This window comes from Castor canadensis, chromosome 3 (assembly GCF_047511655.1).
Source record: "Castor canadensis chromosome 3, mCasCan1.hap1v2, whole genome shotgun sequence".
NCBI lineage: Eukaryota > Metazoa > Chordata > Mammalia > Rodentia > Castoridae > Castor > Castor canadensis.
Window position 1 is genome coordinate 30,131,001 of NC_133388.1, and position 285,524 is coordinate 30,416,524.

The 285,524-nt window shown below is 48.2% G+C and overlaps 4 protein-coding genes, 3 long non-coding RNA genes and 1 other non-coding gene across 24 annotated transcripts; 4 read left to right on the top strand and 4 right to left on the bottom strand.

Annotated features, from left to right (window-relative positions):
• Window positions 1-400: 400 nt before the first annotated feature.
• Tmem63c (transmembrane protein 63C) lies at window positions 401-105,721 on the bottom strand. Of its 12 annotated transcripts, none has more exons than XM_074067470.1 (26): window positions 70,484-70,722; window positions 69,250-69,283; window positions 57,807-57,952; window positions 41,985-42,047; window positions 39,149-39,340; window positions 38,517-38,596; window positions 38,022-38,103; window positions 34,530-34,567; window positions 27,542-27,684; window positions 26,140-26,188; window positions 24,074-24,182; window positions 21,996-22,069; window positions 21,276-21,356; window positions 21,035-21,158; window positions 20,321-20,454; window positions 19,236-19,358; window positions 18,854-19,007; window positions 17,592-17,698; window positions 16,657-16,743; window positions 16,054-16,119; window positions 13,417-13,579; window positions 13,064-13,169; window positions 12,501-12,668; window positions 8,015-8,124; window positions 6,658-6,726; window positions 401-3,174 (listed from the first exon to the last, which is right to left on the bottom strand). In XM_074067470.1, exons 5-26 carry the CDS (start codon window positions 39,296-39,298, stop codon window positions 2,977-2,979), a joined length of 2,415 nt encoding a protein of 804 aa, XP_073923571.1. In that variant the 5' UTR covers window positions 39,299-39,340; window positions 41,985-42,047; window positions 57,807-57,952; window positions 69,250-69,283; window positions 70,484-70,722; the 3' UTR covers window positions 401-2,976. The 12 variants fall into 12 exon arrangements, with proteins under 12 accessions (XP_073923571.1, XP_073923573.1, XP_073923574.1 ...); XM_074067472.1 differs by lacking the exon at window positions 70,484-70,722 and adding an exon at window positions 70,400-70,480; XM_074067473.1 differs by lacking the exon at window positions 70,484-70,722 and adding an exon at window positions 70,383-70,460.
• Zdhhc22 (zDHHC palmitoyltransferase 22) lies at window positions 105,571-114,877 on the top strand. Its single transcript, XM_020180972.2, has 3 exons — window positions 105,571-105,709; window positions 107,467-108,006; window positions 112,282-114,877. Exons 2-3 carry the CDS (start codon window positions 107,481-107,483, stop codon window positions 112,545-112,547), a joined length of 792 nt encoding a protein of 263 aa, XP_020036561.1. The 5' UTR covers window positions 105,571-105,709; window positions 107,467-107,480; the 3' UTR covers window positions 112,548-114,877.
• Window positions 114,878-125,806: 10,929 nt separating this feature from the next.
• Window positions 125,807-143,376, bottom strand: Cipc (CLOCK interacting pacemaker). 4 transcript variants are annotated; one of them, XM_074067480.1, is made up of 4 exons: window positions 143,225-143,376; window positions 137,129-137,316; window positions 133,446-133,612; window positions 125,807-129,169 (listed from the first exon to the last, which is right to left on the bottom strand). In XM_074067480.1, the coding sequence occupies exons 2-4, from the start codon at window positions 137,262-137,264 to the stop codon at window positions 128,276-128,278; spliced, it is 1,197 nt and encodes a 398-aa protein (XP_073923581.1). In that variant the 5' UTR covers window positions 137,265-137,316; window positions 143,225-143,376; the 3' UTR covers window positions 125,807-128,275. The 4 variants fall into 4 exon arrangements, with proteins under 4 accessions (XP_073923581.1, XP_073923583.1, XP_073923582.1 ...); XM_074067482.1 differs by lacking the exon at window positions 143,225-143,376 and adding an exon at window positions 143,185-143,206; XM_074067481.1 differs by lacking the exon at window positions 143,225-143,376 and adding an exon at window positions 142,868-143,090.
• A 35,673-nt stretch (window positions 143,377-179,049) lies between these two features.
• Window positions 179,050-255,399, bottom strand: LOC141421518 (uncharacterized). Of its 2 annotated transcripts, none has more exons than XR_012446081.1 (3): window positions 255,244-255,399; window positions 254,136-254,346; window positions 179,050-179,219 (listed from the first exon to the last, which is right to left on the bottom strand). It is a non-coding gene; the product is annotated as an uncharacterized lncRNA (long non-coding RNA). The 2 variants fall into 2 exon arrangements; XR_012446082.1 differs by lacking the exon at window positions 179,050-179,219 and adding an exon at window positions 240,376-245,322.
• Window positions 196,788-200,027, top strand: Irf2bpl (interferon regulatory factor 2 binding protein like). The gene has a single exon (XM_020183768.2). It carries the CDS (start codon window positions 196,858-196,860, stop codon window positions 199,213-199,215), a length of 2,358 nt encoding a protein of 785 aa, XP_020039357.1. The 5' UTR covers window positions 196,788-196,857; the 3' UTR covers window positions 199,216-200,027.
• Window positions 252,434-252,505, top strand: Trnav-aac (transfer RNA valine (anticodon AAC)). Its single transcript has one exon. It is a non-coding gene; the product is annotated as a tRNA-Val (tRNA).
• Window positions 255,400-264,065: 8,666 nt separating the features above from the next.
• LOC141421519 (uncharacterized) lies at window positions 264,066-273,952 on the bottom strand. The gene is made up of 3 exons (XR_012446083.1): window positions 273,825-273,952; window positions 266,017-266,112; window positions 264,066-265,193 (listed from the first exon to the last, which is right to left on the bottom strand). It is a non-coding gene; the product is annotated as an uncharacterized lncRNA (long non-coding RNA).
• Window positions 267,037-278,336, top strand: LOC109680029 (uncharacterized). 2 transcript variants are annotated; one of them, XR_012446079.1, is made up of 3 exons: window positions 267,037-267,134; window positions 268,386-268,480; window positions 273,843-278,336. It is a non-coding gene; the product is annotated as an uncharacterized lncRNA (long non-coding RNA). The 2 variants fall into 2 exon arrangements; XR_012446080.1 differs by having other exon boundaries at window positions 268,386-268,458.
• Window positions 278,337-285,524: the final 7,188 nt, after the last annotated feature.

A 285,524-nucleotide genomic window follows, 5' to 3' on the forward strand; every position in this document is an offset into this window, starting at 1 on the left:
CTGAAACCTAGTCTAGCTGCTGGCTAAGGTTAGTCACATGCTCACGGGGCCCAGCACTCATGCAGGGGCTTTACTGCCCAGGGGAGGCTGCCTTGATGGCTTCCTGGGTGACTCAAGGACTGGAAGGTCCTAACTGCTGCACAGCAGAAGGAGGCAGAGTCACTTGCTGTCTCTCAGAATAGCAGCGCTTGCCAGGACTTTTCCCCGTGGAGTGGGGGCCAGGGAAGCCTTGAGGTGACAGATCTCAGAGGGGGCTGCTTTGTTCCCTGGGTCAAAATGTATGCAGTGAGGTGCAGTGGCCCAGACCCGTGATGCCTTAGGAGCACTGGTTTTCTGGATGGAATAAGGAGGGGGCCTGCTGGGCTGGTCCAGAGGCAGAGGCACAGGCTTCAGAGGTTGGGAGGACTTGTTTATTCAAGGCACAGTCATAGCATTGATAACAAGAAGGTTCAGCATTCTGGCACATTCCTTTAGTGGTGGTGGCCAAGGTTAGTCCACACTTCTCCAGGGCCCCCAGAGGACGCAATGCTGCTGATAGGCACTTTGCTTCCAGAGGCAGCTGAGAGATAGGGGAGGGGCTACTCAAGACCTGGGAAGGTCCCCTCTGGGAGGTTCGAGACCACTTGGGGTCCCCCAGGAGGCAGCTCCCTCCAGAAAGGATCAAGCAGATGCCTGCGGGTGGGGTGAGGTGGAATGGTGGTAAGTATAGGCGAAGGAGTGAAACAGGTTTGGCCTAAGAGAGCAGGTGGGAAGGAGGTGCCCAGGGAGGGCCTAGATGTGGCGTGTGTGTGAGAAGCTAAAAGAAGCCCCCACTGCCAGCGACCATGGGAAGCTGAGGTGGCAAAGTCTTGCTAGAGGGCCTAGGTCTCCAGGAAGAGCAGAGAAGTGAGTGAAGTCTGCCATTTTCCGAACATTCACAGCAGAGTCAGGCTGCACTTGACTCAGATTCAGAGGGGGAAGCCCCCAACCACCCTACATGTTGTCTGTGGGACCCTTCCCATCTGCAGCTTCACAGGTTGCAGGGGGCTGGGAGTGGAGCCAACAATCCATAGAGCTGCAGGGACAGGGAGCAGGGGTCAACAAGCAGTGTCCAGAGGAGAGGCCCCAGACTAGCCTCCAGCAGTACCCCCACAGCCCTACATACTAAATCCACACTAGGGGGTCTGGCAAGGGCTGGAGCTGGTCATTCCCCATGAGACAGCGCTCCACAGTGGGTCTGACCACTCTGTATGAAACAGCCCTTTCCCCTTGTGGAATGAAATTCAGAGAGAGGGGCCCTGTGGGACCAGGACATGTAAGGGCCTGGCTGGATATAATTTCCCCTATTCCAGCCTGGATGAAGAATGGAGACAGCCTTCTCCCAGCTGACCCAAGCTCTCTTGAAGCTCCCCATGCTAATGTTTGCACCTGGTCCCTGGGGTGTGACACTATCTGTCCTGTGCACAACCACATCTCCCCTGGAGCAAGTAAAACTTGGAGCGGCTGAGACTGAGATGGAGCAAAGGTAGAGCAGGGGTGGGGTGTAGGTGATGTGTGTTCAGGACAGCAATGTCCCTAGGATGTGTTGCAGATGCTGAGGGGACATAAGCCTGAGTCCACCTGCTGCAGATGGGACCCCCACCTCTGGAGAGGGAGTTCAGGAGGCTCAGGAGCTCGCAGACCCCATGCAGCTTGGCTTCTGTGGTTTGGAGGACCCAGCTGGCCCTTCTCCACGGAGCTGCTGGGCTGTGTGGTGGTCCTGAGGATGGTCTATCGTGAGATGCAGAGGCCTGTACCTCCCGGCAGTGGCAGAGGTGCTGAGAGTCACCAGCATCATTCGGGAGTCAGCTCCTCCAAATGGAGGCAGCCCTGGGAGGGCAGTCTTGCCCACCAGAAAGGGCAGGTCCATAGGAGATGCACTGGTCACCCACATCACTGTGGGAAGCATCTGCAGTGTCTAAGCCAGGCCAAGTGGAGGCCACATGTGTGGTCTTCAGTGCAGGGTGCAGGGCAGCTCCAAGAGAGGAGGAAAGGTCCCCCCTAGGGATAGCCAGTGCCTTCAGTTTGAAGCCTGGGTTTCTGACTCTAACCTGTCACTATCTTTGCCAAGCTGGTGCCCAGCACTCACAAGGGTGGGAGGCAAGGGAGGCTCTTAGTGGTCACCTCTAGGGCATCAGGGTTCTTCTCATTTGGCTGTGGGGAGGTGGTGAGATGTGTCTGGTTTCCCACCACTCAGAGTTTAAGAAAGAGGACCCCTGTTCATGAATTCTCTGCCCCCTTCCCAACACACCACCTTATAGCAACCAGCAAGAACTAGCCATGGTTTCCTTCACCACAATGCACACAGGTCTCCTTTAATGAGCCCAAATAATGGCCCCAGCTATCCTTGTGAGAGAAGAAAGAAGGGCCTCAACCCTGCTGTTCCTGGGACATCTGACAGGGGTAGAGGAACAGGAAGGGCCTCAGTCACCTCCTCCAGGTCTGTGGTCTCAACTGCTTCTTGCTTGGGGTCGGGGTGGGGTGCAGCGACTTTACAGATCCCCTGCAGGGAAACCTGTGCCAAGACGGTCACCTGTGTCTTGTCCATGAGGTCCAGTGCCTCCTCAGACTGCAACGGATGCCAGGAGCAGCAGAAGCTCCTCACAATGCAGCTGGAGTCAGGGTGTCAGAGCCCCCACAGTGCCTTTGGTGGGCTTCGTCCTGCCTCCTTTACATGCACTTCATTTTGACCCCAGGAAGGTGTCCCAGCATTCAGTCTCCATTACTGGGCTTCAGCCACCTCTCAGGACATGGTGTTTGTCTCCTCCAACCCATTCTCGGGTCCCTGGGCACTGCCCAGCACCCTGCATTCTAGCCGGTCAGGAGGTTGGGGTCTCCATGTGGCTATGGTAGCAGCAGATGTCTCCATCAAGAACTTCCCAAAGTCTGAAGTAGGGAGTGGGAAGATCTGGGCTGTCCTCCTGCCTCTCCCTGCTGGATTCTTCCCTGGGGTCCTGATCAATGGTATTGGCTCTGGCCCTCTAGTTCCAGACCTTCCTGGAACGGGGCCGAGTCTAGCTCCCCTGCAAAGCCCCGCAGACCGCTCTCTTCTCCCTCTTCTGGCTGGTTGTTCATGGTGCCATAGGTGTGCCGGGCTGGGGAGGAGGCGGGAGTCAGGTTCATCTCTGGCTCTTGCAGCACCGTTGCCACATAGAGCTGCTCAGAATAGAGAGGAGATGGGGTAAGGTCACATCTGGAGCAAGGCCTAGGGCATACCCTCTCCCCTCGTGCCCTACCCATCACCTCTGCCCCCACCAGACCACCAAGCCCTTCCTTGTTCCCCAGAAGCCTGTGTCCTGCCCATCTCTCTTGCCTTGATCATTTAACAAATTCCCAGGGCTCATTTAATGTCAGGTCTTCTAACTCCTAGTCCACTCCTAGTCCTTCAGAACATGTTTCATCCGTTCTTGGTTCCCAGTCAGACTGAACCCAGAGGAAGATGACTTGCCCTGCCCACCCTCTACCCACCACCCACCCTCTAGCTGAGGTCTGGAGAAAACTATTCCAGAGCTGTTGGACTTTTTAAGAATGTCAAAGGGGCATCCAGAACTCCCTCAGGGTGTGCAGTGAACCAGGGTTTGAAACACACTGCTAGCTGAGACCTTGGTCATGTGACCTGTCAAATCCAGTACCTGTCCCAGGAACGCCTTCGAGGGCAGCAAATTAGAAAAACACAGGAAGGGAGCTAAGCGTGGTGGTGTTACAGGCCTACAATCCCAGAACTCAGGAGACTGAGGCAAGAGGATTAAGAGTTTCAGGCCAGTCTGAGCTACATGTTGGGAAGGAAGGAAGGGAGGGAGGGAGGAATAAAGGAAGGAAGGAAAGAAAACACAAGAAGTGTCAACGAAAAGAGGAATTTATCACCTTTGAAGCAGCTTTTGAATCAGCTCCTTACTTTGAAATAGGTAATTGCGGGATAGAATTAAACTTTTCTATAGGAGTTTATTTCAGTGAAATCAAGCAGCCCAGGTGATGACAGAAAAAATTGCCTTCAAAAGAATCTAGACATTTTCTTGGTGCCACAGTACATGGCACAGATGAACACCTTTTGGTCATAAAGAAGAGAAAGGACACTGAACCATGCAAGCAACCCTCAGTGGTCCTGTTATACCATTAACAAGAATGCCTGGGAAAGCTGTGCATCTCCAGTGCTCCCTGGAGCTCATCCCAGCCCCCATGCTGAACTTGAGCCTATTAAGTCTTTGGGTGGAACTTATAGTTTTCAAGGAATGCAGGAGATAGTGGAACCTACTCTAGGATATCAGGAAGACACAGTCAGAAAATCCAGAAGGTAGACAGTATACAGAACTAGTGGCTTGGTCTCTCCAACTCCTAGAAGGGACTATGCTGAATAAAAGGGACCCAACAACCACTCAAAGGTATTGATTAATCTAGCATAGGTACTAGACTGAATCTTGGTTTAGAAAGCTGTAAAGGAAATTTCTGGAACAATTAGGCAATTTGAATATGGACTGGGTATTCAGAGATACAAATTTGTATATGCATATGGCAAGATAAAATTGTTCATTAAAATACAAGTTACCAAGCCACATGTACAGTATTATTTCATTTTAGCAAAAACCATATGTACATACATAATTTTATATATATACACATACACATATGCATAATTATCTGGAAGAGATACACATGTGTAAATGTTTGGAAGAATACCAAGGTATTAGTAATCATCTCTGGGCAGTGGGAATGGGAACTTTTAATTTCCTTATTCTTGCTTATCTGTCTTTAATTCCACAATTATTTACAATGTTCATATACAATTGTAGTGATAATGAAAAATTAAAAAAAAATTAAACTGGTCATGGTGACATGCACCTGTAGTCCCTACGACTCAGGAGGCTGAGGCTGGAGGATCACTTGAGTCTGGATCAAGGCCAGCCTGTGCGACATCGTGAGACCCTATCCCAAAAATAAATATAAGCCAGGCACGGTGGTTTGCACCTACAATCCTAGCTATTCTAGAGGTAGGAACTGGAAGGATCAAGGTCTGAGGCTAGCCAAGGCAAAGAGTTTATAAAACCCCATCTCAACCAATAGCTGGGTGTGGTGGTGCACACTAGTCATCCCACCTATGGCAGAAAGCATAGATAGGAGAATAGAGGTCCAGGCCTGTCCAGGCAAAATGCAAGAACCTATCCCAAAGATAACTAAAGCAAAAAGGTCTGGGGACATTGCTCAAGGGGTAGAGAACCAGCCTAGCAAGTGGGAGGCCCTAAGTTCAAACTCCAGTACCACTAAAAAGTTAATGAATAAACAATATATTCTAGCATTTTTTTTAAAAGCACAAGTTTTATATTCAGTCACTGCTACTTCCTTGCTTAGAGCTCTAGGGACTAAATTAATTGCTCTTTTGCGGCTAGAGGTGTAGTTCAGTGGTAGGGCTCTTGCTTAAGAGGCCCTGGATTTGATCCCCAGCACCACAAATAATAATGATGATAATTAATTGACATTTTGAGCCTCCCTTTGGGGATAAAACCCTTGGGAGGTTATTAAAAGATAAAGACAAAAAATGGCAAAAATCTCAGATTCGTAAAATTTCTATACCTCACTGCTAACAGCATGAGGACATGCACATTGGAAGGGTCCCAGCAAGAGACACTTTCCTGCTTTGAATCCAGTCTTCTGCCCTACCTAGCTTCAGAGACGGTTTGTCCCTGTCTGTAGGGTTTTTCCAAGTGAGGCAAGCCTGACTGTCTGTGGGTGAGCATATCCACCTGTTGTGCTTTGTCTCTGATTCTGTCACATACTTTTACCCAGATCTGCCCAACATTATAAAAAACCTCATCTCCCACGGGTCCTGCTCCTGGCCCATTTGACACATCCACCATGCCGAACACTGTCTTCCTACACGCTCAGATTCTCCCTGCTGGCCTTTGCCCAGCTGCCACTCTCCCTGGAATGGTCTTCCCACACCCTGTCCACCTGGCAACTTCCCTCCACCATTTCCAGTCACATGTTCCCTCCTCTGAGAGGCTTTCGCCTGATCCCCAGCTCAGTAACCACTCGGTGCCTCTGTGCACACACTTGTAGCAGGGATGCCAGTGAGGGTTTGTGCTCACCCAAGAGAGCCAGATGGCCGTGGCAGCCCACGCCCAGCCCTCACCCAGCCCACCGGGTGCCAACTCTAAGTTGAGCCTGGGCTCTTTGCAGGCTGACTGACCAGCTCACTTATCTGGTGCTGCTCCTGCCTTACCATTTGGTGCATCTGCCAATAGCTCCCTGTCGCTTTGTCTGCAGCTTTGTCTGCACCGCTCTGCCTGGCGCCTTTGCCCTGGAGGCAGCCTTGGGTCTTGAGGCCGAGCCCCGACGCATCCCTGCGTCTACACGATTGAGGTGTCTGACACGGGGGTTCCCCTGACCGAGTACATCCTTTCTTGCTGCCTTTCTGAGTGCCTTCTAGTGAATGATGAGTAAATGTTGGTTCTCCTCCTCTCCCGGGCCTTCAGCCAGGACCACGGCAGCATTTGGACCTGGGCCAAGTCCTGCCGGGTCAGAGGAGGGGGCCCAGGAGGCCCAGCTCCTCCCAAACACCCAGGGTGGGCACTAAATGCTGGTGCCTCTCACGTGACTGGAACGGGCCACTGCTCTCCTAACCTGTCCCTAGGGTGAAGGACTCACAAGGGAGGTGGGTGTAGAAGATGTGCTGCTTGGCTCCATGTCAAACACGGTCTCCGTCTCCTCCTCGGGCTGCAGCAGGGAGAGAGAGGTGGGTTATAGGATGGGGGCTGCTCTTTGCTCCCTCCTCCCCACATCCAGAAGAACCTGGACCCCACACATGGTCCTTTCAACTCTTCTGTCTTTCCAGACCTTCAGCCCACAGGTGGCAGGGCAGAATCCCGGGGGGGGGCAGGGAGAGGACTGATGAGCAGTCTCTTCTGGAATGTTCTATTCCCATAAAGGAAGTAAGCAAGGTTGGAATTGGGGTTCAAAGACAGGCCTTCTTTGACCCCTGTCTTCTTTGTTCCTAGGTTGTCCCCTCTATTGTGTGTGGAAGGAGACCTAAACAAAATCTGGTCTAGCTCCAGTGACATTGTGGTATTGGAAAGACCAGGGGAAGAAGGGGGGATCCTTTACCTTGGCCCTTCACTCTGGCCAGATAATGGAGCAGGAGGAATGGGCAGAGAGGGAGGTGGGAGTTTGTGCCAAGAATCAGAGACACAAGAACAAGAATGCCTCCAAGAGGCTTCCTCTGCCCATGATCAGGGTATCAGGGTATCAAAGAAAGTCAGAGTCAACTTTCTTTGCTTTGTATACATTTGTTTAAAAAGAAAACAATTCCCTATTACAAACAGAAAACCTGTGTCAGTTGCTGTAAGTAGCAAGTTAACTAGAAACATACATACGTAAACCATGAAAAATAAAGTTATGTTTTGGTCCACTGAAATCATTCCACTGCCTCAGTACAGACACCCACTTTGAGAAACATCGATGCAGACACACAGCGTTGCTTGCAAGGCTCTGAGAGGGATGGGTGGGCTTCCTGTTCCAGGGGGTCTAACAGTTAGAATGGACCCCACTGCCAGAGGGCTAAAGTAACTATGGAGAGGGGGGTAGTTCCATAGCCTGGGATTCTAGAAGATGAAAAGATGACTATCTGTCCTGCTCCAGGCCATCATCAGTTACCCCCACACTCAGCTCCCTTTGGGTTTCATCTTCTCTCTCAGTCCTCTAGCCCTTGGGATGGTGCTCACAGCTCAGTGGCTGGACTGGACTCACATGGCTGGAGGGACAGGTCAGCAGCCTGATTGGAGAAGGTGTCACAGGACAGAAAAAGAGAGGGCAGTGTCTGCTGGCGGGGGCCAGGCTGAGTTAGTGCAAGGCATTTACACACACATGCTCACTGAGCCCACACACCACACTGTCCAAGAGAAAGGCCAGATTCTCTTGCCCTGTTGTGCACTGGGCCAAGAAGGAACCAGAGCTGTGTCCCAGGGTCCTAGAGAATCAGTGGAGGAAGGGAAGGTTGGAAACTCACCTCGTAATCAGTGGCTGACCGGAGCTTTCCCAGAAATATGCTGGAAAAGGCAATGGCCATGGAAAAGACAAGGGTGGTCAGGGAAAAGAAGGTGATGCTGTGAATGGAACCTGCCAAGGGAAAGAAAAGGCTGTGGGTGAGGAGCTCAAGCAGAGCAGGTGTGGGTGGAGGTCAGGCAATGGAGATGGTTAGCAGATGCCTGGGGACCACCTCAGCACCTCCACAGGGGCACTGAGCTGGGGGTGGAGGGACCCTTGTCCAACTCCCCTCCCAGAACGAATGGGATCAAGGAGCGTGACATGATGACATCCCTCCACTCTATATGGCCATCTTAGAATCTGGCATCTTGTGGATTCTATGAAAAGTATTTTCGGCACAAAGCCCTGAGTTCAATCCCTGGTACCACCAAAAAAATAAAAGTATCGTGACTGACTTAAGTCTCCACATCAGTGACCACTGCACATGTTCTTCTTGCCCTATGTGCTCAGTTATCTGTGCTGATGAAACTGAAAAGCAATCCAGAAATCAAAAGTCATGTTTCATGTGGGCATATTTGGTCTCTTTTTTTTTTGGCCTCTCCGCCCACCTTGGCAGCAATTTTCATAACAAGGTAAATATGGACAGTCACTTTTTTTTTTAGCAGTACTGGGGGATTGAACTTAGGGTCTCACACTAAGTGCTCTACATCCCCAGCACCTTTTTGCTTTAGTTCATTTTTGATAGGATCTCGTGCATTTATAAGCCATACACTGTGCTCTGCCTACCTCTGCCTCCCAAGTAGCTGGAATTTCAGGCATTATCACCATGTCCAGCTAGAGAGTCACTCTTGACAGAGACTCAGGTGAATGCTTAATGATGTTTACCACATGGCTATACAATAGCCCAAAATGGTAAATCACTTCAATACCCAGTCACAGGGAGCTAACAAAACTGGTAGCCTTTAATGCCGCCATTGAAAGACATGTCCGAACAGTCTCTTAGCACAGAAAACTGCTCAGCACATAATGATCAGGGAAAACTCAGGATACAGGACTGGAGATTACACTGTGGATGGTCATGATTTTGTAAAATAACTGTAGACCAACACACACCCTCTCATTTTGCTCCCCTCCCCAGAGCATATGCTTAGAACTCTGGGGCCAACAGACATCAGGAGATGTCTGGATGGGATTGTGGGTAAACCATGTTGGTTTTTATATTTTTTTTTCTATTTTTCATACAAATGCAGTTTTTTTTTTTCTCTTGGGATTTGAAATCAGGGCTTCCACTTAAGCCATGCCCCAACCCTAACACACGTAGTCTTCTATTGAAAAGGGATTAGAAGGAAAATTGTCCACATGTGGCAAAGAAAGGCCAGCAGGATAAGAAATTGGTGGTGACTACAGCCAGCATTATACTTAACGGAGAAAAATTAAAACCATTCCCTCTAAAATCAGGAACCAGACAAGGATGCCCACTATCTCCACTCCTATTCAACATAGTACTGGAATTCCTAGCCAGAGCAATTAGGCAAGAAGAAGGAATAAAAGGAATACAAATAGGTAAAGAAACTGTCAAAATATCCCTATTTGCAGACGACATGATCCTATACCTTAAAGACCCAAAAAACTCTACTCAGAAGCTTCTAGACATCATCAATAGCTATAGCAAGGTAGCAGGATATAAAATCAACATAGAAAAATCGTTAGCATTTCTATACACTAACAATGAGCAAACGGAAAAAGAATGTATGAAAACAATTCCATTTACAATAGCCTCAAAAAAAATCAAATACCTAGGTGTAAACCTAACAAAAGATGTGAAAGACCTCTACAAGGAAAACTATACACTTCTGAAGAAAGAGATTGAGGAAGACTATAGAAAGTGGAGAGATCTCCCATGCTCATGGATTGGTAGAATCAACATAGTAAAAATGTCTATACTCCCAAAAGTAATCTACATGTTTAATGCAATTCCCATCAAAATTCCAATGACATTCATCAAAGAGATTGAAAAATCTACTGTTAAATTTATATGGAAACACAAGAGGCCACGAATAGCCAAGGCAATACTCAGTCAAAAGAGCAATGCTGGAGGTATCACAATACCTGACTTCAAACTATATTACAAAGCAATAATAATAAAAACAGCATGGTACTGGCACAAAAACAGACATGAAGACCAGTGGAACAGAATAGAGGATCCAGATATGAAGCCACACAACTATAAGCAACTTATCTTTGACAAAGGAGCTAAAAATATACGATGGAGAAATAGCAGCCTCTTCAACAAAAACTGCTGGGAAAACTGGTTAGCAGTCTGCAAAAAACTGAAACTAGATCCATGTATATCACCCTATACCAAGATTAACTCAAAATGGATCAAGGATCTGAATATCAGACCCCAAACTCTTAAGTTGATACAAGAAAGAGTAGGAAATACTCTGGAGTTAGTAGGTATAGGTAAGAACTTTCTCAATGAAACCCCAGCAGCACAGCAACTAAGAGATAGCATAGATAAATGGGACCTCATAAAACTAAAAAGCTTCTGTTCATCAAAAGAAATGGTCTCTAAACTGAAGAGAACACCCACAGAGTGGGAGAAAATATTTGCCAACTATACATCAGACAAAGGACTGATAACCAGAATATACAGGGAACTTAAAAAACTAAATTCTCCCAAAACTAATGAACCAATAAAGAAATGGGCAGGTGAACTAAACAGAACTTTCTCAAAAGAAGAAATTCAAATGGCCAGAAAACACATGAAAAAATGCTCACCATCTCTAGCAATAAAGGAAATGCAAATTAAAACCACACTAAGATTCCACCTCACCCCTGTTAGAATAGCCATCATCAGCAACACCACCAACAACAGGTGTTGGCGAGGATGCGGGGAAAAAGGAACCCTCTTACACTGTTGGTGGGAATGTAGACTAGTACAACCACTCTGGAAAAAAATTTGGAGGCTACTTAAAAAGCTGGACATCGATCTACCATTTGATCCAGCAATACCACTCTTGGGGATATACCCAAAAGACTGTTACTCCAGAGGCACCTGCACATCCATGTTTATTGCGGCACTATTCACAATAGCCAAGTTATGGAAACAGCCAAGATGCCCCAGCACTGACGAATGGATTAAGAAAATGTGGTATCTATACACAATGGAATTTTATGCAGCCATGAAGAAGAACGAAATGTTATCATTCGCTGGTAAATGGATGGAATTGGAGAACATCATTCTGAGTGAGGTTAGCCTGGCCCAGAAGACCAAAAATCGTATGTTCTCCCTCATATGTGGACATTAGATCAAGGGCAAACACAACAAGGGGATTGGACTATGAGCACATGATAAAAGCGAGAGCACACAAGGGAGGGGTGAGGATAGGTAAGACACCTAAAAAACTAGCTAGCATTTGTTGCCCTTAATGCAGAGAAACTAAAGCAGATACCTTAAAGCAACTGAGGCCAATAGGAAAAGGGGACCAGGAACTAGAGAAAAGGTTAGATTAAAAAGAATTAACCTAGAAGGTAACACCCACGCACAGGAAATCAATGTGAGTCAATGCCCTGTATAGCTATCCTTATCTCAACCAGCAAAACCCCTTGTTCCTTCCTATTATTGCTTATACTCTCTCTACAACAAAATTAGAGATAAGGGCAAAATAGTTTCTGCTTGGTATTGAGGGGGGGAGCGGGAGGGGGTGGAGTGGGTGGTAAGGGAGGGGGTGGGGTCAGGGGGGAGAAATAAACCAAGCCTTGTATGCACATATGAATAATAAAAGAAAAATGAAAAAAAAATAAAAATAAAGGAGAGATAAAACATTCCCAGAGAAACAAAAAAAAAAAAAAAAAGAAATTGGTGGTGACAACAAATAAATAAACCAGATAAGTGCTGAGGGTTGACTTCTTACCACTATGACAGAGGGCAAAGAAAATTCTGTCTCTCCTGTCAGCTACTGAGGTTAAAGTCAAGTGTCCCGAGGGAAGGGCAGTGGGCTGGGGGCTGTCTAGTGGCATGGGTGACTCAGAGTGGAGAAAGCTGAGGGACACCCAGTCTGTGGCCTCATCTGCAGAGGTGTCTCTGGACTCCCTTGGACAGGGGCAGCAGCTTTGCATAACCAAAGAGAAAGGGAAAAGCTGGCCACCATTGCAGAATCTGATTCCCCTTCTAGGTTTTTGGCAAATCCATAAACCAAGTATCTTATAGGATCCTGGAGGAACTTGCGTGGGAATTGAGCCCCTAACAGCTAGCATTCTAGTGCCTGTCAGCCTAGATTTAGAATGAAGAAATATGGTATTTCTTGTCTAGACTCAAATTCATACAATTTGAGCCTTCCCTTTGCTTCAAAGTTCAGCCAAGACTAATACATGCCCTGTAGGCCCAGAAGTCACTAGACATGGCCAAGTCCATGAGTGACATCTTGCTCACCCCTGGGCTTTTCTCTCCTGACAGAGCTGGTGTTGAGGGACTCACAGAGCAGTGGGGCAGATGTAGCACACACCTAGTCGCAGAATGGAGAAGAAGAGCATCCAGAACAGACCCAAGAGTGGTGCAAAGATGGCCTGGTAGACTGCAGCCATGTGGATCTGCTCGTTCAGTTTGGTAGGTGCATAGGAGTAGTACATGTTGTAGCGGTCTGTGAGGTGCTTCATGCACAGGTAAATCAGTCCTGGGAGCCAGAAGATGGAGACACATTCAGTAGCTACTTGGACAAGTGAGTCCTATGCTGCCCCAAGTTCCTACAGGCCCAAGAAGCCAGATTCAGGGCTGTTAGAGTAGCAAGAGCCCAGGACAGGATATAGGAGAACTGTGGAGCTGACATCTGGGGCCAGCAGCTTTCCCCAGAACCTATTCTGTCATCCTGGTGAAGTCATTCACTCATGCATTCTTTCAACAAACATTCTGTGTCAGCAGCTGTCCAACCTCAGCCTCATGTCATAGCTGTACCCCACCACAGGTGTCCCAGTCCTCCTCATGCTACAGAAGGTGACCTAGTAGTATGGGGCTCAATTCTTCCTCCCAGTCTGAAAGTGTGCAGCCCAGGGTGCTGTGGAGATGACTCACCAAAAGGGACGATAATAGGGCAGGTGATGCTGTACGCCATCACCACGCTGAAGACGTTCAACATCCACGCATACTCTCGCCCATATTGGAAGTCTACAGCCTGGTCCTGGGGCAGAAGGAAGGGGTCATTCTGAAGTTGCCAGCCCCCTTGGCATGACTGCTTCTGTGGCTCTTCCTTGGAGCCAGATGGCAGTGCAGGCCTGGGGGCAGCTTCCCTTCCAACCCTGGAATCAAAAAGCGCCACCCATGTGCACCAGGCCTCCTCCTCTGGTCTTCAGTGCACCTGGCAGACCCTGTATTTGGCGCCCTCCCAGGAGAAGCTGAGGGCTATGCAGGGAAGGGCTGATCCTCACCCTTCTGATGTGGACTCTCTCTGGCTCTGATCTGGAGAAGAAGAGGCGGGTGCTGTACGTGAAGAGTGACCCCAGACGTAACAGCTCCATGCCTGTGCCGATCAATGCTGCTGTGATCACGTAGTTGACAAAGAAGGCGCCGTTGTCTGGCAGGAACACACACCTGGGCAGCAGGGGAGAGCAGAAGGCAGTGGCAAGCCAGAGGCCAGGGAAAGGGGAGAGAGATGTTGGAAGGGAGGAGAAGAGAAGAAGAGAAACAGCAGGGTGGATGGGGGGAGGTCGATACAGAGGAGAATGAAGTTTCATCAACAGTCATGCACTGCATAACAACATTTTGGTCAAAATGACAAACCACATATATGATAGTGGTCCTATAAGATTGCGTCCCTTAGTGAGGTTGTCTTGGTTTGGGTAAGTACACTCTATGATGTCTACACAACATTCAAATCACCTAGAGATGCAGTTCTCAGGTGTTCCTAAGGCAACGCGTGATGTGTGTGCACGTGTGCATGTGTGTTGTGTGTTGTGTCTCCTCAACACAACAAGCAGTCCCTCTGAGCAGAGAACAGATGGACTACATAAAATCTAGGGTTAGTGTGGGTGTATCGGAAGATATGTACACTAGCTTGCTTCAAGGCAGTCTGACCTGAGCCCTAGACTGAATTCTGGGGGCCTGTGATCTGGAATGAGAAAATTTTACATATTTATTTTCACTATTCTCTACCTGAAATTTAGCATTCCCTTTGATTAAGAATATGGGCAACAGCCATGGGAATGCAAGCCATCGTTGTGACTTTGTGACCAACTGAAATCCCACTGTGGTCTTGATGACGTCTTACAGTATCATTTGTGTCCATTCCATTTCAAAGCAGTGGGAGGTATGAGATATGCTGCTGAATTATATCCAATTAAAATTCTCTTGCCTACAGATGTGAACTTGATGTAGCCAGTCAACCTGAACGGGCGACATTCAGTTGTCTAATGGCCAAGCTGCCTTTTCTCTGAACGATGTCTTTAATGCACAAAATACATGGATTGCAAAGAAAACCAATTTTATAGAAACAATTACCAAAATATTCTAAAGCTTGGTGTAGCTTTAGTTGTCCCCATCTATGCAATTGTGTTAAAGTCCTTGAAGAAAGAACCATGAAGCCCTGGACACACTTCAGAACTCCTCCAAAGACTATCCTTGCCCAGTGAGGTGGCATGAGCCAGCACTTTCAGGAGGCTGAGGCAAGAGGATGGGAAGTTTGAAGCCAGCCTGGGTTACACAGTGAGACCCTGTCTGTGGGGTGCAGTGGGAGGGGGGAGCTTTTCTTTCTTGATGGCATTGAAATTGGATTATGGACTCAGAAACCTTTTCTCTCTCATATATAATCTGTATGGAAGACATTTGCCTGGCCAAAGATGAACCCATTCTTAGGAAAAAAAAAAAAAAGATTACAGGATAGTTTAACTGCAAGAACTTTGGAGAATTCTGGTCCTTGCCTCATAGGCCAAACTATGGATACTTGTATGTCCTTTGCAACTTATCTTTGCACTGGAACTTTCAACACTTGTAAGCGTAAAAAGAATCGCAATAGCTAAGGACCAGTGGCTCACACCTGTAATCCTAGATACTCAGGAGGCAAAGATCAGGAGGATCGTGGTTCGAAGCCAGTCCAGGCAAATAGTTTATGAGACCCTATGTTGAAAAAACCCTTCAAAAAAAGGACTAGTGGAGTGGCTCAAAGTGTAGGCCCTGAGTTCAAACCCCAGTGCTGCCCAAAAAAAAAAAAAAAAGACAATTGGCTGCATGTTCCACATGATCCCCATGTTGACTTATCAAAGATGCATCCCACCCCCACAGTTTACTGCTCTTATTGCAGGAATACCAGCTTCATACTGATGGCTCAAGTGGCAGAGCACCTGCCAAGCAAACATAGGGCCCTGAGTTCAAATTCCAGTACCACCAAAAAATAAAAAAATAAAACTTTAACTTGGCTGTATTTACATCACATTATCTTGTTATGTGATTTAACACAACACAAAAGTTGATTTTTGTGTCGTGTCACAAAAGTTGATTTTTTAATATATTTTGAGAACTATTTTTTGGTATGATTGGTTTTCTTTGCAATCCATATATTTTGTACATCTAAAGACTTCACTCACAGTATATGTAAAACTGAAGAGATATGAGTAAACTGTGGATTATACTCATGTCAATTTCCTGTGGTTTTTTTTTTGTGTGTGTGTGTATGTGTGGGACTGGGGTTTGAACCCAGGCCTTCACACTTGCAAAGCAGGTGCTCTACTACTTGAGCCACACCTCCAGTCCCAATTTCCTGGATTTTATATAATACTATAATCATGCAAAATGTTGCGATTGGAGAAAACGGGAAGGAGACACCCACCCTGTACATTTTAGGGTAACTTCCTATTAATGTACAATGATTAAAAAAAAAAAATCACCCCAACAAAGGGTCCCTGGGCTTTACCAGATTGCCAAAGGAGTCCCCACAGGAAGAGTTAGAAAGCAGCCACCTGAATCTGCCTACCCCTCTGTAAGCAGTGCAGGTGCTGGATGTAGGGAAGGGTATACACACATGTACTAGTGTGATATACAGGATCCCTGGTATACACATAAGAAGTACTCACTGGAACCTGATGGATGCCTGCTCTAGATAGTATATGTCAAAGAGCCAGCGGAAAAAGACATCCAAGCTAGAAGGAAGAAGAAGGCCAATCTTTTAGTCAAGGAACCTATGTGCTAAGATCTAGTACTCAATTCTTCTTTGTCTGGCTTCCTTCCTTCCATCCTCAATCACCAAACTGCAGAGACCCTTGCTTAAATCTAGCTGGCCAGTCCACACTGCTGTCTTCCTTCTTAAGACTGGGCCACCTCTGCCCCTAATGCTCGGACCTTCCACTTTAAGTCCTCCAGCAAACCTTCACCAGTCATTTCTCTCACAGTGCTCTCTCCCTCTTCTGAATTTCTCTCACATTTGCTGCATTCTCCCCCTCTGGCTGTCAGTCAGCTGGTAGGCAGGCCTTATCGCCCTAGCTAGGGCACAGTTCAGGGCTGATATGTTAGAATTTGCATGATACCTGGCTCAAACTACATGCATGGCAGTCATGGGACTGTCATTTGAGGAATGGGTTTGCAGCCACCACAGGTAGGTCTACAATACCTGGAAAAAACTTTCATTCTAGGCTAAGCCTGGCTGAGAGAGGAGGAATGACTGGAAGGGAGGTGCCTACCTGGTCAGTCCCATAGAGGGCAGAATGACCACCATGAACACCAGAAAGATGTAGCACTTGTACACTATGATGAGATTTTGGCTTGATCTAGAAGGAAATGAAGAGAGATGCTGGCCAATGTTTAAGAGAGGGAAGGCACACACATACCATATATTTGACATCTTTGTATCAAAGGCACATTACCAATGATAAGCGAAATCCCTGAAGAGTTTCAATAATCAATACAAGCCTTGTCTTGGCCAGAGGACAGGCCAGTAAGGACTTCTGCTGGGGCAAACTTTCGGGCTTATTGTTTGGTAGAATGGTAGAAACTTTGGGTGTGGGAAGTAACTTTCTGTAACCCGTGTGGCTTTTAGGCTAAAGCTGTGCCATTTATCCAGGATATGACAAGTACCTTCTATCCAATTAGCTCACCACAGAAGCATTAGGGCAAACAAATGGAAACAAATTGAAACTCATTTCAATTGTTGAAAATGTTGGCCCTGTGTGGACCAAGTATGTCGACAGTCATATTGAGTTCCTGGGTCTCTCTGCCTTGGCTGCTTACCTGATGTTCTGCGTAAGTCTCTCCGTCCTGTGTCTTCTGCTTGGAATTCCTGACACTGCCTAGGCTCATGCCTGTATCACCATCCCTCAGTATGAGGCAGGGAGCTAAGGGGACAGCCTCATGAAGGCTTGGTTTTGGCCCCACTCCTCTTAGATGGTGGCCCTAATTAGCATCCCCAAGGCCAGAGGCACAGAAACAACCCAGTACCTCTTTCCAAATAGAAAACCTTTGTTGATCTTTTAGAAAGGTTTCAGGTATCACAACCACCCCATATCAGTTCTAATCCTTAGCCCTGATGGGAAGCCCAAGAACCAGGCTGGTGGGTGACAAGAGGAAGAACCTGGAGAAAAGAGCCAGAGAGAGAAGGAGTGAAGACCCCCCAGCTCACCTGGTCCAGTGTGCCTCAAGGAAGGCAGAGAAGTAGACTATAAGAGGCATTATCACTGTGAAGGCCCAGAGCATCAGAGAGGGGAAGAACTGGGTCACAACTGGGCTCTGTAGGGGCAGAGGGGGAGGGCAGGAGAGATATCAGTGCAAGAAGTCCTTTCCCCTTGCAGGCTGCCCTGGCTTCTTTCCCCTTTCGTCTCCATCTTCTTGGGGACCTCCCTGAGCAGGCCTCCTCTCCCTGCAAAATGGGCTTGCCTTTCTCTGGCGCTTTCCTGGCTAGGAGTTCACATGGCTGGGGGAAGGCAGAGGCTGACACTCAAGATCATGTTGACTCCCCAAAGGGCTTCCATGCTGCAGTCACTGCAGGGTAGCCTGAGCTTTCCTTAGTGATTTCATCTATGACCAGTCAGCTGCTGTCACTCACCATCTCATGACTCAGAGAGACAACATTGCCTCCCCTGTGGTGTTCGAGTATTGGGGGAGGGTTGTGAAGCAGGAATTCCCAGGGTTGTGAAGTATGTGACCTGGGATATATTTTGGTGTTGACAAAGGGAATGAAAAAGTAGTATGGTTGACCGTGTGTGTGTGTGTGTGTGTGTGTGTGTGTTGCTGCTGAGAACAACAAAGAGGATATGAAAGAAGGAGTCTTTTAACTCATTAGGACAGGTTGAGCCACGGAATTGGGAACTGGGTGTCCTCAGAGCTGCCTTGTGAATCAGAAGTGTCCACTAACCTCAGGGATGGCCCCAGCTACCCTGGAGTGAAGCTGTCTGGAGGGGAGGGAGATGGGAACAGATCTGAAGGTCCCACTTTTCTGCAAGGCCTATGTCAGGACTTCCCTCACTCTTCTTTACCCTCGACCCTGTCAGGAACTTTCAGCCCTAGAAAACTTGGGGAGAAGAGAGCTCCTATGTGCCATGCTCTCTATACCCCCAACTGGCCTAGTGTGACCTGATCTAAGGGAGCCCTCTATGCTCACATTGGCTTGACCACCCCTCCCCCAAACTCACCCGAGGACCTGCCTGGAGTGCCTCCACTCTCCCCATTGTCTCCAGCCCCTGTCTCTAAGATAAGCGGTGCCCCCACATTCATTCCATTGATAACACAGGAAATGCTACCCTATCATTGACACCACTCTGCCTCTGTCGTGTTGGTGGTTCACGGGCTCTGTAGCCCAACCCAGTGGACCCCCATCCCATCCTCGCCTGAATTCTTCCTTGATCTCCCTGGGGCCCCCAGGCCTGGCCTGAGCAGAGGAGGCACCTGCAGCTTCTCGATGGGGCGGGTGACGTTGTACATGTCGATGGTGTTGATAATGATGGCGGGCGTGGTGAGAAAGAAGAAGAGAAAGAAGAGGAAGGTGTTGATTGCAATAAAGCGGGCCCACCAAGTGAAGCGGCGGATGGACAGGTGTTTCCTGGGGAGGGGCAGAGAAGGAGGAGTATACTTAGTACCCTGGATCCCAGCCCTGAGAGGACCACATGCTGTCTCCTGGATTTGGAGAGCACTGGGTCTCATCCCCATGGAGTCTCTGTTGGGTAGTAAAGTGGAGAGGGAAGGCCCTGCCCTTTTGGCTTCTTCAGTCTCAGAGGAGTTCAGAGGACGGCAGGGGGCAGGGGGGGGCCGGGCCACAGAGGCAGCTTACCAAATAATGTCTTTAGGGTGTGGGGCTTGAGTGGCCCTCCACTGGTAGGACTTGATGGCGGTGGTCACTGAGGATTGCTGGGGGTACACTCCACAACAGGTGTACCTGTAATCCTCCTGGACACTGCAGAGGTGGGAGGGGGGGAGACAGAGATCTGTGGTTGTGAAGATGGGCATAGGAGAGTCACCCAGGGCCACTGTAGCAGTCCCACAGGAGCCCATCTTTAACCTTTGAGCACTGTAGTAAAGCCTCAGGTCTTCTCTGCCTAATAGTGACATCTTAAGAAACGAACAATCTTGTAGGTGTACTGCTTTTTACAACACATACACACTAAACAGAATATATAGAGAGATATTCTGGGCCAACCTTCTGAAAGGTGGATAGGGCAGATGTCAGTAACCAAATTGGACAGATAAGTGACTTGGAAAATTATTCACCATTGTTTGTGACTAAAATCTAAGGTTCCACTGTTCTTTTGTAGGGTTGGGGGGTATGTGAAGACAAAATGTCATATATTATCAGGCCCAAACCAGGAAAGGAGGGCCCCCACAATCCTTCAGAAACTGATTCTGGACCTGTCATCTATTTAGCCCAGTCCTAAGGATCCTTCATCCTTCTGGGACATTCCAGAGTGTATGTAATTCACTCCCAATTAAGGTGAGACTGACAGAGCCTGGGGCAGAATAGAGGGCTGTAGGGTACGCTTTCTCAGAAGGGAAAGGCAAGGAGGGCTTATCTCTCCCGACACTCTCCTGCGGTGAGGGGAGAGTTGATGCGTGTGTATACAAGATCTGGAAGAGGAACTGCAGTGCGGGGGGTCAAAAGCTACGCCCAACCACATCTGCATCGAGGCAAGGACATATGGAGTGAGGAGCCCAGGGCCTGGGCATCTCTGGAGACAAGCTGAGCTGTGGCCCCTGGGGAAATGGTAGAGCCACACTCTGGACAACATGGTGGCAGTCTGTGAGGTCAGACTATAGCAGCTGGATGGGAGTTCACTCTCCTCCTCCCTAGGCGCAATGAGAGTGAGAGAGGATGGAGCCAGAGAAACAGAGGCCCACCCTTGGAGCTGGCCCTGCACTCACCGATTCGCCATCCTGGAGTCCTGGAAGGTGACAAAGATCAAGTCGAGTCGCTTCAGACGAACGCGGTTGAGCTCAGCATTGAACTCATCCGTCAGCTGCTCCTCCAGCTCACTATAATACTGTTCCGCGTCTACCTGGGGCGAGAGGCGGCCCTCAGAGCTAAGGAGGCCAGAACCCCAGGAAGACCTCGCTGGACCCCAGGAACCTGTCCACTCAGCAGCCTGCCACCTCTACAACAGCGGGAGGGTGACTCTGCCCTTAGATCTGAAGACACGGAGGCACGGCAGGGAAAGGGGTGCTTCACACTTTTGTGACAACAGAATGTGCAGTGTTGTCAGGAGACAGGGAAAATTCTTCCAGTCTGGCCCTGCAGCCAGAGTCTAAATGCTGAAGCCCTTCTAGCCACGGGGTCAGGAGATAAGGAGGGGCCTTTGCCTTGAACTGTTCTTATCGCTTTGGAAGCCTCTAGTCTCTCAGTCCAGGACCAGAAGGGAAACAAGAGCAAGCCTTCCTGAGTTATCCTACAGAGGGACCCAAGAAAGGTTTCAGCTCCTGTACATGCTCAACAGGGATGCAGGGAATGGTGACAGGTGACAGGTGTCAGGACTGGGGCAGACCTGAATGGGGACTGACCCTGAGGGTGCAGGCAAGGGACCAGCCTGGAGTCCTATGTCCCTGCCCCTCCTTGCCATCCCCAGTGCCCCTGCCATTTACCTCCTTGAAGCAGGTCCAGCACTTGCAGAAGCACAGGCGGGAGCAGGGATGGATCCTGATGTTCACCTTCCCAGTCTTCTTGGCCTTGGCCGCGTAATAGAGTCGGCCCCGCATCGCATGGCGCCTGTCAGTGGTGGACAATGGAGAGAAGGAAGGAGGATCTTTTGATGAGGGGCCAGCAGAGCCCCATCCTCCCCTTGTACCCTGCCCCAGATCCCGACAGGCCCTGCTATGGCCTCACCTTTGATCATCCAAGTCGATCAGGGTCCTGACGTCATAGCAGAAGTGGACTCTAGTCACAACGCACCCTGGATAGGCCTCGCTGCAGCCACAAACATTGACGCTAAGCTTCACACGGCCTGTGAGGCTGGGTGGTGCTGTCCCCACCCCTGCCTGGCAGGACAATTCACAGGGCTGGGTAGCTCAGCTGCTGGGGTTCCTGCCTCTCAGGATGGAAGCATCCATCTTTGCTTCTGAAGCTCAACTACCTTCAGGTTTTGAACACTGGTAGTCTGAGACTTGCCACCTCCTTCCTAGATATCTCATAACAGGGCCTGGGACAGAGTTCCAACCACTGGGGTCCAGGAGAGAGCTGTTTCCAAGAGATAATGAACTCAGTGGACACTGTCCCTGGGGCCAGGAACTTGGGGCCACTGGAGACGTCTCAAGATGCTGTGTCCCAAACAGCTGTGGCTCAGGCTCTCCCTAGGCTCAGACGCTAGAGTCTCGAGAAAAGGGACAACTAGCACCTCCAACTCACAGAAAGTCCCTGCTTCAGAGCCCCGCTCCAGCCTTCCGACCCTCCCCATTCTTAAAAGCTGGCTGTGAGCAGATCTAGTGAGGGCCACTACCAGGGATGTTCCCAGCCCTACCATCCTGTGTCAACTCACACCCATGGGAGGATCCAGGTGAGGGTACTAGGAGGAGGTGATGCATACCTTGGTTCACCCGCCCCACTTACTGGAAATGCTTGATGATAATCTCTGGGTCTTGAATGTCCACGGGCACATAGGTGATCATTAGTGTCCTTGAGACCTAGGTGGGAAGGGCAAATGAAGAGAGACGGTGCTTGCACAGGAATTGCAGATATCCGGGTCTCTTGGTGACCCGGATTAGACTGGCCTGCTTACATTAGACTACCAGGGCCACCCTGCTGAGTAAGTCAAGTGTTCCATTCCCACAGTTCTGATCAGCAAACAGTGCCTTTCTCTGTGCCCTGACTGTGAACAGAGAGCCCAGGTCAAGGCAGGGAGCCCCAGGGTGGAGGGTCATAGCTCCATGACTGCAAAGAGTGGCATACGCCTGCTTGCAGCCCCACAGTGACTTTTGGTCTCCCTAAAATTCCCACTGTTCCAGTGTAAAGCCTTACAGTCTCAGGAAATCCCTGACATTAGATGGGATGGGGGAGTTTGGGTTGGGCAAGGGCTATTGTTCAGATCTGGAATGACCCCTATGTATTAAAGGCTTGGCCCTCAGCTTAGGTCTATGGGAAGGTGGTAGAAACTTCAAGAGGTGGGGCCTAGCAGGTTGTCTTTGCTGGAGGTGTGCCCTCGAAGGGGATTGTGGGACCCTGGCTCTCTTCTTCCCAACTACCAGAAGATGAGCACCCTCCTCTGCCAGGCTCCCACCATGATGTTCTGCCTCATCACAGGTCCAAAGACAATGGGGCCTCCTGACCGTGGACTAAAACCTCAAAACTGTGAGCCAAAATACACCTTTCCTCTTTTTAAGTTTATCAGGTATTTTGTTACAGTAATGGAAAGTTGACTAAAACAGCAAGACTCTGGGGAGAGGGTGAAGACTTCTCCCCCAAGTTTCCTAGTTTATTCAAGTTTCCATAGTTTATTCAACCATGCTGCAAAAGATGGGTGTCTTGGCAGCTGTATCTGGTGACAATAAGAAAAGCTGAAGTAGCCAGATTCAGACTGGTCAGGAGTGCCCAAAATCTCCACACCTGGCAAGCTGAAGTGCTTGGGGTGAATTTGGGGCATGTACATTTGCAATCTAGGGCAGGTTAAGGCAAATCAGTCTCTTAGGATAGATTGCCTCAAAGAGTGAATCTCACTCCACTGAACCCTTGACAGGCTGAGGACAGAGTCAAGGATGTCACCCTCATGGTGCCCCTTCTCCACAGAGCATGGACAGTCTATAGGTCCCTGCCCTTGCTCCAGGTACTGGGCAGGTGGCACTGCTTGGCATTCATATTTACACAGCAAAGGCTGCAGTGTGCCTCAAACTCCAAGACTGTCTAGGTGTTCTTTCCTTGGGAGTACGTGCAGGTCAAGAGGTGAAGGCTTACAGCCCCCAAATTCAGCCCTCAACCAGTGCACAGGGAGTTCAAGGAAAAAGACCACAACTGCTCACCTCTAGGCTGGGAAATCTAGAGCTCCGAGTGTTCCCTGGTGAGGTTAAGCTCCAGCTGCACATCCCCCTGCACCCCCCAGTAAGCTGCTCTGGTTGTGCCCTTCTACTGGCTACCTTGTCTTCCCCGTCACGTTCCCCCTCCAGCTGGCCTTTTCTGAGTCCGACTCCCAAATACATGCCACTCAAGTCCTGTCTCAGGGTCTGCCTGGGAGGCAGAATGGAGGGTCGCCCAAACTGAGACCATGGGGGTGCATCGGGGGCAGGCCTGTGATGTATCAGACTCAGATGGTCTGCAAAAGGGCAAGGCCTGGGCCCAGCTAGAGTGGGTAGCTAGTTCCTGGCCACTCTGGATGCAGGCCCTGCTGGTCTGAGTGTTTGCTAACTCTTTAGTTTGTGGACAGGAAGTCCAAGGTCCTTGGAGATGGGCCAAGGCAGCTGAGGTGCAGGAATGGGAAGTGAAATTTTGATGACTAAACAACTGGGACAGTTATGCCAGGGGTGGTGTGGGTGGGTGGGTGGGGGGGTGCAGGGGTGGGTTGGGCTGGAGATTACACATGGGGCTAAGAGGAGGAGCTTGCCCTGCTCAGGTGAGACCTCCCCACAGAGTAGGCCAAACTGGGACTTCTCCGAGGCTGGGGTAGGAGGCCCAGGTGGGGAGGAACTTCACCTACTCACCTTTAAGTTCTTCTTGGGCACAAACCCCAAGGAGTGATGAGCCATGAGGACGAAGTTGATGAGGAAGTATAAGAAAGCAAAGAGGCTGTGCAGCCATAGGAGTGTACTCCTGCCGGGAAGTGGTATGGTGAGGCCTTCTTGTGCTGCGGGGCTTCCCTGAGCCCACCACACAGTGTCCTTGGACTCCCTCCCACCACCCTGTGTCCCCAGAACCCCCTCTCAACACTACCATGTCTCCAGATGCCTTCCAATTACCATTCATGCACCTGAACCCCCGCCACCATCACCGTGTCCACGGACTCCCCCCGCCATCACCACCATAGTGTCTCCAGATCCTCCCACACCATTGCAGAATCCCTAGACCACCCACATCTCAGCGTCCTTGTGCCTTCTACTACCACAGGGTCCCCAGACCCCTACTTGGAGTCCCAACTTTCAGGCCCCCTGAAGGAGATGACAGTGATGGTCAGGCACTGGCTCCAGCTAATAAGGGCTTACTGAGTGCTTCCTATGGGTCAGGTCCAGGTGGGACAAGTTTCTTCCTGCATTTTTCTCCTGGACTTCCAGAGCCTTGCAGGAGATTCACAGATTCTTTTCATTTCACCCAGCAGGAAATGAAGGCCAGAGCAGTTGGGTGGCCTGCCTGAGGTCACTCACAGTGACATCACAGGGAGGGGACCTGAGCTGATCACATACTTAGATACTTTACCCTGCAGTAGCCCAGCAAGTCAAGTGGCGAGGGACCTGGAATCATATGCAGGCCCAAGGGATGGAGGGTCAGGTAGTTGTGGTTTTGCTGGCTTCCCTTGGGGTAGTAGGACCTAGGCCTCTGGGCCATATTCCCACCCCTGCTTGCTGCTCACAGGATGCCCCAAGGCATCTGGGCAGAAGCAGGATCACCTTAGGTGGAGTGCTTTGAGGAGGGAAAGGCTAGTGTGCTTCAAGACATCTCCTCCATTCCTGTCCCAGTGCCCGGCCTGTCACACACCTGCTGAGCAAAGCTAGGTGCCTGGTTGCCCAGTTTCTGCAGCGGGCAAGGGCACATGGCCTCCATGGAACATTTCAGCTCTCTACCAGGATGGATTCACACATGTCAAAGGCCCTTTGCTACTCTATTAGAATTCACTTCTTGGGAAGGAGTAAGTCCCTGAGATGCACCTAGGGAAGGCGCTGGTGGCTGTGTTCTGGGTTGGCAGCCATGGCTGTGTTCTAGGTTGGCAGCACTTGGGGAAGAGCTGGCTGAAGGGGGAAGGGAGGATGCCATGCCCACGTCTGCTGCTCTGAGAGTTTTAGCTAAGCCTGCCCCAAGGTGTATGGCAGGAGTGCAGAGGTAGAGGGTGAGGGTGGTAAGGTGAACCCCTTCACACTTGGAACTGCTTCTGTACCTTAGTCAGGATGATGGCAAAGCCTGGCCAAGACATACAGTGGGTCTCAGCATGGATCAGCCAGGCCACATTTGGCTCAGTACAGGTTGGCCGATGTTGAAACAAACCCTCCCGAGTGAGGAGCCTAGATCATGTCCCTCCATGGCGAGGACTGAAGCTTGGGTTGGGAGTGGGGAGGTGGGGGCGGGGGGATGCATTGCCCCAGATCCTGGGCCAGTGAATGGTAGAGGTAGGGCGAGAGCCCTAATAGGATTCCTCGGTTCCTCTGCTGTGGGAATGGGGGTGGGGGGAGAGAGATTGACAGGCCCATGTTTCACTTAATTGTATGAGAACTGACTTGAGCCCATGGGTGGGCAGGAAGACAATTTGTTAAACCTCTCCTTGGTACAGGTTCTCTGCCTCTTGGGAGTTGGACATACAAGTTCATAGGACCATTTCTCCAGTCCTCAGGAGTGGCCAGTTTGAGTGGCTCCACTCATGACAGATGGGGACACTGAGGCACTGAGTCCTGCTTTATCAAGAGAATGCAACTTCTGGCATTCAACTTAGGACCTGGATTCCCATGGAAAGCAGTTCTTTCATTGACACAGTGGTGCCCACGTTACAGAACAACACTGTGAACCTTCTCTTCCCACCAACGCCCAGCCAGTAGAATGGGAGGTAAGAAGATCAGGTACCTACTCTGTGGAGACATTGACAATGGTGGTCCGACCAAAGTGGCTATTCTGGTCTGAAAGAGAAGAAAGGTGCCATCCTCAAGCCTGGCCCCTTGATTGCTGGGGACACCAGGATTCAAGGTTCCCAAATGAATGCCCAGGGTCTAAGTGATGCTTGCCTACATCCTGTTCTTCTTCTGATTCCCCAGAGCTCATTCCCAACTTCCAATAAAAAATCATCTTCCTGGGTAGTGGTGATTAAGGCCCTTGGGCATAAAATGAGGCCAAGTGTTGCCAGGGCACAACTGGCACAAAACAGAAACTCAGTAAACGCTTGCTAAGGAATCCACTGTGCAGCTAGAATGGTAAAATTGGCAACAAGAACCCCAAATTCCAGGAAATGGGACTCTGCTTCATTTGTACAGAGTAAATCCTTCTAGCTAAGTATGTTAGTTTGCTGGTTCAGACATCTCTGGGTTTTGCAAAACGTGTCTAAGATTCCTACATGATACTATCACTACCCACACACTTCTTAGAATAAGAATCAAAGACAGGAGTCGGAAGTTTACTCTGTAGAACAGACATTCAGTGTGCTATGCTGAATTCACTAGGCCGCATCTGGTTGAGGAGAAATAGAAGTCAAGGTAGAGCCACCTGGGCATTTAAAGTGCTTCAGTCTCCTACAGCTCTGTTCCTCCTATAATTATAAGGGAACTACAGCTGCTTTCTCCGAGCACCTACTGTGTGCCAGGCACTTGACATTATCTCCCAATACCCAAGACAGTTGAAGAAACTAATTTGCCAATAGAAGGTTAGGTTATACTGGAGGTGTGGCTCAAACAGTAGAGCACCTCCTTTGTAAGCATGGAGCCCTGATTTCAAACCCCAATTCCACCAAAAACAATAATATGTTAGCTTGGACAAAGGCATTTTCTGAGGAGCAGATGTGGAGAAAGGTTGTAGAGCCAAGAATTTTCTGCCTTTGAAGCCAAACCCTCACTGACATTGCTATTCTACTCAAAGGATTTAGCCTGGTAGAAGTCCCATGTGACAAATTCTGCACTTACAGTGCTGTGTCTACCTTGGAGGATACAGGAAGAAATCCAGTTCATGGACTTTTGTTGTGGGCCACACATCCTGCATAGGGCCTCCATGAACACCCAGCCAGGTGCCATGTGGGAACATCAGTAAACAGGTATAGACTGGACTGGTCCTAAGAGCCTGTGATGCCCCAGACCCTCGGTCAACAAGGTGGTATGGTCTCCAGTCTCCATGTGAGAGAACGGCAGTACATCTTGTCTAAGGTCATAGGATGACTACCTTCCAGAGGAAAGGTTCAAATCCAAATTTCTAGACCCCCAAAGCCCAAGCCCTGTCCAGCCTGCCAGGCTGCCTCTGAGGTCTAGGTCCCTCTGAGCGCTGCCTACCCAGCACAGTTCCAATGTAGTTGATAGGCAAAATGATGCCCAGAGAAGGGATGCAGAGGATGATGACGAAGATGATGAGGTGGTACTGGAACATGATGTAGATGCGTGCATCCTCCCCACACTTGCTAATCAGATCCTGGTCCCTGGAAGAGACACAAGCAAGGACATTCCTGAGGAGCAGTGTGGCCACAGCTTATGTGGCAGAGACAGAAGAAAAGCAGGGAAGACGACCACTGCACCCCCATTTTTAGTTTTGCAGGAAATACAGTAGATTCTTATGTGTATGGTTCCAAGAAAAATCGCAGTTGAGGAAAAACCACAAATGCTCAGGATGCATAGAGTTTATTACTTTAAAATTATTCAAATTTACCTGGACTGTATGTACAGTAGGTCTATCACGTGGAGAAGGCTACGTTACTGTCACAAAAATTACTGTTGTGCACGTTAATACTACTCACCAAAGCTATGTCTTACTCCATGCTCTGTATCTTAAATACTCCGGAGCTTCATTCGTTTTTCCCATAGTGCTTTCTAACTTCTGCTAAAGACATGCCAATCTAAAATTGTCACTTCATCACTTCAATTAAGCATATTATACATGCCCTTTTTGACCTGACAGATTACTCTTTTACCTTGCTTTTGGGGCACCATTTGTTTTTTTGGGAGGCAGATTTGTACAAAATAGAGGGGCAGGGAAACACTCAGCAGATCACACAAGGATTTAAACACAACTGATGATAGCGTGGGACTGACTGAGAGCTTCTCTGCATCAGCTGAGCTATATAATGTGTGCGGAATTAAAAATTTTATTTTGAAATTTTATTTTTTTTTTGTTGCACTTGGTCAGAACTATATATAGTAAATCTACAAATAAGTGGGCTTACTGTATTGTCCTTCTCAAGGTCTCTGGTGTGCCTAAAGTGCATCTCAGTGAACTTCATGCATACATCAGAGAGAGAGGCTATGCTACAGGTGCACATGGAGGAACCCAGAACACTGGTAAACTCGAGCGCATCCTTCCATTCCTTCTGCAACGATTCTGAGCCCACCACGCTGCAGGCATGTGAGAAAGCATTAGTGATACTGAGCAGCACCCTACTGAAAAAGTTGTTTATATTCCCTTAAAAAAAAAAGGGAATATCTGAGATCCACAATGAGATAACACACTGCCAGGCTGGCCAAAATGAGAAAGTTGGACAATGCCAAGAATTGGAGAGGGTATGGGACATTGAGAGCTCTCCTAGACTCATGGGTGGACACTGGCCCAGCCACGCTGGAGAACAGTTGGCCTTATCTGATGAAACTGAGTATATGCACACTGCATGACCTGGCAATTCCATTACTAGGCTATACCCAACAGAAATACATGACAGGTGCATCAAGAGATATACATGAGTATCTCTTAGATGCATTACTTATAACATACCCAGCCGGAAACATCTTACATGTCTATCAAAGGTAAAACAGACATAAGAATTGTGATAGATCAACCTATGCATATACAATTATACATAATGAAATTATACAGTGCTTAAAACAAATGACTCATAGGTGAACCCTGCAAACTCAATGTTGAATGAAAGACACCAGACACAAACAACATATGGTAGGATTTCATATACAAAGTTAAAAAATAGACAATACTGAACCACTGAATTAAAGTTAGAAGTAAGAACACTGGCCATCCTTGGAGATGAGGGAGTGGGTAGGGGCTTGGGAAGAGAGGAGGGGCTGGCAAAGTTCTATTTCTGGATCTGAGTGGTGGTTGCATAGATTTTGCTTTGTGATAACAAGGCTGCATATTTACTTTTGTGCACTTCTGTGTGTGTATATTATACTTTAATTAAAAAGTGTAAAAGTAGTTGGGAGCTGGTGGCTCACACCTTTAATCCTAGCTATTCAGGAGGCAGAGATCAGGAGGATTGCAGTTTAAAGCTAGTCCAAGCAAATAGTTCAAAAGACCCTATTTCAAAAATACTCAACATATAACAGGGCTGACAGAGTGGCTCAAGTGGAAGAGTGCCTGCCTAGCAAGTGTGAGACCCTGAGTTCAAATCCCAGTACCATCACCAAAAATAAAACAAAACAAAAAAAGAAAGTATAAAAGCAACACATGCTCATAGAAACAATGGAAAATGCAAAAAAGAATAAGACAACTCACCTACAATCTCATAAACCCTAAGAGATGTCTGCTAAGCAGTTAGTTTCTTGTGGTTGTGTGTTACTCAGTGACTGCCATGGTTTGAACATAGCTTGTCCCCTCCAAAACTCACAATGGAGTCTGGTCTCCATTGTGAGGCATTAACAAGATGGAAAGTTCATCCACCTATGGTGTTGAGAGGCAGAGCTTTTGAGAAGTGATTGGGATTAGAATGGAGCCTGGTGATTGAATCCTGGTGGCTTTATAAAAAAAGAGACCAGAGGACACACATATATGCCCCTACTTGCACACGCATGGATGCTCCCTCTTTTGCCATGTGGTGCCTGCATGGTCTTGGAACTCTACCAACAAGAAGGCCGTTGTCAGATGTAGCCCTTTGCTCCATGACCTTGGTCTAGAACTATGAGACAAAATAAATCTCTTTCCTTCATAATTTACCTAGTCTGTGGTATAGTGTTAACAGCACAGAAAACAGACTAAGTCTGTGACTATAGTTACAGCAGCATTGATGTATTGCTCTTTTGCTTGGCATTTAATCTTAAACCTTTTCTATCTGTTTTACAGAATGGTGACAGTGTCCATTGAGGGAACACTGCTTTATGCCCAGCATACACAGGCCTCCTCACTCCATGGGTGGATAAACCATGGTTTTCCTGCCTTTGCCCCTCTGTTCAGGCACATAGGTTGATGTAACTTTTAGCATCCAGTCCAGGATTCAGATGTATCTTTTTTTTTTTTTTTTGAGGTATTGGGGTTTGAACTCAGGGTTTCATGCTTGCTAGACAGGCACTCTACTGCTTGAGTCAAGTCTCCAGTCCATTATTATTATTATTATTATTTTTGGTAGTAGTAAGGTTTGAACTCAAGGCCTTGCACTTACTAGGCAAATGCACTACAACTTAAGCCACAACCCAAGCCCTTTAAACACTATGACAAAAGGCGTATCTTCAAGGTTTTCACTATCTCCACTTAGGGAATTTTCTTTTTTGTCTGTAGCAATTAAAATCCTTCCTGGACTTAAAATTTAAGTCCCAAGAATGGGGTGGGTGAGAACTGACAGAAGACTGAGTGTGGGAGAACAGGGAAGTGTCTTGCTGTAGGTGTGGGATGCCAGGTCTGGTCTAGTGAGAGAAAACCAAGCCTGGGTAAGGGAAGGTCCCAGAGCCTCCAGTTAGGTGGAGAGAAGAGAGGGTGGGACTGGGCAGAGATCACAAGAATTTCCTTCCTGGGTCAGGAATTCCTGCCTCCAGCTCTAGGTCCATTTCCTCTTCCCACCATTCTTTCCAGTGCTTCCCTCTCCACCACCCCCTCCCCAGGACCTTCTAGTCCCTCACTCTTCCTCCTGCATCCAATTAATTCTCTCTCCACTCTAATCTCTTCTCTTCTCTCTACTTTTCTGGAGATTTGCTATCTCCACTGCCTTTCTCTCTCCTCTTTAATATCTCCCTCTCTCCACACCCACTTAACATACCTTCCCCTGAATCTACACAGTCAAGTTCAAATTCACATCAGTTACTCTAAAGTAAACCAAGCGTCTTCTCACACATACCTCCCTGCCCTGTTACCCCTCAAAGCCCCTCCAAAATATCCTTATTTCCCTCCTCTTACCACCTCTTGAGTTTTGTTCTCTGTCTTGGTTATCTCCTTAATCTGCAAGCACCCTCTCACCAGGGATCCAAATCACCTAGGCCAAGGTCCTCTCCCTGGCTCTCATTCAACCTTGGCGGTTGCTGGCCACACCCACCTGGGGCCTCATCCTTGCTGGGAGTCAGTGATCCCATTCCCTAGGAAATGCCTTTGATCCTCTCTCAGGGCCTCCCATGGGCCTCTGCTGACCTTGCCTCCTTGGAGTGACCCATCTGTTCCATCACTTCAATTACAACCTCTATGCACCTGACTGTCAGCTCTGAGCCCTCTTTCTGACTTCCTCCTAAGAGTTAATTCTGGCTTTTGCTTTAACAGCTAGCTGGTCAGCTCATAAGCTTCTCCCAGCCACAGTGCATCACTGTTTCCTCTCCCACGACTTACTGACTGTAGCCCCATGATCCCCCTTCCATTGTCTCCCTAGTCACTGCCCCAGTTCAGCTCACTACCACCTCCCACCTGGACCACTGGAATAGCCTCCTTAGCTGTTCACCTTGACTTTGAACTTTCTCAGCTGCCATTCATCCCCCTACATCCTGCCTACGACAGATATCACCCTGGGTTTCCTACTCCAAAACAGCGATTGCTCTGTACTGCCTGTAGATCAGAGCCCAGGATTCTCACTTATGGTAGCCATGATCTCAGCTGATCCTTCCCCACCCACCTACCACATACCCCTGCTTCCAGACACCCCAGAAGACTCACCATTTCTGGATGTCTCTGCTCAAAACCTTTGCTCACACAGTCCTTTCCTTGTGATGACTCCACATCACTCTTCTCAACATTCTTTCCATCCTTCAAGGCCCAGCTCAAAGCCACTTTTCCTGAACCCTCTAGTTGACATTTCTTCTCATTTGACCAAGTGACCATTGCACAGTAAATTATAACCTCTCTATTATGATGGGTACATAGACCTTGCTAAACTTTATTTCTCCAAGTATACTGCATGGAGGGGGTATGCTTGGGGACTCTGGATGATCTGTCCCTACCCAGTAAATGTGTCATCTATGACAGGGTGCTGGACACCTAGTACAGTGCCCCCATTCCTGCCTTTCCAGATGAGCTGTTCTCTCAGGGAGCAGCCTCTCTGATAGGAGCCTTTGGGTGGGGTGGGAGAAGGGACACACAGACACACACAGAGCTGTGCACACTGCCCTCCCACTGACTGGAAGGTCCAGGCATGTATACACCAAAGGCTGCACAGGCAGACATGTGACATCACAGGGACCTGAATCTTTTACTCCACATTCACACACCACAGAGACAGAGACACCTACCACATGTCTCAGTTTTGCTCTGTGTTTCGCATGTACCCTACTTCCCATGACACTTTCTCACTTTATAGATAACCAGTGACAGACACATCAGCAGGCAAGGGAGAAAATCCAGAAAGTTAGCCTCAAGCTACCTCCAGGGTTTCCTTTTCTCCCACACCTGATGATGTGGTCAGCTTGGGTGGATCCACTCATCCCAATTTTCCTTCCCTCTTGGCCAGGCAAGGAAGTGGTAAATTTGCCACAGTGCACACTCCTATCAATCGTGAATTTGCTAAACCCAGGAACCTGTAGCCAGCCTGTCCAGCCTACCAGGGGAGCAAGCTCCAAATGTCCATAAACTCCTGTGGTTTGAAGTTGGTGTGTCTGCACAAGGTTGGACACTTGGTCTTCAGTGTGACAGTGTTAAGATGTGATAGGACCTAGTAAGCGGTCCTTAGGCCACTTGGGGGGGGCAGTGCCCTCAGAAAGTAATTCCACTAGGATCCTTAAGTTAGTTTTTGCAAGGGTGAGCTGTTATGAAAGCCTAAGGCTAGTCTAGCCTCAGTGGTAGAACATGTGCTTAGCCTGTGTGAGGTCTTAGGTTCAATCCCTAGGACCATTAAAATAAAAGTGGGGGAGCTGGTCCTGACTCCTTACTCACTGCCTCACTTTAAGATGTGATTCTGCCCTCACATATGGCATCCATCATGAGGTCCTCATCAGAGCTGGGCCACTGCCAGTGCCATGCCCTCAAACCTCCATAACTATGAATTCAACAGACCTCTTCTCTTTATAAAGTTACCAAACTTCAGGTATGTTATTACAGTATGAAAAACAGCATAATACACATTATTGATTATTTTAAAATTTTATATTTCCTTGAAACTGTTGACAGAGGTTGCTTCTGTGGTAGATTGGAGGTGAACTTTAATCTTCCCCTTAGTGAAAATGTATTTATGATTGTTTGTGCATGTTGAATAAATTAATGAAGCAAAACCAGAGAGGGAGCCAAAAAATGTAAGTCTCCTCTCTACTTGCCCACATGTGGCTAAGAGTAGAAAGGACAATTCTTGACCCACACACAAAGCAGCTGCTTCACTTTCTGGGGGCTGTGATGAGTGAGGAAGGAACATTGGAGGCCAAGGCCATGGGGAATCCTCCAGCAGAGGCCACTGGTGTTAGGTCCAGCTTGGGATTCCCAGGGTCCCAGACCCTTCAGGTTTGGGCAAACAGAGGTACCCAGGTGGCTCCTGGGAGGCTGGGGTCTCATAACAAAGTGGAAGACTCCACTTTGGAAGTGCATAGTTAGGCCCCTCGAGGAAGGGTTTGGAGGACAGTCAGGACAGGATAGATGGGGGATACTAAGGGGGAGCTCAGGATTGTGCATGGCTCTGGGCACACATAGGGTAGAGCTGTGTGTATGTGTGTGTATGTACTTGCATGCATGTACACACACTAAGGGTTCTGATAAGTGTCTGCTCAACTGAGGCATCTGGCCAGTACTGGGAAGTCAGGAAAAAGTAGGTGTTCTGGAGTGCGGGTCCTTGACAGGTGGGATCTGGCACCACAGAAATCCAGAAGATGAGGTGGGCAAGGGCTGTCCCTATGTAATCTGGGCACAGAGAGAGGAAACCCACCCTTCTGTTCTGTGCATTTATCTGTTTTAACAAACAGGATGAATGATGTGAACAGAGACCAGGCAATAGCATGCAGAAAGGATTTCATCCTGGAGTAGAGCTCTGCTGGGCTCTGTCCAGTACCCATTCTCCAGCTGTAACCCGGGAATGTGTCCTCTGCCAACACCAGGTGAAGCAAGGGGACAGGTACACAGCTTGGGCCTGTCATATTGGATAGAGACTTCCTATCTCCATCCTCCCAGCCCCAAAAAGGCAACCCTGTCACAAGCTCAAAAAGTGCAGCCACTTACCTCATGGTTATGCTGTTGATGAGCCAGGAACAGAAACCCTGGGGGAGAAGGAGAGAAACCATGAGAAGAACCAGGTCCAGGCCTGCCCTGCTCAACTCCAGGGACCCCAGCAGCTGTGGGTCATCTGGAGCAGCTGCAGCAGTGTCGAGGAGGGGCCTCCTTCCTGGGAAAGAGCCTTCTGGAATCAGGGGCCACGGATGAGCAAGCTGTCTCCCCAGAAGTGAGTGGACATCCCTGCCATCTGATATAAGAAATGGGGCTTGGAAGGTGGGCCTGGGACTAGAGGGACAGAAAGGACTCCTAGGTAGACATCTAACACTTCCTATCTATGTTGCTTCTTCCTCTCTCTCTTTCTCTCTCTCTCTCTCTCTCTCTCTCTCTCTCCCTTGGGTGCTTGCATGTATACACACACACACTCCCCTGTGTTATCTCCAAAGGCATAAACCACTCAGAAAACTCAGCAGTCGAATGGCTACCTAGGAGGCAGACACTTTCTCCCCTCTTTCCCCTCCCTTACAGGAACACAGGACAGGACCACAAGCTCCCAGGAACAAGCTCAGCTGATGAGACTGAGTGACAGCAATCAGTGCCCTGGACCTGTGTCTTGGTCCCCCATCCTCTCCACCCTTGCCACATGGGGGGTAATGGTGTCTGCTTGACCTGGTCAGGGCACTCTGGTGAGACACAGCCCTGGCTGGGGCCCCATCTAGCTGTGCCATATAGCTCCCTCCTGATCTTTGGGAATTTGCACCCTTTGCACTGCTGCCTTAACAACTCATCTTCTTAGATTTTTAAAAATAAAATAATCTTGTCATTGTAAAAAAAAAAAAACATAAATAAACCACAGCAATATGTCAGAAAATAACCCGAGTGCCGCCTTATGAGGCAGGTGTTACTGTCCTCATTCTATATTCAGCCTTTGGAAGACAAGCAACTTGCCTGAGGTTTCACATTTTGGATGGGGCAAAACCTGGTGAGTAGATGACCTGGTCTCTTGGAGGAGTGGTCATGGAAAGAATATGTAACAAGTCTGTATAGATGCTAACTGTGTGATGGGCTGGACAGGGTACTGGGGTACAGTGGTGAGCAATGTTAAGCTCAGTGCCTGCTCATGCTAGGAGAGGCCAATATATGATCGTGCACAGGAGGGGCACTACAGACAGGATTAAGGAGGTTAAAGAAAAGGAATGAATTTTCTATGAGAACAAAACCAAAAATCTGAGCTGGGCATGGTGGCACATCCTGTCACCCCACTGCTTGGGAGGCTGAGGTAGCCTGGGCTACATAGTGAGATTCTGTCTTAAAAAAAAAAAAGAATTGAGCAAGAAACTTATGGAATTGCATCAAGGAGAAGTAAAACAAAGTCTTTGCTCTTGGGAAGTAATAAGAGGGGGAAAAAAGAACATTCTTAATTGTAAAGTTTATATATATATATATATATATATATATATATATATATATGAAAACAAAAGACCCAGGTGGTGGTCAGGGTTCCCTGGAGAAGTGGTATCTGAGCTGAAATCTGAGCAAAGGGTAGGGGTGACTCAAAGAAGGGCCACTGGGGAAGAAAAATGAAGAGTCCTGGAAAGACCCTGTGACAGAAGAAGGGTGACACAGTCAAGGATCTAAGTGACCAATATGGCCAGAGTTGGGGGGTTGGGAGGAAGAGATCAAACCACCAGGCCATGGTGAAATATGCTACAGGAGCATTAGGAAGAAATTGAAGGTTTGCACAGGGGAACATTCATCCCCATTCACATATGGATACGGTGAGTAGGGGCGAGTGTGGACCTAAAAGATCAGTTGGAGCTGCTATGGCCATCCAGGCAAGAGACTGAAGGAGACCTGGGAGGGGCTGGTGCAAGGGATGGACAGGAACAGAACTGAGAAAGTAAAAGCAACATGGCTTGGTAAGAAAAAGACCGGGCTGAGGGGCCTGGGTAAGAGTGAGAGTTCTAGGTAGATGGTGGGAAGGAGCACAGACTAAGGACTAGGAGCAGATGGGGTGGGGACTATGGGATGGTTTGCACATACTGAGTCCAAAATGCTTTTGTAATATCCATGTGGTATTGGGCACCAGTGGCTCATGCCTGTAATCCTAGATACTCAGGAGACAGAGATCAAGAAGATCGAGGTTCAAAGCCAGCCTGAGGTAATAGTTCACGAAACCCTATCTCAAAATAGAGCTGGTGGAGTAGCTCAAGGTGTAGTTCCTGAGTTCAAGCCCTGGTACCACAAAATAATAATTATTGTAATATCCACATGGGGCTATTCTGAAGGCCATTGGATAAAGGGCACTAGAGTCCCTTTAGAGTTTGCTGGAAGGGACTGAATTTATAGGTTATCAGTGTAGTGATGGCAAATGAAGTTGGAGTGTGGACATCATTGCCAGGAGAAGGAGAGCAGGGAGTGAGAGGGAGGGTGGGTTGGGGTAGGTAAAGGGACTCCAGGTGTGCAGGAACTTATAAAGGGGACAGAGGTGAAGGAAGGCCTCACAGAGTGCAATGTCATAGAGGCAAATGGATGCTCCTGTTGAAGAAGTTAGGATGGTCTATAGGTCAGACATTCTGAGAGATCAGATAAGATGAGGACTGGAGAAAGCCCACTAGATTTAGTGTCAGGGGACCACTGATGGCCTTGGAGCTCTGATGAGTGAGAGGGATGGATGTCACATTTGAGGAGGTTGGGGAGTGAATGGGAGTGACTGTCCATTCAGCTGTGACAGGGCCAGTGGAGACAGGCAGTGTGGGGAACATGACGGGCACAGAAAGCTCTCTTCACTCCCCTCTCTCTCACTGCATTCAGGTCCCAGTTCAAATGTCACCTTCTGCCCAAGACCATCCCTGACCACCACCTATAACGCAGCTCCCTCCCACTGCTGTCAAGTGACTCCCTTGCCCCCTTTGCATCATGTGCTCATGATTGTCCTACATGTAACTGTCTGGTTGTCTCCCTAACCTGGATAAAGTGCCAGGATGCACTACTTGGTCCATGGTGTTCTCTGCCCTATCCCCAGTCCCCAAACCAGTGACCAGCAGTTGGCATACAGAAGGTGCTCATGGAAGCTGGCGGAATGAGTGGTAGAGAGCCAGCATTCCACAAGAAAGGGAAGGAAGCAGAACATGGGGCTCTGTGGGGTGGAGCTTAGCTGGGGATGGTAGGAATCTTCTAGGTGAAGTAGAGGTGAGTCCTTAGCTCTGAGCAGGGAAGGGAAGAAGGGAAGATTTGGGGCTGTTGGTAGGGTTGGAGAATTGAGAAATTCATTTTTAAAATCTAAGATATAATTAGTTAAGACTTACTTGGCAGCCTAGGAGGTAGGTATGGTTAATATTCCAGTCTTTCAGGTAGAGAAACTGAGTCAAGGTCACACTGAGGGAACTGGTGCAGCCTGGCTGACTATAAGCCTCTGCCTGAGCCCTGTTCCTTCCTGTGCACCACAGCTGCCTGCCCAGGTCCAGAATCCCTCGAGCCCAGGCCAGTCCCAACACTCACCTTGTCCCTGCGTTCCATCTCCAAGGAAACCTCTGAGGGAGACGACTTTTCACTCTGCTCCCCATAGATCAGAGAGGTCAGGCTGCCAGCAAGGAAGGGTTGCAGGGAAACAGAAAAGGAAAGAAAAGGCCTCAGATGTCTGCCCTGCTCCCTCTCTGCTCCCTGGGTCAAGGGATGCCAGCTGCTCCTGCCTGGTAGCAGGCATTGCTGGATACACAACTCTGGGTATAGACAGCACCACCCCATTGCCAGGTGCACAATGCACCTTGGGAGTCAAACCACGAGATCCAGAAAGTCTGAAACTGGAGAAAAATGTGGTCTTGTGCCCAGAGATGGCTACCCTCCAAGTCACCTTCCTGCAGGGAGGGTGAAGCAGGGGCAAGAAGTGGGAGACAGGATGCCACTTGCTGAAAAGACACTTGCTGCAGCTTAGGCACCAGGCAGAACATCCCAAGGGAGCAAGGGACTCACCTAACCTGACCCTGTCCTCCTCACCTGTCATTGTGTATCAGCAAAGCCAGGCGCCCGTAGTCCCATGCAGCTTTCCGGAGGAAGGAGTAAATCAGAACAACGAGCTGCAAGGCCAGGGAAAGCAATATGGGTCAAAGGAGTTCAGATGTCTTCCCCTGGGCCAGTCCCCTGCATTCCCATGGGAGAGACCCTGTCCCTGAAGTCCCCAGGGCACTCCCCCCACCAGATGGTGAGCTCTGTCATTGGAAGAGCCATCCCTTTCAACTCTGCATTCCCGGCCCCCAGCAGTTTCCAGGCACACAGAGGATGCTCAGTCTGTTGAACAAACGAGCTGGTGAGTACTTATAGCAATGAGACACAAATGCCCCGTGAAGATGAAGGGAAGAGAGAAGGGAGGCCCAAGGGCACTAGCCAGATGAACTTTAAGTGATGCACAGATGAGCACTCTAGGAATTCTGCCTGTTTTCCTAGCCCCCTTTTCTCCAGAGGCCCACCCACCGGGCCACCTGGGTAGGGCTGACATCCAGGTAGTTCACATCACTGTGGCTGGTGTCCATTTGGAACACTGGGGCCCCACTGCATCCCTTGTGACAGTTCAACAGCCCACCCCGGTTGAGACCTTACTGTGTGTGTCCCCTGCAGTGCCCAGGACTCACCACCCATAAGGCAACGTTGAGGAACAGCACAGTGGGGATGCCCCCAAAGGGCTGTCCCTGAAGGACAGTGCTGCGGGACTGGAAGCATTCATCCACAGTCATGTTGTGCAACTGGCTGCCCATCTTCAGACCACTCAGCAAGGCAGACATCCTGGGAGGCTACTTGGAGAGATGCGAGGACTGCACCCCACTCTGCAAAACACAGAAGGCTGCTGAGGAGTAACAGGATAATCTCTGAGTGTCCTGGGCTTGGGCACATCAGATCCAGGGGCCAGTGCCAGGCTTGGAACTGTTGTCAAGATGAGAGATCCTATCATGGCACCAGCCTAATCCTGTAAGATAACAGCTGCCTCAAACCCAGGGTTGTCAAGACAATAGCTTCCCTGGGAGAGTTTTTATTGTGTACTTCTTCATCCTATAAAAACAGTTGCAAAATGCACATCCAAATGGGTCTCCCTATTGCTCCCCTGTGATGCTTTTCTTATATATAAATCAACAAATCTCACAAAGGCAGGTCAGATCCCAGAGTGGAAAAGTGCAAGTTGGAAGACAGAATCACTGTGTTCATGGGATGCCCATGCAGACATGGTTCACTAGCGACCACCTTTCCATTCTACAGCTCTTTTGGGGAAAGCAAGACTCCTAAAGATCAGAACATTTGGTATACAGCAGTGACTCAGTAACGGTCCCTGTCTTACTCCACCTTGAACCAGGAAGACCAGCACCTGCCCAAAGACCTAAGTCCCTTCAGAGTAGCTGGGCATCCTGGTAAGACTTAAGTACAAACCCATAGTCAAAAGCATCAATACTTTCCAAGCATAGTGAAGAGTAGGTGAAAACTAGAGGTGACTAGTAACTGCTTGAGCTGATCTGCAAGGTTGTTCTGAACTCTAAAGAGCTTTTGTCTTGGCTCCAGACCTCACCTCCTGAAGACTCTTCACTCCCATTCAAGAGAAGAAGGCTCGCTCACTCATTCATTCAAATATTTGGTGAGCAACTCATGCTGGTGAACATGACAAACAGAAAGCCCTTCCTCATGGGACTCTAGTAGGAAGGAACATGTAGGGGGTGAGGTTCCAGTTGTGAAAAGGGTGATCTTCAAAGGCCACTCTGATAGGATGACACTTGCAGAAAGGGTGCAAGCTACACAGGTGTAGAGAAACCTGCTCCCAGCATAGACAAACGTCCTGGTGCAAGCTGGTCCAATGAGTTGAGGGGGGACAAACAGGCCCTGTGGCTGGACGGTGGAGGGGGAGAGAAATAGGGAGGGGTTTTAGCCAAGGAGTGACATGAGATGACCTAGTTTTTAAAGGGATCCTTTTGATTGAGAATAGAATGGGTGAAGAGGGGCAAAGGAGCAGAGAGAAACAGAGAGGGCCAACAGGATCCAGGTGGGAGATAATGGCAACTAGGCTGGGCCGGAAGCAGTGGTCAGACACTTTGAATATGGACCAGCAGGATTTGCTGGAACACGGAAGGATGAGAGGGCTCAGGGTGCCTCTGTGTTTTTCAGCCCAAGAGACTGGAAAAATGGAGTCTCTATCACCAAATGGAAAGACAGGAGGAGCAGGGTGGGGAATATAGAGGGGCGGGGACCAGGGCTTCAGTGGGACATGCTAAGGACATGTGGACATGGAGTCCAGAAGAGAGACTGGAGACATCAGTGTGAGACAAAACCACTAGCATTGATGTCACTCAGAGACAAGAGACAAAATTGCTGAAGGAGAGATGTGGAGAAGGAAGAAAGAAGAAGAGAAGGGTTGGAGGTAGGAGCCAGTGACGGGGAGCAATCAATCACAGTAGCAAAAAGGGACAGTGGGACTCTAAGTTGACACCACCATCCAAGACAGGGCTTTAGTGTGGAGGGAGGAAGAAGAGCCTGGAAATTGCAAAGAAGAGCAAAAAAGATGTGTCCCCACCCCTAGGCCAGTGGTGTTGGGGAAAAACAGAGCCATTCTCTGAGAGCGGGCCCAGCAGAGTCCCAGGCTCCAATTCCCAGGGACAAAGTGAGGAAGCGTAGGAGCGGGGTTGTCTTTGGGCATTATGGACTCTGTAACACTGGATCTCAGCTCCCACATACACTAGCTGCCTGATGGCCCCGAGCAAGGTCACTCATTTTCCTCCCCTATCGAATGGGTATGGTGACAGTCACTGACACTTCCCAGGGTTGCTGAGAGGAGCGAGGGAATTAAAATTTGTGGATCCCATAGAAGCATGCTGGAACCCAGACAGCAGCACGTGAATACTTGTAGGAGGAGGAATGGGATATGGAGTTTTCAGGAGCTGGGGAAGGCTGGAGGGGGAGAGGGGAGAGATGCAGAAGAGAATGGAGGTAAAGGGGTAGGGGAGCAAGAGATGAAAGGTGGTCTGGGAACCTGGGATCTCTCAAGCTCACTCCCCAAAATGAGGATAGAGAGCATAATAATTAGTCCTAGAAAAGGAAGGACCTCTCAGATTCCTGCCCTCTGGATTAATGTCTAACAAGAGCCTTTCTAAGTGGTCCTACTTTTTGCTCCCCTCTTGCTCAGCCTAAGCTGCCCAGGGTTTTATTGTCTCTGCCTCAGGTCACTGATTAACTCACTTGCTAACATGTTCAGCTAAACGTAGACTTATAATGGTTTACATTGAACTTCAGAGACTCACAGCAACAGCAATGGTATTTCCAGGGTGGGTGAAGCAGGTAGCCTGAGCCATGGCAGGTTTGAGGTCAGCTACAATGAGAAGCTACAGTTCTGATAGTGGCCACTGGAGGGAGCCCATGCCAAGATGGCTGCTGATGGAAGGTGTGGGGATACAAACCTGCAGTAGTCTAAAGGCCCAAGGAGACATTTCCTACCTGTGTCAATTCTCTAGGGAAGGTCCAAGTCAGGCCTGGATCTTCCACTCATCTACCAGGTTCCTACAAAAGAATAAATTTCAGCAGAGAAATCACTAACTTCGGGGAGCAGGACCCCCTCTTCCAAGTCCTGTTCCCTAGCTTATGCTCAGATGTCCTTAACCAGATATGTCTTGCAAATAGTTTTCCCAGTCTGTTGACTATCTTTTCATCTGTTTGATGACATCTTTAGAAGTGCAAAAGTTTTGAATTTTGACCTCCAAGTTGAGATGTGAAGGTGTAAGTGCACCATGCAGTGGGGAAGGGTGGGCAGAGGGAACCATATTGGCAAAGACCCAGGGAAGACACTGAGCACAGCATTTTAGGGAAGTGAAAATGGCTGGAAAGTAGGTTAGATCACTGGTTTGTCCATCCACCCATTCATTCATCCAACAAGGTAGAGTATCTTCTCTTGCCAGGCCCTGTGTAGACCTTTGGGATTTGGGGAGACAACTGCTATTGGCCTAGGCTCCTATTCTGCCTGGAGGACACTCAGCCACAAGGTCTCAGCCCCTAAGCCTCCAGTCTTGCTGGATGGGGGGATTCCTTCCAGCAATCTGGTCAGTGTAGGGTTTCAACTCCACCTTGCTGCTTGGTTTCTCAGTGAGGAAAGAGAGGAAAAGAGAGCCACCTTCACCACCCTCACCACCCTCCTTAGCTCTCTCAGGCAGCAGACAGAGACAGTAACAAGGGAGATTATTGCCGTGGAAACCCAGGGCAGTAGCCAGCCTTCCTCCACACCCCGCACCATCTTGGACCTGCTTTCTTTACTCATCTTCATGATAACCTTGTAAGGCAGTACTATCATTACCCCCACTTTCTAGATATGGAAAGCTAGCTCTTGAATGTGACAGAGGCACATGGAAGGTCTAGGTGTTGGCTTTCTGGAGATACTGGCATAGAGCCCTGGCAAAAATGAAACTTGAAACACAAGGATACTACAGGGCATATGGCAGGGGCACCAGCCTGGCCTGGAGTGGGTGGGTGTCAGGGAATATGACTCTTTGGGCATCAGTCTCACAGCAGAGGGGCAGTGGGAAGAACTAAGGTACTTGAGGCCAGATAAGGACTAAAATCCCACATCTACCCTTGCTAGCTGTGTGACCATGGACTGTGACTTCACCTCTCTGAGTCTCAGATCCTTTATCTAGGGTAATAATAGTACTGCCTCACAGGTTATTGCAACATTGAAGAAAATCCACATAAAGCCCTCTGCACAATGCTTGAAAAGTAGGAAGTGCTCAGTATTAGCCAGGACCACCCTCATTGTCATAGCTTCTCTGTGAGATGGTGCTAAGGGGCCCAGACCCGGCCATCTCTAGGCTCCTTCCTACCACCAACTCTATTCTGGGGCAGGAAAGAGGAGCGATGTGGGGATGAGAAGGAGGGTCTGTTATCCCTCACACTGCAGTTGGAGGGCAGTTAGTGCCTCTGTTCTTTCTGTGAATGAAAATAAATGTCAGTCTTGCTTTCGGGCCAAGGAAAAGCAAAGGAGATGATGCCCAAGTCAAGATTCTCAGGTTCCCTACATGGCTGCACATCCTATTTTCCAGGACAGTGCATAGTGGCCTTCCTCTTGCCCTTCCCCATCTTGGTTTCCTATGTCAAAAACTTGATGCTCTGTAGTTCTTAGGCCCTGGCAAAGTTTTCCTTGGCAATTGATCAAAGATTTCAAAAAGAACAGCTTTAGCTGGGTGTGGTGGCTCACACCTGTAATCTCAGCTTCTTGGGAGGCTGAGATCAAGAGGATTATGGTTCAAGACCAACCCAGGCAAAAAATTCTCAAGATCCCATCTGAACCAATAGCTTAGTGTGGTGGTACACACCTGTCATCTCACCTACTCCAGATGCGTAAATAGGAGGATCAAGATCCAGGCTGACTTGGCCATAAATGAGGGATTTAAAATAACTAAAGCAAATAGGGCTGGGGGCATGGTTCAAGTGGTGAGCTTCCCCAGCAAGTACGAGGCCTGAGTTAAAGCCCCCATTACCACCCCCTCCCACAAAAGAACAAAGTTTTGTCTTTCTGACTCCTCTATCCACGGTCCCTCACCTCCTGTGCTCACCTACTGCTGTCCTGATTAGCCAGGCCAGCACTCTGCTCTCCTGGATGAGCTACATATCTGAAGACCAAGTCTCAAGGATGACCCTAGAGTTAGGATTTTCTAGGAGTCACTGTGGAGCAACCAATTTTATTAGTAGCTGTACACTTACTCTGGACTGAATATTTTCCATTTAAGCACAATCTCATTTAATCTTCACAAGCATCCTAGGACCTCAGAATCATCCCCACATGAAGGAGTAAATCAAGCCCAGAAGGGTTAAACAAGTTGACCATGGTATTAGTGAGTGGCAGAGCTGGCCCTCAAACCTAGGCATTTCATAATCTTCTGCTGGCTGGCAGTGCCGGGCAAAGGTAGAGGAAGGGGATGACCTTGCTCAAGCGCCAGTCTAGGAACAAAGCCCTCCCAGGCTTTCAGGGTAATGCAGTGGGAGCATAGTGGAGAGACCCAGGCATCTGGGTGGATCCTGCAGCCATTAGGCTGCATTTCCTAGCATTGGCCAGAGCTCAATCAGCTCCACCAACCCCATGAGTTCGTAGGGACTGGCCTATAAGGCCTGCATTTTGGTTTACATGAGAGAATTACTATAGCCATAAGCCATGTCCCAGGAGAAGATGCTGTGGGTGGGGAGCCAGCCCCCACCAGAATGCACACAGCCATAGATCTTGCCCTGCAGCAACCCCCGCCCCACCATCTGGCCTCTCAGTCTCTTCAATAATGCATCACCTTTTTGTTAATAGGAAAGATTATCTCCCATGGTTTGGGACTTAAGTAAACCAAAGTTCCTGACCATGTGCCATTCCCCTCAACTCCTCCTCTTCTCTGGGTCTCCTCTCCTCCCCCTACCACCATTTCCAGGAAGTCAGCTCAATGGCTTAGGTTAGCTCACATTGCTAGGGGGCAGGTAGAGGGGGAGGAGAAGCAGGAGGTGTTACTGGAAGGAGGGGTTCTGGTTCATGGCCTTGCTCTCTGCCTTGTCCGCTGGCCATCAATTTTCCTCTTAAGTATCAGTCCAGCTAACCTCCGTCTCCACAGACCTTCACAACCATGGATGGTTTTCTCGCTTTTACGTATGAGGAAACTGTCTCTCCAGAAGGCTAAGAAGCCTGCTTAAGGCTGGAAAAAGGGTGAATTTGGGAAGAGAATCTGGGTTTTCTGGCTCCCCATTCAGTGACCTCTCAGCTTGGAGGGAGGTGGCATATGAATCAGTTGGAAGGTGTTTAGCAGATCCAGATCTTCATGCCCCTCCCCAGACTTTAAAATCTCAGCTGGGTATGATGGCTTACGCCTGTAGTTCCAGCTATTTGTGAGGCAGAGATAGAAGGATTGCAGTTCAAGCGGTAGGATGCCTGCTTAGCAAGCATGAGGCCCTGAGTTCAAACCCCAGAGAGAGAGAGAGAGAGAGAGAGAGAGAGAGAGAATCTCCAGTCAGTTATTGTGTGTGGCCAAGATGGAGATCCACCAGTTTAAGATTCCCAGAGTTATTTGCATCTAGATAAGGAGTTCCTGAAGACCCAGAAAGTTTCCTGACTCCCTCTAAAAAAAGGAGAGAGGATGAGGTGGTTTGGGAGTAAACAATGGTAGCTCAGTGCCCCTTAATCCTATTGCAGTGGCACCTTCTGAAACTGGTCCTTTTCTCTCCCTGCTTTCCATCTACCCTCCCCTCCCCTCCCTGCTGGTCCTGGGTCTGTGGAGAGTTGGCTGAGGCTCACACCACCTCTTCACTGGGATGTCTGTGGACTGGCATTTCTCCCAGTATCCCAGACAGAATTCACCAGTTTGGCCACTTCTTCATGGGGCACCAAGCTTGCTTTCTGTTCAACCCACACCACATGCCCCAGAACTGCTTGTCCCACCCTACAGAGCTTGTTCTACCTCCTCATAGGCTCAGCTAAGGACCTTGGTCTCAAAATTTACAGTCCCTGAGTTCTAGCTGATATCACACTCCCTAGAGCCTTCCTTCAAATGATGGGCATGGTCTGCACCTTGTCCCCAGCCTCTTCTCATATTGGCCTTTGCTCTCACTGCCTGGTACAATCCTCTCACTTTTCTGAACACATGAGTTGCAAGTTCTCCATAAGTCTGTGGGACCTTCAAAAGCAGAGCCCATGTTTTTTCCTTGTACTTCTCCTGGTTCTCACAATAACCAGCATGAATCAAGCCTCAATGAAAGACAGAACTACACTCAGTGGTAGGAAAGAATAGCGGGGAAGTTGCACACATTTGCAGAGTGTAGAGAGTATTCCTGAGTTCTGGGCTTTTGCCTCCCACAGTACTTTATCGGTTTTCAAGTCTCCCTCCTCAAGTCACAGCACGGAGTGCAGGGGGCACACAGGAGATTGGATGTGAATCTGACTCGATTATTTATTAGCTTCTATTTAACCTCTTGCTGTTCAGTTTTCTCTTCCACAAAGTGAATATCATTATGTCCATCCTTCCTGCGCCATGGTGCATGCAGACTTATTTTTGTAAACGGTGAGTGCCACAAAAGTTGGTTGTTGCCTTTGCTATCATCTTCCAAAGATTGAGGCCAGTCTTCTCCCAGAAACCCCCAAATGGTTCCCCAAGGCTAAGCATGGAGGTAGTGGACTTGCCACAGGTCCACTGTGTGAGCTGGGTAATAAGACAACCAGCACTGGATCCAAAGGCAGGCTTTCAGCACCATGGACAGCTCCACAGAGACCAGCACATTTCTGCTGTGTCTTCTTTCCCAGAGCTGGTGGGCAGGACCAGGCGGTGCTCACTGGCATCCTTAGTCCAAGAATAAGACTAAGAATGGCAGGTGACATACACTGAATGAGTTCTACGTGCCAGCACGTAATGAATCGTCTGAGTTAACACATAAAAGGGGAGCCAGGCACCAGTGGCTCATGCCTGTAATCCTAACTACTCAGGAGGCAGAGATCAGGAGGATCATGGCTCAAAGCCAGCCCGGGAAAATAGTTTGCAAGACCCTATCTTGAAAATAAACAACACAAAAAAGGGCTTGTGGAGTGGCTCAAATGGTAGAGCACCTGCTTAGCAAGCTTTTTTTGTAAGGGTGGGGGGGCAGGGGAGAATAAAGAAAAAATTAAAACGATACCATGTTCTTTCAATAGCCTTTACATTTTTTCTGGATTTGGAAACTATGAACATGTATCATTATTTATAATTAGACAAAGACCCTACTTTAAGGCTTGATATTTCTAGGCATGTGTATCATAGCTTTCCTTCTCTCTCCATCAAAATCCTTTCCTTCCCCAAAGGCCTCACTCTAACCAGCCCCAGGTCTAATTTGTCAATGGTGGAGGACCTCCCCATGCAGGCAGCCTGGAGGCTCTTGGCAGCTGCCTACTCACAAAGAAGATCAACGCCAGGTGCTGGTAGCTCACACCTATAATCCTAGCTTCTAGGAAGGCAGAGATCAGGAGGATCAAGGTTCAAAGCCAGCTCAGGCAAATAGTTTACAAGATCCTGTCTCAAAAAAACCCAACATCCAAAGGGCTGGTGGAATCTCTAGCAATAAAGGAAATGCAAATTAAAACCACACTAAGATTCCACCTCACCCCTGTTAGAATAGCCATCATCAGCAACACCACCAACAACAGGTGTTGGCGAGGATGCGGGGAAAAAGGAACCCTCTTACACTGTTGGTGGGAATGTAGACTAGTACAACCACTCTGGAAAAAAATTTGGAGACTACTTAAAAAGCTGGACATCGATCTACCATTTGATCCAGCAATACCACTCTTGGGGATATACCCAAAAGACTGTTACTCCAGAGGCACCTGCACATCCATGTTTATTGCGGCACTATTCACAATAGCCAAGTTATGGAAACAGCCAAGATGCCCCAGCACTGACCAATGGGTTAAGAAAATGTGGTATCTATACACAATGGAATTTTATGCAGCCATGAAGAAGAACGAAATGTTATCATTCGCTGGTAAATGGATGGAATTGGAGTACATCATTCTGAGTGAGGTTAGCCTGGCTCAAAAAACCAAAAATTGTATGTTCTCCCTCATATGTGGACATTAGATCAAGGGCAAACACAACAAGGGGATTGGACTATGAGCACATGATAAAAGCGAGAGCACACAAGGGAGGGGTGAGGATAGGTAAGACACCTAAAAAACTAGCTAGCATTTGTTGCCCTTAACGCAGAGAAACTAAAGCAGATACCTTAAAGCAACTAAGGCCAATAGGAAAAGGGGAACAGGTATTAGAGAAAAGGTTAGATCAAAAAGAATCAACCTAGAAGGTAACACCCACGCACAGGAAATCAATGTGAGTCAATGCCCTGTATAGCTATCCTTATCTCAACCAGCAAAACCCCTTGTTCCTTCCTATTATTGCTTATACTCTCTCTACAACAAAATTAGAGATAAGGGCAAAATAGTTTCTGCTGGGTATTGAGGGGGGGAGCGGGAGGGGGTGGAGTGGGTGGTAAGGGAGGGGGTGGGGGCAGGGGGGAGAAATGAACCACGCCTTGTATGCACATATGAATAATAAAAGAAAAATGAAAAAAAAAATAAAAATAAAAATAAACAAAGGGCTGGTGGAGTGGCCAAGTGGTAGAGCACCTGCCTAGCAAGTGGAAGGTCCTGAGTTTGAACCCCAATACCTCAAAAAAGATCAAGGCCAATTCTGCTGCTGCTTCCTCTCCCTTTCTCAGGACCTGGCTGGGCCAGGTGCAGGACAATCAAAGCTTGACCTTGACCAGTCAGGTCTTGGAGGGCTGCCAAGGCACCAGAGGCTCACACTCTCCCCAGCAATCATGGCACAGTGCTGACTATAGTCCAGTGCAATGACCAGGAAGCTGGCTTGGTGGTCTTTCTAGTATAGCTCTCTCTAGGACTGGTGGGGGTCAGCTTCCCTGTATCTTTTTCATCCCTCCTCCTCCCCACTCTACCCTCAATGGATCAATGGAAGATGGTGGTCACTGCACCCCTGCACTGGGTTGGGGGGCAGTCTACACCTGACCTCTTGTGGGGAAGGAGACAGGAGCCTCCTGGTGGGGTGGGTTCTGCTGTAAGCCTGGCCTCTGGCCATCTCTAAGGTGCTGATGGAGGCCCAGATGTGCACATTTGTCCAGGTTAGGAAGTATATTTGCAGTCATCATCTCACCTGACCAACAGATCTGGCAGGGCAGGAATATTAGCTGTCTTCATTTTACAAATGAGGATACTGAGGCTCAGAGTGGGTGAGTAGCCATTCCAGGTCACACAGCCAGCAGTGATGAAGCAGAGGTGGGGATTTGAAGCAAGGTCTGAGCCTCTGTAGGGGTGCCTGCTCCTTCTGACATCTGAGCTCTTCGTTTGTCCAAGGTAGAGGCTGAGGCAGGGGAAGGCCCTCATGGTCCTAGAAGCCCCTCCTGTCTTGCCTCCCTCCTTTCCCCACAACAGCTTCAGCTCCAGCAGATGGATGGTCCCTTGCCCTCAAAGGCCTTGGCTTTCTCTGGCCCTTCTATCCCTCCCTTTTGGGGCAACTCCCTCATAAGAATGCCCCATTGTTGAGGCCCAGCTCAGCTTCGCTTCCTCCATGCAGCCTTCCTGGAGAAGTGCCCCAGGTTTTGATGATCTCACCATCCCCTCAAATCCTCCAGTTCTCTCTCTTTCCTGTGTTCTCTCCTGGGTAGTGGATGCTAGAGAATAAAATGTGCTTCTTCCCTCCCAAGCTTGTTCTAGAAGGAGAGCCTCACTAAGGCAGTTATAACACTGTATGGAGAATGTTTGTAGTATCGCACAACTCACAGCTGAGGGACACCGCACCCAACCTGGAGCCTGAGAGGCTTCCTGGACAAGGCTGTGAGGGAGTCAGTTAGAAGGGTGTTCTGTTCTTCTCCTTCACCTGGCCAACAAGGCTGCCGCGTGTGTTCTGCCTAAAGCTCTAGCTTCACCTTGCTGAACTCTCCCTCATTTTCATCTTCAGCAGCTAGATCTTTTCCTCAATTCCTAGAACTGAGGGATTCCTTTCTTCGTGCCACAGGGCCTTTGCATGCCCTCATCTCTCTGCCTGGCATGTTCCCACACACATAAGTTGACTCATCCATCCACCAGTTAGTCTCAGTTCAGTTTTTGCTTCCTTAGAGAAAACTCCAGGCCAGGGAAATCTGCTCTGCCTCAGAGCATCTTGGGAGCAGACCCACTCACTGTAGGGAGTTGGGCTCCGTAAGTCTAACTACTGCCTCTGCTATTTACTAGCCCCATGGGTAGGTTTCTTAACCTCCCTGTGCCTCAGTTTCCTTATCTGTAAAGTGGAAGGGAAGCAAATCACATGGAATAGTTAGACAATGCCTAGCACATAGCAATGGCTCCATAAAGTACGGTGCTCTTTTCTGTATTAGGACCTGGTACATTTCACGGTCACTTACAGGCTGACCCAGCCCGTAGCTGGCTCTCCCAGAGAGCAGAAAGCTCCCTGACATCACAGCCCATGGCTAGGTTGCTTATTATTTTCTCTGCAGTCTGTTTGAGGGCTGAAGCTTTACAAATACCTGTTGAGGACAGACTGGAAGTGGGCTTGATGAGACTCATTTGGCTCCTATGATCTGAAGCCCAGAGTGTCTGGGCTGGTGGGATAAGCTGCTACCCCCAAAGCCAGGTAAAGGGAGCTGAGGCTAGCATTTCTCTGGGCTGCCAGTCTCTCAGGTCTGGACAGTTCCTGCCCACCTCTGTCCCCCAGGGCTTGGCTCAAAGTCTACTAATGGAGTGCACAGTGAAATCTTGGATGGAGGCATGCATTTCTGCCTAGATTTAGAGGAAGAGAAATGCAGTACATCTCATATCTGAGTGTGCGGGAGCAAACACATGCACCACAACTGGGAGAAGCTGCAGCCTCCAATGCAACCCCGAGTTATTACTGTAATTTTCGTTTCCGTGGCAACAAGTCTGAACTGAGCCTTTAGCCAGCAAGACTGGGCAACTGCTTCTCCTCATCAACAGGCCCCTGGGGAAAGGTGGGGGGGGATGGGGAGGGTGTCTCTCTCTAGCTTCTATTCCACTGATTTCCTCAAAAGGAGTCCAGAGTGGGAGGGTCAGAGGAGAAAGACCAGAGAGGGGAGGGAATACAGGGATGCAGCAGCTCAGGGTCCCCATCTCAGACCCAGCCCCAGCTATGATGGATGAAGGCTGCCAGCTAGAGGAGAGATGCCCACAGAGCAACTGGGTCACTGTTGGTGCATCCTGCTCACCTCCATCTGCATCCAGGACAGTCTCTGGCCCACGAAGGCCCTGTAGCTGAAGGCTGAGCCCTAGTCCCACTCAAACTCAATCAGCTGGTCATGATTCACTTATGTCTAATACAGTCATTCCTAACAGAAGTCCTGCTCCGTGCCCACCAGGGCTAGGACCTGGGGATGCAAAAGATCAGCAACATATGGCTGTGCCATCAGTGAGTGCAGGTGGGGGGATCCCAAGCCCCAGGAAAGTAGACCATCAGGTTAGAGAATAAACAGATACACTGTCAAACACAAAGAGCAAAGTGTACGTGGAGAAGGTTGCATCCTGTGTGCCTGCCTGGTCTAGACTTTGTCTGGAAGGATACACAAGAAACTGTTGGCATTGCTGGCCTTTTGGGAGGGGAAGTAGGTGGCCACAGAAGCAGGGTGAGGACTTGCCATTCACTCTATTCCCTGTTACTGTTTGAATTTTGTACTACGTGCAAACCAAAACAAGAAGCAGCTCCTTGTGATAAGGACTACACTAAGGGTGTGACTACTTAGTGCTGGGGCCCAGGGAAAAGGGGTGGGCAGCTCTGACACCAGGGCTCTCCTCTCTGATCTCAGAGTTCTCATCTGCAAGGTGTGTGCATGTGTGTGCGTGTGTGTGTGTGTGTGTGTGTGTGTGTGTGTGTGTGTGTGCGTGTGTGTTCTGTTGGCCTCGTGGGGTATGTGGGTATGTGTGGATCTTCTGGGTTGAATAACATCCTTCCAAAATGCATGTCCACCTTGGACCGCAGAATGTGACCTTGTTTGGAAATAGGGTCTTTGCAGATGTAATCAGTTAAAATAAGGTCCTAGAAGACCCCTACATCCAATGACTGGCATCCTTATAAGAAGCCAGGTAAAGGCAGAGGCAGAGGTTGGAGTGATGTACTTACAAGCCAAGCACCTGCCAGGGTTGCTATCACCCAATAGAGCAAGGAGAGAGGTCACAGAGGGAGCCCGGCCCTGGTGACACCTCCATTTTAGACTTCTAGTCCCTAGAACTGTGTGAGAATAAGTGTATGTTGTTTCAAGCCATCTGGTTTGTGGTACTTTGTGTTGCAATTGCCCCAGTAAGCTAACATAGTAGGTCTATATTTGGTTTGGGTTTTGGGATGTATGTGTCAATGTGACTTCTTTTGTATATGTATCTGTGTATGTTTGGGGAGTATTCTGTGTGCTTGGGAATGTGTGTGTGGCTATAATTTGAGTTTGGGGTGCTAGTGTGCGGTAGGGTGTGTTTAATGTGTTTGTATATGTGCATGTTGAGTTTATCTGTCTGTGTATCTGTGAGTGTATTTTTGTGTGTCTCAGGGTGTATGGGCAGCCAATACACTGCAGGGAGGCCTCCAAGGGACACAGACCACAGCTGTGAAATGAAGGAGACCCAGGGCCAGTTTGGAGTAGCATCCTCTGTGGTCCTCCATGGTCTGGGGCCAGGAGGAGATGGGGAGGGACATCCAGGGGACTGCAGGAGGCGTGTCTCCATTGCAACCACGCTATTAAGCAAAACTGTCTTGAAGCACCCAGGGCCCACCTTTTGAAAGCCTTCTTCGGCAGAGCAAAAATATCCGCCCCCCCCCCACCCCCGCCCCACTCTCCTGCCCTTTGGGGCTGGCTTGAGGAAGAACGAATCCAGTTACTTGGAACATAAGAGTAGCACACTTTAGCTGGTTAGCAGCTTCCCTGGGAGGGAGAGCCACCACCTGCAGACAGCTGGGCCTCACGCCTGGTTCTGGGGAAGCAGGTCTGGGGTGGACTTAGGTGTTGGCATCTCTGACAAGTCTCTGGGTGAAGCCAATACTGCTGGACTGCTTTGAGGAGCACCTGTGACAGAAGGAGGAGGGTCCTTGTAGCCCCTCCCTGAGCGCAGGCCTTGGGTAGACAGCTTGGTTTTTCAGAACAGGCTGTGGAAGTCAGTCCCGGCCGGCTCAGTCCCATTCACTCAGTCTTGGTGGCTGCTGATCTGCCACTCCCAGAGTCAATGACTCAGCCCAGACGCTGCTCCTGCACTCATAGAGCCTATGGTCTGGGCATGAACTTCTAGCAGACACACAGCCCCCTACAGGGGCCCTAAGTTCAAAGGGTACCAGAAGTACATCAGAGGAGCACCTGCCTCAGCCATGGGGCATACAGAAAGGCTGCCTAGAGGAGGTGTTGGCCAAGATGGATGACTTGGCTCCCGTGAACAGATCTTCTTAGCCGCCAGGAGCTCTGCTCAGACTCTGTACACACTGGCAGTTTAACCCTCCAGCCACCCAAGATGAGAGCCACTGAGCTGAAAAAGATTTAAGCCTGGACAGCACAGCCACGTGCCCAGCCTGAAGGCATTCGGGCTTCTAACCACTTGGAGGAAAGACAAGTTATTCCAGGAGAGACAACAGCATGCATGAAAGCTGAGAGGGAGAGGAAAGGACCCAGATTGTGTTGAGGCTTCCTCTAGGGGAGTTTAGGTCCCTAGATGGAAATGTACCATGTCTCAGTCATGCCAGGGAGCCCAGGCTGAAGCCATCTCTGGGCTCTGGTCCCATCTGTCTAAATAGGGCAGAAGCTACACTGACTGCCTCGGGGGCTCTCTGAGAGCAGCTGTTCCTGTAGTGGTGGACGCTGTGGGGTCTGGCTCACGTGGCCTCACAGGGCCCATAGGGGACTCAGAGAGCCAGAACACAAGAGGCCTGAGAATCATGTGCTTTGAGGTGGGAGCTCTCTGTTTACGGATTTGCTTGTGATGAAGGTCAGCCTTGACGGGAGGCTGAGCCAAATGACTAAGGGCTATGATTGGCACAACTTCCTGGACTTGTGGTGGCTCCCAGTAGTCTTATGCAGATCTGGGAGTCACTGGCCTCCTCAACTACAGCACAAGACCCCAGGTCCAGGGGCAGCCTTGTTCTGACCTTGCTCCTGTCCCTTGGGTGGAGCTAGAGGGTCAGGAAAGCCACACTGACCTGAAGGATGAAATCAGAGAAAAATGAGCTCTAGCTGCAGGAAGAATTCTAGTTAGACTCAAAGTTGCACTAACTTAGAATGCTAAAGGAAGTATTAGCTATTTCTCGGAAAGAAGAGAGACTGACCCATCCTTCTGCCTGCAACAGTCTGCCTATTTACAAAAAATACAGTGGGGATTTCTTCCTCTCCTTTCCTGCTCACCTCTCTCCCTTTGCCTTTGTCATCTGCTTACCCCAATGCTGTGGAGACCTTGGAGCATGGACACGGTTCAGTCAGTGTTTACTGGCTGCTGTTTATCCACTATAGGTGAGAGTGTCCAGGCTACTACTGGCCAGGTGGACAGAGGACACAGGTGAACCAGTGCTTGACTCAGACAGAATAGGAGCCATGGGCAAGAAAGGTACAGCTGAGGTTATGGAACTTGGAGCACACAACCAGGAGTCAGCGAGGACTTCAGGAGGTGGCATTTGGAGGCTAGATGGGATTCTACACTGACAGAAACCAGTAGGAAGAGGAGTATTCTGGGAACAAATGAGTGAAGGAGAAAAGCAGACAGGAGACTGGCTTGGCTGCAGAGGTACAGTGAGAAGGGTCTGGCAAGGTAACAGGCAAATTGGGGCCAGCCCATGAGGCCCTGAATCAGGCTGACTGATTTGCACTTAGTCGTGGAGGCAGCAGGGAGATATGTAAGGTTTTAGAGAAAGGGGATGACATTGTCTGGTTAGAACTAAAAGGGCTTCTAGATATTGCTCCTGTCCTAGGGTCTCCTGAAAGTTGTTTGACCTTGATTCTGAGTCCTGTGGTCAGTCAGGCATTCCCAAGGGGGCAGTTTGTGTCTCAAATGTTACATTTTTGGTGAGTCTATTTAATGGCACAGTTCTTGTGAGAATTCCTGAGTCCCCTTTCCTTCTCCATGTTTTTCCTACTGCATTTTTCTCACCCTAACATACCTCATCCAGAGTGTATGATGTTTGTCAATCCTCCCCACATACCCAGTAGAAGGAAGGCCCACGGGACAAAGCTGTGTCTATCTTATTTGCTGCTGACCACCCAATGCTCAGGCCAGTGCCTAGAACCTCAGCAAACTCTGGCATTTGTGGAGTGAGTGAGGAGGAAAATGCTGCCTTGCAGGGAGCTGCTTGGTCTGCTTTGCTGCTCTCTGGTACCTCCCTTCTGACTTCTCCAGCTTGGCAGTGCCTGAGCCTCTCTCCCAGTGGAAAAATGTCAGGAAACCCAGACAGAACTGTGTTGCTTCCCTCCTGTGTCTCTTCCCCTGCCAGGAATTTGGGAAAATTTGGACTACACATCTTTCCCTTCCAGAACCACCACTACTCTTTCTGTCATTTTGGAGTGGAGGCCAAGTGAGGCAAACTGCACCTAGAGAAAGTGAGGGTACTGCAGGACGCAGACCTGGGACAGCTCTGATGGAAAGACTGGGATAGAGGTGATTACCAAGCCCTGCCCTCAGCAGGAACTGTCCAGGAGTGCTGGTCGCTTGTTCCACTGTGTCCTCACAGGGACTTTATGAAGGGAGAATTAGCCTTCCCATTCTACAGATAGAAAAATGAGACTCAGGAAAGTTCGTGGGCCTGAAACGTCTCCCTGCCAGAGGAGATGCCTATTTTAAATGCACATTCATCCTCCACCCAAGGTCCCTTCTTTTCAGGTGCACAGCCTCTCCTCTGCCACCAAAGCAGCACAGTGTGGGGAGTTCTGTCCAGGGTGCTGATCACGGGTGGTCTCCACCAACCTGGCTGCCCACCAAGAGCTATGGAAACTGAGGTTCTAGCCACCTCCCAGTGGTGAATGAGAACAATGACTTCATGTCTGCTGCCTGGCCTGACCTCAGCAGAGTGCTGCGGTCCCTGCCTGTCCTGGGCAGTGGCCAGCTGTCCTTTCCTCACTCTGATGTGGACAGGACTGGCATCTTGGAAGAAACTCACTAGAGGAAGCCAGAGCTACCTGTTTCCAGTGGACCCAGCACTCACTGGGCCATGGTCAGGGGGCAGAGAGCCTGGATCAGACCTGCAGCTGTGGGTCTTCAGATGCCCACACTTCTGTTCCTTAGGAACTCAGTACACCCTCTGAGCATGGAAACACTGTCTCAGTAAACATTACTGATTCCTTATTATGCACAAGCTAAGGAATACATACCCAGTTTCTGCCTTCAAGCCCCTTAACGGACATTAGGGCGTAGTCATTGAATAGGCCATGGGGAGCCATAGATGACTGTACAGCAGAGAGTGACATAACTACTCTGAGCTTTAGGGAAGGCAATGAGGCAGCAGAGTGTGTCTGGGAGAGAACAGGCTTTGGCAATGACTGTGGCTAATGTGTTAGGCACCTACTGGGTGCTAGATGTTGTTTCAAGGACTTTACAGGTATTATTTAATCCTCACAGTGACCCTAAGGGTCTATCCCCATTTTACAGATGAAGAGACTGAGGTACATAGTGATGGTGAGGCAGCAGATGGTGGAACTGAGACACAAATCCATTTGGCTGCAGACCCCGAGCTTTCAACACCATTCAATGCTGCTTCTCATAGCCATCTACATGGGAGGAAGCAGGGGACAGAAGTAAAATACTGGCTGGGGCCGAAGCTGCTCGCCCTGGAGGGCTCTCCCAAGAAAGGACCAGGATATTATAAGGGAGACATGAATGGCAAGCACTTGGCACAGAAAAGAACGATCCCTAAGATTACACTGAAAAATGGCAGTGTTCTTGGCCAACAGTGCACACATGATGACGTCTTCTTTCACTAAGAGAGATTCTAGATACTCTCAGAGACAGAAATCTTACCACAGTTACAGCCTCCCTCATAAGCTTCCTGGGCTACCTCACCCTCCCTCAAAGATCTCCTTCATTACCATATTTATTTATTTAAATGGAGAAGAAAGTCCACTTAGATGGCAACCTGGTATATGAGTTGCTAGAGCTGGCCAAGTAGGTAAGGGAAAAGGAAAGAAACCTGGAGTATAGACTGCGCTGGAGCTGGGCAGAGGGGAGCTGGCTGGATCCGGGAAGGGCCATCTAAAGCCAAAGGGTTCCCGTGCTATTTTGACAAGATTATACCTGAGTCCCCCAAGATGTTCAACAACCACATTTAGAACTACACTGTTGATAGAAGTAATACTCGAGAAGTAAAAGGAGATTGAGGTTGGATTATATCACTAAGATTCCTTCCAGCTCCTACAGTTTATGAAGATAACATCTGTCTTAAGCCCTTCCCAAGCAAAGAGCAGCAGGAATCAAGGAACTCTCATGACTGGCTAGGGAAGCTGGGCAAGGATCCTGCAGGGTACCCCACTGGAGTTCAGCCTGGGCTGTGGCCGAAGGGCAACCCAAGAGTCTCCCACCCCGTCACAGGCCTTGGAGCACTGGGACGGTGTCCTATACAGAGGGGCCTAGCCCCTGCTGCCACTCCTATCAGGTTGTGGGCTGAGGAGGGCTTAGGAAGGACTTTCTCCTAAGTGCTGATTGGAGATCCACAGGCCATGGGACAGCTAGAGGGCCATGTTTCCCAGGTGCAAGAGAGAAGCTGGTGCCAGGCTGGGGGTGATGGATGGGATGATGGCAGGGCCACCTACCTGGAGCAGCAGGTGAGGGTGGGGGCTCAGGCCGATGGGTTGCTCCCAAGCCTTCCTCTCGTGATCAGTCCCCAAGAAAAGGTGCTTCCAAGTGACCCAGCAGCATCCCTCTGACTCCAGATCACAAAAGTGGCTCCTCCAAGGCTCTGTGGCACAGGGAAAATGGGGACAGTCTCAGGGCAGGTGGGCATGGATCCCAGTCCTCCCTGGCCTTTGAGCAGCTCCTCCCTAAGTCCAAGCAGGCCAGGTCCCTCCCAGATCCAACATGCTGGTCAGCATCTTCCTTTGAGGCTGGCCCCCAGGAGCTCTGGTGGGGTGAAGGGTGCTTCAGAGCACCTATGACGGCAGACTGCCCCCACCTCTAAATCTAGGCCAGCAAGTGACCACCCCTGGCTTGAAGGGGCCAGGGAGCTGCCATTCAGCCCAGGTGAGCAGAGACTTGGGTAGATAGGGGAAGGGGATCACAGAGGAAGCACTGCCTTGGGAATCGAAGTTGGTCGGCTCTGTCACTTGTCCACTGGTGAGCTGGAGCACCCCACTTTCCCTCGTTGGGGTGGGGATCCAGCCTAGATGCATGAATAACCACCAGGACTGAGTGGAGGGGAGGTCACAGGGGGCCGTAGCCATCTGGTTGGGGGCTGGCCCACAGAATCCAAACGTCCAGGAAAGTGCCCAGGAATCTGCATTTTAACAAGTTCCCCAAAATTCTCATACACATGGTGGGAAAGGGCAGACAAGCCAAAGGATGAGGATTTTACAATTCACAGAAAGCCGTGTCAGAGGGGCCCGAGTCTACAGACAGACTAGCCAGGGGACCCTGGGCAGCCTGCAGGAACCTCTCCAGGTCTTGTTTTCCTTATAGAGAAAATGAAGATGGGAAGTGATCTCAGGCCAATGAGAACAGAAACGAACCCACAGAGAAACGAATTTAAACAGAAAGTTCGGGACTATGGATGCACCTCAGTGGTAGAGAGCTCACCTAGTACACTCAAGACTTGGGTTTGATTCCCAGCACTGTACAGCACTGTACAAAACAAAACCAAGCAATAAAATACAATGCAAAATACTGAAGTGCAAGGTGACACATTTTAATTAGTATTCTCCCTTTATAATTGTTTTCTTCTTTTTGGGGGGGGAGGAGGGGATGGGGGTTTGAACTCAGGCTTCGTGCTTACCAAGCAGGTGGTCTGCAACTTGAGCCACACCTCTGGCCCTATAATGGTTTCTTATAAATTCTTTAATTCTGAAACTAGCATGCTTGTGGGAAAAAAAACATTCAAAATAATATACAATGAAAATGAGATCTAGCATATTTGTCCTTGCCATCCCAGAACTCTGTCCTACTTCCAAACATAAATATTGTCAAGTTTCCTGTTAAAGTTTTCTTTAAGTTTTTCTAAAATATGAACAAATACATACCTATGTCTACATCTTTATTTTAAAGCAACCAGGAACATATTCCTAGTGCTTGACCTTTGTTTTGTTCATTATTCTGTATTGCACATCTATGCATCCAACGTGACAGACCCCTTCACTTTCAAATAGCTCGGTGTTCCCTGAACCAAAGCCCTATATTTTATGAGAACCATGGTTGTTGAAGTATATTGACGTTATTTCCCCACTTTTGGTGCATGAAGCTGCAATACACATGTGTGTATTGCTGTATGATATATAGCTATAGGATATTTAGCTATAGGATAAATCCCTAGATTGAAGGTTATGTGGATCTAAAATTCAGATAGATATTGCCAAATTGCCCTGCAAAAAGGGTAAGCCAATGCCTATAATCCCAGCTATGTAGGAGACAGAGATGGGAGTATCACCATTTGTGGCCAACCTGAACAAAAATAAGTTAGCAAGACCCTATCTCAAAAAACAAGATGGGGTGCTGGTGGCTCACACCTGTAATGCTAGCTACTAAGGAGGCAGAGATCAAGAATATTGTGGTTTGAAGCCAGCCTGGGCAAATAGTTCATGAGACCCTATCTTGAAAATATCCAACACAAAAAAGGGCTGGTGGAGTGGCTCAAGTGGTAGAGCACCTGCCTAGCAAGTGTGAAGTTCAGAGTTCAAACCCCAGTGCCACCAAAACTAACAAACAAAAAAACCACCCAAGACAGGTTAGGTAGTTCACACCTGTAATCCCAGCTACAAGAGAGGCAGAGGTAGGAGGATGGAAGTCCAAAACTGCCCAAGATCTGGGGTATAGCTCAAATGGTAGAGCACTTGCCTACCATTTGAGCAGGTGTAAGGCTATGAATTCAAATCCCAGTACTGCCAAGAAAAAAAAAAGGGATAAACCAGTTTGAATTACCCCAAGGACATAGGAAGGTAACTATTTCTCTTCATCCTAACAATATTGTTCATTATCAAATTCTTAAACTTTGTCAATATAAGGGCTGAAAAATGATAACTTGCCTCAGTTTATAATTGTTTAATTATCAGCAAAGGCAGACATGTTCTCACTTTTTAGATTGATAAGTCATTGCATTTATTTTTCTGTAAAAATACATGTCTACATCATTTCTTATTTATCTTACTAATTTTAAAGATGTTTTTCTAAATTAATACAATTAATTTTCTGTCACATGTATTGCAAATTGCCATTTGTCTCTTTCTGACTTGATTTATGGTATCTTTTGCTTACAGAAATATCAGATTTTTCTGTAACCAAAAGTATGTTTTGAACTGGCAGAGTGGCTCAGGCGGTAAAGCGCCTGCCTAGCAAGCGTGAGGCCCTGAGTTCAAATCCCAGGACCACCAAAAATCAAAAGTATGTCTTCTCCTATATGGCTTCTGGCCATATATACTTATAAAACCTTTCCTACTTGAGGATCACACAAATATTTGCCCATATTTCCCACTAGTATTATTAAGGTTTTCTTCTTTCTTATTTTTAAACCTGGTTGCATCTAGAATTATATTTGTGGAAGGACTGTGGTAGGACCCAGATTTATTGTTTTCCTCAAAGGTTAGCTAGACAAGTATCCTAGAGTCATTTCTGAATTGTCCACCAACAATACAGAAATACATCACAGCTGTGCAGGCAGGGGACATAACAATAGGTACCGAAAGGCTCTTGTAAGGGAGAGTAATAGAGGGGGTCGAAATGATCAAAGTACAGTACATTCACAGCTGGGATCCATCAAGAAACCTCTTTGAAAACTAACTTTGGAATCAAAAATGAAGGACAGGGCTATAAAATAGATACCATGGAGGGGAGGTATTTATGGGAGGGGGAGGGTGAATGGAGGAGATGAAGGTGAGGGAATATGGTTGATGGGCTTTGTATACACATATGAAATAGAACAATAAAATCTTTTGCAATTGTTTTAAGTGGGGCGGGGAGGGGGTTGAGGGAGAGAAATGATGGAGGTGATCTAACCAATGTACAATTCTATGCAGAATTGTCACAATGAATCCCCCTATACAATGAATGTATGCTAAAAAAAAAGAGAGAGAGAGAGAAAAGAAAAGAGAGTTTTGCTATAATCTTTACATGGTGCTCTAGAATAAAAACAAGGAATAAACTATTAAAAAATCCAGTGTAATTAACTATGGCGTAGACTGGGTATTTACAGAGACCGTGAACTCAGAGTCGAGTGCCTGGCTAACTCTCCAGCCTCACTGGATCTATTATAGGTTACTTAATTTTTCTGTGCTTCAGTCTCCTTGTCTAGAAACGGTGATAATATTTCCATCTGCACAGGGTTATGACAAGGATTAAATTAGTTATTTCAGATTAAGGGCTGTAAAGGTACAACTATTTGCTGTCCACAAGAGGCTCACCTTAATGCAAAGACACACATGATCTAAAAAGTGAAATGATGGAAAAAGGCATCCTATGCAAATGGTAACCGCTATGGTTCAACTGTGTTCCCAAAGTTTACGTGTTGGGAGCTTATTCCCGATGCAACAGTTGAGCTGGGACGTTTAAGAACTGATTAGAACAGGAGGGTTCTGCCCTCATGAATGCATTAATATCATTATCATGGGAGTAGGTTGGTTATCACAAGAGGGGGCCACTTATGAAGTGAGTTCAGGCCCCCTTTCTTCTCTCCTACCCATACTCTTAAGCCACACGCTTAGCGTGTGGCTTAAGAGTAAGAAGGCCCTGAACAGAAATAGTCACTCAACCTTGGACTTCTCAGCCTCCAGAACCATGAGCCAAATACATTCCTGTTCATTATAAATTACCTAGTCTCAGGTTTTGTTATAGCAGCACAAAGCAGACTGAGACAGTAACCACATATGGTCAGGGGTGACCTATTTATAATCAGAAACTGCCACAAGAGACAAAGGACGCTATAGAATGATAAAGGGTCCATTCACCAGGAAGACATATCAGCTAATATATACACATCTAAAAGCAAAGCACACAGGGCAAACATGAACAGCACCGAAGGGAGAAGCAGACACACAATAACGGCAGGACTTTTCAATACCCCACTTTCAACAATGATTCAACAACCAGACAGAAGATCAACAAGGAAACTGGACTTGACCAACACTACAGACCAAATGGACCTAAGACACAAATGCACAGCCCTCCACCCAGCAGCAGCACAGCACACACTCTTGCCAAGCACCTATGGTCTCCAGCATAGATCACCACAGGCTTCAGGTAGAGGGTGTAGAACACTGTCTGCCCCTGGGAACTTCTGTGTGCTGTTGATGACTGTGATATCACCGAGCAGTAAACATGCCTTATTTACTCCACGCCCACTGATCTGTGGGCTCCTTCCACCACTCAACAAATACCTATTGCTGTGTGTCAGGTCCTATTCCAAGTGCTGGGGAAGTAGCAGTGATGTATAGAAATGGTCTAGTCATTTTAGTATTTTCTGTTATTGTTTCCACTAGTTTAAGTTGACAATCTTGTTCTTTTTAATTCAAGTGGTCAATCTTACCTTATTAAATTTTGATAAATTTGTGGGGTTTTTTTTTGGGGGGGGGTTATGTGTATGTATGCACATGTTGGGAATTGAACCCAGGACCTGGAACATGCTTAAGCTTGTGCTGTACCACTGAGGTACATCTCCAGAGCTTCTTTATAACTTATATTTTCAAGCTTTGTGTTGGCTTGTACTTCTACAGCAGGGCTAAAGAATTAAGGTAACGGCAGCTATGCACTGGTGGATCTCGCCTGTTATCCTAGCTTCTCAGGAGGTCGAGATAAGGAGGATCGTGGTTCAAAGCCAGCCCAGGGCAAATAGTTTGAGAGACCCTATCTTGAAAAAACCCAACACAAAAAAAGGCTGGTGAAGTGGCTCAAGTGGTAGAGCGCCTGCCTAGCAAGTGTAAGGCCCTAAATTTATTCTTTCCTTTAGTGTTTATGTCTACACACACACACACACACACACATCCATCCATTCCTATTAAATAAGGGTTAAAATCAGGGACATACATCAAACTTTATCAAATGCCTTTTAGGCATTTTTTAGCACTTGTGGAGCTATATTCATCTATTCATCATTATTCATCATTCTTTGTATTAGTTTGTTAACTATATTAATAGTTTTCCTAATACTGAACCTATATTTCTGGAACATGGCCCCACTTTCTTGTGGTATAGTCATTCTTTAAATATAATGCAGCATAATTCTACTTATTGCTTAATTTCTAAATTTTATATCAATATTTATAATGAATATTCATTCTACTAAATTTATGAATTTTGCAACAATATTCATATATGAATACTCACTCATTCTATTTATTATCTTATTTATGAATTTTGCACAAATATTTATAAGAGATTTTGAGGAAGTAGTTTCTGTTCTGTGCCATCTGGAAGCCTTCCTTCTCTGTGATCCGCTATGATTTGTAGAGTTTAACCAACATTTATATCGACCATTCCTTACAAGTTTGATAACTAAAGCTGTCTAAACTTGGTTGTTTTAGATACAGAACTTTATGAAAACTCAGCTCTTCCATGATTATGGGTCTTCTTGGGTTTTCCAGTTCTTCTGGGGTCAAGCTGACTTATATTTTCCCAGACAACTATTGTTACATCTAGCTTTCAACTGATGACTAAACACAGTATCCTCCAAGAATTCTATTTTCTGTGTATCTGTGGCTATTTCTGTTTTAATGTTGGATTTTATATATTCACCTCATTCCTTCCCTAACCCTCATTAGATGAGAACTAGACTTTAAAATCAAGGCACTTTCCCCAAGGCCCTATTTATTACGTACACAGCCCAAAACAGAGGTGCTAAGATCACGGATGGGGATGAGGAGGAGGTAGGGAAAGGGCAGCTTGATAAACACAAGTCATTCAACAGACAGCTCAAAAAGTGCAAAGAGCCTGTTCATCTTCCCTGGCCTGGAACCCCTTACACCTTCTTTTCCCAACTCCCCAGCTCAGTTAAACCAGCTCACTCCCACCATTCCTTCAACCCGCAGCCAGTTACCTCCTCCTGGACCCTTTTCCTAACTTCTCAGGGAGAGGTCAGTGGTTTTCCTTGGACATCTCAGGTGACTCTAAAATTTTTTCAGAAATTAAACACAGAAAAGGTAAAAGAATAAAACCAACTCAAATGATACTACCATTCTGCCATTTTTGCTTCAGATCTCTTTTGTGAAATGAAGCATTCCTAACAAATTAGAAGCCTTTCTCTTTCCTCTTTCTGTTTCCTCCTCTCCCTGGAAGACCACTATAAGCATTGGCACATGGGTACCACATTGGTCTCCATCAATCCTATAACATTGTTTTGTAATTTTATTAAAATTAAATTCTCACTGATGGTATTGTTCTGCAATTTCCTTTTTTTTTTTTTTTGCAACGTGTTTGAGATGTAGTCATGTTAATAGAGAATTGTGTGTGCATGGATAGAGTGGTTTTATCCAGGTATCATTTACATAAAATAAAATTCCCCAATTGTGCCTATTTTCACTGTGGCCTCATCTGGGTTGTCTCTTTTTACTGTCAACATCACAGCTACTGTGTTGAGACCTATTTTTTGTATTTTAGGTGCTGTTGCCCTAGACACCCCTGGCCACACAGCAGTTCCTGAAGACAGAAACTGTTGGTCATAAAGTGTGTACATCTGCAGCTGTACTCACCCTTGCCATGATGTCCCCTGGCACTTTGCTACAGAATATTATTATTATTATCAAATTATTGTCATTATCTATTTCTATGCCTACCCACCCCTTTCCCCATGGGTCTCTGAGAGCATGTATATGACTGGCAATCAGTGAACACTTGGTGGGTGAAGGGATGAGCTCACTGTCTAGAAAAGAGCCAGACTCAGGATGCATTAAAGGCTTTCAAGACCTCTGCTGGCTGAGATCCCAGGAGTGCTTCATGGAGGAGGTGGCATTTGAACTGAGTTTTGAAGGACAGGGAGATGGAAGAAATGAGGATGGGGATAAACACAAGGTCTGGAATGGGAGGAGGAGATGGGTGGGACAGTCCAGGGCACAGGACAGAAAATATCTCTTTTTGATATAATTCAATTTGTCAGTCATGGTTCTTAGCTGAGCTGGGAGTGAGCAGGGGTAGGAAAAACTGGGTATCATTTTGTAAAAACTTCAAGGTGATCAGACAAACACCCCTTCCTCACACATGGAGCTAAGCGAGAGCATGGCATGTGGGACAGGGCCTTACTGGAGACAGTTAGGGCTGAATACCAGACAAGCCCTCAGTGGCAGGCTCTGGGGGCCAGTGAGGAGGGAGGTGAGCTCAAAGACATCTTGCCTAGTAAGTAGGCTGGGACTCCCAGCCCCTGGACCAGAACTGGGTCACAAAGCCTACTCTCCACAACTCTTCCCCTGGGAAAACATCAGAGCTGCTCTGCCTGGGTTTCTTTCCCAGATCACTGAAGGGTCCTGGGATGGGGGGAGGCTTCTGATCCTCCCCTCTGCAGCTCTGTGACCAGGGCCAGAGGCTCTGTCCCCTTCCATCCTGGCTACTGTGCACAGGGCAGGCTGCAGGGCCCTGAGGAGCTGCCACAGAGCGGAGAGGGACCCGGGTCTCCTTCCTTTGTTTCTGTGGGGGTGGAGCAAGAATCCTATCATTCTGTGTTCCCTGCTGTCATGACAGGAGCTGTCCTTCAGCAAACCCAGTTCTGGGCACCCTGCCCAGAGCAGAGGGGAAGGAGAGAAGCGCACGACCTTCACTTATCAGTCTTTGGAATTAAGCAACGTCAGCAAAACCACAAGTAGTACAACAGAGGCAAATGTAGGATGTATCCATGGTGCTGGGAATGACAGCCCCTGGGGTCAGATCATTGTGGTCAGTTTTGGTTCCACTGCTGTGTGTACATGTATGGTCTCAGCTCACACAAACTCTGAAAGCCTCAGACTTCCCTTCTAGCAAATGGGTTATTCTCCCCTGCTCACCTTCCTCCTAGGGCATGGAGTGGCACCAGGGTCTCAGGCCAGCCTCCCTGCTCAGATGTTCTGGTACTTGAACCTAGTCTACAGATCTGGGCACTTATGACTCTGGCCAGCAAAAGTATGTCCACTGTACTGAAGGATGTCCCTTCCCCACTCACTACATGCATGCCACCTGGTTCTAAGATGACCTCCTGCCTTTGCCAGGTCCTTGGGGACCTAAAACTCTTTCGAAAGGAACAGCTCCATTCTAACAGTGGCTAGAGCAATTTACATGGTTGGTCAGCAATTCCTGGACACTGAGTGCCACCAAAGCATGGTCAGCCATCCCAGAGGCCCGTGGAGAACTGGCCAGTCAGAGCTAAAGACATGAGCAAGTGGAAAGGGGACTCAGTGACCAACACCACCAGGAACCTTCTGAGCCCTCCCATCCATCTTGCCCATGGGCCTATGCACTGGGGATTGTTCCATCACAATGCAAACTAAAAACTCATCTCATAGGAGTGAAGCAAGCAGGTAATGAACCAGGTAGGAACCCAGTCCCCAAGTACTCCGCTGGCATGTATCCTCGTATAACAGATCCATCAAGCACAGGCCCGTGGGGGAGTGTTCAGCTGCCCTGCCTGGCATTTCTAGCCCGTGGCCAAATCACTGCCACTCAGGCACCTGAGGTGATGAGACCTCGTGATCAAAAATTTAACCATCTCCCTGACCAGTTGGCCAGAGGACTGTGTTGCTCCCAAGTCACCAAAGACCTTACCCTTGCTCTTTTACCGGGGTTCAAAAGCCAGTGTTCCTCTGGTTGGGCACAATTCTGAGAAGACTCAGTCACAGTAGGAAGGCTTCTGTCTCCAGGGCCACTTCTCTTGCCCAGGCCACTCAGGAATAAGAGGGGATAGCTTAGCTTCCCATAGGAAGCTGGCCTGACATTTCTGCCTTTGGTCCTCTGAGGATATCAGAGGCCCTTACGTGGCAGGAATGAAGACCTGCAGGCCTAGGGCTGTGCCATAACTTAGCCATCCCAGTCCAGGCCTCCCAGTCTCCTTGGGAGAGCACTGATGTCAGACAGCAGTGGGAGGGTGGGGAAAGCGGACACTTGGGTCTGAGGCTGGGGTTTCTAAGTGGGCCTGTGCTTCCATTTCTTTTATGAGAACATTCATGACTAGAAGGAGAGAAGGTGACAATGGGGCTTCCCATGCTACTCTGCATGTCTCAGTCCCAGTCCCAGGGGTATAGCAAGGAACACTGCAGCTTGGCTACCTGTGCTGCTTTAGAAACCCAGGACATGGAATTTTGGCCTTGGCATACTCTCCTAAGAGCCACCTTCAGTTGGCCCCAAGTGGTCTGGATAAATCTAGAACAAGGACGCATCATAATTCCTGAGCTCCCATCTAAAAGGCCTCAGACCTCCATCTTGGCTAACCCGTGACCCTGGAGTTGCAACCAGTTGATTCATGGGCAAGGATAGTGGCCCATGTGTAGCATACATGCTGCTATGTGAGTAAGAGGGAAAACCACTACTCTCCCAGGAGAGGGGGAGGAGCGAGCACAGGGCCCCTCAGCATAAAAGGGCACTAAAAGCTGCTGAGGTCACTCACGCTGAGCACTTCCCCTAAGCGCTTTCATTACAGCTTTCCAGCTTGAGCCTGCCCATGGCCTGAATGGCACATGGCTTCCCGGACCCTGGACACTGTGTAAAGAGCTCCCAGCACTTTCCACCCATTATCTCTATGGTCCTCCCTCCAGCTGCCTCCAGGAAGGGCCAAAGAAAACGGTCCAAGGATTGGACAGTCAGTAGGAGCGTACAGGCCTGTGCTGCTAGTGTCTCACGGGTGGGAATCCTATTAAATATGTAAATATTGCAGGCAACTGAAGAGAGAGAAAAGGAAGCCCTCAAGGGCCAAAACACCACTAGAACTGGGCTGGCCTTCCTTCCAAACCTGGGAGAGGCCCTAGACTGACCGCAGAGGGGAAAGGCATCCTCCACAGAGGAAACAACCACTGTCCTCCATTGAGGCAAGGAACAGATGGCTTCCATGTAGGCCAGAGTCTCTGGGAATAACACTACCCATCTGTAATAAACACTTGACACAGTTCCAAAGCCCTCCCACCCTTCTGGAGAAGGTGTCCTCACGTCCAGCTGTCAGGCAGGGAAACTGAGCACAGAGTGCCAGCCAGTAAGAGCTCTTGGTCCAGAACAGGCTCTCAGCTCTATAAACCTGGTTCTCTTTCCATTACCCAAGGGTAGGGGCAAGGGGCTCTCTGAGGCCTGAGCTGGTGGGACACACACCACTAGTTTCCTGAGACCCTGGGACATTGGCCTTCCTCCTGGAGAAGGGACCCCAGTGTAGGAGCCAGACATGCTCCTCTTCTATATGGTGGCCTCTCTCCTCTGGCACTTGTTCCCATTTTGTTTTCTGGGGAGGCTTTCCCATAGATTACTCTAGAAATTCCCAGTGACCATGAAGCAGCCCTAGGCAAGCTGTGGTCTCTAGGGACCAGCTTCAGGGGCTCTGTGCTCAGGGGGTATCTCTGAAAAGCAGCCACTGGTAACTCCTTTCACTCAGCATAACTGGTTGAGCACAATATCCTGTCATGACATGTGTCAGAGAGATACAGGTCCTCCTGCCCAAGGGTCCCTGCTCGCCAGCTGTGTTCACATGTTCACAGCTGCTGCCACCAGGACAGGAGGGATATCTGAACTGTGTACCCCTGTGGGGGACATGCTGAGAAGGTATCCAACTAACATCAGCTCCTCTCTTCAAGCTGCCTTTTCTCCAAGTAACTAGAAAGTACAGCTTATAGGACAAGAAAATGATGGAGCTGCCCCCCTCACCACACACCTGCAGGAGGAAGAGGAGAAGCAAAAGAGGTCTCTCCAGTCCACTTTGGGATGGCTAGGGGGTCAGGAGGTCTGTGTGCAGGTGAGAGGCCTGGAGCACCTTGCCACACCCTCTGTACCTCAGTTTCTTCATTTGTACAAGGATGACAGCCAACTTCAGGTCTAAAACACACTGTTCTCTCCCTGCCTCAGTTTTCCTTCAGTGAAAGACATCTGCCCGAGGGAGAAAGAGGACAGGTAAACTGAGGAAAAGTTTACCTGGGAGAACTTTGATTATTGGAGTCCACTTCTCCTGGGGCCAGCAGTCAGTCAGAGAGAACAAGGATAAAAGACAACACAGATGGGGAGGTGAGAGAAGGTGTACTCACCAATACAGTTCCCACCCCTTCTCCAGCAAGAACCACATCTTCCTGTCCCTTCCACAGCAGCCCAGACCTCATCAAGGCTGCCACATGACACACAATGGAGAACTCGTCTGCCCTCTCTGGCTTTCCTCTTCAGGAAGCCAATTCTCTTTCCCTGAATCAACAGGGACAGCCCAGGCCCACAGTCCCCTCTGCCCAGGTGAGTGTTTTTCTCCTGTCCCCAGACACTTCAGCTCCCAACAGGGCTCACACCCACAGAACCCTGGAGCCCCATGCAGAAGCTGTAACTCCCTGCATCCTCAGGGATGGGGAAAGGGGGCGCTGAGACAGGCGTCCAGCCCAGACTGTACCAGAGAGCAAGAAAGTGCTCTCGCCCCTCCAGAGGGCATGGGAGAAGGCCTGTGCCTGGGAGGCCAGCTCTGGGGGACCTGCTAAGTGACCTTGGTCAAGTCACAGCACCCCTGGGCCTCATCCAAACCCAAAGTTTCTCAAGGCCAAGGTGAGGATGGCACAAAGAACCTTTCTTTGGAAGCACGTGGGGAAAAGGTGGCATCCTTTGCCCCTGGGAGCCCAGGCCACCCAACACAGAAGGGAACCCCCACACAGCAGTGACTTTGCCTCCTCCCATCCCAGCCCAGTGAGTGGGTGACAGAGCCCCAGGGAATCCCTGATTGGGGTGGGGGTGGGTATGGTCGAGAGAATTAACTCCCACCTAGTCATGCAGGAGGTGGGGGACCCCCAGGAAAGCCTTTTGCCCACCTCCATCTGTCATCCCGTGAAGACAGGTCTGCTAAGTCCCGGCCCTCCGTGGTGGGCGGCTCAGTCCACCCTTCCCTGGGTACAAGCTGGGGGGCAGCCAGCGTGGCAAGGCACTGTGGCGCAGTCTCCCCCACCCCCATCGCTCCGGGCCCCAGGTCCCGAAAGCACGGAGCTGGCAATCCTTCCCGGCCCCTCCTGCGTCCAGGACCCGGATTCTCGCCCCTTCTCCCTGCGCGTCAGTCCTGGCGACACCACCCGCGTGCTCACCACATCTGCGTGCTCACCACATCTGCGCCCTCCGCGCCACCGCCCAGCCCCAGGCGAGGTGCTCCACCGCCGGCTGCGGCGACCAGCGACACGTTCCCTACCTGGGAGGAGACTGCCAGCCGGTCCTCCTCCTCCTCGCAGGCCTGGTGAAGCCAGCCCCACCTGGCAAGGGACTGTCAGCAAATTCCCCTCTGCATCACCGCGGGAGCGGCATCCCGGCTCCTCCCAGCAAGAGCCAAGCTTGGCCCCGCCCCAAGCTGCTCTGACCTGTCGGGGGACCCAGGCTGGATTATCATATGCAAAGATCCAGGCTCGGTCTCTAAGATCCTGTCGCCATTAGAAACCATCTGCAAATTACCATCGCAAATGCACAAGGCTGCCGGTCCCTTGCTGCAATTTGCTCCAGCATCGATTGGTGCTCCGGCCTAGGCAGCTGCCTTGCCCACCTAGCCTCCTCCCAAATCTCTCATCTGAGGCTTCCTAATCCCTCCAGCTAGAAGCAAGGAAAGACACAGAACCTTACAAAGGTAGCACTCTGTCCGGCTGTAGGACCACCTCCTGGCACCGCTCAGTGGCTAGTGTCCAGTTTCCACTTCCTTCTTACCCAGCAAAAGAAAGATCTACAAATTGGCCACAGCCCTGCCCAAGAAGCCCAAGGGAGTGTGCTGGGTCATTTCCAGTTTGCTGGTGGCCACACTCCTCAGGGGCAGGCTACCCTGCTAGAAACAACTGGTTTTGACTCTGCCAGCAAATGCCAGTTGTTTGCACCCCAAAGATCACTATGCAGAGTAGAGGGCTATGGTAAACAGCCTCTCTTGGGGGGAGGGTTATTTAATAGACATTATTGATTACTTGCAGTACAATGGCTAATGAGATAGGAGCCACAAGTCACCAAGGCTGCCAGAGGCAATGGTGAATAATCTGATGGTGACTCCAACCCAACAGTTTCCAGTGGTAAGATACTGTCAGAGTTGTTAGCAATACTTTTAAACAAAAGAAGAAGAAAGGTATAGAGAAAGCAGTGTGAGCACAAGGTGGGATACTAGAGGAAGAGGCCAAAGGGTAGCTATGTTCTCATGGGTTGGTTCCCCCATCACCAGAGCACTGCACTGCCCATGAGCAGGTACACTCCTCTATGTCCCCCCATGCCACACACCTGTTCCCATCTCTCACCCCTCACCCTCTGGTTCTTTGCACAACCACCCTATGAGAACCCAACAGTGAGCTACTAGACAGATCTGTCCATTTATACTATCACTCATTCATCACCCATTCATGTGTTTATTCATTCATGGACCAGGACGGCTTTTAACCAACAATTATGCAGTTGTAACAAGACATTGGGGTCTGTATTCTTACCTTGGCTCAGCTTTTACCATGCTGTGCAATCTTCAGTAGCTCATTTGATCTCTCTGTTTTTCTCTCTCATCTCTAACACTGAGAGGGCTGGGCTAGTTGAGGTCTAAGTCTCCTCTGTCCTAACACTTTTATTATGCTTCTCTAGAAGGTCTGGTGGGTACAAGGACCAACCAGATAAATACAGAAGTAGTGTTTAAGAACTGTGGCTGCCTGGATCTGAGTTCTAGCTGGGCCACCTATCTATGGGGCTTAACCTCTCTGAGCTTGTTTGCACATGTAAAAAGGGGTAATGACCTTAAAGCGTGGTGGTGCAGATTAGATAAGATATTGTATATAAAGTAAATGTGCATTAATGTAGCTGTTATTGTTGCCATTTTTATGTGTAGAGAGTAGAAACCTGGACCAGAGCAATTTCTCCTCTTTTCTTTGCTCCCTCAGCACAGATCCTGCTGCTGGGCCCCTAACCAGCCCCTGCAGCCCCAGGAAGAGAAACCTGCTAAGTGTCGTAGACATATAACAGGGGGATGCAGAAAAGGAGGAAGGTGAGAGCCTGTGCAAATGTCAGGTGCGCTGCATGGTGGTGGAGATGACCCCATGTCCCAACAAACTACCCAGGAAGGCTCAGGCTTGTAGAAGTTTCTTGATGAATGGGAATGAGTGGCAGAGAGTTCAGCATTTGTTCTCAGTGTCTGTGGCATTAAAAACACTTTTCATGCTGGCACTCATGGTTTGGGTTTTCATCTCTGAAGGACTGTGCCTGTTACTGTCTTCATGATGGTGTTGTTAGCCTCCAAGATCTTGTCTGAGAGTACAATCCAGAAGAATATAAAAGAAACAACTGACTCTGAGCAGCACAAACAGGTGGAACTGTCTGACCAAGCCAGGTGCTTTTTTTGCACAGAGTGCCTGATATCTTCAATTGGAGCCCACCTTCATTTATTCCTCACACGAATTCAACAGATCCCATGTGGCAGAGACCACTGCAAGCCCCCGGGTATTCTTTCTTGCCCTCTCTCTTGTAGCTGAAGTGCTCTGCAGATTGCAACCTACATCCATAGCCATGTTTCTAGAGACTACATATCCCAGCTCTCCTTGCAGCCAGCTGCAGCAATGTACTAAGTCCTAGCCAGTGGGGTGTGATTTAACAGATTCTTAAAAGGGAGTGGCCAGCCCTGCACTCCCTCTTTTCCCTTTAGGAAGACAAGAACATGGAATGGGGATGGACAGGAGGGCAACTTTGCTGCTGCTGACCAGAACACCTCCCCGGGGCTGCCCAGGCAACAAGAGAGGAAGAACTTGAGTCTCAGGATGACCTGGAGTAGAGGCCTGGAATGCCACGTGGTAGAAGAGCAAAAAACCCTGTAAATCTTCCATTGTTTGGTTTCTGTTGCAGCAGCTGAACCAATAGCCTAATGTTTGAGCCTAGTTTTCCTGGTTTGCAAACCCACAGCAGGTGGGAAGCACGTTGGAAGAAGGGACTGGTGAAAAAGCCTGTACAGTGAAAATAGCAGCAGTCTGAGCAAGAGAAGAACTAGACAAATGTAAAAGGAACTCAGAATTCTGGAGTCAGGATCATTGTGCTAGACACTAGAAATAAAAAGGAAGCACAAACTGACCGTACAAGAATCTATGATCTTGTGAGGGAGAAGGTAAACATCAATGAATCAAGGTCTCTGCTTTCTGATCCTTGAGGAAAGGTGTCTTTTCAGATTGAGTTTTCTGGGTGCTTCTCTCCTTAACATGCAACTTAGTGGAGGGCCTGGAGGCATGGTAGAGCACTTGCCTATCAGTTGCAAGGCCCTGAGTTCAAACCCCTGTACTAAAAAAAAAAAAAAAAAATGAAATAAACTTTATTTTAGCCATTTTTTATCAAAATTACTTTCTAAATATATATTTGTTCTCTTTTAAAACAAAACATTTGGTCACCAACTTAACCTTCTCTTAATGATGCAGGCTTGTTGCTCTGAGCCTGTTTGCTACGAGATCCTATAATGAGATTGCTGAGGAGGGTCCACTGGTCGATTTGGAATATTGATCAGTGAAATGGCCTGCCTTGCTTGCCAAGTCCAGAAGCCTCATAGCCAGGATTGTAACTGAACCCTTGGTGGCCCTGACAACTGGTGCCTGATATGTAATAATCATTTCATCAGAAACACTCACCTGGGCTCATGAAGATCCATGTGCACAAGGATATTTATTGCAGAAATGTTTTTCATTGCCAAAGTCAAGTACAAACACATACCATCTACATGACGATAGGTGGCCTTCCCACACTGCCAGATGAGGTGTTTAGAAACACTCAGAATGAAAGGAAAAGGGCAGGTGGCCTAGAAAAGTTGGCTAGGCTTGCTCGCTGCCTGTTTCTCATAAAGCAACTAATGATTTTAGGCTCAGAGGCTGGTGACCCCATACACACACACACACACACACACACACACACGCACACAGCCTGGTACTGGGGGATCTGGCTAGGTGGGGCTTGGCGGTAATAGGAGTCAGACTCTGCTATAGAATCCAGAATATGAACTTATACCAAGGGGCAGTATTTTCAAGACAGAACAAAGATACCATTCACATTTTAAGTGATAATCCAGATACTCTAGGGGATTCTTTGTCCCTAAGAGCCAAATGAAGAATCTCTAAGAAAGTAGGTCCATTTGGGAGAGCAGGCTTTATCACACACTGTCCTACCTTTCCAGATAGAAGAGAATTTGATTTTCTGTCAGTGTAGGAGACAGGGGCCAATGCATTGGGATGGAAAACCATGTTTTCTAGTGTCCTCTGTCTAGTCAGACATAGGTGTGACTTTCTAGAAAGGAGAAGGCCTCAGGCCTAGGTCCAGACACACAGCAATGTCTGGATTGAGAGCCTGCACTCCCCTGCTGATTGGGCTGGGGTGGGGAGGCAGGCTAGAATTACTTGGTGCTCCCACAGCAGAAAACCCAGGCTGCCTTCTCCTGAAACAGCTCTGGCCACCCTGTTCACTTTGACCCTGGCCGGGTCTCACTCACCAAGGCCCCTGTGGGTTGATGTTCCTAGACAGCAGTGGCCTTTGTCAGTACTTCTCTCTGGGCACAAAGGAAATTCAGTTGGTGGGAGGTCACTGTCATCCACCACCTATAGCCACAACCAATGATCAATATTAGAAACTTCTGGTGGATGAGATCAGAGGCAGATGCTGATGACATCACAAAGGATGCACATAGTCATCTTGGAACTCTGGAGGTGTGTGAGAGGAAGGGTTCTAGGCCCGGGACTGAGCCAGCCTGAGCATTCTCAGATAGGTTAAGGGATTTGAAGCCTGTGTAGCCTGATTTCAATTCTCTCTTGACCTTGACTGATCAGCAGTGTAAGGTTATTAAGAATATGTGAGCTCTTGGCCCTAGCACCATCTTTGTAGAAACCTCTGTGCAACGAGAGCCAAGTGGAGAAAGAAGTGAATGCACAGACTGAAGTGCAAAAGAAGAAAGATGAGGCAGAGGTCCAAGTAAACAGCTTGTGCACCCGCAGAGGCCAGAAGAGCAGGAATAAGGAATGCCGGAGGCCGGGAGGGGATGCTGGTACAAGTTGTTGGACTGCATGCTTCTGTCTAGAATTTGTCTCAGTGGATCTGGAGCTTCCATGGCCATCCGATCACCAAGACCAGCTCTGAGAGCCTATTACCCTCCTTGCTCATAACCAAATTGTCCCTGTTGGTCCTTTGCCCTGGACCTATGGCATTCTGGACTAGTTCTGCTCTCAGTTGTGGCCGAATGTGACGCGTGTACCATAAACCATCTCTTTTGTGTCAGCTAAAGAAAGAAAAAAAAAGAATACGTGAAGCTGGGTGTGGTGGAACATGTCTGTAATCCAACACTTGGGAGGCTGAGGCAGGAGGATTGAGGGTTTGAGGCCAGCCTGGGCTACATAATAAGACTCTGTCTCAAAAAAAAAAATGTGGTCCTTGTTTTGATAATTTTATTGCAGCTAACTGCAATGCCAAACTGCAGATCCTCACAAAGCAGAAATATGGCTTTCCTTTGGGCCACTAAGTGAGGATCCCCTCTCCAGGCACCATGCCTGCGTTCAAAATAAGCTTTGTGGTAGTGGTTCCACTGGGAGTTGATCTCTGTTTTCAGTATGAATCTTTTGTTTTATAATCTTTATTAGTTTTGTGACATATACAGAAAAGTGTATACAAAATGCAAATGAACTCTATAGTGAAAAATCATAAAGCAGCACTTGTATACCAGCACCCAAGAAATAGAACATTATCACCAGGCCTTCCCCTGTGTGGTTTTCCATTCACACCCCTTTCCCAGCATAGCTCTACTGTAACTTTAATGGAAATCTTTTTGTGTTAGTTTTATCATCGCTATTGACAAATACCTGACACAAACAACTTAAAGAAGAAAGATTTATTTGGGCGTAAGGTTCCAGAGGGTTCAGTCATCGTGGTGTGTGCATGGTGGGGCTCACATCATAGCAGACAGGAAATAGAGAAAAGAGAATACAGGAAGGCAAGACATAGCTGCAAGGACATACTCCCATTGACCTACTTCCTCTAACTAGATCTCCGATTTTTCACATCCCCCCACACCCTAACAGTGACATGATATTCTGAATCCATCAAGGGTTTAATCCATCGATTAGGTCAGGGTCCTGGTGATCTAATCATCTCTGGAAATGCCATTACAGACACCCCAGAGTTGTGCTTTACTAATCTCCCAGGTGTCTACGGTCAAGTTGACAATGATGTTTACCAATCACACCTTTCTTGCTTGGTTTTATATTTTAACCAGTTGATTATTCACCTCTAATCAATGTGGTTTGGTCTGGTCTGTTCTTAAAGAAGTCAGACCACACACACACACACACACACACACACACACACACACACAACCCCCACACACACCATGTTGGTCTTTTATTTTAGCATTATACTTTTAAGATTCATCCATGTTATAGCATACAGTTGTAGCTTATTCATTGTCATTGTCCTTGGTACTTCATTGTTTGACTATGTCATAACATTTGGTTATTTCCAGTTGTTTTTATTAGTGAGTTAGTGCTATGGTGTGAATGCTTTAGTCCTCTCTAAAATTCAGGTTGAAACTTCGTGTTTGGTGCAACTGTATTAATAGGTGAGGCCTTTAGGAGATGATTACGAGATGAGGGCTCATCCCTTGTTAATGATTTTAAGACCCTTATAAAAGAGGCTTCACAGAGTGTTCAAGCCTTTTCACCCTTCTGCCTACTGCCATACAAGGACATGAGGTTACAGGCATGCACCATCGTGCCAGGCCTCTTTGTGGTTTTTACATGCATTTTGTGAATTACTAATGAGCTGAGGCACTCAGTCATATATTCATTGGCCAGCATTTTTTTAACTCATGAACTTTGTTTCACAGCAGTTTTGGGTAGAAGGAAGTATGGACATTTCTTATATGTCCTTTGTCCCAACATCTGCACAAACACTATCGGGATTCTGTACCAGAAAGGTACATGTGTTATGATCAAAGAATCTACACTGATACATCATTATTACCCAAAGTCCATGGTTTATATTAGGGCTCTCTTTTGGTTTTGACAATGCATAATGACGTATCAACCATTCTTTGTAGTATGCTAGAGAATGGTTTCATTGCCCTGAAAATCCTCTGTGCTCTGCTTATTCATCACTGACTCCTTGCTAACTCCCAGCTACCACTGATCATTTTATTGTTAGTATGGTTTGTGCCCTTTTGGAATGTAGTACAGGTAGAATAATAGAGTTTTTGCAGTAGTCATAAAGCAGCACTTGTATAACCAGCACCCAAGTCTTGGCCTTTTTTCACTTAGTCATATGTGTCTAAAGTTCCTCCATGTCTTCATGGCTTGATAGCTCATTTCTTTTTAGTGCAGAGTAATATTCCACTGTCTGGATGTACTACAGTTTATCTATCACCTACTGTAGGAGATCTTAGTTCTTTCAAAGTTTTTCTTAGTTTTTCAAGCTGCTATAAACATCTGTGTGCAGATTTTTGTGGAGACATACATTTTCAATTTATTTGTGTAAATACCAATGAGTTCAATTGCTGAATCATATGGTAAGAATATTTTAGCTTTTGTGAGAGCTGCCAAACTGTCTTGTAAAGTGGCTGTGCTTTTTGCATTCCCATCAACAAAGAGAGAGAGAGAGAGAGTTCCTGTTGCTCCACATCCTTACCAGCAGCTGGTATTATCAATGTTTGGGGTTTTGGCAATTCAAATAGGTGTCTAATAGGTTCAAAGTGGTGTTCACTGCTACTTTAATTTGTGACTACATAATGTTGAAGATCCTTTCAGATTCTTGCTTTTCATCTGTATATATTCTTTGGTGTGTTATCTGTTAAGGTCTTTGGCTTTTTTTTTTTTTTTCATAGTACTAGGGTTTTAAGCTCAGAGCCTTGTACCTGCTAGGCAGGCCACTGACCAAGCTCACCTAACTGGGAACTGTCTTGGGAGTGAGTGGCTACCTGAGGGCATTTGTCAAAAACACTTAAAGGCAACTGAGTTAGTCGCTGCTGCCTGGGGTATTGGACAACAGTTTGTACAACCGATAAGTAAAAAGCTTTAGAAAAAAGGCAGAGAAATGAGATGCTTTGGGGAAAAAAAGATTTTTTAAATTTAAAATTATATATTACTTAATATGAAAGCAACAATTTCCTTGTGTGAAATCTTTAGACCATTCGGGAATGTACTGAAAATGAAAGTCTTATTCCCCTGATGCCCAAACATCATTTCCAATAGATGTATGATATTTTATCATTTAGAAATGCCATAACTTATTTAACTAGTTCCCTGATTCTTCCTTTTGTTTTTTATTATAAATAATATTATGTTTATTTTTTCTAAATCAATGCTTGCATATTTCTGCTCATTTTCTCAACTTAATATTTTAATACCCTCCTGGTTGTCAGGGTAATATAAGTTTATTATAAAATATCTCAGAAATTATAGAAAAATATTTTATCTGAGGCAACTGGGACCATTTGGGGGCTGATTAATTGAAAAAGATGGTAAAGCAAGGAATCATTAAAGTGGAGAGGAATTTTATGAGTGATAAAGATAATGTCAATGCTATTTAAACTGTTCCAGAGCATAGAAAGAGGAATAAAATGTCCACATTGTTTTGTATAAATCCCACGTAACATGGAAAACAATATGCAACAATGATTTCACACAATACACACACACACACACACACACACACACACACACACCATCACTGCTTGCACGTTTTCCCACCATGGCTACTACCTGAGCAAGTTGGAGCTGTGGATAAGGCTCCCTGGGCTAGGGCCCATTGCTTGCAGGCAAGATGGTTTTGATGCACTTCATTCTGTCACCCTCCTCTTCACACACCAGTCCCGTAGGAATCACAGGGCTTGGGAGCAGTAAGGAGGAAAACTTCTTATCCCCTTTTCAGGCTCATTTCCTCCCCTTTGGGCCATTTGGCGGCTGTCACTGTGACATGGCAGTTGCGTTTGAGCTGTTGGTTGTTTTCCTTGAGCTCATTCACCCAGCCATGAACCAGGTAATCTGTTAAAAAGCTGCTAAATGTTATTTGTCCATTCAGAATCCTTTTCCAGGAAGACACCTTCCCTCCCACTCTGGAATAAGAGTTTTGAAAGTTCTGACGTAGCCCTGGGAATCTAGAGGGCAAGGGCATGTCCAAGACACCTGAGAAGATGCTCTTATCTTGGGATGACCTTCAGTCTCTGTGCAAGAGAAGATGTTAAGATGAAGGCAGAGTTGGAGACTGCCTCAATGTCTTCTGAAAGCATGCTCACACACACACACACACACACACACACACACACACACACACACACAATTTGCAAAGTCTGGTCCCAAGTGTTTAAGGAAATCTTTGTTCAACAACTAGCTGATCAGAAAGCTAACAGAATAACAATTTCAGTGGCCATAAACAACAAAACATATGCAGTTAAAAATTAGTTTAGAAAAGGCATTAAACAAATTGACAACATCTGTAATAAGAATAAACAATAATCCCTGGAGAGGGGAAGGATGTGCTTTCCATTGTTGCCACATTATAATATTAAAATGCCATTTCCAACAAAAAATATGGACAATGAAAGATAACAAGAAAATATATGTAAGAAGAAACAATTAACAGCAACTTTCTCTGAGGAAGCCCAAACATTGGACTCACTACTTCACACTTGGTACTCTACCACTTGAGTCACACCTCCAGTCAATTTGACTTACTTAAAAAAGGCTTTAAATCAACTATTTAAAATATGCTCAGAGCTTAAGGAAACAATCTACAAAGAACTAAAGGAAGACATAAGAATGATATTTCACAAACAGAAAATCTCAACAACTAAAAGTCACTGAAGAGTCAAACAGAAACTCTGAAGTTGAAAAGTGGAGTGGCTCAAGTGATAGACTGCCTGCCTAGCAAGTGAAATTGAGAAGTACAAGAACTGAAATAGCAGATTTGAGCAGGTAGGAGAACAAATCCATGAACTAGAAGATAGGTGAGTTGAGAGTACTCACTCTGAGGAGCATAAAGAGAAAAGAATATAGAGAATTGAACAGAGTCTAAGAACCAGAGTGGTTACTTGAGCCTAGTAGGAGTTCCAGAAGGAGAAGAGAGAAAGGGGCAGAAAAAAATGCTTGAAGAAATAATGGGCCAACACTTTCCAAATTTGGTGAAAAACAATCTATGCATCCAAGAAACTCCAAGTGGTATAAACTCAAGGAGACTCACACAAAGACACGTTATAGTCAACTGTTGAACGACAACAAAGAGAGCATCTTGAAAGCAACCAAGAGAGGCAACTTTTCACATACAAAGGATGCTGAGTAAGGGTCACACCTGACCCTCCTTCCCAGGGCTGTTAGAGAATGCAGACATGGAAAGTGGCTGGTGTAGTGGAAATATTCCAGCAGCAGCAGCTACAATTAAGTTCACCTTTCTGGTCTCTCCTATTTCTTTGCACATTTTTTTTTTTTTGCCTGAAGTGTCAGCTTTTTTTGGAATGGCCAACCAATGTGAGTGATTCTTCACATAATAAATGAAGATCAGTCACAACACTCTCGAGGCAGTTTTTTGCATCTTGAGGCCTCCCCAACTCAATTTTCCTTGGGATTGGACTCCAGAGTCAACCCTTTTGCTCCCACCTTTCTGTGTCCCCAGCAACTTCAGACTCTATGTTCCATGAGGTTCCCCAAGAGCACATCTCCTGAGACATCAGTGACAACACTCCTGGATAGAAGAGGCTTGTCCCAGAGAGGTTCCCATGTCCCTCTGAATGAGCCACCTGCATATGATGCTGTGCAAGCCAGGGCCCATTCATACTGCAATCACTTGTTTCACCATGGGCAGTGCTAAGGGTGTGGAGAGATGTCCTCTCTTTTTGAAACCTTTTTTTTAAAAAATTTTTGAGGCTATAAATTTTTAGGTAATCTTAATTTTTTTGTTTCTTTTCCAAGTAGTAAAAATAGAGGGGGAAAAATATTAACAGCTAATTTCTCACTAGAAGCCATGAGGGCCAAGAGGTAATGGGATAATGAATTCTAACAACTCAAAAGAAAAAAATATCAACTAAGAATTCTATATCCAACAAAACTATCCCTCAAAAATGAAAGAGACTGGGAGCATGGCTCAAGTGGTAGAGCACTACCTAGTAAGTGTGAGGCCTGATTTCAATTCTTAGTACTGCAAAAAATTAAAAAGAAAGAAATTAAGACCTTTTCAGATAAGCAGAATCTGAGAGTTCATCACTAGTAGACCTGCCCTATAAGAAATGCTAAAGGATGGGTTGGAGGCATGGCTTAAGCTGTATTACACAGGCCTAGCAAGTATGAGGCCTTGAGTTTAAACTGTAGTATGACAAAAAACAAACAAACAAAAAATGCTAAAGGAAATCCCTTGGGCAAAAATGAAAGGAAACTAGTCAGTAATTATATTCCATATGAAGGAATAACAAATACCAGGGCTGGAGGAATGGCTTAAATGGTAGAATGCCTGCCTAGCAAATGTGAGGCCCTGAGTTCAAATCCCCACCAAAAAAAGAAATAACAAATACTAATAAAAGCAAATAGACAGGAAAATGCAAACATCAGTATTAAAATATTTTGGTTAATAACTCTTCTTGTTTCTTATGTCATTTAAAAAATAATTACCTAAAACAATAATTGTAAATCTATGTTGACAGGCATAAAATATATAAAGATGCAATTTGTTTCAATAGCAACATAAAGACAGGATGGAGCTAAATAAGAGCAAAGGTCTTGTATACTGTTGAAATTAAGTTAATATTAATCTAAACTGGATTTTTATAAATTATATGTCAATTGTAATCCTTATGACAACCACTAAGACCACAACTAAATACATATAATACACACACACACACATATATAAATACATATGTATAGCTATAATAAAAATGAGGAAATTAAAAATGATACACTAGAAACTAAGATCTATTTAACACAAAATAAGGTGATAATGGAGGAAATAAGAAACAATATGGCATAAATTATATAAAAAAATTAAATAAGGAAGTAAGTCCTTCCTTATTAGTAATTACTTTAAATATAATGGGTTAAATTCTCCAATCAAAAGGCAGTTACTGGCAGGTGGATTTTTTAAAATGATTAAACTGTTTACTATCTACACGTAAGGCAATAGTAACAAAGACCCAAGTAGGTTGAAAATGAAAATGTAGAAAAAGATATTCCATGCCAAAAGTAATCAAAGGGAGCTCAGGTGGCTATATGAATATCAGGGGAAAAAGAGACTTTAAGATAAAAATCGTTACAGGAGACAAAGAATATAATAATAAGAGGGTGAACCCATCAAGAAATATAATAATTATAAAGATATATGTACCTAGTTACAAAGCCCCCAAAATATATGAAGCAAAAATTAACAGAATTGAAGAGAAAATAGATGGGGTTTTTTTGGAGACTGTATTATAGCAGAACATCATGTGACTGTTCAAACAGCAAAAAACAAGACCACCCAAAACCAGCTGGGACCAAAGTAGCTGACTGAGAAGACCACTACTATCCTTTGCTTCTTTTTCTTACTTTTTACTTTTTAAGTTTACTTTTTAAATTAGCATACATTGATAGCAAGAGTGTTTCATTGTGATGCCTTGAATGTGTTCAGTATACTTTGAACAAGTTTGCTCCTTCTATTGTAAATTCCCTTAACTATCACCACCATGCTGTCTTCATATATGTAGCATACTTCAATCCTTGTCACCAAGTGCCCTCTCCTTCTCCCATTCTGCTGATTCCCCCAAGACAGTCCCCCTTTTACACTCAAGAGTAATTATTTTTTATCATCATCAAAAATAGACATTTTGACAATAACAGCTGGGAATAGTATTTCACTTTTAATAATGGATGTAAGAACTAGACAAACGCTCTTCAAAGACTTGAAAAGCAATATAACCAACTAAACAGACATCTATGGCGCCCTCTACCCAACAACAATAAGAGGATACACATTCTTCTCAAGTGCACATGGAACATCCTTCAGTATAAACCAGGCCACAAAATAAGTCTTAATAAATTTAAAAACATTGAAATCATTCAAAGTATATTTTCTGATCACAATGAGTTGAAATTAGAACATGATAATAGAATGAAATACAGGAAACTCACAAAGATATGGAAATTAAATAACACAACTTTAAATAACCAATGGGTCAAAGAAGAAATCACAAAATGGAAATTAAAAATACTTTGAGATTTTTTAAAGTAAAAACTTACGAGATAAAGTAGAAGCAGTGTTTAGAGAGGTTATAGCTGTATATACCAACATTAAAAAGAACAAAGATCACAAATCAATAGCCTGTTTTCCACCATAAGAAACCAGAAAAAGAGCCCAAAACAAGAAGAAAGTTTGAAGACAAAAGTGGAGATAATTTAAATTAAAAATCAAAAATAAAACTAGAAAAGGCCAACAAGCTAAAAACTGGGTGCTCTGAAACTCAGACCAAACAGGAAAATCTTTAGTTGTACAGAACAAGAAAAAAAAGAGAATATGCAAGTTAGTGAAATCAGGGAGCGGAGTGAGAAGAGTAGTAAAGCCTTACAGAATCAAAAAAAAGCATTGTAAGAGATCACTAGGAATGATTGCATGCCAACAAATTAAGTAGTGGACAAATTAGAATTGGACAAATTCCTAGACATACAATCTACCAAAACTGATTCAAGAGGGAATAAAAAAAAAACAAGAGATTGAGTTGATAATCAAAAAACTTGTGACAAAGAAAACCACATGACCACATGGCTTCAATAGTGAATTCTACCAAACATTTAAAGAATTAACACTAATTCCTCTCAAATTTTCCCAAAAACAGAAGAGGAAGGAACGCTTCCTAACTCATTCTCTGAGACTGCTATCACCGTGATACCAAAGCCAGACAAAGACATTACAAGAAAAAAACCCACCAATATCCTTTATGAATATGCATACAAAAATTCTCAACAAAATACTAGAAAAGCAAATCCAGCAATAAAGGATTCAATGCCATGGCCAAGTGGGATTTATCTCAGGAAGGCAAGCATAGGTCAATGTATAAAAATTAATATTTTACACCATGTTAAAAGATTGGAGAAAAAAGCCTCTGATCATCCCAGTTGATGAAGAAAAAGATTTGACAGAACCAACACACTTTCATGCTAACCAAACAACACTCAACAAACTAGGAATAGAAGGGAGTCTCCCAGCTTGATGAATGGTATTGTGTTAGTCAGCTTGGGCTGGTGGCTTAAACAGCAGACATTCCTTCTTTAGCAGTTCTGGAGGCTGGACATCCAAGATCAAGGTGTCAGGGTTTGTTTATGGTGAGGCTTCTCATCCTGACTGGTTGAGAGGTCCTCACATGGCCTTCCTCTGTGCTTGTGTGGACAGAGATATCCCTATTGTCTCTTTTTCTTTGTTTTTTTTTTTAAACAAGGGTCTTGCTATGTAGTCCAGGCTGGCCTTGAACTTTTGATCCTCCTGCCTCAGCTTCACAAATCCTGGGATTACTTTCTTTCCTTTTCTTCTTTTTTTTTTGGTGGGATTTGGGATGGAAGTTAGGGCTTCACACTTGTAAAGCAGGCCCTCACAAGTCAGGTGCTGTACCACTTGAGCCATACCTCCAGTCCATTTTGGAGATGGGGGGGGTCTCTGGAACTATTTGCCTGGGCTGGCCTGGAACTGTGATCCTTCCGATCTCAGCCTCCCAAGTAGTCAGGATTACAAGTGTAAGTCACCAGCACCCAGCGCTCTCTCTCTCTTTCTCTCTCTCCCCCCCCCATGGTTTTGAGATGAGATAGGGTCTCATTATGTAGCCCAGATTGGCCTGGAACTACTCACAATCCTCCTGCCCCAGCTTTCTGAGTGTTAGACTTACAGGCATATGCTACCATGCCTGGCTCTTCCTTTTCTCATAAGGAAACCAGTCCTGTTAGATTAAGAACCTCCTTATCTAATCTAATTTTTATTACCTTATAGTCTATATCAAATATTGTTGAGGCAATTTGAGCCTCAACATACAAATCCAGGTCATAACAGTCATCTATAAAAACCCATGGCTAACATCATATTTATGGTGCAAGACTGAAAATGGACAATTAGATAAGAAAAATAAAAAGATAATTAGATTGGAAACTGACTCTATTTGCAGATGACATGCAGATATACAGAAAATGCTAAACATTTCACACATAGACACACAAACCTATTAGAACCAAAAGACAACTTGAGAAAGTTTCAGGGTACAAGATCAAGGCACAAAACAATCCATTGCATTTCTAAACAGTAGCAATGAACAATCTGAAAATGAAATGAAGAAAAAATTCCATTCACAAACAAATGAAAATTACCAGTGTTGATGATGACGTGGAGACTTGTAACAGAGGGTAGCCACTGCAGTATTGTTCAGAACAGCCAAAAAGTGGAAACAGCCCATATATCCACCAAATAATGAATGGATACACAAAACGCAGTCTGTCTGTCCAATAGACTACAAAGCAATTAAGTTAGGGTGAACTTTGGCTACCACATGGATGAACTTTGAAGATATTATCTAACTGAAAGAAGTCAGACACAAAAGGCCACTCGTTATGCGATTCTATTCATACAACTGTGAAATCCATAGAGATAGAAAGTATGTTTGTCTGGCCAGGGGTCGGGGGAAAGGGAAGTGACCATAGGATTTCTTTTTGGGGTGATGAAAATGTTCTGTATTACAATGTGGTAATAATTGCATACTAAAACCTGCGAAATTGTACTCTTTAAAATAATTCAAATGGTGAATTTCACTGTCATTTTATGTTAATTTTAAAAACCCTCCTGGAGATGATTTTTTTGTATGTAGGAAGGTAGGGTTCAATGTCATTTTTTTACCTGCACATACCCATCATCACTTATTGAAGAATCCTCTTTCCTGCCTGCTCTGCAGTGCCACCTGTCCCACGCTAAGCATCTAAGCATGTGGACCCTATCTCTGTGCTCTTTCTAGTGTGTTCCGTTGGCCCATCTGTCAGGCCTCCAAGCATCATTACTAAACCTTACTGTAAAACTTAAAATCAGACAGCTCACGTACTCCTACCTTGTTGTACTTCAAGACTGTCTTGTTTTTTCTTGGTCCTTTGCATTTAGAATCAGTCTGTCACATTCCAGACACAAACCTGGTGATACTGTGGCTCAAATTGGATTAAATTTGTAGATAGCTTTGGGTGAAGCTATCTACAAATTATTGACTCTTCCAACCCAAGAACACAGTATATTGGTAGACCAAGAATATGGTAAGGTTTTATCATTTTTCTTATCAAGATCTTGCACACACACTTTTACATGACATGTCCAGAATAGGAAATCTTTTAAAAAAGATTTTAAATCTTTTAAAAAATCTTTTAAAAAAGATTTCCTATTCTGGACATGTCATGTAACCAGAATCATACAAAACAAGGTTTTTAATCTTGGCTTCTTTCACTTAGCATGATATTATCGATGATTACCGTGTAGACCATTGACTTTTAACGTAATTATTCACATGGTTGATTTAAGTCTATTATCTCATTATTTTTTCCTATCTGTCCCATACATTCTTTATCCTTTCTTCCTCCTTTCCTACCTCTTTTGGATTGAGTGTTTTTTTAGGATTCTGTTTTATCTGTGTTGGCTTAATTATTCTTTTGTTTTAATGGTTGCTCTCAAGTTTATAATATACACCTTTTTCTCAATTAATATTATATACTTTGCTTGGAACATGAAACTTTTACAGTACTATATAACTCCTTTTCTTCCCTCTTGCCCTTTGCACTTTTGTTGTCATATATTTTACTTCTTGCATTTTATTCACTTATTTATTTCTTGACTTATGTTAGGGACAAGGTCTCACTATATTGCCTGGGCAGGCCTCAAACTCCTAATAACATAGCAATCCTCCTGCTTCAGCCTCCTGAGTAGTGGGGACTAGAGCAGTGTACCACTGTGCCTCACTTCTTGCATTTACTTAAATTCCAGAGTAGATTATAATTGTTTTTGCTTTAAACTTTCATATCTGTGATGTAAATGTAAGATTGGGAGGAAAATCTCTCTTATTTTTGCCATTTCTTCTACTTATTCTTCCCATTTATTTTTTGGTGGAGATGGAGGCTCCACTTGGTTCCATTTCCCCAAAGCCTTCAACAATTCTTGTCCTGCAAGCCTGCGGGTGATGAGTTCTCTCAACTGGAACCTCCTTCTGGGTTGGCAGGCATTTTTCCTTGCAGCATGTTAAGATGTCACTCCTTTCTAGCTGACTTGTTTTATCGCTGATGAAAAGTCATAGATTATGATTTTTTTTCCCCTCTGAGTATCATGTATCTTTCCTTTCTGAGTCTTTAATTTTTTTTTATGATTGACTTTTAGAAATTTAAAAATTGTATGCTTTGTGTGACTTTTGATGTGGTTGGCATTCATTCATATTTTTGGATCTGTGGATTTATGTTTTTCACCAAGTATGAAAATTTTTCAGCCATTATTTTTTAAAATATGTTCCTGTGCCTTCCCTCTTTCCCCAGCACTTTCATCATACAGGTATGCTTCCAGATGACATTGTCCTAGGTTACTGGGACTCTTTTTTTTTTTAGGCTTTCACCCTTGTTCTTCTACAGCCTTTCTAACATCCTACTGGGGAACCCAAAAGCCCTTCCCTGTGAACTCAAAAGCAATTCATTTTTATCTATTGGGTTTAGTTATGCATTTGAGAAACAAAAAGAGTGCAGAGACATCATCAAGACAGAGGTCAGGGCTGCAGATGTAGCTCAGTGCTAGAGCACTAACCCAGCATATGTAAGTCCAGCACTGAAAGACCAAAAAAAAGAAGAAGAAAGACCAGGGAGAGCAGTTACCACCCAAGGGGAAGTCCACCAGGGATGATTTAAGATTTAACTGTATTGACCATATTTTATTTATGCTGGTGGCTAAAACATAGGTGTTTGTATCTTTTTATTTGTTTTAAATCTTACATATTTTGAAAAACTCACATGAACATGAATCTCTACATGTAAGAATCTCTTCAAGTGTTAGGGGCTCCCTAACACTGTCTCCTGTCCCTCAAAGATGCTCCTTGGCTTCCTGTCTCTCCTCTGTTTCCTGAAACAGCCAAAGTGCTGTCAGCGACAGAATGAGCAGGATAGAGGCTGTGCACAGCCATGGGGCATTTGTCAGGAATGCCGCCTCTGCACCTGGGCTAGATCCCCCACCTTGGATACCAGCACACCGTTAGTGTGTAGAAAGTGTGGCTAATGAGTAAAAGCTTTTTTGCTGCAGTGAGATGGTTCTTCCCCCAGCCTTAATTTTCCCTTGGGCTGAGCCGTCTTAATATTCTCAGCTCTGCTCCTCTGTCCTTCCATTTCTTTCTATTCCCAGCAGAAATCCTGCCTCCCTCCAGTGCCTCACAGTATGATGAGCTGGAGGAAGAGCCAACCACTTCCCTGTCTCAGAAATTCCTTCAATAGCCTCGTGCCCTGCCACACGAGGTAGTAATAACAGGTAATGCTTATTACACTTAACTTTCCATCCTCATGATAACTCTAAAAGGGAGATGCTTATTCCATCTTCCACACATTACTGTTAGCATTTATATAACACTGTCCCAAAAAGGAAACTGAGGCTCAATAACCTGGCCAAGATCACAGCAGCAGGAAGTGACTCAGCTAAGCCTGGAGCCCAGATGTCTCTCCCTAGATGAAAGAAGGATATCAGAAGAGTGGCCTAGTCAACACACAGACCAGAAATAAGAAATCATTACTGCTTTAAGCCACTGGGTTTGGGGAGGAGTGTGACACATCAGTATGCACCTGAAACACATGCCAAAAATTAGATTGCAGATGAATATTTTTGACACAAAAATATGATTACCAACTGGGCGCCTATGGCTTATGCCTCTCATCCTAGCTACTTGGGAAACTGAGATCAGGAAGATTGAGGTTTGAGGTCAGCCTGGGCAGATAGTTCATGAGGCCCCCCCCCCAAAATAACCAGAACAAATGGACTGCAGGTGTGGCTCAAACGGTAGAGTGCCCCTGAGTTCAAATCCCAATCCCACTAAAAAGAAAATATTATTGTATATCACTGAGTGAAAGCAAGAAGGCTGTAAAATGTCACTTGCAGCATGATTTTATTGTTGTTAAAACAAAATGATCAGAAGCTATTCCATGCTTGTTTTGCACAGTGAGGGTTTGGGCACAGAAGGATGCTTATGTTAGTAGTAGTACGCTGATTAACTCAGAGCTCATTGCCTGCAAGGTGGTGACTGGAGCCCATGGTGAGATCACCTGGTGCAGAATACCACCACCTCTAGAGAGCAGTGAGAATCACCGTGGACTGCAGCGTCTCCTGGGGCATCTAAGAACCAGCTCTGCTACTCCTGTCAACTCTCTTCTCCTCCCTTCAAGCAAATTAGGACTGTGACAGCCAGCTCTCACAGGCAAGATCAGCTGCGTGATTGGTGGTGGTGATGGTGGAGGACAGTATAAAAAGAAAACAAGTGGTTCATTGGTTTAAAAAGACTACGAAGAACTGGGAGACGGTAGAACAGTGAACCAGACAAGAGATGCTCCTGTGTGGGGGGCCCTATGTACCTGCATAGGCCACTGCCCTGAGAGCCAGCCTTGTTTCTTGCCAAGGCAGGATGCTCTGCCTTTCCCCTCCTCTTTCCAGAAGTAGGGGTGGAAGCTTCTGGAGGCTTGCTCACAGAACGGGTGCCTATGAGGGGAATGAGTGACATCCCATGGCCCAAAAGCAGAGATGGGAAAGAGAATGGGTGGAGGAGGTCAGACAGACCCAGACGCAGTGGAGGGGGCCTGTGTGCCCCCATTTGGCCAAGCAAGAGTACAGGTGTTTCCTGTGGGTCCAGCAAACACTGGGGAGATAGCTGGGGAGAAATATCAGTGGTGGCCTCCAGGTACTAGAACTGGGAGGATGTCGGGAAAAGTCTAGTCAGAGTCACGCTCTCCCAGGACAGCTATACCACACACCCCACCCACCTGGAAGCCTGTCCGGAGGCACCGATCACTGGGCAGTGCTGGTGCTACACTGCTCTCACAACCCCCACCTCATCCCACCCCATCCTCCAGTCCTGGACATGGAAGTGCTGAGGGAGAGGAAGGAGGAAAAGCCCTTGCCCACCTTCCTTAGCACCAGTGGGCACAGGGCAGAGGCCTACAATTGCATATTATATTTAACTTTCAAATTGGATTAGACTAACCTGGATTTTTAATAACTGTAGATGACTAGAAAGCTTGTACATTTTCTAGGAATATTGTTCAGGGACAGAAGAGGGGATTTGACAAAATGTGTCTGAAGGCTGCAATTAGAGACAAAACAAAGAGGTTTCTTGCTTAAATCCTGTCAAATGCAGATTTTTCCATAAACCAGGACCCTGTGGATGGAAATGCATCTAGAAAGGGTTTAGAGTGGGATAACAGCTGGGTGTCACAATTCTGTACTAATATGAAAAGTGACTTTAAAGGACATCCTCCATCCAGCCTGCCCACTGACTGGCTGCAAAGGCAGCCCCTCCCCACAGGAGGCTTTGCTTAACCTGTCCCCCACAGCAAGGAGCCTGTCTCACAATATCTGTTCTATCAGATCCTACCTTACAGCAGGAGAGCTGGAGAAGAGGAGTGGGTGGGACCTGCAGAGGCAGGGAGGCAGGTGCTGGATGGGCACAGAGAGGCAGGTAGGGGTCCACTGGCCCCGGACTGCTCAGCATCTTGGGAACCTCTCAGTCCTGGGCCATCCTGGGGTCACCCTAAGGGCAAGACTGGGGACAGAGGAGGAGGCCTCCCATTCTGATGAGAATGGGACCAGGAGCTACTGAATCTGTGGGAACAAAGCCTCTCTCTGTTGGGAAGGGCTCCTTTCCCCAGAGCTAGAGGTGTGTGGTTTGTGGTTTGTGCACGTGCTGCATACATGCTTGCCTGCGTGGGGTCTCTCTCTCTCTCTCTTTCCTCTCTCTCTCTCTCTCTCTCTCTCTCTCTCTCTCCCTCCCTCCTCTCTCTCTCTCTCTCTCCTTTCCTCCCTCCCTTCCTCTCCCTCCCTTCCTCTCCCTCCCTTCCTCTCCCTCCCTTCCTCTCCCTCCTCGCATCTCCCCCCCTTCCTCTCTCCCTCCACTAACACCCCCCTCGCTGCTCCTGGGAATGACTCAGCGAGGGAGCCAGTCCTGCTCCTCCGCGCTGTCTCCCTCTCAGCCCACATCCTGTGTCTCCTGCAGCACGCAGGGACCTGAATCTCCCATCCCAGTCACCTAGGCAGACGACACCCCCTGCCGTCTCACCTTGGGGGCTTGAGGAGGGGTCTGATCCGCTCCTCCCTGGCCGCACGCCCTCACTCCCCGACCCACCCCCCCTCCAACTGCCTATCCACTGTAGGGTTTCCGCAGGACTTAGTCACCGTTGCCTGGGTGAGGTTGCGCTCTCACTGTCCTCCTCTACAGATTCAGCAAGGGAGAATCGCAGGCGGCCGCTCATTCATACCTGGCTCCGATAGAAATGCACTCCACGTGGACCAAAGGGTGGGATGGGGATATTTGCTGAAAGACTGCAGGTAGCAGCAAAAAAGAGGAACAGCTGGAAACCACCCGCGCTTATTCGGGAAGACACATTACATAAATTATGGTGCGGCTGCTCGGCGGGGTATTATGAAGCTATTAGAAAAGAACAGCTCCATGTGCACATGAATATGGAGCAATCACGGAAATCAGCAGTCGATAAGAAAGCAGAACGCAGAGTGGTGTGTGAAGGTGTGCTCAGCATGTCTGCTTATGGCCCTAGAGGCTCCTGTTTGCAGACGGACTCCAGGAGGTAGAAGGAATCCTTAGCAACGGCTGTCCCTGGGGAGGAAGCAAGAGACTGGGAGTCTGGGAGGGAGAAGAGCTGTACTCATGACACCTTTGCATGCTCAAGTCTCAGGGCCTTCTGAAAGCAAGAAACAATTGTTTGTAAGTGTAATGCGGGACTGAGCATGGTGGTCCATTCCTGTAATACCAGCTATGCAGGAGGCACAAGTCCCCTTGAACAAAAAGCGCAAGACCCTATCTGAAAAATCACTAAAAGCAAAAGGGGCTGGGATGTGGCTCAAGTGGTAGAGTGCCTGCCTAGCAAGTGCAAGGCCCTGAGTTCAAATCTCTGTACAGCCAAAAAAGGGGGGGGGGAGGGGAGTTGTGTAGGATATGAAAGAAAGCATGTCTGTCTGATCCCAGAGCTCAAACTTCTAAGCATACAGTGCACGGCCCAGAAGAATTTGAACTAGCGTGTGTGTATGAATGTGTGTGCACACGTGTTTGTGCATGGATAAGTGGGACTTTGCTTGTGTGTTTCATGTAGGAGCAAGTGTGCACACATAAACTTCCACAGCACCCAACTACTGCTCTCCAAGGTCTGTTACAGGAGGTGGGCCATGGTAGCCTTAACTCTTAACTGTTCTCCCACCGTCCCCCTACTCTCCTTCCAGATTTTGAGAGGAGCAGGAGGGGAGGCCACAAGGGGAATGTTAGCTGAGTGGGCTGCACAGACAGGCAGCCTTGTTAGAAGGCAAAGGCACCCCTCCCTGAGTGCCTGGGGAATTTCCCAGCATACCCTGAGACTGATGGGCGAAGGCAGGACCGTGGACCTGAAACAGAGAAGGCTGGGAAGCAGGGAACTGAAGGCACTTGTCCTTGGCCTCCTTGGGATGATTTTTCTGGGGAGAGATTGGAGAGAGGGCAGAGCAAGGATCCCTGGAGATCAGGTTTGGGCTGATGGGGAAGCTGTCTTGGAAGCGTGTGGGCAGACAGGGCGAGGGGACAGGAACTGAGGCTCCTGAGTTTCAAGAAACCATCCAGAGCACCTGTGGGCCAGGTGCTGTGGCTGCTAACATTTTCTCTCCTTCTCCACACATGTCCCTGAAGAGTTGGTGGGGGCAATCGATGCTATGCACATTTCCTTGCCCCCTTTGTCTCCTCCTCAACCTGGCAGCGCATTTGAAATCCCAGCATGGCAATTCCACCAGGGGTGGACAACATACAAAGGCATCTTGAACCTTAGAATCAGAAAGCTGGTTCCAGCCCCAGAGCCACCACCTAGGAGCTGAGTGACCAGGACAACTGCCTGCAGTTCTCAGGCTCAGTGGCTTGACTGTTGAAGGGGCCCCCAGGTACCAAATGTACACAGCGAGCCTGAGGGCATACAGAGAAACGGGCATGAGGCTCAGTCAGTGTTGATGCCGTCCGCCCTATGGTGACGAGAGCTCCAAGCCCCTCTCACAGGAAGAGGTCATCAGCAGGGACCTGAGTATTTTAAAAGGAAAGAGTGAGGAACCAGGTGGATCTGAGCAGCTGCAGCTCCTGAGATGTCTCCTAAGCGAGAAGGAGAAGGCGGGTGGCAGGTCAGGAAGATACATTTAGCAGCAGCAGAGAAACCTATTTGCCCAGCTCACCAAGGCAACCGCCGCCTGTCCCTGCTGTGCTGCAGCACTGTCACAGGTCCTCCCCCTCACTCTTTCCCTAGCCATTGCTGGAGCCAGATTCCACTTTAGACAGGGAGCAGCAGTGCTGCGGGGGTTGTCTTGGAGCAAGGGGAGGAGATGCTATAGGTAGACTAGTAGGGACAGACTGTGGGCAGCTGAGAGCCTGGGTTTACAATATTGACTGTTGGTAGTGATGACAATTACAACAGAACACACATGTCCTTTATTTGCAGAGAGGAAGGAGCTCCATTATCATATGTGTGTAATTCTTATTTTGTGATATTGTGGTTGCTGGGTTATTGTCCCAATTAATTCATGCCAAGGAGCCTGCTAGGTTAGGTGTTCCATGTAGGCAAGAGATGTTACCCCATAAGTAAGATGTGCTGGAGAATTCTCATGGTTCATCAATAACCACCCTCCTCTTGTTCCCTAGGAATCAGAATCACAGTTTTTAGCTAGGCTTGGGGCCACCTGGATTAAAGATTCACCTCCCAACTATTTTAACACCTACATTTGGTCATGTGTCTCAGTTCCAAGCAATGGGAAGCAAGAGCAAGGATAAGTAACTTCCAAGGAGTAGCCTAAGAGGAAGAAGGTGTGCCCTTGCTTGTGCCTTCTTTCCTGCCTCCTTGAACCGCCATTTTGGACCCTGAGTTGAAAGCTGTATACTAAGAATGGTAAGTAAATGAACTAGAAGGAGCCTGGATCCTACAGGACCAGCCCTGTACTGCTACCCTCAAGTTTCAGGGAACTGGAAAGTAGAGAGAACCTGTGTCCCTCCTGACATTGTAGAGTGGCCATATTAGGTCTGCAATGCTGAACTTTGAGATTCCTTTACATTAGAGGCAACACATGCTTATCCCATGTAAGCCACTACTACTTTAGGTCTCCTGTCCCTTCTCAACCAAATCAGATCTTAAGTGAAACCCACAGTAAGTTTGTTCTAGATTTCAACAGGATGAGAAGAGCAGAGGAGAGCCCACTAAGATGCTCTTGGTCTAGACTTTGGAGGGAATCTACTATGGTGGGGTTCAAGATAGTGTCCAGTCATGAAGTGGTCTTGGAACTAGAAAGGGAGGCCTGGGCAAGGCCTCTCTCTCCTTAGGATCCCAGAGAAATGGGATGAAGTAGGATTCAGAAACAAGATAGCAGGACTGGGGATATAGCTCAGTAGCAGAGCACCTGCTTAGCATGTATGGGGCCTTGGATTCTATCTCTAGCATCAAAAAATTAAAATTAAAAAAAACTGACAGTCATGTTAACTTCATGACCCAATGGGAGTCCAAGCAATCTCAGAGTAGAGACTAGCACAACACACAGCACACAGTAGATATTCAATAAATATTTGTTGACTAACCACCTGATAGGAGAGTTTGGGCTAGAGACTGAAAGGGTCAAAATGCTCCCCTGGGGGTGGAGCAGTGGTGGAGGCCCAGGAGAGGAACTCCCAATGAGAAGATGCCTCTGGGGTGGGGCAGGGAGGGTGACAAAGGTGGAGCCACTGGTCTGCAGTGTTCCACTCCACCAACGGTGCGGTATGTCCTCCAGGCTGAGCTGGTTGAATTCTGCATTTTCTCAATGGAGGACACTCCTCTGGGACATGGGTGCTTCGTAGCTAGCATTTGTTTCTCACAATATAATCCAAAGGCATGGATTATATACTGCACTCTGTTCAGAAGAGAAAGTCAGGACCCAGAACACTGGAAGTCACTTGCCCATGGTCACTCATTAGGAAATGCAGGAGCTGGGCCTTGAACCCAGGGCTTCTGGTAGTAAATATGACCTTCTTGGGCACAAAAGCTGCAGGTGGGCCTTTCTGTCTCTAAGTGCATTCTCCTTCAAAGTCCTCAGCCCAGAGCTGAGGCTTTGGGCAGGGTGTGTGAAGCCCTGAAGTAAAGCAGCCGTGGGAGGAAGTAGGGAAGGGTTGTCAGGCAACCTCCCAACAGCTTGGAGGGCTGCTAGACAGATTCACCCATCACTGCTGACAGCCTAAACAGTGCATTTGCACAAACAAAAAGGTACCCTTAACTCAAGATACTTTACTGCCATCTACTGGAAACTTGTCATAGTAATCACTCAAGTACATAGTAAGTGTGAAAATGATGTCCCCTGAAATTATAAAGTGCACAACCCGAACAACTGCACAAAGCAGCCCTAGATGCACCTTCTCCTGCCTGAGAGACCGCTGCCACCATGGCGTCCCCTTCTTTCCTGTGTGGGAGTCCCTGGCTCACACCAAGGGTCTATAGTAGTCTGTTTCCCCTAGTTTCACTGACCAAGATCCTGTAGAGTATATCCATCCTTTCATCCACTCCATCCACATGCCCCAGGCTTCTCCTCTAAGCTAGGTCCTTATCTGAGTTCTTCACCATTTCTAGCTGTGAGCTCTTGGGCATTTCCTTAAGCTGCTGGCTCCTCTTAGCTCAGCTGGCAGTTTGAGACTTAGGTGAGCTAATGTATGTTAAGTCCCTGGCATGTGGTCAATACTTCCCCATCTCCCCAAGGGCTGACTATCGACTGGCCAAGGTGTGATAGTCTATGATCAACAATCAACCTGCTCCTGGTACTGTTCAGTCTGAGTTACACACAGGCACCCAGGCGATTCCCTTGGGCTCATTTTCTTTCAGAACAACCAAGAAACTCTGGTCACAGATGCATGAACGTAAAATGCTCACGGCAGAGCCAAGCCCAGAGCAGAGTGGGCTCAGTGGGCACTTGTTTTCTCCTTCCTTCCTCTTTTAGGCTGGAGCCTGATGCAGGCTGGAAGGATTCGGGGCACGATTTATCCCCAGAGAAGCTGCACAGTTGGGTTCATGGGGACTGAACTTGGCAGGTCACATTTCCTTTCCCGACTGCTGCTTGGCCAGGCCCCTGGAGGCCTCCTTTAGGGCTCAAAGCAGGGCCACCCAACCAGTCATATTTACTTTGTACTGTCACTGCAAGGATTAAAAAGTAAGAAGTACCTAAAGGGTCTGTCTACAGTGTTGTTAGAAACAAGGTAAACACACAATACATCACAATTGCAATGGTAGCAATGGGGCCTGGAGGATATGGGGAGCTAGATGAGGATTCTACTTTCCACCATCCAATTGCCAGCCACCACCAGGGTTGAAAATGCAGTTTGGGAAGCTGGGGAGGAGCCAGGATCCAAGCTCTACCCACTCCTCTACCGCAAGGAGGCTGGGACAAACTTTTCCTGAAGGTGGTTCAACAACAGGGATTCTTCTGACCCTGCCACTCCACTTCTAGGAATTCAGCCAAAGACACAGAGGCCCCATGGAGTTGTTTGTGCTGGGACATTCATCACAATGTTGCTAATAATAGTGAGAAATTGGAACTAATCTAAAGTTAGAGTCGCACTGGATACACATTTTGGTTCAGTGCCAGATGGTCAAATGTTAAGATGAGTACTCAGCTGATGCCAGCCCAATATCACTGTCATGGAGCAAATGTCTTTGACAAAGGACTGCGTTTAAAACTGTATCAGAGATTTTGTGTGATGACAATATCCTTCTCGATGAGTTTCACTGTCAATGTTGAACACTTGAGCATTGTAGTTCAAGAACGATACTGCCCTTTGCTACATTGCTCCTGTGATAGGCAGTATACATGCTTGTGTTAATAAACTGAGATTGTATCAACTGAAATGGTGGGGTGGGGAGGGGTGCTCACATTTTCCGGTAATTTCTTCTTCATATACTGTGTAGTCCTTCTTATGTGGAGTTAAATATAATTTGCCATGGAGATTATTATATATGATTTTATGCTTTTCCTTCCTTATGAAATTATGAGGTTGGTTAAGTTGGCATTCTGTTTTTCTTTTACCTTTACAAGATGTAAAAAATTTCAAGTGGGGCCTTAAAAAAAAGACTTATAGTCTAAATACAATAAACTAACTAAAATTTTGAATACAGTTTTGAAAGCTACTTTGTTTAGTGTTGTGAATGTTATTATCTCAAACAATTCTACTGGGATGAAACTGTGATAAATCGTAATGTTTATTATTCCACTTCATGTTATTTTAATGTTTTATTGTTGCCTTGTAGAGTGTTTTTATACGTATCTATCCCACATGCTTCCTCAGTATTTATATTAGTTGTCAATATGTTCCCTTCTATAGCTAAACACAAAAGCTCTTAATTATTTCACATAAAAGGGACAGCGTTTATAATCTCCAGTGATTATAGCATAGTGAAATGCTAACTGACTGGTGGAATTTCAAGAAAGAGAGTATGAAAGAAGATATTAATCATGCTACATCTAGAAGGTTATCTATGTTTGAAAGTGATCAGTAACCGTAAATCTGAATGACTGCTCATTGCGCACAAGACCATGGATCACAGTTACAAGTTCACTGACATATCAAATCCCAGAAACGACCCTGAAGTCTGAACTTGGCTATTCATTCTTCCAGAGGCCAAAGCTGAAGAAAGGCAGAGAGCATATTTTGACCAGATGCAATGGTCAAAGCCAAATTTTGTCCCATCCCTACTAAGCTGTGTCGCTTCTGCAAGAGGGATCTATCAGCATCCATTAAAAGCTTTGTTGGGGAAATGTATTTAGCAACACGGAGGGATCCTCTTGCTATGGCTGAATTTAAGGTGATAAAAGAGGTTGAAGATGTGAGCCCAAATTTGTAATTAAGAGGAAAAAATCTGAGGAGATGAAAGATTGAAAGACTTGCACCAAATGTTAATGATGCTTATCTCTGGGTAGGATTACAAGATTTCGGTTTTGCTTTTAATTAATTATTTTGTATTTTCTTAAAATACATGTTGCTCATATGGTTTTTTAAAAGTAAAAACATATTTAAAGTGAGTCTTTTCTCTCTCTCTTTTGTATTTTATCCAGGGCCAGATTCTGAGCTTATGGAACTACCAGATGGTCTGGGACAGTGACCAAAGCCGCCTCTAACACTCACCGTCATGTTCATTTGTGGGTCGAGGCTGTGGCAGGCTGGAGCTGCCTTTCCTGGACCTGTCTGTGGGAAGTGCCGAGAGGAGGGCAAAGACCCCTGGGAGGGTAGAAGAGGGCAGAGGGCAGTGGCCCAACTTAACCAAGGAGGAACCAGACTCGCAGAGGCTGGGAGTGCCAGAAAATTTCCTGCTTCAGACCTGAGGCACAGAGTATAAGGTTGTCCACAAAATCCACTTCCCTCTCTCTTATTCTTAATATAATTCACAAATACTAGCTGGTTACGTGGTGGCCTGTAACAAGATGGGGCTATGTGGCTAAGTTCTGGCCAAGGAGAAAGATAAGCATGTGGGTTAAGTACAAATTCCAGGAAATGCCCTTAAAGAGAGAGGCCTGTTCTCCTCTTTTCTTTTTGCTGACTGGAATATGGACATGGTGGCTGGGACAGAAGCAACCATTCTGAACCATGAGACAACATCTTAGGAAGGTGGAACAACAAGATAAAAAGAGTCTAGGTTTCTCATGAGCATAGAGCCACGCGCTAGTCCTAGTTGGCTCTGCTAAACTTCATTTATGTGAAAGTGAAATAAACTTGGATCTTAGTTTAAATCAGTGTTTTCTTGGGTTTCTGCCATAAAACCTGATGAGAATTGACCGTAGTAACCACCACTGAGTTACTACGCCGGCCTCTCTTCCACACGCTCCGCAGGCCATCTTGCTCAGTCTGTGCAACACCTGTACGAGGCGGGAGGTATAATCAACTCATTTTACAAACCAGGGAACTGGAACCCAGAGAAGTTAATGGTGTTATGGTTTGAATGTGCCTCCAAGTTTCACATGTTGGGAACTCAGTAGTGTTGAGAGGTAGGACCTTTGAAGGTGATCAGCTCTCATGAGTGGATGAATGGATTCATGGGTTGTTGAGAGAGTGGTCCTGCTGTAAAGGTGAGTTGTGCATGTGTGGGCTGTCTTGCCACGTGAGGCCTCCCTCCACTGTATTTTGATACAGCAAGAAGCCCTCATCAGAGACTGGCACCATGCTCTTGGGTTTTCCAGCCTCCAGAACCATGAGCTAAATAAATCTCTATTCTTTTGTTTTTGATGGAACTAGGGTTTGAACTCAGGGCCTCACACTTGCTAGGTAGGCATTCTACCACTTGAACCACTCTGCCAGCCCTGAATCTCTATTCTTTACAAATCACCCAGTCTCTGGTATTTTGCTATGCCAACAGAAAATGGATAAAGATGACAGGTTTGCTCCAGATTGCACCGTGAGTGTCTGATGGAGCAGAAATCTGAATGTAGACATCTGACCCCAGCACCTGCCTCTGGATGCTCCCTGGGCCCTCTTACCTCCCTTTTTATCCTCTGGTCCTATCTTTACTTCCATTCCACACTACAGATCTGTTTTAAACTCAGCTCCCCCATTTGATCCCACTTCTCGCCTCCAGGAAAAAGCCCATTCTTTCACACTGTTTCTCAGGGGGAAAGGCTCTGATTGGCTAATTCACACTAAAGTGTAAGAGACTAACATCAACATGCTATGCTACTTCTCCAGAAGGAAAGGAGGTTGCTTATTTCTACATCCCTATGAAAGTGGATGTGTGAGAGACACAGGCCCTGGTGTGAGGCTTAGGCTTTGGAATCAAGTGACCTGGATTTTATGTCTGCACCCTGAGCAAATCTCTTAACCACTCTGAGCCTCTGTTTTCTCCTGTATAAAATCGGCAGAGTCTGACTGCATTAGGCAGGGGTACAGTAATGATTAAATAGATAATCATTATGCAGGCACCTGATCTGCCATTGGCCTGGCACACAATAGGAGTCAGGAAATAGGAATCTTTAGTTGAATTCCTTTTATCCATTGCTCCCCTAAACTTGTATTGTAAAGGTCAGGTATTGAGATATAATTTATTATTTATTTATAATTATGTCTATTTATAATTTGTTTATTCAATTATTTACTGAGCTCCCTCTGTGCCAGACACTGTGTTGGGTATAGGCTAAGCTTCCAGGTGAGTCCCCAACCTTGGGGTTGATAGATGGGAAGTAACAAACAAGAAAATAAGTGTATGGACACCATAAAGTGAGAACTGTGCAGCAGTAAAATTGAGTGGCGGTGGTCTCTGGGGTCTGTATCGGTGCTAGTGAAGTGATGTTTTTGCTGCTTAAAATTCATGATGAACTCCGCAAGTTAGCTAAAAATTCCATTTAATGGAGAGGGAATTTGAGCTTCAGAGAGGCTAAGGAACTTGCTCAAGGGGACACAGCAAGTGAAGGGGAATATAGAGATTCAAATCCAGGTCAGTGGACACCAAAATGTTGGGCTTTTTTCATCAGATCACACTGCCTCTCTCCTGTGCCCTGGGCCATCTCTGCTGGGGACAAGGAAAGGAAGCAGGATAGGCCAGGAATATGAGGACTGTGTTGCTCTTTGACAATGACAACATATCCACAGCCAAAGGCCATGGTGACCTCATTGCCTTGGTCCTTCCTCCCATCCTAGATACCTGGCATTGTAGACTGTCAGCAGAGATAGGTGACTCCCCCTGTGCCTCTAGAGCTTCCTCCAGCATGAAGACAAACCACCGTACCGTGTGTCAGACAAGAGCTCTTTCTCCCTGCTTCCTTTCCTTTTCTCCCCTCCCTTCCCCTCCCCTCCCCTCCCCTCTCTTTTCCTTTCCTTTCTTCTCCTTTTCCCACTTCTCCCTTTTGCTCTCTGCTTCCCTCCTTTTCTCTCTCTCCTGTACCTCCTCTACTCCTACACCTCTGCCTCCTGCATGCTGTAAAACAGAAAGGGCCAATTAGCCCAGCTGCCACCCCCACCTCAGAGCTGCACGCTGGTCCATAGGCACCGGCATCCCTACCATGGCTGCCTAAGTGGTCCCTGGAAACTCTGGCTAATTGGGAAAAGATTGCATTCCTTCTTCCACAGCCTGAGTACTGCAAAGAGGGCTTTTCCAAGCTAAGCCAAGATTTCCACCCTGAGCCATCAATCACCAGGGAGACTGCTGGGATTACCTGTCACCCACAGGATGACATTTTTACCTATCTGCTGTTTTTACCTTGACATGTGGGTTGGGATGCTGAGGACCCCCGTTCTCAATCACATACACCCGCTCTAGCACTGCCAGGAGTAGAGGGCTTGATGACATCTGATGAATGTGCTGCAGGTTTACATGTTTACCTGTGCCCAGTGTAGTTATCCATTCATTCAGCTAGTGTTAATTGAGCTATTAATTGAGCATCTACTGTGTACCAGACACTATCATATGCCTTGGGATACAGTAGGGACCAGAAGAGTTCAAATCCTAGTGGAGAAAGACAAACAGTGAACAGATTAATGTATACTATGTCAGATGGTGACAGGTGCTGCTGGGGCCAATGCATAGCAGGGTGAAGAGTAGAGCAGCTTTAGATAAAGTCAGATCACGTGGGTCTTTACTCTGAGGATTTGGGTACACACCTGCTTCCTCTATGCAAGCGGCATGTTCCAAAAAAGAAGTACCAGTGAGATCTTCCTGTCTAATCATTTGTTAAATTGGACATAGGCAAGGCTTATAAACCAACATGTAGCAAATCACTGAACCTCAGTTTCTACATAAGAAAAATGGGTTTAATTCTTCTCCCCCCAGCTGGTTTATGGGGCTGTTGAGAGACTCATGGAATGAAATTTTAATTTTGTAAAGGTACTTTTTATCTGCAAGGCACTTTATAACATCAAAGTAATGTAATTGTTGTTAGAAGGAAGACAGTGTTGGCAAAGTAAATTACCACCTCCAAATAGAAATTCTGTGATAATCCAATTCTGTTGGCTAAGATGAGTTTTACACATATATGTTTTCTGAATCCAGGCAGGCAGGGATGGCATCTTATTAAGCCTTCGGAGGTTTGGTAAGCACTTTGTGGTTGCCCCTGGCTATACTTCGCTGGGAGCAGTAAAGAACTTCCAGTCTGAGAATGTCTATTACAATGTTAATTTCAGAGCACCAGTTAACCTTGAGACCCCAGCCTACAGTCACCCTGATCCATCTGAACTAAAAACATAACAACGAAGGAAACAAAGCCCCATCAGCTTTTGCTGCAGGTCCTTGTATCTTGGAATGGTCTCCACCAAAGTATTTGGAAGCTGCAGGCCTGACACACACTGGGATCCCTCACCTAAGAGAGAAGCTGCTTGCTTCATGGGCTTTCTTCCTTTGGCTACTACATTTCATAGGAAAATGGAATGATTGCCACTTGGAAGAGACTTCATTTTACTCAGATGGCACCACTAAATAGCAACATTTATGGCACATATCTGCAGGAAAGTACTCAGCAGCAATCAGATGCTTATCTTTGTCCCTGCCCCCTTGGGACTGCCTGCAGGCACAGTCATGGTTTAACTGTGAGAATATATGACAGGGGGGATGGAGAATGTGGTTTGTAAATTATTTCCTGACACTGTTTATGGAGAATGAGACTATAGTCAGGGTGGGTAGCAGTGGGACGCAAGATCAATGACAAATGTGTCCTCACCAGACATTCCGAAGACCTCAGATATAGCTTTTCCTTTCAGAGAGAGACCAGTATCAATTCATAAGTCAATACACTTTTACTCAGATCTACTTTGGGCAAGTCAGATAAGACCCCCCAGTATTTCCAATATAGGGCAGGAGTTTTTGTTTTAATTATAAGGAGAAGACAGTGCTGTAGATAAAGATAAGAGCCCAGAAGAGAGATAGGAGGTTAGAAGAAGATAATATGGTCCTATCTCCTGTTGGGACCAAGGCACTTAAATTACATTACCCATTTTATTGGTCATAATCAGAGCAAATAACATCATTATTCCCATTTTACGGATGAAAATCAGATAACAGAGAGGTTAAATGACTTGCTCAAGTTCACACAGCTGGTAAGTGGCAATAAAGTGTTCGTTCTTACTCTGCTTAACTTTGATGGGGCCAGAAAATCTCCAATTGATGTCTCTATTGATTTTGTCAGAGCTAAGCAGCAATTTTAGTGAAATAAGGCTGCTCTGCCTCTCTCTCCACTCCTTATGGGGGAGAGGAACCAGCAGATGTAGATCTCTGGTTTTAATGCCCTTTTCCGTTGAAAAGCTACATTTCTAAATAAATAATCATCCTGTCCATTTGTGTCTGCACGGCTGGATCTCCTTCTCCCTCCTGGCTCACTACTCCCTTCCCCCACTGACATCTTCCCACGTTCGCCTGGCTTCTCTCTCTCTCTTTCTTCCCCTCTCACAAATTCAGACACACACCTTCCCACCACACACCCATATGCAAAATAAAATTAGAAATACCACCAGATTCTCAAGGTATTTAAGGAATGGAGACCTTCAATCAATATGGCCAAAACCAAGCACTCCGGGTTTCCCTCCCTCCCAAGCCAGCGTGAGAGGCTGGCAGAGCTTGGGAAGGAGGCGCAGACAGCTGGGCCTGTGACACAAAGCTACTCTGAAAGGAAAAAGGCCACTTGTGCTTCCTCGTGTCTGTCCTGGGGTCACCGCAACTCACAAGGCTACCAGATTCTCAGAGGTCACCTCCCGGCATGCTGTTCTTCTACTTGTATATAAGATCTTTCCAGAACATGAAAAGGTTTCCTGGCCCCATTTTTTATTTTTATGTATGCGGATAAAATAGAGAAAACATTGTCTGATGATTCAAAAATAGAGGCTGAGTGATCAGCATATAGCCCTCACTTCAAGGGACTGCTCTTGTTTTAATCAACCAGTGGAGAAAGCAGTAAGCATTTATTTATTGTGTTTGCCTGCACCCAGACGAGTGGAGCTAGGGAATATGATGGCCAGGAAACTGAGACTAGCAAAGGCACCAACATCCCTGCAGTAATTCAGGTTCTAAGCGCCCCTCCCCCTTTGACACATACTGGTGTTGCCACCCTGTTGGTGCCTCACAGCACCCACCTGAGAATTGTGGCATCCAGGTAGAGGAAGGGGGAAGGAACTGGGAGATAGGGGTGAGGCCCTAAGCAAAAGCTCCAGGTTCTAGCCCTGTGTCTGGATAAAACCCCTGTTGTCCTCCCCTCCCCCAAACCAAAGATGTTCTTGAATTCCAGGGTGATGTTGGGGTGTATAGAAGCTGAGAACTGAAGCCTCTGTGCTAAAACCACGTTTAGATCCAAGCTCTGTCACTCACCTGCTCTATGACACTGGGCATGTGACAGAGCTCCTCTAGTCCCAATGTTCTCGTCCCTAGAATGGGGCTCATCCAGTTTCTCAGATATTGGGACAGGATGAATGAAACTGCCTCATACAAAAGGCTTAGCACAGTGCCTGGTACACAGGAACTGCCCAATCTGTGATGTCCATCACGCTGATCTAAAACCCAGACAGAGCTCACCACAGCAGGCTCTGATTAAGGGTTTTATGGTCTATTGCCAATTGACACTCACTCCTCTACTCTACAGATGAGGACACGGGAATGTAAGATCACACCGTAATGGATGGTGGCTATTCAAAGCCAGGCAGACAGGCTCATGGTCCTGGTCCTTAATCCTTTAGTTCTTCTGAGGAGATAACGCTGATCTTAAGGGTGTTGCCCTCATATGCTGAGCTCTCAAACCCCCAGGTTTCCTTCCATCCAAGCCTACAGCAGGGAAGGTAATTGGTCACAGCCAGGAAGCTGGGAGAAGGGCCGGGTGATGGCTGGAGCATCTACATCAGAGCTGAATCCCCATCTCCCAGTTGGAACAGGCTTTGAAGTCAGGCAGGCGCCCTAACCCGCTCAAGGGGAACCGAGAAGGGCGGGGATGTGGGGGGCAAGTCCACAATGCCGAACCGGTGGCCAGAGCCCCGCCCCCAGGAGAGGAGGGAGGGATGGCGGGGCTGGGGGGTGCCCAGCTGCCATCCTCCTCGCCGCCTCCTGGCCCCCACTCGCTGGCGCCCAAGAGGGAGGGCGGCAGCTGCCCGCTCCCTCCTCCCACTACCCCGCTACCTGCCCAGTCCCCGAAGCGAAGCGTGAGAAGGCTGCGAGCCAGCCGGGCCGAACCCACAACTTTGCAGCCTTGGGGAGGGCGAGAGCCGGCGTCCAGGGCTCCTCTTATCGGCGACCAGAGCTCGGTGAGTTCATTTCCCCACCCCTCTGCGGTGGTGCGGAGGCGGCGGTGGCACGAGTGGCGGCTTCCCGGGCGTCCGGAGGCAGTGGCCGAGGAGCCGACGATCGCCCGCGCTGCCCGCCTGGGCAGGGCTCGTTGTGCCGCCCTCCGCGGCCCGCGAGGCAGGCGCCAGTGCTGAACGGACAGCTCCCCGCGCCCAGGGCGGCGGGGGCGCTCTCGGCTATGGCTTCTCCAGTGCGGGGCCGGACTGCGGCCGCCCGCTGAGCGCCCCTCACTCCCCCAGCCCCTGTCCTCTGCCTTTCCTGCGCCGCGGCGCATCTGGAGGCTGCTCCCGCGCCCCCCTGGCGACTGGCGCGGGGAAGACACTTGCTTCTCCGGAGCCCTGGACCGAGGGCTCTCTGGGGTGGGCAGCACCGCAGCAGCCTCTGGGGGCGCATGGCTAGGGGCGGCGCCGAGTCCCCAGCGACCACCCCTCAGGCTCGCCCTGCGCTGCACCCCAGCGGCAGAGAGAGGCCTGAGCTCCCCTGGCGGCCACGGGTCCCTGGGGATTGGTGTGTGTGTGTGTGTGTGTGTGTGTGTGTGTGTGTGTGTGTTTTATCACTGTCACCTGCAAAAAGGATTACAAGGTGACCAGTTCCTCAGTCCCGACGGGACATCCTGGACCGAGGCTCCCCAGAATCCGTCCATCCTGGGCGCAGTCGCCTTCCCAGAACTTTTCTCACGCCTCCCCCTGGCTGATTCCTTAGACCCCGGAAAAGTTCTCTCCCGCGCACAAGTCCTATTTCCCTGTGGCTTCCGAAGTTGGGCAGGAACACGGGCTTTGGGGGTTGGGGCTGGGCGGTGGGGGCGACGGCGGGTGGGGTGCAGATTCCAGGAAAGGCTGGTCAAGAATTCACTCATCCGCCCGGGGCTGGCTTGTTGGCATGGAAAGGGTTTCTTTCCGCGCCACGGGGATTGTTTGGGTGTCTCGAGCGGAAGGAGGGCGTGAAGGGGACATTTTAATTTCATTCCTTCAATGAAAACACTCTTCGCAAATAGCCAGGGCTGCCAGCGCCACAAAAATCGGCTGAGCAGGACCGACCCCTTGCGCCTCCCCCACCTCATCCGGCTCGTGTGCATATATCGATCTTTTAATTGATTTTTTTAAATAAAAAGCCAGGTTGCAGTAGCTGCGTGTGTACACACAGATACACACAAAAATACAGATACCCAGATGCGCACAGATTACGTATACAGAGTTACACACACAGGGAAACACCTCCTCCCCCCAGTATCTACAAATGTGCCTTGGGTAACAGGTGAGGTCCCTGAATATTGCTCAAGAAGGGGGTTACGGGGCAGAGGAAGGAGAGGTGAAGCAGGATTTCCGGTCACTCAAGTGGTTCTTTCTGCCCCCACCCCAAATTCTTGGCTTTCTTCAGATATCCTGAACCTAAACTCATTTCCACGGCTTTGAGGGACACAACCCTATCACTCAGCCCCCCCATCCTACTCCCCACTCACAACACTTACAGACTGCAAGCAAACAAGTCCCTCGCTCCTTGTGCCTGACTTCGTTCCTCTATCCAGGGCACCAAGGTCACTATCAGTCTGAGGGCCTGCCTCTCTAGGTCTCACCTGCTTCCCAAGGAGGAGTGACCCTAGGGGCAGGGGTTAGGAGCTTACATTTGCGCACAGCCCTCTGGACCCCTGACATGCGAGGAGCGCACGAGGGCGCCCCCTAAACACCAGTAAGACTTTCTCTACTCTTGTACCCCATAGGAATGTAATCGAAAATGCTGGCTCTTCGGCTGCTCAACGTGGTGGCCCCCGCATACTTCCTGTGCATCTCCCTGGTGACCTTCGTTCTGCAGCTCTTCCTCTTCCTGCCCAGCATGCACGAAGACCCCGCGGCCGCCCCGCTCTTCTCACCTGCCCTGCTCCACGGGGCGCTCTTCCTGTTCCTCTCTGCAAATGCCCTGGGCAATTATGTTCTGGTCATCCAGAACTCCCCCGACGACTTGGGCGCCTGCCAGGGGACCTCGTCCAGGAAGGCTCAGTGCTCCCCGCCCAGCACCCACTTCTGTCGAGTGTGCGCCCGAGTCACGCTGAGGCACGACCATCACTGTTTCTTCACCGGCAACTGCATCGGCAGCAGGAACATGCGCAACTTTGTCCTGTTCTGTCTCTACACCTCCCTGGCCTGCCTCTACTCCATGGTGGCCGGCGTGGCCTACATCTCCGCTGTCCTTTCCATCTCCTTCGCTCACCCCCTGGCCTTCCTCACGCTTCTGCCCACCTCCATCAGCCAGTTCTTCTCTGGTGAGTGACCCTTGGCAGGCAAGTTCTGTAAACAAGACTTCCCAGGCCAACCCCAAGGACTGGCAGATTTAGCAAAAAGAAACCACAGAAACCCCAGCGAAATTAAAATGCCAGATAAGTTATTTAGTATAATTATATCTCAATACCATATGAGACATACTAATACTAAAAGAATACACTGTTATTCTAAAATTCAAATTAGCTCTATTTTATCTGACAACCTTCCCTTCCTGCTGTCATCTAGCATACTGTGGTAGAATTGTGGTATCCAGGCCACATATCTGCTCAGTAGTAGGCACATTCCTCCATGCTATGACTTTCCTCTGCCTGGACCCCAGTCTTGTTCACACATTCCCCACGGAATGCCCTGCAGAGGTCTTACCTGCCAACTGCAGTAAGATTGAACTTGACACCAGGCCATGTTCAGCGAAGGCAAAGCCCTATCCTCCCACCCACTAGGTTTGACCCCACCAGACTTCTGCAGCCTGAAAGTGGCTTAGAGCAGGGCGCACTCTGGTTAGAGATGCTGCCATATTTAATGGATCCATATCCATAATAAAGAGCTTGGACCTGGTGTGGGATCTGACCCTCTAAAACACTTTGACACGTGCGGGAGTCAGGCATGTGGGTCATAACATTGGTGCCCAGCTGGGCACCCTCAAGGAATGCTCCCTGGTTCCTGGCCCTGGGAGACAATTTGGCTCTTGGTGGCAGTTCTTACTCCTTTACCTGGCTTTGAAATTTGCCCCTGCATCATTTCCTTCTGCTCCTTTCCCACCTTGATTTTTGACCATGGCCAATTTGGTTCCTGTAGTTGGTAGTGTGCACAAATGTGTGGGGGTGTGTCATTGTGAACTCTATTTCTCAAATGAAGGAACAGAGACTTAGATAGGAATAAATGGTCTGCCTACTATCTTACTACTGGGTGGCAGTCTCTGGCCTGGCCCCAGGTCGTAAACCACAGTCCAGTGCTCTTCCCAGCACAGGGAGTAGAACATGTTCCCAAACACACTGATCTTCCAGAGACAAAGAAAGACAGCTACTTCCTACGAGAGCCCAGATTCCTTGATGCACCTGGACTGGCCTGGGCTGGACATTTATAAAATTTTTTCTCTACTCTGAGGGAGCCATCATTTCAGTCTCAGTAGTTGTTAGAGTCCTGTTCTTCCTGAGCATAGAACTATTGTGCCATTTGTCAGTGGGATCACAGAGGCCCAGGGAGGACCCAGCCATGGGGGATGCCCGGACGGATGGTGGCTGAGCTGGGCCCAGAACTCAGAGCTCTTGGGCCTTCTGGATATCGGTGCTAGCATAGATGGCTGCCAGAACCAAAATAATCAGGATGGGGGAGGGTAGGTGGGCGGGCTGGGGGGTGGAGTGTGAGCAAGGACAGGTGGAGGGATGAGAAGAGCCAAAGAACCTGATTACACATCCTTTTCCAAGTAGCTTCATGAGTGGTTCCAGAAGGAGGATCTTGAAATGGTTTGATTTAAGTCTGTGCTTGAGGCTTGTCCATATGTGCTAGGTTTGGGAGATAAGAGAGAAAGGAAGAAGAGGCTCTTGCTTTGATTTGAGGGAGAACAGAGCCATCCAGCATCAGGATGAACCCCAATATCCTTCACCATACTCCCTAGGGTAAGGAGGTCAAGATTTCTCATCTCCAGCTCTCCTATCTCCTCTTCCTCCTTGCTGACTCTTCACCTCTGCCTTCCCCAACCCTTCCCCTCTTTACCCCACATAACCCCTCTATTCCACTTCTTCCTTCATATCTCTTCTTCCTGACTCCTAGTCCATCCTCCCTCTCTTGCCTGCTCAGGAAGAGAGGTGGCAGGAGGGAGTTATGAAGGCACAAGTTGTTTACTAGGAATTGAGCTATCCCCAACTCTGGTACCTCCCCTGAGTCAGCTCTGCTGCCAGAGCATGGGATACCAGTGAGTGGGGGTGGTGAGAACTAAAAGTGTCAGGGTGGGTTCTAAAGTGAAAGTGACCGCTGATCTAGGCCTTCAGCTAATGCCAGAGGGAGAGGCTCACTAATCAGTCTTTGCAACTTGTCCTTTCTCTGGCTTTGTGGGACCAGTATAGTTTGTGTCACCTCTCTAAACCTCCTTCTTATCTGGAGAATGGAGATTACATCATCTGACACGTCATGGCTTTCAGATGAGTAGACCAGTGGTTAGGTGCAATGGGAGGGTCCAGTACAAGGGAAAGGGGATCGATGTTTGCTGAGCATCTATTATGTGCCCCACTGGGTACGTCTCATTTTGTTCGTCCTATGAAGCAGGTAATTTTCATATCATTTTTAAAGCAAGAACCAAAGGTTCAGCCAGGTGAAGTTGCTAGGTGGAGTCGTACAGCTTTGGACTCCAAACCGTTGCCTCCAAAGCTCACCCTAGCTCTCTGGTCTTGCTTCACAATGAATGAGCCTCTCTGAGAGGGGGAGCTTCCCGTCCCTGGCTGTGTTAAAGAGGATGCTGGGCAATGATCTCTCAAAGGTGTTACAGGTGGCTGATGGGGGCCAGGAGGCAGGGAAGATTGAATGGTGTGTTCTTTCAGGCCCTATAAGAAAATTCTATGATTTTCTAAAAGAAGTGGAGCTATTATTAACATTGAGAACAACTAAAGCAGCCAGGCTAGGTAACTTCAAATATTTTGAGAGAAAGCAGATCCCCAGAATAGCCCTTTATAGCTGCTGCATGGAGACAGGGAAAGGCCACAAGGTCTTTTCCTCATACCTTGATTTAGAGGCAGAAAATAGCCTGTGGGAAACAGCTTCCATCTGCTCAGGCTTGGTCCTGGGGCTGAGTTGCAAGGCAGGTCTGAGCTTGACAGCTCTGATGTTCTCACAACACAGCTCCATGTCTATCTCTGCCCATCAGCATTCCTCCAGCCAGAAAGGTACCTGGCCCCAGGATCCTCCATCTTGTATGCAGCTGTCCGAGCTAATCTGTGCTGACAAGGAAGAAGTGGGTCAGGGGATGGCACAGGGCAATGTGAGCCTGTCCCATTGCTGTCACTATACCAGTGGAGGGCCGCTCTAAATGCAGCTGGAGTGAAATTTCTATCTCCTGGGCAATGAGATCTGTTTACCTTCAACTTTGCAAAGAAAGACTTGCTATCAGCAGGTCACTGGTAGCTCACACCTGTAATCCTAGCTACTCAGGGGGCAGAGATCAGGAGGATCTTGGTTCAATGCCAGCCTGAGCAAATAGTTCGTGAGAGCCTATCTCAAACAAACCTGTCACAAAAAAAGGGCTGGTGGAGTATCTCAAGGTGTAAGCCCTGAGTTCAAGCCCCAGTACTACAAAAAAAAAAAAAAGAAAGAAAAAAATCATTATTGTTATACCCATTTTGGAGATGAGCAAACCAAAACTTAAAGAGGTTAAGAAACTTGTGCAAATCCACACAGCTGGGAGATTCAAACATAATATAGACTAACCTCCCCCGCCCCCAAAACTCTGAGGGAATGTGTGGGATCTCTTACTAAGTGGATATTTAAAACCAGTCATAGGAAGTGCTTGTTTTAGACTGGTTTAGGGGAGGGAGGTGCTGTCCCACAGTAGGAGGCTCAACTGATGACCTTGGGGACTTCTTCCAGCTTTAGCTAGCTCCAAATGACAGGCCAGCTCTGGCTGAGTGTTCTGGTGGTCATGCTGTCCGCTTGTTAACATTAATGACTAAATTATTCTCTAAGTTGGCTCTCTGCGCTGCCCTTGAGGCTGAGCTCGTGACTTGTTCTTCCTGATGATTAGGTCCTGTTCTCCATCATGCTGTCACTTTCCAGAGTCCTCCCAGACAGTGCACCTAGCCCCACAGGGAGATGGCGCTGCAGTCAAGACAGCTGCCCAGGCACTGGCTCCCTCCCTAGGGTCCTCAACTCACCTCTCTGTCCTCCAGAGAAACCCACCTTCTCCCTGTTTCCAGCCAGGAAAGAGAAACCAGAGAAGGAAATGGGCATTTCTGCCTCTAGGGAAATGTGCACAGCTCCTAGGGCTGATTCAGAGAAGCTGGGAGCTCCCCTTGTTGAGCTCACCCAGCTTTCTTCCCATCTTCCCAGGTCCCCAGTTCTCCTTCCTCGCCCCAGGAGCCATTGGCACTAAGGAAAAGTTGGGGCAACTAGTTCATCCTCCTCTCCCTGGCAGCAGCTCTGAGATTGCTACAAAATATAGCACCCATCTCATTAATCTCCTCGCCTCCCAGCGGAAAGCGCCGGCCGGGATTGCGCTTCTGTACGTGGCCTGAGTGTAAAGTGGTTCTGGTGTCTCCCCTCCCCCGCAGGAGCTGTCCTCGGTTCTGAAATGTTCGTCATCCTCATGCTTTACCTCTGGTTTGCTGTTGGCCTGGCCTGCGCTGGCTTCTGTTGCCACCAGCTGCTGTTGATCCTCCGGGGGCAGACTCGCCACCAGGTTCGAAAGGGGGTGACAGTGAGTGCCCGGCCCTGGCGCAAGAACTTACAGGAGGTCTTCGGAAAGAGGTGGCTGCTGGGCCTGCTGGTCCCCATGTTCAATGTCGGAAGTGAGAGCTCTAAGCAGCAGGACAAGTAGCAGGCAGGCACTGCCATCATTTCTCTCTGTGTCTCGATTACTTCTGAACATAGAACCACAGCACCCTTGTCTCTACCTATGACCCACTACAACCTCGGGCTGCTAAGGTCCTCCTACCACCCCGGGGGTCTTCAGCCCATAGAGAACAGCATCACCTGGTGGATTGTGACTGAGAGAAAAAAAAAAAAAGGCCACCCAGGCAGTGCTAGGCTCCTTATCAGCCAACCAGGTAGCTGCTGTCAGGCTATCTCTGCTTCTGTTTCTTCTTCCGAGCCCTTCTTTCTGCCTCTGCTTGACCGGTCCCTCTATCATGTCTCACGCCGTCACTGCTTCTGCTAGAGCCCTTCTCCTCACGTTGTCAATGAGGAGTGGATCCTTGCTGCTGCTGTGAGCTCCCAGGAACTGGAGGCTGGCAAATGTTTACAATGACCACATGTGAGAGGTAACCATGTCAACCTTGTCAACTGCTAGGGAAGATGGGAAGGGTGGATATGTGTCCTCATCCCCTCCATGGGATGGTGAGCAGTAAGGGGACAAAGAGTACAGGAACTTGCTGCCCACTCAAGTTTCAAGGCCCTTTCTCTGGAGACAGCAACTAATAGCCTGGTATTTCCAGATGCTGTCCTCTGTTCACCCTGCCTCAGGTGGGCACTGCAGGCCAGGGCCTAGCCAGATATTCCCTTTCTCTGGCACTCCTCTGGCCTCTCTCTTTGGTCTCCAGCCTCTGGGTTTTTGCTAGATGTTGGGAAGGTAAGGAAGAGGAGGAGTTGCTGATAAATGAGGGAGGTGTGTGACTGTATAACCCCATATAACCGTATAGAAGGGGACTTGTGTGGTTGTGTGTGTATGTGTGTGAGAAAGAGAGAGGGTGGTGATAGAAATCAGTATTATTATGAACACAGAAGAAAAAGGCTTAGGGAAGGGGAAGTTGGGAGGGGGCGGGGCAAATGAGTTCATTTAGGCCCTGTATAAAGTACGTTCTAGTAGGAACAGCTGTTCAAAATTTGAATGCTACCTGAAAGAGTAGTAAGTGTTTTATCACTGGAGATATGCTAGCAGGCTCCTGGCAGTTAGCTTTCAGGCATGCTGTGCAAGGGATTCTTGCACAGCCTTTTCTAGGTAAGCTTAGAGATCCCTTCCCACTCCAAGATTCCTGTATCCTCTTTGTCACTGCTAAACCCAAGGTTCAGAACTGCAGAGATGCCTGGGAGCTATTTGCTTTCATGGAGGGCATAGCGGGGAGGGGTCTAAAAATCATGATGCAGACGTTTGGGACCCAACCCAGCTACTTCGCACCAAGGAGAGGACTACCTAGATGTTAATAGGGGCTGAAGACTAGCATTTGTGAACACGGAGATGGAGCAGTGTCAGAGTCAGGTGGGGCTAGCTATGAGGAGAGAAAAGCCTGAAGGTCATGCTCAGCCCTGAGGGAGCAGACTGAGGGAAAGGCTGGGGGATGGGAATGAGCAGAAGATGAGAGCATGATTGCCAGACCATCCCTGCCCAGGTGACTGGCTCTGGATGGAGGCATTACTCTGTGTTCTGGGACCCAGGAGACCAGACCCCTGGGGCATATGAGGGAGTGGGGACAACACAAGTGCCCCATCCTGACTGGGTCCCAAGGCCAATCTGACATCCATATAGGTATCAGGGCTGAAGCCTATGTCCTGCAGGGTCCAGTGGATGATCATGGTGACCCAAACCATTGCTGCACAGCATCAGGAATCCTTAAGCAGAGCTTGGGAGGATTTTACCCTTGTCCTGCCTTCACGCCCCCTAGAGGGCTAATGTAGTAATAGCTTGACTGCTCATACTTCTCTCTCCGGAATTCAGTCTTTCAGTCATCCATTCATTCATCCCATCTACATTTATCAAGCACCAACTATGAGCCAACGCAGTATTAAACAGGACGACTAGATCCGTGGTATCAAGGGCATTGACTCCCACCCTCTGACAAATGGTTGCTCCGCCATCTTGGTGGTCAGGAGGGCAGGTCACTTGGAAGAGAAGGATGTGGCAGGGAGGCTGAAGAGAGCCCAGGCTTCTTTAGTGGAGTACCTATTGGGAGCATCCTCACTCCCAATTCTGGCCACACTTCAGCTGTGGGAGTGGAGCAGGGAGGGAGACAACTCAGGCTTTGTCTCTGTCTTGACCCTGGAGTACAAGCTTGGGAGCCAGCCCTGCCATGTCCCAGAAGGGGAAAAAATAGGGACCAGCGGGAGGTCAGCTACTTGGGGAGGTTGCCAGGTGAGATGCTTGAGTAACGTTTGTGTACATGGGCCTCTGTTGTTCATGAAAAACATTAATAAAATATGCGGTATTGAATTGGATTTGATACGATTGTGTGAGCTCTGTGGTGGGTAGGAGGGCTAGTGGGGCTGGAGTACACCATCACACTAACCTTTCAAATTTTAAACACTAGTTATTTGAATGTTTAAAAGAAGAAAGAATACTTCTGCCCTAATTGGTAAATAACCATGGCCCAGACTCCCTGAGTAACCCACCTGCACTGTCCCTAGCTAGGGACCCTGTGCATACTCAACAATCTAGCAATCCTGGGTCCTGCTCCTGCCCAGGATCCACTGTGATTGGTCAGGGCTGTGCTGTGTAGTGGAAAAAATGTGAATATCAGCCCTGGTCTGTAGCAGGTCTACAGAACTGGGGTCTGTGGACCCATAGAAACTACGAATGGAATGTCTTACCTAGAAACTTCCCTCCCCTTCCCTTCCCATTCTTTTCTCTGTGTCAGAGGGCAGGTGGGGAAGAGAATGAAGAGAAGAGTCCATCTGCTCTTCCATCATGGCCAGCTGACTATCCTGGAGGCCCTGTCCTCTCAGCCCCTGTGATTGCCAGAGACCTTAGGCTGCCAGCCCTGGGGGCAGTCAGGAGGGTGTGGCACCCTGAGGGAGTGGGCCCCAAGCAGGTGAATGGACATGGCCTGTGGAACATCCCAGAGACCTGCAGGCCTGGACTGATGGGGAACACAAGTGCAAAGGCTGATTCTATGTGGACTGTGGAGAACTTTCATCTTAGACCAAGTTGTGCTGGTCTGCATTCCCTAAACACTCACCAACAGGCAACCAGCAAGCTAGTCCCTAGATGTGCTCCTCAATGAGTGGGCCTGTGGCTAACTTAGTGTGTTCTAGAGCATGGGCTGTCTACACTCCATAGGCAGACACCACACCTGCCCTTTTCACTTATATCCTTGATGCCTAGAGTTGCTAAGCACACAGTAGGTATTCAACAATTACTGACTGACTGAATGTGCAGGGTTTGTTCTCATATGCATTTTCCACATCATTAATTCCCATGATGTACCCTGGGAGTGCTCAGGGGAAGGAGAGAGTGCATCCAAGCTGTCAGGACGGGAGGAGGAGGTATGTGTGTAGAGGTCTGGAAGGCTGGGTGAGATTTCAACAGATGGGAGGACTGGAGGGCTTTCTAGGTAGGAGGAACAGATCTGGAGCGTTGGAGCAGAGTGAACATCACAGGGAGTGAGGAGTTAAAGCTGGAAATTCAGATCCTTTGAATGCCAAGTTAAGGGCTCTGCCACAGTTTGATAGGCAACAGGGAACCACTGAAGACTGGATCCAGGGAGTGGCAAGATTGGGGCTAGATTTCAGAAAGTGGAACCTTGGAGACTGAAGAAGTGGGCGAAACAAGGTTGAAGGACCCGATAACATACAAATGCTATGTCTGAGAGAGATGTAACAAGGGTCTGGGTGGGGACCAGAGTGTGGGCTATAAGGAAGCAAGGGATGTCAGAAGTACTTCTCAGACATGAGACATTACCTGAGATGTTCTGGGGAGACAGTTGTAAATGTTGAGACACAGTGGGTAGGGTAACCTCAAAGGAAAGTCTGAGCCAAGTGCTAGTGGCTCACATCTGTAATCCTAGCTACTCAGGAGGCAGAGAGCAGGAGGATCACAGTTCAAAGCCAGCCCAGGTAAATCATTAGAGAGAGCCTACCTTGAAAAACCCCACACAAAAAAGAACGGATGGAGTGGCTCAAGTGGTAGAGCACCTGCCTAGCAATCGTGAGGCACTGAGTTTGAACTTCAGGACTGTCAAAACAAAAAATGAACAGTCTGACAAGAGCACTGGAATAGGGAAAAGATCATGGTGCTTCCACCTGAAACACTCAGCTCTGTCATTGGCTCATCTGTTGGCAACTGATGGTATCATTCTTAACTAACAGCTCTGCCACCTTGTGTGGAGGGACTCAGGGTACATCTGCAGGCCGCACATTGAGTACAATTCTCTGACCCTCCAAACCTGTGATAGTGCCATCTACTTGTGATGGCAGAAGTCATGGGTCCTCTGGCCTCTACGGGGTTGGAACAAGACACTGGCTCCCCAGTGCCTCAATATTCCCATCTAGAAAGTGGCTACCCTGATTTGTCCCATGTCCCAGTGTTGGAGCAGGCAAAGTATGAACTGCCTCACTCTAGGCTTTAGGAGCCCAAGAAGCTTTGGGAAGAGGGCAACCTTGAGAAGCATTGATGTCTCTTCTGCTATAACAAGTTGGTCTACTGCCAGGTATGGTAGTACACTCTTGTAATTCCAGCACTTGGGAGCCTGAGGCAGGATGATCTAGAGCCAAGGGCAGCCTGGGGTGCATAGTGAGACCCTGTCTCAGGAGAGAGAGGGGAAGGAGGAGGGGAGGGAGGAAGTAGAGGAGAAAAGGAGGGAAAAAGAGAGGGAGAGAGGGAGGGAGGGGAGAGAGAGAGAGAGAGAGAGAGAGAGAGAGAGAGAGAGAGAGAGAGAGAGAGAGAGATAAGTCAACCTTTAGGTCCCAGGAACAAGTCTCCTTCCCTAGGAACATCGTAACTGCCCTTGCTTGCCATGGTCCATGTATTTGGTACTCCAGATGCTCTGGGTCCTCTGAGTGGCCTCATTGCTTGTGAGAGAACCCCTCATCCCCCTCCTGCCCTGCCCTGGGCATCCCCACAGAGATAATTGAGAGGCGCCTCTTGTGCAGGGGGAAAAGGAACACCATACTTACTTCTGCCTTATTTGAGTGCTTTGGAGGTGAGGCAGAGCCTTGGACCTGCTCCCCAACTGGGAGAGCCGGCCAGGGGGGTTGTGGGAGGTGTCTGGGAACAGCTCAACTTGCTGTTTCTTCCCTCGTTGCCCCACCCCCCGCCACACACACACACACACACACACACACACACACACACTGTGCATGGTGCTGGTGCAGCTATTCCACTCATTCCTCAAACTTTCACCGACGCTAACTCTATGCCAGGCATGATGCCAGGAACCAGGAAAGCAAAGATGAATGAGAACTCAGGGAGCTCATGGAGAAGAGGACAAATCACAGACAGTTGTGATTCGGCAGCATGAGTAAGCCCAATGGGAGGACAAGCCGCTACAGGAGCCTGGAGAGGAGCACTCTCCTCACCATGGGTGGACTGGCAGGCTTCGTGGAGGAGGTGACATCTGGATCAGGCAAGATGAATAGGAGCGGGCCAGGCAGACAAGGAGGGCTGGGGTGGGGTGGAAGAAGGAGGGACACACAGAGGTAGAGGGGCCAGGGATTTTTGGGAATTGCAGGTCTGTTTGGGAGCAATGGGATGTGAGGATGCGTCCTGCAGCCACAGTTGGAGATTCTGTCATCAGGCCATACTCCCTAAAGTCTCTGAGTTCAGCTGAAACCACCAGAGATCCTTTGACTTCCTGCACCCAAAGAGGGTCCTGTGGGAGGTCCCACCATCCTCGCCTTCCTACACAGCCTCAGCAAATAGAAGGAGGCCTTCCTACTATCATGATGTTTGGGAGTGGGAGTAGAATTGAAAGGGCTGCAAGTCAGTACCTCCTGCATCCCTCTGACCTGGTGGCCCCACAGTCCCCTGCTTTAGCATAGGCCTCTCCACAGGGCCTTTCCTTAACTGATCCAGCCCTGAGGAAACTCCTGCACAAACTCCACTCCCCTCTGTGGCTCAGATCCCCCTGTGGGTTTGTCTCTCAACTGCACTGCCCACCCTTGGAAGGCAGGAATGGAGATTGTGGGATCCTTTGGCTCCCTCAGTATCTGGCATGGACTAGGGTGCTGATATTTCTGATGCAGTAACCCTCCTACTAGGAGGGACAATGACTAACACCTACTGAGCGTCACTACCTACTAGTTCCTTCCCACTCCCCCACTCCACCTGTATTCTCTTTTATTCCTCAGAGCAGCATTAAGAAGTCAGTGCTATTACAACACCGTTTTCCAGGTAAAGAGCCAGGGGCACAGAGAGGCTGTGTAACTTGCTCAGGCCTCTCAGCTAGTAAGTGGCAGAGCTGGGCTTCAAACCCACAAAGCCTGCTGCGTGCAGTCTGTCCTGGTCACCCAAATACTAGACTCTCTTTCTGTTGTGATCTATTGTAGACAACCAACAAATTCCCAGGAGTCAAATTTCACTCGTTAATTCAACACACATATTGGGCACCAACTATGTAATGGACCCTGGTGAGTGGAGAGAGGGGACCTCTCAGATGCTGTGTCCTAGAACTGACTGTCAGCTGCTCACAATGCCTCTGCAGGTGAAAGCAGGCATGCCAGGACCTTCCCAGATTAGGGACTGTGGGCGAGTCACAGTAGGAGAAGCAGCTTGTCTGGGGATGGGTGTCTGGAGATGCAAGGACAGCCCGAGGACCCTTCTCAAGGGCTCAAGGATGGAGGCCCATCAGGGAAAAGGCTCCAGCCGTTTCTGGACTGCACCCTCCCTGGCAGGGCCAGGGTGCTGTGTGAGGGGACCAGAAATAAAGAGGGTAGATCCAGGCCATCTCCACACCCACCCCTGGGACCCAGGCAGGGGAGGCACCAAGACCCTTGTGCACTGGAAGAGGAGACACACCTGCCCCAAGCTCATCTACCATGTTGGGAAAGAAGCCTGGAGAGGGGCAGGGAAGATGGCTAGCATTCCCGCAGAGGACAGAGCTGGCATAAGGTTTTGCAGGCACTGACCTGGAACCCCAGTGGAAGCTGAATGAAGCCTTCCAGACACAAGGCAGTCCCCATGTGTGGACTCCTGCAGAGCCACCTTGTCCCTGAATGCCCTTTTCTGGCCTGCCTGTGATGCATGGGATCTCTCTAATATGAATTTCAAATTCTGGGAGGTCTTTGCCTCTAAACACCTTGTAATGAGGCTGCCTTCTTTGCCTGCCTGGCAGCTAGCCGAGAGGTGAGCCAGTAACTTCATGAATGGGTGACTTTAGACAGGGGTGTACAAGGCACGCGTACTCTGCAGGGCAGGCAGGAGCTTGAGAGGGGCGCCGCCTGGCGACTTCTCCACGCACTGCACCCGGCAGCAGGAAATGGTCTAGGTAGCCAGGGCAGGAACCAGGCCTCCCTAGTGGGCAGAACTGAGCGGGGTGCTCCCAAGTCCCCAGCCAGTAAGCGCATCCTGGAAAGAGCATCACACTATGACTCCCGCATGCCCAGTGGTCCTGAGTCACTGGGCTGACCTTGCCCTCAAGGGACAAGTAGGCTCGGCTTTGCAACAGGCTCCACCCCTCCTCACTGCCCCACACTAAGCTATACACTCTTCCATTGCCTGTTTGGCCCCTGGAGGCTTAAGAGTATGTGACCCCGAAAGGCCAAGTTTCAGGGGGGCTGAGTTCTAATCCTGACTGTGCCCTGGCTGTGCAGCGTGACCTGGACCACTGGGCCCTGTCCCCAAATCTCCCCCTCTAGCACGTTGTGCTGTGGACAGTGGAGAGAAAGCAAGAACAGTGCTTAAGAGACAAGCAATTGGGGGTATGGTTTCAGAGCTCAAAAGACTGGGGGATAAAGTTGACACAAATTGGATTTTGATGCATGAGAGCTGCAGAGGTCTCTGGCAGCGGGGGGCGGGGGGGGCGCTATTCTTGCATTTACCCCAAGTCTGTAGGGATTGCTGTCAGGGCCCAGGGAGGGGACTCGAGCAGGAAGGCCAAGGAGGCAGCCAGTCCCATCCACGGAGCCCGATGTGCACGGCAGCTGAGGCCGAGAATTCCCTCGCACGCGCTAGGTAAGTAATACACAGCAGCAGGGGTGGGGATTCGACAGCTTGCAGAGAAAAGATTTAATTAGTAGCGCTTTCAGGAGAGAAAAATAAATTACAAGAAACAATGGTGCACTCTGAGGACCGTGGAACCCCTGCCCGGATTCTCAGACCCACGTCCGGGGGCGGCCTGTCTACGCTCCGCCTGCGCAAAGTGACCAGGACGGTCGGTCCCCTGCATTGCTCGAGTCCGCCGGAAGGGGGCGCCCCCTTCCACCGCGCCAGGTTCCTGATACCCGCCCGGAACTGCGCGGAGGACCACCTTCAACGGGGACAGAACGGACTGCCGGTGTTTGACTCGCCGAGACACAAAGGGCCTCCAGCAGGGAAAGGGCGAGATCTGGGGCCCAGACTCGGGCAGTCAATGGCAGACCGACCCGACACTAGTCTCCGCGTTGGCAAATGGGGGAGAACCGCCTGACGGTGGGAACCGTGCGTCCGGGAGCGCAAGGACCTCTGCCTGGTCCTCACCTTGGCCAGTGCATCCACGTTCCCGAGGGCGCGCTCCCGGCCCGAGCCCCTCCGGAGGTTTTCTCTCTCCCTGCCGCCTCCTTCTCAGGCGACACCGTGACCGGTGCCTTCCCCACTCCCTTATCTCCTTGCCACCTGGTATTGTCACTATGGCGACCATTCTTGAGCTCGGGCTACACCCAGGCCTGGTGAGTACTTGGCTTAGGGAAGCTCACCGAGTCATGCCCACAGCCCTGTGCTGTGTGGTTTTTAGCCCTGTTCTGAAGATGAAACTGGAGCTCAGACAGGCTGAGGATGTTGTCCAGAAACCCAACAGCCGGTAAGCAAAGAGGTCAAAATCCACATCCCATTGGCCTCTGAGCTCTTCCCCAGCCTGGAGGGCATATTTTTTATTCCCAATCCCGGTACAGAGCCTGTCACATAGGCACTCATAAGGATTTGTTGAATGAATGCAGGTTACTTCCTTGTTTGTCAGAGGTGGTGGTGATGGGTTAACAGCTGAGAGGTTTGTGAGAATTAAATGAGATGCTTGTAAAATACCTGACAGTGCAATTGGACCATGGACCATATTCAGTAAAGCTGGTGCCACTGTCTCTAGACTTGGGAATCCCTGGGAATCTGTTCAAATGAAGCAGGCCTGCACTTTGTGCTTCTACCTAGCTGCAGGTGATGGGGAACTGCTCCCCCATTCCAGTTCCTAACCCAATTCCACCATGGTTTCCTGTATTGTCTGCACATTTGCAGTCACCAGAGGAACTTTAGAAATTACTGATGGCGGTGGGGTAGGGGGAGCTCCTCATTCCTGAGTACCTGATGGAATTAGTCTGACTGTGGCCTGGGAACAGGATTTTAAGAGCTCCCTAGAGGATTCTTCTGTGCGACCAAGGCTAGCAGACCACTGCAGTGGAGGAGTGTGAGGCAGTTGTACGAGCTGAGGGGTTATGAAGCACAGAGTGTGCAGCCAACTGGAGGCTGAGTCACTTCCCTGTAGAAGGCTGGGCCAGGTGTGAGATTAAGAGTCCTGGCTAGGGTGGGGCTGAAACACACTGGTATCCTCTAAAGCTCTTTACCTACTGGCTATGGAGCTTTTAAGAGGGGCGAGGCCTGGGACATGTGGGGGGTGGTGGTGAGCTGCTGAGTGTGCACTAGGAAGGGCTCTGTTCCTGGTGTAGCAAGGTGCCAGAGGCAGGCAGGGATCTGGCTGATTTGCTGGTCACTGCTGCTAAGTAGTGAAAGTCTGGCCTTGAACCATGGCAGCACAGCCAGCCCGGTGCTCATTCCAGATGGCACCTTACACCTGCAGGAGCAATTTTATGATCACTATTATTGAATACCCACTGTATGGGGCCACTAGACATTTTAACAATGAGACACAACAATCGTTTAGTGTTGATAGGAAGCAACCCAACAAGTGAGGAAACAAGGCACAAAGAGGTTATGTAGCTCACTAGGCTCACACAGAGACCAGATGCAGAGCTGAAGCCATGTTTCCGCTTCACCATCATGCCTCTACTCTGCTCTTTCCTTCGACTAAAACACAATTCCCTGACTCCCAGCTCTACCCTCTGCCAAAGCTGAGTGCGGACCTCTCCTCATCTTGAGTTCCTCTCCAAGTCCTGCAGAGCTGTGGGAAGCTCTGGTCTGTAACTCACCTTTGGCATCAGGCACAAACTTGCATTACTACCTTTCCTGGTTCCTGGGTCACAGTTCTTGGTTCAGATACCAGGTCTGTAAGGCTGGGCCCACAAGTACGTTTCTGTAGGTCCTGGACAGGGAAGGTCTAGGGATCCTGAGAAGGCCTCTGCTGGCAGCTGCTAGAGGAGGCCCAAGGAAAGCCCCAGGTGCTGCCATGGGTGAGCTCAGAAGAGAGGCAAGTCGCCCGACAGGATGGTTCACCTCCCTCCAAGAACTCTCCTAACACCCTCCAGCTGTGTGCGGGTGCACACATAATCTTATTAATAGATTGTGCCTAGTACAACACTTCTGTTCTTAGTTTGACAGTATGAACTCTACCCCTAACTGAAGTGTGCTAACCCAAAGATGACCAAAGCACTGACCTTTCAAATAAAGGTTGGAGTAGAAATTAAGCCTTCACCAAGAGGCTCTGCAGGCCTTCAGAGCCAGGGTCAGCCGCATGTGTTGAAGACTCAAGACCTGTGGAGGGGACCTATTATGCCTCTCTTCCAGTTTCTTCCCCTAGGTGAAGGAGCGTAGGGAATTTCACCCCCAAACAAGGCACCCTGGCATGCTGTTTTAAATTAAAGGCTCTTGGAGAGTAGCAAGGCTGAGGAGACTATTCTGCTCTCACCTCAGCTGTCTAAAGCTTGGACCTGCTAAGGAGGAAAGCATGGACTTGCCCCCTGCACTGGACCCCCTTCCAAGCATCACTCACTGAGCTCCAATCCAGAAAGAAAGGCTAAGGAATGCCATCACACCTTAACAGACTTTGTCACAAGCTACTGTCTGTCTCCCAGGCCCATTCTTGCAAAGAAAATCATTTACCAATGATTGTGTCCCCAGTGAGAAAGGGCAGATAAGCCTCTGAGTCTCAGTGGGTTACTGGGCGTCACTCTCCTGTGACTTCCTTGCTACATGTTAATAACCAAATGCCCTTTCTCTTGGCTGCTGTTTTTTCCAGCCAACCTGCAGAGGGTGAAGGGGAAGCTCTCCCCTAGCTACTCTAGGACCAATTTATTCATTTAGAGGAGAGGTAATGGAGATGGTGACTTCAATCCAGTTCTCTGAAGAGATATATTATTGTTTACCACCTACGAGTAGTAGCAGGTCCCAATTTTTCAGGGTTTCTGGTTTTTCACTCTCACCCCTAAATGAAGGGCAGGCTTCAGACCAAGCACCCTCCTCTGCACACCAGTGGACAAAGCTTGCTGGTTGTTCCCAGAGAATGGAGGCCCTGGCTCTCCTTTTAGAAGGATGTTAACTGAATGAACAAGCACCCTTGCCGTGCTGCTGCAATTCCTGAGATACAGCGAGTCTTTAGGAAGATGAAAGGCAGCTATTTTTACTCTCAGGTTCTGGAGGCCCTCTGAGGGCCTCGCTTGAAATACAGCCATTCAACCTGAGCCTCAGGATGCTGCTTTCATTTTTTGTTCCCTGCATTTCCTAACAGTGTCCACCCACTTGCTGTGTTCATTTTGTACTCCATGGGCTTTTCTCGCCTTCTTGCTCATCTCCTCCAGTTGCTGCAATTGGAGGCAGGGATTACGCAGGCTGGTTTTTTTCCAAGCAGTTTTCTCATGTCTTGCATAAGCATTCCTCAGTGAGACAGGGAAGCCATGTGTTCTAAGAATAAAGGAGGGTTCTGAGGGAAAAGGCCCAAGTAGTCACACACGGACCCACAGAAATCTCAGGACCTCCCAGGAAGCCAGGCAGAGAGTAACCAGCCTGGGCTGGCATTTGCTCTCCTTCTGTTAACTGTAAACTGCATCTTGGTAGAGGTTAGTCTTAATTACCCAAGCCAATGACTCTTCAGAGGCTGAATGCTCTTGCTTGAATTCCATCACTGGGTTTGTGCATAGGGAGACTGCTCTGCAAAGCAATTTTAAAACATTTTCAAGATGTTATTCTTGGGCTAGGGACTTAGCTCAAGTGGTAGGGTGCCAGCCCAGCAAGTCTAAGACCCGGAGTTCAAACTCTACTACCCAATTTAAAATACACACACATATTTTATGCATATCTAGACATCATCCTTTCACACTGAACCATGATTTCAGGATGTCAAGTACAGCAAAGATTTCTCCCCTCTTTTGATAAGGGAAACTGAGGTAGCAAAGCTAAAAGCTGCAAGAGCAGCCATTAGAGCATGTGATTTTCTCTGTGCCCTGCCACCAAGGGAGACCCCTCATCTCTAATCTCTCTTCCCATGTGCATGAAAAGTGACACCCAAAGACCTCACAAAGTCCCGTGGAGTCTCTGACTTCTGACAGTAAAGATAATGTTAAGTTATTCATGGCTCCTTATCATACTGAAGAATCATTATCCATTGGGTGTGGGAGAAAAGTCTGAAAGGCAATAAAAAGCTAATTGATATAGTCTCTAAAAGATAAAACAACCATGTCCTTCTCAGATGAAAGGAAAAGCTGTTTACAGACGATGTCAGCAAAGGACAAGATGTGATTTAATCCCAAATTATCCTTTTGGGCAGTAAGAATTCTCCGTTTGAAGGGCTGGGATGTAGCTCAGTGGTAGATTGCTTGCCTAGTATTCACAAGGCCCTTGGAGTCAATCCCTAGCACTGCAAAAATAAATAAATAGAAATAAAATAGATAGCTGGGCACCTGTGACTCACACCTGTAATTCTAGCTACTTGGAAGGCTAAGATTGGGAAGATCGTTGTTTGAGGCCAGCCTGGGCAAATAGTTCATGAGACCCTATCTCACAAAAAAGGGATGGTGGAGTGGCTCAAGGTGTAGGCCCTGAGTTCAAGTCCCAGGACTGGAAAAAAAAGAAAAAAGACTGCCTGCATTTCCTCCAAAGTCCATACTGCTAACAGTATGAATGAATTCCCACATATTCAGTATTCAATCTCAATATTCCCAAGTGACACAAAACTATGTTTGAAACTTAACCCAATTCAAACATTTACTCTAGATTTCACTTAGGGGACCCCCTCGCCACCAGTGCTAGGAATAGAACCCAGAGCCTCACACATGCTAGGCAAGTATTTTTCCACTGAGCTATACCCTCAGCCCTTGCTTAGTATTTTTAAGCAATTACAAAGCAAAAAGGTCAAACGGTTTTCAAGTAAGTGACTTTTATTTTCCTCTGACATTTCACAGTCAATTTCTATATAACTTCATACTTTCTCAAAAGAATTCACATTTGTTAAATAATTTCTACCCTAAAGAATTCATATCTGGAAAAACCACTTCAGTATATGCATAAGTTACTTTTCTGCTGAAGGAATCATAGAGAAGTGAAGTCAGACAATACTATAATCAATAAAAAGTGATGCGTAATAAATTACAAATGTCCATGCCCATAACCAATTCAACTGGCAACTTTTTCTAGATGTTTAAATACTGCCAATAAAATCTGAGCTAAAATTGGTTTCTCATGGTCAGAAAACAGTAACTTTGCCACAGTACTTCATACAACTGACATCATGCACTGCTAAGGCCATTACTACTTACAGCTTTGTGCAACCAATGGAGATCTTCCTGGTCAACTCTGAAGTTCCTCTATTTATGGATCTGGCCTCTGGCCCCAACAGATAGCTCCAAGATCTAGCTTCTCTACATGGGCTCATTTGCTGCCAGCTCCACTAAGGAAAGAATACCCATGCTTGAAGTCTAGAGACTTCCAGCTCTAGGTACAAGATCAAAGAGGGGAAGGTTGCGGTATGCTGCTGTTACTCAGCAGTGAGGACTGATGATGGCTTTCATCATCTTTTATCACGACAGGAAGGGAAATGCAAACCCCAATCTAGGGGGAGGAGTCTGAGAAGCTCACAGCTCCACAGAGTGTTTTTCCAAAGAAATGCATTTGGTTCTCAGCAAGTGCTTTCAGATTTTTGACACTCAGTAAGACTCATGACTGGTGCCCAGGCTGTTCTGAATGCACCTGTCTCTATGGCTTTGCTGCCAAAACTATTCTGCCAAGCAGGAAGCTTCCTAGCATGGTGCAGAGCAGAGCAGCTATAGTGCCATGCAGACTGAGGGGAGGCAAAGGGAATGGGCCAAGACAAAAACATTACAAGGAGCTGAGTCTGCCTAGAGACACATTTGCTCTGATTTTGGAAACTCTTTCAGAAAGCAAATTCTGTTGATCAGAGGAGTCTAGAGATTTTACCAAGTTGTTTATTTTTAAGTCTTATGTGTTTGTGAGCATAGTCTGAGAGATCCAAAGCCTCAGAATTTCTAAATTCTGATGTTAGAGTTACAGCTACCTAGTAAATATGATCATTAACTGCTGGGCTTAATAAAACCTCAGGAACATCTTTGCAGAAAAGATGGATCTGGCCATAAGAACTCATTAAAGGAATTTGTAAAGAACAAAGTTTTCAAGGGGGTGAAAATTTTAAGTGAGGGGATAAAATCTTTGATTCTTTCCTACTTAAGACATCTAGTTACTGATACAATGAGCAGGAAAGAGTGAATATCACCTGGAAATTCTCGTCATTCTCCATGTTGAGATGAGCATCACAGAACCAACATGACACCTTTGGCTTGAAAGACACAAGAGAGTGCTCTTCAGTTGCTCCCCGTCATCATGACATGGACAGGCAAAAACTTGAGATGCAAAAAGGAAACTGATGAGAATGCTTTTAAATTTCTTGTGGCCTTATTCTTATAATCTCAGGATGATTTTATTTAGTATACAAGCATAATCACTTCTTTCCTCTCATAAAACAAAGGGAAAACAACAAGAAGGCAGCAGAGAGATAACTTACACCACACCCTTAGGAAGCACTGAAGTTATCCTTGAGCTTTTTAGATATAAAAACAGACTGCACTATTTCAAGACCTTCAGCTGCTGACCAAGAGATGCTGGCAATGGCTATTTTCTCTGGCCTTCTTCAGTTAAAAAAGCAATTCATCAACTATAGTTCCAGACAGTACTCAATTCATTCCATACCTTTAAAATCTGAAGCATGTTTCCTACTTTTTAAAGAGCAATCTGGTGTGTGACTGAAGTGTCTGAGTCAGACAGTACTACCCTTGTCCCTTGACATTCAAGTTGAAAACAAAGCTTTACGTGATTAAGTGCTTGCACCCGGGCTCAACCTGTGCCCAAAGCATTTTAGGTTTCACCCAGCTGGCATGAGGCCTTGTGGAATGCAAACACACCTCTTATTTTTCTCTGTGATTAAGACAGTCAAGGGAGGATCTATGAAGGGAACCTTGTGACCCACTCCATATGCTCATCCTCATTACTGCACCCTTGATCCTGGTTAGTGAGTAGGATGGTGGGAGGTGACAGCTAGAAGAGCCCCACACAGTCATCCTTCCTGCTTTTCCCCATGATCCAGCTAAGTGCCTGCAGGCTAAGGAGAAGGAACTCAAGGACACACAGAGCTGGAGGTCCTCAGTGGAATGGAGACACACACAACATGAACATGGACCACAGGTTAAGACAGCAGCCAGGGACTGGCTTCAAAGGTGAGTTTAGAAGGAAAAGGTCTTACGTAAGCTTTGGGAAACAGTGTAGGTAACAGCAAAAGAGTTCAAAGAACCACTCAGATAACTGGAAAATATGCCTCTGTGCTAGATATCTGGGTGATCAGAGAACGTGTCTAAGTCATTGCCTGGATGACTGGGCCCAGACGTTAGAGATGCCTGCAGCTTGGCCCACGCCTGAGGAGCTCTGCTCTTGGTGGCCTCTATAAACAGCTGGGTTTGCTCCTTCAGCTGGTCTAGTTCCACCTGAGTTGCCTGGTTCTGACGAATCAACTCCTTGGTTTTCAAAGTGATCTCCAGCAAACCAGATTTGTGCAGGACTACTAGGGTATTCTGAAAGCGCCTGTGTTTGCTTTGCCGCTGCTCTGAAAAAATATCTGGGCTGCGGCAGAGGTGTTCTGCAGCCCACAGAGGTGAGCTATAATTGGCTGACAGTGGGGAGAGTGGGGAGCTGCTCTCTAAGCCGTGCAGAGTACTGTCTGAGGCACAGACAGGACTAGCAGGGGATGCAAATGTCAGACTTGGAGCTTTTGCCACATGGCTGCTGGACACTGGCTGAAGAGTCTGTGGACTTCCACCTGCCACCAAGGAGGGCACACCCTGAAGAGCTGAGTCCTCGGTGAGTTTGGCGCTGGGTGGGGCTGCAGTTGAGGGACTGGATGGTACAGCGCCAGTCTTGGTCTGCTCACTGGAAGGCAAGCCGGGCCCCAGTCTCTCCGTACAGACTTTCTTCGGCATTCCACTTGCTCCTTTTTCTTCTGGACTAAGGGAAAGGCCTCTTTTGCCTGGGTGTGGTGCTATTTTGGTATAAGAATTCAGAATAGGCAAGTAGCTTCTGGAGTCTGACTTTTTCTCACTGGCGTGACATGGGCTGACAGGAGATGGCACAGGTGGATGCAGGACAAAGAGCTGTGGCTGTGCTGAGATCACTTCAAAGGAGGGCTGGACAGTCCAGGACTGGAGCTGAGATGAGCTGCTTCCCTGCGAACAAAGGATGAGAGCAGCTGCTCACTTTGGGTGGAGGAGTACAACCTCCACTGAGGGCAAAGTGGACAGACACTCAGAAATGACAGTGGTTTCAAGTATGGCACGTCCCTCATGTACAGGAGAACCCTGGTCAGGAACACCACAGGGGAAGTAGCTTGAAAATCCACTTGTGTCTTATGTTACATACTTTTTCCTGGGGGAAAAACTTGAGAAATATCTATTTTTATTCAAGTGCTTTCACTCAGAAAAAGAAAATGAGGTAATGACAGAGTTAAGGTCATAACTCAGTACAATTTCTTGGCATAAGTTTAAAACTGCTATGCTCAAGACTATAATATGACTTTACACCAAGGCTCTCTGCACTTAGTTATGCCTGCAACTTCTTTTACCTGAAAACAACTTTGAATCAAAACTTACATCTTAGCAGAAACTTGTGGACCTACTCTTAAGGCAGTGACACCCAATAACCAGCAAATCACTCAAAAAGGAAACAATTACCATGTGTTGGGCCTACTATAGGCTGGCTCTGTGTGATGTTTTCATTTAATCCCCATAACCACCCCATAATTAGGAAACTGAGGCACAGGGAGTAGAAAGAACTTCAAGTCACCATGCTACTAAGTGATGCGGCTAGGATTCCATCCTCCAACTCTAAAATCCTTTTTTGTTTGTTCTTGTTTCTTTGAAACAGGTTCTTACTATGTAGCCTTGTCTGGCTTCAGACTCACAATCCTGGGATTATAGGATGTACCACCTTGCTCAGCTCTTATTTATTTTAGTTTTAGTTTTTAGTTTTTGGCAGTACTCAGGGTAAGTAAGTGCTCTACTATTTATCCATGTCTTCAGCCCTTTTTGCTTTTGTTATTTGTCAAATATGATCTTGCTTTTATGCCTGGGAGGGCCTGGATTGTGATCCTCCTATTTATGCTTTCCATGAAGCTGCAATCACAGATGTGTACCACCATGTCTAGCTTTTTATTGGTTGAGATGGGGCCTTGAACCAAGACCCTCCTGATCTCTGCCTCTCAAGTACCTAGGACTACAGGCATGAGCCACCACACTCAGCCTTCACCCATCTTTCTAAAACCCATCTTAACCAAAGGCTGTACTACTTTTATTATATTACTCCTTAAGTATACATTTTTATTTTTAATTGAGGTACTGATTCAGATGAAATAGAGAACATGGTTACTTGTCTCTATATTAGTTTAGCTTCAATCCAGTCCCAAAGACTCATGTTTAGATGAATCTAGGTATAGCGTGAGCCTGACAGAGGTTCTTATCCTTTGTGGGTTATGTGGGGGTATATGACTTATCTGAAGGCCTTTATGGACTCTTTCCACACACGCATACCATTGTGCACAAGTATCAGCTTCTTGGATGCTAAATGGGAACTTTAGGCCAAATATAACTCCTTTCCTGTGCAAAGATTGGGATGATTTGGAAAGCCCATTCTGGAGCCCTTTGGTATTCAAATATAGCTGGGATGTACAAAAGCAAGCAAGGAAGGCCCAGAAACCACATTTCTCTATCAGAAGAGATCCAAAATCAGGGTCTTTTGGAGTAGAGATCAACCAAGTTCAGCTCAGTCAGAAGCAAAACTTCAGGCCACAAATCTAATACATTGCCTTCCCAAGATAATTTTCCTGGGTTGTTCTTTCTCATGCTGCTATTAATTTGTTCTAATTACTAGATTTTACATATTGTATTATTCAAGTTGAAATCATCTAAGGGAATATGGAACAAAATTTTAAGAGTTGGACAGGACTCCAGAATAATTTCACATTAAGCCTTCATGCTCAGTTAAAGAAATGAAGTCCACGGTGGCTGACTGGTCATGGCAAGACTGTACTGTCTAGTGGTAGAAGTGGAGGCAGACCTCTGAAAGGAAAATTCCTAAAATCAAGCACTAACGATCAAGACCATCAACTATCAATGATCAACTCCCAATATACAGTAGTTATTAAAAGTATATTATTAGTTTGGGTTGGAGGAAGTATATCTCAAGTGGTAGAGTGCCTGACTAGCAAATTTGAGGCCCTGTGTTCAAACCCCAGTATCACCAAAAAAAAAAGTATTTTAATTTTAGAATGTAGTGGAGTCTAGCATGTTAAAAAAAACAAAACTAGGAATGTAAGTCAGATATAACAGAGACCTGCTCACCCATATTTATAGCAGCACTATTCACAATAGCCAAGCTATGGAATCAGCCTAGGTGCCCAAAAACCAATGAATGTCTAAAGAAAATGTGGACATATATACAATAGAGTATTATTTAGCAGTAAAGAAGAATGACATTATGTCATTTGTAGGAAAACGGATGGAACTAGAGATCATCATGTTAAGCAAGATAAGCCAAGCTCAGAAAAATAAATATCACATATTTTCATTCATAGGTAGAATCTAGACATAACAACAACAATAATCATGTGACAAGATTATAAAAGGGAGGACTGTTTGAGTGGGAGGAGACGGGAAAAAGAGGGTGGGGAAGAAGATGACTGAAGGACATTGTGTGGGTGTGTGTAAAAATAACATAATGAAACCCACTAAAAACGGTTAAAAGGAGGGAGAGGGAGGTTAAGAATGAGTAATAGAGCGGGTGAATTTGATCAAAATACATTACATGCATGTATACGTCACAATGAAACCCCTTTGTATAATTAACTTATGGGAATAAAAAAATTAAAAACCAAAACTAAACTAAGCAAAACCCTGAGGCTACTTCATAAGGCCAGCTTGTCCCCAAACCTCCTATCTCCTGACCAGGCCCACTCTCTGTCTACAGAATGAGGCTCTGCCAGAAAAGCCTCCTTACTCCTGAGTGTGGGCTGCTCACACCTTCCAGAGTTGCCAGCCAGCCCAGCCTGCAACACAGGAGGCTTATTAACATAGCCACACAAAGAAGGAATAACAAGGGAGCCAGAGGAGAGACAGGAAGAAAGAGAGCCAGGACCATGGTCACCTAGAAGCACTAGACAGGCCTGGCAAGACCATGTCATTTGGACTCCATTCCAAATGGAATCTTTATGCTCTCTTTTCCTTTCAATAAGAAGAGCTGAGGTTCCAGCTAAGATGTGATTTACCAAGCAAAATCTTCAAATTCTTTTTCAGAACTCATCAGGCTGCCTTGCGAACCTCAGCATGTGCTCCTCAGAAGTAATCTGATAATAGTTAGTGCATTAAGGCTTCCCACTATGCTACAGCCATATTCTTCTAACCTTCGACCTAAGGCGGGAAGATCAACACTTAGGCTGGATTTTTAATTTCATTATCTTTAAGTAGTCTTATCGATGTATCCATGCAAGAACTGTGATATAGTTTCAGAGCATAGTAGGGTAAGTTTATTAAATATTCTTTGACTTAAATCAGTCTTCCATTCCTCAGACTTCTTTGTTCTAACTTAACCAAGTTCATAAGATGGAGTCTCAGTTTCAAAAACTGGAGCTTAACATATTTTCATCCAAATCTTCCCCTTCATATCTAAACAATAATCACATAAGATACACAGTTATGTAACAAAACCCACAACACAGTCCTTTCAACTTTACAACTAGCTCTGTGGACTCCATTGGTAAAAGCACTCTCAAGTACTGTCATTAGTGCTTTGTCACTAACAATGACAAGGCTTTGCCTTAGAAATGGCCTCTATTTCTGAAATAAATACAAAGGTGTCTCTTTTTTTGGACAGAGTCTTTCTTTGTAGCCTAGGCTACCCTCAAACTTGTGATCCTTCTGCCTCATCCTACAGAGTGCTGGGATCTCACAGGCACACACCATGATGCCTGGTTTATAAGTGTGTGTTACATTTCCAAATTTCCAGGGCAATTCAAATTGAAAAGACATTGTTCTTTTCTACCCTAAACTCTACCCTATGTTAGAATGCACTGCTGATGTAACATTTCAACTTGGTTCCTTTATATATAAAACTTTGAACAAACCAGGAAAACAAAAATCAAATAGTTTGTCTCAAAAATGAGAGTATTAGTGTTGACTCTATACTTTTTTCCCCCAAGCACTAGGAATTGAACCCAGGGCCTTGTACATACTAGAAAAGTACTCTACCACTGAGCCATACTTCCAGCCCCCTATATTCCTTTTTAAAACAGTTGTTGAAAGGTGTCATTCACTCTTCAGAACAGAAAGTATGCAGCAGTGTGGTTCTTCTGTCTGCTTCTGAAATCTCTCCTTGACAGAAAGGGAGAGTCCAACCCAAGAAGCTTGGAAATACTCATCTGCAAAGACTTTGGGTCATATTAGTCCTCCTCACCTGCTTGACCAGCACATTCTTCATAACGACCATGGGGGACAGTGTAGGGAAGGTGTTTGCAGCTTTGGAGCTCTGCCTCAGCTTGTCTTCTCTGCTCCAGCCCAAGGCGCTCAGCATGTCCTCAGATTCCATCTGCTCTGCAGAGCTCAGACATTCTGAGCTCCCATCTGGTAGACAGAAGAATGGTCAGTTCACTTAGGCCATAGGCTAAGGGCTCTTCATCTGGCTCCTCAGGAACCACTGGGCCCCTTGAAATGGAAAGGAACATCTGTGATATGTGTTTTTATGAATTTTCTGAGGTGTCTAACTTTCATTGAATTTTTAATGGGATCCATAATTATCCCTCCCACTCCAAAAGATTAAGCATCACTGCTCATCTTGACTTCCTTTGCAAATCTCTTACAGATAAAAACCTCCATCAATTAGGATTCATATGAAAGTAATCACCAGTCTACAGGAGAAAGGAATTGAGGCCTTTGAAGATAGTTCATTACCTTCAAGAATCTGTTGTTGAGAAGGGAGGAGAGGCAGGACTAAGACTTTTAGAGGCTCTGGACACCACAAGAATAATAAAAAACTTGGGACAATTTTATCAGAAATAAAGATGTTAATGGATTGACAAACTAAATTACAAAAGAATTCCAGAATCGACAGTGCTACAAAGGGAAAAGAGAATATAAAATGCTTCTTTACAGAAGAGTGTCAGTTAATAATGGACAAAGAAAGACAGAATGAGAAGACCACAACTTTCAAATTACCAATGTAGTAACTGACTCAAGCAAGGATCATCAATGGATGCTAAAACCATTGGTCAAGAGTTTTTTGGGAGTCAGGCGAGGTGGGAAATGCCTTTAATCTCAGCACTCTGGAGACTGAGGCAGGAGGCTAGCAAGGGCAGGGCCAGTCTGGGCTACATACTGAGACCCTGTCTCAAAAACACAAAAAACAAAACAAGTTTCTTGGAGAACACAATCTCAAAGTGTCACCCCATGAATTACTTATTAATTACAAAGAGAAAAGGGCATTTTTAGAATAAAGAAATTTGGTACAGGTTACCTTAACCAAGTGATCAATCAGAGTATTACCAAGAATAAGACTAATTTTGATTTTCCTTATGTGTTGCAATGGGAAGGACAGGGTATCAACAATGTAGTATTCCGGTCAAAAATGTTTACCCTGGGCTAGGTACATGGCTCAAGTGATAAAGCATCTGCCTAGCAAGCACAAGGCCCTAAGTTCAAACCCCAGAACTGCTAAAAAAAAAAAAAAAAAGTAAGCCAGGTAATTCTAGCTACTTGGGAAACAGAGATGGGAAATAGCCAACACAAAAAAGGCTGGAAGTGTGGCTCAAGTGGTAGAGCACCTGCCTAGCAAGGGCAAAGCCCTAAGTTTAATCCAGAGTGTGGAACATTCTACAAAACAACAAGCCTGACTTGCTCAAAGATGGCAATGTCATAAGGAAAGAAGGAAACAAAGAAAGGAAAGATGGGGGAGCTACTGTAGATTGACTAAGACTAAAAAGGCAGGGCAGCTAAATGCAATGCACAATCCTCAATTGGCTGCTGGATCCAAAACAAAGAGAAAAAGATAAACAGCTACAAAGGACATTATTGGGACAATGGGGAAAATCTGAATACATACTGTGGCTAATGATAACTGTTTCTTGGGTATGATAATGATATTACATAGAAGAATATCCTGTTTTTAGGAGATTCATACTGAAGTTTTAAGGGGTGAAATCTCAAGTGTTTGAAACTTTCAAATAGTTCAGCTAATGTCGGTGGGGGTGGAGAGAGAAAGAGAACATACATGGCAAAATGATAACACTCAGTGGATCTGAAAGAAAATATCTTTCATGTGGGGTATCATTTCATTGTTGTATAGATTTGAAATTTCTCAAAATATAAAGTTGGGAAAATAATTAAAATGGGAAACACCACATAGGTTTTACGAATTTCATCATATCCAAGGTAAGTGGAATAACTCAGGCAGTGACAAAATCACTGGCACCTGGCCCAGGACTGGCTGGGAGGCATTCACTGGGATGACCTTCTGGAACAGATGAAATTGAAACTGTTGGAAGAAGGAGTGCCAAAAAGTCAACAGTACTGGGAATTATAGATGAAAGTACTATGAATAATGTTTGTTTTCTTCTTTGACTTGCCTAAGTTTCTAAGCTTCTACAGTGAACATGTATTACCTACATGATATGAAAAACAAAGAACAAACATGATATTAAAAGGAAAAAGAGACTCTAGGCCTGCGGTGTTTCCTATATCTGTCTGATGTTACAACAGAGACCCACATTCCAGGCCCTCCCTTGGTCTCTCAGGTATCTGAACCTGCAAGTCAGGGTCTAGGCATCTGTGTTTTAACGAATGCCATGGGTGAGCTGAGGATGAAGCAAGCTTGGGAAACACTGCTAAGAGATAAGAGTCGAAAAACCCAAAGTGCTACAGGTTGATTCACCCATCCCCACACTGCCCTGGCCCTGGGCAGGCAACTAATTCCTCTTATTCTAATCCCTTGGTTGGTGTTCTGTCCCTCTCTGAGTAACAGTCTATTTATAATTTGGCTTCTCATTCAGCATGCCTGTGAGGCAAAAATACACCAATCTAAGAATGAGAGAGTTCTTGTTTTCTTAACAGCTGCATGTCTCACTATGAATTAATAAATCAATAGAATTGATGGATTCATTTCAGTGAGCTAGGATAATATATATAAAATTTCCCCTAGAGAAGATTCCGTTCTCAGGATGCTGAGCCCAAGTCACCTTGCATCACCCCTGTTCATCCTGTGGGCCAGAAATGTTGACACTAATTCAGCAAGCCACTACCCCCAAGACCTCAAAATAAAAAAGAACCTCATCACAAAATTAAGAGATTTATTGGGCTGCAGCTAGCTCTTTTGGGTAAGGTTTGAGACAAGTTAGTAAGGAAGCATTCTACTTTCTTATCTCTAATAGAGTTAAGAATTGGGTCAAGTGGCTCACAGTCTAAACACAAAATACAGATGTTGGGAAGGAAAGATTATTAAGGGTGGGGGGAGTTTTTAAGTACAGAAAAATTACTTTCTTAGTGACAAAGTTAGCTTAACATATTATATGTCATGCACCACCTAACGATGCTTCAGCTGATGATGGAATGGATCTGAGATGGTGGCTTTATCATCTCACATGGTGTGTATCTAGATTTGTGAAAGTACACTTGGTAGGGTTCACACAAGAACAAAAATCACCTAAGGTCAAGTTCCTCAGAATGTATCCTTTCATTAAGTGATGCATGACCACACTACTTTTAACTGGCAGTCTTCAAACTGTTACATGGAGACGACATGAACTAATGTTCCCCCTGTGCAATATAACTATTCCTATGAAAAAGGAGTTAACACAACAGAATTGTGAGTACTGAAATAGTTTTTCCAGCAACCACTTACAACAGTTGGAAACGTAAGACTTCAAGTTGAGAGTCTAAGTTGAAAAGATGTCAAATTTCAGAACTAACATACCGCAACTTTGATGGATACCCAACCACATGGTATTAGAATTACCATTTTAAGAAATCAAATAGCTACTTAATCTGTGTATAAAAGTTTCCTATCCTTATCACACACTTGAGTTTTAGGGAGGAAATGTGTAAGGCGAATCATTCATTACAATGTAGAAATGATAAGATATTGTTAACCTGAAAATCCAGAGTCCTTATCTGACTCAGCAGCCACCATGCCGAGTTGTCGGGCCACTTTTTTCATTTCTGTGCCTCTGCCTAGCTTGGCCGAGAGTCTTCTGGGGCTCTCTCTGGACAGGATTTTCCTTTCCATGTTTTACTGGGCTGGAAGCAGGTTCATTGGTAGACTTTTTATCTGGATTTCCCTATGAAAAACAATTACATAAGACGTTATTGCCTGGAAAGCGGAAACAAATGATCCTAATGATGAATACAGCAAGAACAAAGAACACTGGCTTCACCCACTTCAGCTATATTTTTCTCATCTGTCTCAATTGAACAAAGGTTCCAAGTTTACTAAAAAGAATGGTTTCCTCCTCAAACGAGATTCACAGTCCTCTTGTTGCCCTCTACTTCCATTACAAATTCAAGGCACACAAGCCACATTCAGTGGAAAGCCTTGTGAAGTGCTAACAAGGGCACATTTGATTAGGCTTTTTGGAATGGATAACCAAATCAACTTGCCCTCCTCCCTGAGGAGAGGAGAAGTGACATCAACCAACAAGGCTTGCTTCCCACTATACATCTGCAGGCTCATGACCCCTGGCCACCTCCCACAGTGTAGTTTCTCAAATAAACATCTCAGTTCTTTGGATGAAGTACTGAACAGAGTAAAACCAACTCCTTATACATGCATGCTACTTTTTTTTTTCTTTTTTTGGTGACTCGGATTTGAAATAAGGACTTCACATTTGCAAGGTAGTTCCTCTACCGCTTGAGCCACTCCACCGGCCCTGCATGCTACTTTTTTTGGCTTACAAAAAACTTTTATGATCTGGGGGTGTGCTCAATGGTAGAGCACTTGCCTAGCATGTCACCAGCCCCACAAAAACAAACTTACCAAAAAACAAAAAAACACTCAACACTTTTATGTGCAAATAATAAGCTACAGATAAGTTACATTCAGTCATTTAAAAACATGTATCACCAGGCGCCAGTGGCTCACAGCTGTAATCCCAGCTGCATGGGAGGCTGAGATCAAGAGGATCGTGGTTAAGGCCAACCCAAGCAAATAGTTCATGAGAACCCATCTCCAAAATAACCAGAGCAAAATGAACTGGAGGTGTGGCTCAAGCAGTAAGCACCTGTTTTGCAAGTATGACGTTCAAAACCCAGTCCAACCAAAAAAAAAAAAAAAAAAAAAATCTATCAAGTGCTGACTCTAAGTCAGAGACTGTGCTAGGTGTTGGGAATAGAGTGAATGGGATAGAAATACTCACATCCTTCTTGGAGCCTGTGATTTGTAGAGGCATTAATCACACAACTGACTTCTAATAGGAGCTATGAAGGGGTGGGGGACTGAGCAAGTGCCAAGTAGTTGAGATCTGGATGAGGAGTTAATGGGAGTTAGCCAGGTGAAAGGTGTGCAGGTGTGTTCCAGGCAGTGTGGAGGCCCTAAGGGAGCAAGGAGTTTGCCACACTCAAGCTGAATGGCTAGGCAGGCCAGTGCAGAGGGGCAGAATGCCTTGCACTGACACTGGGGTACATGAGAGAAGGGGTGTCAGGCAGGCAGTGCCTTGGAATCCATGTTGGGCAGTCTTCGAATGTTAACTTAATAGCAGTGGGGAGCCACAGAAGGATTTAAACCAAAAGACTGACATGATTAGATCTGCACTTTAAAAGCATTTTAAAATGAAATGGATACAGGCAAAAGTGGCATTGAGATACTCAGCTGCTACCACCGCAGTCAGGTGAATTACAGTGGGGGCCCTAGAGGAGATGGGCAGAAGGGAAACACCAAAGTCAACTCGATGGGGCTTGGTTATTATATGGGGGAGGTGGCAGAAGATGGTACCATTTTCTAAGCTAGCACAAGAAGAGCACAGGAGTGGGGTGGGCAGGTATGGCTAAGCTAGTTCAGTTTTGATCATGTAAACAGTGAAGTGACCGTGGGTCATCTAAGTGCAGATGCTGGGTAGGAAGCCACATGTAAGACAGAGCCAGAGAGAAGCGTAGGTTTGCCCCAGTGACACACAGCTAGTCCCCAGCTAACAGTGCAAAAATGACTACAAAGGGCTGGCAGAGGTTGAGAACATTCCAGATGTTTTAACAAGAGTTACCAAGGAATGGCAACCATGAGGCTGAAATGATCAGAACACAAAGGATACTACTGAGATAAAGAAGAGAGGGTACCAACTGGGGAAAAGAACAGTAACCAGGAAAACTGGGTAGGTGTAAACAAAGCCTGGTGATGTTTTAATTTACAATCCACTCATGACGCCATCCTATTGTTCTTCTGAGTAGAGAAAAACATGAGTCCCCAAACCACACTGCACTGAAGTAACAAGCTGGGCTGGCAGAATAGCTCAAGTGGTAGAGCGCCTGCCTAGCAAGCATGAGATGAGTTCAAACCCCAATACCGACAAAAAAAAATCATGCTGAAATGACAAGCCTGAACATTCTGAAGACAGGACCTAGTGAGGAACAGCAAAGGAAGGAGTCACAGTAGAGTTAAATAGAAGACAAGGTGCTTCTGAACATCCTTGACAACCCTCTGCTCATACTTTTGCACCTAGCTGAAATGGACTAAAGAAAACACAAACTCATCTAAATGAGTGAACTCTAAACACAATTCCAAGTACAAATTATTTGCCCCATTATACATTTTGCCTCATTTAAAGGGACTAGTTTCCTCACAATTCATGTCAAATCAAGCAGGTCACATGTTTAATCCTGTGTGCACAAAAGACAAATAATGGCACTGTCACATCTTACTATGCAAAAGCAATGTCTCTTTATTTGACAGCTATGATGTTTGACAGTATGGACAACCCAGTTTAAAAGGCAGACTAAAATGTAAAACTGTATCTCTAATTAAATCAGGATCCTTTTGTATAAAACCCAGCAAATGTGCATAGTGTAATTTTCCTAAATAATACTGTCTAAAAGTGAATAGGAGCCTTCTTCAACATGGAAGTAGATGTGTCTTGTGAATGGACGTGCAGACTAAAACCAGTCTGACCAGGATGTTGATCCTGATTAGGAAAGGCAGTTCATGGCAGCTGCTACTAATTAAGAACCTAACAAAGTTTCACAATAGCTTACCAAACATGGATTATTTTACAGGTATTTTAGAGAAAGCATATCAATTTAATCTTCTACAATCCTTGTAACAAGACAATGAAAAAGGTCTTGCTACTTTCTTAAAGTTAGTCATCAGAGTTACAGAAAACACACAGGAATTTTATCATGGCTCACAGACAAGTTATAGGGTAATATTGATTATAGAATCAAAATATGGAAACATTGACAAATTGGTTAAAAGAAAACTGATGCTAATTTTTTTTGGCAGCACTGAGGTTTGAACTCAGGGCTTTGCAATTGCTAGGCAGGTGCTCTACCACTTGAGCCATGCCTCTAGCCCTTTTTGCCCTGGTTACTTTGGAAATAGGGTCTTACTTTTTGCCCAGGCCAGCCTGGACCATAGTCCTCCTATTTTATGATTTCTGCCATCCCTCTGGGATGACAGGCATACCACCACACCCAGCTATTGTTTGAGATGAGGGTCTGGCTAACTTTCTGCCTGGGGTAGCTGACAGTGATCCTCCCAAGCAGCTAGAATTACAGGCATGAGCCACCGATGCCCTGCCTGATACTAAAATTTTACATCCTGGGGAGTTGGTGGTGGTAGGACACGAAGAACACATAACTGACTTTAGAATAATAAGTTGGCTATTTTGAATGTAAACATTTTTAAAAATATGAAAGCCTCTATCAATAAAAGTTCTCTTTAAGAAGCAGAACGCCTTCCAGCCAGGGAGGCTCATGTGGCAGGGTGCATGAGGAGCTATACCCTCCCTACCTCTCTTCTCCAGCAGGGAGTAGGCTGAATGTGTCAGCTCATAATTAACTAAATATCTGCACACAAGATAAGCAGGGTGATGGGGTTTACCACCAGCGCTTCTCAAACCCAGGACCACACAAATGCAAAGTCTAAAAACCTCAAGAAGTTGAATTTTTTTCCTCCTTGGTATTACAATAAAGTTATATGCGCATAGCTGAGGAGGAATTGAAAGTGCAGCACCAAGTCCTCACCGTCTCATCGCTGAGCTTCCTGGCACAGCCTGGAAGCTACTAACACTGCTTTACAAACATCGAAGACCTCATGCACCTTACTTACTCTGATTAGGACTAATCTAAGCTCCCAAACTGTCAGCACCTAATTTGGCTTCTCATGCATGTGTATGTAACACAAGGTCCAAAAGGTGCTAAAATTAATAACGGAAAACTAATCAATGAATACAGGGGTTTACATAAATAGGTATAAAATTCTAGCAAGTGTCCCACGGCACTTGGTGCTTATTTCTATTTTCGCACTTCTACATTAGAATCTAGTTATTTGTCTCCTTGACCTCATGGTGACTTTTTCCATCTTTGCAACCTGAGACCCCCAACAATGGACATGTGAGGTATTCAAGAAAATAACGAATTCTAACACATCTTCCTACTGAGTCTGACAGCCAGAGTAGCTTAGCTATCACCAAAATACCTGAACAGCTTGAAGGTCAAGACTGTCTTTCCAAGCACCATGGTCAAGATTTTCCAGGTCTGGTCCAATTCAGGAAACAGGTATCTAATCTATTCCTTATTTTAAGATGAAACCACAGGAGCAAATCCACCAACCAAATTAAAGGTTGGTGTAATCCACAATCTCTGTGGAGATTTGAGTTCGTGATAAAAAAGAGACCCAAGGTTAACAAGGAAAAACAGCTGAAGTGCAGCTTTCAGTTCTCTCCTTTTATAGATACCTGGCAACATTCCTGAGAGCTCACTTTTCCTTTAAAATGTGTCACATGTATAACATGCGTGCACAGAGGAGTGAGGTGAAAGCCCAAGCAGAGGCTTAAATACAATAAAGTGAGTGATAAAGCCATAGAAAACAAAGAAATTACCAGCCACAAAGCCATGAGTAATCCCAGTTAGAAATACAAATATGCTACTAGGCTTTCTCCGAAGTAATTTTCTTTTTCATCTGCATTTTCAGAGATACCATTCTGGGGAAATGTGTGTGCGTTTTAATAATGGGAAAATTCCACCTAAATCCGTAGCATTCATATTCTCCCTCACATACATTCTCATTATCCAACTTGGCTGGAAATTCAAAATGTCAAAGATCCTGAACCCCAAGTCCACACAATTCTCTTTGTTTGAAACCAAGTAAGACTCTCTCTATCCTCACCTTTCAAATGGGTGATGAGATTAGAGAACCTTCTCAAATCCCCTGTTGCAAAGACTTCACACTAACAGTGCCCACCTCCCCACTCGCACCAGCCCACACGGCATCTGTGCCAGACATGTGCACCCTCCAGGCATTCACCAGCCTGCCAGCTCAGCAGGGCAGAACTGGGCAGACCCTAGGTCTGTGCTGTGACTGGCATACCACCAGGCAATGTGCGGACTGCCAGGACTTGGGCAATAACAAGGAGCCTGGCTCTGGTCTGGGCCCTGGGCCTGGATCAGAACTGCCCCCAACCCACCCACTAACCACTAATTCCTTACTTGGCACTGCCCATCTTCACCCCACATCCCGAGCCCTGGCACCACGCCTGGTAAGCTGGCCACCCAGGAGAAATAACCAGCAAAGTGGGCGCCGGCAGGTCTCTGGAAAAGGCAGCACACCTGTGCCCCGGGCCCAGGATGCAGCTCTTACTGCAGGTCCAGGGCCTTCACCCGGTTAGCAGCTCAGCGCCCACTCACCGTCTCAGTCCCGGACCCTGTGCTAAGATTTGGCAGGCCTCCTGACGCTGCTGTCCCTGCGGACACCCGGGCAGCCCTGGCTCCCAGGGCCACGGGCCTAATCGACTCACTCCACTTGCTGCTCACACTAGTCCCCTCCTCCCCTGCGATTCCTTCCCCACGCAAACCCACTAACTAGGGAGCAGCTCGCACCATTGGTCCTCCCTTCCCAGAAAGTCCTGGTTCGCCCTCTTGGCCATCTCATTCCCCTTCCTTCCTCCCCTACTCCCACCTGTTTCCCCGCGCTCCTCGCCCCAACCCTCCAGATCACGCCATACCCGCTCCCCTCCCCGTCGAGCCGAGTCCTCCCTTTCTCACCTAGGGCCAGGGTCGCCACTCCACAACCGGCCAGGCAGGTCAGGTAGCGCATGCGCGAGCCCGGCCCCAAGGCACCATGACAACCTTGCTGTAGCCGGGTCTCCAGCTATTCGCTCCCCTCACCGCCCCTCCCCGGCCTCCCGCCCATTTCTCCTCCCCCAGCCTCGGCTACAGCTTTCCCGGCCACGTGACTCAGCTCGGAGGACCCGGTACCACAGAGACTACGCGCTGTTCTCCTAGAGGGGCCCTTGGAGCCCCGGCCTTTCCCCGGAACGCAAGGCCCGCGCGCTGCGACGGCGCTGAGAGGTCGGCGCTCTCTCCGCGGCAGACGGTCGTCTCTATGGTTGGCTCCTGAGTCCCTGCAGCCATTTTGTAGGGAACCTTGAGAAATGGGCGTCGTGGGCACGGATTCGAGGCGGGGTTTCGAGGGCCAGGGGAGGGCCGGTTCGTAGCCCACGCGGCACGAGGCGTGATTCGTTTAAGGTCGCGGGCAGCGGTGGGAGGAGAGCAGCTCCTGGGGTGTGTGCCCCCTATACGCCGTTAGGGGTGGGGACAGGAAACAGCCCGTGGCGACGGCGCCCGCTGTGGGAGGACTGGCAGGCGGGCGGGCAGCCGGGATGCGGTGGCCTGGAGGCCCACGCCGCCCCGCGCGCCTCTCACGTGTGTGCCACGCCAGTCGCCTGGTTTGTCTGCGTTCCCGTCAGCCCCCGAGGCCGAGACGGAATGAATTTTTGAGTTGGGTGACTTCATGCCATTTGATGTTTGGCTGGCTTTGTCCCGTGTGCGGGTCCGATTTCTCGCACCAGCCCTGGGTGACATTTCCCTGTGACACGCATGTAACAGCAAAAGGAAAAGGGGGTCTTCGACCCGAAGATGGGTTTAACCAAGGAAGGTTCCTGCCCTAGTGGAAAAGAGGAGCTTAAAGATGGCAGACAGGTCGAAGCCGTTTCTAGAGCTAACCATTTCTAGAGCTGCGCTGTCCAGTTCGGCAGGCTCCAGGAGAAGCTGTTCGATTAAATAGAATGAAGCAATCCCGTGTTTCATTCGTACGAGCCGCATGTCAAGAGCTCAAGAGCCACCTATGGCTAAATAGCTCCTTCATGGTACAGAGATGAGAGCATATTCCCAGCACTGCAGAAAGTGACATTGGACAGCGCTGGCCCAGATGAGGGTAACTGTGGTCTGTTGGTAATCCAGGCGTTCTGAAGCGCTGTGAGGTCGTAAGCAATCACTTCTCCAGATAATGCTCATGTGCTAACTGGGTATGAGTGTACTTATTACCCTAAGCGCTACCAACAAGTGATAACTGAATGCCTACAGCATGTGAGGCTGTTATTGGGGGATGGAGGGAGTGAAAACAAAATGATTTAAGAGCCATCAGGTTTGCGTGCATTTTCTTATAATGCCTCTGCAAATTTATGGTGTAGGTGTTGCTGCACCAGTTTATAAATGAGGGAACTGAAGTTTGTGCCCACGATGACACAGCTACTAACCCGGAGCTCTTAACCATGAAGCCATATCGCCTCTTTTTGAGGCCAACTAAAAGGGTCTTTGCCTTCAAACAACTTAAAATCTGACACAGGAGATAAGACATGCTCTAATAAGCAATGTAAGAGAGAATATAAGTGCCTGGAGATTCTGAGCAAAGCAGTAAAGTTGAGGAAGAAAAAATACTCAGCTTGATTTTTGTTATTGGAGGAGGAAGAGACCAGCAGTTGAAGCTTTAAGGATAGATAAAAGTTGCACTTACAGTAATAGAAATGGGTGAGGTCATAATGCATACAGACAAAACAAACAAAAGCATATCTCCATCCTCCAAAAGCACATAAGTCAGACTTCCTTGGTTTTATCTTCATCTGAGCAGACAGCAATACTTTATCAACCATTTGATTTTGAAAGGCAGTTTGGCACTGGAATCAAATGAACCAGATCTATTGATAGGCATAATTTTTATGATTATTTTACGTGATTCTATATGTAGAATTACAAAATCCTTTGTAATTTACCAGAGTCAGTAAATCAGCATCTCTGTGGGTAGCTTCCTGGTGCTACAGGAATTCTTGGTTAGGCCAAGGTCCCTGTGATGGACAGAAGATTTTGAAGCACCATTTCTTGCTGTAGGGTCTTGGCAATTCCAGTCCTCTCCGGTACTATTTGTTGTCCAAGACTCATTTTACCACCACCATTGCCAGCAGGGGGAGACAGGCTCCCTTAAATGCTGCACTTGGAGATTCATAGGTTTCCTTTTCCTTTCTCCTGTCAAGGAGAGCTAGTCAGAAACTTCAACTCTACCCAGCCTACTTCATTAAACTGTTACTGCCCTATCCATGTGAGGATTTGAGTTTTCAGTCCCAGGTAAAATTCTATGAAGAGTTAATGTTGTGCTGAGTTTTATTTGAAGATGTTTCTAAGTATACTCACATATAATATGTAGTTTCAAATACTTATAAATAAATTTTTTCATAGTTATTTTGGCCACATTTGGTGGTATGCACTTATAATCCCAGCTACTTGAGAAGCTGAAGCAAGAGGATGACTTGAGCCCAGGAGTTCAAGGTCAGTTTGGGCAACATAGTAAGACCCTGTATCAAAAAAATTTTTTGAAATAATTGTTTTGACATTTAAAGTTATTTTTAAATAATGTAAAAGTAATTATAATCTATAATAAGCAGGGAAAGTATTCAAAAGATCTAGTTTCAAATCCCAGCTTCTATCAATATCATTTCATAAAAGGGGCATTTTGACATCCTCCCCATATATAAAGAAAGATAATGCACATGCTCATAATTTAAAAACTGAGTAGTTTCAGCCTTAAGAAAAACTCATCGCATCATTCTTATTTTTCTAATTTTGCCAAAGGCCAGTGAAAACACAGGACTAGCGTCAGTTTTTGGACAAGCATTTGAGAACCATTGATTTCATTTTGCTGAACCTCCTTTGGCCATATGTAAAAAGTCCTTCTCTAGTTTGAATCAGCACCAATAATACTTGGTGCTGACCACTTCAAGGCATTTTTAAAAAGGAATGAGTGTGCTCCACAGTCCCAGAGTCATGATCAGTGAAAGAAGAGGGGAACCCTCCAGCATGGGTGCAGGCAGAGGTCAGAAATGGCAGGACCTGTTTTCCCTTAGCAGTCAAGTGACAAGGCCCCACCATCCAGGATGGTTCTTGCCTCATATTCTTAGGGTAGTATCTGGAACATGAAAAAGATAATACTCAGATTCCCATTGAGTTGTTAATACACAGGCATAGGTTTGATACTAGGGGAAATGGAAACTCCTCCCAAATAGCTGTGTATGTTCCTGCCAATACCTGAAATTCCTTTAAATATTCAAATTCCTTCAAATACTCTGGAACCCAAGATGAAATCTCATAACAACTAACAGAGTGTCCTAAGTGTTTTGCCAGATGTACTCATTTCATCCTCCCACAGTCTGTGGGATGGTGGTTGTACTGTTCTTTGATGGAAGAGGAATCTAAGGTATAAGACCCTGATTCTTGCCAGGGTCACCAGTGCTGCAGAGTGGAGCCAAGACTGGAATTCCAGATGAAATGTGTTGGAGTAGAAATGAGTAATATCACACCCTTTCCTCCTATGTTGAGACCAGTGAGGAGCCAGAAGTACTAGGTCAGGAGCTTGTGTGGGAAGGACGCTAGGGTGGAGGCTGGGCACTGTAAAGGCAAATTTCACAGAGAATGCCTTGAGCTGGTTTTCTCTGCACTCTGCACATGGTGGAGATGTTCCTTGTGTGTGGGAGCATGATATGCTGAGTTCAACCCACATATCTTCCCAGATGCTCAGAAACTGCTGTGTACCGTTTGATCCTCTACCTAGAATCTTTTTAGGGAAGATTTTTTAAAAGTATAATCTCCCTGACTGAATACAAAGCTTTGATTTAAGCTCTGTCCCTTTATGAGGAGCCATTTGACTTCTGACTCATACCTTGACTTCATATGTGAACTTACAGGCTTTCCTACCTTCTGTAAAACAGCCTTTGGATCTCAGTTGAGGTCACCAGCATGAGACTGACAAAAGGCAGAAAGCCAGATGGAACTGTAGTGCTTTAGTGGAAATTGACACTGCAGTAACAGGAAGCTGGCTACAAAGTTCAAGGTGAAGAATAGTCTCATACAGAAATTAAGTTCCACCATATTGAACGCTTTGTGTCTTGTAGTATGATCTAGACTGCCTTATGCTGTAATTTCTTGAGTACCTATGTGTCTTCCCAACTGCAGCTTAAGCTTCTTTGGGCTGGGTTTACATTCATGGTTTTCTCCCACAAAGCAAATTCCACATAGTAGATATTTAACCAACTTGGTATCAGTGGGACTCAAACTTCCTGAATATTTAACAGTGGGTTCACACATCATTATGATAGATGCTAGAGAAGGAAAAAACCAGAAAAGAGTAGCTTCCACAGCCTCTGGGGCATGAGCCAACTGGAGTCCTGGTTTTTTTGTGGATTCCCTGACATGCTCTGCTCTCTCCCACTTCCAGGCTTTTTGCACAAAAGTATGGCTACTGAAGTATTTTGAAAAGGGGCAGTGAAGGTAGCTGCTGTCTCCTCCAGGGCTAGCTTCACACTTGTAATTCTGGCAAAGAATTTCCAGTGCCTCATTATCCAGGAATCATTGGTAGGTCTTTTCCATTCTGCACATTTGTTCAAAAATGCCCTTGAATCTACCTCCTCAACCTTGGATTTGGTCATGACTGACTTTATTTGGAATTCCATGAAGAGTCTTAAATCTGGTAGTCAGTATGAAGACTGATGGACATAGTGGCTGTGTGTTGCAGACTAAGACAAGTCTAAGAATTTTGTACACCAACCCTCCTCTTTCCAGTCCTAGGGAGGCAAGCCTAGGCCTTTTGAAAGCTTCACTCCTGGAAGTTGCACTTTAGGGTCCATTTAAGTCAGTATCTCAACAGGTTAGATAAGCAGGCACCAGATGTTGGGATGTACGCTTGCCTAGTTGTTCATCAAGACTACCTGGTTGATTTTATCTAGATTCAGAATCTGCTTTCCTGCCAGCTGATTGCCTGATCCCAAAGTCTGAGATCTCAGAATTAAATCTCCAACAGGAGAATGAAAAGCAGGCAGTCAATTTCCAAAGAAGAATTGAATATGGTATTCAGAATGGGTGGGCACTTTTTTTGTTCTTAATCTAGGAGAGGGCATCCTTTTGAAAATTTGAATGAAAAAGATAAGTCACTTAGCCTTCTAAATTTGAAGTGCAATTTAAATTCAAGTTCTCTTTTTCTTAATGTCAGAGAAAGTTTTGAGACATTCCTTATTCATTCTCCAATGCTTTATCATGTTCTCAGCCTATTTTAAAGACAATGATGTCAAGACCTACAATGCAATGGATTTTTTACAAGGCATCTCATTTGTCTAAAATGTGTTAGAAATCATGTGCAAACAGATTACTAGGAACATTTCTTCAGGAATAAAAAAATGTGATTTGCTCATCCAGAACCTGGGCCTCTGAGATGCTGTGTGTCCCTTTTAAGACTTCAAAAGTTACTTCTGTCTGGTAAAGCCTCGTCCCAGCTGGAGCATAAGACAGCATCCGGAGCCCTTATTGAAGTGACAGCCATCCACATGCAGAGCTGCAGTGCTTTTGGTCTCCTGCTTTGTGGAGAGGGATAACAGGATAACCCACAAGATCTACCCACAGGGTAAATCCAAGACAATTCACTGCAATGTCTTGTGCTAATAGTTTAATGAAATTCCCCCTGCAGCAATGTCTGACAGGGCATGGGGATTTTCTCCAGGATCATCACACTTCACATGAGTGATTGTGTCATTCAGGTGCAGGTGTTCTTGGCTGTCCTTTACCTGTTGTCTCCTCATGTCACATAGAGCCAAGAAAGCAGATGACAGGCTCATCTCTATTACACAGGGAATTACCAAGTGGTTGCCTAGCAACTAACATGGCACAATCAGCAGTCTCTGTTGTGAAATGTACAGTAGTTGGCTTTCCTCTCCTGAGTGACTGCATTTGCATATTCCGTGTACGTTTTTGGGGAAATATGTGTGTTTTCCTGAATTTCAGCTATTCAAATGGTCTTTTTCTTGCATTTTGCCAGTATTCATCGGATAGTAGTAGTTCATTATGTAACAAATGACAATTATCTGATCAAATCATTAATATAGATAACATCTGCTTCAATTAAATTCAGTTCAGTATGCATCGTCTATGTGTCAGATACTATGCTAGAGACTAAGGAATTATGATGGTCTCAGCAAACATGAAATTTAGGGTAGATGGGCTGGTGGTATAGGTCAGTAGTGGTGTTTGCCTAGCACACGTGAGGCCCTGGGTTTAATTCCCAGCACTGAAAAAAAAAAGTGTAAGTGTTTATATTTTTTATAGATGTGTAGAAATCATTTGTCTATACATGTGAAACAACTGTGTGAAATAAAGGTATTTTTATTTAGAATTCTTTGTGTTTGATCAAAGGATTTTTGCTTTTATTTAGATCCCTGCCTTTATAGCTTACAACTGCAATCAGTTCAAAAAGCTGTAATCAGTTCAAAATCACTTTTAAGACCTGGCTCCTATTGAAATCTAAATAATTAGCAGATCTTAAGTAGCTCTTGTAGGAACATGGCACTGCTGATGTCTGATAGGATGATGCTGCTGTATGGCTGTACAGCAGTCTTTCTGCATAATTGCTGCTGAGGCATTCACAGCCTCCACCTCTATTTTACACCTTCCAGCTTAAAAGAATCCCCTTCCTTTTCTTTGTCTACTTCTCAGCAATGTGATTGCCTCTCTCCACTTAAGGAAAGATTTTGGCAGGTTCATGATCTTGCATTAGGGAATTCTTTGATCACTTGAGCTAACTTCTGTCCCATTGAGGAGACTGCTATGCAGAGCCTGGGGTTTGACCAGCCCCTTTCCCTTGAGTGAATTGGTGTGACACCTCTTTCATTTTTAGCGCTTGGTGTGAGGTAACTGTTCCCTGACTCCTTGGTGCATGCTCATTAGGTGTTTCTCCTGAAAATGAAGTTTTTATGGATAGTTGTACTTCAACACCAGAATTCTCCACCATCCTTTGCTAGCACACTTTGATTTCTCTGCTTGCATTCCCAACCTCCGTGTAGTATCTGCTACTTCTTGATGGTTTTCTCTGTTGTTAGTTCCTTTAGAAAATTTGAGAAGTCATTCAGATCTCATCTTCATATAGAGCCTCTGACCTTTGCTCCTCGACCCAATGTCACAAAGGAAGTGGATAAAGAGAGGAAGGGGATTGTAGGAGACCAGACACTGTATATTTTCTTTATGCTTCCTCATTTCATCCTCATAACAACTACTACAGAATTCCTCACAGCCCTGTAGCAAAGTACCAAAGGGCTAACAAGTATTGCTCTAACAAATAATAACATTCTGTCTCAAGGCTGTTTTTCACATTTATTGTATTCTGTGTACCTCCCTAAGGGTTAGGAGAACACAGTAAAACATAAGACCCAGTCTCTACTCCTTGAGAAGTTCACAGATCAGGTTTATAAATGATATAATAAAATGTGGAACACAGAGATTAGTTGGTTTAGTTAAAGGATGGGAGCTCAGGTTAAGATTTGTAGAGAGCCATTTAAACTAGGTATGGGAGATTGACCAATAAGGGAGGTTCTCTGTCTACCCTTCGAAATAGGCCCAGAGTGGAAACTGTTGCCCTTTGATGTTGGAAAATCCTTCACCATAGCTCTAATCTAAATCCTATATGGCCACAGAGCCCCATGGTTCCTCTCATTCCAACTTAAGTTGAAATAGCAAAAATCTTTGCTTAATACCCTCGTCACTCAGAAGCCTTTAGCAAGTCATATCTGGTTCACTACATAGAAAAACCTATTTTACTCTTACCCAAACCCCCCCGCCAGCTGCTGCCCTAGGAACGGTTTCTGAGAGATTCCTTCCCCTACTCCCTCAATGGGTTGGGAGAAGCAGGATAATCAGCTATGGGTGGCGGGGTGGGGGGAGGGAGAGCTGCCAAGACAATTGCACTTGGAAGAAGTTTTTTTGTTTTTTGGGGTTTTTTTGGTGCTAGGGATCAAACCTAGGGCCTTATGCCTGCCAAGCACACACTCTTCCACTGAGCTCCATAAACTCTCAACCCATAAATGTTTTTCATAGTATCTTTGCTAAAGACAGAATTTTTGTAGTTGAATGACATACAGAAGAATAAAGTATAGCGTCTCCCACACTCACTATCAGACTTCACCAGTCTGTAGATACCATATTGATGCTCATTTCCTTAGCTCTGAGCCCTTACTTAAGGTCTGTAGATGTTTTTACTTGTTTCTTCTGTAATGGACTCTTCCTCAGTTATTTCAGGGAGGCCCTTCACATACACTAATAGGTTCATGGGCAAATCTGTGTTCTTCCACTCCAGTGGTCTGATATTTGTAAGCTTCTTAAAAGGGCGTACCACTCTAAGAACATGGTCCTTACAGTGGTCACTTCTGACGCCTTGCTGGAAACAACATTCTCTCCTTTTCTGGGGCCACTCTAAGCCAGCAAGTTGCCAAAATGGAGGTAGGATAGAGCGATGGAGACTCTTACTGACTGGGAGCAACTGCTTGTATTTTTTGTTGCTTAAAATCTTACACAATTACTCCTCTTTTTGTTTATCAGTTTAATTCTTCTCTCACTGGAAATGAGTTGCTCAAGCCTGGATGACAGATGAAAGCTGATTAATTCCTTCCATTATTCTTATCTTTCTCCCCAGGAGCCCTGCACCCAAACAAAACAACTCTTGACAAAACTCCAATTCCTCCTCCAGTAAAAAATACAGCAAAAGTGTGTCAATTGGTATAAATAGTTACTAATATTTGAGGGAGTGAGATTGCTGGTGTTCTGTAAACTCCATCCCATAATTCATAAAACGTAGGAGTATTGGGAGTTTCTCTTCTAAATTGAAAATAAGCTCAAGGCTACTCATCCAACTCTTAAAGGCCCCTCTTGTTTCCATAATAGATACAACGCATGAGGCTCCACTTCGTGGATAGTCTGTGAGAATACTGTTTTAGGAGAAAGTAGCAAGGCTTGTGGTCCAGAATTTAACACTGATTTGTATTGTTCTTGAGCTATAAGAATTTTCTCTGTAGACTCTAAAAAACAAAATAAACTACTTAGGTCTAGATAACGCAAAAGACAAAGATAGAAATAGAATTTCCCTGAAAATAAATGTCAATGTGAGGGACAAAAAAACCACAGTGTGATAGAACTCAAGGTGTGGCATTGAAGAGGTCAGTAGAATCCCAGTTCTGCCATTACAACTGTGATCTTCTGTGCGTTACTCAACTTTCCGTCACTGTGACAAAATACCTGAGATAAACAACTTAAAAAGAGGAAATGTTTGTTTTGGCTCATGGTTTCAGAGATTTTAGTCCATGGTCATTTGACCTTATTGCTTTTCCTTTAGTGGCACAATACATCGTGGCAGGAACATGGCCTGTTCGCCTCATAACAGCAAGGAAGGAAAGAGAGAGAGGAAGGGGATGGGATTCCAATATCCCCCTTCAAGGGCATGACCCCAGTGACTTAACTTCCTCCCACTAGGGATGCCAGGCTAGTATTACACTGCTGGAATCCTAGCACTTGGGGGGGGCGGTGCTGAGGCAAGAGGATTGTGGATTCCAGGCCAGCCTGGGATATATAGCAAGACCCTTCAGAAAAAAAAAAAAGCAGTGATGAAAATAACTGCCTGCTCTCCCTTCCAGGGTTAGGAGAATGGATGAGAGGATATAAGGGAAATCACTTTGTAAACTCTACAGTGTTTGTTATTCTCTAAAAAAAAGCTGGAAGAAATCACAACTAGTCATATCCATGTGGCTTTTTTCTAGGCTGATAGAGCCTTTCCAAGGTGGCTCTGTTCCGACGTACCATGCCACCTTGTGCCTCCAGCACAGATGTGAGACTTGGGAGTGACAGAGCCCATCCTGATGTACTGCCTTCTCTTAAGGCACATTGGAGATGGCATAGTCTGGTGAGACCAAGTCTAGGTCCCCAGGACATTGGGATAACTGTGTAATAAATATGTGTGTGCTCTTTTGCTGACAAGAAGCATCAAAATCCCCTTCTATATTCAGAGCCCGACTTTCCTGAGCCACTTTTCTTCTCGAAATCATTGCTGTGTTTCCCCTGGCAATGTCATCCTTCATACCAGGAGCATTGATGATGCAGCATATCTTAAAAGAATATTTCACTCTTACCTCTGATTTTTTTTTCCAAGCACAGACACTCTTTCTTCAAGTTTTGATGCTAGCACCTTCTTGATCTTACCAGGAGGATCTGACATGTTCAGGAAGTGATAAAAACAAGAACCACTAAACCCATACAGGTAGAACCCTTGTCAGTTGCCCAATGCTAATTCACCATTGGAAAAAAACATTTACTATCATAACCTTGGAAATGTCAGCCTATGTCACTAAATCCTCCCAATCCTTTCACCACACTCATGGGGGGCTTTGAAGTTCTTTCTGTTGGTGATGTTTAGGATTATAATAGTGGATGGATCAGTACTTCCTCCCCCATGGATTGGTTTTGACTTAAAAAAAGGTTCCGTTGTCATAAGATCTGGTGCCATTATCTGCCATTTCCCCACTCAAAAACGCAGTCCCTTTTGCTATTTCTGTATAATATTTGTACCCACACATTTGGCAGCCTACTGTTTACCCATTCACAGCTCCTTTAATTGGCTCCCTTTTTTGTTGTTGTTTTCCAGCACCCCCCAATGTGGAGGTCTTGGCTCAGGGGGAGAAATTCTAATGCCTCCAATTTACCCCAGGCTGGCTACATGGGCTCATGTGCTCTTTTGTCCCATCCTTCCTCTCCCAAACCCCTCTCATCTTCCTTCCTTATACTTGACACCCAGGTCAAACATCCATTGGCAGTCTGCAAATAGTCCTCCAGCTGATTCAGGCACTCAGGGCACAACCAATAAAGGGTGCAACTGGCAAGGACTTCCCACTGCACTTTTCAAGAATGGCAACCAAAAATTAAGGGACCAGCTCTGTAATGACTGGAAAACAGGACTCTGGCAATTCAGGAATACAGGACCTGACCTGAAAAGCATGGGACCTGCCCAAGCAAGAGGGCTGGTCTGGAAAATGAGTCAACAACTCACTTTATACCTTCTTCAAACGGTGAAAGAAACTATAAAAAATGCCTTTTAGTTTAAAAACAAAGTGCTTTGTTACCATTGTTACTTATTTAACATACCTCTGAACATTAGCTTTGGCCAAGGAAGGTATCTGGGGCTGGAAACATAGGATCACTGCTCAAGAACATGTAAACATCATTTCCTCACAAAATGCAGTTTCCAAAATGCAGCAAAACCCCAATAAACATCAAACAATAGTAGGCAACAAAGGTATGGAAAGGATGCAATAGAACATTGGCATAGTGTTCTTAAAAGAATAATAGACTGGTGGCATGGCTCAAGCAGTAAAGTGTCTGCCTAGCAAGCATGAAGCCTTGAGTTCAAACCCCAGTACTGCCAAATAATAATGATGATGATGATAATAATAAATAAATGTGCACAGTATCAACCAACATAGTGATGTGTAGCTGTTGTTTTCTCATGGTGGGAAATATGAAATGATCAAAGATGGTTTCTGGATTGAAACGAAGAAATGGTGCTTTCCTATAGGAAGAATCTTCATGTGCATTGATTGTACACAAACAAGTAACTATACATGCAGCTCATCTCTGCCCATTATTCTAAATCTTCATTGGTAAATCACTATACTTCAAGGATCTATGAATTTGCAATGCATTGTTTTAAATAAATTTGTTTTTATAGACAGGAGACTCCCCAAGTCTGCCACAAAACAACCAACCAAACAAAAAACCCATTTTCCTGGGGTCTGGCATACACTGAGAGTGGTCTCTGATAATCATTAGTTAGCCAATGGTGCCATGGATTTCAGAGATATTAGAGTAAAGAAAAGGTTTGGGTCTTAGAATAGATAAAATACAATAATTTATGACTTAAAAAAGAATTTTTTTGGTGGGGAGTGGGGCTGATGTTTGAACTCAGGGCTTTTGAGCTTGCAAAGCAGGCACTGTACTGCTAAAGCCATACCTGCAGTATATTTTGCTCTGGTTATTTTGGAGATGGGGTCTTAAAATCTATTTGCCCAGCCTGGCCTCAAACCTCACTCCTCTCAGCCTCCTAAGTAGCTAGGATTACAGGCCCAGCAGAAAGTTCTTAATTTGTCCCTTAAGGTACTCATTCAGGTTAACGGGAGGTCTGATTCCACATGGTTATTCAGAGACCCAGGTGCTTTGTATTGTCTGTCATTCCCTAGGGCATCATTCTTACTTGCATAGTCAAAGCAGGATCTTAAGCAAGTTCATGCTGTGGTTCAAAGGAAGGGGAAGGATTTTGGATGAGGCATACCCACTGTCTTAAGACTTATAATCATCTCTTCTGCTCAAATAGTGGTCACCTCTAACGGCAAGGAGTTTAGGGGAAACATCAGCATTTGGACAATAGCAGCCTGCCACCCCCACATGTAGCCCAGACGCTCCAGAGCAAACATGTTCTGAGAGACTGAGACCCCCTGGAAAGGCCATGCCCCAAGACTCCTGGGCTGGTCAATGCAGGCCAAGTGACAGCAACTTGTTCACAATTAAGCAGTGCAATTATTAAGCTATTTGGGGAAACAGAGCTGAGAGTCCTGCCATTGCCTGGTGGGAGGTGTCTGCTTCTGGGCCTAAGGTCGAGGAAAGTAAGAGAACAGGAGGCCTGAGGACAAAGATTTTATTTAGGGCCTGTCACCTGCAACCCTTAGAGAGAGAGGTTTACGTGTGTTAGGTGCCATCTCTGTGGAGAATGAGGCTTGTTTAGGTCCTGAGCACCCTGCTGGCATTGTCGTGTGGTAAACACTCTGTGCTGAATCGGGATCTCTGCTCCCTGCACTGCCATGCTGGGGAAAGCAGGTTTTCTAGAACATCACCCTGTGGGATCCTCTACTGCATGTGCCATCCACACTGCATTCCAGCCCTACCTCTGCCCAGCAGAAGAATCCCTCTGCTCAGCGAAGTACTGCTAGCAGTTGAAAGCTGTCCGGTGGGTGTCTGGTTTGCAGCTGGTGCTCTGCAGCCCCAGCTCCTGCTGCTCCTGGTACCTTTGCACTAGGGTCATCCTTCTTGGCAAAGTCTGACCCTAGTCCCAACCTTGGTGCAAGGACAATGAGAGGGGAACTCTCAGCCAGCCAATTGTTTTTTTCAATAACTAAGAAGACAGTTAAAGGACTGATCAGATAGATTACAACTCAACTTCTGTTGTCCCTAGGGAATGTTTTTGTTTAGGAGAATTTTTCCCCCCTGCTCTTGCCAGTCCTCCCTCCCCCACTCAGTTGACTTGCGCAAAGCTTTCCAGAAAATAGTTTTTGTTCCCAGGCAGAGCTGCATCCTTGGGCCTCATGCCCAGTCTTTCCCTCCCCTTCCCTTCCCGGGTGAAGTCAGGCCAGGCCTGGGTGAAAAGTTCAGAGGGTGTGGGTGTTCTGCACTGGGACAAGGAGTCCTTTTTGTTGTTGTTCTTTGTGTCATTTCCAGACAGATAGGAAGGAAATAATAGTAAACAGTCTTCAATTCTGGACAAAAGCTGAGACAAGATCAGGAACCTCAGAGTCAAGGCTTTGCCTTTGGGGATGGTGGGTAGGAAGCATAGGGCCTGACTTCCCTTGATAAAAACTGAGGTTGGTGAAATCAATCCTTGAAACATGGGGTGTAATCAAAGTGCAACTCCATTCTCCCTTCTTGCACCGTCCATGTGAACTGTTCTGGAGGGAACTGTTGCTCCTCCCCTGGCCAGCCCCCTGCCTCTTCTGGCCATGCTTAGGTATGCTCCTTTTGTGTCACAAAACCCACTGTCACTCCGAGATTTAAAGCATCCAGTCAAAGATATTAAATAACAGTTTCATCTTTCTTCAAAGATAAATCTCCTTTCCCTTTTCCTGTGCTGGTTAAAGTCTGTAGTTGGGGGCCATTGGCCTCCAGGGACTGCAGCATGAAAGGCTTTGTCAGTTTCCTCACCTGAACAACCCCCTCCCTACTTGCTGGTTGCTTTCAGGATCTAGGTGCCAGGGTAGGGGGTGGGGGGAGTAAGGGAATAGGGAAATAGGGCTGTTCTTGTTGTACAATGATGGCATTGTAACCTCCAAGACTAGCTCATCATGGTGGGTCGAATTGTGTCCTCCAAAAAGATATGTTGAAACCCTAATTCCTAGTACCTGAGAATGTAACCTTATTTGGGAATGGAGTCTTTGCAGAGGCAATCAGCGTTATATTTAACAAGGGCAGGCCCTACAGCCAATGACTGGAGTCACGATAAGAGAGAAAGACACAGAGCAGACAGACCCGGGGAGATGGCCATGTGAAAATGGAGGGAGAGATGGGAGTTGTACAGCTGCAAACCAAGGGACATCTGGGGCCACCAGAAGCCAGAAGAGGCACGGGAAGGATTCCTCCCTAGATTCTTCAGAGGGAGTGTGGCCCTGCTGATGGCTTGATTTCAGACCTCTGGTCTCCAGAAATGTGAGAGTAAATTTCTGCTGTTTTAAGTCACCTTGTGGGTGGTACTTTGTTATGACCGCCCAGGAATCTAATAGTCATAAGAGACATTGTGGTTTTTCTCCCTGTTCTCTCTTTTGAACCACTCATGCTGGGGAAGCCAGCAGTCACATCACCAAGCCACTCAAGTAGACCTAGAGAGAGGTCCACTTGGGGAAGGACCAGGGCCTCCTGTCCATAGTCCAGCTTGCCAGCCGTGTGAAGGGCTACCTCAGAAGCAGGTCCCAGCTGACATCTTAACTTCATCCTCATGAGGGTCCCTGAGCCAGAAAACCCAGGTAAACCACTCCCTAGGTCCTGACCAACGGAAACTGTGAAGTAATAAAGATTTATTGCAGCTTTAAACTACTAAACCTTGAGGTAATCTGTTAATGGGTAACTAATCTGTTACACAAAGAATTAATACTAATGTCTATCATCATACATAGGGCTTCAGTACAGCCTGCCACAGGAAGAGTCCCACTTTATAATCTGTATACAGCACTTGCAATGGTTAGGGGCCAGAGCTCTCTAGGGGTGTCTCTAGCAATGGGCTCTACAGCCATTGTAGTGGTATATACTGCTTATTCCTTCACCACTGAGCATCTTCCTTGTGCCAGATGCTGTTAAGGCTGGGCAGTGTGTTCATGGCCCAGTGCCATCTTGTTTATAGGAACAGAGCTGTGCGAAGGCCTTGAAAGGAGACACCTGCTTCCATGCGACCTTGAACAAGCAGGAAAAGAACCAAGTTCATGGGTCTACAGGAGCAAAGGATGGTAGACTAGAATCCACACACCTCACTTCTGATCTTAAATTTGTACTTCCTGAACTATACAGAGGCTGGCTCATGGTCCCAGGGTCTTTGCAGATACCTGGAAGGGTGGACTTGAAGCCTGCTGGGACACTGTCCTTTGGATAATAGTGTCTGGGTGGAAGGGTGGGGCTCAAAGTACTAAGATCTTGTTTCTGCTTCACTGTGTTGGCTAGTAACTTTCTTTGGAGATTCTTTAAAGCAGGACACATCACCAGCTCCCTCTGCTGCTCACAAACCTCAGTGTGTGCAGGCTGGCCTGCTGCTATCCAAATCCTCTCCCTTCTCAGAGGTGGAGCTTTCCAAAGAGGTCCAATCAGTATTTGCCACCTATTAAAATCTGCTAGGTGGCCCCTCCCAAGGTGGAATTGCACACTTTGCAGATAAGCAGTCACCTTTCATGAGCACTACTCAGCAGCAAGTGATTTCTCTAATCTTTGTGACACCCTATCAAGGCAGGGGAGTATGACCCTCACCTCTAGGAAGGTGAGGTTCAGGAGAGAGTCCAGGTCATATAGTTAGTTAGGGACAGAACTGAGAATCCAGCCTAGACCCATCTATCCCTAAAGCCCCTCTCCTGTGCCTGCTCCTCACTGCCAAAGAGAGCGACTCAGAAGCATTCGGTCTGGGCAATTCAAACCAGTGCACCAGGAAGTGGGATTTTCTCCAGTTTGGAGGAATTACCATGGGTATGGGGTGGGTGGGTAGACACTAAAGGCAATGAGATAGCACAATGGGGCTTTAAAAAAAAAATGGGTGCTGGGAGATATAGTTTAAGTGGTAGAGTGAAAGGCCCTGACTTTGATCCTAGCACTGATACACATCTATAATCTCAGCACTCAGGAAGTTGAGTTGGGAGGGTAATGAGATTGAGGCTAGTTTGGAGTACATAGTGAGAACCTGTCTCAAAAGACAAAGGGAGGAGGGCACCTAACGCCAGATTGCCTGGGTTTGAATAATTTCCCTTTATGGGCCATGTCTCAGATTTCACATCTGAAAACTGGGAATAAGAGAGTACCACCTTGGGTTATTGGGAAGATTAAATGAGATACTGCATGTGACATTCATGGCAAGAGTACACATCCCATTAAGTTTTTCTGCTGTTAACATTCTTTTGACATGAATCTCCCTTCATTACACTAGACCATTGTATCAGGCCAATATTTGAAAATTTAAATTTTGACAAATTTAAACAAAACAGGTGTATAGTTGGAGGTTAGTGGCAGGGAAATCTGAGTGGATAGTTGTTTTCTGATTGGGGAGGGTTTATTTTCCAGGTTGAAGACATCTCCCTGTGTAAGATGATGCGTGTGATTAAGTACAATCAGCTCCTCTCCATGCAATGAGGGAAATTAGATGTCAGCCTGTGGCTTTTGTCCAAGTGGATGCAGTTACCCATTATGTCCACAGGATGTCGCTATCAATCATGATTTGACTACTTGCAGCCATACCAGGATACTCAGAGCCCCAGAACCTATTACCAGACTCTCATTTAAGGAAGAGCTGTTGTTAGGGGGCTGAGCATTGCCCCACAACACTCTTTGAAACCATTACACCTTAAGTCAAGGTGACCCAGATGGTTGAGCATAGATCTGGAAGGGTACCCAGACTCAGTTGCTCCTCTGTGCCATAAGAGGGTGAGTTGAGGGGCGAGAGCATGGCTGTGACAGTACATACATAGTAGGTGCTGAGGAATCCCAGTTTCCATCTTCTTCCTGGCTTCCTTGGAGCCTTCTGGAAGGGGTCAGCAGAGCCCCATCCCATGACAGTGCTTTTCCTTGCATAGATGATGAGGGGCTTTTGTGGTTTCTTTCCCCTCTTCATTTTGCCAAGATGCAGCCCATAATAACCTCACCAGTGAAGAGAGGATCCCACACTGTGACATGGGCCCCAAGTCCCCAAATCTGCTCAAGCTGAGCTGAGGAGTGAGAGTAGGAGTGGTCTCGGAGCTCCTTCTCCTTGGAAGTCAGCATCACTTGCAGAAGCATTCTCTCCTAAGGACACCTGGCTCAGGAGGGAGGCAGCGAGGCCTCTGTGGCAGTCAGAGGTCACATCCCTGGCTCCTTCCATTAGTCAGGAAGGGGCTTCCAGAAGCACACAGTGTCCCCTCCCCAAGCCTGAGTGTTAAAATAACATGTGAGAAGGGGAAAGAGGGTTCAGAAGTGTTTGATGGTTTTTTTTGTTTTTTGTTTTTGTGTGTGTGTGTGTGTGTGTGTGTGTGTGTGTGTGAGAGAGAGCTGTTTAGGAGGGACGGGCACAGGAAGAGGTACTAGCTGTCTGGGACTGGTTTATTTTTTATTGCTTTTTAAAATCATCCAAATAATTGACCTTCATTGAAAACACAGATAAGCCAAGAGAAGACAAAAAAAAAAAAAATCTGTTAGCATCTTGGCAAATATCCTTTGTCTATGCTTAGAAACGTAGAGAAAACTTTTGTTTCATTAATAAAATGTTTTCTTACTGAGTGTAGCTTTGTAACCTGCTTTATTTTTAATGGAATAATATATTAGGACATTTTTTCAGGCCAACAGATAAATAGACGTCACCTCCATTGATGTTACTGGCTCTATGGTGTTCTTGTCTTGTAGGTAGTAATTCTTCATTCTGCATCTCTCAACTCAGAAGCAAAGATGACCTGAGCACTTGAACCTTGGCTTGGGGCTACATGTCAGGCCCTGAACACCAGCAAGGCACAGAACTGTCCAAGAGTAAGGACACAGCCTTAAAAGACCTGTGGGATGCCCTTGACCACTTGGACCTCACAGGCAGGGTACAGCACCAGAGAAGAGGGAAGAGAGAGGAACAGAAGGCAAAGGCACATGGAAGGGAGGGTGCAGATGCACAGTGGCTCACATCCTAGGGATGAAGGCAGGTTGCAGGAAAGAATCAGCTCCAGACAGTTGGTGGAGCATCATGCTTAGTGCTCTGGAGTCACCTAGGATCCGGGCTTAGCCACCTACCAGCCAGGACAATGAAACAAATGACAGAACTTCATACCATCACTAATAAAATGAGTGATGGCTACCAGTTGTGCTGATATAATAAGTGTAAGGATGCAATGAAAGGGCTGGCGGAATGGCTTAAGTGGTAGAGCACCTGGCTAGCAAGTGTGAGGCCCTGAGTTCAAACCCCAGTACCACAAAAAAAAAAAAAATGCAATGGGAGAATCTGTAAGCCATGAAGAGTGTTCTGTGGAAGTTGCCATTTCAATTATGTTTATTAGTTGTGCTGTTACTGTTGCTACTGTTTTCCAGGTCATGCAAAAGGCTCTGCTGCTCTCAGACACACCCTCTTTATTTCTGGGCCACTAATTTCTCTCACTTTCCTGCTTCCTCCCTTTCTCTCCTCTTTCCTGCTTTTTTCCCCTTTTCTCCCCTGCTGGACCACTGGCCTCCAGCAGCAGCAGGAAGGAGGGAAGGAGAGGCTGCAGCGGGCAGCCCTGTGCCACATGAGGGCAGTAAGTCCCTCTGGAAAGCAGCCTCTCCTCTCCAAGAAGAAAGGAAACCAGCCCTCATCTGGCCCAGAAAGGGAGATGCTGCCCAAGGGTCCTCTGTCCTCAGGCTGAGTTAACAGGACTGTTGGAAAGGTCCCCAGAAGGCCAGGTGACCCTTCAGGTCTTGTTGGTCTGCTCAAGAAGCAATGAGAGAACCCAGAGAAGGATGGGAGGGAGAAGTGAGGGTCTTCCACCCAGAGCCCACATGGATCCAGACCCACAGAGGCAGCTCCACCCAGTTATCTCTTCTGGGTAGACAAGGAAATTAAGTACAATGGGAGCCAGAAGAGTACAGTGGCTAAGCACTTGAGCTTACAGTCTGACTAGACCTAGCTTCTAATCCTGGTTGTGGCTTCGGCACTTACCAGCAGCATGTCCTGAATTCAGTCACTTAGGGAGCCTCTCTGAGCCTCCCTTTCCCTACCAGTAAATGATAAAGGCATATTCCACACAGAGCTTGTGAAAATTAACTAAGATAATATATGTAGAGCCCTTGGGGTACCGTCCCATCAGTGGGTAGTATTACTAGGTAAGTCAGCCTGGAGAGCTGGGAGACAGTTATATATGGAAAAGGAGAGTTTCCCCAAGTTCATGGCTAACACTGGGTCTTCTTTGCAGGGCCAGGTGCAGATGTGTGTAGCTGAGGCTCTGGAGGGGAAGGAAGGGATTGGGGAGTGGAGGCTGACCATTTTGAGGAACAAGGAGGTAGGGGCTCATAGCCAGGCCACTTTGACACCATAAAGGCGCTGGTCACTTTCCTAGTTAAGGACCATGCTGTATCTTTCCACACTGCCCCTCCCCTCCTCCACACTGCCCTCAAGCAGCCCTCACTCTTCCTGCTGGGCAGGGCAGGGGTCTCAAGCTAGGCAGTGAGCTGAGGATAGCCATGTCAGTGCCTGTGTTGGTTCAGGGAGGAAAGTGGTTTATGCTCAGCCAGGAGGAGCCACTGGTCTGGGAATAGACAAAGAAGGGTCACTGCCATCTTTGGCTGCCAAGCAGCCTCTCCAGAGGGCAGCAGAGGAGGCCTGGGGTAAAAGAGAAGGGGGCTCAGTGACCTTGAGCTGCTAAAGCCTAATGGTCAACTCAGGTCCACACTGTAAGGAGGCAGGTGCCCAGCTGGCTTCCTCAGCTGTACACAGGCAGCCTCAGTCCTGGACCAAGCCTCCCCCTGGCTTCTGATGAGGAGTGGCTCCTCTAAGGGCAGAGAAGCTCTGCTTTTGACAGGTGAGCTAAGGGTAGTGAGTGAGGATGAGGCTGTGTCTGCCTGTGTTCTTTTAATTTTCCCAGAAAAGTCACCCAGGATTCTCCATTATGAGCAGTCCTGAGCCCAGTACAATTTTCTCATACGATTTAAAGTACTCCCTGGATGGCTTCCAGTGTGTGAGCCACTGACAATGGTGGATCTTCACTATTGATTCCCTGAAAGCAGAGGCCCAGCCAGAAGCCATGTGACAGATGTGTGCTACGGGGACTGACTTCCACTAAGGCTGAGCAGGCATAGGAGCCGTAAGCTGCCCTCCCACACCATGGCAGAGTCCACCAAGCGAAGGATGCATGCACTTCTGCCCACCAGCTGCACCTGAGGTAGCAGTGGCTGCAGAACGACTCACACACACGCACAGAGGACTCGGCAGTGTACTTGCTACAGGATTGTGTGTGGTAAAAATCGGAGATGCCTTACCCATCCAACTCACAGGGCTGCTGCACTCTGAAGTGGATGACACCCCCTAGAATTGTACACCTTCTGGTGCATGGACCCTGAGTCTTAAAGAGTAAGAGTGGAGGAGGAGCTAGTGAATCAACTGTGAATCAACAATTCACACAGGAACTGTTATGCAGAAATTTAAAACATCAGGATGCTCCATATATGCTGACAGGAGAAAATGTCCAGGATATATTGTGATAAGGAAAAAACTATTGTTAATATCGTCAGCAGGATGCCAGTAGGTAAAACCAAAGTAAACCAAAGGTTCTGATCTTATTCATGTGTGTGTGTGTGTGTGTGTGTGTGTGTAAATGCACTGGCAAAGTGTTCGATGATACACAGCAAACTGTGTATTACTGGGGAAAGTGATGGTATTGGTCAGAAATGTGGATAAAAGGAAGTTTTCACTTTTTCTCTGTGCTCACATTTGTTTTCATGGAGAAAAATACACTTGGATAAAACAAGAGAAGAAAAGGCAGGAAACAGCCATCTTCTGGGCTTGTTGCCTCCTATCTTCCATTTCCCAGACTTTCTCCAGTTCCCACTCTGCCGTACTTCTCAGGAGAACAGCTGCCTCCAAGGTCCCTTAGCTTTTGCTCTGAGAGGAGAAACCCCATCAAAAGGCCAGTGCCACACTGGAGGGGTCAATGACATCCCCACAACCATGCTGCACTTCTAATCTGAGTCCAGTGGACACCATAGAGGTAGCTTGTGGGAGTGGGAAGCCCCTCACTGGGGGCCTAACAGAAGCCCTTTCTGTCCTGGAGATCTGTGTGGCTGCCAGGCCTACAATGAGTCCAGCCTTATTTGCCCGGGAGCCTTGCTTCCTCTTTCCTTATTCTAGAAGAAGAATGGGAACTGGGGACAGGACACATGGGATACATGCCCAGCCCATGCCAGGAGTTCAGCTGGGTTCTTGGCACACCAGCTCACTTACGCTCCTTAATCATGCCACCCTATAGATGAGATTCACAGACATAAGGTTTGTGGGGGGGCAGAGGGGATGACTTTGCCACACAGCCAGCAAATATGGAACTGAGGTCTGTACTCTGGTCTGTATCCCAAGGGTGGCCAGTTTCACTGATGACAGGCTTCAGAGTTGGTGCCTGCCCTCCACCCCTTCCTGGAAAACAGAGAAGACTAGGGTGAAAGGGGCAAGGCCCCAAGCAGGGCTCTGCTGCCTCTGCTTCCCTTGGACAGCTCAGGTCCTGCCTGTTGGAGCTGCGTCTGTCCTGCATTTGTCAGCTTTTTCTGCCAACCTGATCAGCAGGACCCCTTCTTCTAAGCTCTCAGCCCTTCCTGCCAACACTTTTAAACCAGGTTCCGGTTTCCTATAGCAGTAAAACAGCAGTATGATGGTCAATAGAACTCCCAATCCCAGCTCTGCCATTGCTAGCAATGTGACTCCAAGAGGATCTTCATCTCCAAGATGGGTTGATGATAGTGGCTTCCTATGGTGTTGCAAACCTCAACACACTTGTGTAATCAAGGCAGCTCCCCACCTGTTGTCAGCACTGCCACCCGTTGTTAACATTCTGGGTGTCTTTGCTGTTATTGCTGTGTTTTTCTCCCTCTGAGTGCCTTTGTGAAGGATGGGTTATTCTGCAAACCCATGGCTAAGAGGAAGTCAGAGTAGGCTGGATGGAAAGAGGCAGTGAGCCTGATAAAAAGGCCAGATGGTGCTCTTCTCAAAGCTGGATGAGGGGAGACCAAGTTCACGTGCCAGCAGCGATGGTGGCAGAGACCAGAAAGGGGAGTAACAGGAACAAGGATTTAAATGCTCTGTGTTTTGCTCTTTACCAATCCCCAAAGTCTGTGTCCTTTGATATCTATTGTCCTCTTTTCCTTCAGATTTTCAGGACTGTGATCATCCCATGAAAAGTCCTGTGGGGCCAGGTGCCAGTGGCTCATGCCTACAATCTTAGCTACTGGGGAGGCAAAGATCAAGAGGATAGCAGCTTGAGGCCAACACAGGACAAATAGTTTGTGAGACCCTATCTTGAAAATACCCAAAACAGGGCTGGCAGAGTGGCTCAAGTGGTAGAGCCTAGCAAAAGTGAGGCCCTGAGTTCAAATTCCAATACTGCCAAAAAAGGAAAGTCCCATGGGGAGCTCATACAGCTGGGAAACAGGAAGGAAGGATGAGGATGTCTTTGGGAGAGCACAGAGTATGGTGTAGGCACACTGAGCATGCTTAGCCCACGGCAGTTTCTAAGTGACTTTTAGTCATAGACACCTGGCTATGACTCCCTTTCTTTAAAGAATAAAGAAACCAGGAGAAACTGCCTTTAAAAAAAAAAAAAGTTATTTTATCATTTTGACACTTACTTACATGTGCATACATTATTTGGGCCATCTCCCCCCTTGAGAAACTGCCTTTGCTTTGGGTATTCATGCTGGCTTTGCCCACAGTTAAATTTTTTTTAAAAAGGCAGCTTCTCCTGGTTTCTTTTTCCTTTAAAGAAAGGGAGTCATAGCCAGGTGCCGGTGGCTCACGCCTGTAATTTTAGCTACTCAGGAAGCAGAGATCAGGGAGATCGCTGTTTAAAGTCAGCCTAGGCAAATAGTTCAAAAGACCCTATCTGGAAAAAATCCATCATTAGAAAGGTCTAGTAGAGTGGCTCAAGGTGTAGGTCCTGAGTTCAAGCCCCAGTACTGCAAAAAAAAAGAAAAAGAAAAGGGAGTCATGGACTGGAGATGTGGCTCAAGTGGTAAAGCACTTACCTAGCCCCTAAGTTCAAAGCCCAATACCAATAAATAAACAAACAAACAAATAAATAACTTGTTGGGGCACAGTGGTTTATGCCTGTAATCCCATCTACTTAGGAGGCAGAGATTGGAAGGATCACAGTTTGAGGACAGTCCAAGCAAAAAGTTAACAAGACCCCATTTCAACCAATAAACTGGGTGTGGTGGTGTGTCCCTGTGGTCCCAGCTATGAGAGAGGCCATAGGTAGGAGGATAGAGGTCTAAGGCCAGCTCCAGGCAAAAGCAAGACCCTACCTGAAAAATAAAGCAAAAAAAGGGCTGAGGGCATGGCTCAAGGTGTAAGCACGTGCTTAGCAAGCACGAGGCCCTGAGTTTAAAAAAAAAAAAATGGGGGAGTCATTCTTAATAAAGTAATACTAAAATAAGAATAGTAATGGTAACAATAACACTTGGCCCTAAAAACACCAATAGCTCCTTTCCTTGAATATTTGCATTTCTCCATCTGCCGCACTGCGTTGCCCCTTGGAATGAGACCGAATCTGCCGGCTCACCGCTGCTTCCTGTTGCACTGCAGACAGAATGACAGGAGAGATCTGAAAACTAGGACACCTTCACAGAGAGCTAATTCATGGGAAGGGCCCATAGTAGGTGTCCCATAAATACCACTCAACTTGGAGTCTGGGGCTCCGAGCAGGGGCGATACACCCAGCCTGTCCAGATAGCCAGAGAGCCAGCGGCCAGCCTTCCCTGAAACCCTCCTGGCTCTGCTGCTCACGTGGTCAGCACCAGCTGCTGTCTCTGTCTCTGCCCTCATCCTCAGGGTATACCTTCCTGCTTCGCTGGTCAGGGTCTGTTACATATGCATCTGTCGCAGGGCTGTCTCCAGAGGAGACAGACGCCCTCTGGGGACCCTCTGCCCAGCAAATAATCTTCCTGGCTGGCGCCATGTGAGGCCCTTTGCAAATGTAAGTGAGGACAGGAGTTTCCCTCTGGGGTTCCTTTCTGGGCATCCAGGGAAGGCACTTCCCCGGCAACGGAACTCACTGTCTGACCACTGCTTCCTGAAAGCCAAAACATTGTCCTGATCAAGTGACTAGGGACCTCAAAGCCTTTGCAGTCACTCTGATCCTCCTGCCTCACCCAGGCTGGACATTCGGTGACTTGCTGCTCATTAAGGGTCCCTGGGGCAGAGGACCTTCTCAATTGAGCAGTGCTAAATTGCCTCATAAGTCTGCAAGGCCAGTGTCACCCAGCCCCTGTCCAGGTCATCTCAGGCCACTCTGCTCAGAGCTACTGCAGGCTTCCCTCCTGCCTCCTCTGGACCTTGGCACAAGACAGTGGTTCTTAAACTTGAGCGAGCATCAGAATCCCCAAGAGGGCTGAGTTCCCAGCCTCAATCGCAGAGCTCTGGACTCAGTAAGTCTGGGGTGGAGCCTGAGAATCTGAATTTCTAACAAGTTCCTGGGTGGTGTTGCCGCTGCTGGCTCAGGGACCACACTTTAAGAACCTGAGTCCCAAGAAAAATGAAAAAAAAAAAAAAAAAAAAAAAAAAAGAACCTGAGTCCCACATTTGTCATTTCCTTGGGGAAGGAAGCCTTCTCAGCCTCCCAAAAGGGATGAGGTCTCCCCACTACATATTTTCATGGGTCCTCCTCCCTTTCCTTTGTGAAACTGACCACATTTTGCATTTGCTATGCATTTGCAAAAATAAGGAATTGATGTCGGTCTCCCTGTTGAGCCTGTGCCTGTTTTGTTCACCACTGTCTCCCTGGTACTTACTACCATGCTGTGTACTCAGTAGTACTCAACAAATAGTAGCTGTGTGAATGAAAGGAGTGAACAAACGAATGAATAACTCATGCAAAAGATCTCAGAGGCTTTCCTTTGGTCAATGTCAGCCGGCTCAGAGGACTCTGAGCACTAGGAGAGCCCTGAGAGGCAGCAGAGAACTGTGGGTCAGAGCACGACTCCTGCAACCAGACTCATTGGGTTGGTACTAGCTGTGTGACCTTGGGTTGATTACTTAACCATTCTGTGCCACCTTTCTCATCTGCAAAATAGGAATAGTACCTATTCATAGCTCACAGGGTCATGTGAGGATTGAATGAGCTAACTGTCTAGAGTGCTTATGTTTGTGCCTGCTACATTTCAAATTTGAGGCCAACCTGGACTACATAATGTGACCCTGTCTCAAAAAAACAAACAGCCAGGGGTTGGTGGCTCACACCTGTAATCCTAGCTACTTGGGAGACAGAGATCAGGAGGACTGCAGTTCAAGAACAACCCTGGCAACAAAAATGAGGCCCTATCTCAAAAATACCCAGCATGAAACAGGGCTGGTAGAGTGGTTCAAGTGGTAGAGTGCCTGTCTAGCAAGTGTGAGGCCCTGAGTTCAAACCCCAGTGCCACCAAAAAAAAAAAAAAAAAAAAAATTGCCTGGCAGTGAGGCCCCTCTTGCTTTAATCAGCCTCTGTCCAGGGCCTGGCTTCTGGAGAATTCTCCTGGTAGAGCTGGGTAGAACCTGTACACAGGAAAGTAGCCCAGGCTTTGGTTTAGATCAACTTTTCCCCAAATTTGCCTCCCCACCTTTCAGGGGCCTGCATGTGGTGGCACACAGTTGGTGTCCTGGGTGGGAGCATGGCTGCTTCTCCCCACACGAGTGGCACTGACAATTCTGGCTTCCCCTTGCTGCCACCCGCCTGGCATGGAGCTGACTCATGGGCAGGAGGGGTGGTGATCAGCATGCAGAGCAGGTACTGGGAAGAAAGCTGTCGCCATGCAACCGCTTGCGATGTGTTCCTCTGATTAATGTGGCAGAGAGAACATTGCGGCTTTTTCCTGAATGGTCGCCACGTGGAGCCGGAGTCATTAGCATTTCGTCTCTCACGCACCATGACCCGCTGACCACCCTAAGTAGATAAAAATGAAAATGGCCAAGACAGATGCATGGCTGGGAAACACTACCAGGAGGCTTTGCAGCCTCTGGAAAATTTTTATGTAGGCCATTCTGATATAGTCCCACCCTCTTCGTCCCTGAATGTCCCTCCACAGCCTGCCTTAAGGCTCTGCTTGGGAAGCTGCTGCTTCCCAGGGGTCCAGAACCCTTTTCTTAGGATTGGCCAGAGACGTGAGCCTTGCACGCATGCCTCCCCATCTCTGTCCCCATTGAGAGAAGATGTGAGTTGGGGACTGAGCTCCAGGTAGAGGGTCTGATGGGCACGGGTAGGAGCAGGGAGGGGGCTGCTGGACCAGTCCTACTGGCAGAAGGGAGCACTCTCCCCCACCCCCCAAGGGGAGCTCTGAGTGAACATTTATTTGCAGTTTCTGGAGAACAAAAGCTTGTGTTGCTCAGGGAAACTGAGACAGCCAGCCTCCCAAGGATTGGAGTGTGGCGGGAGAGGCCCTATCAGCAGCTTTGCTTCTCCCCTGGCTCTGTGGGGTTATAGACTCACGTTGCCCTGCTATTCTGTAGTATTGCTTAGGGATATTTTTCCTCCAGTTTGCCATGTCCCTTCTCCAGGTCTCAGATTCCTTTCAAGCCATGCTGTGGGGGTGGGGGGGTGGGCTTGGGGTTGGGGTGGGACAATGGCCCTGGGATTTGCAGGAAGAAAGGTGTTAATACTGCACAAGCAGCACCAGGCCTCAGGGAGCTGAGCCAGTTCCACGCCCCCACCACGCTGCCTCTGCCAGCTCCCCACACTGCCATCACCACCCCCATCTGGGTGGTGGTCTTCAATCCAGAGCCTCAGCATCTCCTAGCTAGAAAGCAGCTCTCTGAATTCTGCCTGGGCTGGAAGGGAATGAGCAATGGTGCTAATTGTGGAGCCGGCAGGAGAGGCTGGGAGGAGGCAGCTGAGAGAGATCATCTAGCGTGCACCAATTACTGATCAGCTGGGACATAATTGCGGGGCTGCCATCCCGACTGCTGGAGGTACCAGGCCTTCCTCTCGTTAATCAACGATAATCCAGAATTACGACCCTTAATGATTTGCAAAGACACTTATGCACACACGCACACATGCTCTCCCATGGACACAAGTAATTGATAATCAACCATGTAATTGAAGGCAATAATTCTGCCCGGGCCAGACGACAGGCTCCACCCTGCCTGCAGAACACAGCCCAAACCACAGTCAACCCTTACAAGGGGTGGCAGTTTCTCTGGGGGAGGAAGGCTCCTTCCCTTCTTGAGTGGTTGCCCTCTAATTGTCTCTAGATAGTAGGAGTGTGCCAATTCTGTTGTCATCTAGTATTACTTCTCTGTATTTTCTAATTTCTGCACATTATTATTTGTAGCATTTAAAAACAGCGTTGTAGCTGGGCATGGTGGTGTATGCTTGTAATCCCTGCACCCAGGAGGGTGACGTAGGAGGATCACAAGTTCAAGGCCAGCCTGGGCTACATAATGAGTTCCAAGTCAGTCTGGTCTACAAAGCAAGACTCTATCAAAAATCAATCAATCATGGATCAGCCTGTAATCCCAGCTACTCAGGAGGCAGAGATCAGGAGGATCATGGTTTGAACTCAGGCCAGGCAAAACCAATCAATCAAAAAGTAAACAAAAAAATCCTCCAACCAAATAAATGAATATATAAAACATCACGGCAGCTGGTCATGGTGGCACATACTTGTAATCCCAACACTCAGGAGGCTGAGGCAGCAAGATTGAGAGTTTGAGGCCAGCCTGGACTACATAGTGAGAGTCTGTCCACCCCACTCCCCCCACAAAAAAAAATCATTGCCATTGTCACTGCTTATAATGACGCTAAACCCATACCCCCCAACTTCAGTGCACATGAAAATCACCTAGATAGAGGGTTGAAAATGTGGATTTCTGGGCCCTATCCAAGGATATTTAGATTCAAAGAAACCTGGTGTAGAGCCCAGGAATCTCTATATTTAATAAATTGTACCATGTGATTTGGATGCAGGTGGGCCAGAAACCACCCTTTAAAAATGAATTCCCTAATGTAGTAGCCCTAACTCCTGGCTCCATGTTAAAATCAGCTGAGGAGCTTCTGGAAAATTCTAATACCTGGACAAGGTCCCTAGAGATTTGACCTTTATTAACCTGGGTACATGCTAGGAATCAGGATTGGTTTTCAAGCACCCCCATCTCATTTCAGTTGTGCTCCCCTGCCATCATTCCTCCCAACCTGTTCCTGTTCTCTTGATTCTGAGAACCTGTAGTTTTGGTGTTCTTAAATTTTGACATGCAGCCCAATTATGTGAGGATTGAGTGAAAAATTCAAGTTGTGGTTGGGGAGGTAGGGCAGGAGTTTGTGTTCCTCTGGTGTGTTCCCAGGTGAAGCTGCTGCTCCAGTCCTCAAAAAGAATCCCTCCATCATCCAGAGCCCAGCCTTGGGTGGACCATGGTGCCAGACCTCTTGTCTGTGTACAGACCCAGATTCAGCCCTTGGAAGCTGACAGACAGTGTGGATACAATTGCTGGCTTCTGTAGATGTTGAGTGCCTGAAAGTCCTATGTTAGGTCCTTGTAGGTCCTGAGAACAAGACCTGCTCAGGCTACTGTGGTAATGAGCCCCAGCAGAGTAAGAAAAAACAATGCCTGCCCTCAAGGAGACAAGATAAGCCAGTTACTTGTAAAGCTACCTTGAGGTCAGGTACAGAATGTGAAGGAATTATTGGGCAGGAGGATCAGGCAAGACAAAACATGGTATGTGCCTTGTGGTGGGGAAATAAGACAGAGGGCATTCAAGAACGGCTGGTGGTGAGGATGGGAGTGAGTCCCCCGTGTGGCCACAAACATCCCCTGCCACTCAAGTATGCACATGCTCTTTCACTTGGCAAGAGACAACCCAGCCAGGTATGTTGGTATACACCTGTAATCTCAGTTACTTGGGAGGTATAGGCTCAAGGCCAGCCTGGGCAAAAGTCAGTAAGACTGTATCTCAAAAACAAAATTCAGAACTGGGGGTGTAACTTAAGGACAAACCCTGAGTTCAATCCCTAGTACCCCCCAAAAAAAGAAAGAAAATAGGAACAAAAGAAAGAAAGCGGCAAAACCTATTTTCTCAACTCCTGAATCTGGGCTGAAACAATGGTTTGCTTTCCTAGTAGAAGCTTTGTAAGTGACACTGTGCCAGCCCCAGGGCTGGCCCCCAAGGCACCTGGCAACTTCCACTTTCCTTCCCTTGGAAGCCAGTGTCATGTAACTACCCTGAAACTGTTATGCTGGCCATGTAGTGGGCCATGCAGAGACACTGAGGAGCCAGGCCTGTAAGTAAACCTTTTTGGCCCCTCCCTACTGGCCCCGGCTGCCTGCTGAATGTAGCTGAGTGCGGGATCCTAGCTAGGGCTGTGCAGAACAGAAGAACCCCCAGCAGAGCCCTGTCCAAATTCCAGACTCACAAAATCTTGAGAAACAAGATGTTTAAGTCCCTAGTATTTGAAGTCAGTTGTTGTGTAGCAAGAGATAACTGAAGCCCTTGGGTTCTGTTCTGGTCTCAGTTCTGATGCCCACAGGCAAGACCAGTGATTAGGTCAGGACAGGGCCCCTGGCCTGCACACTGAGGGTTAAGTGAAATCCAGCACCTGCATCTTTCTCAGGCAGAGTGTGTGTGACTATTAGCCAAGGGATTGCCCTCGCTGAGCAATGGCCATTCTGACCACATTGTCCCAAATCCTCTGATGAACAGTTTTCGTTATTCTCTACTGGGAATGGCCTGTCACCATGACAGTACCTTGGTTGAAAGCAATAGCTTCTGAGCCAATCAAGTGTAGATGTTAAGCACGACTCTGCCAGTTTCTTGCTTTGTGACCTCATGCCAGGTTGTTTTTTTTTTTTTTTCCTGTCTCTGAGCCTTAGTTTCTTCACTTGAAAAGAGAAGTTGGCAAAGCTTCTCCTTCAGGAAGCCTCCCTTGTTGGTCTCTCCCATCCTCCTCCCCCAACGGAACTCTGTCATTATCTGTTTACAAGACAGGTGCTGATCTCAGAACCTTAGGGAATGGGTTGAGTTAACTATACTGTTTGGAGAAGAGGCTTGGGGGACCCTTGATCATGCTTTATCAATAGTAATAGGTCCTTTAATCAAGTCCAAAGAGTAGGTAAGCACTTTGCATGCACTGCTTCACCCGCACCTTGGAGTATAGTACCCAAGGTCCCCCCTTAGGTGGCTGCATGGGACACTGTAATTTGTTGCTGTATTACATGTGTGCGTGTACACCAGTCCTTCTCCCGGTATACCATAGGAGCAAAGTATGCAAGACCAACTACAGAAATCAAGACAGAAGTTTTTTATTTTTTCTTTTTTGATACTGGGGTTTGAACTCAGGGCATCATGCTTGCTAGGCAGGTGATCTACCACTTGAACCACTCTGCCAGCCCTTTTTTGTGTTGGATATTTTTGAGATAGGGTCTTGTGAACTATTTGCCTGGGTCTGGCTTTGAACCTTGATCCTCCTGATCTCTGCCTCCTGAGGAGCTAACTTATAGACGTGGGCCACCTGCGCCAGATAGATCATTTCTTGTGTAACTCACCCACCTGTGGAGAACAGCCAGAAGTGATCCCTTCTCCCACCTGCACTGTCACTCTGGTGCCAGCCACCACCCCTTTGCCTGCACCTCTCTAATAGTCTGGGACTCTGCTCTCCCCTCCTTTCTGCCAACAGAGTGATACTGCTCAAGGTGGGACAGGAATGCCTCATTGTCTGCTCAAAACCTGCAGTGCTCCCATCTCACTCAGAAAGCACCAATGTCTGGCCAAGCACTGGAGGCTCACACCTGTAATCCTAGCTAGTCAGGACAGAGATTAGGAGGCTCAAGTTTCAAAGCCAGACAGGGCAAATACTTCACAAGACCCTATCTTGAAAATAGTCAACACATAACCTGTTATGGTGGAGTGGTGGAGTGGCTCAAGTGGTAAAGCACTTGCCTAGCAGGCATGAGACCCTGAGTTCAAATCCCAGTACTGCCCCCCCCAAAAAAAAGCAAGTACCAATGTCCTCCCATGAACCACAAGGTCTATTGCCTACCCCACCCCTCCCACTCTCTCTCCAACCACAAGCCCTATTTCTCTCTCTTCAGGTTTGCCAGGACAGTCTCTTGGACCGCCAGGCACATTTGTGCCACAGGGCCTTTACACTTGCACTTTCTTCTGCTTAGAGCCATCTTCTACAAATAGCTATATCACTAACTCTCTCACCTCCTTTAGTCTGTATTAAGTGTCATTTTCTTAATGAGAACTTACCTGACCACCCCATTAAAAAAATCTATGTTCTTAGCTTGCAAAACTCAGACCCCTTTTCCTGCTTTGGTTTTCTCCACAGCACATATTAATCATGCCTACTACTTACTTTTCTGTCCCACACTTTCCCCTTTACACATCAGAATATAAGCTCCAGTGAGCTATTATTGTCTTAATATCTGGCAATAGCTCAATAGGACTTTGTTATATGAATGAATATGTAATACACACACACACACACACACACACACACACACAGAGTGTGAGACAACACTACAGACATCTTCAAAGAATAAGCTGGAACAACTGGGGTTGTTAAAGTGTTCCTCTAGCAGCTATGGTTTTTGAGCCTCCCTTTGCTCTGGGTGTGCTTATGTGCATGTGTGTATATGTGTGCAGGTGTACCTATATGGTAAAGACCATGAGAGAAGACATATGGGGGCTTTGACGGTGGTGGTGAATATTAATAAAAATGCATTGAAGTCTGGGAGCTCAAGCTCCCAGCACTTGCATTGAGAAAGCACTTTCTATCCTCTGTAAGCCCTCAAAGCCCTGTCAGTCAGGAAGATTTTCCCAGTGCTCTGGGAGAGAACAGGGATCTGGGAAGGCAAGTGGTCCCCACCAGGCTGCAGCCATGTGCTTAACCAGGTCAATTAATTCAAGCAGAAACATGTCAGGGTTGCCTGGAATGTGCAGCGAGGAGTCTTGTCCAGTGATCCACTGGGTACTGTCTGGGGAGTTCTTCCTACTAGCATGATCCCTCTGCTCCCACTCATAGGTGACATCAGCCCTTCATCACTGCCCTGGAGCAGAAAGGCGTGGGGAGGAATCTGCTAGGTACCCAAGAGTTGGAGAACCTGGGGACACTGGCACGGCAGTATTTCTCTGGAATTATCCATGAAAGTGGCAGCCCCAAGGATGAGATTCTCTGGAGAAGAGGAGGCTTTGGTGGTGACTTTCAGCTCTACCCAAGAACAGTGGCGTTCAGGTCCATTCCCAGAGTCTCTACCATCTGTTTTGAGTGGAAGAGCTCAAGAATACTTCTGTGTCACAGGTGAGAAACCTGAAACTCAGAGGGATTTTGTGTCCCATCCAAGATTACTCCAAATGCAAGGTGCCAGGACTTCTGTTCCCCGCTGCACCTCAATGCAGAATCATTTCTGCTGAATGAATGACTGCTCATACTGGTGGTCACTGGCCTTGAACTCACACCTGGCTGACTCCAAAACGATCTGGATCCAAAAGCCTAGTCAACCTGCCTCTCAAAATACATGCCCACCAAGGCCTAGCCAGGTGCCTGATACTGGTTGCTCTGTGGATGAGACCCAGTGCCCTCGGGTGGACAGGCAGGAGCCTTTGATCCCGGCCAGCAGGCGGCGCACACACATTGTGTTCTAGTGACTTCTCACCACCTCCCCAGGCCCTGCACAGCCCTCCCTTCCTTGTTGAGTGTTGTGTGAGACAGAAGGACCCTACTTGACGTCAGGCTTTAAACTGTGTGGTTGTCCCAGCAGGCAGCCCTCTGGGGTGTGAGGGACCTCAAGGTACTGAGCAGGTCCATTCCCACGCCAGGCACTGTGCTAGGTACTTGATGCCTGTATCTCACTCAACATTAAAGGTACCAATATTATGGATTTTACAAGTGAGATTACTACTGTACTATTTTACCCGTTTTACAAATTAGAATACTGCGGCCTGGGACTACTAAGGGACTTGTCATCCCGCGCTCAAGGCCTCCCCTTTCTTCTTTGGAGAGGAGGGCCTGGGCATGGGTCCTGGCTGAGGGCTGGACTTCCTCTTAGGCTGGGTAGGAAAGAACCCTTCTCAGAAGAGGAATGGCTCCTGCCCCAGTTCTGTCTTGGCTCCTGTTCCTCATGGTTTGTCACAGCTCCCCAAGCTCTGCCTGGGCACCTTGAGCAGGCCAGCCAGCTCCTTGCTGTACCCATGGGCCTCCCTCGGGCACTTCCTGCTGGCATCAGTTCCAACCGCTTGGCACATACCAGGGAGAGTGTCCTGGGTGCTGGGGAATGAGGGCCAGCCCTGAGGGAGGAGAGAAGGCTTCCTGCCTCATAGTGGGACCAGCTAGCCCACCCTCCTACCATGGAACATGTGGGAAAACAAGCCCGCAAGGGGAAACACTTGCCTAAGTTCTCTTAGCAGCAATGGCAGTGCCAATCTTTCTGCAGATCTCCGTAGATCATGTTCTCCAGCACCTGGAATTACTTCCTACCACTCCTACTTCGCCCCACCCCTGCCAAGCTCTTAGACAAACCCTGCCCAGCTCCAGCCAGCCCCGTCCCTCCACCTCCCCTTCCCAGAGTTAGAGCCCCTCATTGGCTTTATTTAACCAGCATGACTGTCCTTGTCTTGTTTACTGCCCCTCTCCCAGGCTGAGCTGTGAAAAAAAGCTGGGCCAGTGTGATGCTGAGGGTTCTAGGCCAGGTGCCCAGATTCAAACCTGGCAGTGCCACTTACCTGCAGTGACTTGCGGAGGTGACTTCACCTCTCTAGGCCTCAGTTTCCTCTGTAGTCTAGACAAGAGCTTTCAGACTCTGTCCATGGAGTCAGCCTTGAGGGAGAGTGGACTGGGCCCACCCCTCCCCCACATTCAGTGGCCCCAGAATCACTGCTTTTTGTTTTGTTTTGTTTTGTTTTTTTCTTAAATGCTTGGGCTTTTGGGAAGGAAACTTGGAGAGAATTTTACAAGCCATTTCGAGGACTTTTCTGCTCTGCTCTTGCTCTTTCTATCTCACTTGCCCCAGCAGCTAACTGGAATATGGCATCTTGCATATTCGAATTGAGTGGTGGAGGCTGGCCTTGAAGGGGCACAGGTGGGGCGGGCAGGACAGGAGCTTTGGAACAAGCTTCTAAGGTGAAGGTGGCCTGGGCTGCAGCTTTTTTTTTTTTTTTCCAGTACTGGGGTTTGAACTCAGGGCCTTCACCTTGAGCCACTCCACCAGCCCTATCTTTGTGAAGAGTTTTTCAAGATAGGGTCTCACAGAACTATTTACCAGGCTGGCTTTGAACCAAGATCCTCCTGATCTCTGCTCCCTGAGTAGCTAGGATTACAAGCGTGAGCCACCAACACCCGGCTATTACTCCTTTTCTTTAAAGGAAAAAGAAATCAGGAGACTCAGTGTCCGGCTGAATCTGTGGCTTCTGAGCTCCATCTCCTCCAGGTTCCCTTCTGGCCTGGGGCTCTCCCACCTTGTGTGCTGTGGATGCCACAATGTCCTTGCCTGTCCCCAGCTGCCAGAGCCGCCCACAAGGCTGGGCAGACTTGAACCTGGCACACACTGGCCAGGCCAGGTTCCCCTGGAACAGTATTCAAAGGCCATTGAGTTGGCATGGAGAAGCATGCTGTGGTCTAGTCAGTCAGCCAAAACCACGTGGCTGCTCGGCCCAGGGGCCCCCAAAGCAGGCTCCCCAAGCTGCAGAGGTCTTTGGCTTCTCTGGGATTCACAGAGAGGACAGGCTTTGTGTACTCTTGTGAAGTCATAGGCCCTGCTCCCCACAGGGGCATGTTAGTTCTGCTTCCAAATCATGGCTCCTTCTGGAGCTGCAAATTACACTCCTCCTTCATCCTTTGCAGGCCTCCATGCCGAGGGTAATCAGGGACCACCCCGACTGCCCAAATGTGGCTGTCCGAAATTAGAAAAGTCTGTGTGAGCGTTGTCTAACTCTGACCAGGGTGAGAAGAGGCCCGAGAAGCAGGAAGGAGGGCCATTGTTTCAGTCCCATGATGTTCCTTTGGGATGCTCCCTTTCTAATGTAATTTTCGAATTTCACTGTCATGGTCTCCTTGGTACCCACTCAACAGCCACCTCTGATCCACTCTAAAGGCTCCTTTCTTTCCATCTGCCATGTTCTTTGGTCACTCATCATAGTTATCCACACAGTCCCCTGCTAACACCTCAGTGGGAAAGTTGTTAAGAACCTACCATGTGCCAGACACCGGTAGGTAATTTATAAACTATTTCACTTGGTCCTCACAGCAGCCCTGGGAAGTCATCTGTTAGGATGCTTCAGGATACAAGTCACGGCAGTGCTGCTGGATTGAGCTAGGGATCCCTCATTGAACAAAAGAACCAATGATCTTGGGAACTAGTCCAGTGGTGTGTGACTCAGAGCAGGGCAATCCAGCTGCTGAACGCTACACAAGGACTAAGCTTTGTCCACATTTCCTCCCACTCTGTTCTTACTGTGTTAGCTTCATTCTCTGAGCAGAAGCTTTCATCATAGAGAGATAACTGCTGTGACCCCAGCTATCACTCCAGACATAACATCCAACAATTCACCTGTCATGTTTTAAGATGAAGTATTTTATTTCCTTGAACAACCCTCTCTCATACAGATAGACATACACATATACACACATATCTTATTGACAAGAATTGGATTATGGACCCATCCAAAACAAATCACTGGGAAGGGGAATGGGATTCGAAAATTCCTTTAGGCTAATAAGAATTTCCACCCAAGGCACATGGAGGAGGAAGTGCAGTTCTGAAAAAAAAAAAAAAACAAAAGAAAATCAGGACACCAAGAAAGAAAGCAGGAGTGACTATTAGATTGCAGTCAACACTGTCTACCACACAGGTAATCATTAGCTGCATTTTACATGTTCAGAAAGGTGGAGTAATGACTTAAGGGCACAGCAAGAGGACACGCTAGGATTTGAAACCAGAAATATTTGAATTCAAAGCCCTGGCTCTTTCTACTTTCGGATGCTCTAAGCATTAATTTTGTGAATGGGATGTTCCAAATTCTTGCAGGGACAAGGGAAAGTACAAATAATATACACAAACAATTACATATTATTTTACTGGCAATAAGATTATAAAATTTTCTGGGTACCAGTGGTGCACACCTGTAATACTAGCTACTCAGGAGGAAGAGATCAGAAGGATTGTGATTCAAAGCCAACCCAGGCAAGCAGTTCTTGAGACCCTATCATGAAAAAAACCATTACAAAAAAGGGCTGATGGAGTGGCTCAAGGGATAAAGTCGCTGCTAGTAAGCATGAGGCCCTGAGTTCAAATCCTAGTACCACCAAAAAAGAAGAAAAAGATTATAAAATCTTACATTCAGATTCATTTATTTGACTGGAGCTTATTGAAGACCTTCTAGGTGACTTTGGGGATAGAATTGTAAACCCTAACCTTCAATGAGTCCCCAGTGAGGGAACTGTGTAAACTACGACTCATTGTGATATGTGCACTGAAGCACAGAGCTGGAAAATATTGGAAACCAGCTGCACAGAAAAGGCTAAAACAGCTGGGTTTTGAAGGATGCATAGAAGTTTACTCAAAGATGATGATGGAGAAAACATTCATTCCAGGCAGATAAAAAAGTCCTGCAAAGGCAACTGATCTAAAAGTTTATATTGTGTGTAAGGAACAAAGAGGAATTTAATGTGGTCAGGAAGTAATTGAGGAAGAGGAAAAATAGAAAGAGGAATTGGAGCCAATTTCCCAGGGACCTTGTGTTCCAACTTAAGGAGTTTGTCTTTGTCCTCTGAGGCACCTGGAAGATTTTTAAGCAGGAAAATTTTGAAATTTTGGATGATTTTGAAAACTGGGGACACCTGATGAATCCAAGTGAACACAAGTAGCTAACTTAGAAAGGTGGACCTGCCGCCTTGGATACAAATGTCATGCTCAAGACATTCAGATTCCAGCCTCAGTCAAGAGAAGTCACAAAGAGCAAGAAGGTGTTCTCCCTGAGTCAGCACCATGTCCCACTGTACTAGAACCAACACACCTGAACAGGGATGTGTAGGACCTTCTATAAGTCTGAGAAAACCCACAAAGATAACAAATGACTCCACTAGAAGGTCAATCTTGAGCAAGCACACGGACTCTGAGATTATGATTAAAAGCTAGCATCTATTGAGTACTTCCTGTATTCTAGGCACTTTGTGAAGTACTCTAAATGCATTCATTAATTCTTACAGAAAAGCTGTAAGAAAGCTTTAGGCTACATTATATGAAAGTGCTAGGATTCAAGTGTTGAATGTATGAAAACAGCTGAGGACAGCTGGAGGTGTAGAAACTTGGTACAGGTCACACAGACTCATGAATCAGGACTTGAATCCAGGTCTGTCTGATAAGGACTCTTCAGTCAGGATGGAGAGAAAAGAGGGCTGGGGATGTAGCTTGGTGGTAGAGCGCTTGGCTGGCAAGTGTGAGGCCCTCGGTTCCATCCCCAGTACTAGGATGAGAGAGACAAGAGCCAGAGAGAGAGAGAGACAGAGAGAAGAGATTTTACTGCAGGAACCTTGACAGTGCTACTGACTGATAGTCTTCAAGCTTACAGGGCTGGAAGAGCTGCGTTGCCATATGTACCCGTTACCCCCACCCCCACCCCAGCCTCGGGGATTGTTCCCTACCCACCTGTGATCTTGGGACCCACACAGGATGAAGTGGTCTTCCTGTTGCAGAGTGGCTGTCAGCTCTGCTCTCACCTGGGGCCCCCTATGCAGAATTCTGCCTCTTTTGACCCAGAAAAGAGGCCGAATGGAGCATATTTCTAGGAAACAGGAACCAGCTTTGTTTTTAAGAGCCACATCTGTCTGGCTGGCATGGTCCTTCTTGCCCTTGGGCCTCATGAATAAGCACCTCCCCATAGCTGTCTTGGTTTGAGGTACATATGTTTCTGATCCACACGACTTTGAGTTTGTTTCTGGGTCTTCCTGCATCAGCTCTGGCCTGGGCTGGGGGTTGGCACCAGCCTAGCAACCATAGCCCAAGGACACTTTTGCCCATGACATTGTGCGTTTTGGTGGGGCGGCTGCCTGGCTGGGAGAGTACTGACTCCCTACACTTCTCCATCTGTATTTGGGAGTGTTCTTCAGGCAGCAATTACAAGTGCAGCTAACTGGAGAATGAAGTTCAAATCCTGGAACCCAGCTGTTCTCAGCACATCTCCTGGAGACGGATGCTTTAATTCACAGATGGACAATGATGGCAGATTCGATAATAAAAGACTGAAAGGGGTCAGGAACAGGCAGGCGCACTAAACCACACCTTTGTTTCAGCACTTTTGGATGCTCACAGATCTTTCCGGCACTGTCTGCCCTTTTGCTTGGCTGGATTGCACAAGACCTGGCTGCCCCCAGCACAGCCTTTCTGAAAAACATGTCTAGCCCCCTCGGGAGAAGCTCAACACATAGACGTTCCTTATGCGTTTTCCTGGAAACATTCTATAGCTGCCTGGGAAAGCTTCCAAAAGTTTCGCTGAACCAAAGATAACAATAATAATAATAATAATAATAATAATAATAATAATAATAAAAAAGGAGGTGAGGGGTGAGGGAGGAGAGAAACTTGGCAAATGTTCCTGTTGATTAATGTTCAAAAGAACAGACTTGGATTGTAGGGAAAGGAAAAAGGAAGGATTTTCCAGGTCAATTTAAACATTTGTGCTGCTTTCTCAAAAGGCAGTTTCAAAATAGTTGTCCTCCCCAAAGAGTTTTGTTTTTTTTTTTTTTTTTTGGAATCTACCCAGAGGGCAAAAAACTTACCCTTCCCTCCCCCATCTGGAAAGTTTTCACACCCGAGGCCCCCCGTGCATTCCTGAGCTCTGGCTTTAGAAAGAAGGTCTTTCCCAACCTTCCAACATTCCCTGCCCTCCCTCGCCCTGCTGACCTATACGGAGTTATGCTCACTCCACCCCCAGCAGCTGCATTCCAGCTGTGCAGCTCTTATGAAACATTCAGGAATCCTCTGACTGGGAAGGTAAATGGGGAATGTGTCTAATGACAGCTGAAAGCTGTAAACAGAGAAGGCCAAGGAGCAAGCTTAGGGCGTGCTTTACAATTTTATCCTGCAGCAGAGCCAGCTGTTAATTTACCAAACCAAACCAAACAAAAAATGGATGTAAAGAGGTCTTACAGGTAAAAATGGTGACCAGCTTGATACTGGGAAATGCAAGAAATGAAATTCAAGCAGATTTGGAAAGATTCAAAAATATTTTCATTTACTCATGACCTCTGATCCTTTTAATGAAAGCATAACATCTTGCTCAAAATAAGCCTTTTGGGCTAGGGGTGTACTTGCTTAGCTTGTCCAAGGTCCTGGGTTTTCCATCCCCTAGTATCAAAACAACAACAACAACAAAAAAAAAACAAGCACAGTAAACAGAACCTTAATTTAGGGATTTGCCAGTGGATCTGGACTTTTGCTGTCAAGTTACAGTGGCCTATTGCAAGCAGAAGAGGGGTGACAGTCTCCTAGAAGCTTCTTTGCCCTTCCAAAGATGATGTCTTTGCCTGATGATTCAGATGCAGAGCGGGCCTGGGACACCAACCAGGGTCCTTTTAAGTATGGAGATGGAGCCTTTGGCTCAGCAGGCAGGGCTTAGCAAATGGCTTTTTTAGGCAGCTGAGGCCCTCAGCTGCTGTCAGCACAACTGCCACCAAGCCCCCTGGTTGAGGCAGCAGTGACAGTGATGTCATCTTCTGGGCAGTGTGATGGACATGCAGGTTAATACTGGTCCCCCTCAGTCCCTGCCTTCAGATCAGCAGCAGTGCTGCCCAGCTCCTTGCTTGCTGGTTTGTCCTGGTTCTTGAGAGTCTATGCCTTTTCACTTGCACCATCAGCCACCCAGCCAGATGGCAAAAATTAACTGCCACAGGTATGCTTTCAATCCATGGTGAGGAACCCCATGAAGTACTCTATCAGTTCCCAGTGCCAGAAGTGGGTAAGGACAGGTGGTGGCCTGTGTCTCAGGGGACCACCGGCTATAATGAAAGCCTCTCACCATTTCTTCCTGCTCCTTCGATCCCACTTCAAACACTACCCCATTCTGCTCCCCTTTAACTGCCTCCAGGGCCACCACTGCAGCCTCCACCCCACTGGCCTAACTACCTACTTCCCATCCAGATCTTTTCAGAGTGCAGCAGTCATGGTTGCCATGGAGACTATCCCCCACCCTCAGTAGTACTTTCCTTCCAGGGGCTTTGAGACCCTAGAAGGAAAACACTGGGAAACCCCAAAATGTTCTCCCTCCTGAAAACAATGGCTTCCAGGGTCTGTGCCAGACACACTCATAGCACTTGAAATAGACTCATTGTCCTCTTGCACAACATCCAGGAATTTGGTGGACCTCATCATTTTTCAGGTTACCGATAATGCAAGTTTGGAAAGTGAAACAGGAAGGAACAGGGACTGAAAAAGCTTTTATCCAGCCCACAGCGTTTCTCTCTCCAGATGCAAGATAGGTTTTTCTTTCTGTCTTTTGTCTTTTTTTTTTTTTCCAGCAGTACTTTGGTGGGGTTAAAATTAGCTGGCAGCATTCTGATCACATGCTAGACAACAAAACAAAAGGGAATTGTTCCTTCGGTGGCTTCTGAACTGGCCCAGGACAGACCTTCCTAATCCATGGATTTCTGGGAAGCTGGCCTTTGGGACACTGGTATAGAGGGGCCACACAGTGGCCTCCCCTCTGTGGTCATCGCTGCCGTAACAGAGCAGAGTTCAATGTCAAGGTTGTTTGGGATTGGGGCTTGCCTTGTCTGGGAAGGTGCTCCAGGGCCCCAAACAGCTTTTGCGAATCTTCCCACCAAAGCCAACAAATAAGCAAGTACCACAAAACAGGACACGGGGAGAGAAGAAGGTGAATGTGAGCACCTTTTGGGCAGTTGGCTGCTGCTGGCAGGATTAGAACACACACACACAAACTCTACATCTGAGCAATAGGTTGCAAGTGCTTAGGACAGTCTTTATCTCTGGACCCTGATGACAGGGGCATGTCATGATTTGCTTTGTTCCTGCAGTTTAAAACTGTCACCAGCAGCCCTAGGTTAAAAATATAGCCTCTGATTCACGCACAGTCAGGAAACATGCCTGTGCTCAGTACAGAAACATGTCCGTCAACCTGGGAAAGGAATCACCACCACAAAATATGCTTTTGGCTTGCCAAAGCTTAGCAGCTGTGAGAGCCAAAAACTCAGCTGCCTGGACGTCTGGGGAAGGTGTGGGGTGAGGGGAGGGGAGAGCTTTCTAAAATCACCTGATTTCTGCCTCCAGCTTCAGTTTATTTCCAAGCTAAAACTCATCTCAAAATGTCTCAAGGGCCAACTGCTCCTAAAAAATACCACGTTTTAACACTAACCCTTTGGCTCTGGGCCTGTTTGCAAGGTGAAGCAGATGGCTTTTGCTGATTAATTTATTTATTTGGAAGGGGCTACTTTGGAATCAGGAAATTCCAGCGAGACAGATCGAAGCTGTACTGACCAGAATTGCCGTAACAATCAGCAGCAGACACCCAGAGCGAGGCAGTTTGAAAGAAATTGCAGTTAAGCCTCATGGCTTTCTCCTGTCCATGGCAGCAATACACTTAGGAAGAAATAATAACTACCTCCTTGTTTGTTAGGGTCCACATTCTGTGTTGTTCAGGGTTTATATGAGCTATGGAAGGTCCACAGGCCTCTGATTTGTATCTCAACTTGAATCCTCATTACCAAGACAGAAGCAAACAGCAATCCCTCATCGCCTTAACGCCTAGCACCGAAAGTCCTCTTTAACTCGCACCATTTTTTCAGAGGAAAAGCCTCAGGTGTTAAAAGTACATAATGGTCTGAAAGCTGAAACCCTAAGTAAATAGTGTACTTAAATATATTTAGCAGAAAATAAGGAAAACCACAGGAAAAATATATTCCCTTCCTGGGATGTTAAGGAAGGTTTAGGTCCAGGAAGCCTTCGGAAAATAGCGTGCGCAGAAGGAACCCCCCCCCCGCCCCCCGGTGTAAATAAATCACTAACCCTCTTTGGTTTCCATAGGCCTTGGCAGGAATGGAGTTTTTCATTTTTTCCCCCCATTAAACAGACCACCCGGAGAGCTGGCATTACAGACCTGAAAATATACCAAAATTTGAACACTGTTTTGTTTCTGTACATTGAGTCGGACTGTTTTAAATGGCAGCTTGTACAAAATGAGGGTGAGGAGCGGGGGCAGTCATCCAAGCTGGTGTGCCCTCACACGCAGTCCCCGCAACCGCGTTGTAAATGACAGATCTCTTTCACCTTGGCTCCCCCCCACCCCCCCGTGTCTGCTCTCCGACAGGAACATGCCCTCTGTCTTTGTTGCCCAAGCTGATGTCATGTTCATTCTGAAGCCCACGGTTCTAAGAGCCTCGCTTCCTATGCAATCACATGCCTTCAGAAAGCCCCAGATTTCCTGCAGTCTCGGGGCGGGAGTGAAGGGAAAAGGACAGGCAGCCACTCTCCTCAAGATGGATGCAGCATGATGTAAGCGGCTGGCTAAAATATTTGGCATGCTTGCAGTTTGAAGTTGCCAGCTAAATATTATTAAAAAGATAAAATACATGCAAACTGTGCAGAATGTAGGGCCGCTGTGTTTACATCCGGGTTTTGATGACTCAAAGACTTACACTTGGGCTTGCTGAAAAGCTCTAAGAAAAACACAGCTTTGTGAACGCCTCCAGGGAGAAGGGCTGGGCTGGGGTGGGGGTGCTGATAGTGGAGTGGTGATCCACCCAAGGACAGTGCTCGGGTCTGTGCTCCAGGGGGGCTGACTCTTAGGACCAGAGAAGTGCTCAGTACCAGAGCCGGGAGGGTTAACCTTTTTCCAGAACATTTATTTCACCATCTCACTGGCTAGAGGGAGGAGGGGCGGGCGGGAGAGCCTGCCGCGCTGAGAGGCTGCGGATCACAAGGCCATTCTGATAGCCTCCTGTCCCCATGGCAACTGCAACGGCATTTATCAGTTCCTTCTGCGCACAGGCACCGCAAATCTGCATTGCACATGGCAGGCTTCCAGCATTTCAAATGAAAGAGCACTTTGAACGGCTGCCAAGTTTGGAAGGAGCAGAACTGTCAGGGCTGCTTAAAGCTGGCAGTTTATACTGGGGAGGTTTTCGCTTCCCAGAATCCTCCGGGCTTGGCAGGCTGCCAAGTACTTAGCGGAAGCTAAAAAGTAACTCGCTCCCTCCCTCCCTCCCCTTCCTCCCCCTGCGCTGCGCTCCCCCTCCACACCATTCACCGCAGTGCTCTCAAAATTTTCCACATGTCCTGTGTCACCAGTGCAGACTGTACAATGAGAACCAGAACACCGGCTGCCCACCATCGGGCTTTTCTCAATAATGCGGGGTAGGACAGGCTGGGATCAGACACTGACAGCCTGGTTCCCCTGTATACCTGCCATAGCCCCATAACCACTGGGTGGAAACACTGGTGTGTATGCCTTTTAGCCTTAAAAAAAAAATTGATAAAAACAAAAGCAGCTTCAGAACCATAGGCCCCCTGAGTGCTGGGTGGGGAGGGGTAGAGAATGGGGGTCTGGTGAATGGTTTGGAGTTATATTTAGGGAAGAGAATGGAGATCTTCCAAGCAAATGCAAAAGGTTATCCACAGTCAGCTTTTTCTAAGAGCTGTGGGAACGAGGGTTGTTATTGAGAGCTGAGCTGTTTCTGGAGCTTTCCTTGGATCTCTCAGATGTCATGATGAAAGCTGCAAGGCCACCGGTGTGGAGGGAATTCAGAGATGGTTTTCAATGGAAAGTTTACCAGATAACTTCTGACCGTCATGCAAAGCCCAGAGCACAAGGGCTTCTACTGGCAGAAAGTGGAAATTGGCAGTGTTCACTGTGCTTTTTTTTTTTTTTTTTAATGAAAATCTACACTGAGATCAAGGGCTCAGGCTTTATTTTCCAGCACAAACAGAACGAAAATTGTCTGCTGCTTAGGCAGTTGGATAGAGTTCAGGAAACTATGTCTGGCATTAATTCCAAAGTGGAGGTTTTGGTTCAAGCGAGGCCCATTAATTTCAGTAAACTGTTTTCACTGGTCCAGACCCTGCTGTGCAAGGACTACTTATTATTACCTTTTGCTAACCTGGTGTCTGCAGAGTTGTAAAGCAAAGGGGGGGAAAAATCCAGGGCAGAGGTATCTGTATCTTGGATCAAATGGGTTTTGCACCTTCTCTTTGGGGTTCATGTTTTATAGGGAGTTTTCTAACCCTGGCTTTTATCCTTTTATCAGTGCCAGTCTTTTTTTTTTTTTTTAAATCCATCTTGCAATGAATCAGAAAAAATCCTGATGGAGAGAAATCTGGTGACAGCAAATATCTATCTCTTGCTGCTTCAGAAGGGCACTCCCAGCCAGACAGGAGAATGTTTAGTGTGCCTGTCCTCAGATTCCACACTGCAGGGCCAGGGCAAAGCCCTGACATGATTCACCCTGACAATCGGTCTAAAATCCACCAAGACAGTCAATTTTGGCATTTCTTCTCCCTTAGGAATTTTACAAGCTGCCTTAGAAAAGCACATAAATTACTTCCCCCTCCTTTTATTTTTTCCATGCCTTCTCTCTTCATTCCCCCAACCCCCCAGTCCATCTTGATGTCATTTCAAAAGAAGGATGAAAAGAGGGGATTTGTCAGGCAGTCCAGTTTGAGAGTGTGTCTTCCCAGGCCCCAGCACACACACACACACACACACACACACACACACACACACACACACACACAACCAGCTGAGAATGTTAATCAGAATTAAAAGCCAGTCAGTACTATTAAAGCATCAAACACGAAGAAGGAGGGGGACTTAGAGAAGGAGGGGGAAAATGGGGGTGGGGTAGGGGGAATGAAATATAATGCAATCCTTTGCATTGACTTCCTAAAATAAAGGAGGGGAGGTGTAGCAGTAGCCCCGATTTGGTCAGCTTGCCAATTGTCAAATTTATCAGTCTTTTCTTTTAACTGCCCCCCACCCACCCCACCCCCGCCCCGCCCCAACACTGTCAAGTTTTGTGCTGTTCCCAAGTGTGATTAATCTCTGGCAGAGGCCAGAAACAGGAGTAGGTTTCTTGGCTGCCCATCCTGATAAACAATCTGTTCTTGGGAAGAGTAGGTGAAGGGGGCCGGGGGGGGGGGGGGAGGGGGGAGCGGTAATCTGCAGGCATGGGGCGGGGTGGGGGAGTAGGAGCAGAGCCGAGGGAAGGAGGGGGCAGCCGGGAGGCCCGCCCTCCCGGAAAAATGCTACTGCCTCTCCTTCTAGGAGCGTGGTTTGGGAGTGGGTCAGGTTTCCTGCCCTTAAGAATGTGAGCAGATAGTGGATCCTTTCTTGTTGCCAATCCCCAACGTCCGTGGAACACCGAGGGCCACCGAGGGCTCGGGAAGGGGAGGAGAGCCGAGCCCGCGCGCCCCGCAGCTTCGGACCCATCTCGCCGGCTCAGGGCGGTGCAGACACCCGGCGCGGGTGCACAGGACCTGCTTGCGGCGAAGGGATACCGAGGCAACTGCGGCAAGGCCGGGTGGGGGCGATGGTGGTAGGATGTGTTGTAAAGCGGAACCGGGAAAGTCCGAAGTCATTCAAAACAAAAGGAGAGACTATTTCGAGGCGTCGAGGTCTCTAGGATCGAAACTCCGGAGGCAAGAAAAGCTGGCTATGGATTTTGCAGCGGGTTTATTGTGTGCGCAACCAGGCAGAAAGTTGTAATATGTAAAAGTGGGGAGTGGGAAGAGTGGGCGGTAAAAGGAAATTATCAGTGCCTACCTAGTAGACTGCGCATGGCTGGGGGATGTCACCGAGGAGAGCACAGGGGCACCGAATAAAAGATGATCGGCTACCTTTTGGAAAAGGGACGTAAAAATAGTAATAAATGCGAGAACCCCCCCCACCTTCGCTGAAAAGCAGATCCATTCCTCACCCCTACCTTCCTCCCAGTCCCGACATACACACAGCCCTGGTCTGCCCCGCATCCAACAAGCCAGAGCCAGGCTCGCTTTCCTTTGCATTTAATTACATGAAAATGCTGAACAAAAACCTGTAATTACACCCTTAGTCCCTGCCACTTAGGCCCTGCACACTTCCTGCCTAGTTTTGTTTTTTAAAGAGGAGGTCATTGCCTCTTTCTTTCCAAATTGGCCAAAACAAAAAAGTAAAAGCCCCAAATAAATCCAACAGCTCTGAGCTTCCCCATCACCATTGGGGGCTGGGAAGGGGAAGCCCTTTTCTCTCCAAGAGAGAAGACAGCAGTCTTAACCTGTGCTATTGTCTTGCTCCAGCTCCTAGGCCAAGAGGCACTCAGCTGATTTGTCTGTCACCCTAGAAGACAGAGATACTAAACAGGTCACCCAGACAAAACCCTCCAAGGGCAAGATAGCATGGACAGGGTGTAGCATAAGGTCTTGTTTTCCACCGATTTCACCTGGAAGGACTCAGTGCCAAAAAGACATTTATGTCAGTACTGACCTTTCTACAGCCCTAGGCATTTCAGTGAGCCCCTGCAGTAAAGAGAACAGGATTTAAGATGGACATTTGACAGGTGAGGAGAGAAGGCCTAGGGAGAATAAATAGATTGCTCCAACTCAGTCACGTGGCTGGTGGGAGTGTTGAACAAGCACAGTCTCTCACGGCTTTGGGGATATTGCATCAGAAAACTAGGACACCTAAAAGGAAATGGAAGCTTCTAGATTCTGAGCTGGAGCTAGTCCTGCTTGATTCATCATTAGATCTCTAGCACTGAGATAGAAAGTGCTCTGTGAAGGCTGGGGATATAGTTCAATGGTAGAGTGCTTGCCTAGCATACTGGAGACCATGGGTTCAACACCCAACCCACAGCAAAAAAAAAAAAAAAAATCTATTGAAGGTAACTGAATAAATGCCAATGGAAGGGCACAAGTTAAGGAGTTGCCATCTGGCAGCCAAGTTTTGAAAGAAGCCACAAAGAGAACAGTTTCACACCCACTAGGGACCCATGGAGCTTACCTCCTTTGGTTCTGGCTAGAGAGGGAAGTTCAGGTTAAAGCAGGGTGTCTTCCAGATGTTTAAGAGTTGGGGATCACATTGTCCCTGCCTTTCTGGCTCCAGTGATACCTAGGCCAGGTTTGATGGTCAGGCTATGTGCCTCTCCTTGAAGGAGATCAACTGCTTGCCATGGTGGCCCCCCAACCCAGGTGCAGGGTGGACTGAAATGGGTGGGTGCCACAGTCAGTGTGATCTGTAACTTAGGTCACTTGTTACTTGGGTGATAGGAGTTTATGTCTGGAGGCACCTTCCACTGTTAAATGCTTGCCTTTCATTTTCTCCTTCCCTGTCCTGGTTCAGCTTGGGGTCTGCCTCATGTGTGTACTTTTAAAAGCAGCTGAATTGATGAGAGCTACTCTGGTGGTTCCTAATCACTTCAATGAGTTCTAGTGTAGTGCTTCAGATTTTCCTGTCACCCAAGAAGAGAGAGAGAGAGGTCTCAGGAGATACCAGGGGAACATGATTACAGTTTTGCTCAAAGCTGGATGGTGGCTGATTTTAACTAAAGTAACTGGTGCTAATTTATGTATAACCTTGCACCTACTAAGACAGTAGTGGCATGAACTTGTAAATTCTTGTGGACAGAGGGATTTTACTTTCTTGAGGTTTTTTAGAAGCATCTGGAACCTCCCAAAAGGTTAAAGAAAGAAAGAATGCCAGGTTTACAGCAGGAGAAACCATTTCTGGTAATTCTGGCTCTGCTTTGCTCACCTGTACGAGAGACTGATGAAAGTAATCCCTACCTCACAGGTTGGTGTGGGGATTTGTGAGATTTCTGGGAATGCACTTCTAAATCCTAGACAAGTGTCGTTTTATTGTTAATAGTCTCTGACACTTTATTAAGCACATTATAATATTGCATCTTCCACATAGACCAATGAGGCAAAGGAGACAGCGCAATTATTCCTTTTACTGGAAGAAACCGAAGTGTAAGTGATTTGTTCAAGGTCACACTGCTATTTAAGGTCAGCAAAGTCCAAGTTGAACAACATAATGTAAATATGTACCCACCCCCTTCCTCTCTCCGGAGTTGGGTTTCAGGTTGAACTACCCAGCTCCAACAAATCAAAATACTTGAAAGTGCTGGTCAACCAGGAAAAGCAGCGATAGCTGCCTGCATGTCCTAGACGTGACCCAGGGATAGTGAGGCCCTGGGAGGGGCTTCCCGTTCTGAGGCCCCGCCTTCTGGCGGCCCTGGCAGGAAAGTGCTGGCGGCAACGGGTCTCCCTAGCCGGGCGGTGGAAATCCCCAGCTCAGTGCAGGCAGGTGGGAGCCTCCCTGTTGAGGCCCGGGCGGGTGCAGGGTGGAGTGGAGGGTCCAAGGGTATCGCACCTGTGGCTTTGACGGCCCCCGCCGGCCAGGATCCCCGTCTACTGTCACCATCCCTCTTATTGGGGTTGAGTATTTGTTTTAACCCAACCAGGTCAGTGAATAGCACCCTTGTCAGGCGCTTCCTCCCTTTTTCCCTTTAGGCCTGCTTCTTGGGCAGCTCATTTCAGGGTTCTTTTATTTTTGGAACTAAAAAAACACCAGTTTTTGCTGAGGACAGCGCTGGGCTCCCCCGGTGCCCTGGCACGCTGGCAAGGAGAGGAAGCCCGGAGGAGGCAGGAACCAGACGCGACTCCCCCAGCCTTTCCCCGCCCCTCCAGGAAAAACGCAACCAGAGATCAGATCGTTCTCATCGGCCACCTTCCCAGCACCAACCACTATGCCCGCCCTCATTGTCCTTCTACCCAATTTTGCACAGAGCCCGGGGCTGGGCAGGTCCCAGCCGGCGGCGCAAGCTCGGCTCCCCGGGGCTTCTCAGCGAATCACGTTGTTCCTGGGATTTCACGCTCGAGTGGCTCTTGCGTAACCCTGTGCCCTGGCCTAACCTAATACTTTCTTTTTTTTTAATACCAGGATTAATCCTTTGGGGAAAGGCAAATACTTCCGCCACGGAATAAATGTGTAAATCACTCTGCAGTCTCTATTCTCCCAATGTCCACAGTTCTGCAAGACTCTGCTCAGGCTGCGCCCCTGAGGTTTCTGACTCGCAGGGATCTGGGCCTTGGAGAGGCCAGAGGAGGGTCCAACCCAGCCATTTGTTTTCATCTACTCCGAGACTGTTCTCCCAGACCAAAGAACCCAGCTTTGCTTACGGCCTGGCTGAGCGTTACCAAAAAAGGCTTTTCTCTCGCCGGAGCGCTTGGCGGCGCGCGTTGCAGCCGGGTGACGCGAGGTTCAGCCTCGGTCTCCCGAGCCAGCTGGCTGCAAGGCTGCCAGGCCAAGAGCACCCCTATCCCTGCCCCATCTCTACCACGAAAACGTAGGGGGCAGAGGAGGATGGGAGCGTGCAGAGAGCTTCCTAGTGCATAGGCTCCTGGCAACCTTCTCATTCCTAACATTAGGCTTGCTCCGGAAAGGCCAAGTGGAATGCTGACCTTTTGCTCTAGTTTAGAGCTGGGGTTCTCCGAGGATGCTAGCTCTGATGGCAAGCTAGGGGAGATAGCCAGTTCGAAGGAACTTTGGGGAGACAGTGCTGGCATTTTGTGCTCTGCTTTGATAGTCTTTGTAATCCCTGGGACCACAGCACCAGTGCTGTCTCTGTGACCTTGTGTGTTAGGCTGAGCCCCCTCCCAATTCCTTCCCACGTGGCCACAGTATATTGATGCAAGGGAGGAGGTAGGGAGAACCTCATCTCCAAAATATTGGAGCTCCTGCCTCTTGCAATCTCACACATTCCCAAACAGGGCCATGTCAGACAAGCAGTTAAGAAGCGATTTATCACCATAAACGGAGGTGATTCATGGGGGTGGGGGGGAGGTGTTATGGAGAGTTGTGCTTTTGAAATACAAGGATTATGAAACTGTAGGCTGCAATGGAAGTCTGCAAATGCACACTGATTTCTAATTCAGTGTGTTTGAAGATCCACCAGTGTGTGTTTGTCTGTGTGTGTGTGTGTGTGTGTGTGTGTATCCTTCCTTTAGTAACAGTGAAGACAGAGACAGAAAGGGAGATGGAGACATATGTGTGTGCATATCAAACATAACGCTATGTCACAGAATCCAACTTGCTTTTTCTAGCTGCCTGGCCAGAGGGTTGTGGCTAAGTGGCTATTTCTCCAGGATTTTTGGTGTAAAAAGGGAAGGACTGAATAAATAACGTAAAGAAATGGGTCAACCAGTCAAGCCAAAGCTCAGGAGCCCCAGGCTGGCAGGGATGTCAAGTCATTTCCCAGCCCTGTGTTTGAGTCACTCCAGGGTAGTTGTGGTGTGGGGAGGACTGAAGTCTAAGAGGGTGAGGCAGTGCTCTGGGAGCAGTTCTCTGCAGAGGAATTGTTGTTGTGAGCCAGCCGGCCAGGCAAAGTTTATTACTGCCCTGGAGCGCATAGTGAGCTCACTGTTTTGCAAAAACAAAAATTGCGCTGCTCTGAGATGAAAGAGAGGCTCCCTAAGGACTCTTCCTTCTCTCTTTCTCCCTGTCCTTAGAAACTCCACTTTCCTCTGCACTTGAGGCCTCAAAATGAGTGTAAGGTCAGGATGCCGGGGAGTTCTGGATAGGGGAACAGGTTCTGGAGGTCAAATGTCAAAGTAAAAACAACAAGTATTTATTGTTACTTCAACTGAACTTTATTACAATAGTAGTAATGACAGTGATAATAAGAATAATGATTCTATGTCTTACGTACTTTTATAAAGTATTTTCATATGTTAACACTGACACTAGTATCGATACTAATAATAACAACACTTACTGTCAGCTTCCTGTGCATCCAACATTGTGCTCCATATACTATATAGTGTATTTATGTTACAGTCTGGCTGTGGCAGATCCACTTCTGTACAGAGAAGAATTCGTAGCACAATCTGGGAGGCTGGAGGTTGGTTAGGAAGGTACATTTGCATAGCATTTACATATGAGATTGTATGTAACAAAGAATACAGATGATAGAAATTTTGAGCACCTCAAACTACCCCTGGGAGTCCAAGCTAGTGAAAGCCACCTCTCAAATCAGATTAACTGGCTTTAGATCCCAGCCCAGTTCCAACTGCTGAGAGCAAGTTATTTAACCTCTTTACTTTCCTAACATATAAAGTGGAATTAATGGGATCTATCTGGTAGATAATAATAAAGGTTTCATATAGACAATACTCCTTAATATTATATGTCTATGCTATAATGTAGAGGATATTAAGGGCAATGCAAATAAACCACCTTGCACAGTGTCTGGCCCACAAGTACTTCTTACTACGACAAACTGAAGGCTCAAGCAACCCTAATTAGTTGCAAGCTATCATTCCATTTTACAGAAGAAAACAGAGGCTATATAAGTAGCTCAAGTTGCAAAGCCCCTTAAGTGACAGGAAATTCCAATCCCGTGGGCAGAACCCAATCCCATTATGCTGTATCCCCTCCTCCAGCCTTCCCCCCCGGGATTATCTCCATTTTCATGAGATTAGAAGAACGAGCTGAAATGCCCCAACCAGCGCTACAACCAACATACCTGTTCCTCAATGAGCAAAAATGATGAGCCGTGATCTTTTAAGAGAAAAAAAAAAATCATGGCCTTGCACAGCGTTCTGGAGCCGTGTGGCATGAAATCACAGCATGTGAGAAAGAATTTTCAAAACTGCGGCTGTGCTGTACAAAAAACTATCAATATTATTAAATGCTGCCACCAGCTTTTATGAAACCCAGAAAACCACTCACCTGTTTGGCCTCTCCAGCACCTCCCCCTCCAGGCGCTCAACTGCAGCTGTGCGCAGCCAGTTGACTGGCCTCCGGGTGCTCGTAGCTTCTTTAGACGTTCAGTCAAAATTTCTAAGAGTTCGGCCAGGGGGAGGGGGTGGCTCACCCTGAATTCATTTAGTTAGCCATCGTTGAAGCTCTACCTCCTAGACCAAGGCACAAAAACAAATCTAAAAGGCAGTTTCTGGAAGATTGGAAAACAGCTAAATTTTGCAGGTGCTTGGACATCAATGGTGGCAAGGAATGTAACACCCATGGGGGCTGGGAGCTTTGATCGTAGATAAAATGGGTAAGACCTTGCAGGAAATTCACAGCGAAAATCCTGAGACAGGACATTTAAATTCATTGCCTGGGGTGGGGTGGGAAACGGGAATAGGAAACGACGCTCGTGGCTCCTAAAAGCGTTTTTACTTGGGAAAGCCGGGCAGGAAAAGGAAAGGTCATAGTCTGTTTCCACACACTGCTTCCCCCCCGCCCCGCCCCACTCCTGGACTTCCAGCATTAGCTCTCCCAGCCTCAGCTGTTGTACACACACGGTGAGGGGGGAGGGGAGGGCGGAGGCGCGGAGGAGGGGCTGGCTGGGAGGAATCTGGGCATCCTGCCGCGCATGCGCCTTTCCCGAGCAACAAGTGGGCTCCACAGACAGAGGAAGTGTAAAGGGGGGTCGGAGGGGGACTGGTGCAGAGCATGGTGGTGACGTCAGCGCTCCGCCCGGGCGGCATCCCGCGCGGCCAAGCCGGGGACAGCGCGAGCCGCAGCCGGAGCAGGAGCGCCGAGACGCGCCTCCGGAACGTAGAGTAACAATCACAACCCCACATTCCGGGCGAGCGCGAGCGGGAAGGGATGCGACTCAGGTTGAGGCGCCGTGCGAGCGCCCTGCAGCCAACGTGAGCGCCGCCAACCTCGGCGGCCCGGGAGCCCGCCACGCCAGGGGGCGGCGGGAGCCTGTGTGCGTGCGCTCCTCTCCTCGGCTCCGCTCCCGTGCGTCCAGGAAGCGGTGGCCGCAGCGGCTGCCTCCGGCGTGCAAACCCGCCGCCGCCGCCGCCAGCGGAACGGCAGACGCTGCGGAGGGGAAAGCTACTCTCCGGCTGCCACCCCCTCCCCCAGCCCTCCGGGGAAGCATCGGTTTCGGCAAGATTGAACCCGGGCGCTGGGTGACATTACCAGCCCTCGCCCCAGGGTGCCTGGCGGGGAGAGGACGCAGCTCCTTGGGGGGCTCCCTGGGGAAAGGAAGAAGCCCCCTTCGAGCGTCCACGCGCCAGCCACTCCGGGGAGGGGGCCAAGAGGCAACGACGGCCAGCACCCTAGCCCCCTCCCCCCGGACCCGGAGCTTCCAGCCCCGATTTGCGGCACCAGGAAGAAGGCGTCTGAGCTCCACTCCCAACAAGACAGCCGCAGTAGGAGGTGGGGGCGAGGAGCGGGCTGAACCCGTCCGCCGCTCAGGCGGTGGAGCCCCCGCGGAGAGGCGCTGCGCCGGCGGTGGAGACTCGCGCTCCCTCCAGCCCCTGGGGCAGAACTTTCTCGCCCCCCCCTCCTTCCTCCCCCGCAGCCAGACTCCCTGCACAGCCAGCTAGTCCTCCCGGAGGAGAAGGCACCTCGGAGACAGCCCGGGCGGGGGCCTACCTTCCCCAGGGCTGGCATCATGTCCGCGGCGCAGGTGTCCTCGTCCCGGAGACAATCTTGCTACCTGTGCGACCTGCCTCGCATGCCCTGGGCCATGATCTGGGACTTCTCCGAACCCGTATGCCGCGGTTGTGTCAACTATGAAGGCGCGGATCGCATAGAGTTCGTGATCGAGACCGCGCGCCAGCTGAAGCGGGCGCATGGCTGCTTCCAGGACGGCCGCTCCCCCGGGCCGCCGCCGCCCGTCGGGGTCAAGACAGTGGCCTTGTCGGCAAAGGAAGCGGCGGCAGCAGCAGCGGCCGCCGCACAGCAACAGCAGCAACAGCAGCAGCAGCAGCAGCAGCAGCAACAGCAGCAGCAGCAACAACTCAACCACGTCGATGGTTCCAGCAAGCCTGCGGTGCTGGCGGCCCCGTCCGGCTTGGATCGCTACAGCCTGACCGCAGCCGCCGCAGCCGCAGCCGCCGCCGCCGCCGCCGTGGAACAGCGCAGCCGTTTCGAGTACCCGCCACCGCCGGTGAGTCTGGGGAGCAGCAGCCACGCCGCGCGGTTGCCCAACGGCCTGGGGGGCCCAAATGGCTTCCCCAAGCCAGCACCTGAGGAAGGGCCCCCGGAACTGAACCGCCAAAGCCCCAACTCATCTTCAGCTGCCGCGTCGGTGGCGTCCCGCCGTGGGACGCACAGTGGGCTGGTGACCGGGCTGCCCAACCCGGGAGGTGGCGGAGGCCCGCAGCTCACGGTGCCCCCCAACTTGCTGCCGCAGACGCTGCTTAACGGCCCAGCCAGTGCGGCGGTGCTGCCCCCACCCCCGCCCCACGGGCTGAGCAGTCGCGGGCCCCCAACGCCCGCGCCGCCAGGGGCTCCCGGGGGCCCTGCCTGTCTCGGGGGTGCTCCGGGCGTATCGGCCGCGGCGTCTTCGGCGTCGTCTTCGACCTCGTCGTCTGTGGCGGAGGTGGGCGTGGGTGCTGGTGGCAAGAGGCCGGGCTCCGTGTCCAGCACAGACCAGGAGCGCGAGTTGAAGGAGAAGCAACGCAACGCCGAGGCCCTGGCGGAGCTGAGCGAGAGCCTGCGTAATCGTGCCGAGGAGTGGGCCAGCAAGCCCAAGATGGTCCGCGACACGCTGCTCACGCTCGCTGGCTGCACCCCCTACGAGGTGCGTTTTAAGAAGGACCACTCGCTGCTGGGCCGCGTCTTTGCTTTCGATGCCGTCTCCAAACCCGGCATGGACTACGAGTTGAAGCTGTTCATTGAGTATCCCACAGGCTCGGGCAACGTGTACTCCAGCGCGTCTGGGGTGGCCAAGCAGATGTACCAAGACTGCATGAAGGACTTCGGCCGGGGCCTCTCCTCTGGCTTCAAGTACTTGGAATACGAGAAGAAGCATGGCTCCGGGGACTGGCGCCTGCTAGGGGACCTGCTGCCAGAGGCTGTGCGCTTCTTCAAGGAGGGCGTGCCTGGGGCGGACATGCTGCCCCAGCCATACCTGGACGCCAGCTGCCCCATGCTGCCTACGGCGCTGGTGAGCCTCAGCCGCGCCCCCAGTGCACCTCCGGGGACCGGGCCTCTGCCGCCCGCCGCACCTTCGGGCCGGGGTGCAGCCGCCAGCCTGCGCAAGAGGAAGGCGTCCCCTGAACCCCCGGACTCGGCTGAGGGCGCGCTGAAACTGGGCGAGGAACAGCAGAGGCAGCAGTGGATGGCCAACCAGAGCGAGGCCCTGAAGCTCACCATGTCGGCCGGGGGCTTTGCGACACCAGGGCACGCGGCAGGGGGGCCGCCCCCACCGCCCCCATCCCTGGGACCCCATTCCAATCGGACCACCCCGCCTGAGTCAGCCCCCCAGAACGGTCCGTCCCCTATGGCCGCCCTCATGTCGGTGGCAGACACTCTGGGCACGGCGCACTCGCCCAAGGACGGCAGTTCGGTGCACTCTACAACTGCGTCCGCGAGACGCAACAGCAGCAGCCCAGTGTCGCCTGCCTCCGTGCCGGGGCAGCGTCGCTTGGCATCACGCAACGGGGACCTGAATTTACAGGTGGCGCCCCCGCCGCCTAGCGCCCACCCGGGCATGGACCAAGTGCACCCCCAAAACATTCCGGATTCCCCCATGGCCAACAGCGGACCCCTCTGCTGTACCATTTGCCACGAACGTTTGGAGGACACGCATTTCGTTCAGTGCCCATCAGTCCCTAGCCACAAATTCTGCTTCCCTTGTTCTAGAGAGAGTATCAAGGCCCAGGGGGCCACTGGTGAGGTGTATTGCCCCAGCGGAGAGAAATGCCCCCTAGTCGGGTCGAATGTACCTTGGGCCTTCATGCAGGGCGAAATCGCGACTATCTTAGCTGGGGATGTTAAAGTGAAAAAGGAGAGAGACCCTTGAACCACAGGGCAGCCACCTCCTTTGCCCTAGACCAGCTCCTCTCCAGTCCTGAGGGCACCTCCCCCACCCCTCCCCCTTCCCCTCCCTCTCCCCCAAGATGTAGAATTGTGAATATAACAAACTGCAAAAAGTTAGTCTTATGTATAGACATTATTTTCGTCGTATGTTTCTATATTTTGGAACAAAGGTATGTAACTTCTTCATTTGAAGGATAAGCTGGTTTGTGTTAAGCAGTATAATATTGGTTGGGTCATTTGCATCGCATTCGGTTAGCATTTATTTGGTGGCAGAATGTTTGCCTAGGTACAGAATTAATAGCCCTTAGCAACGACTGCTGCTGGTGTGTATTTTTGTAAATGTTATGCACTCTCTGAAAGGAAAAACACACAAAAGAAAAAGACTTTTTTTGTTTTGCCAAGGCCAGTGTTGCTGCCTAAAAAAAATGATGATGCTATAAAATGGTGAAAGCTTCTTTCTAAACAGCCCCAAGTGTTGAAGTCTTCACTTTATTTTGTGTTCTGTTTTGTTTTCCTGTTTTGTTTGCAAAATGGTAAGGGGGTGTTGGGGGTGGGTGGGGTGTTTTTTGTTGCAAGTTTGTGAGGGAAAATGTTTTGGTTTGTTTCTACTGACCTGAATGTGTTGGGTGTTGTTTTGTTTTTGCTTTGTTGATGCACGGATGCTTTTGAACAGTAGAGCGAAATGCTAGACATGGAGAACCTGCTCTGTTTGTCCTTTATACATTTCTGTAGTTAACAGAACACTGTAATGTGCCTTGGAGCTTAGTAACTTGTAATAAATTCAATTGATATTAATTCTGCTCGAGTCAGCAAGTTTGTCTTTCTAGGGCTGAGGCCACACAACTTCCAACTCCAAGACACCGCCCTACCTCCATCACAGATGGGGAATGCTAGTCCCTTTGAAAGCTCCCAGAGCTGGCAAGTGAGGAAGGCCCTGTGCTGCCTGGCTGCCCCTCTCTCTGGGCACCAGACTATTTACATTCACCTCTTGGAGGGGAGGCGACAGGTGCTGACTAAGCAATTTCTGTTACTCTTCATCATCTCTATCTCCACCCCTCCCATGTGGGGCCCAGCTGCAAATGACATTGTCAGGAATGCTTTTTGGTGTCTCGCCCTGGGGCCATGAGTATGTTCTGCCCAATGCAGATGAAACTGGGAGTGGGGAGGGTGAATCTAGAAAATAAGGTGCTTTGCCTTTTACATATGGCAAAACTCACTGTTATTGCACATTTAAAGCAAGAATGCCACAGAGCTGAGAGCCATCAGTGGGGACAGGGAAGGGTGTGAGCCTGCAGAGTCCCAGGAGTACCCAACTGATGCTTTGGAAAAGCAGTTTTCACCTCATTCATTACAAGCCCCCCCTCCCTTTGAGTACTTCTAAAGGCAGAACACACAGCTGATCAGAGTAGGTTTGGGGGATGCGGGAGGAGCTAGAAAGAAACCTAAACCCAGTTCCTGAAGCGAGGTTTACTTACACACCAAATAAAATACATTCTACTGGTGAAGAAATGCAATTCTTGTAATCAACTTTCGGGCGTTTCATTTGTGAAGTGTAGACTGGCAGGGAAGGGGACAGAGGACTAAAATGCCCTTTAGAGCTCAGAGCCCAGTGATGACACCAGACCGGAGACCTCCCAGAGCTAGGGGAAGGCAAATTAAACCTGGTTTGAACCTTGCACTTTCCTGCTGGCGAGTGGAAGAAGACTAGAAAACGGGAGGGAGGAAGCAAAACAAAACATAAGCGAGCCTATCTGAAATTCATTCCTGGCCACACCCCATTCCTGGGCGGGGCGAGCTGGGCTTGGACCATCCCAGCGGAGGCTGGAGGAGCAAGTCAAGAAACTTGGCCGCTTCACCCGACTGGGGTGGAAGAAGGAGCGGGAGGACAGGGAGGTGGGTATGGGCGCAGGCACGTTTGAAGCAAACAAATCACCGGTTAGCCCTGAACACCGGTGTGGAGGTTGGGTTGATGTTGGGACTTGCTGTTAATAACACCTTTTGGTTTCTGTTCTGCTTTTGCCACCATTATGAAGTGGTGGAAACCAGGAACCTGTGTGCCTGTGAGGGGTGTGTGGTGTGGGTTTGGAAATGTGCACACATGACAGTACTGATGGATCTGCTGCAGCCTCTTAATTCTCGTCCATGGAGGTGCCTGTCTCACCTCTTTAAGAATCTCCCCACATATAAATAGATATTCATTGGTGTCAGCTTCCTGCAAATGTGTCCTTGCATTTTCATCGGCTGCCAAGTGTTGTATCGGTGCTTATGAGTCATGAAACCTATTTTCATCCTCAGGGGTAATTAACTTGGGGGTGGTAATGCATAGCAGACTGGAGGAAGAGTTAATTCCAAAACCCATCCTCGCCTGGCTACCAATCACATATTTCACTTAAAGGTCTGGTTTGGCTTTTCTCATAAGCTCATTAATAAAAACCAAGCATGTTTTGCTTCAAAGATCCTCTAAAGTGCTCTCAACCCCCACTCCCAATGCACATACTCTTGAAATGGGTAAGGCTCAGCAGCCCGAGAAGAGTGTCGCGGGTGTAATTTGGCCACCGCTGAAGGAAGGCACGCATATGGGTTTAGATGTGTGGATTAACTGTCTGGGTGTGGACCCTATGAGTAGTGTCTGGTGGCTCCAACTGGAACCTGCCCTGTTATCTGCTTCTGTGTGCACATTGGCTCCTGCCTGCCTGCAACTGTCTCCTCATTGCTTTAGTATTATGTTCTGGACTCTTAGGATTACAAGACCCTTGATTACTGGTGCACATAGGTAGGCGAGGGGCCTATCATTAAGAACTGAGCACAGTATAGTTTTCTCCCTTCTTGTTGCCAGGTGCTATTATTAGCAGGAGGAGCAGTAGCTGTAATAATGAGGCATCTAGCAAGGAGGCCAGTTTGGTTTCACTTAAGGAAGCCCTGAGGAGGAGGGAGCAGGAGGGAGAGAGTGGTTGGGGTGAATTATAATGGTGCAGTTAATTAAAGTTTACCTAGCCAGGGGCCATTTGTTAAATGGTGGCTCTCCCATTTTGGGGGGGGTGGGGTGGAGGGAAAGTCATGTGACCTTATCTTCTTCACTGGACCCATTCAGCTGCTAAGTCTTCAGCTAAATTCTCCCTCCTTGAAGTGTTCCATGTTGGATACCTAGGAAGTATTCTTCTGTGGCATCTTATGGGTCTCAGAGATTCAGACCCAGGTGTCAGGAGGAGTCTAGACTCCATTCATTACTTTGTTAGCTGGAGTCACCCAACCCCCATTTCCCATCCTTTTTCCCTTCCCCCTCAGAGCCAAAGTGGATAGCAGTTTCAAATCTATATTTATTTATATGCATCACTTGTCTGCCTAATTCAAGGTGGGTGTTTCTTCAGTGGACATGGATAGAACAGTGAATTAATTAATCAACAACTTTGAGAGAGTAGGTCAAGGTCATTTCTTGGCTTTGATCTCTAAAGGCAGCACTATGGGTGATCCACCAACAGGACAGCTGTCTCAAGTCCTAAGACTTGATAAGAATCCAGGTGCATTTTCCCATAACATCCAGCCCAAGATGGCTGATGGGATGACTACTGAAATTCACTTTCATCAAATACAGGCAGTTGAAACTAGAGATGACCCTTAAGGTCATTTAGTGAAATATTTCCTAAACTTTTCTGGGACCAGAGAAACCTTAGAAAAATTCAGAAAAGGGACTACCGATTTCCAGGTCCTCTCCTCCTTGAAGGAGTTCCGCACTTTAAACTTCACTTTTCTGTTTCCCCAGTAAAAATCCTTTCACTTTCTGTTTCCCCAATAAACTTTGCTAAAGTCTCTCAAAAAGAAAAGAAAAATCTAGTAAGAATTCTGGATCTTCTCCAAGAAAGTACAGATACCATATACATGTGTATGTTTTTTTCCTTTTAAAGATACATTTTATATGATTATTTTTGAATAGGTAATACATTCCTTTGGCTCAAAAGTCAAAAGATGCAAAGGGAAATACAGTACAACTGTACTGTCTCCCAGTTCTCTTCAGGATAAATCCAGTACTGGGTTTGTAAAGGGGTCTGTGCACATCCAAAGCCACCTGTGGAACTTGAGGTCAGAACTCAAGTCTAGTGCATCTACTTTGTAATGATGAGGACCTCAAGGCTCAGAGAGGTGAAGTGTGTCACACAGTGGCAGAATCTGGGCTAAATCCCTGTAAGGAAACAGCAATAAAAACATTGAAAAAAAAATGTAAGAACACTTGACTTCACTAGAACTTTTGATGGCAAGGGCTGCTGTTGAAGTGGGCACAGGAGAGTAAGTATCTGCTGGGGTAGGGTTCACTGTTTTTTCTAACTTTTGGAGGACTGAGAACAAACAATGGTCTCTTTTGCAGCCATATCTTTTGGGGAAGAGGATTTCAGCAAAGTTTCTAGGTTTCTTTCTTTTTCTTTTTTCCCCAGTGCTGGAGATGGGACCTAGGGCCTTGCAGCATGGTAGGCAAGTGCTCTACCACCCTCCAACTCCATAAAGTTTCTGAGTACAAATATCAGGTAGGATGGAAAGAGAAGAGTTGTTTCTTAACCTTTGAACTGTGGACATTCACACCATCTCCCTGTTTGCTGTTTGGAAACTTCTGAAGGTTTAATACACTCATATAAGCAGTTGACTCCAAAACCAACTGGGGACAACCATCTAGACATAGATGGTAGTAGGGGAAGACACACCCAGGACTCTTTTTGATTCCCTTGAGCTTGGGGCTTCTTTGTTCTCTCCTTGTCTTCATCTCTGCCAGACTGTCTCTTCCTACTGCTAAGTGGGAACTGAAGGGATCTAATGACATGCTAAGTGGTACAGAATGTGCTAGGTAGATGCACATGGAGCCATCCAAGCTTCAGGCCAGCCTATGAAGAAGCTGTGCTACCTTCCATTTACACATGGGCCAACTGAGCCCAGAGAAATTAAATATTCAAGACCATCCAGACCCGCTGCAATTCAAACCTAGGTCAGCCTAAAACCGGGACTATTCCCAGACTCCAACATTGCTCCATGTAGAAGGCCTCTGGATTCTGACCCCCACCGACGCTCATAGCATAAGACCCATCTATTATGCCTCTCTGCATCTTCCTGGGTCTTAGTGTGAACCTCCCAACGATGGTGAGCAAGGCTAACTACAGGAGGACCTCAGGAAGAGTTGAAAGGGCCATTTTCTAGGCTCTGTGGTCTGGGGCACCCAGTGGTGCTGTCCAAACACTGTTTAGTTGGGAATTCTTGGGTGATGCTGTTGTTCTGATGTCTCCCTCCACTGCCTCCTACCCCCAAACTTAATTAAGGAATGAGCCCACCTTGGGCTCAGCTTGGATGAAGCAGAGAGGTAGGCAGGAAGCAGATGGTGGTTCTAATTTCTAACGTATATTGCTCCTATGAGGAGCATCAGCCCTGCCAGCCAGTGTGTTCCCTGGCATTCTTGCTTGTTTTAGGGGAAAACTGTGACTGACAATTTTTGGGTCTTGCTTGATTGTATTCTTCTTTTGGGATCACAGGTGCGCATCTACCAGGTAGGACAGTCTAATCTTAGGGGTGGATCCAGGAAAGCTTACGTCTATAAGGGAGCTGTAATTGTAGGCCTCTAATTTAGGTTGTTCTAGAGATCAGTGTCCCAGCCTCCTGACTGGTCTCCTGGTGCTTCTGATTACCACCCACTTCAGGTCATGGCTCTGCAGCAGTCTATCCTTTTCCATCTGAGTATGTTGCACCCTTGCTTAGAAGTCTCCCTTGAGGGTTGACGGAATGACTCAAATGATAGAGCACCTGCCTAGCAAGCGTGAGGCCCTGAGTTCAAACCCCAGCACCATCAAAAATATAAAAAAGAATAAAAAAACGAAGCCTCCTTTGAGACTAGCACATATTTGTGATCCCAGCACTCAGGAGGCTGAGACAGGAGGATCACAAGTTCTATGCCAGTCTGAGAACCATAGTGAGATCTTGTCTTGGGAAAAAAAAAAAAGAAGGAGCCAAGCGTGGGTGACTTGGGAGGGTGACATCTGAGGATCATGGTTCAAGGCTAGCCCAGACAAATAGTTTTGGAAACCCTATCTCTAAAGTAACCAGACCAAAATGTACTGGAGGTGCGGGTCAAGTGGTATAGTACCTGCTTTGCAAGTGCTAAGCCCTCAGTTCAAACTCCAGTCCCACCAAAACCAAAACCAACAAAACAGACTTCCTTTGGCTCTCTATTATCTATAAGATGGGTTTAAATTCCTATAGGTAATAGCAAAGCTGTCCACCACCTCTCTATTTTTATATTATTAAAAAGATATTCTATATACATGCTAAAAGAAAAACAATCAAAGAGCATATAAAGATACTCAGTGGAAAGTAGGTTTGTCTCCTTTACAAATTTTCAGGGAGGGAAGCATGGTGTACAATTATGGTGAGTATGCATTCAGAAGTGCAAGATGCACAAAGGAGTTCAGATCTGTCATTCAGATGCCCTGGGGCTAGATCTTAGCCCAAGCCAGAGGCAAGAAGAAAGGTGTAGGACAAGGACCTGGACTTGGATCAGAAAGAGCCCCAATCTGGGTCTGGGGTGCTAACTTGAAGGTCTGTCAGAGAGATGTCACCCACACCCTGCTTCAAGCTCCTATTTGTCATGTACTCCTGAGCAAGGTGTGTGTGTGTTCTCTGCCCACATCCAGTGCACCTACATCTTATGTGAGTTCAGCTCCCTAAGGTATCCGTCTTTCCCTGCCTGGTGGCTTGAGTGTTCCCTGGAAGGAATGGCCAGGGGGCAGTGGCCAGAGGGACCAGGTATCCCCTTCAGTGTCCAGAGCCTTCCTCACCAACAGCTACATTCTCCTCCCTCTCCTGCCACCTACAGCTTGGTGAAGCTGGAAGAATTGGGCCCTAGGGGACCAGCTGGGAAGCTAGGCTGAAGAAAAAGAGGAAGAGAGGGAACGGGTGGTGTGGTGGCTCAGTGGTAGAGTGCGTGCCTAGCATGCGTGAGGCCTTGGGTTGGATCAGTAGTACCACCAAAAAAAAAAGTGAGGGAGAGAATGTTATGGAATATAACCTGCAGACATGCCAGCAGACTAGACATTGTGTATGATTTCTCTATTATTCTAGCAAATTGAGGCTGGTTGTGGTTGTTATTCTCTTTGACAGGAAAATATGCCTAGTATGTTTTATGCTTACCCCACTTTACAGAGAAGGAAACTACTGAGACACAGAACAGTACAAAACTCAGTCCAGCGTGGCAAAGGGCACTTATGCCTTTCCTCGCTCTGTCCCCACCTTACTCTCCGCCAGCAACATCTCTTCCAGGAGTTGGGTGCTTTCGTTGGGAGAGGAGTGAGCAGTCCCTGCCGAGCTCTTGCAGCTTCAGGAGTCTGCTGCTTTTAAGAACGGGTTTGCTGGGCTGGTGGTACTTGACCATGATGGTCAGTGACCTGGGAGAGGTGGCTCTGGAATTCAGGGCCACATGGATGTGAAGGAATTAATTCTGTGCTCCTGGGTGTCACTCATGTGACCACCTCCCACAAATCCCCCTTCTCTTTGTCCCTTGTCTGCCTGAGCCATAGGCCCTAGGGCTTTATTGGTCTTGGATCTGTGTTGGTAGCAGCTACTACCTGCTTGGAGAGTTGCCAGCAGGACATTCTGCGGGCCTTCTGGAAGTACGATAGTCTCTGGGTGGGAGAGGGAGGCACCTAGGTGCTTCTGAAGGTAGGACAGGAAGAGGGGAGCTAGGGAGCCCAAAGGAGGAGCCTCTGTGGAGTCCTCTGCCTCATCTGGGGTTAAGCCACCCGGCCAGGAGCCTTGCCAGGAAGTGGCCTCTCAAACTCTAGACTGGTCTAGCCCAGCTGGGCCTCCAGGTCACCTCAGTGAGGTAGGGTGACCTGACTGGGGCTGGGAGAGAGACAAAGCCAGCCCTAGGGCAGGAAGCCAGCACCTGCCACTTGTCATCATCCCCAGGGACAGCCCTAGTCTCATGACTCCTACCTGACCTTGGCCTTAGTCCCCATGGAGCAAGCAGAAGTGGGGGTCAGCAGGTGCTGGCTAGCCATAGCTCTTGCCTCCAGCACCCAGGGGCAGGAGGGCATTTCCCACAACCTCCGCCACCTTTTTCTTCGTTCTGTACTGTCCAGGTCAAGCCCTCCTTCCTGGGAACAAGCTGAGTTAGAGCCTGAGGCCAGGAGGCCTCATCTCCTGTCCTACTGGCTGCTAGGCCTTCCCCTAGGGTTCTCTCTCCTTCCACACTGAGCTGAGGGCTGCCTGCCCTTCAGGATGGCAGAGGTTGCTGTGGGAGAGCACACAGTCCTGGCGGTTGCTTCTGCTTAAAAGATTGCTCGTTCTCCTTTTGTCCTCCAGTCACTCCCCTCCTCCTTCAAAACTCAAGGATCTGTGCTGTCGTGAAAACTTGTATTCAACCAACAAACATCTTATGATTGATGTTTGGGTTCAAATCCTAGCTCTGCGTTCAAATCTTGGCTCTGCTGTTGACTTTGGACAAGCTGCTGGATTTCCTTGGACGTCGGTGTCCTCTCTGGGAAATGGGAATCAGTCTCACAAGGTTGTTTATTGTCAGCACAATCCAGACCCTTGGCTCAGTGAATGCTAGCTGTTCTTGCTACCCTTAATTTGCTTAGCTCAGCAGGCTTTCTGCACTGGTGATATGTACTATGACCCAGGGCCACAGGAACACAAGGTGGGGTCTGTAAAGGAAGGGGCAGGGGAGGGGGAGGGATGGATCTTGACAGAGGTGAAGCCTGGGAGGCAGAAGAAGGAAGTTTTGCCTCAAGCAAGGTGTTAGTTCAAATGGCTGGAAAGTGGAGCATGGAGGGTCAGGACCAGCAAGCAAGACCTTTGAGCTACACTGAGGGGCGTGGCGTTAGTCACCAAGAGCTGCAGGATGCTGTGAACAGGAGAGGCATGGGGTGATTTGCCGTCTGTGGCAAATGTGTGAGGATAGTATTGGAGGGATGGAGAACCAGGGTTGGAGCCAGCCAGGAGAGGATTTCAGCCACGCAGGCCAGAGGTCACGGAGCAGAGCAAGGGTGGCTGTGGTGCCCAAGAGGGTCTGAAGGCTGTCAGCAGCAGCTAGTGAGGCCCTGAGCCAAGAGAGAAAGGAGGCAGTTAGCCTCAGCTTGGTCCTTAGGCAGGGCAGTGATTGGTGAGCAGGTCTTGGGGAAGAAATCCGGTTCTGCTCTAAACACTGGCCTAAGATGGCATGGGCCACAGGGGAAAAGACGTAGATGACAGATAGGCTGGTGGACATGTAGGTCTGGCCTCCACAGACTGGTGTTGGCAGGAGATGAGAGGAGTGGTCCTCTTTGTGGGTGGTAGATGGAAGCACGGGTTTCGATGAGGCCCCCAAAGGACAGTAGGCAGACTAGGGTGGTGGAACAGTCTACTGGGAACTGGTACACCCCACTTCTAGGGGTGGGAGAAGGGGACCCCAGGAAGAGCAGAACGATCCCAGAAAGCAGTACCCTGCTACCTAAGGAGACCTGTAGATTAGGGTCACTATAGGGCCAGGTGCTGAGATGGGCCAAGATAAGGCCAGGAAGGTATCCCAGAAGGCCTTAGCCAGAGAAGTATCTACAGAATGGAAGGGGCAGAAGCCAGCAAGCAGGTTCTGAGGGGACAGAGGGTGAGGCATGAAGTGATGGAATGCCCAGCTTGTCCTAGTGTCTTGGTTGTGAAGGGCAGGAGAGAGCCTGGCAACCAGCGGCAGGTGGTAAGAGCGCCTTCAGTGCAAGCTGAGAAAAGTTACAGGGAAAGTTACCTGAGAATGGGGAGGCTGAATATACTTGAAGAGTGATGGTAATTCATGGCCTGACAGCCTTGACAAGGGAGGAGACATGCAGGGGAACTGGAAAGTCATATTATCAGTAAACTGTCACCTATGCAGTGCCTGCTATGTTCTAGGCACCATGGTAAGCACCTTACATGTACTAACCCCCATCTACACAACTCTATGGAGTGCTGTTGTATTCCACATTGTATAGAAGGAACCCAAGCACAGAGAGGTTAAGTAGCTTGCCCAAAGTGGAATTTGAATCCAGGAGGGCCTCCAGACAGAGGTGTGACATGGTTGAGACATGGGATTTGGGTCTGGGCGCAGGTGGCTCACGTCTGTAATCCTAGCTACTCAGGAGGCAGAGATCAGGAGAATCATGGTTCAAAGCCAGCCCAGGCAAATAACTAAAGACCCTATCTCGAAAAAACCCATCACAAGAAAGAGCCAGTGGAGTGGCTCAAGGTGTAGGCCCTGAGTTCAAACCTCAGAACTGCAAACAAAAAAACCCCACTGCCAACAACAAAAAAACAAGAGCAGGGATTTGGGGATCAGATTGCCTGGGTTTCAATCCCAGCTCTCTCACTTATTTGCTTCACCCCTCTGCCCTTGGTTTCCCCATCAGGAAAATGGGCATGAGAACTGTACCTATTTCGTGGTGCCATTGAGCAGATTAAATGTGCAAGTGTCCATAAAGCATTCAAAGCAGCAAACAGTGTGGTGGCTCATGCCTATAATCCTAGGTACTTGGAAGGCAAAGATCAGGAAGATTGCAGTTTGAAGTCAGCCTGGCCAAAAAGTTTGTGAGATCCCCATCTCTACCAGTGGCTGTTTATGCCTGTCATTCCAGCTATGTGGGAAATGTAAATAGTAGGATCTCAGTCCAGGCAACCGAGAGCATAAATGCTCAAAAACAACCAAAGCAAAAAGGGCTGGATTTGTGGAGCAAGTGGTAGAGTGCCTGCTTAGTAACTTCAAGGCCATGAGTTCAAATCCCAGTACTGCCAAAACAGACAGACATTCAGAGCAGGGCTTGGTTTGTAGAAAGTGCAGGGGAAGATTCACCTGGGACAGTGTCAGGCAGCCCTCTTTGGGAGCAGAGGGAGAAGCCAGCATGCCGGAGTGTGATGACTACTCAGGCCTTTTCTATACTCTCTCTCCATCCATCCACTGATTTATCTGTCTGTTCCTGGGGTTGGATAGAACCCCTTGCAGGCAGGTGAGGAACAGCTATTGTAGAGTTGAAGAAGGTGGCACAGGATTATAATCATAGCACTTGGAGTCTGAGACTAGATCATGAGTTTGAGGCCAGCCTGGGCTACATAAGCAAGATCCTATCTCAGAAAGTTAAAATAAAATAAGATAAGATAAATAAAAAGCCTTAGAAACCAGGGACCTGTCTTTTGCTCTACTGGATAGTAGCTATGGAACCTTCCACACATCACTCTGGGAGGCTTGGCCTCCTCTTGTCCAAAAGGCAATGTCCACTTTGTTAGGTGGTGCTGAGGACCAGATGAGATCGTGGTGTTAACTGGTGTGCCCAGCACACTGCCCAGCATCAAGGACTGTCCGTCATCCAGCAGCTACTTCCACCGTCTGAGTAAATCTTGATGGACTCTTAGTAGGGCCAGGCACTGTTCTAGGGTGAAATGACAGGCCTGAGCCCTGGAGCCTTGAAGAGTGCCTAGACACTGAGTCAATGTTGGTTAGCGGCCCGGTCAAGGAGGAGGTGCTCAAGAATTAACTAATCAGAAAAGGAAAGGAGGGCAGAGGACTCTCTCCCTTCTGCTGCACCACCAGCACCAGCAGATGTTGTTGGGCCCACTGCCTTGCCCTGTCACTCTGTGACCATTAGCTGTCAGGGCTTGGGCAGCCCCTGATTGCACACTCATATGACCAGGAAGATGAGGCCCCAGGAACTCAGGAGAGGACTTGTGTCCCCAAGCCACACTCTCAGGGTCCTGGAAGACAAGCTCACTTGACTGGGGACACTGTGGGTTCTGGGCGGGACTGGCTTTATGGGTGTGGACTCACATTCAAAGAGGTGGCTTGACAATTTACTGCCACATTCTCGAAATTCTTCTGAATTTGGGACAAAAGTCCTGCATTTTCATTTTGCCTTGGGCTCTGAAAATAATGTAGCCAGTCCTGATTCTGGGGTCTAGGTGCTGTCTTGCTCCTGGTCCACAGTGAATTTGGAGGCTCCACCTGTGCACCTGGCCAGGTAGAAGTTGAGAGGTACATGGTTGGGCTAGAGAGGAACTGTGGGCCTTGACCATGCTCTGTGGAGGCCTGGAGCAGGGGTGGTATTGAAGAGAGAAGTGGTGCTCTCGGACAACTAGTCTTATCTCCTGACCTTTGGCTGGTACTTAATAGTTCAGAGCCTGCTTCCTGCTCTGTAGAATTCAGGTGGCATGAGATGTAAGTGAGGTAACTCATGAAAGGACCTGGGACAAGGTAAATGCTTAGCCATTGTCTGCTGTGGAGTGTCTGGTTATGGGCAGGAGGGCAGTGGGGTGGTGAATCACAGGCTCCCCTGTAGGAGACAGGGAAAGAAGGTATCCAAATCCTGCCCTGCCCTCCAGGGACTCAGAGAGTCCAGCATCACTTTTGGAACCAAGTTCCAGGAAATGGGCTGCTAGCTCCCCTTCCAAAATGACCACCATCTTTCTGTACTTCTGGTCAAGAGCCTGGCAGTTGTTTCTGCAGTGACCGACTCCAGCTCTAATCCAGGAGTGGGAATCTCAGGCTGCCAGGCCCATTGCAGGCTGCTGAGGAATCCCACCCCTCCCCCCAACGCCCCCCTTACTAACTCATACCTCAGTCTCCTGAGACCCCCTGCACATCTGTGGCCAGGCTAGGTCAGCTCTTCTTTTATAATGGTGCAGCCCCCTTCTCTCCAGAATCCCCTTCCAGGGATCCCTCCTCACAACACACCCCTTTCTGATTTTTGATTTCCCCTGAGCTGGACAAAGACCTCCAGCAGCCAGACAGCCCAAAGGTTATGGTCACCTCCCCACTCCCCCATAGACAAATTCAAAGTAGAAAACACCCTGAGTCTTAATAAGCCAAGGAAGTCTGACCCAGTACTGAGTTTTTCCAGGATGACTTCTTCCTTGCTATTTTTGAAGCATCAAGGATTAGCCTTTAAAAAACCAAAACCAAACCAAAATACTTGGTTGATGCCCTTTTCCTGCCAGCACCCTAAATCCATGCTTACTCTGTCTGTTAGGTAACCTGGCTTCACCTGCTCCCTCCCTGCTGCCAGAGGACAGAGTCTGGCCTACAATACCAGAGACTTCCCAGGGGAGAGGGAAGGCCCGAGCCAATCAGCCCAGAAAGTTCCTCTGCTTCTGTCCCTGCCATAGTGCGTGGCTCCTCCCCACTAGAGCAGCTAGGGCCAGCCTGGGCCCCCTTCCAGCCCTCCAGCTGGTGAGCACGGCTGGGATGCCTTGTCCCCAGGCTGGCTGCCCTTCACCCACACCTGTTGGGCAGGTCCCCCTGCCTGGCCAAGCTAGGCCCCAGCTACTCACCCTCAGAGGTGGGGGAGGGAGCCAGCAAACACAGGAGCTTCTTTTGCAAACTGGCTTTTCCAGATCCTGCCTGTAAACTCTGGTTAAAAATAAAACCACGTGTCTGGGAAGGAGAGAGTAGGGTGGGGGCCAAAGAAGGAGGCAGAAAGCTATGGGCAGGCAGGAAGAAAAGGCAGCTTTGGCCACAATGGTGGAGGGTCCAGGAGAAAGAGGGACATGAGGAGTATCCTGGAAAATTCCAGGGAGAGGTACCTTCCAGAGCACTTCGTTGAGCAGAGAGAAAGCAGGCCAAGAAAGGGTGAGTAGTGTCACAAGTTCACCAGCAAATAAGCACTGTCAGAATTTAAGCCCTCTTGGCCTTGCTCTTGCACCTGCCTTTTCCCTGAGCTGCTGGAGGGCAGCCCCTACCTCCTCCTACTGGACCTTCTGCTCTTCCCCTGCAGCACCCACATCAGGGTAGGGTACCCCCTCACCATGCCCCACCTCCTCTCTCCGGGCTACTCCTTGCCCTCCCACTGCCCTATCCAGCTAGCCTTTTCGGGCCTCTCCAGGGGAGCAGACATTTATGGAGTGTCCAACAGGTACCTACTATGCATCTATTCTGGATAATAAGCCAGAGTCAGGAGGCTGGGTGTTTTCTGAGAGAAGCATCACATCCCAGGGAAGAGAAGGAAAGGAATCTGTGAGTACTCAACACTTCCCACATGCTGACTGCAAATGTATCCTGTCTCCTATGACCTACACCTGAGGACAGCCCTGCAAAGTGCCTCAAACACTTCCATCCTGGAGACCAGTCCTGAACCTGAGATCCTAAAGGTGTCACCTCAGAGCCCCAGAGCCAGGGCTGGGATCTCAGTACCTGGATGGGATTTCATTTGCATCCTCACAGCACCTCTTTCACAGGGAAGGAGCTGAGGCACAGGCCAGTTAAAGTGCTATGCACCCCCAGCCAGGAGGAAATGGAGCTAGACCTTTCCTTCCTTCCTTCCTTCCTTCCTTCGTTCCATTTCTCTCTCTTTTTTTTTTTTTGTGCTGGGAATCTAACCTAAAGCCTCATACATGCTAAGCACATGTTCTATCATTGGGTTACACACAGCCCCAGAGCTGGAATCGAACCCAGGGCTTTCTGCTGTAGGCCCTGCCCTTAGAGGTCTATCTTCAAGGCTCCAGTCTGACTTTGCTTCTGTCCAACTTTCCCTGCCACCGGTACTTCCAGCTCCTCTTCCCTGTGGCCTGAAGTCTTGAGCAGTGGGTTCCAGCCAGCTGATCTGGAGCCTGTGGAGGGCAGAGGCCGTGAGTTTTCCTAGGAATGGGGATGCCAGCCACTAGAGAAAGGTTTGGAAGGGAGGAAGTGAGCTAGAGGCTAAGTGGAAAGTTTAAGATTTGCATCTTTCTCCTGTCCCTTTTGGAGTTTTAGCTTTGCCACATTGCTCTGGGACATTAAGACTGTGTTTCCTTTCTAGGCAAGTGCTCTCCAGAAAAAGCTGTGAAATACAGAGAAAGGGTGTTTGAAAAGAGTCCACTGGGGCTTCAGGATTGGATAGAACAGAGTTCAAATTTCTTCTGTGCTAGTAACCTTGAGTCACTCTGAGCTTTGAGCTTTTCCTCTGACAAGTAGAAAGAATAGTGTGGTCTTCGAAGTGTTATAAAGGGATCAAATGCAACAACAGAATAAGTAGTCTAAATCATAAAGCCCTCCACCGTTGTCAACTATGATGTATCAATACTGTTAACTTTTTTTGTGGTGGGACTGGGGTTTGAACTCAGGGCTTTGCACTTGCAAAGCAGGTGCTCTATCACTTGAGTCACACCTCCAGTCCATTTTGCTCTGGTTATTTTGGAAATTGGGTCTCATGAACTTTTTGCCCTGGCTGGCCTTGAACTCTGATCCTCCCAAGTAGCTAGGATTACAGCATGAGTTACCAGCTCTGATGACAGGCTTGTTGTTGACTTCTCAAAGGAAAATATTGTAAGTCAGGCACAGTGGTACACATCTGTAAACCCAGCTCTTGGAGGCCTACACAGTGAGAGTTTCTCTCAAAAAAACAATAACAAATGCTAATAGAGGGTTAGTTGCGGAAGGCAGAGGTAGGGGATGTAGGCAAAGTGAAAGTTGTCCTGAAACCCTGATACTTCTGAGCTGCACATGGAAGCTGTAGGTGGCTCAGGGGGTTGCTTTACCTGTGCTTTGTCCCTGTGCCTGGACAGAAGGCTCCCAAGACCCTGGCTCTGCCTGGGCTGCCCTGGGATGGGGGGACTCACACTGTCTGAGGATGGAATGTGCCCATGCACTGTCCCCAGTACAGGTCCCCAGGGCCTGTGGCCAGACAGGAGCCACCTCAACATTCTCTTCCATTTTACCTTAGTGTCCCTAAAGGAAAATGAGTTCTTTGGCCCATCTTCCAGAGAGGGAGGCTGTGGGGAGATCAGCAGCTGGGGAAGGGAGGAGGAACCTTCACCTAAATGGAGCCAGGAATCCTGGCTACAGGAAGAAGAGGCTGCCACAGATGACCAGTCCCCAGGGTTATGGAGCCACCCCTCAGCCCTCAGCAGTGTGTGCACAGAGGATGACTTGGATAGATACCAATCTGGTCATGGCAGGTCATCGACACTTGGAAGTGTCCCTGCCAAACAGGAACATCCTGGCCCCTGCGTCCAGCAGACACCTGGATTATAGGGCAGGAATGAAGAGATCTAATCAGGCTTTTGGAGTCAGGAGTCAGCATTGGTTGTCCTTGCTTTGTGGGGTCATTTGTCCAATAACTGTTTATTCAGCATTGGGAATGTGGCTTTTTGTTTTGTTTTGTTTTTCGGTACTGGGGCTTGAACTCAGGGCCTACACCTTGAGCCACTCCACCAGCCCTTTCTTTTTGTGTGTTAAGTATTTTCGAGATAGGGTCTCTCGAACTGTTTGCCTGGGCTGGCTTCAAACCACAGTCCTCCTGATCTCTGCCTCCTGAGTGGCTAGGATTACAGGCGTGAGCTACTGGCGCCTGGCTTGGGAATGTGGTCTTAAACAAGCCGGAGTCCCTGTTGATAGCCTCACAGTTTAGTGGAGCAGAGGTCCAGAAACACAAAGTTGGTTGGAGGGGCAACTGCTTTAGGTTTCTTTTTTCCTGTGGGACTAGGGTTTAAACTCAGGGCTTCGTGCTTGTAAAGCAGGTACTCTACAGCTTGAGCCACACCTCCAGTCCATTTTGCCATTTTGCTATAGTTATTTTCAAGATGGGGGTCTCAGGAACTATTTGCTTGGGCTGATCTCAAACCCTGGTCCTCCCAATCTCAGCCTCCCAAGGAGCCTTAGCTTGGGTTTTGATAAGTATCTGAATAGGGCTTCACCGAGCATGGACAGGACAGTCCAAGGCCTCACTTATCCACTCCTTGCAGATAAGAAATTGCCCCTGCACAGAATCACCTTAGGTGCTCTAAGGTGTCAGGTCAGCATGACTCAGGAATGAGGCCATTCTGGGGCTTCTGGCAAAGTCCCTTGATAGTGTAATTGTGGCTTCTGCCCTACTGGTCAGGTCTCCAGGTCTTCCTTAGGCTTGGCTAGAAGAAAGTTTAGCCCAAACCTTATTTCTGTGTGTGATTAAGTCATCCAGCACCTTGATAGCTGGGAACACCAAGGTGGAGGGAGCACAGGGAACCCGTACATGCAGACTAGAGCCCCTACCCTCCTTCCACCTCAGAAGGCAGAGAGGCCCTCTGGGCTCCTGGGCTAGCACTGCTCACCCCTTGCCTCAGTCAGCTTTGGACACAGCTGCAGGCCCTGGGCCTGCCCTGATGTGGGCCAGGCACCCTCACACCTTCCTTGGTTCTGAAGCACCCAACAGACAGGCCTAGTTCTGGTATTTTCTGGCCCTCTTGCTTGACCCAGTAGTTCCAGACCCAGCCTCTTTCATGGTCACCTCCAGTTATCGTTCCAGGGCCTAACCTTGTGCAAAAAAAAAGTCTAAGGTTTTCTTTATCTTTTTTTTTTTTGAGATACTGAAGTTTGCTGTCCTTGTTTTTTTTTTCAGTACTGGAGCTGATGAGTTTTTTTGAGATAGGGTCTCAAGAACTGTTTGCCCAGGCTGGCTTTGAACCGTGATCCTCCTGATCTCTGCTTCCTGAGTAGCTAGGATTACAGGTGTGAGCCAATGGCCCCTGGCTGAGATACTGAAGTTTGAACTCAGGGTCTCATACTCTTGAGGCAGATGCTCTACAACTTGGGCCACACCCTTAAGCCCAACTCAAGGGCTTCTGCAGCTGTGGTAGGGACTCACAGGCAAAGCCTCGTGGACAGCAGAGGCCCCTGGCCTCGGTCCAGCCCAGTGCCCATGGCAATTGCCCACTTGAACCTTGGCAGGCCACGTTCACCCTTCCCAGCTGTAGGGCACAGCCATGAAGGGGCACGTGCACTGTTTGCAACCATGGCCCCTTATCACCTAAGTCACCAAGGAATGCAGGGCCATGTGCGGATTTAGTCTCCACTGAATTTATTTATTATCATTATAATTATTTTGTGAGATTGGAGTTTGAACTCAGGGCTTCGAGCTTGCAGAGCAGGCGCTGTGCTGCTTGAGTCACATTCCAGTCCATTTTGCTCTGGTTATTTTGAACATGGTCTTTTGAACTATTTGCCTCCACTGAATTTATTTGCATCTATCTTTGGAAGAGCTAAAGGCATGACTGATGATCATGTGATGTCCGTTTCAAGTTAGAGTTCCCTGTGTGCAAGGGAGATGGGGCTCACAACTCAGCAGGAGGCGAGCCTCAGGGAGCTTTTGTTCTGGGGACAGGCCAGTAACAAACAAGTGTTGATAAGATGGAGGCTGTGAAACTGGAGGCAGTGGAGTGGCTGGTGGACAGGGCAGGGAGAGTTGCTATTTTATACAGGTGGCCCCGAAATGCCTTGCAGTTGGGGTGAGTGACATCCGAGGAGAAGCCTGAAGCATACAGGAGGTAATGGGAAAAGCCAGGGCTATGCCAGGTTTTTGGTGAACAGCAAGGAGACCAGAGATGTAGGGAGGACCCACTGATCCACAGAGCGATCCTTTGGGTCCTGATACCAACCTCAGTGTCCCACTCCCTGCTAGAGAGGGTGAGCTTGGAGCCCATCACAACAGGCCTTTTAGAGCACTGAGGCCGGGAGCTGTACCATCCTAATGGCACCGCACCGCACCCACCTCTGCCTCCACCAGCCCTCCTGCTCTCTGTGAGGACCTGTCTGAAAGAAGGAATGAAATTTACCCTCCCTGGGCCCTCAGTTCTGAACATGGTCTCTAGAAGGTCTGTGCAATGCTGAGTCTTAGGGCAGGAGCAAGGCCTGGAATAGAGAAGAATGTTTGTTGACTGTAACATATACTGAGTGCACGACCCAGGCCTGACTGGGGGCGGGCATGGGCTGGGGGCAGAATCATATCTTAGGAGTGAGTAGGGAAACAGAGAGTTTCAATGTCAGTTCCTGGGGTTCATTTGGTGGCTTTGTTTTGGTTTTCTATAGAAAAATAATCTGAAATTTCCATATTGTATTGGTCACTATTCTAAGTATCCACTAATGCACAGAACCCTCATAAACGTCAGTATAAGACAAAGGCTATTGTCACCCCCATTTTACTGGCCAAGATTCTGAAGCACAGAGAAGTTGAGTGATTTATCCAGGGTCACACAGCTAATAATTGGCAGAGAAAGGATATGAACCCAAGAACCCCTATTTGTATCCTTTTCCCATGGATTCACACCCCAAAACCTTACTCTGGAGTGGTCCCCTAGGGTATTTGTAACTAAGGTATTTGTATCCTCACAGTCCCTGGTATGAACCAGAGAGGTTTTCACCCTCAACTTTGAAGCAAAGATTTAAGAAAAAAATTAAGTAATTATGAGAAACTTAAGATGATTGACAGATATACTGAATAATACAAAAAGCTCCCAGCCAGGCACTGGTGGCTCACGCCTGTAATCCTAAGAGGCAGAGATCAGGAGGAGCTCGGTTTGAAGTCAGCCCAGGCAATTAGGTTTTGAGACCTTATCTAGAAAAAGCCCTTCATAAAAACAGGGCTGGTGGAGTAAGTAGCTCAAGGTGTAGGCAGAAAAAAAAAAAAAAAAAGCTCCATAATTTTTTGTTTTGGTTTGTTTTGTTTTTGAGATAGGGCCTCACTATGTAGCCCAGGCTGACTGAATTTGTGATCCTCCTGCTTCACCTCGGATTCTATAACCAGCTTTAGGTGATTTTTTTTTTTTTAATCTGAATTTCTTTTTCTTTCTTTTTTATCTTGTCATATTACTGTTGTACTGGGGTACATTGTGACATTTACAAAAGTGCTTACAATATATCTTAGTTAAATCTACCCCTCCATCATTCTCCTTTATCTCCCCTCCCCCATTCTTAGGATAGTTTCAGCAGGTCTCATTTTTCCATTTTCATTCATGACTACATAATATTTCCACCATATTTGCCCTCCTACACCCTTTCCTTATGTCCTTCCTCCCCCTCCCACTGGTACCAACCCCCAGACAGGACCTGTGTACCTTCTTGTCCTCCATTTTTTTGTTTGTTTGTTTTTAAAGGTATTTTTGTTTGTTTAAGATAGTTCAGATGATTTTTTTTTTTTTTTTTTTTTAGTACTGGGGTTTGAACTTAGGGCCTACATCTTGAGCCACTCCACCAGCTCTTTTTTGTGATTTTTTTTTTTTTTTTTGAGATAGAGGCTCTTGAACTATTTGCCTAGGCTGGCTTCGAACCTCGATTCTCCTGATCTCTGCATCCTGAGCAGCTGGGATCACAGGCGTGAGCCACTGTCACCCGGCTTAAGTGAATTTTTAAGATAAAAAAGGAGGGAGACTTCCAAGAACTGATGGTAAACTGTAGGATTTCTGTCCCCAGATCCAAATTACCTGCCCCCAGTAAAGGGTAAACTGTCACTGTGATTTCCAACTCACATCCCAACATAAGAAGCACATGTGAGCACACGTACACACACACACACACACACACACACACACACACACACACACACACACACACACACACCCCAACCACTGCAACTGTCCAGATGGAAGTAAGCTGTAGTCTGTGACAGGTTGGGCTTGCCAGGCAGAGGTGTACTTTTATTTTAAAAATCCTTTCTTCCTTCCTCCCCACCCCTCCCCCTCCCCTTTCCTCCCCTTCCTTCCTCCCTCCTTCCCTCTCTTCCTTCCTTTCCTTCCTTGGTACTGGGGATGGAACTCAGGGCTTCCTTCTTGTCAGGCAGGCACTCTATCACTCGAGCCACCCTCACAGCCCAGAGTTGCTCCTTCCAGATGATAGCTCCTACGGATCTGGGGACCAAGGGAGGCAGAGGGGTCAGGTTCAGGTCCAGTGTGCCTGTGGCCAGCACCGAGCACATGCAGAGCACACTGCAATGCTCCTGCCCTTAGGCTGAGAAGCGCCTTCTGTGGCCTGTGGTTTCTATGTGTCTGGGCATGTCAAGCCCAAAGACACGTGTCCTCAATGCCATGTGCCACCAAGTGGTCCCATGGGAAGCGATGCCCAAGGGATTCTTGAAGGCAGAGCCAGAAGAATGTAAGCTGACACTTCCCCAGCGATTGACAAGGAGCTGATGTGCAGGCCTGGTAATTAATGTACCAGCGGCTTTATTGACAAAGCAAAAAAAGCAAACACAACTGGGCGTGAGTCAGGCAGACTGGTGGTGGGAAGCAAAGGGTAGGGGTATGGGGTGCACGTCTGGGGGACAGACAAGGTGAGTGGAGAAGGAGGGAGCAACTGAACAGAATAGTCCACATCTGTGAGGAAATGTATGTGAGAGAAAGAGAGAGAGAGAACGTGCGAGAATGTGTCTGGAAGACCATATGTCAGAGGATATGTGGCTGAGAAGTGCAAGTGACTGACAGAGGAGGCGGTGGGCAGGAGGGAGAGAGGGAGATAGGTGGAGGGGGTAGCCAGCCTCTCTCATCCCTGCTCTGGGCTTCTGGAAAGCCCTGTGGTCTGGAGTGAGGGGCATGGGGGAGAGGTGAGATTGCACTACCTTTCTCTTTGTGTGATATTTTCGTGTTGGAAATGTAAGACTAGAGCTATAAATAATCCAGTCACAGCTGCAGCATCCTGAAGATTTATGGTGCATGCCAATGTGAGCCAGCTCAGGCTGGGGGTGCAGGTTGGCTTTATAAGCCAAGATGAAAGGCTGCCTCCCCTCTGCTAGCCCCCCACACCTCTGTGCCTCCCTCCTGACCCACAGAGCCCAGGAGAGGAAAGCTCCCCAAAGCTGGAACCCTCCCTTGTCCTGGGCAGCTTGAGCTGGAACAACAGCTGGACAGGAAGTCAGGGAATCCAGGGCAGAGGGAGTAGGGTGGGCTGAAGGTGCAAGCCCTGTCCCCAATTCCCATTTCGCTTAGCTGCCTTAGACAAGGGGCAGGCCTGGTTGTACCTGGCAGGACATGCAGGTGGCCCAGAGAGAAGGGCTCAAGCCTGACGATGTCCCTGGAGCACAGGGCCATGACGTTGTTCCCATTCCTGTTCTCCTCTGTACTCAGGGACCTCGTTCCATGGCTTGCCAGCAGACTGTCAAATTGGGCAAGACGTGTGGGACAGGGGGATTACCCATCCCAGACCCAGGTATGTCCAGGGTCTCCTCAAGTTACCTGCCAGGATCCGTCTCCAGCCCTGCTGTACAGACACAGGCCAGGGGAGCCTACACCTAGGCTCCTATGAGAATCCATGGGTGCTGGAGGAAGAGGATCAGGGAGGGGTCTTAGGGAGGGGAACTGACTCAAGATACCCTTGCTCCATGCCTGGGCCTCCACATACACCCACCTGTGTCCTTTGCAAGTCCTAGGTTTCCTGAGGGAAGGAAGGGAATGTATGGACTCTTCAGTCAGGGCAGCCCTGACTGTATGTGCCCTGGCCCTTGGTCACCATGCATCGGCTTCCGTAGAGCCCATATCTTTCTGTGCCTGCCACATAGGCCTATGCCCAAGCTCCATCACATCCTGCCAGGTCCCAGGCTGGCCTGTGAGCTGAGGATCTTCTACACTCCCTGCCTTCCCTGCCTTGCCTCCTGCCCTCACTGGAAACCCTAGGCCCAGTTACCACAACAGCAGTCTGACATCCCCGCATTTTCTGCCTTCCTTTTCTCCAGATTCCCTGAACAAACATCCACCATCCAGAGAGGCACTGAGGCCTGGGCAAGTGGGTGGGATGGGGGGGGGGGTCATTGGAACTAACAGACCTTGCTAGAAAAGACTTACTGACAGGACTTGAGGATGCGTGTGGAATTCATTGACAGGGTAACTGGAGACCCAGCCTGGAAAATGGGTAGGGTCCAGGGGATGCTGGCAGTTGACATCACAGCCAAGGTCATGCCACAGGACAGTCTGACTAGAATGCTTTTGCTGACCCCACCCCTCTGCTATCCATTGTCCCTTCATGGGTGGCCTCTCTGTAGCCCTGACCTCTGCTAGGAATAACGCCTAAACTGACCCTGAGCCTTTCAGCTCCTCATTACATTTGAAGTCCCAGTGGGAGTTTCTGATTGGCTGGGTCTGGGTCATGGGTCATGATGTGCTCCTATCCTGGCTGCCTGCGGTTAAGGGGAGACAGAATCCCCAGCTTTGGTTCCTTCCTTTTTTCCTTCCTTCCCTCCCTCCCTCCCTTCCTTCCTTCCTTCCTTCTTTCTGTGGGACTGGGGTTTGAACTCAGGGTTTTGCACTTGCAAAGCAGGTGCTCTATGGCTTGAGCCACACCTCCATCCATTTTGCTCTGGTTATTTTTGGAGATGGGGTGTCATGAACTAATTGCCTGGACTGGCCTTGAACCTTGATCCTCCCTATCTGAGCTTCCCAAGTAGCTAGGATTACAGGCATGAGCCACTGGCACCCGGCTCCCAGCTTTGATTTCTATAAGGAAAATCAGGGTGTTTCCATAAACACTCTTTCAAGGGAAATTTCCACCCCCAGTCCCAAACAGGAAAGGAACATTCTGGAAGGCCTTCTTAGTTGTTCCTCAGCCTTCTATCCTTTCCCTCACTGAGGCCCAGGAAGCTGACCCAAAGGCCCCTGGCTTTTGGTTTCTGCTTAGGTTTGTCCACTGGGGGTGCCACTGGAAGAGAATAGATTCCTTTGTAGCTGTGGGTCTCTCAAACTTCTGGTCACCTTCCTTTCTCTCCCATCCAGCTCCTCATTATTCCTTGTGGGTTTCCTTTCTCCTTCTCCTTCTCCTTCCTCTTCTCCTTCTGTCATCCTCCTCCTCTTTTTTTTTTGAGATGGGGTCTCACTGGCCTTGAACTTGTGATCCTCTCACTGCCCCAGCCTCTCTAGCCCTGGTATTATAGGCACGAACCACTATACTGGGTTTTCTATCTTTTCCTCCTTTTAAAAAAATTTTTTGGTGGTACTAGAGTTTGAACTCAGAGCCTGCACCTTTAGCCACTCCACCAGCCCTTTTTCTCTGATTGTTTTTTGTTTTTTTTTTTTGGGGATAGAGTCTTGTGAACTATTTGACTGGGTTGGCTTTGAATTGCAATCCTCCTGATCTCTGCTTCCTGAGTAGCTAGGATTACAGGCGTGAGCCACCGATACCTTCTTGAGTAGCTCCTTCATAGGCCTGTTTGAAGGTAATGCCTGTTTCCTGCTGGGACCCAAGTGACACAAGAGATTTAAAGTTTGAGAAGTGACAGAGATCCCCAGTAAATGCCACAATATAGCAGAACAGGTGCCCAGCAGAAGCAGGCAGCATGGGGAAGTAACAAGAGAAAGCCTACATAGGTCTGAATTCTTAGCCCTGCTCTTACTACCTGTGTGAACTTGGTCAAGCTCCTTAACCAGGCTGAATCTTTATTCCTCTTGAGAAATGAAATTAATTTTTATCTCATGTTGTGAGGATTGAATGAGCAATTTACTGAGCATTAAAAGACCAATGATGACCAAAAGGATCTACCTCATGGGCCATCGATTGGTACTGGTTTCTTGAAGCACTGTACAGAGAAGTCTGCACCTCTTCCTGGCCCAGAGAAGACAGGGTACACTAGTGTGGATTATTAGTGACATCTGTCCCAGTGTAGCCTGAGAAGGGGCAGCTAGATGGGTTTGTCACCTTTGCAGTAGACCTCACTAAATGACAGCTATCACTGATAGGGACTCAGGATTCTACTAGAGTCAGAACCAGCACAGCCTGGGTCCTGAGTCATCGAGCCACCTCTCTTGGGTCAGCTCAGACTTCTCAGCAATGCAATTCCCCAACCAATCTCTTTGCTTCGATCTGTGTAGACTGCTTCCGCCCTAGCAGATTGTTTAAGGCCTTCTTTGTCCTGGAAATTTCTCTGGCTCTTTTGGATCCCCAAATGCCTACCCCAATGCTCCCTGCCAGCCACATATCACACAAGCAAGCACGCACATGCACACACACACAGCCCCACACTTACCACCTTCTCCCCCAGAGTAAGTTATAGGGAAGTATGTGTAGTAACTCAAATTTCTCCACTCTAAGTTCCCCACTCCTCAAACCTCCCTCATTACCTCCAGTCCCAGCTCAGGGCATGTGTCATTATTCCACAGGCATCCTGTGATGGGTGCTGGAGTCCTCGTGTTCTCTGGTTGGTCCCTCAGGTAACATGGAAGATAGGAAGGGACAAGGAATCCTATCCCAAAGCAATCTTCTTTGTAATTTTACCTGCAGATAGGAGCAACCCTCATTGATTCAGATATGCAATAAGTTTATTTATCAGGCACTTGCTATGTGCCAAGCAGCAGTGAACAGAACAGACATGCTGCCCACCCTGAAGGGAGGCAAACTGGCAGAAACCCACGTGTTAAGTGCCAAGGTAGAGGTGAGCACAGGAGGGACCTCGAATTGGGGTGACATAGTGGAAGACTTTCCTGAGGAGGTGGCTCCTAGTTCAAAAGCTGCTCTAGGTGAGTGTGTGTGTGTGTGTGTGTGTGTTTGGCCGGGGGTGGGGGGGTGGAAGGGGGGGTGCATGTTTAAAGATGTGAAGGTATGTGTTTGAAGAACACTGCTTCCTGCCAGGTCACTAGCTCTGGGCTGGGGCTCACAGCCACAGAGGACAAGCGTTGGAAGAAAGCATGCTGGGTTCTGGGAGTACGTGGGGAGGGCCTATGGAGCCTCGCAAAGGCCTTTTTGAGGTGTCCACATTTTCCCAATGCCACCCCCACCTTGTGACAGCCTGTTCTCTGCCTGCCACTGGCAGGTGAGGCCCTGAAACAAAGCTGCCCCATGGCTTCCTTCCTGTGAACTGTAGGGTTTCCAGGCAGTTGCTTCACCCCAGCACCATGCCCTGGGAGTGTGGGAGAGCTGATGACAGCTACTAGTGGGTGGGTGGCAGTGGCTGAGAGAGGAGGAGCCGCAAAGCAGGCCCGCCTCCCCTGGCCTGCTGAATGAAGGTTTTTCACAGTCTCCTGATAACTGGCTGGCCCAACCATCAGGTGCCATTTAGGGTAGAACGGCATTCTGCAATTTTCTTTCTCCGATGACTCAGTAAGTTTGCAATTACCTCCTCCTCTCACAAACCCCCTAACCTCTTTTTCCCCAGCTAAGCTTCTGCTCAGACCTGTCTCCCTTTGGAAAATGGGAAATGATGTGTCTATGTAGAGGCGTATGACTATGTGTATGTGTATAGCTATGTGTGTGCATGAAAATATCTCTGCTGGTACAGCATGTGGGAGCAAATGTGCATGAGATTTGTGTGCCTCTCTCAGTGTGCATCTGGGGTACACAGATATGCAGGAAGGAGAGTGCAGGGGACATATGCAGGAAGGAGAGTCCAGGGGACCTGAGGTACACAGGTGTGTGTGTGTGTGTGTGTGTGTGTGTGTGTGTGTGTGTGTGTGCTGTAAGCCCAGTTTCTGGGCTGGGATATTTATATTCACTAAAGCAATAAACACAAAATTGGTCCTACTCCTTCCCCTCTTGCTCCTTTTTAGTTTATTCCCCACCCAGTAGCCAATACGAGCTTTTAAAAACGTAAATCAGATTATGTCACTTCTGGGCTGAAAACACTCCCGTGGCTTCCATTGCATTTGGAGTAAACCAAACTTGTGGCTGTAGCCTACAGGATGTGCCCTCATGCCAGTGTTTGAGACTTCATGACTCATCTCCCCTCAGTCCTCAGGCACACCTGCCTCAGCCACACAGCCAAGAGCCTTCACCATCTTCTCTTGGACCCCTTTGCTACCAGGTGCTGTCCTGGCTCTAGGTTTCAGCCCCACATGAAGACATTATCAGGGGACATCTCCAGCTTCCCAGTTTCATTTGTCAGCCCCAGTTCCTCTCCATGCCATCCCACTGAGTTCCTCTGTGGTACTAGGTTCATAGGTCTAAAGCAGTCACTGAAACAGAAGTGGGTGGCGTTTGGCAGGAAGCAGTCCTGTGAAAAGAACAGGAAGATGCCAGGCTGGGTAGAGCAAGCCATTGGAGCACATTGCCCATTTGGCAAGATCACTGCCAGTTCACGGGGGCACCAAGAGCAAAGACTGTCTGTTAGAGAAGTCCTGATTGGGTGGAATGGCTATAGACTGTACCATAGCCAGGCACAGTCATGGATTCAACTCAGAAGCTAAGGTAGCTCAAGACAGTTAGAGGACTAGCTACAGACTGAGAGGAACTAATTAGAAAGCACACATCTGATAAAAGATCTATTATCCTCTTAAAACTCAACAAGAGCCAGGCATTGTTGCATGCTTGTAAGCTCAGCACTCAGGAACTGGAGGCAGGACGATCAGGAGTTCAAAGCCAGCCTGAGCTATATAGTATACTAGACCCTGTCTCAAACAAACAAACAAACAACAAAACACTCAACAAGAATACAACCAGGTTTAAAAATGAGCAAAAGACCTGAATAGACACCTCACCAAAGCAGATGTACAGAGAGGAAATAAGCACATGAGGACATGTAACATCATGTCACTAGGGAATTGCAAATTAAAACAACATTAAAGCTGGGAGTGTATGTAGCTTAGTGGCAGAACAAGGCCCAGGATTCAAAAACAAACAAACAAATGAACTCCAAAACAAAATAACAACAACAAAAAAATAGCAATGCTGCCCGAATCCCAAACACAGACACCACCAAACGCTGGTGAGGGTGTGAAGCAACACGAACTCTCATTCGCGGATGGTGGGAATGCAAGTGACACAGCCACTTTGGAAGACAGTTTGGCAACTTCTTACAAAACTCTCACCCAATCCAACAATCATGCTCCTTGGTATCAGTCCAAATAAATTAAAAAAACTTAAAGTCCTTACAAAAACCTGCATGTAGATGTTTAGAGCAGCTTTATTCATAATTGACAAAACTTGGAAGCCACCAAGATGTCCTTCAGTAGGTGAACGGATAAGTAAGTTTGTTCAGTCAGACAATGAAACATTAGTCAGTGCCAAAAAGAAATGAGCTATCAAGTTATGAAAAGAGGTAGAAGGAACTTAAATGCATATGGCTAAGTGAAAGGAGCCAATCTGAAAACCCTACATACTCAGGGACTTCAGCTTTTCCTTCTGGAAAAGGTAAAATTATAGAGACAGCCAAAGATCAATGATTGCTAGGGGTTGGAGAGAAGGAGGAGTGAGTTGGGGGAGCACAGAGGATTTTTAGGGCAAAGAAAACATTCTGTAAGATACTACAGTGGAGGATACATGTCGTTATGTGTTTGTCCAAACCCATAGAATGCATGATGCGAACAGTGAACCCATTGAAAACTGTGGACTTTGGTGACAATGTTGTGTCCATGTAGGTTCATTGATTGTAACAAAGTAGGCCTCCAGTGGGGGGTATTGATAATAGAGGAGGCTGTGCATGAATGGAGATGGAGGGTATATAGGAAATTTCTGTACTTCCTGCTTGATTTTGCTGTGAACCTAAACTGCTTGAAGTTCATTGCAAAAAAAACAAAACAAAACAAAAAAAAAAACCCTCCATTTAAAAAGAGAAAGAAGGGAAAAGAATGAAGGCTTTGGACATTCTTCCTGGGCTCCCTGCCTCTGTCTCCCATCCTCATTCTTGACTTCTGCTGTCCAAGTGTTCTGGCGTCTGCCCAGGCGGATGTGTTCACTGGGCATGTCTGCCTGCCTTCCTTTTCTCCCTGGTTTGCCGGATCCCTTTGTTAAAGATTTTCCAGCTTAGGGGCCAGCCTGGCTGGAAGCTTCTGGATCTCTGTGGTTCCTCTGCCAATTTTGTAATCCCCCCTCCCAACTTCCTGCCAGCTCACTGATCTTCTGGAAAGAATTTCATAAGCAAATGACAGCTATGATATGCTCCATAAGCCTTGTCTTGGGATAAATGCTACCCTGACACCCATCGGAGGAGAAGGAAATTCAAGACAGGACAGAGAAGAAAATCCTGGATAACTGGTTAACAACATCTCCAACCAGGTTTAATCTGGCCTCCTTTGGAGTCAAACAGAAGAGAGAGGAAAAATATTTTCCCTCCCCACCAAGGGACAGAGCTGTCATGTAGAATAGACTTGAAGGGAACCCCACCAACTGTGTGCCCCACTTCCATTTTTCAGGCTTGATTAAGACTTTCAGAGGCATTAAATTCTAAAAAGACATCTCTACCTCCAGCAGTAGCCCACCATAAAATCAGTCCTAAGCCAGGAATACATGGGAAGAAGTCCTTCAGCACTTTGAATTACTCCATGATGACCACTTTGAAGTCTTTCTTATTTGAAATATCCACTATGAACTTTTTAGATGACTTTCTCCTTTGTTAACTTCCTCTGTGTGGGTTTGCTCTGTACCTTGCTCTCACCCCAGATGGTCCTCTTGCCCTGGGCTGGGGCTGTTGCAGGCTGATTTCAGGGTTAATTTTGAGGACCTAAGGTATGGGTCTGTGAAAACAGGGTCACAGAGTCAGGGTCTTTCTCACTAAGGTTATGTGCCTGCTTCATACTCCAGGGCATCCAGGTGTGGGCAGAGGAGGGGTAAGATGAGCAGGGAGGGAGGGCAGAGCCCTACCCGGCACTGGGAAGGCCCTTTCTCCCTAGCTACTAGCTACTGAGGTCCCTGTTGAAGGCAATCATTTGGGCTGGAATTAGAGGCCAACACTAGATTCTGGTGGCTTGGGGGGTTTTCTGACCTGGGGGTAGCCCAGATGGTGGAACAGAATGGTCAAGCATTTGCTTTGGTGCTGGCTACCCATTTAGGTACATCACCGGCTGTTGAGTGTTGGAAGGTTACCCCCACATTACAAATGGGCACACTGAGGCCAAGGGCATGTGCACAGTGATGGAAGAGCTGAATCTACTAACTGGGTCGGTATTGAGATTTGGCTCTCAGTGAGGCCTAGGGTCAGGCCTGGGACTCTAAACTCATGTTCTAGCCTCACTTGGCACCTTCTGATGTAAGAGGGAAAGGTGAGAAGCCTACAGGTATTAATATCATAACTGCATACTGTGCTGGGCATTCAGGTAAACGCTTCAAATATGTTATCTCATCCACACAGTATCCCTGCAAGATGGACATTTTTGGTTCAATGTTACAGATGGGCTCAGAAAGGGACAGGGATTTACCTAAGTTGGGTGTAGTGGGAGACTTCTGGCCTCCTGGAAGGGAAGCTCCAGGAGTGCAGAGGCTATCTCCCAGCTGTAACCCCAGGTCCCAGCATCTAGCACAGTGACTGCTGCATTGTCAGCAAGCGACGCACATCTAATGAATGAATAAATCAATGATGTATTGCAAAATCAAACTCGCCCTAAATCTTTGGTCTTTTCTGGTTTTCACCTAGTCAGGTTGCTGTGGCTTGAAAGCAGGAGCCCTGAGCCTTCCTGCTGGAAAAGACTCCTTTGGCAGAGCTGGTAGGAGGGTCGCCGATGAATGGCCAGGCAGCAGAGTCGAGGCCTCCTGGCCTCTGCAATTCAGGGAACCCCTGCCCAGTGCAGCCACTCCTGGTGGTTATGTGCAGTCCCAGAAGACGCTGGGAGGTTTCACCGCAGAATAAACATACAGACTGTGCATCCTGTGATTCACAAGATCCTGCTGTGCTGGCCTCTCTCTTCCCCAAACCTTGCTGTTGCCATGGAAACCGGCCTCCTGCCAAATCAGTGCTTGCTGAGGGCATCCCAATTAACACTTTCCTGTACAGCAGGGCCCTCAGTAGACCTCTCTATGTAGCCTGGATGCTCGTAAGACTAATGCCCAGACCAACAGACAGTGGCACAGGGGCCACCAGACAGAGGCTGGGTGGTGCTGTGGGCAGAAGTTCAGCTTGTGGGGCTCTAGGGCCTTGGTTGAAACCTTGGGTTTGTTGTACCAACTCGGAGACTTCAGGAAACCTCTCAAGCCTCAGCTTGCTCTCCTACAATATGGGCAGAATGGTGTGCTCATTCACAGGATTGCTGCAAGAGTGGGATGGGATGCCTAGTGACACCTAGGGGACACACGGCATGCAAGCATGCAGTCACTTGGGACTGGGTCCGGGCTGTGTATACACACTGTGTATACAGATCCAGTCCACTCCTGTTAGGCAGAGCCTGGTGCATCAGGGAGGGCTCACCAGTCACGGACGCACAGAACTGTGATTCAACTGCAGAAAAACGAAGCCACTCTGTACCAAGCCTGAAGGCTGTCGCCCTGGGAGATCCCCATCAAACAGTCCATTCATTCCACCTTGAACCCAGCCCTCTCCAGCCCTGCTGGATTCTGGACTTCCAAAGCGAGAGGTTTGACTAGAAACCAAGACAAGTGGCAGGAGGCCAGTGGAGAAGAGGGACCAAATATAGGTCTGAGTGGGGAAGGCAGAGAAAGTGGGACTGGGCCTGGGTTATCTAGAGTCATTTGGCAGCTTGTGGGTACTGTACCACTGCTGTAACCTCCAATCACTGTCAATAACAATGCAGCAAAAAGACCCCTCGGAGAAGTGATGGCAGAGCCAACTGGACAGGGCAGTATTACTAGCTCTCATTTATGGAAGGTCAGCCAGGGCTCTGAGTGATGAACGCAAATGGGGCCACATTCCCATCCCCCATTGCTTGGGGGGCTCTGACAGCTTCCCCTGCTGTAGGCAGAAGGACTCAAATCCAGCACTCCTGCTCCTGCCGACTTCTTGCTCACTTTGCAAGTCTCTGCACGGACACTCAGCCTTTCTTTCTTTTGTGTCCTTGTTTTTCAAATGGATCTTACTTCCTCCTGCCTCAGGTTTTCTAAAGTCACACACAGAGCAAGTGTCTCTTCCTGAAATGCTCCTGTATTCTTTATCCCATTCAGTTGTTCAGTTACTGAATCTTATCAAACACAAGACATGTTTATAAAACACCAAACTTTCAATTTTGAAATCATTTCAACTTTTTGATTTTATTTTTGCGCTGCTGTGATTGAACCAGGGTCTTGCGTGTGCTAGGAAAGTGCTTCACCACCAAGCACCAACCTCCCCTGCCCCTTGCGGCACTGTTCACAATGCCAAGTTATGGAAACAGCCAAGATGCCCCACCACTGACGAATGGATTAAGAAAATGTGGTATCTATACACAATGGAATTTTATGCAGCCATGAAGAAGAACGAAATGTTATCATTTGCTGGTAAATGGATGGAATTGGAGAACATCATTCTGAGTGAGGTTAGCCTGGCCCAAAAGACCAAAAATCGTATGTTCTCCCTCATATGTGGACATTAGATCAAGGGCAAACACAACAAGGGGAATGGACTATGAGCACATGATAAAAGCGAGAGCACACAAGGGAGGGGTGAGGATAGGTAAGACACCTAAAAAAATAGATAGCATTGGTTGCCCTCAAACGCAGAGAAACTAAAGCAGATACCTTAAAGCAACTGAGGCCAATAGGAGAAGGGGACCAGGAACTAGAGAAAAGGTTAGTTCAAGAAGAATTAACCTAGAAGATAACACACAAGCACAGGAAATTAATGTGAGTCAACTCCCTGTATAGCTATCCTTATCTCAACCAGCAAAACCCCTTGTTCCTTCCTATTATTGCTTATACTCTCTCTACAACAAAATTAGAAATAAGGGCAAAATAGTTTCTGCCGGGTATCGAGGGGGTGGGGGGGAGAAGGAGGGGGAGGGGTGGTTGGTAAGGGAGGGGGTGGGGGCAGGGGGGAGAAATGACCCAAGCATTGTATGCACATATGAATAATAAAACAATAAAAAAAAAAAACTTCCCCCGCCCCCCTGGCTGCCACCCCCAAATAATTTCAGACTACATAAAAGTTGCAAAAATAGTAGAAATAATCTAATTCCTTTCACTTGATTTTTTTCCCCCCTAAATGTGAGGTTTTTACCATGCTTGTGTTCATCCAGGTGAGCTGGATCCCAGCTAGTCTTCTCAGACTCCCTCTTCAGGGATTTCACACTCACTGCTAGCTTGGAACTGGCCAGAAATTGGTATCAGAAATTTCTTCCCTTGGAGAGTTGGTTGTTAAACAGCTTTCAGCATACCACTGTTTTACCAATGTCTCTTTTCTCTCTTTTTAATCACCTTCTTTATATGTACAGGGGATGTGTGTACACTCACACGCTGTTATTTTTCTGATATGTTTGAGAGTAGGTTACAAAACTGTCCTTTTATCTCTAAGAACTTCCGTGTGTATTTCTCAAAAACAAGGACGTTCACTTCTGTTAGAATCATGACATACTTATCAAAATCAGAAACTAGCATGGCTACAGTTCTATCATTTGATATACAAATCTTTTTCAAATGTCTCCAACTGTCCTACTAATGTCCTTTACTGTGAAAGGAGAAAACTGTTCTGTCCAGAACCCAACACATGTCTCTTGAGTCTCCTTTTGCCAGGTACTAGTCAGTCTTTCTTTGTCGTCAATGGCCTTGACATTTTTGCAGAGGACAGACCGATGAGTCTGTGGAATATACTTCAGGTTGGATTTGTCTGATGTTTGCTCATGATTAGATTCAGGTTTTGCGTTAGCAGGGAGGGGATGAGGGGGGAGTGACAGTAAAAGCACAGAAATGTTACTGTGGCCTTCTCAGTATATCCCATCAGGAGGCACAGTGACAATTTGACCCATTACTGGTTTGGAACTTGGATCACTTGATGCTTGCTAGCTTTCTGTCTATAAAGATTCAGGGCTGGTGGAGTGACTCAAGGAGTAGCGTGCTGCAACACGAGGGCCTGAGTTCAAACATCAGTACCACCAAAAAAAAATTGGTTTCTGGGCTCAAGGCATAGCTCAAGCAGTAGAGCACCTGCCTAGCAAGTATGAAACCCTGAATTCAAACCCCAGTATCGCCACACACACGCAGACAGACACACAAAAACAACCAATTTTTTTTTTAAAAGAGATTTTAATTTTCCCCCACTTTGTAATTATAAGTTTCTTGGTGGGATATACTTTGAGACTGAAAACATCTTTCCTATCGCCCATTGCACATTGTATATCCCTTACCCCAAGAAGTGTTTTAGATTTGGGAGTTTTTTAAGGATTTTAGAATATTTGCATAGACTTTACTGGTTGAGCAGCCCTAATCTGAAAATCCAAAATCTGAAATGTTCTAAAATCCAAACTATTTGAAAACTAACAAGACACTCAGAAAGGTTTAGCTCTTGGGCAGAGCAGTGCAGGTCTGCAACATGCAGCATTGTATCCATGGATGAATTTTGTTTGATACGATTAATTTCATGGTAGTCATCAAATGATGATTTTTTAAGTTCCATGCTGGGAAAGTGCTGCATCACTGAGCTGTGCCCCTGGCACTCCCAGCCTCCGTTTATTCATCCTTTTATGTGTATTAGAATGGATTCTTATTTTCTCTGGGTTATAATCTATAATCCTTATTACTTATTTCGATGCTCAAATAAAACCAAATTTGTCCATTAAAAACCTCTTTAAGGACTGAAGATGTGGCTTAAGCAGCAGAAGTCCTGCTTTGCAAGTGGGAAGCCCTAAGTTCAAATCCCAAGCCCACCAAAAACCAAAAACAAACAAAAAACGTCTTAAGGGGGCTCCCATTCCTGTTGACAAGTCCCCATTTATTTTATCTTTTTTCTTTTTGCTTTCAGATGGGAATCTCACTATATTGTATAGGCTGGTCTCAAACTCCTGATTTTAAGCCATCCAAATGCCTCAGCCTCCCAAGAAGCTGGGATTACAGGCATGTACCATCATGCCCAGCTATTTTATTTATTTTGCACAGCCTCATTTTATGGCTCATACAGGCTCATCTTGAACTTTCTCTGAGTAAACCCTGGAATGAGCTTCTTTTCAAAGTAACTTTAAGTGGAGATAGGATGTAGAAACCAAGCAGGGGTGCTCCCTGATTCTGGATAATAATAGCACATTAAAAAATTTTGACATCAGGTCAGGTGGAGTGGCTCACACCTATAGACCTAACTACTCTGGAGGCAGAGATGAGGAGGATCAAAAGTTTGAGGCCAAAGTAAGGGAAAAAGTTTGAGAGACCCCATCTCAACCAATAAAATATGGGCACAGTGCCACAAGCCTATCTTCCCAGCTATGCAGGAGGGATAAATAGGAAGGTGGAGGTTCAGGCCTAGTCATAAAGTGAGACCCTATCTCAAAAACAGATAAAGCAGGTCGGGTACCAGTGGTGCATGTCTATAATCCTGGCTACTTGGGAGGCAGAGATCAAGAGGATCTTTGTTCAAGGCCAGCGTAGGCAACAAAATTGAGACTCTACCTCAAAAATACCAGCACAAAAAAGTGCTGGAGGAGTGGCTCAAGTAGTAGAGCCCCTGCCTAGCAAATGGGAGGCCCTGATTTCCAATCCCAGTACTGTCAATAAAAGAAATTTTCTAACAATAAGATGCATTTTACAGACAATGTGTCTTCCAAGCCCAGTTGAGCATTTGGTTCTTCTTCTGACCATTTTGCTCAGCCAGGAGCTGAGCCCAGCAGATGACCGCTTAGCCAGGACTCCTTCCCTATCCTTTTCTTGGAGCTGGTGTATACACTCACTTTTGTCCTGTCACCCCTGTCCACTGACCCAGCTACCTATGCACCTATCCGCCCCTACCTCAGGATTTTTACACTGGGCAAGCTTGCCCAGGGCAAGCTGTGTTTTCTCTGGGAAGTTACCCAATTTCATCTCCCCAGAACTGGTCCTTTTTTGTTTTAAATACAAAATTCCTCTGGGGCTGCAAAGACTCTCAGAGTACCTTTCCAGTAAGCACAAAATAACATTTCTATGGTTGAGGCATCAACACCGTGTCGTGGCTAATGGGCTGAGTTTTTCTTAGTGTTATCTAAAATAGCAGTGTAGACAGTGAGTAGCATTTTAGATTTGATAAGGTAGATCACATCTAGTTATCCTTTAAAACTGAGCTCACTAGCCATGCATGGTGTACACACCTGTAATCCCATCACCCGGGGGGCTGAGGCAGGAGCATCTTGAGTTCCAGGCCAGCCTGGGCTACATAGTGAAACAAGACCCTGTTTAAAAAAAATTGTGGAATAAATGACTGAATTAATTTAATCTTCACAACAGGCCTGCAAGCAGAGAGGACACTTTCTGCTTTATAGATGGCTTTAAGAACCAGGGTTGCTCCATTAGTACAAATCTGAGATTCAGACTCAGGTTTGTCAGATACCAACATCTGTGCCGAGTATTTCAGCCGAGGAAATGGTTTTAGTGGAGAACTGAGTTTCTACTCCCATGGTGAGTGTGGTCCCCAAAGGAGTGCCATTATTCTTAGAAACTGGGTCAGCACAAGTACAATGCAGGAAAGGACAGAGAACAGGGCTGGTGTTGCAAAGCCAGCCTCCAGGTGTGACCAAATGCCTCAGCACATCCTTTGCCATGTTCCCATGAGGAGGCCAGGACTCTGCCTGGCCTGGCCCTGCCTGTCCTCAACGCTTCCTAGCCTAGGCCCCTGTGATGGTGCCTCCCACCTCACTGCCTCCTACACATGCCCAACAGCTGGGCAGAGCAGAGGCTACACCTTCTGCTTCTTAGATAGGGAAACTGAGGCTCAGAAGGCTTAAATAATTTACTTGCCAGTGGGTAAGACCCTTGGATTCTCCATCAGTGCAATGGAAGGACTGGTCTTGGTGTGGCATAGGACTCTCCAGCTCTCCAATAGCATTTCTATGCCCAGTGGCCCCTCCCCTGCTACCCTCTCCCGAACCTCAGGGCTTTCCTACCCTTATCCCAGGGGAAAGGGTGCCTCCAAATGCTTCCCAGGGAACTGGCTGAGTCAATACACAATCCTCATTTGCGTTTCAAAGGACCTGATCCAATCCACCTGGTCCATGAACAGCTGATCTTGTCCAGGCAGCCTGGGTTGGCCTCTCCCAATATAGCAAAAGGCTTTTGTTGATAATTTGAGAGCCACTAAGATGTTCTCCTCTTCTAAACAGAACTACCACATGGTAGCACCCACTCCCACTCACTGATAGGTGTCAAGAGCTCACTGGTGCTCTCAGCAGCCTGTGAGGTGGGGCATTCTTACTTTCCCATTTCATAAAGAAGAACAGAGGACACAGAGAGGGTAAGCATCTTGCCCAAGGTCAAAATCTGGAATCTGAACATCCTGAATACAGGCAGGTTCATAGCCACTGCACTACACTACTTCAAACTCCACCTTGGTTACCCATGCCCTCTCCCTCCCCTCCTTCTTCTCTTGGTCCCTTTCTCCCTCCTTCCCTTCTCTCCTTCCTTCCTTCTCTCCTTCCTTCTCTCCTTCCTTCCTTTCTTTCTCTTTTCTTTTTCTTTCTTTCTTTCTCCCTCCTTCCCTCCTTCCCTCTCTCCCTTCCTTCCTGGCCTCTTCTTTCTTTTTTTCTCTTTCTCATTTCTTTTTCTCTTTTCTCTCCTTCCTTTCTTTCTCCCTCCCTCCCTCCCTCCCTTCCTTCCTCTCTTCCTCCCTCCTTCCTTTCCTTTTTTTTTTTTTTTTAAGTGGGACAAAGAACACAAAATTTATTACATGCTTAAGGCATGGTAGTATTAGATTCTTATCCATGTTGTCCTTTGGAACACAAATTCAGCAGAGAACAGCCTGGAAGCTGTATATTTCCCTGTGAAGGTGGGTGGGGCTGGCTGTGCTGTAGACTTGCCTGGCACACCTACTGAGTCTGATTTGAAAGAAAGAGGGAAGGAAGGGGTCAAAAAGTCCATTCTCCTCCAACATCTTCTACCCCAGCTTCTGGGCCCTATGCTGAGGGGGTGGGTAGGTTTTCCGACCCTTGTGGGGGGAGTTGGGTGAGGTGAGGTGAGATCAGGCCTCTCCAAATGAGGCAAAAACCACACCTGCTTGGAAATGGGGCTCACCCTAGCCCAGCTTGTCCCTGGAGCGTATCTGTTCTGTGAGGAGTATGGCTCCTCACAGGAGGAGGAATATGACTGAAGACTATCCCTTTGGTAAACAAAAGGCTGGAAAGGCCTGAGAATCAGCAAGAAGGGAACCTGCTCACTAATGCCTGTCACCTGTCCCCAGGCCTACATCTACTCTGGAAAAAGAATGGAAGCTGACACAGAGAGGGTGGGGAGTTTCCATGGTGGAGCAGAATCTGGCCCTACAGGGAGGGGTCGACCCCAGCCTGGTGGTCAGTGCCACCTCTGGTCTGCCCCTCCCTACTTCAGGGCCCCAGGGCCAGCCTTGAGCAACCAGATCCTTGCAGGTAGAAGGGCTGCAGGTGACTCCAAAATGTCTCCAAGTCAGGCAAGCCTAGAGTTCCAGGTGTAATGAAATTCCAAGGGCAGTGCCCAGCCTGCTCTTCCTGGAGGCCAAGGCTCGTGCTTCAGGTGTAGTGGGGAGTGGTCTCAAGTACCCAGGACTTGACACTGGACATTGGACAAGCCAATGTGCTTATTAAAGATGGTTTTGGGCTGGGTGCAAGTGGCTCACAACTGTAATCCTAGCTGCTCAGGAGGCAGAGAGCAGGAGGATCATGGTTTGAAGCCAACCCAGGCAAATAGTTTGCAAGACCCCATCTAGAAAATACCCAACACAAAAAAGGGCTGGTGGAGTGGCTCAAGGTGTAGGCATGAGTTCAAGCCTCAGTACCACAAAAAAAAGAAGAAGAAGATGGTTTTGGGCCGGGGCCAGTGGTACATACTTATAATCTCAGTTACTCTGGAGATGGAGATCAGGATGATTGAAGTTTGAGGTCAGCCTAGGCATAAACCTGAAACTGTATTTGAAAATAATGAAAACAAAAAGGACTGGAGACATAATAGAGGTATGTTTACCTCTACTATGCTTGAATTCAAACCCCAGTACTGCCAAAAAGAAAGAAAAAAAAAAAGGTCTCTGAAGTGAACTCTGCACCCTGCTTAGGACAACGAACACTGCCTCATGGAGCTTAAATCCACACTCACCTGCAACCTGCTGGGCCTGCAAGTGAACACATGCCAACACGCACAGTTCATACATTCTTCCTTAGCCCTGAGAGTGTACCCCAGCCATGCACACATCTGCACTGATGTACACACATGCACACACGCATGCATAGTCAATCCCCAAACCCACCCAGCTTTCCAAAATAGAGATAAGCAGGTGATAAGAAAGTCTCAATATTTATGTTCCTTAAAATTCACATGTTGAAATCCTTTCACCATGGGATGGTGGTATTAGGAGGAGGGGCCTTTTGGGAGGAGATTAGGCAATGGGGTGGAGCCCTGATGTGTGGGACTGATGCCTTCTAAAATAGGCCCAAGGGACCTAGTTCTTGACGTTTCCATCTTTTTTTTTTCTTGAGACACGGTTTCACTCTGTACCCCATGCTGGCCTTGAACTCTAGATCCTCTGGCCTCAGCCTCCCAAGCGCTGGGATTATTGATGTGTGCTACCATGCTCAGCAAAATGTCTAGTACTTGATCTCTTTATGTCTACAGTTCACTAACATATCTGTACACGTGTGCATTCTGTTTTGGGGTTTTTCCTTTTCTTTTTAGTGGTGCTGTGGATCAAAACCAGGAAAGTGCTGCACCACTAAGCTATACCTTCAGCCTTTCCTCCCCCTTTCCAGTATCTAAGGAGGAGAAAAAGCACCATGTATGAACTAGGAAGATGGCCTTCACCAGAGAGTCTGCCAGGGTCCTGATATTGGACTTCCTGGCCTCCAAAACTATGATAATTTTTTGTTTTGTTTTGGCAGTGCTAGGGATCAAACCCAGGGGTTCATACATGCAAGGCAAGCACTCTACCACTGAGTTACATCCCTAGCCCTAATTTTCTATTGTTTATAAACTACCCAGCCTATGGTGTTTTGTTTTAGCAATCCAAAGGCACTAGGACAAGGCACCCATCATTATCACTGGGTCATCTTTTGCTGAGGTAAAGATGCTCAAAAAGAAATTGCCTAGTGCTACTCAAATGCAGGGCAATGATTTGCTTCCCTCCCATATCCTCCCTGAACATCCCAAGCCCACCCTGACTGTCACTCCTTAGAGATGTGTGGCCTAGAGAAGTGAGGGGTGTTAGGTAGAGGCTGGCTTTTAGGAGGAAAGGGCTAACAGAGTTGGGCCTGAGTCTCCAACATCAGTCTTCTTTCCCTCCCTCCTTCCCCCAGCTTCATGCTGTTTGACTTCCACACAGCTCTTTTCTGTGGACAAGGTGGCTCAGACATCCAATAAAAAGCTGATGACAGAGTGATGCAAGACAGTTATCCAAAATCCCCCCCTAGGAGAGTAGTTCTGGGTATGTACACAACCCATCCTTCACTGGCTGCACCCTAAAGAAGTCAATGGGGACCAGAGGGGGGAAGGAAGAGAGAGTCCTAGAATAAGGAAGGGGTTGCAGGAAGGGTGACAAGCTTATGGGAGGCCAGGGTTAGGCTCAGCATTCAGGTAAGGCTGGGGCATAACTAGGTTAAGGGACTGCCTCCAGCCATATCTGACCAAAGGGAGACTCCCTTAGAGTTCCATTCTCTCTAAACATCTCCCTAGAACCAAGGCTCTGGGGTGGGGAACCCCTTTGGGGACTATCCCAGGAAATTCCTACACAGAATTTAACTTCTACTGTCCAGGGCTTTCTGTGGACCCTTCCTAAGATTCTGCAAATGGTAAAAGAATGGTTCCCATGAATCAATAGGCCTAGATACATCCCAAAAACACATTACAGATTCCTTAGGCTCTACAGGAAAGATCCCTGGAGCTAAAAGACCATGGGGGTACCCTCCCCAGCCACGTACCTTTCATTCTGCTGGAGGCCATTAGGCACTCCCAGAACCCTCCTCTCCTCTGTGTTGGCTCCTTGACCCACCCCACACCTTCCTCCAACTTTCTGATTTGGAAGCACAGTTGTGGGCAGCCAGCTGCATCACCCCCACCTCTTATATCCAGATTTCCAAATATCCAGGAAGCAGAGTTGGTCGGAGGAAGGGAGAGGGAACCCAAAACAAAAATCCTCTTTCCTCCTCCCAAAGTTCCCCTCAGCCTCCTTGTTTTAGGCTATTTTGTACAAGGTACCCCCAGACTGACAAAACCTTAGCTGGTATTGAAAGCTCATTCCATCTTCCCCTTCCACAAGTGTTCACTGAGCATCTGCTATGTGTCCTGCACTGGGGAGACAACAGTGAGCAAATGAAACATTGTTTGCTCTATGGAGCCACCAGCTATGGAAAGCAGGAGGCCTATTAGGGGGCCTTTTGTGACTTCCTGCCTTAGTGGATGGTGAGCAGTTGTTCCAGACCCAGCCTCTCAGCCTGGGGAACAGAGGCAGAACTCAGCTGTGGATTGGACATTTGTTCTACAGAGCCTCTTCCTGCCTGGGCCTTGCTCTCCACCTGCACCAAAGCCCCTGCCCCTTCCCTCCCCGCACTTTCTTTCCTGCCTTCCCAATTCCCTCACACCACACACTAGGTATGTGTTCTCCATACTGGTCCTCAGTGGTCCTCCATACTGACTGGCTGTCCTGTTCTACCAAGCACAGGCCCTCCCCAGGACTACAGGAAGGATGCAAGCAGGAATCTGGACTGTAGGTATTTTAAGGTTCTCCAAGCTGGGCGCTGATGGCTCATACCTATAATCTCAGCTACTTGGGAGGCTGAGAGCAGGAGGATCACGGTTTGAGGGCTATTCAGGTAAATAGTTTGTGAGACCCCCAGCTCTGAAATAATCAGAGCAAAATGGACTGGAGGTGTAACTCAAGCGGTAAAGTGTTGCAGGAACAACAAGGGAAACAAAGCCACCAAGACCACTTTTAAAGGAAGCAAGGAGTTTATTACACTAGCAGACTCAGGGGAGATAATTTCTCAAAGCCCTGAACCCCGATTAGTGCGAGGAGATGAGTTAAATACTCTTTGGGTGAGTTATGTAACCAAGGGGGTTTTGCAGTATATGGGCTACAGGTGATCAGAAAAACAAGCCGGTTACAGAGTTTGTCCCCTACTCCCTTATAGAATGTGGTCAGAGTTACAGAAAACAATGTAGAGCTAGCATAAGGCTGCTTGTAGAATCAGAGTGGGGAAACGAGGGTAAATTCCAGACACACAGTAAATCCCAGGAAAATAGTCAGGCTGGCTCCAACATTACCCCAATTGATGCTTTGATATTTTATTTGTCAAGATGCATCATCTCTTTCTTCCTCAGAGATGGGGTTTACTCTTTGGTAACCTTGTAATAGATACAATTGTGTGGCCGTTTTCCGTTCCACTATTGCCTCCATCAGGGTCGATATGGACCGCTGGACCAATGGCAGCAAGCATGGGTATAAGACAGCCCAACACCTTAATTAATACAGCCCCTAACATTGTTTTAAATCCTCCTATGGTAGAGAACCATCCTCCAAGCAAGTCATCAGGATTCCACCCCTTCCAAGTCTGAACTGGAACATGAGCAGTCTTTCTCATTCTATCTGTGATCTCTTTTATTACCTTTCCCGTGTCATCAATCTGAGGCAACAGTTGCTCAAATTGAATTTGCCACAAACTCCTCCTTCTGAGGCTAATAGATAGTCCAGTGTCAATGTGCATTGCACATTTTGGTGCTTTGTTTAGCTAGTATATTAAGGGCTTTTGCAACTTCATTGGTTATGGTCTCTACCACTGCTTGGAATTTAGGATATGGTTGAGCATATATATTGGAGTACGGTAGCCCCAAGAGCCATCCCCAGTCCAGGTGGCTGGCCCATAATACTGAATCATGCATTCTGGGACCATTCATCATCCTTCCAGTTTTCAATTTGTATAGCCCTCCAACTCTTTGGGTGCCCCATTTCCTCATAGACTGGAATTCCCAACTGTTCACCTTGAGGTAAGGGGAACAGGAAAAAGGAGGGACGTGTTGTCCCTAGCACATAGGACCCGGCGCAGAACTGGGGCAGCCTCATGTAGGCAGCCCTTCCACATATCCAATATAATCCTCCTGGGGCCCACCATTCTATGTTTGTGTCAACTTTGTTCCATGCCTGTCAGAGGTGATGGAAACTGGACAAGGGGTGAGGGTTTGGCTCAGAATGATTTGAAGACCTCCAACACCAGGTTTCTTGGGCGGTAGCATTACAAAATCTCTGACCCAAGCATGTCAGGCTTCCAATGGAGGTTGTCCTCCCCACTGGGCAAGACAGTTTTTGCCAATAATGGAAGTTTTTAGGAGCCAGGTTCCTGCCTTGAGGTGGGGGCATCCAGTTCCATTGGGGGGTTTTCTGGGATCTAATTCCTTAGCCTCCCAGGGCCATCGATTTCCCATATTTGTTCCCCCCCCCAACACATAGCAAGAAAAAATATTAAGAGACTGAGCTATTGTCTCTGCTAGGGTGAGGAACAAATTTCTGGTAGTAGGGAAAATGGGAGGGGGGCTGTGTTCTATCTCCTCATAGAAGGAATGGAAGACCTGGTAGGATGTGGCTTTGAGATTACAACCCTTTTGAAAACTAGTTTTGCTTTTGGGTCGTTCCATAGTCTATCTATGCGGATGCCTATCTCATGGCCTTCTCTCCATTTCCATCTGGCGTCTGTAAAGTTAAGGATGGTGAAATTGACAGGGTTGGAGGCTCCCCAGGGGCAGTTAAGAGGGGCAACTCCCTTTTGGAGAATGGTGGTCTTATGGGTTTCATGTGGCCCAAGTTACACATTCCCACTGAGGGCACATCCATGTGTCCCCATAACAACCATATCTGTACCCAGCTGTCTGTTTTTCACACATGCACTGTTTTCCTTTGCATAGCTCCTTACCCAAAGAGAGTTGTACACTCGGAGACGTCGTCATCAACATTATAACTAGCTGCTACACAGGCATCAAAACAGACCGATATTGCCCGGTGGGGGTTAGTAATCGGACTCCAGTTAATTAGGGGCCCTCTTGAATGTCGGACCTCTAGCCATTTTTCCAAGGAAGCATACACAGGGTCAAAGCAGATGTGCTGATTGTCATGAGAGCACACTAAGTAGTACCGTTGTGAAAACATGACCCAGTGACAGTACCTGCACAGGGGTCATAGTTATGGAACAGCAAGGTTCTGGTAATGGCATTGTTAGTCCAGAGTAGTACGTAAGTACAACTCACAGGATGAGGGGCTGAGGTTTGCAAAAGGAACCTAGGATAGAAGCAACAGAAAACAATATCACATCCTGTCAGCAGGAAGAAAAAAGCTGCCAGAGAAAGCCTTTTGATCTGGCTCTATCCCATTAGGGTAGTTACTGCTACTCCTATTGAGCAAAGCAAGGTTACAATACCAGGAATAGCGATAGACGAGGGATGGCAGGTTTAAGCATCATCACAGAACTCTAACTATGAGTAACAACAGTCCATTAATTGTCTGTCCAGTTCATTCCTCAAGCTTGTGCCGTGCATTGACTAGTCAGCTTCCCGGTTTGTAACTAGGACAAGGCTGAAGATCCCCTCCTCAAGGTCAGTTTGAGTGGGTTGTTGGGAGTCCTATTAACTCTTCCACTCGGAGGCTGTTTTCTTCACTCGGGTGTGATGGGGGTGATTTCTGCTGCCTTGATTACCTGGGGGTAGTCAGGATCACTGAATAGGGTCCCCTCCACCAAGGCTGGAGAGTCCACTCCTTTAACCAAACCTGGTCACCTGGCTTAAAGGAATGTACATCAGTGGTTAAGCTGATGGTGCAGGTCATTGAGCACTTCTCTCAAATTGTGCATCTGTTAGAGCAAGGTTAGATTTCCTATTTCTTTTAAATCTCCCTTAATGTCTTTGATCAGTGGGGGTGGCTTTTCAAAGAGAATCTCATAGGGCGAGAACCCAGTTTGTTTGGTGGGGCTGCACCTAATCTTAAGTAAAACTAATGGCAAGCTCTGTTTCCAAGTCAGGTGAGTCTCCTGACAGTTTACTCATCTAAGTTCTTAGTGTCCGATTTGTCCTCTTAACCTTGCCTGAACTCTGAGTCCGGTATACTGTGTGAAGGTTCCAGCTTATTTTTAGTCCCTTTATCAATTGTTTAACAACTTCTGCCACAAAACTTCTCCACTGTGTGATCCAATGGAGATGGGGACCCCATACCCCATACCTTCCTTTAGTAAGGTGCGGACCACTTCTTGGGCCTTCTCTGTTCAGGTGCAGAAAGCCTCTACCCACCCAGAAAAAGTGCATTCAATCACCGGAAGGTATTTGTAGCCCCTGGTTCAGGGCAGCTCAGTGATGTCAATCTCCAGGTCCTCAAAGCAGGAACCACCAACATATTGGACCCCCGGTTTAGGGAGCAGCCCCTGCTGTGGTTATTTTTGGCACATATTTCACATTGCTTACAAATATTGCTGGCTAGGCTGGTGAGGCAGGGGACATAGAAATGTTGGCTCAGCAGCTGCTCAAGGGCCGACTTCCCCATATGAGAGTCCCGATGAGCATTCTTTACGAAGGTGGGGGCTCGTGTCTCTGGGATCACTATCCACCCATCTGCAAACTGATACCATCCTCCTTTGCAACATTTTCCCTGCTCTTGAGTGAGCCACTCACATTCATGACGGGAGTAATGTGGAACACACTGTCAGTGGGGTCGGAAGGAGTGCAGCGTTGCAGCCACAGGCTGGCGGGTGGATCCCCAAGAGCTGCTGCACCAGCTTCCTGACCTGCGCTCCAGTTTCCCAATACCACCAGGGTCTTGCCCCTTTGATGCCCCCAGACAATGCACAACAGTGACCTTTTAGGGGCCCATACTGCCTCTAAGCGCTGGAGAATCTCCGACCCATATTGAGACAAAGCACAATATCAAGGAGATTGGAAATGAGGTAAAAGGTCCTCAATTTCCAACACAGAGGGAAGACAGACAACTTTCGCTTTCTCCGTCCCTAGCAGTTCTCGCAGAGATACTTCAGGCCTCTTAGCTGTAGCAAGTTGGTAGCCCTAGACCAAATGCAAATGTCCCTGACCTCTAGAAACGAATTCCGCACACCATGTGGCGACCAAAGTCACACTTTATTCATGCTCTCAGTTACACAACACACATTCATCCAACCCAACAAACCTAGTCTATAACCAAAAACCAAAAAACCAAATTCAGGAGTACCCAGAGGGTGGTCAAGCCCTTCTTCCATTCCTTAATGGACGGGCCTATTCTAATGGACCCGGGTCCTACCTGTTCCAGATGGGTGCTGCTCCAAATTCCTAATACCTGGTTCCTGAGGACTCTATCCAGGTTCTGCCGGCGTGTATGGACCTGAGGCCTCAGACTCCATGGGAGGTTTCCCTAGCTGTCCAGACAAAGTGTTTGGTGGCATCTCGGCTGGGTTGCATCCCCAGGAGTTGGACCACAGGCCTGACAGCCAGGAGGCAAAAATGCCACCTTTGGTCTCTCCCCATCCCAGCCAATGCACCAGAAATGTTGCAGGAGGAGGGAAAAAAAGTCAATGAGACCACTTTTACAGGAAGGAGGGAGTTTATTACGCTAGCAGAGGGAGATAACTTCTCAAAGCCCTGAGCCCAGATCTGTGTCAGGAGATGGGTTAAATACTCTCCAGGTGAGTTTCACACCTATCAGTCACAGGTGGTCTGAAAAACAAGTCAGTTACAGAAAAACAAGTAGGTAACAGAGTTCCCCCCACCCCTCTATAGAATGTGGTCACAGTTACAGGAAACATCGCAGACCTAGCTGGAGGCGTTTGTAATATTGCAGAAAGTTGCTTGAAGACTCAGAGTGGGGAAACCAAGGTAAATTCTAGACACACACATCCCAGGAAAATAGTCAAGCTGGTTCCAACAAGAGCACCTGCTTTGCCAATGTGAAGATCTGAGTCCCAACCAAAAAACAAAACAAAACTCTCAGAGTTTCTGCAACAATTCCAGGGGGAAAGCTTGGCCCCGATGGATACACCCCTGTTTGATGTCCAGAGGGGTGGGGCTGGGGGCTTCTGAGAAAGACTGGGGACCTAAAAGCTAGGTTAGAGGAGACAGAACGGACAAGCAGGTCCAGAAGTCATGCATTAGCTCAGTTGTGGGGCAGCTCAGCGAGGGCAGCAGTGAGAGCCTAGAACCCTGCCTCCTTCCCAGGCTTCTCCCAGAATCCCCTGTTCCCTGAGGACTCTGCGAGAGACACTGGCTCCCTGACTTCCACCAGGAGAAGGTGAGGAGGAGAATAGCTCCCCTGGCAGCTCTAGGCCCTTTCTTTCCTTCCCCCTTCAAATCTTCCTTGTCTTTCAAGACATATTTCAAATTTTACTTCCTCCAGAAAGACTTTCCTGATTGCCCAGATTAAAACCAAGTCATCAGTTCTTCACAGGGCTTCCACAAGTATTTCCTTTCACATCAAACTTAGATTGGAAATGACCTTGAAGTTGGCTGACTCTTCTGCTTCAAACGGGCCTCCATGGGCAAAGCATCTACTGCACATCTAACCCTGAAGTCAGAGCCCCAAAAGCCTGGGACAATGACAACTTCTCTGAGTTCAGTGCCAGGGTCCTGGCTCCTGGGAGGGATCAGAGGAGAAATTGCCCTATCTCTCCTCCCTCAGAAGCTACAGCCAGAAAACTTGCAGGGAGGTTCTGAGCAATCAGTGCTCTTTCTGGGTGTGCAGAGTCATTAGGGTCCGCCTGGAAAGGATGGTGGGGCTTGGGATACAAGAAAAGTCACATGGAATACAAGAAAAGTCACATCCAAAAAGAAGTCTACAGCCAAGTGGCAGAGTACTTGCCTGGCATGCCTAAGGCCTTGTCTCAAAACAAACAAACAAATACAAACAACGATAAAAACCCACCTTAGGTCATACACTACATACCATTTTGTGAATTGTGCATTATCAACAGAATCATTACCATCAATAATTCCAAAAAAGATTCTGGGTTTCCCCATGATTTGACCTTTTCATTTTTAAAATATATACACACACACCATATTGCCTAGTGGTCTCAGCATGGCTACACATTTGTAATATGTAGGGAGTGTCAAAATCCCAGTGCTCAGGCCTGTCACCTCCCTACTAAAATAAATCTGAACCCCCAGGGGTAAAACCCAGGTGTCCTTTCTCTCCTTTTCCCCTTAAGTCTCCCTGGGTGATTCAATTGTTCCCTTAAGGCTGAGAACCACAGATAGAAGCCTGGGTTTCCTGATGGAATTCCTTTATGAGGTAGTTAGCAAGAGTTGAACTCAGGGGCAGAAATTGTTAAGGGACATCCTTGGAGCGACCGGAGAAACGCAGGTGGCAAAGTGGATGCAGCTTCTCACCTGCAAAGTGAGGCTACTGGGCCAGACCAGCTCTGGAGCCCCAGCCCACTCAGAAGGCACTTCAGTGCAGGGAGTGTCTAGGAAGGACGGAGAAATGCTCTGGAGAGGCCAGGACTTCTCTAGAGGCTCACTCATGCTAGAAGCTGGAGCAGCCGCTGGGCTACAGCTGCTTCTTTTTTTTTATGATTGGCAGAGTGAGTTGTGGTGCTTCTGGGGAGCAGGATTAGGGAGGATTCGATCTGGTGATTTGAGGTGCTGTGGAGTCTTGTGAGTCTGATTTTCAATCATAAGAAAGGGTAGAAGGAGCTCAAACTGTGGACCACTGGAGCAGGGGAGATGAGAGTCAAGGGACAGTGGCAAATTGATGCTTGGCTCATGCAAAGTTTAATTATTAATTACTAATTTTTTAAAAGTTTGTTTTAAAAGGTATTCTTTTTCTGTATACATACTGTGTATGCATTATTTTTTGGCAGCACTGGAGTTTGAACTTAGGGCTTCATGTTTGCTAGGCATGTGCTCTACCACTTGAGCCACACCACCAGCCCTTTCTTGGGTTGGATATTTTTCAAACTATTTGCCCAGGCTGGCTTTGAACTGTGATCCTCCCAATCTCTGCCTCCTAAGTAGCTGGAACAGGCATTGTTTTTATTGCTTAAAAAAAAAAAAAAAGCGTGGCTCAACTGAAAGTGGTGGTGGATCCCTGTAATCCCAGCACTTGGGAGGCTGAGGCTGGAGAATCCTGACTTCAGGGACAGCCTGGGTTACATAGTAAGGCCCTGTCTCAAAACAAACAAATGAACAAACAAACACAAAACAACAACTAAAACCCAATGTTTTACATCACATATTATTTTGTAGCTTGTGTGTAAACAGTGTATTGAGATGTCCTCTGTGCCTGCTGAATAAGAGCTACTTCTTGTGAAAGTGGCATAGAATTCCACAAGTCCCCTTCCCATTTCTTGGAGTGCTGTATTCACTCCATTGTCCTTCCAAAAGCATTGTGGTCCCACCAGATCACTTCAGCCTCAGACCTTCAGGATGCTAGGTATTACTAACCTTGGTTTTTTTCCCACTGTGAAGGGGGAATGTAAACAGAGCTTGAAGAAAGTGCAAACAGTACTTAAACAAAATGGGCCTCCAGTTTCCTGTTTTCCCAGGTGAGATAAAGTGGGCAGGAAGAGAGGAGTGATTTCTGGCCCAAAGTGCAAACAGAAAAAAGAAGCAAGGCCTACAGGGTCTGCCACACCTTAAACAGCTGTTGGGAGAGGTGCAGCGACAAGAAGGGTAATGAAGGACTTATCTATCTGGTGCCAGTCCCATGCCTGGACCCAGCAGCCCACTCAGGAAACCAGAGAGGCAGCATAATGCAGTGGGCAAGGAGGAGGCCGCCAGGACCTAAACAGCCTCCATGGAAACCCAGCTTAGCAATTGCTAAGTCTGGGCAGAAGTGATCATCCTCAGCTCTGAGGGGGAAAATGAATTGGTTCCTACAGAGTTTACAACGAGGTCTACAATAAATATGCATGGCTCAAGTGGTAGAGCACACACACACCCCTCCTTTCCTCCCTCAGGGTAACCATTATCAACAGCTGGGTGAATATTATTCCAGACTTTTGGGAACACCTACACACATTGACTTGTATGTGCACGCAGGTGCGTGTGACAGTTTAAAACTATTATAAGCAAACAAAATGGAGTCTAAAGACCCAGTAACTGCACAAGTCCAGTTATAAGGCTGACTTGGATTACATTGCCACTCAGTGTCCCACAGAGTGGGACACTCTGGGATTGAACTCGCTTGTGATATGTTGACTTCCTCTCTGGATTCGCTCAGTGTTTTCTTCCCACTTCCCACCAGCCCTAGGCTCTTCCCTCATGAAACAAAAAAGTGTCTGGAAGTTCTAGACCTTCATCCTCAAGCCATATCATCTAAGGGAAAGAAAATAAATCTCAGATGGTTTGGTGGCTCTAATTTTTCACAGGCTAGTTGCAAATTCTGTGGCCTTGGATGTACTCAGCTTCTTTGTAAAATCAGGACATGGAATTAGGAGACTCACAGAGTCTCAGATTCTATCCCAGTCTGGGGGTTAGCTCTAGGATTTCAGGTAGTGTAGCCATGGGAGAAGCTGCTTTAGTAGAAAGTGGGGCATGGAAAGAGGATGGGGATGGACCACCCTGCACACCTGCAGAACACACTCAGCTGGGCAGTGTTCAGATCCCAGCACTGTCTCTAAGAGCCAGTGAACTGGATTGTGATCAAAAGAGGGCAACTGAGGTAGAAAAGGGTCTGAGGGTGGAGAAAGGAGAATGGGAAGAAAGGGCAGAGTGGGGAAGAGGAGGACAGGAGAAGGAGGAGGTACAGTAGCGATGGTCAACACCTGGATTGGCTCTCCCACAAGGAGGGGAGAGGACTCAGGTGTGTTCAGTGTGTCCTCCAGGGGTGCTGAGGGGTGGAATGAACAGGGCAGTAGGTTTGGGGACAGTCTAAAACCTACTTCCAGGTTGGTGGAGTGGCTCAAGTAGTAGTGCCTGCCTAGCAAGCATAAGGCCCTGAGTTCAAATCCCAGTACTGGCAAAAAAAAAAGAAAGACCTACTTCCCTCAAAAATGTAAATGCATTTAAGTAACTACACTGAAGGGCAAAGAGGTAAGGAAAGGGGGTGATTGGGGCACAGACCTTGTGAGCCCAGCTTTACCTGCTCCACCCCTTGTCTGTTCCTCTCAGCCTCATAACCACACTGCTTTTTGTCACTCTCTGTCTCTGCCACCACCACCGAAACTGTCATGCTCATTTTTGTTCTCAAACATCGCCAGGAATCTTCCCTGTCCTCACCTACTGAGACCCCTGCATCATGAGATCTTGTTACCCATCCCCTGCTCCTTAAAGCCTTGGTTCCCACCCTGTCCTTATCCCTCTCCCACTGCTCTGGGTCTTTTGCAGGTGTCATTTCTGCCAGTCCCTTCCATTTTCCTGTCTCTGACTGAGTCCTAGGCCTTTCATCTTTACGTCTTTCTCCACACTTCGCCTCCAGTTACTCCCATATAGAGACGGCGATCAGTCCAGAACTCTGCTCAGGCCCCTGCTCAGAGGTCCAGACCACCGTAGCCAATGACAGTCGTGTCCCACAGACACCTGGAACTCAACATGTCCCAGAGAGATTGTGTCATCTCACCTCCCTCCCTCCCCTTTCCCTCTCTCTTCCCTCCTCTTTCCCTATCTCTCCCTACTTCAAACTCTTCTTCCAGTAGGGAACAGAGAACCCTACTCATACAGAACCCGTGGGCCATCTTTCCTTTTTTCCTCCTAGCCACCATATCTAGTGATCCTGTTCCTAAATATCTGTCACATCCATCCCCTTTTTGTTCTGTTTTGAGACAGGGTCTTGCTATGTTGCCCAGGCCAGTCTGGAACTTGCCATCCTCCTGCTTCTACCTCCTGAGTGCTGGGATTACAGGCATGTGTCACCATAGTGGCCATTCAGTTCTCTCCACTGTAGCTGGAGTTCTGGTCCAGTCTCATCTCCAACTCCATTCCGGCCAATGATGTCACTCTGGCATCAGACTCTTTAATGGCTTCTCATTACCCTCAGGGCAAAATCTGAATGGCTTGGCAGGTTTTCAAGGTCCTTTTGGATCTTGCTTCTTCTATCTTTGGGGACTCGAGCTCCATGCCCCATTCCTACTCTGAAGGCCCAGTCAGTCTCACCAAAATGGTGCCACTCGTGGCATGGAAAAATCCTTCCTTTTCTTTATTTGCTAATGGTTGACTCCAATGTCATCCTTCAGGCCTCTGTCCAGTCCAGACTTTTCTCCCCACCCCCTAGGGAACCCTCCCTGGCTCTCCAAGCACCTTGGGAGTGCCTCACACACCATGCATTAAACTACAGAGCTTTGTCCGCTGATTTTAATTGCTTGTATGCACTCTATCCCAGGCTTCTAGAAGGTCTGAATGCCCAGGAACCTGACCTGTCTATCATTATATACCTAGAATCTGGAACAGAAAGTGTCATGAAGACTTAATCAGGTGAGCCCCAGACTTCAGCAAAGCCCCTGTGCCAGCCAAAGCTCTGACTGAGCTTCTGTACTGAGAATTGAGAGTGACTAGAAAGTGAAAGTAAAGACGAGTGGGAGGAAAGAACCCCAGAGTGAGTCTGCAGAGAAGAGCTAGGCCAAGAGTTCGACCTGTCCTATTCTCCTGAGCTCCTGAGCCAAGGCCAGTGGCTTTGGGATGGGGGCTGCCTTGGGGGTGGGAGTGAGCCTGGGGAAAAGAAAGAAAAATGCCTTTTGTAGTTAGTCATTGTCCCCTGGGGTGAGACTGGGAGTTTTCACCGGAGGTGGGCTGAACAGATTTGCAAAATGACAAACGGGCTAACCGCGGCTGGGGCCACAGCAGGGCTTCCGGCCCTGGTGGCAGAAGTTGAGCTTTCTAGTTTTTTCTGTCCCACCCACTACATTCAAGGTTCTGCCACATAGTGTAAATTAGGAGGAGTAAACAAACTGGCATTCCTGCTCCCCTGCCCCCCCACCGCTCCAGGGTTTCACAATGACTGGGAATGGGGACAGGGCAGCGCCTGGCACTTTGAAGGTCCAATCCAAAGATTCTGACCATCTTGCCTTGGAAAAGTTCTGAGGAACCGTGAAAACATTCCAGAGATGGGGTCTTAGGTAAAAGCTGCCGTCCCTCCCTTCCTGCTAATGAAGGAGGCAAAAGGGACCTGCACACATTTTCCTGGCGGCCACTGTTCCCCACAGACGCTCTTGGAGGTGCTGGAAGATCCCCCCCCCCCCCACACACACACACACATACACATACACTAAGAGCACACTTTGACCTTCACTCCTCTTCCAGAGTAGTGGCTTTCGAACTCTTAAAATCATGACTCATGCTAAGAAACTTGTTTCACATCTCAGCCCATTGCTCAGAAGAACATCTGTGTATGCAGGAGCAAATTTTGGTCTTCCTTTTTTATCATAGCTAACTACACTTAGGTTTTTCCAGTATACATATTTTTTTTCTTCAGTACTGAGAATCTTAGAAATCAGGGCCTTGTGCATGCTAGGTTAAGTGTCCTCCCAGCCCTTGTACATTTCACAGGGTCTCACTATGTAGCCTAGGCTGGCCTGTATTCCTGATCCTGATCCTCTTGCCCCCACCTCCTAAGTGCTGGGATTACAGGCGTATGCCACCATGCCCAGCTTCTTTCTTCTTTTTTATTTTTTGGAGCTGGGGATTGAACCCAGGGTCTCGTGCATACTAAACAAGACCTCTACCACTGAGCTCCACAGAGCCCCTATTTCTATTTTCTAAAAACTAATTCTGGGTGGCCATGCCTATAATCCTAACTACTCAGGAGGCCGAGATCAGGAGGATCAAGGTTTGAAGCCAACCTGGGCAAAGAGTTCCCAAGACCCTATCTTGAAAATACCCAGCACAAAAAAGGGCTGGTGGAGTGGCTCAGTGGTAGAGCACCTGCCTAACAAGCATGAGGCCCTGAATTCAAACCCCAGTACTACCAAAAAAAAAAAACTAGAGAAAAATAATTCTGAGTGACCCACAAATGGCTCTGAACTCATGGTAGGATAAAACACTGCTCTGTTGGAGCTGCAGTTGGGCCACAATTTGATTGGTGCGTTCCTCGATCCACGCCCTCTCTCCTACACCCTCCACCAGACCTACAGTCCTCACAGCTACCACCTGCTTCAGGTCACCACACTTGCTCCCATCAAACTTCTACCCCTTCTCCCTGGGCTCCTTGAGGATCCTCTAGGAGAGTTTCTGGGGATTGTTTTGGCAGACTGAGCTAAGGTGATAGCCCTAGAAGGGAGGCCATGAGGGTCATATCTGTTCCTATCAGGAGGGCTGCTTTGTTAGCAAGAACAAAATATTCAACTCAAGCAACTTAAGTAATAAGGGATAAATAAAAACCACACACCAGAAGCCCAGAGATAGGTGGCTCCAGAGTTGGTGAGTGAAATGATTACAAGGCCCTCTATGTTTATTTCTGTGTTGTCATCACCAGTCTTTACAGATGTGCTTTTCTGCCTTAGTGGCAGTGTGACCAGTGTGCTGTGGAGAGGGGCTTGTGGGTAGCAGGAGAAGGGGAAGGTGGGGCCTGGGTTTCAGCTGGCTGGGTTAAGTGGGTGAGTCACTATGTGGCTGGCCCTTTTAGCCCCAAGTAAGGACAGGCTGCAGCCACCCACTGCCTGCCCCCCCCCCCCCCGCCCACCGTGTCTGGACAGAAATGGGCAAGTGTGCTTTGCAGTGGTCCCACCCATGCTGGGATAACTCTGAGTCAGGAAGGCCGAGATGCTGTGCTCCTTTCTCTTTACTAGTCACAAGCCCAAAAGCGGAAACGACTCCAGGCTTCACTTGTGAATACAGGCCAGCACTGAGCAGGGCACCCAGCTGCCTGTCTTAGGAATAGGAAGTAGGAATTTCCTAGGAGCCAAAGAGCTCTTTCAAGCTCCCTTCTATTTCAGGCTCCTTCTAACTCCCATTTCTTGGGACCAGGGCCCCTTGAGCTGATTCCTTCTGTCTACATAGGTCTGCTGTCTGCTAGTTTCCCCAGGGAGAACAGGGTGCTTGGGGTTGGTGGGAGATCTGCCCCTGATGTCTAGGTCAAAGGTAGCATCTGGTAGCACAGACCAAGCCAGGGTCTAGGACGATAGCATGGGACAAAGTGTGAACTGGCAACAACCCCAGTGCAGCCTCCCTCATTTTAGAGCTGTGGAAACCCAGGGTCAGAGAAGGGTGGTGACCTGCCTAAGGCCATACAGCTTGTTTGCCAACAGAGGCATGTACTGGAGGTTTCTTGGACTCCAGGCCTCCACTCTTTCACTACCCCCACCTGCCCGGATCTCTGGTTTGCCCCCAATTGGCTTCCCAGTCAAAGCTGAAGTCATCACAGGTGGCCCAGATGAGGGCAGTACCTTGTTGCTAGGGGTTACCAAGCCCAGCCTACAGCTCTGAAGCTTGGGACCCAGGCCCCTTTTCCCCAATAGGGGAAAACTCTGTGCCTGTATCTCAACCTGTTTTCTATCTCTTCCCTACTCAACACAGCAAAAAGATGGGAGTGAGACTCCACCCCACAGGCTGAGACATTAGGGACTAACCCTAATGGCTTTAACAAGTAGAGCAGGGCTTACCTGGCCTTGGGAAGAACTTGTTCCAGGAGTTGGTGTTAGGGAGAGAATGGTAACAGCTGGTGTGTAGGGTCCTGCCCAGAGAAGGGCACACCAAGGTGAGCTGGTGCCTATGTGCGAGCCCAGGAAGAGGGCTGTTGGTGTGGACATCAGGGAGTACTTGACTGGCAGCTGGAATACCAGGAGTCTCTCTGCCATGTGTCAGCTCCTTGAGCTATGGACACAAACGCCAGAACCTCAGTTTACCAGTCATAACATGGAGATACTAAGAATCTCTTCACAAGTTGTTAAGAAAAGTGAAAAAAAAAATGGATGAGGACTGCTCTGGGGGTGGGAGCGGGGATGGTGTGCCACGGTCCTGCGCCTCACTGGTGGGCAACTCTGTGTCTGGGGTAGGGAAGCTTCCCAGCTCATTACCTGTTACTTCCTCTCCTCCCTGGCTGCCTAAGGCAGCACTAAATCAGGTCACCACTCTGCTGTCCTCCAGTAGCTGTCATGCAAACAGCTCCTGCCTGGCTCCCAATCCAGGCCACCAGCTCCCAACCCACTCCAGTCCCCAGCAGCCAAGACAACACGCTCAGTGCTTTTGTTCATTAGTGCTGTTCACTGGAGCCTGGCTGTGTGCCTGACACTAGGCCAGTGCTGCGTGTGCTATGCCAGACCATCAAGAGGTGATCTCCTGTAGGGAGATGGGATTTCTGCTTATAAGTGAGGAAACTAAGGCGTGGAAAGGCGTCTTGTTCAAGGTCACTGCTGGCTGAAACCTAGGTACAGCTGGTGTTAGAGCCTGTGCTTTTAGTCCCAGAGGTCCTGTGTTCAGAGGCCTGGAGGCAGGGAGAGAGCTGAGGGCTGGGGGGAGGGAGGAGGGAAGACTCAAGGTCACTCAGGGGAGTCAAGGTGAACTCTGAGGGGAGGACGCTGGGGCTGAAGGAGAGAGGAAAGCCTGCAGGGTGTTGGGGCTCTCTCTCACACACACACACATACCGCAACAGTGTCAGGCAGTGGCTGACAGAGACACCCACAGACACATACAAAGACAGGTGCACACAGAAATACACACACTGAAAAGCCTATATAGAGGTACACAAAACACACAGACACAAATACACACCTGTGACTGACACCGACACTCATCAGACATGCAGCCAGACACACGCACACACGCACACACACACACACACACACGAAGGGAAGGAGAAGCCGCCTCATTTCCGGCCTCCTCCTGCAAAGCGGAGGCAAAAACCTTCCGAGAAGTGCTGAGTCAGCAGCCGGTGACAAATGCGCCCCGGGCGGCGGCGGGCGCGGGCAGCGCTTAGCATGCAGCGCGCGTGCGCGCCAGGCCGGCCCGGCCAGCGGCGAGGGGGCAGGGCGCGGCGGCCGGCTGCCCGCCCGGGAGGCCCGCGGGAGGAAGTGACTCGCTTTGACTTTGCAAACGCCGGACTTTGCAGCCCAAGGTCACGCAGCAGGCGCCGCCAGCCGGCTTCCTGCGGGGAGGCGGGGTGGGCCCCGGCTGGCGCTGGGCTGCGGCGGCCAGGCCTGGGAGGGGCCAGCGCAGTTGGGGGACGTGAGCCGTGTGGTGTCCCTTCCCCCCCCTCACCGCCCAAAGTGTGGAACAGACAATGGAAATGGGAGGAGAGGGCTCAGTGCTAATGCTGGGGTCTGGCTCTATGACTCTGGGAGTTAGGGATCCTTGGGGTCCTTCCTAAAAAGCTGCCACCTCTGTAAGCTGGGGACAGTGAGCTTGGCTGAGGTCTGGCCTGGTTGTCGTCCTTCTTGCCCTCTAACGTACTCTTCATGGAGCAAACTGAGAGATCTTTTCAAAACATCGGTCACATCATTCCCCCCGCCCCCTTGACTTCCAACTGCACTTGGAATAAATTCAACCCCACCTTGGGCATTGATCTGGAAAGGAAGGACTGTAGAAGTGGCACCAGGACACGGAGCAGAACCAGGACTATCCAGGCACCAAACCCTACTTCTGTTCTCACCTGTGCTTTTTCTCTCCGCCTTGTTCCCTCCATCTTTGCGTTGCTGTTCAAGTCTAACAGTAGTGTTACCTCCTCTGCAAGACCTTCCCTGAGCTCCTGTCTGCACACCACGTTATAATGGTGTGTTATTCTGCACACCGTTGTTCTGTTTTACTTCCTTCACAGCACTCACCACTCTTTGAATTATTATATTTATTTCATTTGCTTCTTTTTTAGTCTCAATATCCCCCCAGATTTTTTGAGGGATTTGAACTCAAGGCCTTGCACTTGCTAGGCAGGCACCCAACCGCTTCAGCCATACTCCTGTCCCTTTTTGCTTTAGTTATTTTTTCCAGATAGGGTCATGTCTTTTTTTCTTTTGCCTGGGGCCAGCTTCAGACCTAGGTCCTCTTACCTTTGCCTCTTTAATAGCTGGGAATACAGGCGTGAGGCCCTGGACCTGACCTCAGTAAAAGCTGTTGACAGCAAAGATTTTGTTTGGTCCTATTGTGCCCTCAGCACCTGGATTATTCTTTGTGACATAGTGGATGCACAGGCACATTAAATTCTTGTGCACAGATGAGGGAGATCGTAAAAAGGAGCAAGGAGCACTCACTTCAGGACCATGCGGGCAAGGAGAGAGACAGGACCTTATGTGTGTGTGTGTGTGTGTGTGTAGGGAGGATATGACTGGTTGTGTTCAGGTCCCATAGATCTTGGCTGTAGGGGTTGTTCCTGCCCAGGAAAACAGATCTGGCTAAGAATCCCTGCTCTTTCCGTGCTAGCTCTGTGTCTGTAGGTGAACTCTTCACTCTCTGGAAAAAGAATGAATACAGCCTCCCTGGCAGGGTTGTTGACTCCTCTGAGGTCACTTTCTCTCCATGCCTACTCCTAACACAGTTGGCCCCACTGGGGGCTGGGGAATCCAGGAGTGGAGAATTCCTTTCCTTAGGAGCATCATGGACTGCTGGCAGCACCATGATCAGGTGCCAACATGTTTTCCACTCCATGTCCTGCCAGCATGACTCAGTTTCCTCCTTGGTGGACAGAGATTGAACAGGACTGTGCTGTTTGGAGGTGGACCTCCTGGAACAGTGAGAGAAAATGGCAAGATAGAGAAACTACAAAGTGTTTATGTCTTGGCTCTCTGACTTTGTGGACTCTGAGTCTGGAACATATTTTTTTGCTTTTGTTTCTTAATTCCTGTCTTCTCTGTCCTGCCCCAGTACGATAATCGTCATGATGGTGTTTTGGAACACATCCTTAGCTGGAGGAATGTTGGGGGGGAGGCCCCTGGGAGCCAGTTTTCTGCCCCTCGATCCCACCTCCTCTTTGTAACCTGTGGATCCCACTTCAGTGGAGAACAGGTGGTGAAGGTAGCCCATGGAGGAGGCAGCCTTGGGGAGGACATGGCCTGCCACTGCCTGGGAGAGATCTTGTGTAAGAAGGGACCTCTTTGCCCCAGCCCTGGCCCTGATCTGCCTGCTTAGCTCAACGTGCTCTGTGGCCTGTGCTCCCTCCTGCCGTAACCCTGGACATAGTGGGCCGACTGGACAGCAAAAAGTTGGCCTCAAGCCACCTTTCCCAGACTTCTGTTCTGACTTGATCTCCCTGCGTGGGTGACAGCAGGGGAGGGAGAGCATGGCAGCTAGGGATTGTCCCTGCGGAATGGGTTAGAAGCTGGAGTGGCTGCTCTTGGGTCAAGCTGCTGTTTCCAGCACAGCTGCTCTCTGTGGGATTACAGCAGGACTTCCCAGTGGAGTTGCTGGAGGCACAGGGGATGGGTGTGGGTGGAGGAAAGTGAAAGGAACAAGATAATAGCACCAGCCCTGTGGTGTTTCATACCTGTCATCCCAGCTACTCAGGAGGCAGAGATCAGGAGGATCCTGGTTGGAGGCCAGCACAGACAAAAAGTTCATGAGACCCCATTGCAATCAATAAGCTGGATGTGTCTGTCAGCCCAGCTGACATAGGCATAGGTAGGGGAATAGTGGGCTGAGGCAGGCCCTGGGCAAAAATGTGAGACTCTATCGGAAAAATAAAGCAAAAAAGGGGGGTATGTGGTTCAAGTGGTAGAGCACTTGCCTAGCAAGTGTGAGGTGCTGAGTTCAAATTCTAGTACCACCAAAAAAAAAAAAAAAAAGACACCAGCCAACCTCTAGCAATATCCATGGGCCAGGAGTCCTATGCCAGGTGCCGAACCCACCTGGTAAGACTGGGGCAGAGGGAGGCCAGAATCACAAGCCTGGGCTCAGCCCCATTCAGCCTTTAGTGAGCAAATATTTTTCAAACACCACTATGCAGCAGGCCCTGCTTTAGACACCAAGGTCACAGCCACAAATTTAAAAATCTCTGTCCCTATGAAGCCTACATTCTAGCAGAGGGAAGACAGCCAGTCATCAAAATAAGCAAAATGCTTAATATATGACAAACAAAAAATGGGACGAGGGAGAGGCCACTGGAGCCCACTGGCTTTTCAGTGTAAGCAGAAGTGGGGACAGCTTGCTGAGAAGGTAGTACTGATTCTGATTCATTAAGAATCATTCATCTGCACAAAAAGCCAAGCATTCAGGTGAAATTATTATCAACCCCTTTAAGGAGGAAGAAGTTGAGGCCCAAGTGAGGAGTCCAAGTTCAGAAGACTGGGATGAAGTGGAAGAACTGAAATTTGAGCTCCAGCTCCTTCTTAGTTTGTAACCACAGCACGATATTGGACACAGAGAGAGAACAGAATGGAAGGGAAAAAGGAAATAAGAGGGCGTATGACGAGCCTTGCAATGGTGGCCATCTGTTTTCCAAACTGGAAACCGGGACAGGATCTGAAAGGATTTTCCTGTTGCTCACAATAAGAATGGCTGTCTGGGAGAGGCGGTTTGGATGCTGGCCTGAAGGGTGGTATTTCTGAGACATTCCAGTGGCTTGTGGGGCCCACGAGACATTCCAAGGGTAGGCCATTGCCACGGCAACCCCAGCCTGGCCACTGGGCCAGGAGCCTGCTGCAGGGCCACATGGCCAGATTGCTGGGCAGCCAACACTGAGGGGCTGTGGAAGGGGAGGGGATGGGTGTGGCCGGCAGCAGCCCATTTTCTGGGGGCAATCAAGAGCGTGGTCTGGCAGGTTCCAAGAAGCTCCCTAGCAGGTCTGCAGGCCACATAAAGAAAGAACCAGGCCTTGCCTTTTTGCCAGGTCTGGGTTTGAGTCTTCCCTCTGCAGCTTCCTGCTCTGCAGCCTGTGTAAGTCCACAGTTCCCACCAGCTTGCTCTCTCTTCTGTGTGGTGGGAATAGACGATCCTGCACAAGCTTGCTCTCTCTTCTGTGTGGTGGGAATAGACGGTCCTGCACAGGACAGCTACAGGACTGTCATGCACTGAGATAAGGTGGGAACTGTGCTTGGCATACAGCAGACTCCATACGTGATTGTGATTAGTGCTGTTCCCTCCTCCCAGGAGGGCATTGGGGGCATGCCAGGATGGAGGGCTGGATGCAATGGGAAGAACTGAATCCTGGGGCTTGGGAAACACATGACCCAGTCACCCAGGGCAATTGCAGGTTTCCAACCAAGCCCTGAGTTGGGGCTTCATCAGCAACAAAAGAACAATACCCTTCCCAAAGGACCAGGCACCGTGCAAGCCGTCCTCCCTCCCCAGTTCCCATCACTGTGCAGCGTCAGTAACCCTAGTTCCCCAGGCCTCCTGGCAGCTCCAGGGCTCATGGTGCTCCCAGAAGGTAGAGGCTCCCACTGGATGACTCCTTCCTTTCTGTGCAGCTGCCAGAGCCTTCTGGTAAACTTCAAGGTTGCTTCTGGAAGATGGTTCTTAAAAAAGGGAAAGAGCCAGAAGGACTCAAAGGCTTCCGCATCCACCACCCTCCCTGACTTCTAGGCTGAGCTGTATCCTTCCTACCCTGGCTGTGGCAGAGCCAGGGAGAGCAGGAATCCAGCCCAGCTTTTACCAGTAATTCATCATGTGAACTTAAGCATCCTCTGGGCCTCCCTGCCTTCATTTGTAAAGTGAGGGGTTCCGACACTAGCCCACCTCTAAAGTCTGATCATGACCTCTAAACGATTAGATTCATCGATTCTTTCTTCTGGTTCATTCATACACAACACATACCACTTCCTGACACAGTATATTTTTCATTTGTTTGTTTACTGTCTGCCTTACTCCACCCCCCCAGCTCCCAGAGGGCGGGAAAGATTTTGTTTGTTTTGTTCACTGCTATCTCCCTGCCACCTCCAATAAAGACAGTACGAGCTGGTGTCCTGGAAGGAAACAAAGATTGTGCATTTAGGGCAATGAAGGAGACTTTCAACATTTCCAAAGTTGTAGACAAGGGAAGGAGAACCAAAGGGAGTGGTGAAGTACACCAGACTTCACAGGAAAAAGGGTAAGCCTGAGGGCAAGGGGAGGCAACCCCAGGAGAACCAGGCTGAACTGAGCTGCAGGAGCTGCTTTAGGGGTAGAAAGCAGCCACTGCTTACCCTGGCCCATCAAGGAAACAGGAAGGGAATCAATACTCGCCCCACAACCCTTTGTTCTCCCACTCCCTGATTGCCTGTCACCTCATCCCATTGGCTGAATCCAACCAAAAGCCAAAGAGCAAGAGAGCTCCATGCCACAGTCCTTAAAGGTCAGGTTCCTTAGGTTTAGGAAAGGTGGAAGAGGGAGAAGTTTGCACCTGATAAACATTTCCTGGGCGCTAGCTCTGTAGCACAAAAGACAAACATGTGACATGTGGGTCTCTGCCCTCCAGGTAGCATCAACACATCTTGGCTGGTTGTGGGGGCCCCTCTTGCCTCTGCATGGGGCTCTCCTTCCTACACCTCATTTGGGACAGCAAGTCTGGTTTGCAAAAGTGCACTGAAGATGGCAAGAGGGAGCAATGTTGAAGGGAGGCAGGAGTGTAGGGTAAGGGAGGAGATGACAGAGGGTCTGGGTAATGGGAACTGGCTGTGGAGCCATGAACCAGCCCTTGGGAGGATGGCCTTGAAGCTGTAGTTCAGGATCCAGAGTCTGAAAGATTCAGGACTGGGGACATGGCTCATGTGGTAGAGCACCTGCCTAGCAAGTGTGAGGCCCCGAGTTCAAATCCCAGAACTACCAGTAAAAGAAAAGAGAAAAACAAAACAAAAAAACACAGAACAGTCTGAAAGATTTAAAACCCATTCCATCGCTCATTTGCTGGGTGATCTGGGACTTGTTCCTTGATATCTCTGATCCTCATTTCATCATCTATGAAAATGGTGGAGGGAGTGAATAGAATGTCACAGTTCTGTGGGATTTAATGAAAATCTGTGCAAAGGGCTTAGCACAGTGCCTGGACACAATGGGGAATACTCTATTATTATAATTAGCGATGAAGGGCCACCCCCTTCCCGTTTCTCACCCGACAGGGATCTGTCTCCACCCCCTCTCCAGTTCCATTTAATTCTGAGTGTTTTAGGTCATTCTGTGGCTGGCGTTCTGCCAAGGCTCTGACAAAGGCAGGAGTTTCTGCTCATTCATCCTAATGCAAGTTCCTGCGTTTATGATAATAGGGGAAAATGCATGAAAGGGCTTGCTGCCTGTGGAGGGGAAATCGGCTTAGAATTGAAAATCCAGTCCTTGCTTGGCCCAGTGCCCCTCCCTGAGCTTTGGCAAAGGCTGCAGAAGAGAGGGGGGCTGGGAGGAGCAGAGGGGAGGAAGAGGAGAGGAAGGAAGAGGTGGAGGAGGAAGTGCTGGCCAAAGAGGACAGAAGGGCAGGGAGGGGATAGGGAGAGGGCCTGGCTGGCCTGGTGAATGGATTTCGGGGTGGCTGAGGAAACCTGCCAAAAGGGCAGAGTGAAAAGGCCAGGCCCTGCGAGGCACTGAGCTGCTAGCAGTTTCCATGGCAACCCCAGCTGTGCCTGGGTCCTGGCGCTAGCTGGCTCTGTCATGGGGCCTTGTCTGCCACCACATAGTTACCCAGCTCAATAAGGAGGAAAAATCTGATGGGTTGTGTTGGCCCAGTGTGTCACCAGGCAGTGACACTGTGTCCTAGGCACCTTGCTGCTCTTTGCTGGGGGTAAGAAGGTGGTGTGGGGGGAAGAAACAGGGAACAGGGAGATTGGAAACATGTAGGTGCCACCAGAGCCTCTGAAGCAGGCATTTCATCTGGTCCAGAGGGGAGGAAAGTCTGCCATGCCGTAGAGCCAGACAGGCAGGGACAGTCTCAGAGGTCTTGAGTGGGAAACTATAAGGCCAGTGTTTGTGTGTGTTAAATAAAGGTGGCTGTACCTACAGAGGACCCATGGAGGGTGGGTATGCGTGGCTCGGAGAGGCTGGGGACCTAAGGTGATGGCAGGAGATGGGAGGAGATGGGAGCATGGAAGAGGTATAAGTGACTTCTGGTGCGTGGTTAGAAGAAAGGATTATGAGTGGCACCAGGCCAGGACACCTCCCAGGGCTTTGACCTGGACAGCAGGTAAGTGGAGCCTATGCCCCTGAAATAAAAAAATGGAGATTTGAACCAGCCTGAGGAGAGAACTTCCTTATCCCATTTCTCTTCCCATTTTCTTCTCCTTCCCATTTCTTCCCCATCACTGAGCCAACAGTGACTTGGACCAGGTGTAGGGATATGCAAGTTTGATGACTGAATAAGTGAAATGAGGAGAGATAAGAAAGAGTATGAAGCCAGTAAGAGATAACTGTGCTCTACCCAAATACTTACATATCAACTTCCAGGATGAACAGGAGCCTGGGATGCACCCTGCTAAGACTAAGATGTCCACCGGACTCTCATGTGTCCCCACACATACCCCTTGAGCTTGGTTACCCTCTGTGTTCAGTCCTGCCTTTTGTTCATAAGCCCTAGACCTCCTGGCTTTCTTCTCTAGCAGATCTCTCACTGTCACCTGTCACCTGTGTGTGTTCCCCTGTTTCTCATCAATGCTTACAAAAGCAGGGACTTTGTCAGTATTGTTCACCCCTAAAATTTTAGTCTCTGGAACAGTCACAGGCTGTTAGAAAGTGCTCGGGTTTTGCTAGAGGAATTAATAAGCAATGAGGGAACAGGTAACCCCCTGGAACAGGCCATTTCCTTAAATGCATTCCTCTTCTGAAGGAGTCCAGGGGGTCCCAAATCCTTCTGTAGCCTGGACAAGGGCAAGAGTACTCTTCATCGTCTGGCAAATCCTCCCTGTGTGCCTATAGGTGCCAGGCCCTGTGCAGGATGCAGCATGTCCAGGGGGCAAGACAACAGAGTCCCTGTTCTCAGGTGGTTCATATTTTAGTGTGATAGACAGACAATGGCATAAATGAACGAGTGAATGAATAACTACATTGTAAGTGATATCAATGAAAGAAAAGGGCCTGTAACAGAGAAGATGTCATTGCAGCTGATCCCTGAAGGTTGAGAATGAGCGCTAATGGAATGACAGTCCAGGAAGAGAGCAGCCAGTGCAAAGGCCCGGAGGCAGGAAATTGCCTGGCCTGGTCTTGCAAGGCCAGAGGGCAGGGAGGTGGGCAGGGCTGGATGTGGAAGGGCCTTATATCCCATCGGGTGGAGTCTGGTTTTCATTGGAAGTGCATTGGACAACCATTGTAAGAGTTGCTCGTATTAATGACACGATGTGATAATGCTCTGGCCTTTTGGAGGCGGGGGTGGGGTGGGGTGGGGTGGGAGGAGAAGTGGAAGTGAGGTGGGTAGCTAGAAGTAGATAGTAGGCAGGAGGTGAGAGATCAGGGATTTAGACAGGTTAGAGTGGATGGAGAAAAGTGAGTGGAAATGAGACCTGGATGGGGTGGGATCAAGAGGACATGTCACAGGCTGGGATGTGGTGAGTAGGATGAACCTGGATTTCTGACTGGAGGAAGCCAGCAAACCTGATAAGCAATGCAATGTCCACACTGCCAAAGAAAGCCCCTTGTCTACTGGACCCAAGAGAGCTTCCCTCATAGACTGGGCAGTAAGCCTCCCGCTCCTGCTAAATAAAGAGCCGGTGTGAATAGCGCCTTGGTCGCAGGTGTCTAAGGCACAGTGTCACGGGAGCTGAGCTTGAGTCACAGTTATCAGCAATTCATTTGGGATGGTTTTGAATTGCCTCATTCTTTCTATGCTGTCCCCGATTCCAGTGTTTGAAAGACTGCCTGGATCCATCTGAGAAATTCCTTGACCCATGAGAGGACTTTCTGCAGAAAGAGAGGTGGCTTTGTGGTCCAGAGGGCAGAACTGGGTGGTGGGAGGCACAGGGGCAAGGTGGAGACTCCAGCTCCATACCACAGGAGTTGTTTCCGTAGTGTAGTGGTTATCACGTTTGCCTCACACACCACAGGAGTCATCAAGGTCTGCTTGCCACTGACCAGTCTCACAGAGATGAGTCTCTGGTCATTAGGTGTAATCAACCAGAGTTTGGGAGGATACTGAGGCATCTCCAGGCAAGGAGCCAGACAACAAGGAGGTGGAATCCTGTGATTCTGAACCTCCCTTTTCCCTGCATCTCACGGCAACAGCACTTTCTGTGTACCCCGCCCTACCCTCAACAAAAACCCCTCTGCAGGCTGAAGACAGCTAAGTCTCTCCCATGCCTGCCCTGGGCTCTGGGCTCCACAGTCTTAGCAAGTCCTCTTGCCATAGCCAGCGAAGGGCAAACCCCAGCATGGGTGGCGCAGTGGGGGCCCAGCTGATGCTGCCGGAGCCCAGCCAGGACCTCCAGAATTTTCAGCAAAGTGTGTCCTGGTGTCATAACTCTCGGACTACTGGAACCAGTGTGGTCCCCTGGCACATCTCTGCTCAAAGGCTGGTCACTCAAGGTGTGAGGAGCACTGCATCCAAGCACTGCTCACCTGACCAACAACTGCCACCAAGTGGAAAGAACCCTGCCTTTGAGATCCTCAGGGAAAAGCTGTGGGCGTGGGACTGGTTAACATTTCCAGAAGGCTCTGAACTCTGGCAGGATGGCTGCTTCATTCCAGGACTGGTCTCAGCTGCTGTAATGGATCCTTCCAAGCAAAGCAGCTGCCTTGTAGCTCAACTCTGCCCCTGGGAGGCAACCCCAGGTCACAGGGACACTGTTCCTGCTTGGGCTGCCTCTGATGACTTTGGTTCTTTCTTTGCATCTGAGCCTTGGTGCTCACAACTGGAAGGTGGGGATAGAATAGCAAGTATATTCCGTAAGAATGAGATGACAGGACCAGTCTAGCACAGTTTAGCTCATAGTAGGTAACTCCATAATGAGTTTTCTCCTGGAACGTTCTTTTTCTCCCATGCCCTCCCTACTCTCCATCCAAAGGAGCAGAATTGCTTACAGGTCGGGGAGGGCAGGGTCTTGGTCTCAAGGCTCCCTGCCTTTGCTGAAAGGACTGGAAACATACATTTTGTAAAACTACTGGGGGCCGGCTGGAGCGTCAAGTCAAGGTGCCGTGGAGGAGAGGGGCTAACTGAGGTGGGCTCCCCATCTTCCCTAACTGTGGTGGTTGGGGGGACATTGAGTGTGTTCATTGCAGATCACCTCCCAGACTTCTCAGATTGGGGCCCAGCTGAGAGCTGGGAGAAGGAGGGGAATGGCTGGGTGTCTTTGTGGGGGGGATGGGAAGGGCTGGGGCCCCTGCTCTCCAGCCAGCTGACCCTGGTATTTTTAGCTCTGGAATGCTCCTCCCAAGCCCCCTTCACTTCTGTTTATCATGCTTTTGAGTCTTTGTTTCCCTCTGGAAATTCTGCATCTGCAGCAGAGATGGGTGGAGTGGGGAAGAATGGGGGGAGACAGGGCTGGGCTTTGGAAGTGGTGGGAGCTGCTCCCTCTCTCTTTCCATCCCAACCCCCACCCCAACCTGGAGGCTGCCTTTTCCTCCTTTCTACATTTAAGCTGGGGAAATGGAGAGAGTTGGAGAAACCTCAGCCCTCGAGGGGTTATTGTCCACTGTCCCCAGCCCCGGCCTTAGGTGGCCTGCCGTTCTTCTCACCTTTCCTTCCTCCTGTAGGCTGGGCAGGAGGGATGGCCCTCCACCCTTTGTCCCTGGGTCAGGACATACTGCCAGTCTCTTGAAGGAACTCCTGGGCTGAAATGAATAACAGGAGCAGCTGATCTGGGGACAGAGAATGGGCATGATCTCCGGAGCTTGATTTAGTGACCTTCTGCCTTGGTTTTTTCCTCTGTAAAATGGGAACGACTGGAGTCCCTTCTGTCTGAGGGAACTTTTGGAGGCTGCAGGAGAAGAAGCTGCTCTGTAGGGTCAGCCTATGCAGCCACATCTGCCAGGGTGCCTGTGCTCACTGTCATGAGTGTTCTGGGGTCTTTTCTTTTGGGCTCTGCTTTAGTCACTGCCAGACCAAAGAAAGTTCTGCTCTGGGCTTTGGTGACAGTGAGTGTCACCTTCTTCTCTTCCTCCCACCTCACATATGGGGTACAGTTCTGCACTAATGCTGGCTATAAGGGACTCCTTTAGTGCACTGTAATCACCTCCTGCCAACTCCCAGTCACAGACCCCAGACCTCAAGGCCACTGATAGGGGGTGGACCACTATAGCTGGACAGGTGATGAGTGTAACTGACATTCCCTGTTGTGACTTCCTGCCTGGGTGGACATGTTGTCCTTTCCCATTCTGTTCTTTAAGCTCATCCGTCCTCATGGAGGGCCTGGCCTTGCCTGGAGATGGAAACTGGGAAGAGACTGAGGCAGCCAGCGTTCACCTTGGTCATCCTACTGTTGAAGGGATAGCAGGGATATTCTGGCCACTGATGTGGCCAGTGTATCAGTCCAAAACTGCTCATGTTCCAGGCTCAGAGGCAGCCCTGGGGCAGGGGGCCCTGTACCAGAGCAGGTGGGCATGCCTGGGTCCGCCCTGGGTAGAGGTAGGGCCATGAGGAAAGCCGTGGGGATAACCACTATCCCCTGAGGCCACCTAGAGATGGACAAGAGGTGGCAGCTGCTGTATCCCGAGAAAGGCACTGACCTTTAGAACAGGAGACAGAAATAGCCCAGGGAGAACAAGATCCTGTGTGGGAACAATGTCCAGGCCCTGCAGAGCAGGCCCAAAATGAAGGAGGGAGGAAGACACTGCAGCAGCAACTGCAATGCCAGGTACCCAGCCAGCCCTGCTACCTGCCTTCTTCCCCTATTTCCCAACTCTAGCCTTTGGGGTGGGCATTGCCTCCATTTTACAGGGGAGGAAGCCAAGGCCCAGAAAGACACAGCCAAGCCTGTAACAGCAGAGCTGGGACTGAGCCAGACCTAGCTGGTCTGACAGTGCTGTTAGTTGCATCCCTCTTCTCCTGCCCTTTTGGGGTGTGGAGTGGGCTGAGTGAAGCTATACTCAAGGCTGGCTTGGAGGCCCTGAAAGGTCAACCTCAGCTACTGCTGTCTATCAAGTGACCCAGGGCCCTTGACCTTGCTCAAGAAAGAGGATTAGCAGTTGTCCTGTCACTTCCCCCTAACTCAGGCTCACGGCTGAGTAGAGCCCTGGAAACCTGTCCCCTGAGGCCATGGCAAAGACAAACTGCTCCCTAGTTCAGGCTGAGGTCTTCTATGTGAGAATAACAGGGACAAAATAAGGCTGCATGGAGATGGGCTGGCTGGTTTCTCCCCCTCCCTCTGCGGCTCCCAGCCTCAGAAGCTCCAGCTGTTTCTGCTTATCTGAAGCCTGGGAGGCTGGTTGCCTGGATACCAGTGCTGCTGATTAGCAGACAGAGCTGCTGCATACCCAGCTAGAGCATCCCTAGGCAGTTGGGCATGGATTCTCTAGGCCCCAGCTCTTGGGAAGGTGGTAAGGGAAGATGGGGACAGGGTGGGGCCCACTCCCCCTTGCCAGGAGATGTTTCTAAGGGATGATTTGCAGCTAGAGAAATGGAACCTTGTCTTCTACTTGCTGTGTGACCTTGGTCACATTTAACTTTTCTGAGCTGTTTATCCCGGAAGAGGTGATAAATAACGCCCACCTCAAAGAGCTGTTTACAGAATGAGTGTGATGTTTAGGGTCACCACAGAGCACAGTGACTCCATGATCATAACCCCTTGCCCCCACTAGCACAGCTGGGCCCCATCTAGAATCTTCTGCATGTGTGCAACAGGGAAGCTGAGGCAGGCCTCTGGGGAGCCTCAGAGGCAGTGGCACCTCAGCTCCCACTTCTCCCATTTCCTTGCTGCAGGGAGGGGACTGTGACATATGCATGGGACCCCCGGGGCTTGGCTGGGAGATAGGGGCAAACCCAGAGATGGGCTGGGGAAGATTGGTCAAGAGAGCAGGCCATAGATCACACTAGGAGGTAAAAGGAGAGCAGGGTTGGCATCCACCCACTGTGAATGTCTCAGCCTATCTTCCTTTCTTGACCACAGGAGAAGCAACTGGCCTACAGGTGAAAGGCCAGGGATGGGAACAAACATGGTCCAGCATTGCAGACTGCCCAAGGTGATCTGTCACCAGCCCTGAGGTGGGGAAAGAAGAAAGCAGGATGACGGGGCCAGGAACATGACCCAGAGGTCATGCCCAGATCTCGTGGTCCTGGGAGACCTGCCTTACTTATGAGGCAAACGAAGCTGTGAATTGGGGGCTGGACAGAGCAGGGTGGGAGAAAACTGGGATCCACTCTTGGAAGAGGCTTTTCCAAGATCATCTCTCAGCTCTCCAGAACCCTGTCTAGTGCCAGGCCTGTGGAACAGGCAGTGGGGCTGGGTGAGAAGCAGCAAATGAGCAAAGGGCCCCAGTGACCCCAAGAGGTGTGGGAGCATCACAGACCTTCTTAACACTCTAGACTTAAGAAAAGGGCAGGAGAGAAAGGGCTGGTTGGGGGGACAGGGAGGGGACACCATTCACTATGGCCTCTTACTTTTTCCCTCTCTGAATGGGGCATCAGATCTGCCTGTGCTTGTTGGCAGCAGAGAGAGGAGCCCATGAATAATGCAGACAGAAGCACAGGGCAGCGAGAAAATGGTTACTGTTTCATCAAAGCAGTGAACAGGCCTTGAATACAGAATGGAGGGAGGCTGGGGGTTGGAGCAGCAGAGAGAACTCAGGGCTGCCCTTGGGACACTGGGCTGAGGACTTGCAGTCTTTCTGTTAGGCCCAGGTCCTGGCATCTTCCTCTATGTGGCATCTGCAATAGCCCTGGGCACACAGCTGGGCAGAATCACCAGGCCTTGTGGTAGGCCTGGCTGTCCACTGCTAGGGTGATAGCAGCAGGACCTGACACTCGTACAGAGGTGATGACCCTGTAAGCTGGGGGCAGGAGGATGGAGATGGACTTCCTCAGGGAGGACAAGTGGGGCTTCCAGAGATGTGGGAATGAGGGTTAGGAGCTTGGAATTGGGTGAAAACTGTAAAAGGGGGCTGGGGATTGCTTAAGAGTTAAAAGCAAGTAAATCCTATACAGAGGATTTAGAGTAGGCCTGGCTGGAAAGCTCTGCCTCCCCCACCCCCAACACACACAGACAGACAGGGGTGTCTTGCCCCTAGGAGGCAAGAGAGTGTGTGCTGACAGAAGCCCTCAAAGTTACATCCCCATGTTTTTTCCTGAGCTCCATAAGAATCCATGGAAAGACAAGACCTGACTTCAGTGTGAGCGAACCACAGATGCTATTATTGTATTGCCAGGGAAGATCAACAAACCCTGAGTTTCCAGTTGGCATCGGCTTTCAGACCTTGTACTCCTATTGTGATTTGGAGAGAGGAAATGCAGGGCAAGTTAAGGGGCCTTCGGAGTAGTCGGTGCAAGAGGCTGGTGTGGCAGAGGCCCAGCAGGAGGAGACAGTACAAGAGGACTTCAGAAGGTGGAAGTGACCACTCTTAATGATATTATTAAGGGGAGTGGGGAGAAAGGGATGTCAAAGAACGGTGCTGGGTAGGAGGGTACCTTCCATCCAGAAGAAGCACTGGGAGCTCTGGAGCTAAGGATGGTGAACGTGAGGTTCTGTGAGACCCCAGCTGGCAGATAGGAGTCAGGTCAGGACTGTGCGGCTGGGTCTTGTTGAGAGTTGGGCTCTGTGAGTGCAGGCAGACAGGTGGTCCTGCTTTCCTCAGCCACCAGAAAAAAGGGCCCAGGGGAGGAATACTGATTATAACAAAGTCCTTCCAGCTGAGCCCTTGGCTATGGTAATTTTGTCACCCAGTGCAGCCTCTCTGCCAGGAGGGGACATTGGCTCCTGAGCCCAGGGCATGCAAAGGCCTTCTCTCTCTCTGTCTGCAGCTGGGCCTTTGAGCTGCCCAGGGGGAGCCTTTCTCATGGTGATACTCCAGGAGAGAGGCTTCCTCCTGTCAACTCCTCCTTCTCTGCCAGCAATGAGCCCCAAGGGGTGCAGGTGCCCCTGGCAAGCCCTGAGAGGTGCCCTGGGTGTTGCCCCAGGTGGTGGGATGGTGAGGGTTGAGCACCAGCTCTCAGGGGGCTGGTGACAATTTCCTGAGGGGTGAGTGCTTACTGGCTCTTTGCTGCCTCCCAGCCTTGAGGCTGTTCTGCTGGAGAACAACTCCCCACAAGTGTGTACTGAGAAGATTTTCTCAAATGCACCCCCAAACAGCATGTGCACACATATAATCCAATTACGGGTGCAAACAGCATCCCAGAGAGACAGCCTATGAGCATCCCAACTTAGGAAAGAAAGAAAACAGCAGAGACTGGGGATCAGGGCAAGATGAGGCTGTTTGAAGAGGCCAAGAAGGCAGAAAAAGACTCAGTACAGCAGGGGTGCTGGGAAGGGACTCTGAGGCCTGGCAGAGGATCCCAAGTGCCCTGGTGAAGACAGGCAGGTATCAAGTCCAATTGGAAATAGGGGAATTCAAGCCACAGGATTGTCTGCAGGGTCTAGAGTCTAGAGAATAAATATCATTTATTCACACATGCTTCATTCCTTCCCACATGTACTGTGCTCCAGAGACAGGATGTCTTGAGATGTACAGAAAAGGACATGGTCCTGGTCTTGGAGTAGCTCCCCACTGGAGGGGCAAAGGCTTGAAGATTGGGAGTGGTGGTTAGTGTCTTAGAGATGGCAGGGCCTCACTGGATCCCCAGGGAGAAGTGGCGGACATCCAGGTAGGAAAGGTCTGTGGGGTCCCAGACACAGGAAAGTCCCAGAGAGAGTAGCAGTTGTGGAAGGGCCAATGGGCAGGAGATCTGGGGGTTTCCCAAATGATGTGGTTTGTTCAGTGAGACTTGAGGATTGTGTGTATGTGTGCAGGTGCACCTCTGTGAGTGTGCACCCACATGTGTACACTTACACATGTGTGTACCTGCATGAATGCACAATGGCATACATGTACACTTGCATGTGTGTACTTGTACATGTGTGTACCTACAGCGTGGGCATCCATATGTGTGTGCTCCTGCACACACAGAATAACAAGCAATGAGGTGAGGCTGTAAGCAGGCAAGGACTACCCTACCAAAGGCCCATGTGCTCTACTGCAAAGACTCATGTGCTTTGGGACACATTTTGACAGCACGGAGAAACATGGTGACGTCTGTGTTTGGAAGATGGATTGGAGTGCTGGGTATTGGGGCAAGCAACTGGCTAGGAGTCTCTGCTAGAGGTGATGGAGGCCTGAAATGATGCAGATAACATCCTCACTCCCATACTTGTGCACCCAGCATTGTTCTTCACTGCTTTTAGGAATAATTCACTTAGTCATCTCATCAGCCCTATAAAGCAGGTCCTATTGTTATCCCACTTTGCAGCTCAGGCCATTGAGGCCCAGAGAAGGGAAATAACATTCTCCAGTCTTTCCATCTAAGCAAGGAAACCAGGACTCCTTCTGGCCCCAGAATTTGCACTAAATGCAAAGGCTCTGGTGTCTAGATGGTGAGGGGTCAAAATGACAGGATGTCAAGGAGGGGCAGTCAGGCTAACTTGAATGCATCCTAGGTCATGGGGGTAAGGGAGAGGGAGAAATCAAAGATGAGGGTGAGGGAGTTTCAAATAAAATAAAACCCCCCGCCCCTTGCATTTCCTGTCCACTTGGAATCTGTGAAAGTGACCGTATTTGGAAACAGGGTCTTTACAGATGAAATCAACCTCAAATGAGGCCACACTGGATTAGGGTGGGCCCTAAGTTCAAAGACAGATGTCCTTCTATGAAGAAGGAAACCTGGACACAGGCATAGACATACAGGAAAGGCCCTGTGAAGAGGAAGGCAGGGGTTGAGGGATGCAGCTTGAAGCCAACAATGCCAAAGGTTGCCTGTAAATATCAGAAGCTAGGAAGAGGTGTGGAAAGGTCCCTCCCTAGAGCCTTCTGAGAGTGTGTGACCCTGCCAACACCTTGATCTCAGACTCTCAGGCCTCCAGAACTGTGAGAGGATAAGTGTTGGTGGTTTTAAGCCACTGAGTGGGTGATAGTTTGTTACGGCAGCCCTAGGAAACTCATCCACTCTCCCCACTTCAAAGAACGGGGGACTCAGAGTGCAGGGACTTGGAGGGAGGGTTGGGAGCCTTCTTGACTTGGTCAGGTAACAACCAAAATGCACAGAGAAAAGGAGGGCACAGTCCTGCAGTGGGCCATGAAGATGGAAGCAAGCTGGTGTGACAGGCTCTTGAGAATGACATTCTGACAGTGTGGTCATGGAAGATCTTGGCAGAAGGAGAAGGGACGAGCTTGACAAGCAAGTGGATCATCACAGCCAAGCCGAGCCGGCAGATGAGCTTAGATGGAGAAGGACGAGTTCAAAGCTGGAGGAAGGGCACTAAAGCAAGGGCAAGAATAAAGGAGAATGTAGATAGCAAGAATAGAACCACCAGCACACTGCATCCTACATGGAGCTGAGGCTCACAGAAAAGGCCTAGAGCAAAGCAGTGGTTTTGAAGGTGGGGAAGGGAAGGCAAGGAGTTCTTAAGGTTTTGCTAAAATCAGGAGAACCTGCTTAGAGCTCATGGATGTCAGAGACACCCAATGCTAGTTGTCATTGATAGTCTCTGAAGAGATAATGGAAGGGGGAGCACAAATTCTTTTTTAAATGTAAAAGGTAGCACAAGTATTTGCAGGAAGGAATTGAGACCCAGAATTTGGAAACCTGTAAGGTGGTGAGCTCCCTATCATAGGAGGCATTCAAGCAGAGGCTGGAGGAATCTTTCATAAGAGTTGTTGTAGAAGAGAGTTCTCTCCTATGTTAGAGTGGATATAACTCTTTACCCAGTGCCAGACCACCTGACCCTTAGTTCTACTCCACTGTAGGGGAGAGAAGCTGGGTGGTTGGCCAGTGGTATTCTTACTCACTTTGGTGCAGAGACAGGCAACCTTGCTGCAGGGCCCTGGCTCAGACTGTGCATAGTACCCTGGCAATCAGAATCTTGTGATGAATATAGTAGTTTTCTTACTGTGAAGGTTTTTGTGACCTTAAAAATACAAACCTACCTTTCAGCTTTATTTTTGTTACTAAGCACAGAATGCAACACCCCATCCCCAAATCTCCTAGATCCCCCTGCCCCTCTCTGGCCTCCCCTGTCCCTCATCCCGCACCTTTAGTCAATCATTGTCTAGTTAGGTGGCCTCAAGGCTGAGGAATGCAGAGGAACCAGGCAAACCCTTCAGCCTAGTGGCCAGGAACTATTGGATTTCCTTGTCTTCTCCTTCCCTCCTGGGCCTCTCCCCTTTTTCTCTGTGTTTCTCTCCCTCTCTGTTTCACAGGATTTACTGGCTGGAGGTGGGTGAGCCAGGGCCAGCCCTTACCTCCCCTGCAGTCTGTCAGTCTGTCCATCAGATGGGGGAAGGGTTGATAGGAGCATTAGGAGGACCTCGTGGGACCCTTCACTCCCACAACCAAGTAAGCTTGACTTTGGCCTGGCTCTTACCTGCTCTGATTTCCTCAGATGCCCAGGTACATTCCCTTTGTGTTGACTGCAGCTGGGGGAAGGAAACAGAGAAGGCTGCCCTTGGCTGAGGACAAGGATCTGCGTGACGTCTTCTTTGACCTTGAGAGTGCTTCTGCTGGCCCCACCTCACAGTTGACTCTGCTGGAACTTTCCCCTTTGGCACTGTCTGCCCAATAGCAGCTTTCAGACATCTCCAAAGGCATCGTGGGCCACTGCATTTTCTCACAATGAGTCAAACTCTCATCTGAGGCCTGGAAGACAGGATGAGTGGTGGGGGAAGGGGGAAGAGGATGCCATTGGGCTGAAGCATGGAGGAGAGCAGCCTGCCGGGGCTGCTGGTCTGAGTTCTTGAGCCCTGCTAACACCACTGTCAACATCAATGTATGGCATATGCCAGGGTCTTGCTCTTGGTCTGCCCTTATTTGAGATGAGTGCTGCATTTCTCTCGTGTTCTGATTTAAGAGCCTTGACTCCTCTTTCATTCTAACTGCTGTGTGACAGTGGGCAAGTCAGTTCACCTCTCTGGACCCCAGCATGTGACATGACAGACTGATCAAAGAATCATGCCACCTGCTTTGGCATTTAATGAGAAGAGGTGGTGGTTTTCTGGACTTTGGCCACTTCCAATTTCTCTTCCCCTTTTCCTTTAAGATCAAACAAATGAACATGTTGCTTCTTCTTCTTCTTCTTTTTTTTTTTTTGGTGGGACTGGGGTTTGAACCCAGAGCGTCAAGCTTGCAAAACAGTTGTTTTCCTGTTTGAGCCATGCCTCCAGTCCTGCTTGTTCTTTTTATATATTTAATACATATCCACTGAAGTAAAGAAACAAAAGGGCTACATTAAAAATCATCACCCAAGCCAGGCACCAGGGACTCACATCTGCAATCCTAGCTACGCAGGAGGCAGAGATCAGGAGGACCGAGGTTCGAAGCCAGCCTAGGCAAATAGTTCATGAGCTCCTATCTGGAAAAAACCCCGTCACAAAAAAGGACTGGTGGCATGGCTCAAGGTGTAGACCTTGGGTTCAAGCCCCAGTGCCGCAACGAAAAAATCATCACCCCAAAACAATCACTGTCAGCATTGTTTATTATTCTCTCTCTCCTTGTTTACTCTTCTGGCAGATGCTGAGGATTTATCTGTGACAAGAAGACAGGGTTTCTACCCTTTTGGTGCCTCCATGTCAGTGGGAAAAAGTCTACATAATTGCTAACACCTATGACAACTGAGCTACAGCTTTCTGGCTATGCAGCTCTCCCCTCTCCATCTCTATTGCCATTGATTTTCTCTTGAGAATCCTACTTCTTCTTGTGCACATTTCTGCTTTGGTTGGAAAGGTACAGTGCATCATGGGAAAGGAGGCTCACATCCAGGTCAGCTTTAAGCTAGGACCTGGCCCCCATCCTCAACAGAGGCAGGATTTGCTTGAGCCCTTGTCTAGGGGCTCCAGGCTGTTTGTGTCCCATATCTTCTATCATTAAGTCCTTATCCCAGTGGCTAGAAAGAAGGGGCCCTGCAGAAGCACCTGCTGGGCTGAGAGAAACATCTAGCCTCGTGGTTTCTACCCAACCAGCAGCCAGAACCTGGCTTGCTCCCGTGGTATTTGGAACCTCCAATAGCCCTTTCCTTGCACCCCAAATGTTGTGAAGAAGGAGGAGGTAGCTGAGGAAGGAAGGAAAAAGTGAGAGAGGAGAAGGAGGGGAGAACCAGCCTGGTTTCCATAGCAACCACACATGTGAGCCAGCTGCTGTCACCATGGAAACAAGGGGAGCCTGCTCAGAGGCTGCACTGTCTCAGGGGAGACACAATTTTTGACAAAAAAAAAAAAAAAAACAAACAAAAACTCTTTGATAAAACTAAACCAAAAATAATGAAAGCCACCCCTGTAGGACTCAGGGGCACTGCTTGTGAGTGTGGTCAAAAAAGAGAAGAGGCTGGGAGAGGCTGTGGGCCAGGGCCTCTATAGCTGTGAGATTTGCAGAGTCAGTGTTTCAGATCTGTGGGGGGCCTTAGATCACCCCACCACCACCACCCCCATTGACAGATGGGTAGAGCCTCACATGGGGTCCTGGGACAGGAAAAACCAACACAGGGAAATCCAGGGACCCTTGAAAGGAAGGACCACGCTGGTTGTGTGGGGGTTTATCCTTTGTGAGCCAGTGTGTAAGCACTGGGAAGGAAGAGAAGCCAGAGGCCAGGGTGAGGCTGGCCTAAAACATCAGCTGGAGCCCAGGGTGGCAGAGAGCATTTATGGGACACTGGGTTTAGACTAAAGATGTGGTCAGGAGAGACTCTTGGTGTTGGCCAAGTTGGGGAAGATCAGTCAAGATCAATTAGGAAAAAAAGGTGAAGGCTTAAAAAAAAATCTTTTCAGCACGAGGGCTTCTGACTGGCAGAGTTCTGTGCAGCACGGCCTAAACAGACAGGAGGGTGGGCTGAGTGCCCTCAAGTCTCACCAGGGCATCTCTGCTTCTATCTCCTTCACATGTTTATTTTCTTTCCCAAATGTCAACTTGTTTTCTTCTCTTTTGTACCTCTTCCCATTGCGAAGATGAGGATGCAATACTGAGAGGTTAGGCCCCTTGTCTGAGGTCACAGAGCTAGAAAGCGGGTGAGCAAGAATCCCAGCCCTCCCTCCGCATCCAAGAAGGAAGATGGGATACAGCCCACAGTGTGTTTCCTGTCCAGGACCTCCCCTGGCCTTCCTTGGAGGAGCTCAGAGATGCCTGCTGGGACCTTGCCCAGGACCCATGATAGTGGCACACATTGTTGCAGATCAGAGGTACATCTTGGAGCCAAAAGAGACCTAGCTACTTCTTTGTCCTGGAGCTCTGGCTCCATTTCTTCAGGGCTCTGTGTGACCTCTGCTGGAGGCCTGTAGGTGAAGGTGAAAGACAGGAGGGGTGAAGGGGCAGCATTACACAGACCTCACCTCCTAGGAGCTCTGCGCCTCTAGTCACTGCCCTTCGCCACCCCCACCCCCCTCTCAGCTTGTAAAGCAGCAACCACGTGGTTGAGTTGCCATGGAAACTGAGGAGTTCCATTTGAAAGCAATGCCTGGTGTAATCTGAGATGGCTAGTTGTGGGGGCCGGGCTAGGGAGGAGGGCAGCTACACCTGTTAAATCCTTCCAGCTCACCTATCTCCACCGGAAACTGTTTTGGGGGGTGGATCTCACCACCCTTCTGTCCCACAAGATACAGCCTCCAATGGTCCCACTGCCCCAGGCCTCTCTCCCCAGCCTCTTTTGTAATCTCAGGCAATAACCTCAAAGGCCTGGCCTGGCCTGGCCCCTCAGAGAAGGAGTGATTATCCCTGTTACATAACACAGGGTGGCAAAAAACCAGAGGGACAGAAACTCTGGGATTATCTGGATTACGGGTAGGTGGGGGATGGGGTAGAAAGGATTGGGGCTCCAAGAGACTGAAACCAGACTCCACCCTAGTGGTTCCACAGCTAGAATTCTGGCTGGGTGGTCAGGGGCTGAGGCTCACGGGAGATGAGAGCCAAGTTTGCCATGGCCTCAGGACAACTCCCCATCACTCCCCATCTCCCCATCCCCCAGGCTCTCACTGTCCCCAGCATGCACAAGCCTGGTTTAGGAGCTGCTCCTGGGTTATGCCTATGTTCCTGACCCCCACCCCAAGTGTCACCCCAAGTGACAGCAGAGGAATAAAGAATGTTGCTTCTCCACTTTGCCATGAGACTTGGGGCAAATTGTCTAGCCTTTCTGAACCTCAAGTGCTTCTTCCACGAAAAAGGACTGAGGTAGGGAAAAAACCTGCCACCTAGAGTTGCCTGGGATTAGATGGGACAACATATTCGAAGTGCTGAGTTTAGCCTGGTGTCAACAAAAGTAGGAGGAGGCGGATTATTATTACATTATCATCCATTCTTCCACTCTCTGAGGACGCCCCATGTCCTCTAAGAAGCCTTCCTTTCCCCAGGGAAGAGCTGGTGCTGGGAGAAGCTACCATGTGCCAAGAACCTCTCATGCCTTCATGTATTTCATCTTCACCATTGCCTTGCATGGGTGTGAAGGACAGACTGCAGGAGGTCCCAAAAGGTGATAAGTGGTCAAGGAGACACCTCTCCTCCCTAGGGAACGCCCGTCTGCATCTGAAAGGCACCTCCGCCCTCAGGCAATACAAAAAAAAATCCCACTCCCCACCCGGACCCATGGGATCACTGGTTTCTGGGTCCCCCTGCATTCCCCAATATGCAGTCTTTCTCTTCTCTTTTCTACAAATAAATTCGCTACAAATAAAATCTTTCCGACCTCTGCTATTAGAGTCTGTCTGTGCTTTCATTCTCAGAGCAGGCTCAAGAACCCTGAGCACCTGAAATTCCTGCACATGTCATCCGTGCATCAGCTGGTGCATGTTTTATACCTCTATTTTACAGAGGTGGACACTGAGGTGCAGCGAGCATACAGCCTTGCCAAGGTCATTGGCTATAAACACAGGGTCAAGATTCAAACTCAGTCTGTCTGGTTTCAAAGCCATGATTTTTTCTGGTACAATGTGTACTTCATACAATCCCTCCCCCAGTCATTTTCCTTCCAGTTCAAAGCAGGTTATTATTGCTTCTGATTTCTTTCTTGCTTTCTCATCTTGATTCCCTGCACCAGGGCAGAGTGAGCAGGGAAGGTCAGGGACTCAGCCATTACCTGGTTTCCTAGGAGCCCAGGCAGCAGGAGCTGGCAACTAAGAGGGTGTTTGTGGGAAGCAGGTAACCCAGCACAATAATCCCCAGGGGAGTTGGGGAGAGCTTTCCAGGTGCTGATCAGGACTGACTAGACTCTGACCTTGTTCTCTAGACCCCAGCCTCCCTGACCAGGGTTGATAAGGACTTGATGGATGATCTTGACCTGGTTTTGTGTGTTCGGGGACTTGAAGTGTCTCCTATAAGTGAAGAGGCTAGAGAAAGAGAGAGGAAAGGAGAGAGTGAACAGGTGGGGGAGATGGAAAAGAGGAAGGAGAAATAGGAGGGAAGGAGGAGGGAGGAAATGGAGAAGAAGGGGGAAGGACATAGAGGAGGGGAGGGAAAGAAGGCGGGAAGGCAGCCAAGTGTGATAGTGAGCTCTGAGAAGAAAGGATGAGAAAGCAAGATGTCAGCTTCAAGGGAATGGGGTGGCGGGGGGCGGGGGGGATGTGAGAAAAAAAAGGAAGGCGAGAGAAAGGGAGTGAGGGAGACAGCCAAGGAGCCAGGACTTAGAGATGAAAGAATGGGGAGAGGGTATGGGGAAGAGAGAGGAACAAAGACTGAGCAGGTGCTCTTTCTCCCTCGCCAAAAGCAGCCAAGTGAAGGCCTCAGAGGGCCATGTGGGGCCCAGGGAAATGGGGACCAGCTATGACTCAGCCCTGGCAACCTAGCCCCACCCACAAGTCCTTTCTGGTTCAGCAATTTCTGCAGGGGTGGGAGCACCATCCTGCTCCAGATCTCTTCTCATGGCGGTTTCATCAGGTTTTCTTGATTTGTACCTGCCCTTAGAGTTCTCCCAGGGACACTGGGACAGCCCTGTAGAACCTTCCAAAGATGCAGAGACCACCATGCAGGGGAGGAGGGGGAGTTGGTGTTCATGCAGCCTGAAAAATCTGAAACCTGTGTTTTTGGGAACCGACTGCACCTTAATAAAAAGAACTCAAATGTATTGAGAGCTCATCGGGAGTGAAGCATGTTATATGTTTTATCTTGTTTAATCCTCACAGCAGTCTTAAGATGTCCGTGGTATTCCGCTTTGCAGAAGGAGAAATGAGAGCTGAGGGCATCTGGTTATTTGCCCAAGCTCATGTTACTAAGGAGAAAACTCCTGGGGTTTGAACCCAGGGTTGAGTTAAGGAGAAGACAGGATTGGCTGATGCTTCATGCTGGTTTGGACAGGTCTTGGTAGGCTCTGTGCCTCGATACCCTCATCTGACATCACCGTGGCTGTAGGAAAGTGCAGGAGTAGCTGACTAGAGGAGCCAGGGCACCAGGTCAAGAAGGCAATGGTGGAGAGTGACATCCTCCTTTAGGATGATAGAGGATGGATAGTATCCCCTTCCAGCAGGCTGGCTAGATAGTCTTCTGGAAGGCCAGATGGATGATAATGAGACCTGCTTTCATGGGGCTTCTGAGACCCTCTCTTCAAAGTCCTTTTATATTTGGACACACACACACACACACACACACACACCATTCTTGTCTTCAAAGCCACTTTCTATGGCACATAAAGTATTCTTGGTTTTATTTATAGGGCTAGTGCTCCTCAACTGGAGGAAGGCCAAGGTCACAGGTCACATAGCTGGCAATAGGGAGAGAGGATACCATTTGCACTTGGATGCAGAGGCAGGGAGACCGCTGGTCTATGGTCTGTGCCCCTCTCCAGCCTGCTCCCTTTCCACCCCAGGCCTTTTTTGTGGGGGTCATCAAGTGTGGGAAAGGACATCCCTCTGCTCCTCCCCCATCTTCTGCCCATATGGCAGCACCCCTTCCCTAGGGACCAGTGATGCAGCAGCTTCGGTAGCCGGCGGTTGCCATGGTGATGGTCTTCCTTTGGGTTTCCATGGGGTGGGGGATGTTGGGGAAAGTGTGTGTGCAAGCGTGGATGTCCATTTCCAGTTCCAGATGAGGAGGGCTCACGGAGAGGAATCTGTCCTCCTTCAGTGGCCTCTGCCTTCTTCCCAGTTCAGTCCCAGCCAGCTCAGTGGCATCCTAGCAGCAAGGAAGACCAACAGACAAAGGGACACTAGATTGAAGAACACTGACTGTCCCAGAAGGAAAACTGGAGGTGGGGGTGGAGATGGGCATCAGTCCTCCAGTCCTGAAAAGATGAAGGCCAGCCAGGATGTGGGGAGGGGCCTGAAAGGAGGAAGGAGAGAAGAGGCAGGACCAGGCAGCAAAGCCGAGGATCCAGAGACCGGGAGGAGGAGACTAGAGAGGGGTGGGCCCCTCATTTCTGCCATCCCCCCAGGGGGTCTCCCGCTGCGCTTCCCCAGCCGAGAGAAGGCCCCTGTGCTCCTCCAACATGATCTGTAATTTCCGGCAGACATTTGAGGTCCCTGACATCTGCATAATGTGAGCCAGTCTCTTAGCAACCGGGAACAGCTGTCTGGCATTTCCAAGATTAAACTGTAACTATATGCAGTTCTTGCCAGGGGGAGGGGGTGGGGGAAGGGGATAAACACTGCCTCCTGGCATTTCCAAACTCATTTAGCTTTTATTCATTTCCTGCCTCCAGTAAAGAGGCCAGGGATTCAGGCTGGGCTGAGCTGTTACTGCCCCTGCCGACTGCTGTCACCACTGCTGCTGACATTGCAGATGGTCCTTCCCCCAGATCTGTTTGCTCCAGGGAAGGACAGGGATAGGGGACAGCACTGGCCAAGGCCCTTTTGTTGTTTGTTTTTATTTTCTTTATTTTTGTGGGTGCTGTGAGCCTGGCACACACAGTGTAGGTGCAACCCAGGGAGAAAGCAAGTCAGGGCTAACTGGTTTCATTCTATCCATCATCTTGCAAATAGCTGTGTGACCTTGACCTTGGGCTAAATCCCTCACCTGTCTGCACCTTCATCTCCCCAACTGTAAAAGAAGGTTTTGCTATTCCTGGGTGGTAGAACTGCGATGCGCTCAGCAATGGAGTCACAGTGAATCTCTGTGCTGCTCAGTTCCCTTGGTCCCTCCCCCCTCCCCCATGTTAGCAACTTCAGGCTCTGCTAACTGGGGCAGAGAAACACAGTCCACTTTCCTGGGAGCCCCCACCTTGAATTCCTGTCCTTTGGAGCCCCTGGTAATGACACTTTGCCCAGAGGACTGCAGCAGAGCACAGCATCATCTAGCTGGGCCCTCTGCTGCCGGTGAGAGCTGTCCTCATTCCTTGGCCTGCTTGGGGCCCTGGGCAGCTCCTGTGTCCAATCCCTCAGCCGCCAGCTCCTGCCATTTGGCTGCAGCCCCTGAACTCGTGAACGCGGTGTTTTGGTTTTGCAGCAAGAAGGAAAAATAAAAGGGCGGGTATGGGGCGGGACCCGAGGGGGAGAAGGAGAGGAAGGAGGAGGGAAAAGCCCTCTAGCCGCCTGAGCTGGCCAGTTCCAGGAATGTGTTCTCAGCCACTAGTGCCAAAGCAGTGACCCAGGCAGTGGCCAGGCTGAGCCGGGCCTGGAGACCTTCCAGGGAGAAGCGAGCAGCCACTCTGGCCAGCCTGACCGAATCTCCCTCCCCCACTAGCCCTGTGCTGACTCATCCCTGCTCCAGCTGGCAGAAGCCTTTTCTGGGGATGGCTGTTGCTAAGATTCCTGGGAGATGACTGATGCTGCTCCCTGAGCCTTGTGAAAACATGTTTATAAACTGCACACAAACACATGCACCCCTGTGCGCTCACATGCCAGTCCTGGACACCTGCACACATGTGTGCTTGAATTTTGTGTGTGCACACAGAGCACTGGAACATGCTTCCTGTTCCTGGAACCTTCCTAAGATTTACTTACTAAGATGTGTGCATACACTACATATGTGGACCAGAGCATCCTCACCCCGCCCAGAAGGGGCGGAGCCTGGCCAGGCCTTCCTGGTGATGTGGGGGTGGGAGCTGCTGGTGTGCAGGCCTGCTTTCATCTGAAGGTGATTTCGGGTTGCCTTGAGACATTCTTGGCCTCTGTCCCTCCTCTCCTCCCTCGGTTTCCTTCATCCTGCTGTAATGATCTAATCTTCCTTTCTCCCAAGGTTGAGGCCGTCCAGGTTTTTGATGTTTGATCTGGTGTTTTAGCCCTCAGCTGGGAGCTGCACTGCTTGAGAGCTAGTTGCTTGCTTTGGATTTGACTCACCAATGGTGCTCCAGGGCAGTCTCAGTGCCTCTGTTTCCCCAGAAGAGAGAGCACCACTGTGAGGATTCCTGGATGGAAACTTCTGGGCCTTTCTCTGGGCTTTGCTGTTGACAAGACTTGGGACGTGTTTTTCCTTGGGGTCTTGGCTCTGGGTGAGCCTATTTAGCATGCAGCCTGGCACACTCCACTTCCAGGGCCTGGTGGTCAGCTCTGTGTGTGACCTTGGTCACATTGGGCTCTTGCTGTTGTGATTTTCCCACCTACTGAAATTGGACCCCTTGCTGAGTCTTCCAGGGTTTTAATGCCACAGGGCCTGGCATGTGCTTGGGCACCAGGCAAGGTTGTTTGTCACGGGTTCTTAAAGGGGTGGAAGGACAGCCAGGCCCTGTGCCAGCTTCTCTCTCTCTCCAGCTCTACCAGGTTTAAGTTCAAGTGTGGCTTCTTTAATGGACCCACTCCAGGGGCCAGATCCCAGAGTATTTTCCACTGTGATCCTGCAGCTGCTGATAGGAAAGGCCCCATACCTGCCTCAAGGGCTAAGCTGTGGCCCGCCTGATGTCTGCAGGCTCTGCAAAGCTCACACTGGCCACAAGGAAAATATGTGTGTGTAGGACTCTCATCCTAAAATGAAAATAAGGCTGGCTCCACAATTTCTGCTGGTTTTAACATGCAGAAGAGCATACAGGCAGCAGGGGCAGAAGATAGGTGGGGACTATGAAAATTAACAGTAGAGCAAGCTGGGCCATGATGTAACCCCAGCCTTCAGGAGGCTGAGGCAGGAGGATAGTGAGTTTGAGGCCAGCCTGGGCTATGCACACGTAGTGAGATTGTCTCAAAAAACCAAACGAAGGTACTGGGGCTATAGCTCAGTGCATGCCTTGAACACTGAACGGTCTGAGTTCAATTCCCAGGATGACCCAAATAAATAAATTAATTAAAAAAGAGTAAAGTAAATAACAAAAATAGTAAGAAGTGTCACAAAGAGATAGTTCTTTATGCTAATGTCAACTGCCTACTGTAGGTCCCCATGACTGGAAATTTCCTGGATGCAGATTTTTCAATAGCAGCACAAGAGACAGGTGAGTAGTAAACAACCCCAAGGCAGAAGAATCTAGAGCTTTTTGTCCCTAGAACATCAGAGTCCCCACTCAGGAGGCATCATCAGCCTGTAGTCAAACCTGGGCACAGGGAACTTGCCTGCAGTTCTCACCTCCACCAGCAGGTGGCAAGAGCTTCTAGATGAGTTGGTCTGCTTGTCAGGTTTGGGAATTACAAGTAAATCAATAAAAAAAAATCTCATCTCTTGGGGTAGCTGGGAAACCCCAAGGAGGTGTGCTGTAGGTCCTAGCAGTGATCTGTGGGTTGAGGTGGGCTTTGTGGAGTCTGCTGGTGAGGATGCAAGTAGGGAATGATCAAAACAAAACAATGCCTTTTTTTGCAGGGCGGGGGTGGGGGGGTGGGGGGCAGTGCCAAGGATCAAATCAGGGCTTTGTGCATTCTAAGCAAGCACTCTCTCACTGCTTCCCCAACCCTAAAACAATGCATTTTAGAAAGGACTTTGGCTAAGCTGTTGCATTTTCTCTCCATCTCATCCCCACAACAGACCTGTGAGGAAGATAGTGTCATGGCTCCTACTTTCCAGATGAGAAAGCTGGGATGCAGAGATGTTAGGAAGCAGCAAATAAAGAATAGGGAGAGGGTCTCCAGCGCCTCACTCTCAAGCACTGTCCCTCATTGCCTTCCACTAGTCACCATGCTGGGTTGGCCCAGCTGACACCCAGGGTCACCCCAAAACCAAGGCCGCCACAGGCAAAAGAGAAAACAAACTTTTGGTAGTCATTTCCAATAGAATGTCTGTCTCTGACCAATATGGACTTCACACATCAGCCAATATAAGCTTATATAAGCAGCTCCTTATCCAGTCACCCCTCTGCCACAGTGCGAGGGCTGTGCTCAGTGTCCCTGCTTTCCTCCTATCTACTCATCCCCATCCTTCCTGCCCCTCCCCCTTTTGGGCTGAGGAGGGAAGAAAGCCACTGTTGGGGAACTGCTGCTTTCTAGGTGACATGGTTTCGGGTATTGAAACTGGTCTGAATTTCCAGCCCAGCCTGCCTCTGAGCCTGCTTTGTGTGGGGGTGAGGGCTGCACTCTGCTGTTCAGAACTGATGAGACATGAAAGTTCCCCTGGATGGCAGCGCAGTCTGCAAGATCCTTTGTCACCATTGGGGTGGGGGTTTTGAGGAGTAGCTCTCAGGCAAGGCCCCAGAGAGATGGGCATGGGAGGCAGGTGGCCAGAGTGGGAGGGAGCCTCCAGTTCTACCCACTGGCTTGCTGGGGTGAGGAGGCATCCCGCAATTTGGAAATTGTATTTCCTCATCTCAGTTCAGGCCTTTGATGGAGACCTCTGCTGCCCCCAGTCTCATGGATCATGAAATGCCCCTGCTTGAGAATGTGTCTGCTGGCCTTGAGGCACACACCCTGGCCTCCCACCTTGAATTCCCCAGTCTTGAGGGTGAGTACTGGAGAAAATCCTCCCTCCATCACCTTTTATCCCATCAGCCACACAGCGACATCTGGTGGATCATGGGCGCCATCACAAGAAGACCTCAGAAGCCCCTCCCTAATCCCGTAAAACCAGCGGCTGACCCTCCCTGAGGCTTCTGTCTGGCAAGCTCAGTCCAGTCCCCTGGGGGCTAAAACCACCATTTAATTCTGAGCTTGCAGTGCCAGACACTGGGGACTGCTGGAGCAAGGAGACGAGTCTTGGAAATATTCAATGCCTCATTAGACAAGGACTGTTGGGGTTCTGTCCAGGTCATAAAGTCATGGTGCTTGGCCATTGGGATTGGATGAGGCTTCCAGAAAAATCTGGAAGGGCCTGGGCC

What these genes read in the sequence shown, in the direction of transcription:
- Cipc (XM_074067480.1), bottom strand. Translation starts at nt 137,264, where the DNA reads ATGGAAAGGAAAATCCTGTCCAGAGAGAGCCCCAGAAGACTCTCGGCC. An exon ending in TAAGGACTCTGGATTTTCAG is followed by an intron (nt 133,613 to 137,128) that starts GTTAACAATATC and finishes TCTGTCTACCAG; the next exon opens with ATGGGAGCTCAGAATGTCTG. An exon ending in AGAATGTGCTGGTCAAGCAG is followed by an intron (nt 129,170 to 133,445) that starts GTGAGGAGGACT and finishes CTTTGTTCGCAG; the next exon opens with GGAAGCAGCTCATCTCAGCT.
- Tmem63c (XM_074067471.1), bottom strand. Translation starts at nt 39,298, where the DNA reads ATGTCTGCCTTGCTGAGTGGTCTGAAGATGGGCAGCCAGTTGCACAAC. An exon ending in ATCAACAGCATAACCATGAG is followed by an intron (nt 27,685 to 34,529) that starts GTAAGTGGCTGC and finishes TGTCTCTTCCAG; the next exon opens with GGACCAGGATCTGATTAGCA. An exon ending in CCCTATTATCGTCCCTTTTG is followed by an intron (nt 12,669 to 13,063) that starts GTGAGTCATCTC and finishes TCTGGCTCCCAG; the next exon opens with GACTGATTTACCTGTGCATG.
- Zdhhc22 (XM_020180972.2), top strand. Translation starts at nt 107,481, where the DNA reads ATGCTGGCTCTTCGGCTGCTCAACGTGGTGGCCCCCGCATACTTCCTG. An exon ending in CATCAGCCAGTTCTTCTCTG is followed by an intron (nt 108,007 to 112,281) that starts GTGAGTGACCCT and finishes CCTCCCCCGCAG; the next exon opens with GAGCTGTCCTCGGTTCTGAA.
- Irf2bpl (XM_020183768.2), top strand. Translation starts at nt 196,858, where the DNA reads ATGTCCGCGGCGCAGGTGTCCTCGTCCCGGAGACAATCTTGCTACCTG.